The sequence below is a fragment of the Rhinichthys klamathensis genome, unplaced genomic scaffold, assembly GCF_029890125.1.
Source record: "Rhinichthys klamathensis goyatoka isolate OS25496 unplaced genomic scaffold, OSU_Roscu_1.1 h1tg000605l_1, whole genome shotgun sequence".
Classification (NCBI taxonomy): Eukaryota; Metazoa; Chordata; class Actinopteri; order Cypriniformes; family Leuciscidae; genus Rhinichthys; species Rhinichthys klamathensis.
The window spans coordinates 562,808-787,068 of NW_026607060.1; the positions used below are offsets into that span (position 1 = coordinate 562,808).

Genomic DNA, 224,261 nt, shown 5'->3' on the forward strand with positions numbered 1-224,261 from the left:
AATATTACACCTATGTAACACAAATTCTGTTAATAAAGCACTGATAAAATGATCTTCACCCTGATGACAATTACCTAATAAACCTTGCAGCAACAACATGATTAAGTTCACGTTCTTCATCCAGAGCAATTACTAGCATCCAAATTGCAAAACATTCCCCTTAAAGGCCTTGTTCACACATAATAAAATGTCAAGTTGTCTGTCTAGACCTTAGTGGCGTTCTAACTTCAGCACATCTGTGTCTTCATTAGCCATGTCTGTCTATTTTAGCATTCCCAATCTTTGCAAAATCTGACAACATTAATTAACCTACTGAAAAATCCAGCACTGGTCACCAGCATAAGGTATGTTTTGCATGCTGGGACCAGATTGGAGTGCTGGTGGACCAGCATTTGTTGTTTTTTGAGATCCCAGCAAGACCAAAACAAAACTTGCTTATGTGTTACATGTCAATTTTCTTAGTGTGTGTTCATAAGACCAAGACAATTTTCCAAATTAATTTTTATTTATTATTTAATAAAGAAAATGCACGTTGCTGGTTACATGTTTACTGGTACACATGTAAAATCCGCAGTGTTATACAAACACTCAGGTTTTGCTCAGTTTTCATATGGTCCTAATCTGTAGAGAGTAAAAGTAACACTGAAGCAATGTTGCAGTTAGTGAAAGAAAGTAAATTCACTATACAAGTGATGATTGAGCATTAGACCCCTGCAGTTAACAAACAGAATCACTGAAAATAAGAGAAACAACAAGAACATAAAAAAGAGGAGAGACGAGCAGAAACACAACTACAACTGACTCACAGCCACACAGCCTTAGATGAAATCAACTGAAAATTCAATAACTCACAGAGGATGATTAAACAACACCAAAAACAGCATTAAAATATTAACTTATTACAATCCAGTTTGGCTTTGTTTATTTTATATGGTACATGCACATTGAGAACAGCATGAATATGCTGGTCCACCAGCTAGACCAGCACTAACCAGCTTAAACCAGACTGAACCAGCACTAACCAGCATAAACCAGCCTGGACCAGCACTAACCAGCACTAACAAGCATAAACCAGCCTGGACCAGCACTAACCATCACCATACCAGCATTAACCAGCCTGGACCAGCACTATACCAGCATAAAGCAGACTGGACCAGCACTATACCAGCATAAAGCAGACTGGACCAGCACTATACCAGCATAAAGCAGACTGGACCAGCACTATACCAGCCTGGACCAGCACTATACCAGCATAAAGCAGACTGGACCAGTACTATACCAGCCTGGACCAGCACTATACCAGCATAAAGCAGACTGGACCAGCACTATACCAACATAAAGCAGACTGGACCAGCACTATACCAGCATAAAGCAGACTGGACCAGCACTATACCAGCATAAAGCAGACTGGACCAGCACTATACCAGCATAAAGCAGACTGGACCAGCACTATACCAGCCTGGACCAGCACTATACCAGCATAAAGCAGACTGGACCAGCACTATACCAGCATAAAGCAGACTGGACCACCACTATACCAGCATAAAACAGACTGGACCAGCACTATACCAGCCTGGACCAGCACTATACCAGCATAAAGCAGACTGGACCAGCACTATACCAGCATTAAGCAGACTGGACCAGCACTATACCAGCCTGGACCAGCACTATACCAGCATAAAGCAGACTGGACCAGCACTATACCCGCCTGGACCAGCACTATACCAGCATAAAGCAGACTGGACCAGCACTATACCAGCATAAAGCAGACTGGACCAGTACTATACCAGCCTGGACCAGCACTATACCAGCACTATACCAGCCTGGACCAGCACTATACCAGCATAAAGCAGACTGGACCAGCACTATACCAGCATAAAGCAGACTGGACCACCACTATATTACCAGCATAAAGCAGACTGGACCAGCACTATACCAGCCTGGACCAGCACTATACCAGCATAAAGCAGACTGGACCAGCACTATACCAGCATAAAGCAGACTGGACCAGCACTATACCAGCATAAAGCAGACTGGACCAGCACTATACCACCCTGGACCAGCACTATACCAGCATAAAGCAGACTGGACAAGCACTATACCAGCATAAAGCAGACTGGACCACCACTATACCAGCATAAAGCAGACTGGACCAGCACTATACCACCCTGGACCAGCACTATACCAGCATAAAGCAGACTGGACAAGCACTATACCAGCATAAAGCAGACTGGACCAGCACTATACCAGCCTGGACCAGCACTATACTAGCACTAACCAGCCTAGACCACCACTATGCCAGCACTTACCAGCCTGGACTAGCACTAACCAGCATAAAGCAGACTGGACCAGCACCAGCACTATACCAGCATAAACCAGCCTGGACCAGCACTTTACTAGCACTAACCAGCCTGGACCACCACTATACCAGCACTTACCAGCATAAACCAGCCTGGACCAGCACTAACCAGCACCATACCAGCATTAACCAGCCTGGACTAGCACTAACCAGCACTAACCTGCATAAACCAAGAATAAAGCCTGGACATGCTGGTTTATGCTGTATTTTTCAGCAGGGTATGAATCGGATTCAATCATGAAAAGACCAAAGAGAAAGGACAATTATGTGAAATATGCTTTTGTGTCTGAAAAATAATGGACACCTTTGAGGTTTCACCAGCACTGTGAGTCCTGTCCTTGCTTTGGTGCTCCACAGTGAGGTGACCTGATTTTGCAGGCACTGAAGGAGAGGCCTTTCTCTGTGGAGGTTAAGACAGCTTACATCAACTGCATTTATAAGCACCATCACACTTCCCATCCTTTTCCTGCTTCTGACATCAGTTTAAAGGAGGATGTGTGCTCATAATTTTACAGAATCCTATTTATGTTAGAGGTGGAACAAACTTTTATATCTAAATTTATTCTATCCAAGGAGTGCAGGCAATTTTGTCTGATTCATAAAAATGTTACTAAGAATTATATTACGTTATGCAAGCACTATAATCCATATTCCAGATTTGGGAGGTGATTTGTGGTAATGAGAAAGTGCTGGCTTCAGGTATTAGTCGAAACATAGAGTGATGTACCCAAACAGTGTTGCATAACATATAAAATAAGCCCTGTGCCATAGCAATGTTACCCTTATGCCACCTTGAGAGTGGCTTAAGTCAACAATCACACACAGGTAATAGCCTTATAGGAGTTAAAGGATGAAACACACTTTATGCTTGATGTTTACTAATGACGTCATCATAGTTCTGCATGTCTTTGACGTAGGTCACCGTGTCTGCTGTCAGTCTGGGGATGTCCCTCCTAGATTCAGTGACATCTGGCTGGAGTGTCACATTGACAGCTGTGTCTCGGTGCCAAGCTGAGCGGCCAGTGGCAGGTGTGTCCTGCCAAAAGGGACGCATTCAGACACACACTTCCAAACAGTCCCTGGACTATACTGCGTGCCGGGTAACGCTAAGGTTACTTCTCTCTGTCTCCTTCTCCGTCGGACACCGGCACAATGCAGGGCTCTTTTCTCCAGGCCCGCTGCGAAGATCCAATCATGACCACAGACTGGGGTCTTCCTCTGATCATCGCTCTTCTGCTGCTGGGGCTCCTCTACGTGTTCCTCTACCTGCCTGCTATCACGCAAAGAGCCCTGCTGGAACAGGCCCTCACTAACCAAAGCGCCGACTTGGACTTCCTTCCTAAAGAGGACTGAGCAGAAGTTCGTCCGTTTAGGATTGGCACAGCTGTTTATTATGTCCTTCTATGCAAGTAACCTGAACCTTGAAACCTGTGAAGCAGCATTTCCTTATCAGATGACGATAATGATGATGAGACACAGGCTTTTTGTTTTTTGCACAAGATTAAGACACCAAGAATAACTGCTACTCTTGAGATGTGAATGGTGAATCATATTTTACCACATTTGGAGGAGGAAGAGGATTGTGCATCTCTGAGATTTCTCACCACAGCCTTGTGTTTCCAGTCCAGCCCGAGGGAGAGGAATTAGTCATACAGAAGTCATCATTGCAGCTTATCGTGTCAGCCAGAAAGAATCACTATGATATTAGAGCTTGTAAATATTCTGTTTAAAATCCCTGCAATCAAACCTGCACAAAACTAATCTATTCAGCTCGAGGAAGGTGCGCCTTTGGATTTAAACCAGTAAAAAGGAGAAAAGAAATTGTAATTGTTGTAAATATATTATTAATGATTATGATTGGTTGATAATCTGTTTTTTTTTTTGGTGAAAATATTCAGTCTTTGGGGAGACCTTTCAAATTGTAACAATTTATGCATAATGTGATTTATGTGCCCTTTTTACCACCAAAATGTAGATGAATTTCATACATAATATTCAACAAATATGTATTTGAACCCATGTGGAATTTGTAAATGATTCACATTTATAGCAAGATATTATACAATATTTAAAGTAATACAGTTTTAATTGTATTTTATTATGTAATCTAATGATGTGTCTTATTGATGGATTGAATTGGTTCTTCTTTCATCTTTAAACTGAATGTGTTTAGATAGATTCAGGAAACAGGACGGTGGAGGGCAGACTTCTGCTTTGTTGAATCCTGCAACCGTTATAATAATAATAATAATATATTTATTTTGTATAGCCCCTTTAAAAGTAGCTTTCTCAAAGCGCTTTACAGACAGACATAACAGCAAAGGAGTAAGACAATGTAAATACAAAAATAAAAACATAACATTATGTTCATGTAAAAGCCATCCTAAAATAAAACGTTTTTAAAAGTCACTAAAGTTTTTGCTTCCCTGATGTCGGCCGGAAGAGAATTCCAGAGCTTAGGAGCATAGACAGAAAATGCTCGGTCACCCCACGGATGAAGCCGTGTCTTCGGAACAACCAAAAGTCCACTCTGCGAGGAGCGCAAGATGGCGACGTGGTGTGTAAGGAATTAATAAGTTAGTCTAATACTGAGGTGCCAGATTGTGTAGAGATTTATAGGCCAGCATAAGGATTTTAAAATCAATACGCTAACAGGTAGCCAGTGCTTTACTGCAATGTCAGAACCAGAACAAAAGTGGATGTTTCTTACTAGTTCAGATGACATTTTCCGGTGAAAATTCTTATGTTGGTCATACTTCCAAAAAGAATAATCTGTGATTCTGAATGCCAGTATCCACACCGTTGCGGCGACTGACAGCTGCGCACTCTCCTCAAACATTGTGTTCATCCGCGCTGTGCGGAGGCGAGGGTGTTGAAGTACAACTCACGTACAACTCACAGAGAATGGCGACAAAGAGGAAAAACTGCGGACTGCAGCTTTAAATAGTTAATTATTTAAAATAACACACAATCAGTTTAATAAATGGATTTGAATACTTATTTGAATACTTAATATTTAAGTATTATATACTTATTCTTATGGCCTCCATTAGTAATTGCTTATCCTCTAAGTGCTCAAGACATTATAGGAGCAAGGCTTTAGTGGATTTCTGGGATCATGGTGCTTTTGAATAGCGAGTGAAGCTGATTTAATCAACAGCCTTCAATGAAAAAGGAGATCTATTTTGTTTTATTGTATTTGACGGGAGTGCCCCATCATCAGATTAGCGCTTAATCTCTTACTGTCTTTGACTCTGGCAGTGGATGTGGGGTGTGTGGGTGTCACATAGAATAGGCTACATGTTCAGTATGCGTAATCTTTACGTGTGAGTGTGACCATAGTGTCGAGCTCAAAGTCAAAGGACATTTTTTATCTGATAGTTGCTTAAATGCCATAAATAAATAAATAAATAATATTTAATTGTTTAATTGATTATTTGTCGAAGCTCTTAAATGAACTACAAAAATCCACAAGGACTACAACAATGGCGCATTTTACCATTGACGCCAAATGCGATTGGTTGTCGTGTTTCTCATGGCCAAACGTCTGACGTCAACAGCTCCGTTTGATTTGGGAGCTGCAGAATAGTGGAAGATTGCCAATAAATACCGATTTAAAATAAATAATGGTGTTTTTTACGAAACAAAAAAGTGGCCAAAATCATCTTCAAAAATTCACCGTTTCTTTGTGTTGCAAAGAAGTAAGAAAATCTGGATTTTGAATGTCACGAGGGAGGGTGAGTAAATGATAACGAAATTGTGAACTGTCCATTTTTAACACAAAACTCTCACACACACACATATTTCAAATGAATACACTAGACCGTTTTCTGTGTGTACTGTGGCAGCAACTCCATTCTCAATCAGGGGGTGATTTATAGGACACTGCATCCACCTGTCATGTAAAAAGGGTTAATACACAGTCATCCATGATACCATTTGAACAGATATAATGCTTTTTGATCTGGGCTGGGGAGCTTGATTTGCTAAATGACTGTTAAATCTTCTCTGGTGATTTTAGGAGTGGGGAGGTGTGGTGGTGGGTGGGCTCAACTAAGGCTTATGCAGAAAAGATGCCCTACATGTGTGTTCATGTGGGTTAATGCTTGAAGACAGAGCCATTAAAGTTTTACCATGACAGCAATGTTTTATTGAGCAGCTTTCTCTGGACTGGGATATGCCAAAATTCGAGCAATAGATGCCGCAAATGCAGACATGGACTATCAGAACTCAGTGTGTATACAGAATTACAGCTCATGTTATAAATGATTGGATTCTTTTATTGTAAATTCGTTTATATATTATATCATATTATACTGCATTGGATTGTGTTTGTGTTTTTACAATTAACTAAAAGCAAATTTATGTTTTTACAATTAACTAAAAACCCATTAAAAAAGTAGTTCAACCTAAAATGAATAATCATTTATGTCATCATCATGTATGACTTTCTTTGAGGGTGATTAAATGATGACAGAAGTTTTGTTTTAGGATGAGCTATTGCTTTAAAGTGTTTGCTATTGCTTTAAAGTGTTTGCTGCAAAAATAAATATGGTCATGCAGTGTCGATGGTCCTTCTTTGATAGTGCAGAAGGAACTCTCTCACTGCGCATCATTCAATCTCTATGGCAGGGTTCCAGTTTCATAAGAGTGCTCCAGCATGTGCAACCTCGTGGGATAAAGCTAAAGGATGCTGTACTGGAGGAGAGAGTGAGCCGATTACATGATAGACCTACCCCGCTCTCTAGCAGGGACCTCCCTGACCCACCCTCCCCCTTCCAGAGCCAAATGGAAAGAGAAGGTCTGGTTATTTCTGTGATGTGTGTCCATGAATTGTTAATGTCTTTGAATTGGCTGACTGCGCTTTGCTGAGCCTGAGCTGGTTAATTAGACCTAAGGGAGGGAGCAAGAGAGAACAAAACTGACAAAGAAAAGTGGCATCATCTACTCTGAGATTATGCACAGTGGATCTCACCAGGTTGGATGAAGAAAGAAATCTATGTGTCTGATGTTATAATTCTCATCCAGTCTCAGATAGTAACTTTTACATTTTACTACGCCATTAAACCCAAACGTTTAAACTGTAGTAGACTTTTTATATACTATTTTAAATACTAATTTTGCTCTACTTAATTATGGGGGCATTTTTTGCCCAGATCCCCATTTAAATGTGTGATCCTGCTCCAATCTGATGCTTTGCATAAATCTGTAAGAAGCTTTTTTGTAGGTTTTTGCACTGCGGGTGGCATTTTCTAACGCGTGCATTCAAAAAGTGCTCACTAAATATTTTATTTCAGCTGTGCATTGCTTGAGTCTGCACTGTCTGCATGATGTTTCCTCTTAGATTTATTAATAATCCATAACCATTTGTATGCTCTACTTCACTGCGTTTTAAACCCAACCGCAAGTTAATTTGAAATGTTTTTTTTTTTTTTTTAAAGTACCTGGCAAGAGAACGACGTAGAAACAAAGAATGCAACCTCATTATCTCGCCATAAACATTGGTACACTGGCAAATCTCCAACTGTTGCAAGCACACAGGAGAGCGCTATAAAAGGAAGACTGTGGTCTTAAAGCCTGTGTTTCTTCTTTTGGAATGTTTCTAGAATCTTGTCGTCTCTCGGTCAGCGTGTTGCCATGGAATTCCCTGAGTGCCGCTCCCTCTCCTCATGTCACACAGTAACTTAGAGCGAGTCAGTATTTTTCCACAGTAAGACATACAGCATATACAGCTGCCATCAGTCTTAGCAGGCACACAGATGATGTGCACAGTTTGGAATGTCCCGTGGACTGTGTGCACCATACTCAATATATGCATGCACATATACAAATATATACTCTCAAAATTTCAAGAAGATGCATACTTTTGGGTCACCTCAGTGATTAATATTTAGGGTAGCGTTTGATGATTTTACCTCTGTCTCAGCTGCTGATGATGTGAAATGTTGTGGATGACTTCGTCCCAGACCGATTTCCCATAAGGCACTGCTGCTTCTACACCACATGTTCTGCTAACAAAGCACCAGAGATTAAAGAGCTGTCAGCTCGGGGCTTTAATCTCCTAAAGAGGGACCGCTGGGGCACACAGGCACGTCATAGCACATACTTCCTGTCACTGCCTGTTGTCTGAAGGAGGGATGGCAGTGACAGCTTTTATGCACAACTTAGAAGGTGAGGCGAAATGAAGTATGATGCTTTTTGCAAAAGACTCACCGTGTCCGTGTTTTCTTAGGCAAGATGCGAGTTTGATTGGGTTTTCTGAGAGATAGTGGGAGTGGCCATGTAACAGAGTAGAATAAGAGGCATTCAGTCCCTCTTGGGCAGTTCAGCCAGATCGTTGTGCAAACACAGCAGGCCCACTGGGGTTAAGTCAGCCATGTAATGACACCACAGTGGAATAATGGGCAGCCGTGCTCCAGTTTGTTTTTGTTTGCCTTGTAAAATGGCTGAATCGGAATTGTGAGGACACGTACCCTGGGAAGGAACCTCTCACTCAGGTTCAGTGTGCATAAGATCAGTCCGCCATTCGCAGCATTACAACCATACATCTTCCTCATTGAACACATTTGCACATGTACCCAAAAAAGTGGGCCAAAGATCACAATCCCAACACACATTTCCACTCATTCAATTTCCACTCAGCCAGTTCCAATTAGCCCAGGGCGCGGAACAGAAGAGATTTGAGGGGAGAGAAAAATGGGTGTCTCTAGAATCTTTGCACTGTCCTCATTTGAGGAAATGAAGCATGACCTCGGCTTGACCCGTCTCCCCTGGTGCTCAGGCTAATGGAGTGAGGCGTGCAGGTGTTCGACAGCGCTAAAGTATACGTGTAGGCCGACTATGTAAGAGTGCACTGACAGAACTGGATCAGTTGTCTTTGCCAGGGGACAAGAGCCACGCTGCTGTGACAGAAATGGCTCATAAATGGCCCCACACTGCATGCTACTTATACTGTATTAAGTCCTAAGGAGCCTACTTGATCATTGCTGCGGTCCATCTCTCAACCCCGATATCAGAATGAATGATTCAGGCGTGCTTATGAGTCTCAAGTTGTCTGCCACTCCTTAATGAACTACTCATGGAGCCTAAAGTACAACCCCAAATCCAGAGAAGCTGGAACATTTTGTAAAATGCAATAAAATCTGATTTGCTAATTGTCTTTAAACTTTATTTAACTGACAAAAGCACACAGAAAAGATTTTCAAAGTGTTCACTGATCAACTTGAGTGTGTTTTGTAAATATAAACACATTTTGATGGGTGCAACACAAAAGTTGGAACAGAGGCATTTTTACCACTGTCACATCGCCTTTCCTTTTAATTACACTTTTCAATCATTTGGGAATTGAGGATACTAATTGTTGCAGTTTTGCAAGTGGAATTTTTGCCCAATCTCGCCTGATATAAGACAGCTGCTCAACAGTCTGTGGTCATCATTGCCTGATTCTTTTCATGATGGGTCATACATTTTCAATAAAAGACAGATCTGGACTGCAGGCACTCAAACACATCCATTCTACGGGGTAAAGTGTCGAGAAACTACTCTGTTGTAGCACATGCAGAATGAGGCCTGAAATTGTCTTGCTTCCCAGGAAAGATGTCATCTTTAATGGCAGTATATGTCTCTGCATAGAATTGATGTAAAGCTTTCTCCTTGCGGAACAGAGATTCAAGTTGCATTTCTTGATGCAGTGGCAGACTGTGTTAAGTGGCAATGGTTTTCCAAAGTACTCCTGAGCCCATGTGGCTATTTTTAACACAGTAGCATGATGGTTTTCTCATGCAATGCCGTGTGAAGGGCTCAAAGGTCACGCTCATTCAACAGAGGTTTCCTGACTTTTCATTCATGGAGATTTCTCTGGATTCTCTGAATCTTTTCACAATATTATGTATGGTAGATGGTGAAAGACCTAAATGCTTTGCAATCCTGCATTGAGAAATTTGGCGAGCCATGACCCATCTTTGCTTGCAAAGACTGAGCCTTTTAGTGGATGCTCCTTTTATACCCGATACCCTCAGCTATTACCAGTTAACCTGCTAATTGTGGACTGTTTCAAAATCTGGATATTCTATAGTCTTTTATTTTGCCTCTGTCCCAACTTTTTTGGAGTGTGTCACAGCCATCAAAATTAAAATTTGTTTATGTTTACAAAATACAATGAATTTGGCCAGTGAAAAGATTGGAATTTTTTTCTTTGTACTATTAACTATTTTTATACACCTATAACAATTTAAAAATATATTTCACAATATATTTGTACATATACATAAATATATATTTCTTTGAAAATAATAATTAATATGTAAACCTCTACTAATGACTTCAGAGAAAAGTTGATTTGAGTTGATAATAGACTTTTATTTGCCCAATTTGGTCAAATTCAGTTCCTCATGTGCTTAAGACATGGTCATGCATGAGCTAAAAGGTTGGATTAGCCTTGCCTTGTGGTTAAAAATAACATGATTTGATTAAGGTTGACACTAATTATGTTTAAACGACCACAAAAGCGTTAACTTCATCTGAACTGGACCTATGTGATTTTAAAGGGTTTAATACTGCCTGGATCACACTTTTACACTCTGAGATTGTTCTCTTCACACAGCACATCTTTTTTAGATCCTCAAAGGAGAACAGCAAGAGTGTTTCGAGCAGCAAGTGGTTTTACAAGTCAGAACCCATCATTTATTCTCTCCTGTAATATGTCCATTCGCAGTCCATATGCCCTTCTTAGCATAAATCCCCATTTCAGATCCAGATATAGGATGCATTTGCCGTATTTAGATTTAAGAGGCATTAAGCTTTGCCATATATGCAGATTTACGGTCATTGTGTCAGACTTTGTCAGAGTAGCACTTTACCCCAGATGTGTACATTTAAGCAGACTATTGGTCCATGGGATCCCATATGTATTTAGAAATGTAGATTTGTGATGGGGGCTGAGAGAGTGGATTATTTTGGGCAGATTAGAGTGTCATCTGCTGCGGGTTCAACCGGCGTAGAGAGCAATCATGTGAATGTGTGGCTAGGCAACGGGCATCAGGATTACCAATTCCTAATCTTAGAGAGTGAGCCATTATCCACCGTTAGTCTCACGGCCCCCAGAACCACTCATGGCATCTTTGTTTGGTAAACGGGTGACGGCTGTACGGTCCGATACAACCACTCATGGCATCTTTGTTTGGTAAACTGGTGACGGCTGTACGGTCCGATACTCACAGGTCCATTAAGTGCACGAAGATGTATTGACTTTGATTAAAATGCCTGGCAAAGTTACACTTGCAATACGCAGATAGGTCTGAACAGAGTGAAGTCAGAGTGTGCAAAAAGAAGAGCTACAATTTTTCCTTAGATGGGAAGAAAAGAATCTCATGTGTTCTATTATTTAGCAGAGAATGAGTTTGTACATTTTTTTGCAGTGATTTGGGAATGCAGATAAAAATATGACAGACTGTGCTCATTGTGCTAGCGGACTTGTTCTACCAAATCTGTTTTATGGCTTTACATTTATGAAGGAGGTACCAGATCTGTTAAAGACAAACCAGATATGTTTAATGCATTATTGCATGTCAGTTTCAATTAATCTCATCAATATTGTTATGGATGAATCGCTTGTATTCTTCATTTGCTTTGGATAAAAGCATAATAAAGATATTTTGATAAAGATAAATAAATAAAGATAATTTGAAGAGGCTATATTACATTATTGTGAAGAAAGCACTGTATAAACATAAAAAGTGACTTTAGAAGATAGTTTGTTTTATCTCAGTATCATAGACATAAGCCTGTCACCCGCCTACAGTCCACAGCAATCGAGTTTCAGTCGAGTTTGTTAAACTGTTTATGTCTTGGGGGCGTCCATACAGAATGGATCCAGAATCTTGTTTCTTAATTGTTGGTCGATGTATACATATGCAGACATATGTCTCGCTCGTGCCATGAGCGTCGTGTTTGTAAGACATTTTGTCAAGTTAACAGCAGTTCAACTCTAAACTTTGAAACCATTCAGTTGAGTTCCATATGTTCCTCAGCTGTTTTGTTTCTCTTACCGGTATTCTTTGGCTTGCAAAAACATAAAAGGTAGTAATTCAAGTTTGAATGGCTCTTATGGTAGGAAAATCTCTTATGACTTGCACAAAATATTGTGGCCATGAATTAAGAATTTGTTCCCATGTTTTAGTTAAATCGTGCCCATGTTGTACTAATTTGTTCCCTTGTTTCAATCCCACAATTTAACAAAAATTAGGACATAAATAAGTACAACGTGGCCCTGATTGAACTAAAACAATGAGATTAATTAATGAATTAGTGGGAACACAAATTCTTAATTCGTGTCCAACGTTATCATGTTTTATTCTCCCCACATGTCATGTGCAGGGCTCCATATTGGGGTGAGGGGCCATGATTTAAAAATTGTATCACTATTATATTTGTAATGACTATTTCTATCTCTATCTATCTATTGTGTTAAATTGACAGCTGTACTTATTACTAATCTCAGTATAACTGTATTGTGTAAACACACAGAAATAAATTGCCCAACCCATGACACACACCCAATTGAAACACACAAATGACATTGAAGCTGTCTAAAAATCCTCTACTTTATTCAATAAGATGTTTTGTAAAACATTCAATAAAAAATGTAATCACTTATTGCTTGTTATTAAACTAGTACTTGATCGTATGCATATTTTCTCAAAGCATTCTCATATGTAACACACATCTAGATAATTAGACAGGTTTCTACTGTTTGAATATATAAAAACATGAACAAACCAAAAGTCATAAATTAACCCCACATCCTTGCCATAAGTGCAGATTGAGCTATTAATCTAAGAAAAGAACAAGAAAAAGCCTTGGCCAGTGCACAACCTCTCTGTTTGCATATCCATTCAATGCTTAAGGGTGCTGATGGTTTACAAGTCCCTCACAACACACATACATTCTTTTTAAGGAAATTGTGTACAAGGCAGTATTCGATGGTGACCTGGCAAGATGCGTTGTTGTTTTTTGTTTTGTTTTTATCCTTTAGCTTTTCAAGGAAGGAAGGGTGCAGTTGAACAACAGCAGGTCCATTGTAGCTTCTAAAGCAGTCGGCGCCGACAGCTTCGGTGGTGAACCAAACCATAAATAAATAAATTAATGATCATAAATAAGTAAATAAATTAAAACGATCTGTACATGTTTAAAAATGGTCTGTAAGTGAGAGTGCTGAGTTGTGGTGTAAATAGTGCACGAGCCTGCAGGAGAAATGGACATGCTGCGTAACAGAGGGAAACTCAAATATTTGCTGCCTTTGCCTTTTTGAGGCTTTTCTTCTCACCTCTGTCATGCAGTATGTTGTCTAACAGGCCTTTTCTGGCATTTCCATGTCGACACTACATGCCTGAACTCAAGATCAAGCGTGCAAGCAGAGGCGACAACACTGAAGTCAAAGAGAAATTCCACTAACTGCATATAAAGATATATATATATCGATGGTTATAAATATAATAGTAATGCATGTCAAAGTGTCAAATTCTGACTATATAGAGCTAGTGTTTTGTGTATGAGTGTGTGTGTTTTTTTTTTTTTGTTGTGCAGTGGATGCTAAACTGCTGTACATTCATGACGAGGGAATGAAACAGAGAGCAAGCGCCGTGTGATCCTGTCAGGCTTGTGGAGGCTCAGACGGAGGGCTGGGGCGACCGCTGCTGCTGCTGCTACTCTTTTATAGAAGCACACACTTGCCCTTCTCCACCCATGGGTTGTTCTTCATCAGCTCGGGATTCAGGAAAGGGTCCTCGGGCACACACTCCTCGATCCATTTCACCAGGCTAAGGAGAGGAAGGAGAAGGTCCCTCATCATTATGAGACACATTGCAAATTGCGCAACGTATTTAAAGTAACAAACCTCACATTTGATGCAAAAAATGGCTATTATTTAGGGGTAAATAGAGCAGAGACTTGTTCTGGATGTCTGTGACTTTGAACACAAAGTGTTGCTGAGTGATTTATGAAATTAGGGTCATGTAAGACAGCACCCATGTTGAGCAAATGATAAATGAGGGTGATAATCACGTAACTCTTTGCAGAAGCACCATCCATCACAGGCGATTAATAGAAATGATGTGTCCAAGATGAGAGTGATGATCTTAGATTAATCTGAGACTCAAGTAAAAATTTTAAGTCATCATGACCCAACTTTATGATGGATTTGCAATTGCTTGTTCAGCTAAACTGCGCAATAACACTGGAGGAACCACTACGCTGGCATAAACTGGGCTGATCATTGCTGGCTGGTAAAGTTTCATTTGTAACAGAGAAATTACCATTGTGAATACTTCAGGAAGAGAGCCCTGGGATGCAGGGAAATGAGATGTCACTATAATGTGACAGTGGCGGGTGTGACTAAGAGGCCATGCATGCTCTCAAATTGGAGAGTAAAGCACCAGAGATCTGAGAGCATTAGCTTTTTCCTGAACAATCACCAAGAGGACCTGACCTCTGGGCAGCCTAATTTGTGACATGAGGTGAACCTGCAAAATCAGAAATAACTGCAGTTATGAGTTCATGGTGACATTAGGGTTATTCAATCAGGAAACTGTTTAGAGAAAACCAATGACAAAACGGATTACTCTTCACTAAAAAAAGGAACTATGAAGTATGAACTATGTAAGTGGATAAGTTAGGCTAAAAATAACTACATTATTCAACTTATTAGATGATGATTTAACAATAAGTAATATTGATTTGAGTTGAAGTTTGAAGTTTTATTAATATTTTAATTGTTTCTTACTTGTATAAGTTATATTACCTCTAGTACTTACATTCGCTTAAAGCTTCAGCTGGACAAAAAAAAAAAAAGACCAACAATGGCAATTGCTGAGGTTTTAAGCTCACTATATCCACCTATTTTTAACGTTTAAGCGGGTGCAGCCATTTGTAACTTGAATGTGCTACCAGTGTCACCTGGTTCCATTTATTTTAGAAATGTTTCTTGAGAAAATTATCATATTAGAATGATTTCTGAAGAATCATGTGACACTGAAGACTGTCATAATGACTGTTGAAAATTCAGTTTTGCCATCATAGGAATAAATTACATCTTAAATGTGTGGTTTTTTTCTGTATGTTTGATCAAATAAATGCAGTTTCTGGTTTCAGAAACGTTAAAAAAAGACTTTTGAACAAAAGTGTATACTGAAACATTACTGAAACTCTTAAAAAGGCAATGTTTACCACAGCAAAGTTGTGAAATTGCTCCAATTAGCTAATCTAACTTGCATCGTATGCAAAGAGAGAGTGATATGAGAGACATGAGAGGAGCTCTATATTGTCAAACCAACAGTCAAATGTACGGTTGAGAGTTCATTATAACAAAATACTAGACTGCTCAATGCCACAATTGACCAATGAGAATTAAGTATTTGTATAATAAACTGACAGAATACATGGATGATGTTCTGATGACTTGCTGTTAGATTTTCTGTGCTTGATTATGTGATGTACAGCAACAAAAATAGAAGGAGGGTAGAACAAGTCATTATCTTTTCGGTTGTGATATGGGGCGACAGCATAAAATATACGGGTTGGAACTTGGAAAGAGAGACTATCATAGTATGAAGAACAAAAGAGAGCACACTCACTCGGTCACTGTCTTTGAGGATTTCTCCCTTTTGAAGGCCAGCTGGTACTTGAGGCTTTCTACCTCCTTCTTCATCTGGGGCAAGTCCATCTCATCCATGGCTGTGGCTTGATGTGGAAGTGATCAAACTAAACCTAAACAACAAAATTGAAACCAAAACCAATTGTACTACTGAAACTGCATTAGTGTATCTTTTACATGACTTTCTTTCAACAGCCATTCTACGGGATTTTTAGATTCTGTGCCGGCTCCAAATAAAAATGTAAAATAGTAGATAGATGTTGTTGTTTATGTATCTTTAACAGCTGATTTAGCATCAGTCAATGTGGATAGCAATTAAAAATCTTGCCAAACCAGCCCTTCACATAATTTGATGTGTATGCAACAACTAATGATTTGTGGATGTGATTTGTATGTCCATGCTGAACAGATTGCTTATGTGAAGTGATATGAAAATAATGCAATGACTACTAACAATGCAAAGCAAATTTTTGTAATATTTATTAAGTTATTTTGACTACCACAATAATGTGGGCTTTTTCAGAAAATAATGACATATGTGATATATCTTATTTAGAATTTGATGAATTAATTTAATTCAAATTTTAATTTGTGTTTTTGTTTTACTATTGAAAAAGCAAAAAAAGTGCCGTTGTTAACTTAAGGGACTGCTTCAACCTTATCTGTGTAATCTAATGTTATAAGGCTGATTCAGTCAAGTGAAGCTACATTATATATTTTTACTTGAATAACAGATAGTTATTCAGTGAAAATAGATGTCACCACATGAATCACATTTTAGATTACCTGACAAAGCATTTCTACATAACCACGATTATAACCACATATATTCTGTTATATTCTTGTTCTGGGATGTACTGCATGTGTTTAGCTTTGAGATAAATAAAGAATTGAGCAATGAGATGCTTGTCTAATGCTTGCTCCTCTCTTGAGCAGGGGTTGGGGGATCAGAGTTTGCGTCTTGAGGGTTTCAGTGTTGAGAGGAGTCCAGCGTTAGGGCATGTGTGAGCCAGAGAGCAGAAACAGTTCAGCATGCAGGTGTTCTGCTGCCTGTATACACCCGTCCCATAAAGGCTTTTAAGCGCTTCCCATCAACACCAGCCAGACACTGGAGCCTCTCACTCTAGTCTCAGATAGTGAAATCAGAGCTTTTAAACACACTCAGAGCAGCTGGGAGACTGTGCTGTTCTTCAAATCAAACGTGATGTTCAGAAATGGTTGGGGGACAAAGATGTTTTGCCAACTGTATGGTTAACTGTAATGCTCTAAAAATGTCCACTTTTCTCAAACCATCCATAATTACTTAATTCATATGGAGAGATATTCATGAAATTCATGACATTGTGTCCAAATATAATGGAAGCTGAAATCGGCTGTTGCCAGAAGGTAAATACACTGATTTCAGTGCTTCACTGAGGCCCTAAACAAATATAGAATCAATAGTGTCCCGAATATACAGCAGTTTGCTGCAAGGCATAAACCTTTCCCCCCCTTACCCATTAGTCATGATGAACCAAATATTATTGATGAACGCAGGGCTTGACATTAACTTTTTGCTCACCAGCCACTGTGGCTAGTGGTTTTCCAAAGTTATTAGCCATTCAGCATTTTCACTGGCCACAATTTTGACATTGATAGGGAAAAAATGGCCATTTAGATATTTTTAATATTATCTTTAATTTGGCAGCCGGTATATTAGGATGATGTCACTTTAAGACCTGATGCACGGATCTATTATACTGTTACACATGAATTTTCTTTACTTTCACTTAAAAACATAACTGTGTTTATGTGAATACTCATCAAGACCAGCATTTGACATTATTTTGTGTATATTTGACTGTTTAAGCGCAATAAGCAGCGAAAAAGAACTCAATTTAGTACTGAGAGGTGGCTTAATGTGCGCACACTTTGGGTGTGTGCACAAAAATTATGCGCAATCCCACACTGAAATTCAAGCCCTGTAACAACAACAATATTCATCCGGAGCAAATGAAACGAGTGAGGCGGGTTTGTGTCAACTTGCAGTCGGAGAGATGAGAAAGCAAGAAAGCTCAGCTGGTGTCGTGTATCTATTCTGCGGGAAACGAGTATTGGAAGCGTTTCAGATATTTCAGTATCGGTATCGAAAAATCAATATTTCTGACATCACTACATTGAACTTAGTTTATTTCAGATGCCTTTTTAAAAAGACAAAAATTGAAAAAAATTATATTATATATCAAATTTAACCCGTCAAAGTGGCTAATAGGGGTGACTGTGTTACACGCCACTGCTGAAGTCCAGCCGCATTTGGCGGGCGAGTGTTAATGTCAATGAATGATACCATTTTATATTTGTTAGTTTGTTTATAATATTATGTGTATAGGCAACTCATCATTACAGTAGGACAAGTGACATATTAGATGGAGGATGAGGATGAACTTCCCAAGCCAAGTTCTTCATGTAGGTCGTTCAATGATGTAGGTCATCACCATGTATTGCATCCAAATAGGGGGGGATTACATTTTAGTTTGGTAAAAAAAAAATGATTCAAAATGTAACAATTACAAAACAGAAGCAGAAAGACCTAAAGAAGATGAATCAAATCTATCAATGAATGTGATAGGTTAATTTCTGTAGCTATATCATCTGATGAAGACCAGCATGACTTGCTGTATCTCAGTTACCTCCAATGGGTGTATTAAGGTTTCACAGAGCATATAAAACTATTAAGAAGCTAATGCAGGCTGAGGCTGAATTGTAGGCTTATTTCTGTAAATATAGGCTACGTTTAAATAACCCAATGATTTTATTAATCAAAAAAGCGGGATGGATGAGGTAAAAGGAGGACGCTGAAAATCGAAGTTTTATATAACACCGGCAAATCGCTGGGAGCCACAGTGGTGATGGTGGGAGTGGGAAAACAATATGGAAAATGCACACACAAAAAAATAATATATGGATGTCCATCACAAATATTTCACGCCAACATAATAAGTTGTGTCAACTGCCATGAAGAGTCAATCGCGGAAAAAGATTAGATCGATGTGAATTCACAATTGTGTCGCTTACCTCGGTGATGTATCTTTGGGTAATACCCCCGAAGCCCGTCTTTGGCGCAGACTGTTCTTATCTATGAGAAATGTCCTTAGATTGATCAAAAAACACACATACGCCAGTGTCTAATTGGCGAAAACAAACGATGGACGATTGTGTGTCCGCTGTAGACAGCCAACAGACTGGACAGGGAGACTAAAGATAGGCTGGTAAGCTCCGGCAGCAGCGGCAGAGAGAGAGAGACAGCTGAAATAAACGATGCTGAAGAAGTTGAGCTGATGGCAGTGGTTACAGCCTAGTAAAGTGCAAGGACGCTGTTCAGTCGCTGCTGCTGGGCCAATGTAGAGGAGGTGCTGGGGCAAATCTGTCTGGGAGGGGGGGATCGGGGGGCGGTTATATGCTGTTGAAGTCTAACGTAAATGCCTCTTCTAATGTTGGAGACAAAAGGACGCCCGATGTCCCTTACCTATTCGCTAGAATTGTCAGTGTAAAGTGTTAGATTTTCCATATGCGGATTTGTTCCTACTCTTCTGGCTAGCCTACGTTTGATCCAGTATATATGCCCTAATATGGACAAATTGAGCTTCAACATGTTAGACTATTTTATGTTTCGCGAAGATTAAGCTTTTCTGTCAAAGAAAACATGTATTATTTAGCTGTGCGATTATTTTGTATTATACCACGGCTGTCAGCATGAATTTCTTGCTTTAATAAAGAAAAATCGTTCTTATTTATTTTCTCTCCGCCAACTAAAATAGTTCCAACCAAAACATCAAGCTTTGCGTGTTGCCACGCAACACGCAGACTGAAAGCCGGTGTGGAACGGTGTGGTATTGTGACGCGGAGCCACCGAGCTTTTCCCTTCCTAACCGTTCCTAACTCAAAGATTTCTTGTAATCCACTCCAGCTCTGCTCCAGGTTCATATCTAACTCATCGCTCATTAGTGAAAGAAACCGCCCTCGTTCCGAATTGTAATGGAGGAGCAGAAATACTGATGCTGCGAAAAAATGTATTTGGCTGCAGGCAAAATAAGTGGAGGGATAAATAAGTGGAGGGATGCAAACAGTGGAATTGTATACTAAATATAAGAATAATTTTTAATTTCGATTGTCAGTCATATTTAAAGCTACACTATGCAACAAAAAAAAAAGAAGAAGAAGAAGAAGAAAAAGAAAAAAGAACTGTCGGACGAATTTTATTCATCATGTGCCAGTGCCGTGCATGTCACGACATATTCGTACGCAGCAGGTCCGGCTCCACAAGGGGGCGCCCACCCAATCAGGAGCTTGGCCCACCCTGGCCCCACAGGAAATATCAATCGATTGCAAAATTAGTGCGATGTTCAATTCAGGTCCAGATTTTGAGGGTGATCATGGTTTTCAGCCGGTTGATATCCATTTGTTATTTAGAAACGAGAAAGCAGTATTAGAACGTGACCGCTGTCTTCATAAACATTCAAGCGATTTCAACTGTTCATGCACAAGAAGACGCGAAAGAAACTCAAGACAGCTGTGTTCGCTATTGTGTCTTATTACGCTTAAACGGAAAAATACACACAGAATTACGTCAAAATGCCCGTTCTTAACTGAGTTAGGGTTAGGGTCTTAAAGATAAAAAGTCTTAAAGGTGCTCCAAGCGATGTCACGCGTTTTTTAGGCCAAAACATTTTTTGTCACATACAGCAAACATCTCCTCACTATCCGCTAGCTGCCTGTCCCCTGAACACACTGTAAAAAAACCAAGGGGGTAATCCACATAGACAGTAAAATAAATGGATACAGCGACCCCATAGACTTCAACAGAGAAAAGTGAAGTCAATTAGAAGCACTCACTTCCTGATGGCTGAGCGCACGCGCAGGCTCAAATGGTGCGTTCAAGTCCTCCTGGGAAGTTCGTACGTATGAGGTGGGAAGTCGTGTTTACGACGGCAGGTGTGTTCAAGTCACTTTCATCGGAGTAAGATGGCGGAGTACTTTCTCTTGATTAATTACACAAAAATACATTAAGGTTCTTAAACTCTTGTTCTAGAAAATGAAGAACAAAGAAATGTGGATCAGATGTAGGCTACTTTGTTTTTTAATGTTTTTAATTAATTTATGAAGCCACTGCCAACTTTATCGTGTTGCATTGTTATATTATAATGCCATCCTATTCTGTGCAAGCAATTAGCTTAACTGCGCTGTAAATAGAAAACCTTGACAATATCACGGCATAATATTTAAGGATTGTGGTATTCCGCCATGTTTCTCAGTGACACGCCCACAACTCGGAAAGATCGGGGCTTAGAGAAAATCCCGAGCTCCCCACTGGTATTTACGACATTGTGGTGGCGTTCAAGTGCGTTCAACTCGTAAATACGTTCTATACGAGATGATTTGAACGCACCAAAACTGAGCTTGACGACGTAGATGTGACGTGAGCAATCTATCTGACAGTTGTAAGTCTTCTAGTAGCTGTGCCAAGAGGAATCTGAATTCCTGCAGAGACGGAGAGCGTGAGTAGGAGCTGTCCATGAGCTAGCAGCAGGATCAACTTTATGACTCTCAATGGGCTTCTCCTTTGACTTTATGCCTCCACGTCCCCCCGATTGCGCGCCAGCTTCTCCTCTTGTCTATACGGTAATTTCTCTGTGCGACAGAGAGTCGCGTGGTTATGACGCAATTGTAAGCCTATTTTTACAAAAACTGCTTCTACGGGGCCATAAGGTAAGATACAAGGTAATGGAGCCTTTTATACATTGTCTTGTTTCTTTAGAAATAAATAATGGACAAATGGAGTCTTTAAACACCTCAGATGTAAAGTTATTCGCTGTCAAAGTGACGCCAAAATGAATGGGAGTCAATGGAATGCTAACAGCAGGTGAAGGCTTGCTAGCCAATGGCGCCCCCCAGGCAGGCTTCAGTTTCCGGTTGGTGGAAGTGACAGCGAATAACTTTACATCTGAGGCGTCCAAAGACTCCATTTGTCCATTTTTTATTTCTAAAGAAACACGACAATGTATAAAAGGCTCCATTACCTTGTATCTTACCTTATGGCCCCGTAGAAGCAGTTTTTGTAAAAATAGGCTAACGATTGCGTCATAACCACGTGACTCTCTTTCGCACAGAGAAATTACCTATAGACAGGAGGAGAAGCTCGCGGGCAATCGGGGGGACGTGGAGGCATAAAGTCAAGGGAGAAGCCCATAGAGAGTCATAAAGTTGCTCCTGCTGCTAGCTCATGGACAGCTCCTACTCACGCTCTCCGGCTCTGCAAGATTCGGAAGGGAATGATTCACAACCTTCCGTGAAAAAGGCCTATACTTCGAACATCAACAAGAAGTGACATCACCCAACATCGCTTAGAGCACCTTTAATGAGCGTAAACAGTTCTGAGAATATCTGATGTGTCAGATCTGTGCTGTTGGTCTTAAAGTGACAGTAGCTTAATTTACCTGCTGTCTTGTCATTAAAGGGATAGTTCGGCCAAAAATGATATTTAAACGATGCATTACTCACCCTCAAGCCGTTCGAGATGCATATGTCAATCTTGTTTCAGACGAACACATTTTCAGTTATTTTAGAAAATGTCTTAGACCCTTCAGTGGATATAATGTGAAGCAATGGGGTCCACCTCCTTCAAGTCCCAAAATGTGCATATATCCTTCACAGAAGTAATCCATCCGGCTCCAGGGGGATAAACGAAGGCCTTATGAGGGTAATCCGTGCGGTTTTGTCGTAAAAATATACATATTTAAAACTTTATAAATAAAAATATCTGACTTCCGGCAACGATCGACGCGCGTCCACGGGTGATGGAAGTCGGCGTACGAGGTAGGACGTAGCGTCGTGACGTAGAACGAACGCGCCCGCGCAGCCAGAGAGCTATGCAGAGAGCAGAGCAAAACATCACCCGTGAACGCGCGTCGATCGTTGCCGGAAGTCAGATATTTTCATTTATAAAGTTTTAAATATGTATATTTTTACGACAAAACCGCACGGATTACCCTCATAAGGCCTTCGTTTATCCCCCTGGAGCCGGATGGATGACTTCTGTGAAGGATATATGCACATTTTGGGACTTGAAGGATGTGGACCCCATTGCTTCACATTATATCCACTGAAGGGTCTAAGACATTTTCTAAAATAACTGAAAATGTGTTCGTCTGAAACAAGATTGACATATGCATCTCGAACGGCTTGAGGGTGAGTAATGCATGGTTTAAATATAATTTTTGGCCGAACTATCCCTTTAATTACAGATCAAAAGCAACAACAACAAAAAAAACTCTGCTCAAATCTTCTCTTGACTGAATACCTTCTTTAGCTTTAATAAGGATTAATATAGGCTACATTTAATTTATACATTATAGTATTTTGTTCCTGAATACTGTTAGACCTATACGAAATGTTTATTTAATTTGTATCTTTATTCTATTGTATTTATTTGAGCTATTGCTTGTAATTTGTTCATAAGTTCTTATTTTATTACTGACTGTTTACTGTCTTTATTTAACATTATTTATTAAAATACTATTTATTTATTTTTGTGGTGGGGCCAGTGAAAATGTTGGCAGGGCAAGCAACCAGTAAACTCCTTAGCGTTGAGCCCTGTGTGTTTATATACACTTTAAAGACCTATTCCTTTTGTTATAAAATGTCACTTGGCCCAAAGCTGGAGCCGGGCCTGGTACACAGAAAAAAGTAGTGGGTACCTTGAAGCTGAAATTTTGTTGTCACAAAAACGACAAAAAAAGTAATTTAGATAAGATGTCCTGCTTCCATTTGTACACCGGTGCCACATTCATCCGCACAGAGCAGCAGCCTCAAAGCATAGCCAAAACAATGTTTTTCCACAAGACACATGCTGTACAGTGTGCTTTTTTATTTTTAAGTGCTAGACGGTCAAACAAGTGCTATTTGTCGTATATAATACTGTTCATTCATATAGAACAGAAATAGAACCAATTCAAGGCTTGTATTAATTATGTTACAAATGCTATTACACACTATTTGACATAAACCTGAAAGCATGCATGACAATCGAATTCCATCAAGGTGTTACCGCTGTAAACTGCTCACATAGCGGGATTTAAATTTTGCCTGTTGGCTGATACAAGGGCATCTGTCATCTGCTCATCTCAGAGCAGCACTCATGTCAGTCTCCTGTGGTATCACACCCAAGAGCAACATCACGAGGTGTAAGATGAGGAGATGCCCGCGGGACAGCAGGAGCAGCAGATCAAATGAGCCTCATTTTGTGGGACCACTGTCACCATGCAATGAATGACAGACAAAACTAAACAATAATAATTCAACAAAAGGCCAGGTAATGCAAAGATGGAGAGGAAGTTGCTGTCACTAAACAAAGCGAACCACAAGATGTGAGATAAACGTAATTCAAAGTATGTGCAAAATATAGGCTTGATAAAGTTAATGGTGAACCAGATTCTAGATAGGCCTACACACATTTCTGTATGGATTAAAAATAGTCTGACAGTTGATTGCGAACCTCCATCATAAAATCTGCATCAGACCACAGTACTAGATTACCAAACTCATTATCATTCATGTCATGACCAAACTGAAGTGATTTGTGTAGTCTAGTATTTTCTACCCCAGAGACTGCTTTCAAAGTGTATTCAATACATTTTATCAGTATCATTGCTGTATTTAGCACCATGCATTAACCAGTTTGAATTTGCATTTTACATTCAGGGTGTATTCTTTAGATATTTGTGTTTCACAAGCAGAAATTGACTACTGGCCAGTTCTCCCTTCAGCCATCTAACTTTAGCACATCCTATTTTTATTGCATCCATCATTTATTGCACAGGCATATGGGAAGAATGGAGCTCTGCTCTGAATACGGTTAATGGATCCTGAATGAAGAACTTCCTGCACTGCCGATGGGGTCAAGCTTTTGATGGGTCCGCTGGCTATTCTTTGGCTTAACAGTGCAAAGAGTATCTTAAGTGCCAGGTAAGACAACAGTTCATAGAGGCTGTGATGCTTCATCAAAGAGAATTTACACAGATACTATTTAATAGCCTGGGACCACATTCTGAAGATAAAGACATATCCCATGTGTTTTAAATTGATGGGTGTCCATGAGAAACTCTGCCATTAGTGCTTTAACACAAAGAGCAAATGCAGGGGGGAGTAAAGCTAATGGAGGTTGCAGCTCAAAAGAATCAAGACCGTAGCAGCCTAATTCTACATTCTACATTCACAACATTTCTGCATTTATTTTGGCCTTAAGTGGTTTGCCTGTGGCCCTGAGAACAGCATAACTGAGCATCTCCAGCCAGGTGAATGCAGGTCAAATCATACACCCAAGTGCACAACGTAGCATTGTATATTGTGATTTTATATATTTAAATGGACACAATTATAGGTATTATAATATTTTCACATGCATTACATATTCACAAAATACTACAATACAACAGGAATATTCCTGACATGAAGGATTTTTTCACTAAAATATCTGTAATTGACAAAAACTACAAGTATGGCAGAATTTAAAGAACATCTGTAGACACAAGAGTATTATTGTCTAAATTATAGACTAGTGATAGAACCATTTCTGCTGCCAGACTCTACCGATCTGCTGCGTGAAATGTGAATTACAGAGGAGTTAAATTCATGTCCAGACTCAGGATCTGAGCAAACAGCGCCCCCTTCCGTTTAACTAATTGACTCTGTATAAAAATTGACTCAATATGGTAGATCCAGAATCGTAACGTAAACAAAAATGTAGATGCAGAATACCAGACTGTGTAGGCTACATGTACACAAAAACGGAATTATATATACCTTACTATCATAACAAAAATATCTACTAACAAAGTGTGTAACGTGACGTTACGTGCATGTCGTCGAATGGGAACTAGTGTTGCTTCATGAATGAATCTTTTAAGTGAACGAATGGGTGTTTTGAACAAATCTTTCATGTGAACAAATCGTTCTCGTTCACTTCAATCCTTATTTGTTCCCCATTGAAGTTTTTACCTTTTAAAGCGTGTGATTGCTTTGGTAATATTATTGTCTTCAAGACATGCCACATGCAGACAAAAGACTTAAATAAGACTTGCTGAACGACTCGGCGTTGAATCAGTTGAGCAAATCAAGTAGGCCTACATCACTCAATACGGTGCACCCTGCAGAATTCAAAAGATTCGACTCGCTAAGATGAATCAAAATCCCCACAACTATAGTAAATGGCTGACGTTAAACTCTTAAAGTGACTTGAAAAATACCCAATAAAAATCATGATTTAACCATATTGTTCTGATCGTCTTCTTGAATATTCAATAATCAGTTGCCGTTTCCAGGAACTTGTTGTTGTGTCAATTCCCGACAATGAAGCGTATTTGCACTTCCGCAATACATTTCCCACAATCCCTTTGTATGTGAGCCTGGGCGTGTGAGAGAAAGATTAAAATTGGACCATCTGCAGACTTTGATTTAGCATCAATGGTGAGAACCTACATTGTTTGTCTAAATAGACATGCGATATGTATCTTGTCAGCTTGTCTTTTCTATAGCAGAGCTAGAGGTCTATCTTACTACATTTCGTAAAGCTAAATCCGATGTTTTATTAAAGCTGTTCGAAAAACCAACTTCGTCAGCTAGCCAACACAGCTAGCCAGCCCACTTTAGGCATGCGAATCACTAGTACATCATCAAACGTACGTGCTTGCTTGTCTTTTAACATGTTTGCTGTTGTTAATATAGTGTAGTAAGCATATTATGTGTTTTATTACCGTTTAATCCGATACTTAAAATACATTGTCCCATTTTTCGCAATCACCCGCTAACACAATCTTGGCTGTGAATCAAAACAGTTAGCTGTCTAGTACAACAGCATTTTTTGTGATTGCACCATTCTGAATCTCACCAATTTCTAGACATAAAGAAAACTAAAGCATTAATGCTGTGTCAGTTGTCATTTCTGTTCTGCTGACATACAGTCTCCGTCATTGTTAATTTTGACAGATGAAACGCTTTGATTTGTTTTGACACTGTTGTCGGGAAATGTGTCTGATTGTCTTCACAGCTTTATATATATATATATATATATATATATATATATATATATATATATATATATATATATATATATATATATATATATATATATATATGCAAAACGAGAATCGGTAGTTGACGGAAAAAGTGTCTATGAATACTTGCAATTTAAAATAATGTCAAGATAATAGGCTATATGTATATCTTAGGTTCTGTACCAGGTCACCATTTCTTAAACGTTTTTCACCATTTTAATCACATTTTACTACAAGTTTATTTGAAATGATCCTGTGGTTATACAAAAAAAGAAGAAGGTATTCCATGTAGTATCTAAATAGAAAAAAAATAAGCACAGTGCTGTTTACAATAGTATTAGAAGTGTAGTATATCACAGACATGCCTATGTACTATAATATTTGAAAGTGAAAAGTTTCATAACAAAATATATTATATGTAATAATATGATATTTTCCCCCTTTTATCTACAGGCTGCAGCAGATCTTTTCTACAGGGCTTTGCTGTATTATGAGCTGTAGTAAACCGTCACACTTTGATTCGGTTCTCAGAAGGATCTGTGGCAGGTGCCACTATCACTGTAACCTCACCTGACATCAGCAACTGGGTAAGAGCGTGATGTGTCCTTGCGTTTGAGTTATGTGAAGACTTCAGTGGCAAAAAATCTCATTGTTTTCTTCTTTCATAATCTTTCTATGCAGGCCAAAATGGAAGCTAGTTTTGGATCCACGTTTCCAGCAGTCCCTCAAGTAGCAAAAGGTCAGCATTATCTTTTGGACTACTTGGAGTCAGATTAAAGGCATTTAAAATATATATACATTGCGGGGGGAAAAATTAGGCAAACATTTTAAGTGGTCCTCAGGGAAACAAAATATAAAAAAAATGATGTATGGTACAGCTGTTTTAAATTTCCTAAAAATAAATAAGATTATCAAATTGACTAACATTGACATTTTGAGTGTCGTACCTCAAACCACTATGAAAGTAATTACTGGTGTTAAAAATGACCTAGATCAGCATTGATTGGGCATTTCCACATGAGCATTTGCCTAGCAACAAGGTTCAGTCAGTCGCTTGTAACTGTGCTCTTTCTTTTCAGCGGAAACCAATTACAAACAGCATCGTAGAACCCCTTCATCCACCAGCACTCTGACCTACTCGCCTCGTGACGACGATGATGGCATGGTAATCACAACGCCATCTCATTTCAAAACAGCCAATCACATTTACATATTGAGGAATGGAAATCAAAACCCTCTCAATTTTGTCATTGCTGACGTGCATCACAGTGGGCTTTTGGGTTAGCTGATTTGCCGTTTGTGCAGTTCTTAGTTTTTGATAAATGCATCTGATAAATTATCCTGCTGTGTTTTAGTTTCTGATTATTTTTAGACTGTTTATGAGTGGCTATGTATATTGTTTAGTTTTTCCCAGACACCATAGTGTTGTTTTTCCACCAAATGTAAGTGAATCAGAAGACATTGAGGTGCTTTCCTCCTTTCAATCGTTTTGCACATTCACAGGAAAGCCCGCCCATTTATGAGAAGCAGGAAGTAGTTAAATCATTTTTTTTTTTTTTAAGGACCATATCCAGCATCATAACCTGTTGTTTGTTGTACAGATTTTTTTTTTTACTACTGATGATTTTGGTGACGCATCTTTCTTTGTAGAGTGGGATTTTGGGAAGAGGGGGCATGCTTTTTGTAATGCCAAGGTGTGTATTCCAGAAAACAGGGTTAACTTACTGTCACATAACTCTCGGTTGATTCACCCAAACCTTTCTTGCGATTATCTGTTCCATAAATGCAACCATAAGTAATTTCAGTAAACTCAGAGTATGTTCATGGTGAAAACAAACACTGCGTCCAAAATCGAGTACGGAGTAGGTAGGTACTACATTTGAATTTGAATTTATGGTGCGTTTAATGGTGCGTTCACGTGCTATGGAAAATATGATATTTTCCACTTGTGAACTGGTATTTACCAGTGTGTTGCGTTCAAGTGCTTTTGTTGTCGTAATGTTGTAAAAAGATGGAGATCCAGACCTGTTATTTAGCTAAAACTATTTTAAATTGCTTAAGTCATCTGCTACAGCAAGAAAATGATTTATCAAAACTCAAACGGTAAATAATATGCTGTATATTTTCTAGATCATGAATAGTACATATTTTTACCATTCACAACTCTCGCGTTGCTCTCCACCATTTTGAAAAGGTCAAAGGATATCTCATCTCGGCAACTCGTGCATCAAAATATTCTACGAGCTGCCCAGTGGAAAATACCACATGAGGGGGTGTTCATGTGCATTTTCCACGTTGGCTTTTGGTAGTTACCATAATTACCATAGCACGTGAACGCACCATTAGTCCTCCTGGGAAGTTCATATTTACGAGGTGGGTCGTGTTACGACGGCAGGTGAGATCAAATCACTTTTGTCAGAGTAAGATGGCGGTGTACTTTGTCTCAATTAATTACACAAAAATACAGCAAGGTTCTTTAAGGGATAGTTCACTTTGAAATGAATTTTTGGTATGTTTTAGCTTACCTCAAGGGCAACCAAGATGTAGGTGTCTTTGTTTCCGCAGTAGTTTCAATTTTGATATTTTTAGGTCAAACCGTTCTTGTCTGTCAGTCATATAATGCAGGTCTATGGTAACTTCCTCAAAGAGCATGCACAGAGAAGTCCAAATTAAACAGGCCATCAATGTGTACTTACATTTACGAGTCATTAAATCATAAGACACGAAACGAGCGGTTTGTGTGAGAAAACGAACAGTATTTATATCGTTTTTACCTCTTGTAAACACAGCCACGTCCAAGTGATCTGAGGGCGCGGGCGTTTCGGTCTTTTCCGGCAAGCGCCGGAAAGCGCCGGAAGTGATCTCTCGCGCGTGTACGTCACTCATTGTTTACACAGAACAGAGATTGTAGGTAAGACGGCTAATTAAAATTGATACTAATTTGCGCTTATCCGGGATGTTTAAACCGTCGTAAAAGAAAACAATAAAAACAATAAAAAAATAAAACAATTGTATGAGTGACGTACACGCGCAAGAGATCACTTCCGGTGCTTTCCGGCGCTTGCCGGAAAAGACCGAAGCGCCCGCGCCCTCAGATCACTTGGACGTGGCTGTGTTTACAAGAGGTAAAAACTATATAAATACTGTTCGTTTTCTCACACAAACCGCTCGTTTCGTGTCTTAGGCCATCAGTGTGTACTTACATTTACGAGTCATTAAATCATGTTTAATTTGGACTTCCTCTTTGAGGAAGTTACCATAGACCTGCATTATATGACTGACAGACAAGAACGGTTTGACCTAAAAATATCAAAATTGAAACTACTGCGGAAACAAAGACACCTACATCTTGGATGCCCTTGAGGTAAGCTAAAACATACCAAAAATTAATTTCAAAGTGAACTATCTCTTTAAAGTCCCACTCCGATCATATTTTGAGCTATTTGTAAACATTACCAGTGGTCTTTAAATTATGATTATGCCATTTTTAGCCAAACTCACAAAACCTGTGCCGTTTTCTGGGACTTTGCTTCAGCAGAGCAGCAGCAGCTCATTAGCAATTCGCCTCTGCGTTGTGGGCGGAGCCGTTGGCACGGAGATGACCCTCCCCCTGCCCGTTGCTGAGAGCTCTGTCTCTCCCGCTAGCTTACACCCCCAACCTGTCATTACCGGTGCAACAAAAATTGAGAGCAATATTGGAGCTATCCAGCCGTACAGTGCGTTTTCGTTTTAAAACGCATAACTTTTGCAACGATTATGCGCTCCTGCCGTCCACATTACTGACCCTCGGCCTCGAAAACGGAGACTGACCCCTTCAGTCGAGTCCGATGCAAGACACGCAAGTGACGCAACCCATAGCAACGAGTCATGGCAACGACAGCTCAAACCGACAGAAACATACAAGTAAACGTGAATTTTGTCACATTGTCATGTTAATTATAATCAAATGCATTTTGTTTTATTGAAAACAATATTATCATTGATATTTGTTTGAGAGGGGCACTTTCGATTAATTTTAACAAGCTTGTGGCCCCGCCCAGTGGAGTTACTACGTCACAACTCCAGTCTATTTTGAACGGCATTTTAGCGTCTGCTACTGATTCACAGCCATTTGAATGTAGAAATACTCAGAAATACAACTTTGAGCTTATTTTTCTCAAGATATGTCCTCTAACATAAGAAAAATGCCACAAGAACATGTTAACACCTAGAAAAACATTATTTTCATCGGAGTGGGTCTTTAAACTCTACTTCTAGAAAATGAAGAACAAAGAAATGGGCATCAGGTGTGTTTTGCTTTTTTAGGTTTTAAATTAATTTATGAAACCACTGTAAACTTTATCGTTACATATTATAATGCTATCATATTTTCTGCAGGCAATTAGCTTACTTCGCTGTAAATAGAAAAGCCTGACAATATCACTGCTAAAATACCTTTAAGTATTGTGGTATTCCGCCATGTTTCTCACTCGTAGAGATCAGGGCTTAATGAAAATCCTGAGCTTTCCACTCGTTGAACGCCACCACAACGATCTTTACGACATGACTTGAATGCACCAATACTTTGCGACCTTTAAAAAAGTATGTTCTTATATAGAGTGAGAATATGGGTAATATGAATGCAATTCGGATGTACTACAGTCAGCATGTTGTTACGGTCACTTGACCTACCAGAATCAGTTGCGTCGCTTCTCTTCCATTCATAAATCCTCTCACCCCATGGGAGAGTAAAGTGTCTATCGAAAGCACTCTTCAGAATCTCGGCAAGTAGTAGGTCATCCGGTGACTGAAGCCTCATCAATTGGGCAAGTATATACAGGTGAAACTCGAAAAATTAGAATATCGTGCAAAAGTTTATTTATTTCAGTAATTCAACTTAAAAGGTGAAACTAATATATTATATAGACTCATTACATGCAAAGTGAGATATTTCAAGCCTTTATTTGTTATAATTTTGATGATTATGGCTTACAGCTTATGAAAACTTGGGGTTTTGGGGTTCCGAAGCAGGCTATGTTCAGAGAATAAGTTGCTTTGGCTACTTATATACCCTTTAAGTTACCTCAGTTTTTGGAAGTTAAGTTAATCTTTTTACTTATCTGTACACTTACCCGGATGTGTCACATAATCTGCTTTATGGAGTACCCTCCAGATGTCATTCAAAAAACAAACAAAAAAGCACCAAAAAAACAAATAAACTGACTCTGTCCCTGCAGCCGCCCATCAGTACCCCTCGTCGCTCAGACTCTGCCATCTCGATTCGCTCCCTGCACTCCGAGTCCAACATGTCATTGCGCTCCACCTTTTCCCTGCACGAGGAAGAGGAAGACACAGTGAGTGTCAGCAATCTTCGGTTTCCTTTTCACATGTTGATCTAGCGTGGTGACGCGAAAAAGGCTGACAGACATGCACCTTTGCCCAGCAGGAGATTGACTTTCTCTTGCTCTTTTCTTACCCAGGAGCCGCTGGTGTTTGCAGAGCAGCCCTCAGTTAAGCTTTGTTGCCAGCTGTGCTGCAGCGTGTTCAAGGACCCCGTCATCACGACCTGTGGAGTGAGTCAGCCAGTCGTCCCCTCACCTCTCCCTCAGGATAGGGCTATCGTTCATGATCTGGTTTCAGGCCATGTATTGATTTCCTGTCAGTTTGGGCCGTGAACAGCACGCCTCATTGACCCGTTTCCTACCACACTGTCAGGCTGTTGAACACCATAATACAAGTGTCTGTTGAGAGATAGCTTAAAATAGCTGAGTAAATGAAAAAGTAAAATTCAGCTCTTCTTCACTCTCATTGTGCTCTCTTCCTCTGTCACCTCAGCACACATTCTGCAGGCGATGTGCCTTGACCTCAGGTAAGCATAGCATTTTTATTCTACGCATTTGTCTTGCTTTCACCTTTCCCATGATGACTGTTAGTACAGAGAGGGCTCAACACAATTTACACAATTACAATTAAAATTACAGTTGGCCAGTACCTTTATTGGGAACCTTAACATCAGTTGAATGAACAATAGTTGAAGAGAAGTGGTGCGCTGATGTGAGTGATTCAAACAAAAGGTGTAACTGGGAGTGTCGTAATATGATTCATTCAATGATGTGATTCATTTGCCAAAAAAGGTGGAAACACAAAATAAACAAAGTTAAAGATGAATTTGACTGATAGCGTTACGTTGTTTTGGTCTTTAGATTTTTATATATATAGTGATAATATCATTATCATGAATTCTTTTGGCCACGATAATCGTGTATTGAAATTGTAATATTGTAACTGTCTACAATATTATACAAACTGTCTACTACAGAAAATATTTATTCACAATATTTTTTTCCATCTAGAGCTCAAATGTCTTGACTTTTTTGTGAGGTTAATCATTTTATTAGCCTGGGAAAACCCAGACAACTTCCGGCAAATTTGCTCTGCAAGTTAGTCTGGCAAAGAGCTCATTCAAGCCCATTTCTAATCCGTCGAAATCGCGGCACCAATCAGAAACGTTGGGGCGGGCTTTACACGACGACGACAGCACAGCGACGGTGAAGCAGATTTTGTACCTTTTGTACATTTACAAAGATGGATGCCGCCGTGGAACTAGGGGTGTGACGGTTATAGTTGAACACCGTCATTAGAACTCTATAACCGCCAAAACATGTTATTAAAATATTTTTTTAGAGAATGTTTAAATACTAATATCAGCTTACAAGGGAAACAGAGGCGGAGTTAGTGGTGCTTCGGAGGCTGCTACTGCTGGAGATGATTCAGGAGAGGTCTGTGCACCCCCCCTCCCAAGAAGAGAAATCTTGGAGATCTCCTTAATAAACGGAGGTCTGAAATCTCTGCCCCTTTACCGATCAGAGCGCGCGCTGACACGGAGTAAAGCCTTGTTTATACTCGACGCGTCCGCACGAGCGCGAAGGTGCGCGCGGCAAAAATGTCGCGTTTGGTGCGCAAGACCGGCAAGACCCCATTTCGCTTGGCTGTGTGCATGGCTTTTTTGAAACGGCGCGCACGGCGGCGCATCCGAGGATGAACGACTTAAAGCCGAATCTGCCCAAGCATGTACGTCTCATCACCGCACCAGCACCCAGTTTGCGCGTCGGTTTTGTTTACTGTGTGTGATTTATTTAATGGAAAGCACATTCACTTCTAGTTGTCTTGCTGTTAATTTTAAATAAACGTAGAGCTAATCAGTGTCTGCTCGTTTATTCAAGTTGTTCGCGCATAAGTCATCTCCTTCATCGCTCTGATTGGTTTTAGGTCTATCCAATTGCGCCCAGAGGCATTTGAGCTACGTCCGTTGGTGACGCCCCTTTGGAAATGATTTGCCTATGAAGCTTTGCCAGACCATAACTCAGTTAGAACTGAGAATGGTCTGGTTTTAACCAGGCTATAATTTTATGGTCACAGAGACAAAAATATAAATATGAAAAATAATGCAAAAAAACCTTTACATAGCTGATTAGAAATATTAACATTTCAGGTTTTATTTTATTTTTAATACATTTGATACAAAATTGATTGATGATACAAAGTTATCAAAAATCTGTTTTTGTTTTGCCATTAATCAAGCATGGAGTGCAGATTGATGTTAAAAAATAAATTTAGAGCATTTTAGCATAGGGCTGCAAGATAACAAAATGTGAAAAAATAAGGGGTCTGAATATTTATTTACAATTTCTAAATTTGCTTGCCATTAGCAGGAGTGGCCTTAAGTTAATTTTGGATGAGTGCAGGTCTCTAGCTCTGTTCCTGTTTCATTTCCTCTCCATGCTGAATCTGTAATTTCACGCTCTTGATTTGAGAAATGTTTTAACATAGGGTAACTATTTTGTTTTGCCAATAACGTTGTGGTTCCACAGATAAATGCCCGGTGGACAACTCCAAGCTAACAGTGGTAGTGAATAACATAGCGGTGGCTGAGCAAATTGGTGAGCTTTTCATCCACTGCAAGTACGGCTGTCGGCCAGCTGCCTCAGGCAAGCCCGGTGCCTTTGAGGTTGACCCACTTGGTTGTCCTTTCACCATCAAGCTAAGCACCAGGAAGTGAGTATGCAGGTTCATTTCCTTTCACAATGTCAGCGTTTGATTTCTGTTTTTGTGACATAGTCATGCAAAGGGGGTTTAATTAGACTGTATTGTGTGTGTGTGTGGCAGAGATCATGAAGTAAGCTGTGACTACAGACCTGTTCGCTGTCCCAACAACCCAAACTGCCCTCCACTGCTCACCATGAACCTGGAGGCCCATTTGAAAGAGTGTGAACACATCAAGTGCCCTCATTCTAAATATGGGTATGGAAGTTTGAAAAGGCTAACATTCTTTCCTTCAGTTCCATAGATGATGTTACACATAATAAGGAAATAAAACAACATTGAATTTATCACTGCTGACTTTTCTCCAGTTGCACCTTTATTGGGAATCAGGATACATATGAGACGCACCTGGAGGTGTGTAAGTTCGAGGGGCTGAAGGAGTTTCTCCAGCAGACTGATGACCGATTCCATGAGATGCAGGTGACACTGGCGCAGAAGGACCAGGACATCTCGTTCCTGCGCTCCATGCTGGGCAAACTCTCTGAGAAACTAGACCAGCTGGAGAAGAACTTGGAGCTCAAGTTCGGTGAGGAAACACAGCTAATTCTTAACCGCTTACTGTTTTTAACCCAAAAGATGCATGAACGTTCAAATTGTTGTTGTTTTCTTGTGCTAATGTGGCAGATGTGCTGGATGAGAATCAGAGCAAGCTCAGTGAAGATCTAATGGAGTTCCGACGAGATGCTTCCATGCTGAATGTTGGTCTATTTTCGCCTTGTTTTACCAAATTGAGACGTACAGTTTTGGTGTTCACAGTATTAAGAGCTTTCTAACTCATCCCTTCTTTTTGCAGGATGAACTGTCCCACATCAATGCCAGGCTCAATATGGGTATACTGGGCTGTAAGTGTCTCGTTCTCATTTATACTCCTAATTTCTTTGAATATAATGAAATATGTCATCATCTGACTGTATGAAATGTTTTGCAGCTTATGACCCGCAGCAGATCTTCAAATGCAAGGGTACATTTGTGGGCCACCAGGGTCCGGTGTGGTGTCTGTGTGTGTATTCTACCGGTGATCTTCTCTTTAGTGGGTCATCAGATAAGTCCATCAAGGTAATTCCACCTGCCATCAGCAAGCTGTCCCTTTGGTTTCTGAGGATCCCTCTTCAACCAGAATAATTCTTCTGTACTTCTGTGCTCAACATAGGTTTGGGACACATGCACCACATACAAGTGCCAGAAGACCCTAGAGGGCCATGATGGCATAGTGTTGGCATTGTGCATTCAGGGGTAAGTATTTTGAGAATTTGGAGGAATACTTTTAGATTTTTCATAATCTTTAATCGAAATCTGAAACGACTTTTCCTTGCCAGTCAGTGTAGTGTATTAAATGTTACAGTGGACAGGAGATCTTATATATTCTTTTCTCATTTCTGCTGCAGGAACAAGCTGTACAGTGGCTCAGCTGATTGCACGATCATTGTGAGTGTTCCTGAAATGCATATTTCAGTTCATATCAGGCCTGTTCATGACTAGGGATGTGCGCCACGACCAATTTCATTAAAGTTTAAACTAGTGGTGCACGATATATCGGCTGCCGATATAATATCGGCCGATATGGTCAATTTTTTACACATCGGTATCGTTCCGATGTCAAAATAGGGCCGATGTGAACAGGCCGATAATCACTCCTGTGTATTTGACGTGTGTGTAGATGTGAGTGTGGGGGCGGGGATGTTTGTTTTTGCACGAGCGCATACAATACAAGCGCAAGTCCTGTCAGTTTAAACATCAAGCGCAAGAAGACTGGAACTTGCGCGCTGTTTTCTGTCAGCCTTACTAAGGCGTATTTTTGTCCCGCCAAAGCCTTATTTGACCGGTGAGTGATGTAGATGACTGACTGCTGCGCTTGTTTAACTGAGAGAACGAGCAGAGAGAGTGAAAGCCCTGGTCGCGCGCGCACGCCGACTTCAAGCTGTCTTGCTCTCTCTCTCTTCCTCTCTTGCGCATATTAATGAATTGAGTTGACTGAATATCTTTGAGAATACACGATGGTAAAAGGTCGGAAGACCGAAGTTTTTTTTTTTTGAACTACCACTGGTTGTGAATTGTGCTAAAATAATCTTCTCTGAAAAGCTTTCCACTCATTCAGATGACATAAACCACACTTTCAAAAAAAAAAAAAAAAAATCTATCTAGTGATGAAATGTTTTCTGTGTTGAGACAAATCTTGTGCGATGTCCTAAACTGCCTGGATAATCACACAACGTGTGCCATGGTCCGTTAATGACACGTCCGATTCGCGAACTAATGACTCCTTTGAACCGATTCACTTTAATGAATGGTTAAAACAACTGATCTGTCCAACACTGAACTCAAGAGACATAAATCGGAGACATAAATCGGAAACACTTTACAATAAGGTTCCATTTATTAAAGTCTAGTCTAGTTAACTACATTAGTTAACATTCTATTAATATTAGTTTCTATGCGGATTTACTCCATGACAAAACCAATCATTCTAGAATGATTCATTCTTTCCAAATTCAAGTCATCTGGTGAAATTGTTTTTATATCGCAGAAAAATAAAAAATCGCAATGTCATTTTGTACCAATATCGTGCGGCCCTAATCCTCGCTATGTGTTTTCTATACAGAGATATCGACATCGGTAAATATTGGTATCGGCCATAACAGCAATATTAATATCGGTTATCGGCATCGGCCGCAAATTTTCACATCGGTGCATCACTAGTTTAAACTAAAATTTTGCAACAGACTAGTCGACTAGTCTAACCCCCAACCTTACCCCGCCCCCCGAAGACAGTCTGTATATGCGATCCATTTGAAATTGGACAGTCAAATCCCATACTGAATGCTGCTAAAAATAGGTCAGATACATGCGATGTGCTTGCCTTGCATTATGATCATTGTATATTAAACTTAAGCAATTTTAGTGTTAGACACATTTATTTAAATCAATTGAACCAATAGGCAGCGCAGGACCAAAAAGTTCAAATCTATTAGCCTATTATAAACATATTTCATCAAATGAAAGTTAGTCCATATCAGTCAGCATGTTAAGGTATTGTTGTTCGTTACCACGGCATTTGCGTGGCAAGCGTTTGAACACGCTTTTTGTGTATGAAAAGTATCTGTACACATGACGGGCGGCAAAATCGCATCAAAAGCTTGATGTGTGCTGACAACTATACATTATTTAAGCGTATTCTCTTCGTTAGGGTGTTGATATAGCAACTGTTCAAGTGTCAAGTAACTTTCAGTTAATGTTTCTCCTTTAATCCGATATTAAATTTCATACTGTATTGTCTCTCATACCCGGTAGTAGCAAGCAGAATAGAAGAAAACGGAGAATTTTTTTGTAGGCTTTCAAAATACTCCCTTCACCTTGATCCACTTCCGAGTGGACTTTTCTCTGAACCCGCCGCAAGTGTCAGAGAGAAAAGAAAATCTGTTTTCTGCTCCAGAGATACACTTTAAAATAATATGTTAATTTTAAAATGTAACATTAAAATGACAGTAATTTAAACAGCTATTGTATAAAAAATATAAAGCAAAACATTAAATGTGCAACCAAAAAAAGTAAACGACTGTGAATCTAATGCAGATATGCACTTGCTCTTCCTCAGGTTTGGGATATCCAGACCCTGCAGAAAGTGAACACTATCCGGGCACATGACAACCCTGTGTGCACTCTGGTCTCCTCTCACAACATGCTCTTCAGCGGCTCTCTCAAAGCCATTAAGGTCAGTGGTGCCTGCTGAAGAGAAGATGTGCATGTCTGCAGACACGAGCCCGATCAAGCAGCTAATATTGAGCTTTATTCTGCCCCATTTGCTGATGTGCATGTTAGCTGTGTACGATTTTCTTAAAGTGATGTGGAGATACGATCGGTGCTCCAGCAGAGAAGAGAAAAGACTTGGGTTACTGAGGCACGAGTGGAGCAGAATTAGGTCCACTTGGCTCTGAGAGCTCGTCTGAAGAGCACATGCTGTGCTAATATCACCATGGTGATGTGTGGGAGGAATGAGGGAGTTGAGGCTTAACAGTAGATGATCTCATCTCTCTGGGACTTTCCAGTTTGCCAATTCTGGATGTTTTTTAAGTGTTGAAACATCTTTCTTTCTTTCTCTCTGTAGGTGTGGGATATTGTGGGCACTGAGCTGAAGCTAAAGAAGGAATTGACTGGCTTGAATCACTGGGTTCGAGCTCTGGTTGCTTCTCAGAATCATCTATACAGTGGATCTTATCAAACCATAAAGGTTAGAAGTGTTCAACTTTGAACTGCTTAAATAGAAAACAGCTCTGTCAGTTGCTTCAGGAATGCCCAGTCCATATAATAAAGGACAATATGCAGGTTGATTAATCCGATCCACGTCATCGGTATCGTGCCGATACTGTCCCAGAACGCTAGATCGGAGGGGAGAAAAAAATATGATCTGATACCTATCCAACACAAACCATGGGAAAATCTAGCTTAAACCATCGCCTAAATGCTTGAATATTAGCATTTCCCTTGCTGCGACATCCAGTTAAGCGCGCAGCCTGCAGATTGGGTGGTTTCCCGCCCAATTGGGCGGTTTTGCAATCTATTTTCTGGACTAGTTCCAGTAAATATCAAATTAAATATTACTGTGCAACTCTGAATGGCATTGGCTGGTCCAGCCTGGAAAATGCAGTTTTTATTTTGTCATGATTTGACCATTTAGAAACAATTTATGAGACAGTTGTCAGATTTTATTGGTGATTTCAAATATGAAATTTAATCAAAAGCTTTGGAGAATTTGATGTTTCTCTTGTAAGACTGGAAGAACTGGTTGAGGTTGATTTGAACTCCCCCTCGTGCACTATTGAGACGGAGGTCTCACCTCCCTCATCCTAATCTACATTTCTCCCCCTCATCCCCCATGCGAAGATCACCAAAAACTCACCCAAGTATCTAAATAGTTTAATGTGAATGATTATCATCGAGTATTATACATGTTTAATATCATTCGAAATGTCTCAGTGCGACTGGTACAAATGTCTAATTTCCAAATAAATAAAACAAAAGGTAATAAGGTTTTTAAGAGTTTAGGGATAACTGGCACACAAAGGAATGTGGTCTCTAGACAAAAGGTTTCCTATGCCCAAAAGGTGTAACTTCTGAATGCAAATATGCATTGTTAGCCTATATAATGAAATGCAGCAAGGGGCTCGGGGCCAGAGAGATAGAAACGGCACTTGCTTGACTGAAACAGCTGCCAGAGAGGTGTTTCAAAGATGGCCGCCGAGTAAAATGACTTGCCTTAAAGGGACCTAATGTACAGTACAATGTACTGTATATAAATATAACATTTTTAGTTTTATTAATTCAATGGATTAGACACTTTTTGAATTACAAAAATGTCTTAAAATGGAAATTGGGGGAATTTTTTTTTTTTTTACAATGGGTTGAAAACTTTTGAACAGGATCACTTGTGTAAATTCAGTTATTTGGTCTGTGTGGATGTATGCACGTTGTTTGTGTATTAGTTTTATGTCCGATGGCTTCATTAGGGCAGTACTGAATAAAACCTTTTTTTAATGAATCTCTATTCCTGTAACGGGTATACAGAACAGGTCTAAGTTCAGATTGGAAGCTGTTCTCAGGAATTCCTTTATTGTTCAGTCTAACTGGTAAAAACGAGAGCAACTCTCCGAGTTGTTTGTAAAACAGATAAGACCGATAAACCCGAGCTGCTTGTCTCAAGTTTTCTAATTAAGGCTCCAGAGATTGCAGGCAGGAAGCAGACTACAGGCAAATGTTCACAGAGAGAAAGAATGAACACGAACACGCTACTATAGAATACAACAGTGATCAAAGTTTAAGTCTTTAAGTTGTTTTAAGTAGAGAGTGTAGGGAGACCTACTCAGTTATTCCCCTGTTCCACTGAGTGGGTGGCTGCTGAGCTTTTTTGGCACTCTTCTCGTCTTCATGGTACCATGAAGTTCTCTGATTGGTTGGAATCTCCATTCTCTGATGGAGAATCTCTCTACAGCATTATGAGTAGTGTAGTTCTCCTCTAGTGATTTGGCTATTGATTTTTTTTTTTTTTTTTAAAGGCACACTGTGGAACTTTTCAACCTTTATAATATATTACCAAAACCCATTGAGATGGTACATCGACTTACAATAGGTTGAATGACACGTCTGCCGAAGCCTGAAGGTGTCTGTATCGCTTTTACTAGCACTATGTAACTTCGGGTTTCGGGTAGGAACCCGAGCACAAAAAGAACTACAAAATTCGACCGCTTTACGGCATACGTCACTTCCCCCACCACCCCAACTTCCTCAAATTCTAACGTGAGAGCTCAACTCGCGTTTGATTGCCGGCGTCTGTATGTTGTCGTCATGGCTGAATCAACAGCTACTCGGAAGAAAGCGAAGAAAGCAAAGATTTTGTCAGAGGAGACCAAAAAAAGAAAAAGGGAGAGTTTAAAATAAACATCGGCATAAAAGTGTATATATAATGTAATATTTACTGCGAATTCGTGTAACAAAACTGATATAAGTCAGTCACAACATACTGCCGTATACAAATTAAATGTAAATGTTTTTTTTCCTTTCAGCTCATATATGTTTGTATTTGTGTAAAAGGAAAAACAAACTGAAGACTACAAATAACGGAAATATGTAGTGAGTTATATCAGTTTTGTTACACGATTTCCCGACGACTCGATTTCATCTCCAACCCATTGCAAAGAGATCCTGAAGACGTTAATTGTTTGCTTCAGGTGTGTTTGATTAGGGTTGGAGATGAACTGTGCAGGACAGACGATCGGCAGGAGCAGGATTGATTAACCCTTGTCAATGCGACTTACCTGATCAGACATTGTTTTCTACTTTTATTAGGGCCCAAGCCCAAAGGGCGAAGGCCCTATTGTTTTCCTTAGGATTATTTATTATTATTATTATTATTATTATTCTTATTATTTTTCTGCTACCTTTTGGACACTTTTGGAGGCCTTAACATGCTCAAAAACTCCTGAAACTTTGCACACATGTCAGAACCCGCGGCCATCAGGGCCGGGCTGAAGATGGTACCCGGGCGTGGCAGGGGGGCTCGACAGCGCCCCCTGGAACGGGGTCCGAAAACATGGTCCATAAATCAAACACGCTTGCATGTAATAATATGAAACTCGGTACACATGTAGATCTCCTCGTTTCATATATACTTCACACTCTTACTTTTTACCCCAGCCCAACAGGAAGTCGGCTATTTAGGGTTGTTGGTAAAACACACGCAATGGAATGTGAAATACTCCTCCTAGAGAATTCAAACAAACGGCACGAAACTCGGTCAGCATGAAGTCAAGACATTGAGGATGAAAGTTTGCGAGGGGATTTTTGATATCTCGAACGGTTTGGCCGTGGCGAGGAAACAAAATTATGGCGAGAAACGTGAAACAGGAAGTGTGTCATAACTACTGCATACATTAACTGATCTTGATGAAACTTCAACAGTGTGTTCGTTGTAAGAGCCCGATCACATGGATGTGACTATTGTGAGTCAAAGTTATAGCGCCACCAACTGGCAGCAGGAAGTGTGTCACTTCCTAAATGCTTTGAAATCACCCTCTTATTTTTACCCGATTTGCTTCAAACTTTATGTGTATAATGTAAACACACGGCAGATGTAGACCTGTGAAAGGATTATTGATATCTTAGATACTGTTGCCGTGGCAACACATCAAACTTTAATATTCTTGTTTGATGCTTTTGAGACTCTTAGCATGCTTGAAATTGCATGAAACTCGACAGACACAGGTATGCATATGGTTCAGATCAAGCCGGACAACTTTCTAATTAACTGTCATTAGCTCAGACCAAGAGGAAGTTAGATATTTTGGTTTGAATGTGGATGTTTCTGAGAATTTTCTCTCCCTCTCCCTCTGACAGAGAGAATGCACCCTGCCATTCGTGTGTGTCTGTGTCTGTGTCTGTGTGGGGAGGGGGGGAGGGGCTCTTTTAGTTTAAACACAAAATTATACATAGGGCCATACTGCCCTCTTGTGTCCAAAATTATATTTATATATACATTATACATAATATGTATAATGTATATATAAATATAATTTTGGACACATACTACACTATATTTGGTATGTGACTGAGGACCGAGAGCTTTTAAATACGGGACATTGATAATGGCCACGTGCAGAGCGCTCGAGGGAATTCCTATGGAAGTAGGAATGAACTAAAAAACGTTCGCTCTGTTCTGCTCGCTCGTCGCCATGGACGCGCACCATTATGAATGCCAGTGCAGCCGCATACTTTTTAGTGTCACTTTAAAATTAGTGCAATAACGGGCCGATTGCTTGAATTGTGAGTTCAATAGTCTATTATTTTTCACGGAAAACACAACAACAAAAGAGTACAATGATAGATTCGCTTAAATAGGGGCTTTTACATAAAATAGCCTATTCCGTCATCATCTTTTCAGTCAGCTCTTCACTCTCGTGATTAATGAAATTTGACTCCTGTTGCTGATATTTGCTGCAACTTTCGTTCCGCTCACAATTTAGTAAGCAAACACGCTTCAAATGTGTTTTTATTTTATTTTTGTGTATATATATGTGTGTGTATATATATGTGTGTATATATATATATATATATATAGCTTATGTTTCAAATATGAGTTAATTAACAATCGTTGGAAAGAATGATACTTTTAATATCACTAAACCGTCATTAGGTGTCGCCAGGCGACCGTCTTAATGAGCGAGTCATTGATTCATTCGTTCAAACGATTCGTTCGAACGGCTGAGTCATTCATGAATGAGACAGATTATGGATTGGTCGTTGAATCTTTGAGTCAACCGATTCGTTCAAAATGCTGAATCATTCAGTAATGAGAACGCGTTGCTGTGAGATGCTCGATGGTTCTGCTGTGATCTTTGTTTAACTATTTTCGCTGCTGAAACAGAAAAAAAAGTCAATATTGCATCTAAAATGTAAGTGATTTGACGTGTGTGTGTGTGTGTGTGTGTGTGTGTGTGTGATTGTGTCTGTTACAGTGATTGTTTAACCCTTGTTAAAGTTTAGGCCTTGTCTTTTTGGATATATATCTTTTTATATAAAAAAAATAGCATACAACCCATATATTTTAAATGTATTGTTTGCTTTAAATTACATTGAGATTTGTATGTTTGGTAATTGAACCTGAATGAATTATAAATGAATGTGCTATATTTCAGATCATATATTTGTTTTCCTTAAAATTTGAACTAACACTAACTTTATTCTCATCTGAATGATAGATTATTTATTTCTGTATAAAATAAAAACACATTTGATTTTTCTTTTTTAATCAATGTAGAATGTGTAACTGAAAAAATAAACAGATTAGGGCTCTGATCGAGGACAATAATGTCAAAAAAAGAATCAGGGCATGTCTCATATCTTTCTAAAATGTAATTATACACCATTTATTTTTATATAAAATTATACAAATATTAGAACTAAACCCATTTTATTCCTTTTTTTCAATTTAAGAATTATTTTTAAGTTTAAAAACAGCCAGAATGGTTGTTTAGTCAAAAATAATAATAATCCAAATCATATATAGTGCTATACTGCCCTCTTGTGTTCAAAATCAGGTAGGCCTATTGAATTTATATATTTATATATTAGGGATGTTACTATGGGAATATTTTCCCACCGGTTAATCAACGTGTGATTGTGTAAACCAATTGTGTAAACCTCCCGCTGGGGGGTTTAAAAACACTAACTTGAAAGCGAAAGTATAATATGGACGTCCGCACGGACATTGAAATGGTGGCGCTCGAATGAATTCCTATGGAAGTAGAAATTAACTAAACGTTCGCTCTGTTCTGCTCGCTCGTCGCCATGGACGCGCACCATTATGAATGCCAGTGCAGCCGCATACTTTTTAGTGTCACTAAAATTAGTGCAATTTCGGGGGCCGATTGCTTGAATTGTGAGTTCAATAGTCTATTATTTTTCACGGAAAACACAACAATAAAAGAGTACAATGACAGATTCGCTTAAATAGGCGTTTTTACATAAAATAGCCTATTCCGTCATCATCTTTTCAGTCAGCTCTTCACTCTCGTGATTAATGAAATTTGACTCCTGTTGCTGATATTTGCTGCAACTTTCGTTCAGCTCACAATTTAGTAAGCAAACACGTTTCAAATGTGTTTTTATTTTATTTTTGTGTATGTGTGTGTATATGTATGTATATATATAAATATAGCTTGTTTCAAATATGAGTTAATTAACAATCGTTGGAAAGAATGATACTTTTAAACATAACACTAAACCGTCATTAGGTGTCGCCAGGCGATGACTTGATTCATTCGTTTGAACGACTGAGTCATTCATGAATGAGATAGATGTTTATGGATTGATTGGTCATTGAATCTTTGAGTCAACCGATTCGTTCAAAATGCTGAATCATTCAGTAATGAGAACGCGTTGCTGTGAGATGCGCGATGGTTCTGCTGTGATCTTTGTTTAACTATTTTCGCTGCTGAAACAGAAAAAAAGTCAATATTGCATGTAAAATGTAAGTGATTTGACTTGTGTGTGTGTGATTGTGTGTGTGATTGTGTCTGTTACAGTGATAAGAGTTTAACCCTTGTTAAACTTTAGGCCTTGTCTTTTTGGATATATATCTTTTTATATTAAAAAATAGTCATACAACCCATATATTTTAAATGTATTGTTTGCTTTAAATTACATTAAGATTGTATGTTTGGTAATTGAACCTGAATGAATTTTAAATGAATGTGCTATATTTCAGATCATATATTTGTTTTCCTTAAAATTTGAACTAACACTAACTTTATTCTCATCTGAATGATAGATTATTTATTTCTGTATAAAATAAAAACACATTTGATTTTTCTTTTTTAATCAATGTAGAATGTGTAACTGAAAAAATAAACAGATTAGGGCTCTGTTTGATGACAAGAAATGAAAACCAATGCGATATGATGAATGTCCAAAAGATGGCTCCCACAGACTGTTTTTAAATAGGATTGTTTGATATTTTTTGCTTTTAAACTGTGTGTGTGTGTGTAAGAGATTTTGGTTGGGTGACAGTTGTAGTTTACAGTTTGACAAGAGTTTATAGCTTGACAAAAGCACAATGTTGTGTTTTATTGCAAGTGTACACAAATATAAGTAAACACTTTGCAGTTTGAATAATGTCCTGTATGAACAAAAGGACGGAGTATGTTTTTATGTCTACATTGTTCAATTACGCCACACACACACACACACAAACACACACACACACACACACACACACACACACACACACACACACACACACACACACACACACACACACACAAACACTATTTTTCTAATCAGATCAGGCAAGTAATATTCTGTCTTGTCTCTTAAAAAAACAATATATATATATTTATGTATATATATATATATATATATATATATATATATATGTGTGTGTGTGTGTGTGTGTGTGTTTGTGTGTGTATATATATAAATATAGCTGCGAGCAGCGATGAAAGGGCCAAAGCCGGCGGCACCGCCACCCCGGTTATAGCGCCACCAACTGGCAGCAGGAATTCTGTCACTTTCAAAAAGCTTTGAAATCAGCTGATTGCTTCAAACTTCACTACTATGATGTAAACACACGGCAGATGTAGACCTGGATGTAGACCTGACCTTTCAGAAGGTTGCTCTCGCATACTTTGTGGTTGACATGTGCCCTCAATGCACACTTTTGCAGAGCCCACACTGATACAAGCTCTACAGCACACTTCTTTTCGACAGTCAAAGCAGGGTTACGTTTTTGCACATCGTGCACAATAACCCTAAAGGCACCAGGGTGGCGGTGCCACCGGCTTTATATATATATATATATATATAAATATAGCTGCGAGCAGCGATGAAGGGCCAAAGCCGGTGGTACCGCCACCCCGGTGCCTTTAGGTAACTAAAGGCACCGGGGTTGCGGTGCCACCGGCTTGGGCCCGTAATCGCTGCTCGCAGCTATATTTCAATTTGTTTTCTTTATAGGATTTATATTATTAATCTTATATTTATATTATTATTTTGGTCAGTAGTGAATCGATTAACTTTCTCCAACATACAAATCAAATGCCGTCTGCACACACATAAAGACACGGGAGGTTGACCGGTTGACTGTTTGTTGACTTTTGCGACAATGCTGCGGCTCTTGTGGCCTCTAGGGGCACTAGACGTGAAAATTACAGGTCGAGCGCACCCTAGTGGCCAAAAATTCCACAGTGTGCCTTTAATGAATCTGAACACGTTCTTTAACATATCATGCAAAGCTTACATACTATCTCGAGTGAATAAATGAAATATATTTTTCTGAAATGGTCTGTATGCTCTCTCCCCTCAGATCTGGGACATCCGTTCTCTGGAGTGTGTGCATGTGCTCCAGACCTCTGGAGGCAGTGTGTACTCCATTGCAGTCACCAACCACCATATAGTTTGTGGCACTTATGAGAACCTCATTCATGTAAGTATTAATGTCTACGCTTTGCAGGGCTTTACATATGAGATTAATGGTCATGGACAACCTGGAAAAGTCAGTACATTTTTAACATTGCGATTTCTTCCCATATGAACAAGGTTTGGGACATTGAGTCCAAAGAACAGGTGCGGACGCTTACGGGCCACGTGGGCACAGTGTATGCCCTAGCCGTCATCTCCACCCCTGATCAGACCAAAGTGTTTAGTGCCTCCTATGATCGCTCTCTCAGGGTAAGGAGAAGGCTTGTGTATGGGATGTGAAATGGGGGGATTCGTGAAACCTCTAATGTATTGATTTTTACCTGTGCAGGTGTGGAGCATGGACAACATGATCTGCACCCAGACTCTGCTGCGGCACCAGGGCAGTGTGACGGCGCTCGCTGTATCCAGAGGAAGACTGTTCTCTGGAGCTGTAGACAGCACAGTAAAGGTCAGAGGCTCTTACAACCAGTTTGGGGATGCAGCTTTGAAACCGTAGCTTGCCAAGTCAGACAGCATTTAAATGTAACGCTCTAAATACAACTAAAAAAATAGACTCTATAAAAAAGTAATGAATAGCAGTTTCAATATATTTTTATAAATACGTGGATTAGGGCTGTCACCAACGATTCTTTTGGTAATCGAGTAATCTGCCAATTAATCGAGTAAGCGGATAGGAAAATAGACCTATGCAAAGATTTAAGTATTTTAAATTACATATATAATAACAATGAGGCAATAATATTTTTTCAAATAAAGTATCAAAAGCAAGTAATCGTATGATTTTATAGAACACTGTTAAAATACATAATATACATATTATTAACAATCATCTTATGGACATTATGTATAAAATTTTACTCGTTTAATATTGTCCAAATGACATTTAATTCAAATGTTTACTTAATCTTTAAAATTTGTCCAATTCTTTACGAAAGAAATGCTATGCCACTGTAATTTCTTGGACATCAAAACATGCAAACTCAGGGGGGTTGAACGTTAATTTTGAAATCGCGATGAACAGTTTGCATATTTAGAAACATATTGATGTATTCTCCTGTGTTGGCGTAGGTTTGTAAATAATTTACCTTACAAATCTGATGAAATGGCACACATTGCGTTATAAGCAACCCAAACTCACAGCATATGCAGAGATGCGCATGTAAATGATAACAGATGATGTGGAGCAGCATTTACTGTGAACGAAGCCGCTCTGAGATGCATGTAACTTACACGCATGTAAATAAGTAAAGCGCATATGTATTTAATTGAATCGCAGCCTTTGTGAATTCACAATAGCACTATCCTATAGTATGGTTTTAATACGTCGTGCAGCCTTAGAAAACGGTCTAATAACGCAGTTTCAGGTATTTTTCCGGTTACTCGACACTGTTAAATTGCAATCGAGGACTTTTTAAAATCAAGGACTCAAATGTAATCGAGGAACCGTGACAGCCCTTACGTAGATTGTTGTTGTTGTTAAAGAATTAATCGGACTTGATTATTCCATCAGTATGTGCCGTTAAAAACAGCTGTTACTTTTGATGACACACTACACCATTACTCATTACTATTCCTTGAACCATTCTCTACTGGCATGAGATCTGTATATCTCTGTATATGAGCACTAACAGTGGATTCTGTTTGCTTTCCTCAGGTGTGGACATGCTAAACATGACCTCTGAGCATTATTAGTTATTATTACAAATCTCATGAAACTCAGAACCAACATGAACTCTGATGCTCAGACTTATATACGAGTATGAATAATGTTATTCAAGAGAACATTGCAACATACATTGGACGGGAAATGTTTTTATTTTTGACCCTGTGAACTCGGGTATCTGTCCCGTGTGAACTTTACAGTAAAATGTCGTCTGGGTTTATTTGCTGGATGGATGGTGCTTGTTTGCTTTCCACATACCGGATACATTTCGACAGCAAACAGAACCTCCAAACCTGCTGTCTTTATTAACACCCAGCGGAGCGCAGCCAACATGACAACACTGTATTTTATATGCACAAATAACAATATCATTTCCTATAAAAGTATGATTTAGATTTGGTAAGACTTCAACTCAATTCCAAAAGAAGCTGAATCCAGTCCAAGGTCATGTTCCCAGGAGACCACGGAAATGTTGCTGCGATGACTGTTGTTGAACTTTGTGAGTCGCAGTCTCATGACTAAGTGAGTGCCTAAGCATCAGTCTGATGCCAGTGGAGATGCATGGAGTGACCATCATCCCAGGGCTGAATGAAGACCTACACTAAACCAACTTGGGCCTGAAACAGCAGAGCATTGACAACACGGTGCCCATGTTTTTATTTCCGATTTGAAAGTGCCAACTGAACGCCCAGAACTGCTCAGATATTTTCTAACTGCCTGTTGACTGATGTGAAACCTTTGTATGACGGTGTAATGACCTACTCATCCATCATGCTTGTGTTAATAATGCAATGTTTCCTTACCAAAGGCGCAACTGCTTCATGCATGGTTCCATGTTTATCATGGAAGCCAGATTTTGCCCATACCAAGCTAATAAGACTTTTACAGTGTAATTCATGCTAGTTACTAAATCATTTTGTACAGAAAGTTCAAATGTAAGGCACTCAATTCATTATCAATGAGCATCCCAGGATAACTTTGAAGGAACAATGAGGTGAATGGAGGGGAACACAATCTTGCGTTCAGTGTGAGGTTGAGTTCCTCTCAGCTTAAAGTGACAGTTCACCCAAAAAAAAAAAAAAAAAAAAAAAAATTCATGCTGTTCCAACCTTCTATGACATTTTCTTTTATTGAATATAAATCCCCATACAATGGAAGGTAATGGGCACCAAAACTGTTTGGTTATCAAAGTTTGTCAAAATATCTTTGTTCCACAGAAGTGAGTAAATTGATTGAAATTTCATTTTTCGGTGGACTATCCCTATAATGCGAAGGGTATTAGGTAAGTCGATGCTAAATTAAGACAAAAGGCATAACAACAGCTGCTATTTTGGATATCACAGTGCCTTTTAGTGGCATGGAGCTACTCAATCCAGCTCCACACAAATAGGACAACTATGGAAGTAATGAACAGATTCCAGCAGTGTTGTTCCCAAATCCCCCCCCCCCCCCCCCCCATTAAGCTTATGACAGGATGTGATGTTAAAAATGTTCAAATGCAAACTACCATAAAAAGTTTCTTGTATAAAATACATAAGACAGATTTTTAATGCTTGTATTGAGTGTACATGAGTCTTTTATACTCAGTCGCTATCTTTAACTCACACATAACGTGCCGTTGACTCCCTCTAGTGTCCTTAATGCACATTCAGTTATATCAAATAAATCTGTGAAGGGTTGTATGGCCCTTTGGTACAAGCTTGTAATGTTTTTTATTTTTTTGGACAAGTGCTCAGTATTATATATGTGAATTAATGAAACACTATGGTGTTAAGCAATTTCCAGCTGGCCTTGTTGGTGTTCAGTAATTGGACGGCTATGAGAGTGTTTTTATATAATGTTTATTTCGAGCAGGTGGCTGTTGATGCAGTCACTGCAAGCACACCACTGTTCCCAATGCCAGTCACAGCAGGTATCATACAAGTCAATGGCAGAACATCAACACAATATACAGCCTGCACACACTGAGCAGGGCAGATTTATTTCTTCTTCTTTTTTTTTTTCTGCAAATAGGATGGAATTGAAAACAGCTTTCATTATTAAATAACATCTTGCACCAACAACAAGTCTGACTTCAGTGTTTTCAGAATTTGAATAATTTCCATTGTTTTTTTTTTGTTCTCTGGTATTAAAAAAAGAAGCAAACATGACAATAAGAAACTGACAGAAATGAGAACTTTAAAGTGGAGAAATCAAGTAAAAAAAAAAAAAGAGGATGATTTCACAGTGACAAACATCCAGCTATATACACAGAAGAAGTGAAGACAGGGTTGTAACCACTCAATTAACACTGGATCGACACCCAGTCCTTTGAAGCGATAGGCATGATAAAGCTTTTATAAAAGCCATTCCCATGCCAGACATCTGCACTTTGTCCACAGAGCTGACCACAACAAAGAGGGATATAATTCTGAACATCTGGTGGACAAAAGCTGAGACCGGCCACATATCACATTGTTCAAACATGAAAGACAAAATAAAAAGAACTAAAGCAAGGCACATACATGTTTTAAAAAAACGTAACATTGCATAATATACAACTTATTTCATCTGAAGACATGGCAGTCAAAAAACTTGTCACAAAAAAGTTACCTTAAAAAAGAAAACTGGAGTTCTAAAAAAATGACCATTTACAATTCATTTAAAACCCTTTGAGCCAAGAAGACACTTTTGTCTCAAATATTAGCAGTTTCATCAACAAGCCCTCTTGATGCTGCATCATTAAATACTTTGTGAAAACATCTATAATAATCTCTGTTAATAACTTAAATATTACAAATATTCTTTTTTTTTTTTTTTTGAGAACCGGGGAAGGGATTAAGCATATGGAGCTACTGAAAGTGTGTAAAGCATTGTGGGACCTACACAACTATTTTTCTTGCTCATGTTCCCCTTCTTTCTTAAATTGCATTTAAGATCATTTTGATACTGTGACGATTCTAATAATGAGCAGACAGATTGTCATGGCAACAAATATGGTTAAGTAATGGGAGACTGAGTTTGCTGGCAATGAGATAATGACATTCAGAGGCTTGCAAGAGGTTTGGTGCTGTCATAACAGCAAACTGCCCTCACCATGAATGAGTGAACATGGCATCTGGAAACATCTCATGTCCACAGAGACCAAACTGTAAAAGCATCACTCATTCTACCCTCAATATGTCCCTGTAAAAGTCACCTAATGTGAGTCTCAGTGAATATGTTTAACCTACTGCTATGTTTTTCAGAATAAGTTATGGACCCAAGCTTAATTTGCATCTTGGACTAGCGCTATAACTTTGGTCATTAAGGAAATGTCTGTCTGGATGATACTGGGGGGAATGCAATACAAAGCAGGCACACCATGGTACATTCACACCCTTAAACAGCCACTGCGCAATGTGCTGAGTTTAGACTGCATGCAGGCTTCCAGTGGAAACACACCTGTCCAAGCTCACTGACCAGTGAGCATCAAGCTACAATAATGTTTGCAAAATCCTTGTTAGTTCACTACACTGTCAGTCCATAACACCTTACATGCATGTTTCTTTTCGATTGCTGTTTTATGCCACTCACAAACACACACATTTGCAACTTTCTCACTTTGTGCTTCCTGATGTCCCACCTTCCAAAAACCCCAACCATCACTGGACCTGTGTACCTCGCCTGTGTTTCTCAGGTCACTCATGTAGTAAAAGTCAACATGACTCTATTTACTTTCTTAATGCACAATCCTGGTCTTGTGAACAATTCATTGACACTTTATTCCTAAGTCTTAATCTTCACTTAGGGCGCGCAGGCTATTTCATAATGCTAATCAATAGCTAAATAGCTATTTTGGTATCCAGTACCTACTTTAAATTGCCAAAGAACAGAATCAAGTCCCATTGTACATTTTCTAGCATTTTCTGTATGGCCTGGAAATGCATTACATCATGGAAGTAAAATGGCTATTCACTTTGACTTCAAGGCCTACACTGTGTATCCCCTTTCTGCAGATGACTAAAGCATAGAGATGTCCAAGGATGAGGCCATGCCTCGCCAAATCAGAGCACACAGGCCCCTCCCTTCCCACAAGGCAATGCCTCTCACATGGACATCGGGCCTATCTCAGCTTGAACCTGTTTGCTTGTGTGTTAGCAGCACTGAGGTCACCTCTCACGTTAAGGCACACAGGACACTGCACATGATGAGGGCAAAGAAAAAGAGGGAAGGTGAAGGAAGAAGGCTGTGCAGGAGCAGGAATGTATGAGTTCACACAGGGAAAAAGTATATGGAAACATAAAGGGTCACAGCAGCAGCACAGAGCGGGAGCCCAGAGCAAGCACAGAGCAGGGGGTGAAACAGCCACTTCAGTCACTACATTCAACACAGCCCACAACACTCTTCAGCAGAGCACAGCCAAACATACAAGATGTTTAAGCCAGCCTTATTTTTTGTTTTGTTTTAAAACTTCATTATAGTCATAGAAAAATCCACATATCTGTCATCAAACTTTATAGATTTCTTAATGTTTCAACACTGTATGTACCATTGAACATGAAATAAAAACATAAAATATTTATATTTATATATATATATATAACTGTACTAATGCATGACTCTCACTATGAGATTTTTTTCTTTATAGATACAAACTTTCCTCATGCTTACAATGTACACATACCATACTATTATTTCATATACAATTATTGTTTTCATATTATTATTTTACTACTCATTGCTCATGGTAGATAGAGATATTCCATGGACAGAGAGTTGAGCTTCAAAACCCAACCTCTGCCTCTCCACCCTCTGCTCTGTCTTTGATGTTTAAAGCCCTGGATGGCCTTCTGCCCAGTCCTGAGGTACATCAACTCGGGTTTGTGCAAAACCAACTCGGAGGGAGAGAGGAGAGACGGGTGTTTCATGACAATGGGAAAGGAGCAGGAGAATAGGGGGTGAGAGGAGCAAGGGATGAGGACTAGAAAGGGGTAGGTGGGTATGTTGTTGGTCATTGTGCCCTTGTGCTCTCCCGGGGTCCTGAGGTTGTGCCACAGAGACACATGCTGTGCTCTTCACTCCAGCATGGCATCCAGCTGATCGGCCAGGTCATCGAACATGCTGCCAATGTCGTCTAGGATGCTCACTGTGCTCTTGTTTTCAGTCATTGAGCTGTGAATCAAAACAGACTTAAATATCTTTTAAAAATAAGAAAAAATGTAGCTGCAAGCAACAGTTGTGGGGTCAAAAAAGTCACATGCAAATTCAAAAGTCGAATAGATTTATTTGGTCAACACACCCCCAGTGGTGAATTTAAAAGAGAATAAATTCAAAAGCTATAAACAGATCTGCCTTTAGTTATCAAATTTGATCAGTTGATGTCGCTGTCACTAAAGGTAGGTGGTTTCCTCGCGGAGTCTCAATGATAGACTGCGTCAATACACAGAAGCCTTGCCAATATAAAGCCTCTTCAACTGTTCTGCTTTTTCATGTTTAAATTGGCTAACATGCTACAGGCAGTTTTGAAAAGAAAAATAATTAATTACTATAGAATTTTGGTACTCGCTGTATTTAGCACGATTTAGCAAAACTGCTTGAAGTCTGTTTCTTAATAACCACAGATGTAGACTCAAAACTGCTGAATAGATTTGAAGGACTTGAATTATATTTGTAACTACTTGAAAAGAAATATTAACCTCAGACTAGATGCCATAATAGACTAGATTCCTACTGGTCTGTTATGTCACTGATATCATACAATTTTTGCATGTTTCATGACACTCACTCTCTTTGCCCATCCTCCTTGATCTTCTCTTCTACTGCCAGCAGGGCCGCAGCCAGTGAGGCACTGGTCTCCTCTATCTTCTGGTGCATTGCATCTGCTGTCACTACCCCTGCGACACATGCTGATCCAGTTGAACTGTCCATGGATACCCCACTGATTGAGGAGCGAGGGGGCTTCACAGGTGGGGGTGTAGGGGTGGGGGTTGGGGGAGTTTGGGGCGTCTGTGGGGTTTGGGGTGTCTGAGGTGTCTGTGGGGTGTGAGGAGACTGAGGTGTGTGTGGGGTGTGAGGAGACTGAGGTGTGTGTGGGGTCTGCGCACTCAAAGCTAGTGGGGTTGTAGCCTTGACAGGGTGGTTGGTCTGGGCAGAAGCTGTACTGGCCATTCTGGTGATAGTCTGCTTGGCTGGAGAGGGTGTGGGAGTGGGATTAGGTGTCGCATTTAAAGACTGCAGAACATTTTTGGATGGTTTGGGAGCTGTGGGAGGAGGTGTAGGTTTTGGTGAAATCGGAGGAGGTACTTTCTTTCCTTCAACTGTAAATAGAATAGAAAAGAGATAGGAAGAGAGACGGGAAGAGAGACTGACTGAGCGGACTTTGATTCAACAAGGTTTAAACGTTACAAGGCTTTACGGGATACTCACATAATTGTGTAAAGACAGGGCAAGTGAAAGGCCCGCACTGTGTAGTACCTGGGCTGCCAGGTGCCCCAGTTGGTCCAGGAAATGGGGCTTTCTTGGTGATGGCAGCCGGTGGTCCTTGTTTCTTTATGTGCTGGGCCAGAACAGGTTTGGGAGACACTGGAGGCTTGACAGACTTACGAGGGGCACTCTCAGTGACATGGCCTTCCAGGTCTGGACTGTCCCGACGGGGCGAGTTCTCAGGATGTTCCTGTGACCGGGGCTGCTCTGAAACGGTCACCTCTGACACAGGGCGTCTTTTAATGGTGCCAGTCCCATTCTCATATGGTACGTGCATCTGCCCATCCTGTTGGTCCTCTCCATCTTTGTCTTTGCTTTTGGGGCGGCGCTTAACCGTATTTGACTCTGTGAGCAGGAACTTGGTGCCATTTGGCTGCTGCTTGGTGCTCTGGACCCTCCTTTTCAGCGAGTCTGTGGCATCCACACATGAAAGGTCTTCCTGGGGTAAAGAGTATGACATTTCTAGGCCCTCCTCAGCCTCATCCTTTCCCTGTCTGGGTCTTTGTTTGATGGTAAGGTTTCCATCCTCAGCAAACGGAAGGTTCTCTGCTGAACTCCCACTAGAGCTTGGTTGGGGTTCAGTGCGTTGTCTATCCTGGACTGGCTCTGGTCCTCGCTTAGCAGCTGCTACTAACTCAGTGACAGGCCCACTAATGGTCCTGCGGCGGTTCACTACTTCCCCATCCAGTCCAATGGCATCACGCTGCTTTGTTCCAGCAGAACCCACCTGTAGAGAAACAACCATGTTTTACTACGACAGATTTTGCTAACAGACATTTTTATGAAAAATGCTGAGTATCATCCCAAGGGGGTACTGACAATCACCTTACCTGCAGATAGTGACCTGCAGATTTCTGTGAAGCAAGACCCTTGGCACCCCCACCAATAGAGGACATTTCCAACATGGCCGCAATGCTCCTCACAGTTCCTGCACTGCCTGTGTCTACAGTGCCACCCAGGTCACTAGCACGTCTTTGTGGTTGATAGGGAACATCCAAAAGAGGTCCACTGCTTGTCTCCTTGGGTACTTCAGCCAGATTACTGCTGGAGCTTGAGATAGCCGAACTAGAGCGTTTAGGGGGAGGTGGAGGAGGACCTTTCTTCTTCTGCCTGAGTGCAAATGACTGGCTTCGGTTGACATTCTTTTCTGCCTGCCCTTTCATTGAGTTGCTGCGACCCACCCGGTGCTGTACTGTTGCATACTTTCCTCCTGAATCTGTCACATTCAGTTCGTCGCGCTCCTGCTCACCATCAGACAAAGCATATCGATTCAGGCTGTGGGCACGTTTCTTAGGCAGACCATACTCATCGCAAGCTTCGTCGCCATCTGGTGGCAGGCACAGGAGTGGCACTAAGACAGCAGCTCCTTGGGGTGCTGCTTCCATGGTTTCCACAGGCTGGGCAGCTGGGTGTGGATGGGTCATTTGAGTGGGGGATTGGGGGTGAGCACGAGGTGTCATGGGCTTCTCTGTCTGCTGGAGCAGCTGAGGACTAGGTTTTGGTTTACCTGGTGGGTTGCTCATCGTTTGTGAGGCAGGAGGCTTCATTTTGGTGGGTGTTTGTGGTGGAGTATAGGGTGGTCCTGCACCTTGGGGATAAGACTGACGTGGTTTTGGCTGCGCCGATGAGACACTTCTCTGGCCTCCTTGGCTGCTCTGGCGCATAGTACGTGCCTCCTTTCTGGGTGGCCCGCTAGGCTCCTCTGTGTCTCGGCTCTTATTCATGCTGTTCTCATGCAGACTGCGGGCTCGGTGCTGTGCTCCCAGACCACTGTTAGTTCTCACCTCTGTGCCGTCCTGCACATCTGCAGGGTGTTTAAGAGCTGCCTGTAACTCCCCGCTCAGTTCACTGTCCTGGAAAGTGCTCAATTTAGGAGACATACACTCTACGCTGTCATGGGGTGGGCTCTCAATTGCCATCACCTCCTGAGCGGCTGGGGGCTTTTTACGCAATGCGTTACGACCATCAGAGCCCTTCTGGATCTCTGCCAGCTTCTTCACTGCAAGCATAAGCTTCTTCTGGTGTCCTACGCAAATTTGGTTAGAGAAGTACTGTAAACCAACATGGCCTATGCACTTTGGTAAAAAAAGAGAAGTTTTATGTGTAATCATTTTGAAGTACTTAAAGATTATGGATCCCAGTCCACTGTCTATCTTACCAAGTTTTGTAATGCCAATCTCCTGAAGGTCCTCCCACGTAATGTCAGTGATAAAGTCAATGTTCTCGTAGCCATTTTTGACTAAAATTTGGTGATATTGGCTCAACCCAATCATGGATAACCATTCTCCAAGACTCGCCTACAGATTAAATACATATAAAAACAAATTACATCTGGATGCGTGTGTATGTGTGTGTTCAGGTAATCCTACGTTCTGGGGACAAAATAGTAATACCAGGAATGTTATATCTTGTGGGGACATTTTTTGGTCCCCATTAGGAAACAGCTTTTAAATCATCCTAAACTATGTATTTTGAAAATGTTAAAATGCAGGAAGTTTTTTGTAAGGGTTGTGTTTAGGATTAGGGTATCTATACAGATTGTACGGGTACTGTATAAAAATCATTACCGGTACGTCTATGGAAAGTCCCCATAAAACATGGAAACCCAATGTGTGTTTGTGTGTGTATCTGCACTTGTTAAACTCACCGGTTTTTGATCTGGCAGCCACTCATTAACACTGAGCTTATTTATCTCCGAGGTTATCTTCTTTCGATGTCCTGGTTTGGTTACTCCAATAGCTGTTAAATCCTGAAAATACATATAGGAGTCCCAGAAACCATCAGATCCATAACCAATCACATTCAAGAACCCCAAGATCTTTGTACACACACACTAAACCAAGTGGCGCATATTCTATAAACATTACATTACATATACACAAAAAAGATGATAGAAGCTGATGAAAAAAAATGGGAAAGGGAAAATAATAAAATAATACCAGGAGCAAGTGAGGAAAAGAAGCCTTTTCAGAGTACCCCCAAACTCAATCATATAAACATATCCTAATTGAGCATGTCCATGGTGTTTCAACAAAATACCCCTGTTAATTCTGCTTTCAGCAATAATAATATCTATATCTCATGAAGGCAGTGGTTTAATGTAATTAAGTATGGCAGATGAGTTTGCTTCCAGGAATTCTAATTGCTCAAAGATTAATTTCAGTTTTAGTAACAATTTAGTTTAGTTCAATTTAGTAAAAGATTTGCACTCCATTATGAAAATTCATGAAATTACCATTAATAGTAAAATATTTGCAAATGAAAAAAGCATGTGATTAAATGCTTTAATTTTAATTATATGCACATAAATACATAGCTCACAAGAGCATGTACATATGCTTAAGTTATTATGTGGGTAATCAAGATACCAACATAACATAATAGGAAACACATTTAATAACCACAACAGCAACAATGTCTGGGGGGTTTTCTGGGTAAGATATTTCCATCCTTTGTCACGAGTCTCATAAAGCCTGTGTGAGCCATGCCCATGGCTTTATGTGCTTCAGATCAGAATCATTGCAAGCCATTTCACTTAAAAATCCAAGGAGTTTGTTGGTTGATTCGTTTTTATCTTCTGACTTAGAAGATGCTTTTCTGTGCTTTGGGTGGGTCTGTGAGTGTTACATTTAGGGAAGAGGGGAGTGACGTAAATAGTTTAGGGTGGCTTAAGGAGGTGGGGGGGGGACTCTTACCTCTGGGGTCATTCGGCTAATTGTAGGAATGTCATAGCCGGCGCTGATGAAGTTTGGAGCGTAGACCTGCAGCTGAAATTCACTCAGCCATTCGATAACAGCCTCTGAGCTCTAGAAGAGAAGATAGGTGGCAGTCTATCACTGTTTGGGTCTCGTGGCTCAAGATGGACCAGACCCCAGGTCAACAAATGAGCCAATGACCAATGTCACAGCTTCACTTAACTTTATAAGTTCATAAATAATTAAAAAGTCCACCCTACTTTTTTGTATTAAATTGGACTAATTGCTCTTAGTCCAGTATTACTGCTCTGGCAACAAGGGACAAAGCTTTAGCAAATAAGGACTCTCCTTTGTGAACCAAAGGGTTCAGCTTTTAAAAAGTAGTGGCCATACAGTTTCTGCTTTGGGATGCCATTTCCCTCGAAGTAGGAGGATGTACTGTAAACTCTGTGTAGGGGAGGCAAAAAGGGAGTTGGGCAGCAGAGAAAATAGGGCTGTTTTGAACAGATGGCCCTTAGTCCACAAGTCCAGCATGGAGCAGCTCTACTCAGCAGCTCAAAAGTCCTGCTGGGAAAGATATGGCAGCCACATTTCTCTGTTATATGACTAAATGGCGGAATTTCCGATATCAGCTGATTGTAAAAATGACATCAAAAACTGCGAGGGTCAGTTATGCATTACCAATTTGCAACATACAATGTAATTTAATGAGATAAAGGATAAATAATACCTATACTGTGTCATATTTTGTTGGTATTGTGTTAAAAAAAATTTATCTAGAAAAATATCAGTGTAATAATCTCATTTCCCTATAGCTCTAACTGTTCTTCAAGTCTCAATATAGGCAGACTAAATCTTGATCCTGCTCCAATTACCATATCACTCCACATTTAAATCACACGTCTACATTGTTGGGTACTCTCTGAAAAGAAATCAAAAGGTGAAAATTACTGAAAAAAAGGCCAAAAGAAATTTGGAATGGACTTTAAAATGTAGCAAAGAAAATGAAATGAATGATCAGAAAACATCACAGTGAAAGGAATCGCTGTCAAAATTGGACAACAGTATCAGGCAGAGCGGCTGACAGAAGCCTGAAGCTGAGGACAGCGTGCAAGGAAGCCTGCGGAAAAGCCCACTCACCGTGTCCTGACGACAACCGAGAGCGTGTAATACCGATGAGGCCAGCTGTGAGAGGAAGTGCTGGGAAAGCATCCTGGATGTGCAGATGTGAGTGCGTCTATATGTATGTGTGTGTGTGAGAGTGTATGCTTGTTTGAGGAAAGGTAACGGGACAGTGTGTTTTGAGTAGGAGCCTCCTTACCTTCCCCTCAGGCAGCGCCTCCCCTTTCTTCTGGGACACTGCCTCCCCATACGGCTGCTCATGGAGTGGACAGCTTGACAAACTCTGACTGCGTGAGGAAGATCCTAGAAGGACCATGAGATCATTCATACACATTGGAGCATTGCTATTACACAACCAATCCCTGTTATGTTTTTTGACTAACTACTCCTTTAGCCAATCAGATCTTTGTGATGCTCCCACCCACAGCAATTAGTGCAACCATCTGGCACAAAAAAAGGAGCCAAGTCTCTTATTTGTGAAAAAAAACCAAAAAAAAAACATTTTGGATGGAGAGACTTCTTTGTGACAAGATGCTCTCATATGAAATCTTTTCAAAAGAGTCATTTGAAATTCCCACTAACCTTTGTTGCTGGAAGCATGAGAAGGGTGTTCCAAAGACTTCGTCTGCTCCAGCAGGTGTTCTTTAGCTTTGGCAGACTGTGATAAAACCGTGGCCAGAAGCTACAGGATAAACAAAGCTCATCAGATCAAGAAATAACATACAAATATCAATGCAGACTATACAAATTGGACCTCAAGTGCACCCCCTTATTAAAGAACAAAGCTTCGCGAGACTGAGTAACAGGTTCTTCTCTGATGTATTAAAGGTCCTGCTGGAAAATTCAGCTAAAACCATCTCCTCAAGGTAGCTGGTTGAAGCTGATTATTTATTAGTCAGGTCCAAGCTGATTTAGGTGCTACCAGCTAATGGGGTTAAGGTCGACCTCATAAACCACCTTGGTCAACCTGGTTAGGGCTGGTAGATTCGTTTGTTGGGAGGTCTTTTAAGGTGGTTAGATGGTCCAAGCAGGTTTAGTTGGACTGCTAGCTGCTAGGGTCAAGGTCGACCTTGTAAATCAACTTGATCCACCTTATTTGGTCTGGAAGACTAGATGGTAGCTGGTTTTAAATGTTTTCTAGCTGGAGCTGAAGCTCATTATTTTTGTTTTTTAATCCATTCAAGCTGGTTCAGGTGTACTACCAGGAAATGGGCACAAGGTTGGCCTTGAAGATCATCTTGGGCTGGTAAGGGCTTGTAGATGAGCTTGGCTGAGCTGGAAAAATTCCAAAACAAAACTGAACTTGACAAGGCTGTTCATCTAAGGATGTTATGACCTGTTTTTTTTTCCCAGAGATTCTAATACATCTAGTAATACTGGCAATAGATAAGAGGCTACTAAAATGAATGACAAACAACAAATAAGGCAGTTCTTTCAGGTATCTTCTCAAAACCACAATTGAGGTTGAGTCACTTTGCATGTCAGACAGCTCACCTTGACTCCCTCTGCCTGTGCGTGAAGGATATTGCTGCTGCCTGCGCTCTGTCCACTACCAGAGGATCGGGCACTGGCCACACTCCCTGAACTGCCCATACTGCTGCGGTCTCCACCTGGAACAACAACCCCCCAGCAAACACATACACAAACACAGTCAGCCCCATTGGACCATACCACCACGATTGCTCCAATCACACCACTATGAACTTCCTCTCTGCAATGCACTGATCTGATACACGGGATGGCAGAGACTTACATAACAATGGTGAAAGACCAGGTGATTGATGGACACAAGACGTTAGCATAGTCACAAATACAAACACACTCAGGCCCACACTGCATTCATTGAAAATGCAGTTTGCCACAGGGCTACAGACACATCTGTGGATTGTCTCTACGTGTGCTCTTGAGGGAACGATTCCACGGATGTTACTGTAACAGAGCGAATGAGAGCCTTTCAATGCGCCTACACGCCTGCAACTGAGGAGGTTTCTGAGGTCAGGCGTACAGCAGCTGCACCAGGAGCGTGGCAAAGCAGGAGGAGTCATGAGAGAAGAGGAAGAGGAGGACGAGGAAGGGGCAGTCCTGCTGTTACCTGCCACAGGCTTGCGCAGCACCCAGATCTCTTCGCTGCTGCCGCCCTGGGGACCACCGGCTGGGGTGGGTGAGCCATGTGGACTGGAGTCTGAGCCGCGAGAACCTTTAACACAGAAACCACCATTAACTGCGCCCTGGCTTGGCCACCTGCCCGGGATCAGAGGTTTTCTGGACAGGTCAGTTAACTATATGTATGTGCTTTAGCAGTCTGTTTGACCACAAACCTCACTCTCTCTCTTTCAAACACACACACAAGGCAATCACGCATATATATATATACACTGTATATCTAACACAAATATATATGAACATTTATATACAGAGGTACATGAAATATATAAGAAGAAACATGTACTGTATATATGCGTATATACATATATATATGCCTTGATTTACATACACATAGGTAAAACATATATAATATATACAGAGATATATGATTATATATGTAAATAGGTTTAACAACAAGAGGAGTTGCAGTGCATTACAGGAGCATAGTTCATTAGGGACTCCAAAGACAGCAAACCACAAGTGTACGTAAATGTGCTTAAATACAAATAAATGCAATAACATCTTATGGTAATGGTCTCTAATCATTGAAGAGAGACAGTCTCACCAGACTATAATGTTGTTAAAGGAATAATTCACCTAAAGATGAAAATTCTGCCATCGTTTTTTCAGCCCCCTGTTGTTACAAAACTGTGTGATTTTCTTTTGTGAACACAAAATAAGATATTTTTCTAAAACTGTTTTTGTCCATACAATGAATGAGTTGTTTTTGGACTCCACTGACTTTCATTGTATGAAAAAAAAAAGAATATATATTTTTTAATGTTCCACAGAAGAAAAAACTGGCACAACATAATGGTGAGTAAATTATGACAGAATTTTAACTGCCCCTTTAGGTTTGTTTTACGATTCCCAGGCCCAGACAGAATGTGCAGATTTGTTTTGCTGTTTTTAAGAGAAAATCAGCATAATTCTTCAAAATGGATTTAAACATTTTATAGGAAGTGAGCAGGAAATAAAATAGATTAGTCAAAATATTTTGCTATGTCCACCATTCAAATTCTGCTGGACACAGATTCCATGTGGGCCTGATGATTACTGATCATTTAGAACTAAAACAGACATATTTATATTACAATTTATACGGTGATCTAGAGAACATAAGAATATCTTCATGCTCCGTACCGATATCAAAGTTTGGTTTGATACACATCGCTGAAAGGATCAGAGTTAGTATGAATGGACAGATCAGTAGAGTTGAGACGAAGGAGAGTTGAAACAGACAGATGTTCAGTGACGGACAAATGGCTGTGCAGAGATGCAGGAATGGAGGGGTGAGAGGCTGGCTGCGCATTCCCTATTGGTCACGTGTACGAGTGAACGGTTGAAAGGGGCAGTGGAGCGAATCCAAAGTGTGGTCATCACAGAGAGGGAAAATATAGCACCAAGATCAGGGAAATTTAGGGGTAAAAGAGGAGAGATAACAGCTTCAACAAAGAGAGGCCCATGAACCTCTTTTGTGCTGGTTAAAAGAACTTACTAGCCAAATCTTGATCATGCTTGGCCTCTAAAAAAATCAACAACCAAAATAATGTCAGAAAATAAAAATCAAATGTGTTTAATTTTAAATTAAACGTAAAGTTCAGAAATAATAATTTTCAGAAAAATAATTTCAGAAAACTTTAAGGAATTAGTGGAACTAATTGATCATTGTTTGTATTCAGACTATTTAAATGAAAAATACTGTAATTTAACACATTCCTTAAAGCTTTGTGAATAATAATAACAACAATAATAATTAATAATAATACAGTGGAGACAGATTAGGGGATCTGTACCTTGTCCACTGTGCGGCTCTTCTGAGGTGTTTGGGGACCTGTTATAGCCAAAGGAAGTGAAAAGTGGCAGATGGGAATGTGGTGGCGGAGGTGGAGGAGGCGGCAGGATATGAATCTCATGATACGAGTCCCCATTCACCATGGCAACGGCGGGCGACACGGGGCCGCACACCGGCGCACAGAGCTGTATCTTTTGATACTGTTGGGTACAAGTGACTGTACTCCATGAACCTGGATACGACAACACAGCAACGACCACCACCACAACAAACAAAACAATTACACATAAGAGAGGGAAAGCAAATTAACCCAACACAAAAATCACAACCAATCACAAAATTCAAAACGGAAAAAACCATAAAAGACAAATTAAAAGGAAGAAAACGCTTGTTTTTCACTTCGAGCTGTTTAGTGTGAGAATGGAGTGAAGAACTATTTCTTCAAGGATGATTTTTATAATATACATATATTTGAAATAGAGGTGATGTGTGGAAATGCAAGGTTAGTGAAATGAAATGAGCTGGTGCTTGTAGTAAAACACAAATAGTTGTCTCTGTAAGTGCCTGAGGAGAAATACTGTAGAGCTGACTTCTCAAATGAGAAGTTTAGTAAGCGTGACTCTTTTCAGTAAGTCTGTGTGTGGGAGGGTGGGTGTGCAAATGTGTGATTTGACCATTTATGTTCGCTATGAGGCGAACACAGCAGGGCTTGTTTGAGATAGTTGTCCTCCTTCAGAAAATATATCAACAATGTTTTTTTTCATAAAAACTGCAATTTCAGTAAAAATGGCACTATAAGAAAGGAGTTCTAAAAAGCGCACAAAAAATAAGTTGAATTGAACTTATGGAGTGGAGGAGACCGAGCAGCAGATGCAGAGACACAGACATGGATACTTAGTGAAGCATGAGACACAATGAACACACAGATTAGACCCCTGCTGAGATATCAACCGGACATAAACCCATTGAATGGAAAGAGAGCACTGTATGGATCATATGCATCTGCATGAGTGCACAAAAGAGTGTTCTGCTGCCCAATGATTCTTCCAATGACAATCGAAATATCTATTTAATATCAGGTGTCTCGTCTCGTCTCGTCTCGTCTCTTCTCTTCTCTTCTCTTCTCTTCTCTTCTCTTCTCTTCTCTTCTCTTCTCTTCTCTTCTCTTCTCTTCTCTTCTCTCATCCGTTCTCCAGCACGGTTGTAGAGGTACTTATTGGCCAACGTGAACTAAGATCTAGATGTACCCCACACTAATATTTATCTGGTGACACTGTATCTGTTCCATCAATGAAAAAACAACAGTGAAAAAAAAATGGACTGTTATTTGATATATAGTGAGCGCAACACTGCCCAATGTTTGAGTGTTTAAGTAACAGAAGAGCGTTTTGTGAAAATAGCAAATGTAAATGGACCCAAAGGGTTCAATCCAATGAGATCTGTTGTTCTGTCAATGGATGGATGGAGGCAAGGCCACTATTTAAGGTACTTTAATGACCAGCTTTTTTCCCCCTGACAGCAAGAACTACTATATTACGAGATGAGAAAAGAAAAGAGCTCTACATTTGCCCTGTTTTTGTTGCCATAAAAGCAGATGGCCCTGTCTGGCTCTCAATCCAGTGCACATGAGCATCATGAACAGCTGGCTGTAAACAAAATCAGGGTCATGTGAGTTCAGCAGCATTACTTATGCATCTGTGAGTGTGAGAGGCAGCACTGACCCGCCCTTTGTCGTCTCTTACCCACAGCCCCAGGCCTCTTACTGATCACCTCCGCTATGCTGGAGGGGAAGTAGCCCACTCTGTCATTCCCAGTGCGGTTATCATGGATGCAGCCCTTCCACCTCCCATCTGAATGTTGCTCCAGAACCTACAGAGTAATGCACCATAATCATCCAGCATCTATAATGGCAATATGCATTGTCTGGGCGCTTTTAATACTTTGTAATGTCCAAATTAAATGAATTAATTTAAGTCTTATGTTTATGAGCCAGCATTAACCAGTGGCAGACATTTTAAGATTATTTTAATGTAAATTATTTTTATTTTATACATTATACCGTTCAAAAGTTTGAAATCGGTAAGATGTTTTTGAAAGAAGTCTCTTATTCTCACCAAGGCTGCATTTCTTTAATGACAGTAAATGTTTAAACACAGTAAAAGTAATATTGTAAAATATCATTACAATTTAAAATAACTGTTTTCAATTTGAATTTGAAAAATCTATTCTATTTGAAAATGTAAAGAAAATTAGTATTTTAGTATTCTCTGATGAATAGAAAGTTCAATTTATGGCATTTATTTGAAATAGAAATTGTTTTTAACAGTCACTTTTTATCAATTTAATGTGTCCATGCTGAATAAAAAGTTAAAAATTTCTTTAAAATAATTTTAGTAGTGTATATGTCTATGCCAATATTTGGAATTGTTCTTCAATTTATTTATTTTATGTTTTATCTTTGTGAGGGCATTCTTTCAAACCATATAAATACTTAACTAAACAGGCCTAGAATAAAACGATAGTATGTCGATAAATTATAGTATAGGTAAAACATTTAAATATTTGGGGCAGTTCTGTGATTTCTGCGCTGAACCCTGGATAATTTCTGAGGTAAAAGAAAATAAAACCATTCCAAATGTCATACTGTATATAGAGCAAAACGAGATATATTTTCTCTGGGAAGGAGCTGATGTGTGTCTAAATTATTTTTGACAGTCTGAGTAAAAACACAGGCAACAGTGCCCTCTGTTGAGAAATTCTGAAAGTACACTGAACTAACTACTATGATTACAAAGGCTTAATGTGGAATTTATAATGTAAACCAAAATTAAAACAAACATTTTACGTTTTTAAAATAGTCAGCATATTTAACACTATTTGAAATTTATATAATACATGAGAGTAAAACAAACTGTTTAAATGAACTGTTTTCAAAGGTTCTGAATTGATTTAAAGCAGGTCTTATGACAATTACCGTGATTACGTCTCCAGCCTTTATGTTGAGGCTTGTCAGGTCGTAATTGTTGCAGTAGTCCTTCAGGGCCCTGACCTGCAAGGCTGCTGAGGCATCTGACAGAGATAAGCAGACATAAACTGCATAATCTACTACACATCCCTTATAAACATATATAGCCTACAAGAATACATATATGATGTATATCCCAAAAAAATATCTTCCGTTTTATTGCCATCCCATTTTCTTACCTCGTAGCATCTGCTTGATTTCCCGGCTGGCCTGTGTAGCAGTGAACTGATAGACGATATCCAGCGCTGTCTGGCTGAATGTGTTTCTCACTGCTGCATTGATGCCACTCTGTAGGGAGAAGGATAAAGCAATATTAGATCATGTTTGGGATCCAATTGACTAACATGGTAGAAATGTTTCTCAATGAGACATTAAAGTTTGATCTTTCTACTTACCATTTAGATAAGAGGGTATATAAGACTAAAAACTCTAGCCACTTTTAAACAATTCGCTATTCAAAGTAATTCAATGTATAGTGTTGGGATAGGGCAGTGGATAATATCCAAACTTTTCAGGTGATGGACTAGTTAAAAAGAATAAGCCACCTAACAGGCCAAATCTGCAGGAAACCACCATATCATACAAATGAACTAGACAAAACTAAATAAGTGGACTGTTCACTAGCGGAGTTGGATTAAGACAATTATGTAGCCTGAGGTATGACGGTCAGGTATACTATTAATACTTTATTACAAATCAATGTTATAACAAACAGTGTGGTTTGTTAATTAACGTTGGTGCTTACTGACAACTATAAATTAGCGATGTTATTTTATTAGGCTGCTGTGTTGCTGCTGTTGGGCACTAAATTCCCTTCAGGGATCAATAAAGTTTCTCTATCTCTGTCTACTTACATCCAGCAGGAGGCGCACTACGTCAGTCTTCCCACACAGTGCAGCCTCATGGAGGGCAGTGCCCGCTTTGGTCTGCCTGTTGATATCGATGCCCGCCTGGATCAGCAGTCTATTGAGAGTGGATAAAATTAGTAACTAGTCTGACACAACCACTGAAAACCACTGTGATCAAACTGCTCACATGATCCGAGGCCAGAATTCATGCCTAGATTTTCATTTTAAGCTTGTTATTATTGTCCTCATGTTGCCAGCACTTATGTGAGGGATAATATAAAGTCATTACAGACATCAGTGATCATCTTCCTGATGAGGTTTATTATGCAATCATAACCAGCTGGCTGTACTGTATATTAGCCTGCTTATACAGCTACTTACAAGATAAATAAATAGTCATGAATTAGTTAATAAAACGTTATTTTACGCAGTTCTTACATGATATTATCATGCAAGAAAAAGAAACCACAGAGTAATACGAGAGGCAGTGTATGAGATTGGTTGCTGAGTAGAATATACAGTTTAGTTATCATTATATAAAATATTTGACAGCAGAATGCCACATTTGACCAATCAGAATCAAATATTCCAGAGAGCCATGTAATTATGTTAAACTTGTAAGTACTGAAAATTACTCCCCCAAAAAAACCAAATCAGCCTCCTGAAGACAGAAGAACCTCTATTAAATAGAGCATGACCTTCTGACACTAGAGTAAATTCAATTACGGCAGCGGGACATCAGCAAACACAGGTGGCCTGAGTCATGGCTTCAGAGAGGAGGATGGGAAACAGGGTGAGAGCAGAGAACTTGGCCCTGGCGCGGTATTAGACACCTCCCCTATAATTAGCTATCAAAATGAGCCTTTTTAGCTTCACATAATGCCCTCTCGTGGAAAACACAGGACCCTTCTTGGAAAACACAGGAGATTAAAAAGCATATTGACTGGCTGGGTGAGCACACATTGGTCTGACTGTGTGCTGAGCCATCCGTCACTCAGCATGGGCTAGTGGGCAAATGGCCACACATTTAATTAAAGGTCTGAGAGCGTTAACACAGGTACATGACATTAAGTTTAGGAGACAGCGTTTTAATATGAAGGTAACAGCTTTGGTTAGAGGTGCCATGATCCATTTCTTTCACAGATGTGAACAACATATGAAGCCTTTTTTCATATTTTCCCTCACTACATCAATCTGTTTAGGGTCGGCCAATGCGTACGGCCTCTAGGGTTACTGGATTAATGATGTAATTAACAGCCTTGCGATAGCCCACACTGTTGCTGTAACCTGTACATTCACATGGTCTATAATTAGCTCCAGGCTGATCAGAGCTGGATTCGTGCTGGATTGGTGAGAGAGGGAGGTGTGCGTGCTGTGTGGGCACATGTACCTTATTCTAATGTGTGGCACTGCAACACTTACAATTCAGGCAGGCTAATTAATGATGAGTGTCAATGCGCAGCGATAGACCTGACCATCACATGGAGATGTTCCTTTATGATACACTGACCAAGTCGAATAGCTTGTCAATTCATAGTTTGTTTGTTGAATGGTAGTGGTGTATCACAGTTTCCACAAAAATATTAAACAGCACAATTGTTTTCAACACTGATAATAATAAGAAATGTTTCTTGAGCAGCAAATCATCAGAATGATTTCTGAAGAATCAAATGACACTGAAGACTGATGATGCTGAAAATTCACCTTTGAAATCACAGGAATACATTACATTTTAAAATATATTCAAACAGTTATTTTAAACTGTAATAATATTTTACAATATTACTGTTTTTACTGTGTTTTTGATAAAATAAATGCAGCCTTGGTGAGAATAAGGGCCGGTTCACACAGAACGTGTTTTTTCTGTTAAAAATGCGAGACGCAGGTGTTTACATTGAAAAACAATGGAAAAGTAGAGCAGTGGAATGGAAAAATGCGTTCTGTGAGAGTTCATAGCCCCTATATGAAATCTAAAACCCTCTTCTAAACAAAATGATTAAATTTCATGCACTTCATTTTGATTTGATTTTGATTTTCAATGTAATTACATTTTTAATAATTCTTCTGGTTTTGTCATTTTTATTATTATTTTTATACATGTCCATACAGTTTTTATAAATGTTTATTTCAGTTTTATTTTTTTAGTATATCAAGTTAAACTAAATTAAAATGATAAATGATGCCATGGCAAATACATATACATATATATATAAGTTTGTTTCAGTTAAGGTTTATTTTAATTCAAGTAACCAAAAACTGGCAAGCACTCTCTATGGCTCCCAGGTTTAACAAGTAAAAAAAACACACAAAAAAACACCCCCGCACTAGAATATACAATGACAAACAGTCACATGCTGACATCTGTATTGACAGAGTATTGATCCTTATTGACAACCTCACTGATAGTTCTGATAGTTCCTCAGGGCTTGAGACTGAAACTGTTCATCATCATCATAATCACAACCAGAGAGTTTACATTTAAAAGCAGTTTAATTTTAGATACCCACTGGAATAAAAGGAAAACTAAGACTAAAATTTGTTTCATAAAAATCAATCATACTGTATATGGAACATTTGGGTGTATGACGCTTGTGATTAATGTGTTAGTCCGACTGTTGTCCAACAAAAATGCCTGACGTGGAGTGTAGCATTCGCATGGTACAAAGGCAGGACAGCGCAGAACACCTCTGATCTTCCTCTCATCTCTGTCTGATCATGGAGGAGGTCTGACTGTCACAATGATGGATGGCAGTGTGTTGTATTAGGGAGTGGATGGGGCCTGGCACACCCTTAGGAATACAGCCGGGTACGTGCACCCTCAACCATGCTCATGTTCCCAGAGGAAAGAAGGAAAGATGCCCTTCATCACAAGCAGGTGCAGCTGGTTGTGCACAGATACGGCAGCTAATGCAGTGAGGACACCACTTGTCCAGTTTCTAACGCACTTGGGCTTGTATGTCGATGCACGAAATGCATGGCTGAGCCGAGATCTGGAGCAATGGATTTCTCATTCAATGTAAATAGTTGCATGAGGACCTTTGGGCATTTATATGATAATGCAGTGGGAAGTCACATGATAATTGACTTATGGCTCATCAAAGAGTTTCTCTAATTAGCTTATTTCTGAGCTCCAGGCCAGTTCTGATAATGCTCAGATCTCATAACACGCGCACACAAAGATCAACGGCTCAGTCAAAATGGCTGAGTGTGAAAATTAACTGTGAGACAAAACATGAAGGTTTTTTTTTTTTTAAATACTCAGTAAAGCAGTGGCTAAAATTAAATAAAATTAAATACTTTTATATAAAATATATATATTTCAGATGTAATTATGTAATTCATAACTCTGGTGTAGTGTTAATTACAGCCTATTACACTTTTACACTCAAGGCCCATCAATGGAAAAATACATATTTTTGCCCCCAGAATAGTGTAGTTCAGACTATGGACGACTTGACCCCTTCGTCCAAACAATGGCTTGGGGAATTACTGGTTTTGCAATTCCGTTTGATTCCAGTGGTGCAGAAATGGCTTTGTTGAACATGATGGATATCGTATTACATGTTGGGTGACTGACTGTTTCCCCTCCTCTCTCATGAGCGGCAGTAAATCCAGCGCTTCTGACCTGCACACGCTGCTTGCATCATCATCACATGCTCATTGGCTGCTCATTAGCATCAGTGTCTGTTTGCAGTCTCTCTTCATCAAGCACATGGATCCATTTACACTCAAACACACACAGTGTGTCTCAGCGTCACATCACACCAATGGATCATGAAGTCAACTTCCATTAATATAATGTAGGCTTTTCCCTCCCCCATCTACATTTCCATCCCAGAGCTCCAGTGCATGCTACAATGTTTTGATTGTGTTTATGACCATGACTATAACAACTTTCTTAGCTCTTAAAAATAAAACCGCTGGTTCAGATCAAATGCAGAGTGATTCAAAGTACAATACAAATGATCTTTTTTAAATCAGTATTTTTGTCTTGCTTTCCTTAACAAAATAAATTTACATGTGATGCAAAATTGCATAAAAATAGGACAGTTAATTTATCAAAATACTTTGTTGCGATTCATCTCAACATTTAAACGAATAACACTGCAATCACAAAATTTAATCCAAGCACATTTTTGCATTCCACTGCGCTGATTTTCCATGCACCGGGCAGACATATTTGATCATTCTGATCTTGTCTTTTGCAGCGTCTCGTGGATGATACGAGTTAAATAAACTCAAAAACACACGAGAAAGGCCCCTAAGTGCATTTAAATGATTTTTTTAAATGTACACCATTTTAAAAGTTCAATTTCAGTCTAAAGCAATAAATCATCTTTTTACATTTTCATGTAAAAGCTTTAGTCTTACTGAAATCTAGCTCATGTCGCTCAAACAGTAGAGGCGCTAGCCACGCCAAGGTCATGGCGTTGAACTGAAAAGAACTGAAAAGATGTATAGTTTGAATGCAATACAAGTTGCTTTGTATAAAAGCATGTAAATGCAACCAGTCTGGTTACATGCAGGCTTTATCAACTGGCCTTGCCGTTGTATGCACACTCTGAAAGACATGCAAAACGTGACATGCAACGTGTATTTAATCCTTTAAAAATTCAGTTAAGTATTATTACATGTAGGCTTGACAGATGAAGACTGTAGCTCGACTATACAAAAACCTGCTTCACCTTGATTGTGACAGCATGTAAACACTTATTGAGGACGTAAACAGTCGCCTGCCTTATGAACATGTGAATTCATAAACAAGACATCATTTTGCTTTTCTCTTCACAATGATAAATGATTCAAGTGTTCTTTCTTAATTTCACTCATACTTTCCTGTCTCATCCCAGAACTGCTGCAGGTTTTAATCAATTCACACAATCTCTGAAATTTAAAGCATTCCTCTGGGTGTTGATGCCACAGAGAATCTGGATCGTTTCTGACGCGTGGTGCTGTGGGCTGTAAAATTTCCTTTCACACAAACAACAGGTTTACAGATGCGTTACGAGAAATTCCTATGTGTGATGTATATTCGGCAGTAATATATGAGGCGCAAATCCCGCGAGCAGCTTCTGACTGTCTCATGAAAAACATGCACTGCTTCTGTTAAAGAATTTCAGTATGTGTTGTATATGACCCCTTCCCTTCAGAGCATCAAATGTAAATGCTAATTTCTACATATACTACATTCTACTTGTACAATTTTAACATTTTTCAAGTTATAAAAATGAACAATAATGAATGTATTATGGACGAACACGAATAATTTTATATATCTGCATATTTATTATTATTATTGGTAAAAATAATAATAATAATATACAAATTAAATTAGTTACAAATTAACCTAGATTAATAAATAATGTGAAAATCTTTGGTAAAACTTTCCTTTAGGGTGACGTAGTTTCATGTTTCTACATGTACAGTAATAACAGTAAATTATACTGTGACAATGACACCTAATGCAGAAACTAATGTTAACAAAAAAACTTATTGTAAAGTGTCACCAAGTTTTCTTATCCCAAGATATTTTAGTGGCTAGAAAAGGTGAACTGGTTTTCTTTCAGTGTCTGGTAAACAAAGGTGCAACATCGACCTGAGCCTGAGATCTAGAAAGGCGGTCTGGAGGTGTGACTCACTTCTATTCTTAGAAAAGCATTCAAGACACGCATCCTGTCTTTCCATCCGAGTCTTGAGGCAGAGTGCTCACCTGATGATGTCGATGTGTCCGTTCTTGGCAGCGAGATGCAGTGGGCTGGTGCCGTTGGGATCAGTCGAGTCTCCAGGTTTGGGCTCCAACAGAGCTGCACACATGTTACTGCTCAGCAGCAGCTGGACCACCTGCAGGGCAAACAGAAGACCATACACACACACAAAAGCCAATTACAGACAGAAACAAAAAGATATACAAGTAATTTGACAGTACCAAAAAAAAAGCAACGTGTGACTCACCCCAACACGGCCGAATTCACAAGCCAGGTCTAATGGCGTCTTCCCAGCATTGTCCATTATGCAGGGGTTCGACTGGTGCTGCAGAAGCATCTCAGACTGTGGACAGGTAACCAGCTGTTAGTTGCATATATCACTACCATAGCCAATATTGTCATAGCATTTCATTTTAATATAGTAAAATATTAAATGTATATATATATATATATATATATATAATATTTCTAAAAACATATTATTCCACCTATTTTTACATTTAGCTCAAGAATCAGTTAATCTCAAAATATATATCCAGTGAGCTGTATGGAAATAAATAATAAATAAATATTGATATTAAAAAATATATTTTATTTCTGTTTTAATGTTATTTTATGTTTTATTGTTTAATTTGTTATTATTTATTTTGTTATTTTAGACAATATAATATAGAATTTGTATGTAGGTTATCAATCATAACATGAAAGTAATTAACGGATTACTAATACCAGGATTTTAATATTGTGCATCCCCAGGGTGTGATTTGTGAAAAAAGCAGGTTGGGGTTAGATGATGTTTTTCCTAATCGGGATGCGCTCATACACAACAAAACAAAAAATTAAACTCTAATTTAACATGCCAGAATTAAAACCTGTTTTAGAACACTGCATAGCATGGTTCTACAGGGTTTCTAAGCACTATTAAACGAAAGCAAGAGCACCCTTAGATGATACTGAAATAATAGCATATTGGCTAAACATATTTGTATTTGTGTTTGCGCTCTGGAGAACGTTAAATGTTTCTATTTTCAAAGTGTTTTAGCAGCTTTGAGCAATGCAGCCAATCACAGACATGTCCTTTGATCTCTTGAGCACAGTGGCCAATCAGAGGTGTTTAAGTTAGTCAGAATCCACTCACTGCTCAAAAAGCCAGCTTTTTTTCTTCAGTGCTGAGTTCTGCACGTTCGAATCGTCTCATTGTAACAACGTATAGGTGCAATGTAAATAAGAGATTCAGAGACAGCTTCATTGATTATAATGCGATTCTGAAACTGAAACCCTTTCATTTTTCTTCAATTTGGCTAGCTGTACTGTAGTTTTTATGCTGACATATAGACTACTATGATGTTTCGTGACAAAAAAGCTGTGCATGGATTAAGGCCACTGGAACCAGGATCATCACGTAACCAAAACGCACAGTGTCAAAGAATAATAGCCGCAGTAGAATAATAGCCACTGTCTCTGCTGAAACTGCCTCTTCACTAAGTGGTAGAAACTCTGACAGAGAAAGTGGTGAAGGCATGTGCGTTTTATTACATGCATGTGTGTGTGGGATGATCTCGCTTCAAAGCATTTACTCATCAGGCACAACACCGGTATTCTCTTGTGCACCGGCTGACATATGCTAATCATTATCGCATTTGAAATTACTATATTAAAGGGAAAAAACATTGGAGATATTGCCGGTACAACATGCTTTTATCACATTTATTTACTAAATGGACCATTTGCCAAACAACTGATTTGTGTGTTTGTGTGCATCATAATGGAAGTCCTCAGACATCAGGGGCCTCATTTATAAGCGGTGCGTACGCACAAAACAGGCCCCGAAAGAGGCGTACGTCACTTCCAACGCATAAGTTTTGATTTATAAAAACAAACTTGACGGGAAAATTTGAGCACCTGCACGCAAACTCTGACCCGAACATTTTGGAGACGGAGCAGTTTGGCGACACCAATGGTGAGCTGAGGGACTGACGGCAGATGAAGGAAAACCACTTTAAATCTTCATTATGAGTCCTAATCATAAATACAGTGCATGTTCACAATAACAATTTAAATTAATAAAAGAATGAATTAAACTGTTTTACATCTGATATACACATTTAGATTAAAGCAGCACTAAGTAGGAATTCCGTTTTTGTCAAACAGCGACCTCTAGAGTCGCTGTGGAGCACTTGTACTGTCGTGAATAGCACTCACGCAGAGATGGCTCGCACTCACGGCCGGATCCCCTCCCCCTGTACACCGGTACCTGTTCAGTAGGATGGACGCTGTAACGAGTGGAAATAAGGTATGGCCCCTTTAAGAGCTGCGGGCGCCCTACCACATGTATACGGTGCCGGGTTATTTCTGTTTGATGCTCATTTTATCAGAATTTTATCAGATCTGTTTTTTGCCGTAAAGCAATTCGTTACCTCGCGAGACCTGATATCACACGATACTTCCTAACACTGAGGCCGGCGGCCCGCCAGCCCAAAGTTGCAAGGGTGGTTTTGCGGCTCACAGGCACCAGGGGGGTGCGAGACGACCACCATTCAACACGAAATCAGTAAAATAAACATTACAATGACTCCAAAACTGATCGGTTAAGGTAAAAAAGTGACTTAGTTCACCTTTAAATATGCCATTCTTGTTAAGCACTTAAATTACATGAAATCAATAAGTTACAAAAAAAAAGTATATTCTAATAAATAGAAATATTTGTAGTGGATGTGATGCTTTTGAACACTTTTCCTGTGGCAAGCTGTGTGTTAATGTTTTAACTATAGCAAGGATTGCTTAGCGCATGATAACAGCAGAATATGTTCGTGGAAATAATGATCAATAATGCACAATAAGGCCTATCTGTTTCCATAAAAAATATAAAGCAATTAAAAATACTATTTGGCCAGTCGAAAAGATTGAGAAAAACTTTCTCTGAAATGCATTTTATACTATTTTGATTTATTTATTCAAAAATAAGGCAAGGCTACTAAATGGTTTTTAGCAATGTAATGTGTGACGGCACATCCGTATCTCATATTTTCCTACTGTCTTGTACTGTTAAACATGGTATCACGTGGATAAATATGCATACGCAAATGACGATATGCATAGTAAAACTAGGCGTTGTAAGCTCCATATGGTTATTTCGGTTATTTTTGTTAACATCGTCATTGGCTGTGTTCGAAAACTTAAAAATACTGCATTACACGGTAGGAGGGCATCAAGGCAGCTTCACTTCCTGTCTCCTTCGATACCTTCATCTGATTGATTTTTGAAGGCAGCTTAGATGTATCCTTTGCTGCCTTTGATATCCCACAATCCTGTGCTTTCCATTCTGTGACAGTCAACTTCTTAGAATGTATCTTAAGAACTTTCTTAACTTCTTTCTTAAAGGGTTAGTTCACCCAAATTGAAAATTCTGTCTTTCCAAACCTGTAAGACTTATGTTCATCTTCGGAACACAAATAAATATTTATTTGATTAAACTGAGAGCTTTCTGTCCCCCCACTGACAGCAACGCAACTACCACTTTGACGCTTCAAAAAGTTCATAAAGAGATCGTAAAACTAATCCATATGAATTGAGTGGTTTAGTCCAAATTTTCTGAAGAGACTCGATCACTTTATATGATGAACAGATTGAGTTTAGGCTTTTATTCACATTTAAACATTCATCAACTCACACATCGGTTGTGGTAAACGGAAACTCAAGCATGTTGGCTTGACATGCGAGGACCAATGAGGTTCATTCTTGTGTGTTACGCAGCACGTTTGAGCTTCAGCAACAACCAATGAGGTTCATTCTCATGTGTTACACTGCATGTTTGAGCTTCAGCAACAACCAATGAGGTTCATTCTTGTGTGTTACGCAGCACGTTTGAGCTTCCGCAAGAACCAATGAGGTTTGTTCTCGCACGTTGAGCAGGATCGGTTGAGCTTCTGTTTATGTTTGCTGATCAATGTTAATTTGTGAATAAGCCTAAATTAAATCTGTTGATCGTATAAAGCGATCGTGTCTCTTTAGAAAATTTGGACTAAACCACTCAATTCATATGAATTCGTTTTATGATCTCTTTATTTTTTGAAGCGTCAAAGTGGTAGTTGTGTAACTGTCAATGGAGGGACAGAAATCACTCAGATTTAATCAAAAAGATCTTCATTTGTGTTCCGAAGGTGAACAAAATTACAGGTTTGGAACGACATGAGGGAGAGTAAATCATGACAGAATTTTCATTTTTGGATGAACTAACCCTTTAAGATGATTTTCGTGAATCCGGCCCCAGGTTCTGGTTCCAAGTTGTCAGTATCCATAACAGCATGTTGGATCTTTTATCATACACCGTCTTTGAAGAAGAGTGGACATGGTGTTGTAGCAGTATGTACTCACTACGTCATAGTGTCCGTGTTGAGCGGCCAGGTGCAGGGGGATCTGACCCTCATCAGACTGACCGTTCACTGAGGAGCCTGACTTCAGCAGCAACTTCATGGGTTCGGACTTTCCCTGCCATGCTGCATAATGCAGAGGCCGCATCCCTGGAACACGAGAGGAAAGACTTTTGATATTACTGCACTACACATTCCTAAAACATACATGTAGAGTTAAGCTTGTTTAAGATCGTTAGGAACTGACATCTAAAGCAATGCAGCACTTTTTTTTATGTGCATAAATGTTTTTCTAGTACCTTTCTGGTCCCTGATGTCCACTAAGGCCTGAGAGTCCACCAGCAGTGATATAACCTCCACATTTCCATTGAGAGCTGCATGGTGCAGTGGTGAGAATCTGTGAATAACAGAAACAAAACATAAACAGGATGTAGATTTTAGGACTGTGCGCCATTCAGAATTGAATTAAGAATGGAAATTCCATTACTAAATTTAAATTGAAGTAACAAACTTCTTCCATTCAAAGTAACCTTGTTTGCTACTTCCATTCAAATATACCTATATATATATATATATATATATATATATATATATATATATACAAACACATATACAGTATACATATATATATATATATATATAGTTGAGATTAATTGAGTCTTGGGGACAGAAAGCCAAAAAAAATTTAAAATCAAACAAACCCAACATCACCACCTGTTTTGGAGGGTTTCAAGAAAAATCCTCCTCTCTCATCCACAAACAAACTCCAGCATATTCAGTTGTTAGACACGACTGGACCTTCAAAAGGGACTGGATTCTATGGTAAGATGAAACTACAAAAAAAAAGCTTTTTGGCAGAAAACCTACCAGATTGGTTTCGTGCAAACAGGAATAAAAAGTACCCCGTGCCCACAGTTAAATATACTGCTGGATCTTTAATGTTGTGGGCCTATTTTTTTCCTGGAGGTCATGGACATCTTGTTCAGATACAGTACATGGTATCATGGATTCTAGCAAATACCAACAGATAAAAAATCAAAACCTAACGGCCTCTGCTAGAAATCTTATAATGGGGAGTGGTCCTTCCATCAGGACAACGATCCAAAACAAACATCAAAATTAACACAAAAATAAGTCACATAAGCTTCTGCCATGACCATCCCAGTCCCCTGACCTGAACCCTACAGAAAATGAGTGGGCTGAACTGAAGAGAAGCAGAATCAACATGGACCTGAGAATCTGAAGGATCTGGAGAGATTCTGTATGAAGGAATGGTCTCTGATCTCTTTTCAGGTGTTCTCCAAACCAACAGGCATTATAGGAGAAAACATTAAAGGAGCTCTAATATTAGCAAATTGAGGTTGCAAAAAGTATTTAATAAAAGGGTGCCAATAATTGTGGCCAACCTGTTTTGAAGAAAAACATTTATTTCATAATGTGATTTACCCCCCCACTTTCAATTCACTTACTTCAATGAAAGGTTAGATTTTTTCCGAATATTTGAATGAAAGATCAAAACTATAAACGATGCAGATATATTTTTACAGCCATTTTTTATCATATTTACTAGGGGTGCCATTAATTCTGACCAAAACTATATATATATATATATATATATATATATATATATATGTAATAATTAGAAATTACTAAGTTCAGTAAATTTCTCTTCCTGCCATTCCAGTTCAGCATATTGTGGGATGTGGCCAATTAAATTAAATTCCCAACTCCTGAATTCAAATGTAAGTATATCCTTCTGAACTTTGTCCATCTGTGGTAGATTCATAAAATGACAGTGCAACACTGCAACATGTAACACATACAGTAGCTGCCTCTGAGATGCATACCATCTGACCATATTACACTGCCAAACATATGATACCAACAGCACTTAACAGATGTTAATGTCTCTTCAGCAAGACCACATCACCTGCCTTATAAAGGACTTAGTAGACAATACTGTCAACCACATATACTTGAATTATGACTTTCACAGGACTGAAATTTGAAGTTAATACGAGAAGCCTGTGTTTGAGCAAGAACCTCAATCATCGGTGTGCATGTGTCCCTGTTTGCTCAGCTGTTTAGCTTGTGCAGTGGTTCTCAAAGTGTAGCGCCCAAGAGCTCACTGCAGCCACTGATTATAAAGCAAACAGTTCATTCAAAAGCAGTAGCCTACTATAGCCTACAGGATTTAAAGATAAATATAAAGCTATGAAACTGCCCTTAGACAAATCAATTAAGTAATAGAGGAATAAGACCAAAAATTTACATTTGATATGCCCAAAATGAATTATATCTCTTTTCTAAACACTATAAGAGCCTGCGGCAAATTTTCCGAAGAACTGGCCGAGATGACACTGTTCTCTGCGGGTACATGAGCGCTGAACGGCCGCTGACGGTCTGGAGCTCTTTTTCTGAAAACATATAAACAAATTGTCTAATATGTGCTACATTTATATATAAGTCACATATTTGAGGTCTAAATAATTACATTTTCGCCTAAAAAACTCTTAAAACTACATGCTGTGACATAACAACAGTAGTATTTGTAAAATTATGGTGGGTTTGCTCATCCGCCATGACACACTGTGAGAAACGCTACAAGCGGAGTGATACAGATGGTGAAACGGTCCAGTGCTGATCCTGGGGGAATATCGCATGGCTGGAAAAGGCTCTTAGCCAATCAGATTCGAGAACCAGAAATATAGTACTGTTTATACTTATATTTATATTAATTATGCTATATAATATACATAACAGAGAAATTTTTTGGGTTATTTTAAATAGAAATGTATCAACTATAATAACACACCCCTCCCTCTCTCTCTCTCTCTCTCTCTCTCTCTCTCTCTCTCTCTCTCTCATGATTTTTGAGTACATTAATACAATTCAGATACAATATTCCAGTTAATATGTGTGTGTGTGTGTGAGTGATATATATAGCATAAACACTGAAAATAAAAACCTATTACACCAAATTAATATCATTATCTATACACATTCATGACAGCTTTTACTTTCATAGAATGAATCTGAGTATTTTCTCACAATGCATTATAATGATACAGTATAACATGTCCAGAGTGCAGTAGTGTCCTGTGTTCATAACCCATTAGTGCAGAAGGTTTTTCAAAGTGGAGAAGGCAAAAAGCCCTCATTGGATTTTCTGTCACAGCTCACTTTCTGTGATTGGTGCATGAAATATGCTGTAACCATAGCTACGGTTGTGAACGTAAACCCTCAGCTCAGAGCAGAATAATAAACTCACAGGAACCCGGTCTGACCAATCTCTTCCTCTCTCACTGGCACTATCATGCAGGTTTGCACTGTGCCACTGCAGAAGAGCTGCTGGGTGATGGGCCAGTCTCCCCAGTCACCAAATGTCCCCCCTTTCCCAGGCTCCACATCTCATGCAATACAATATTCATGTTCCCTTCACTCGGTGGCACTTTCTCTATTAGTAGGTCAGATACAGTTAGACCTGTCTATTCATATTATCCCTGTATGTATTTCTTTCTCATGTGTCATTATAGAGCAAGACAGAGGTAAACACATACACACACGTCGCCTGACCTACTTTTCTTAATGAGGGAACTAAAGCCCAAGGCGTTTCCTCGAAAGGAAGCACAATCAGCACTCCTCCATTCACTGAGCAGAATGTCTGATAATATATTGTTTACAAATATATATATATGGTATCTGTAAGATTTCTAAAGATATTAAGTAAAGACACTTATAATGTTACAAAGAATTCTATTTCAAATAAACGCTATTCTTTTGAACTTTTTATTCGTCAAAGAATCCTGAAAAAAATACACAAAAATACTGTTTTTAACATTGATAATAATAATAAATATCTCTTGAGCAGGAAATCAGCATATTATAATGAATTCTGAAGGATCATGCTGATCATTCTGAAGGATCATCATAAGACTGTTGTAATGATGCTGAAAATTCAGCTTTGCATCACCAGAATAAATTACATTTTAAAGTATATTAAAACAGAAAACAATTATTTTAAATTGTAAAAATATTTCACATTATCACTGTTTTTACTGTATTTTTCATCAAATAAATGCAGCTTTGAGCATAAGAGACATAGGAAACATTAAAAATTGCACTGACCCCAAACTATACACACCCCAAGAAATGAAATATATATGTATATAATATGTATATAAAATAATATAATATACACTTAAATGTAATTATAATTTTTTCAAATGTGGACCCAAATGTACATATTTACTATGTGACACTGACTCACAAAAGAGACATATTACACACAGACTCTTGAGTTATCGATACCGGAAGAACAATCATAACCTCAAGGCACACGTAATCATTTACACTCCAACACTTTACTGGAGTATTTATAACAATCAGGGGACTATGTAGAATCATTTATCTTGTCTGTACCCTCTTAGAAATATCACAGTACTAGCAAGATTTGGCAGCCACGTAAAATAAACAAAAACCTCCTCCAATGGGTTACAGCAGAGCCATGACGCTACAAGCTCTGCAGACTGTATATGACCTCCGCATTTCACTGTTAATTTGAATGGTGTTTGTTCAAATAGAATACACTGTTGCTCTTCCATCAATGATCTCAACATTTGTTTTTTGACACATCAAATGAATCTAGGGTAATAATCCAGGCACATCTACTGCTCTACTGGCTCCTCCACCTCTTAAACATTTATCTCCAACAAAATGCCATCAAACGAGACAATTCTACGTGTTGGTGTAATATCCGTTTCTGAAATATTTCAGCTCTGCTGTTTTTCATTTGTTCTTTCTCTGTAACACTTTCATTTGAAGGCAGGTTTCATATTATTTTATTAAAGGTGGAGGCAGCTAAACGACAGGCTCTTCCTTGCTCATAAATCAAATTTTGCTCCACCATTGCTCCTCTAGAGCTCCCATTTAAGGGAATGATCTCAGATTAGAAAGAACATTAAGCCTCTTATGAGAACACTTATTATCACAAGATGTCTGTTAGCTCTATAACCAAAGATAATATGGATGTCATGTGTGTATGACATAGCTGCAAAATGTTATTTTTCAAATTTGATTGGGCAAAGAGGTGGGAAACCTGCTGTCGCACCACTCACTCTGTTGCTTGGCGACATGCAAAGCTTTATGTTTTGCCAACAAAGAATAGTCACAAAAGAAACCAGAAAAAATATATATCTGAACTCAAAAAGCGAATTTATTCCTGTGATGCAAAGCTAAAATTTCAGCATCATTACTCCAGTCTTCAGTCACATGATCCTTCAGAAATCATTCTAATATGATGATTTGCTACTCAGGAAACATTTATTATTATGCTCAATTTTTGTGTGTAAACCTTGACAATGTATTTTCTTTGATGAATATAAAGTTATGAACATAAAGAACAGCATTTACGTGAAATAGAAATCTTTTGTACACTGTAAAACCCAACGTTGAGGAACTAAAAGTATTTAAGGAACTGATTAGCTTAAACCACTTAAGTTTAAAAACTAATATTTATGAATACTGTGAACTTATTCCATTTGAGTCAACATCTATCTATAAATTCGCCTTTGGCTAAGCCCCGTCCCCCTTAGTTACTGTTGCTACGTCCGACAAACAAACTTCATCTGGGCTCTGGTATCAACATGGCTTATGCTGTGACAGCTCTTCCTGCTGAAATTTTATCAAACTTTTATAAAGCAGCAAACAAAGTGTCCGATAGAAGTAGGCGGGGGCTGCAATATACGTTCGAAGGCTATATTCACGACATACAGGTGAAACGCAAGGAACAACAAGGCATCCAAATAGAGGCAAAAGCATACTGGTCACAGTCAAAAAATTAACCACCTCATATCTTACTAATCGAGACGGAGGCTGGGACTAACAATATCAAGGAGCAACACTGTTCATGCAAAGCTGGGTAGGTCTCTATTCACTTCTATAATCGTTATTACAAAGCAAACGGACTACGCGAGTATAACGTTGTATTTATTAGCAGCGTGTGCTAGACGACACTTGTCAGGATTTGACTTTGGTTTTGGGAAGGGAAAAAACCGGACACCCCCCTCCAACCTCTCTGGGAAACCCGTATCTGTGTTACAAATCCCCCAGGCACAACGTTTAACCATATTTTTGATAAAACTACGACGGTAATAGCCTGCCGAGACCAAAAATATGAGACACCTGTGTTAAAGTCAATGGAGCGCTGTGAAAAAGTGTCGGACCTCTGTGGGAGCTCGTTCTTGGCTGCGCTGTGATTGGTCAATCTACATTCTAGGGTGTGGCTTAGCCAAAGGCGAATTACAGGAACGTCTGTCTGTCTGTGTGTCTGTCTGTCTGTTAATCGAATATCTCTCGAACCGTTAGTCCGATGGATTTCAAACTTGACAGGTGTCTTGCTACGGCCACGAGTAAGTGCAGTGCCGAGTTTGACGTTGTTTGGATTAGAAATGCAAAAGATATCGTTAAATATATCTGTAAGAGAAGCACACATTGAAGTTGTGGTTAAAAAAAAACATTCTGTCAGCTAAACATTAAGTCAGCTACACTGTTTACTTCTGAGGTAAAAAAGTAGCGATTCTTTTCGAGAAATGTAACCATTCTTTTCAAGGTTGTTATTATACATTTATTACAATGTAATTATACGTCTATTACAATGTAACTATACATTGTTTACAGTGTAATTATACATTAATTACAACATAATTATACATTTATTACAATGTAATTATACATTTATTACAGTGTTATTATACATTTATTACAATGTAATTATACATTTATTACAATGTAATTATACATTACAGTGTTATTATACGTTTATTACATTATTATTATTATTATACATTTGTTACATTATTCTTTTTGAAAAAAGTAGCGATTCTTTTTGGAAAAGTAGCGATTATTTTTGAAAAAAGTAGTGTAAAAATGTAATTATACATCTGTTAGTCTTATTATACATTTATTACAATGTAATTATTAGTGCTGTTAACTAATGTCATAGTTAACTCGCGATTAATCGCACATTTTTATCTATTCTAAATGTCTCTTGATTTCTTTTTGTCCCATTATTTTTTTCTCATTTTAATGCTCTTATCAACATGGAAAACTGGATCGGCTTGCTTTGTGCAAATGTTTTTTATTGAAAACAACATTGACAATACTGTGTTCAATATCACACTAACATTCTCACTTGGAGCAAATAATCTCTCACACAATGTAACACTGTCCATCAATAAAAGGGTGAAAGAAATACTGACGAGGTCCTGATATTGACGAGGAGGCGGAGAATTCGCATCAGCTGTGTGTGTGTGTGTGTGTGTGTGTGTATGCTTGGCCATCATCAAGTTTTATTTCAGACTGGACATGCTGCGATGATGATAGCTCAGTTCACAACGACAAAACACACAGACCACTTTGGGCTTGTCAATGGAACCATTTGGCAACTTTTTAAAAGTAAACTTTCCATTCAGAATCTTATTGGCATCCATTTTGGCGTCTCGCGCTCGTCATCCACTCAAAACGTAACGTTAACCAACTATTTGGCCGGCTCGCAAGCCCAAACAAGTGTGTGCGGCGTGCCTGTTGTTATGTGTCCGGTCTAGCTAGATCCGCTTGCGCTTTGGTCAACGAAGCAACAAAATGTCCTCGCGCGGCGCAAGCCATTGAAATGAATGGGTTACATAGCGCAGCGCCGTGCATGCCGCGGCCTGTTGCAAAAGCATGTGAAAAAACTACAAAGTTTGCTAGGCCAAACGCGTTAATCGCGCGATAAAAAAATTGATGCCGTTAAAATGGGTTTGCGTTAACGCCGTTTATAATGCGTTTAACTGACAGCCCTAGTAATTATACGTTTATTACAATGTAATTATACATTACAGTTAGTGATCGACCGATATTGATTTTTATAACCGATACCGATACCGATTATTTGCATGTTTATGTGCCCGATAACCGATATGCAGAACCGATATTTATTTATTGTTATACTTCTGTTTTTGACACAATTATTACAACACAAATGAACTGGACAAACCATTTTATTTATAACAATCACTCCCTCCTTGCATACAAAAAAAATAAAAGTCCATAAAATAAAGTGCACTGTTACAAGTGTCTTTGTTTAAAAATAAAAGCTTTGATGAGGTAAAAAATAAAGCACAAAAATTATTCTAACATATTGGGGGGAAAAAATCTAAATTACCTGTTTTTTTTTTTTTTTTGCATAGCTATTTTAATAGTGTAACTTTATTTTTGCATTATATAATTTATATCTAAATTATACATATAATTTATAAGCATCAGCAGCAACAATGTTAACAATAGGCAAAATAAATTTTAAAAGTCTAATGTTTTCATATGGAGAAAATAATTGACAGGGGAGTCATATCACCTTTGCAGAAATGTAATTCATTTTAAACAGTTTTAGAAGGTTTATGTGCCGTTTAATAGGTTTAAAGAATGAGGAATAATTCACTGGGTAATATTGATTCACTGAATAACATTAGCTATAACATTGTCAGGAAAGTAACAAACAAAACAGCATATACATCATTTCATTTTCCAACTCGTATGTTATTAAATAATTAATAATATTTTTGTCGGTCTAGATCATGAAATGCTTTCTGACAAAGTGCTGTTTATCTATGCATTTACACAGAACTATAACTTAGGCTACTCAACCGCGATCGCGCGTGCAGATAATAAATAATTAATTTCCACAAAGCGGTATATTTAGATGTGAATTAGCGAAATAATTGCTATGTAGTAAATGATCATATAGCCTAATCTAGGGTGTTTAAACAAGATAATCTTGTCAAAAGTTTCATTCAGTGGCCGTGCTTTAACATTCCTGATCATCAACCCAGTGAGTGCTCAGCAATATGAACGAACTTTTTTTCCGAGACTAATGGTGAGCAAATACAACAGATAGAGAATTAAATTCAGCGCTTTTATTTTCAACATGCACTCATTCATGTCTGTTTTATTTAATTCATGTAAAGTTACGTCTTTATTGGGGCAGGACATGACGGATTACGCTACGTGACTCCATGAGTTCGTCTGAATTTTTTAGAACCAAGCTGCATAAATAAACTATATCAGGCATTTATGTCTCAAATCTCATTTCTGCATGTCTGTTATGTTAAATAAAGTTCAATAATTAAAGCAAAGCAAGTAGAACATATACTTACCTGTGCACAGAGTTGTTGTTGACTGATCTCCTCAGACGCGGGCTGCAATGGCGGAATTCTCAAAACGGCCACAAGATGGCGCCATTAATCGGCGAATCCGATATTACAAAACCGATACCCGATTATGGGAAAATGCTTAAATATCGGGAAAAATATCGGTAAACCGATACATCGGTCGATCACTAATTACAGTGTAGTTATACATTTATTAAAAATGTAATTATACATTTATTACAGTATTATACATTTTTTACATTATTATTATTATTATACATTTGTTACATTATTATTTTGTTACATTATTCTTTTTTTAAAGTAGTAATTCTTTTTGAAAAATGTAGTGATTCTTTTTTTTAAAAGTGGTGTAAATGTAATAATACAATTGTTACAGTCTTATTATACATTTATTACAATGTAATTATACTATATTACAATGTAATACATTTATTACAGTGTTATTATAGATATATTACAATGTAATTATACATGTATTACAGTGTTACTATACATTTGTTACATTACTATTATTATACATTTGTTACATTAATATTTTGTTACATTATTCTTTTTGAAAAAAGTAGCGATTCTTTTCTGAAAAAGTAATGATTTTTTTTTTAAAAAGTAGCGATTCTTTTTGAAACTCTTAACGTTATCGTTTCCTCAGAGTTTAGGCTCCTGTGTAATAGTAGCCTAGCCCTAGGCTATTCAGCAACTCAAACATACCAAACCAACAATTACTAAAAACACACAAAAACGGATTTTGCACGGGCATTGCACTAGTTATATTAAATTAAACTATAATACTACTTAAACGCTTTATGTAGCTGGAACTTAATTAAATTGCATAAAACCATCAGAACCTATAAACTCAAATAATTGACTGTACTTAAATTGCATAAAACCATTATAATCAGAACCTATAAACTCAAATCATTTACTGTACTTGTGCTATTGCTAACTGCTAGTACTTGTGTAAAAAGCATCATATAGTCTTAGTGGTATTCGGTCAATCCTTAACCTACCCACACAGGCTATTCTTCACCACAATGGTAACCCCACAAATCTCAGACATACCAGAAACCCCTTTTAAATTCCAGCATAACAGAACATTAAACATTACTGTCACTTTGATCAATTCTATGCATCCTTGCTGAATAAATATATTAAAGTAACACTATGTAAAAATTTTTACTTTAAAATAATGTTTCCAAAATCTTATCAGTGGTTCATCAAGTCGTAACAGGGTGAAAGGCACTTCTGCCATAGCCTGATGGGGTCTGTATCGCTTTTACTGGCACTACTGAACTTTGGGGTTCGGGTAGTAACCCGAGCACAAAAATTCGACTGCTTTACGTCAAGCGTTACAATAGTTATTATTTCGGTTTTCTTCGTTTCTGATGTCGCAATACATCATCCTTTCATGAAATCATGTAACATACTCTACCTTGTCTGTGGACATCGTTCATTCTAAAGTCGGTGCTGGATAAACAGCGAGCGTGCGTGCGACGGTAGGCTAAATTATTTACGACAGTGGTAATGGACAATTTCGTTTCCAACCAGTAGGGCGACCGAAGAGGAAAAGTTCCATGGTGTTGCTTTAACTTCTATTAAAATCTTTCACTACAGTACGGCCTACAGTAATTTAATGATCTTAAATATACTGTTACTGACCTATGCTACTTATCGGACCAATTCAGATATAATTGTTTACCAGAACTCTTGCTCATATGAAAAATGTTTAAACTAATGTCATCTTTTAAAAATTAGTTGTATGGCTTCAAAGCAACTCACAGTGTGGTTTTCACTGAATTGATTTGTCTTGTTATATTGATTGGCAGCAATAACAGGAACCTTTAGTATATTAAAAATCTTAAGATGACGAATTGCATGGGAGAAACTGCAGAGTTGCAGTTCATGAAATGAAAAGTCATAATTAACTGATTGGGTTTAGACAGAACAATTAAGACTTTACTAATGCTCACTGAGCGTGGTAATGAATTCAATAAAAGAACAGCATCGTTAATCCTGCCATTGAGTCGTAGCTGCACAAGCTGTGTGTTTTGAAGACATCAGCAAGAAGCAGGTTTATAAAGGAGGTCATTTTTGATCCGCAAATGCAGTCATTACACTGATTCCCAGTATTGCACACTGTTCTCTTAACAACAACAAAATTAACATTATCTGCTGAGCTAAAGCTGTGTGTTTAATTAGAGAACTTTCATGTGGTAGAAACATAATCATGACATGCAGTAATAATGAATCTGTTTTTTTTTTTAACAAATCAATTCAATGACTTACAGGACATACAAATCATCCTTTAAATGTGACCTATTGCTAGCGAAAAAAATGGACACATCTAAAGAAATGGGCACTGAATGAATCAATGAACGAATCTGAACTAATCCTTTCAGTGAACAAACACAAAACACACAAATCCTAGATAGGTGGCAATGTAATTTTCACACCAGTATATGTTGTTGAATGTGCGCTCTCTTTTCAATTTGCGATCATGCTCTTTAGGCCAATAATTTGAGGCATCAGGGAGCCACTTTCAATTGAAATGGCTTTTTATTGTGCGCTCGCATTTTATATTCACTTTCGAATTCGCGATCACGCATACTCTGTGTACAGGGTTTGACTATTTTACAAGATATTTGTCAATGATGCTCAGCATCTGTTGTGCACCAAATCCTCCACCATCGTCTTTTCAGTCATCTCTCCTTACTCTCGACACGTAATAGTGAAATCTGACTCCTGCTTCAGTGTGCTGCAACTCATCTCATGCTGTATGGAGCAGAGCAGATGCTTATAAGTTAATAATTGTAGCGTAGTGGCCATTGTCCAACTTAACTAAATGGTTTTTGCTTCTATAAAAAAAAATGACAACAGTCAACAGTGCCGCGGTGAGCAAGTTATGTAATCGGTGTACGGCCGAACACGGTAACACGGTAATACAGTCTATCGTAGCAAGCCTAATCCTATGATGAATCTGTGAGGGAAATTTGAAATTTTTAATAAAACAACAAACATCCCCTTTTTCTTGCAAGGATTAACATTTAATGCTTTTGCTAACTAAATGTCCTCAACACTTGGCCAAATTGTGTCTGGATATGTGCTTGGATATAGAAGAAAAAAAAGAGGAAACAAAACTACTGTAGATGCTGTCTAAATATAACAACAAAGCTAGACAGCTGTCTGAATATATATTTTTAACTTTATGACCCTAGCATCAAGCTTTTACCAATGAACAGAGAATTATACACATAAGAAGAACCAATCATATTAGAGAAAATAATGTAATGAATCAAGTCAACTTTGCCCTACAATTATTCTATAAAAACTGTACACAAACAGGTTTGGTATAATCCATAGTCAATTTAAAAGCTGGAATGGTATGTGGCTGAAATGTGTGAGATGCTGCAGGAGAGATGACATGGTAAGATTATCCCGGTGAACACAGCCTCACAGCAGATGGCAGTCGTGCTGCAATGTTTGTCAAGCTCATTTCAGATAGAGCTTATCTTAGAATCCCATGAAAGCCTCCTATTTTGCTGTGGCTCTGCTGGGCCTCAACTCTGACCGCAATGAGAGTGTGTATTTGTGTGGCTGTCAGTGCCAATGACCTTCACACTGAGTGCCTGTGGCACCGAGACACACTGCCTTCACAAATCTGTCTAAAACATTGTCACAACAAGCCTTTAAATCAAGTGCGCGCCCCATCTAAAAGCACCTTTGTTTTTATTGTTCCCGCAGACACTCACTGGTACTTTCTACTACAGGGTTGAGGATCATTCTATCAGCATCATGCACCTGACATCCCTCACACTGTGCTTCTACTGTTTCTCTCATGCTCCCGATCAGGCCCGGTTCCAGATTCAAATCACTAAGGGTGCTTCTGAAATTACTGAGGGTGCTCTAGTAAAGTACAGATGTAGGCTAAGCAACGGCTCAACCATAGCAGTGTACAGTGAGACATTTAAGGTTATTTACAATTCATCACTTTTACCAATAATTGGAATAGAATTTCAAAAATATTTTGCTATGAATATTGTTTCTATTAATCTATTAGTCTGCCTTTACATTGCTTTAATGCTTTTCTATTTTAACATGTCATTATTCTGTCCCATGCAGAGTGAATCCAGTATTTATATGTAGATGTCCCTTCCGAAACTTTGCAGCATGCAATTGGCCGTCGGCCCTCTTAGGTTCATGAAAAACAACAGTTTTATTCAACGGATTATGGCTGTAGCCTCAAAAGCGTGAAAGAGCGCTCACTTTACAATCACTAAAACACTGTCGCTTTGTCAGTTCCTCGCGATCTCACAAAGTTCCATTACAATCAACGAAGCTGCCAAAATGCACTTTAAATCTCTTACTTACATCATGTCTATACTTTGTTTGTTAATTAGATTGTTAATTGCGAGCCTGCATAACTCAGCATTGAATAAAATCTGGTGTTTTGAGGGAGGAGTGGATTCTGAGTAACTTAAACACCTCTAAATCGTTATAGTGTTCAAGAGATCAACAACTATGTATGTGATAGCTCCATTGCTCACCGTTGCAAAAACACATTGTAAATATATACATTTGACGTTCTCCACAGCACGAACACAAATATGCACTGGAGCGTTCGCCAAATCTGTTTCACCAATATATTATTACAGTTTCAACTGAGGGTGCTGCTCCCGATGCACCCGATGCTCTGAAAAAAACTCTAAAAAATGGCAAAATAAAAAATGTGCTTAATATAAAACTCATTGACTTTATTAAAAAAAAAAATTTTATTTAAAGCAGCACTAAGTAGGAATTCCGTTTTTGTCAAACAGCGACCCCTAGAGTCGCTGTGGAGTACTTGTACTGTCGTGAATAGCACTCACGCAGAGATGGCTCGCACTCATGGCCGGATCCCCTCCCCCTGTACACCGGTACCTGTTCAGTAGGATGGACGCTGTAACGAGTGGAAATAAGGTATGGCCCCTTTAAGAGCTGCGCGCGCCCTACCACATGTATACGGCGCCGGGTTATTTCTGTTTGATGCTCATTTTATCAGAATTTTATCAGATCTGTTTTTTGCCGTAAAGCAATTTGTTACCTCGCGAGACCTGATATCACACGATACTTCCTAACACTCAGGCCGGCGGCCCAAAGTTGCAAGGGTGGTTTTGCGGCTCACAGGCACCAGGGGGGTGCGAGACGACCACCATTCAACACGAAATCAGTAAAATAAACATTACAATGACTCCAAAGCTGTTCGGTTAAGGTAAAAAAGTTACTTAGTTCACCTTTAACATTAGTGAATCAATATGTAAGGTTACACCAACAAAACTAAAATTAGGGGTAAGATCAGGTAGCTCAATTGCAGGTTACCACTTTTTAGAGTGCAGATCTGACATAAATATGGATTCAAATAAAATAATAACAATAACTTAGTAAAAACTTTCCCACATCATGCAATAGGCATGAGTCATATTATAATGTATTTTTTAAGAGATCAGCATTACAAAGTTTATCTCCTGCATGAAAAACAGGCAAAAACAATCCCCAAGATTGCGTTGAATGTCATTAAAACTTATAACATACAGTAAGCAAACCTAGTTTGCAAATTACAAACCACCCCGAGCCCCTAAAGCAAGGGTTGACACTTAACGATTAAAACATTTTAAGACTGAGCTGAACACACTTACAGACTGTTTCCAATGACTGGAGCCGATTTTAAATACAGACTGTGAACACAACACAGACTGAACGCAACTGTCTCTGACTCTGCGTGTTTGGGCATGATCAGTCGTAAATCAAATTACATTCATAATCGGCCTTACAGTCATTAAGTGTGTCCCAAGCTTAAAGCAACTGACTAAATAACACCCTAGCAACCACCTAAAACACTTAGCAATGCCCTGGCAACCACAAAGAATATGCCAAGCAATGCCATAGTGACCACCCAGAACCCCCTAGCAACTGCATAAGTAACACCCTAGTAACCATCTAGAACACCATTGCAACCACAAAGAAAACTTTAGCAACCACTTAGGTCAAGGTGAACTTTATTATCCCACAAGGGGAAATTCATGTGGTCATTCATTACGTGCCCTTGTCACAACATATTCTCTAAAAACATAGACACCACAATCAAACCAGTAAACATATATATATATACACTCACCGGCCACTTTATTAGGTACACCTGTCCAACTGCTCGTTAACACTTAATTTCTAAGCAGCCAATCACATGGCGGCAACTCAGTGCATTTAGGCATGTAGACATGGTCAAGACAATCTCCTGCAGTTCAAACCGAGCATCAGTATGGGGAAGAAAGTTGATTTGAGTGACTTTGAACGTGGCATGATTGTTGGTGCCAGAAGGGCTGGTCTGAGTATTTCAGAAACTGCTAATCTACTGGGATTTTCACGCACAACCATCTCTAGGGTTTACAGAGAATGGTCCGAAAAAGAAAAAACATCCAGTGAGCGGCAGTTCTGTGGGCGGAAATGCCTTGTTGATGCCAGAGGTCAGAGGAGAATGGCCAGACTGGTTCGAGCTGATAGAAGGGCAACAGTGACTGAAATAACCACTCGTTACAACCGAGGTATGCAGCAAAGCATTTGTGAAGCCACAACACGCACAACCTTGAGGCGGATGGGCTACAACAGCAGAAGACTCCACCGGGTACCACTCATCTCCACTACAAATAGGAAAAAGAGGCTACAATTTGCAAGAGCTCACCAAAATTGAACAGTTGAAGACTGGAAAAATGTTGCCTGGTCTGATGAGTCTCGATTTCTGTTGAGACATTCAGATGTTAGAGTCAGAATTTGGCGTAAACAGAATGAGAACATGGAACCATCATGCCTTGTTACCACTGTGCAGGCTGGTGGTGGTGGTGTAATGGTGTGGGGGATGTTTTCCTGGCACACTTTAGGCCCCTTAGTGCCAATTGGGCATCGTTTAAATTCCACGGCCTACCTGAGCATTGTTTCTGACCATGTCCATCCCTTTATGGCCACCATGTACCCATCCTCTGATGGCTACTTCCACCATGTCAAAAAGCTCTAATCATTTCAAATTGGTTTCTTGAACATGACAATGAGTTCACTGTACTAAAATGGCCTCCACAGTCACCAGATCTCAACCCAATAGAGCATCTTTGGGATGTGGTGGAACGGGAGATTCGCATCATGGATGTGCAGCCGACAAATCTGCGGCAACTGTGTGATGCCATCATGTCAATATGGACCAAACTCCCTGAGGAATGCTTCCAGCACCTTGTTGAATCTATGCCACGAAGAATTGAGGCAGTTCTGAAGGCAAAAGGGGGTCCAACCCGTTACTAGCATGGGGTACCTAATAAAGTGGCCGGTGAGTGTATATAAATGACAATATATAAAAAAAATAACAACACTGCAGAAATGACAGTCACAATCCAACATCTAACGTGATGTGATAGCTTGCGATGTACTTGATCATTACAATCTGATCGCTGTAGGTACACATGATTTATTGTACCTTTCTGTTCTAATCCTCTGTTGTAAAATTCTACCAGTTGACCAATTACTTATCTCATAAATTTATGATGGAGAGGGTGAGTGTGAGTAGCCTGGCTCCGCCCTCCTACGCACTTCCGCTCAATTTTATTTTCCTTCAGTACTACGTCTGGGATTGTGCTGTAGACTTTGGTTTCCAGAAATAATTTTTTTACCGGTCCAATCAGCGAACAGAGGGAGTGGCTGAGAACGATGACGTTGATGTAGCGCGTCAGTTTGAGTTGGAGTTCAGTAATGGCAGCGGAGAAAGACGTGAGAAAATCTATTCGGTCCGTTGTTGCAAAACTGCCGAATATCCAGAAGTTAAAGCCCGAGCAAGATCAATGTTTGCTAAGTGTTGTTGGTGGCCATGATTCGGGAAAAGTTTAATTTTCCAGCTCACTCCGCTAGTGGTGAATGAGTTAGCTAAGGCGAACGATAGGATGCAAAGCCGATAGTTGTTGTCGTCTCTTCTTGTTGCACTAATGGAGGACCAAGTGAGGGAGGCAGAAAGGTTAGGAGTTGGTGCTGGGCAGCTCGGCGTGCACGATGATCACTGTAACGTTACAGCATTTGCGGCAGATCCGAAACGACCGCAGCGGCGTATTGTTAATGATTACACCCAGCTTCGACAGTTGATTGAATACATCACTGTCATTAGTGTCAAATATACATTTAGAATTTAGAATTGTTCCTTGAACTCTTAAATTCGATGAACAAAACATGCAGCTCTCGTTGACAGACATCTTATTCTAAACATAATCCTCTGATCATTCGGACTTGTTTTTTTTTATTGCTTAAAACAATACACAAGTAATAACAGAAAACATAATACAAAAACAAACAAAAAATAATAATCAAAACAAAACAAAAATAAAACAGTAGGGGGATAATATAAAATAAACATGAACAAGTTAAGAGAATTACATGACACTGAAAAAAGGAAAATAATTACAAACAGATAATGTTTTTAAGGCTTTTTTTGTTCTCAGACAACTTAATTGAAAAGAGGTATTTTTAAAATTCTTTCACAAATATAAGAAAGAGAGGTTTAGCATTTAGATATTTAGATTTATGAATATGGAATTCGGACTTGTTCTTTCCAGCCGGTTTCGGCGCATGACATACGTCACGACCACACGTTAGCGATTGGCTATGGCAGATCCTGAGTGACGCTGGGCAGATCCAATAGTTTTGAACTTTAACAGAGAACCCGCCTACAAGGAAGTAAACGTTTCTCAATGGAGCGAGGCCAGACTCTCTGTACAAATGAAATGTACGAGAGTCTGGTAGAACCAGGCTAGAGTGTGAGTGGGGTCATTGAGAATTTGGTCAGTCTTTTTTAAGATAAGCTCATTGTACAGCTGAGCTGCCGAACACCTGGTCAAGTCCGATGATCTTACTGGCCATCTTGATCATGCGCTGCAGTCTCTTTTGGTCCTTAACATGCATGTTGCCAAACATGCAGATAAGGCCAAAGGACAGAACACTCTGGAGGAGACTTTTAAAAAACATTACAAGAACGTGTCTGTCTATGATATAGTTTCCGGAAGTACATCCGCTGGTGCATTTTCTTAGTTTTGTTAAGTGCACATTCATTAAAAGTTAGTTTAGAATAAATTTTAACTCCCAAGTATTATAGGTTGAGATCCTCTCCACTAATTCACCATTCATCTTAGAGGGGGGAACTATTATTCTGTTTTTGCTAAAAATCTATGACCATCTTTTTTTGTTTTCTTCACATTGATTTCAAGAAAATTATCAGAAAACCACTGAGTGAAACCCTGTAATTCCCTCTGAAATCCTCTCACAGAAGTAATGTCAGACTTTAAAAACCAACCAATGCTGTGTCGTCAGCATATTTAAAATAGGTGTGGGCTGAGGAGAAAGCTTGACAGTTATTGGTGTATAATGTCTATAGGATGGGCGACAGAACGCACCCTTGTGGTGCTCCTGTATTTATAATTTTTGAGGATGATATACATGAGTTAAATCTGACTTGCTGACTACGGTCCGTCAAGAAGTCATAGATCCATAAAATCAATTGGGGATGTACTCCCAAATGCACCAATTTTCTCACCAACAGGTGGGGTTGGATCGTATTGAAAGCGCTGCTGAAATCAATGAACACGATCTTGACCAAGCTCTCAGCAAGCTCAAGGTGCTCATGAGTGCTGTTAATCAAGGATAGCAGCGCATCCTCAACACATCTCTCTGCACGATAGGCGAATTGTTCCGGGTCTAAAAGAGGTGAAACCTCATGGAGAAGTTGTTTTAAAATGATTTTTTCAAAACATTTTATAACTGCAGAGGTAAGGGCAACAGGTCGCAGATCATTGAGTTCCTTAGGTCTAGGGCTGTCAAATGATTAATCGCGATTAATCGCATCCAAAATAAAAGTTTGTGTTTACATAATATATGTGTGTGTAGTGTGTATAATTATTTTGTATATATAAATACACACACATGCATGTATATATTTAAGAAATATTTGCATGTATATATTTTATATATATTTATACATAATTAATATTATATATAAATATAAATATTTTATATATGAATAACACATTTTTCTTAAATATATACATGCATGTGTGTGTATTTATATATACAAAATAATTATACACACTACACACACATATATTATGTAAACACAAACTTTTATTTTGGATGCGATTAATCGCGATTAATCGTTTGACAGCCCTACTTAGGCCTATTGTTTTTAGGCACAGGCACTATTAGGGATTGTTTCCATAGACTGGGAACGACACCTGTATCTACTGACAGCTGGAACAACCTATGGAAGGGCTGTGCCAACTGATCAGCACACACCTGTAGTGTCCTGCAGCTGATACCATCAGGTCCACAAGCAATGCCATTGTGATCAATCGCCACCATATCTTTAGCCAGGTAACTTGTCATGCCGTCTGTTATTTCGCAGTACCTTCATGAAGACCTGTCATAGGGTGTGGCACTTTCTAACACTTTGAAAGTTTGCTTAGATGTCAGTCGGTGTGTTTATCAGTGAGCTTTTTGGCCATGTATTCATCATACATTTGAATATGTATTCAATACTTCTGCAGGTGTTGATAAAGGGTTGTTGTGTTGCCTCGCAAGGTCGACACAGATGTTCGGCAGGTTTTACAAAGTACTTGCCTTTGAAGTACATCAGAACGTCGAAATCCAAAATAATTCCAAACATATGCTGTGCTTTTTTTTAGGTACCAAGTCATCTGCAGGATTTTGCTCCTCTAAAACACACTTTGTTGCGGAGTTGAACCGCTCTCACTCGCACGCATCTTTTCCAAATGACGTTCTTACCCCCTATTGGTAAACTCTGCTTTAAACATAAAATACTCAGAAAGCAAACTGTCAACGACAACGTGGATGCTTGTTACTATATTTGATAGTCCTTAATCGAAATAATCGCAGCTCTTGCGATTTGAACATTTTTGCGAATTGCGATTTCGGTTTAAAAACGATTAATCGTGCAGCCCTAGTAACCACCCAGAGCCCTCTCGACTGCTCGACAAGCTCTCGACTGCTTAGCAACACTCTAGAATACCAAAGCAACCACTTAGCAATGCCCTAGCAACCAGAAATGTCCTAGTTACCACCCAGAACTCTATAGCAATCGCCCTAGCAACACCCCAGTGACCACACAGAACCCCAAAGCAATTGCCTAGTAATACCCAAGCAACTACCTAGCAATGTCCTAGTGCCCAATCGCCTAGCTATGCTGGAACACTGGGTTAGGGTTAGGGTTACCGCGCTAAGGGTGTCTTCACACTTGGCATGTTTGGTTTGATTAAAACAAACCCTGGTGCGATTGCTCTGTTAGTGCGGTTCATTTGAGCATGTGTGAACGCTGCCATCCGAAACCTGGAGCACCAAACAAGCGGACGGAGACCGCTGATGGGTCTCTGTCCGCTTCCAAATGAACTCTGGTGCGGTTCGAATGAAAAACGAAAGCAACACGGACTAAAGACACGTAAATTAACCAAAAACAGGAAGATGAAACCCTAAAAAGGAAAGAATTCCCACGCATATCTTTTTTTCCTGTCATAGTCGCGATGTTGTCCATCACAGTTCGGTACAGGCATCAGAACCGCAACTCCTCGCAGCAGATCTTCGTTTCTGTGTGTGACAGAGGGGTTCCTGCGGCTGTTTTGACTTCTTTACACATTTTATAAGCTCTTCATGAGTTCTCAACTGGTCGAAATGCCATTAAATGTAGGCTACGCACATACAACGGGCAAGTTTAGCCCAGAACACAGCATTGTTTTGGATGTTCAGTAATTTCTGTCTCAAAATAGGGAATAGGTCATAAAAGCCGACCAATCAGGTTGTGAACGTATCCCTATGCCTTTAGGTTCTGTATCTTTTAGTTCGGTGATAAAAATGCCAATCTGAACGTGAAGTGGGCCAGGACTAAATATTTTTTGTTTGTTTTTTGGCCCAGACCAAACAAACCAAGCCAACGGAACTACAAGTGTGAACACACGCTAAGACTACCTTTTCGTTGTATAGCTTAAATTTTAGACATTGTAGCTATACCCTCATCAATCACATGGTGCGAGATGTTCGCAAGGGAAGGTGATGTTGATGTCTGGCTGTCATTTCAAGGCTAGATGGACCACAGCCCATATTGGCAGTTTAACCTCGGACAAGAGAGTCTAGTCTGCACTCCATTTTCTCACTGCAGCTCTATTCTCCACTCAGCAGACAACATAATTTTATCTTTGTGTAGAAAGCAATAGTCTATGGAGAAGGAATTAATGTGCAAGTCATTGATCTTGCTGATTCAAATGTGAGCTCGGCCTGAGCAAGGCTGCATGTGTAAATACACATGGTGTGTGAGGATTCAGGCTGCACAGAGGTATCCGTCGGTTTAGAGTTACAGCTTTCATTTCCTTAAAACCCATGAAGCGGAGCTGTGATGATGAATGCCGCCGTTGTTCAATGACAGTGATCAATAGAAGAGATTTTTTAATTATTCTGATGGTTTCACAGCTTGACAGATTACGGCAAAATAAAACAGGTTTTGATCTTTGGATGTATTTTGGATCATTTGATAGTATGACTAGTGGTTGTGTTGTTTTGTTAGATAATGTTTGTGTAATTTCAGCCTGACTACATATGTGTGAGAGTGTGCGTCAGTGTGTGTTTGCCTTTCCGCCTGCGCATGTGAAAATATGTGAGTGTTTGTGGCTGCCTGCCCATCCACTGTGTGCACGAGTGTGTTTTAATATGCGCGGTGCAAATTCTGTAAAATTCTTTGTGCTCCGTACCCCCACCGTTACTGGCTGAAGAATAGACTGTGCTCCACTGACTACAGACAAAAAAAAAAAGGCTAGGGAGCTACTGGCTCCTTAAAATGTTTTAAAAGGTTTTAGGAGCCAAATGTATTTTTTAGTTGACAAATTACGGTATCGCTAGATGAAGATGGATGTTCAGTCAATTGAGAACATAGTAACAGCTCTGAATGATTCTCTGTCCGAATCAAATGGCTAACACATGACTGGATCATTAAAAAGAATCAGTTCATAAGAATCATTTGTTCCTGATTTGCACTGTTTTCATTGTTTTGTAACAAGATGATATCTGATGATACCACAGAGAATCTGTTAAAACCTTGATTTCACTGTTTGGCTCCACATTAGTATTGAATCCCTATTTGTTATTCCATTGTTTTATTCAGCTGCGTTAACAGAAATATTTGACCATGCAGCACTAGAAACATTGGTGCTTTAATCCAGGTCTCTTTCTGCTCTGTGACAAACCACCTTTTTGCATTATGTCTCAACACAGAGTCTTCTTTTCAGGCATGCTGTACTCAGGTAAAACTATAGAAGAGAGCATGGTTGTCTTTATACAACATCAGGAAAAATATTCTACAGGAGCGCAGCCCAACAAATGTCTGATTCATCCCACTATGACGTTAGCACAAAATAACACAATGCTCTCTGCCTCTGAAACAAACTGGATAAAACTAAACAAACATCAAGTGCGGCTGAAAGAATTATTGAATGTGGCAGAACCAATTTGGATGAGAGCAAATATGCCTGTCATACTCTCATAATCTAGTTAGACTTTATCAGCAATCAGCAACGCTTAAGCCACATTTAAAAGGTATACCACAAAATTCTGGGCTATCGCCATCTGAAACATATGAAGACTTTATTTTCATTTTTTGTGGACATTTCCTGCCAAATCAGATCCAACAGCTCTGATATAAAACGTTATTGAAGGCGTACTGTAAAGCAATAACCCATTTTTATTTACTAGTATTTTGTTTATTTCTAACTAAATATTAAATGAAAAATCTTCTATAGTGTACCTTTCAAAACATTGTTATAAAACAACACATTGTTACAAGTAAATTTGAGAAGTGTATCTGTCCCTAGTCAGTGGGAAAGAGACTTGAATAAAAGTTTTTTAAACCAACAAGTGCACATAAGCTCTGGCAGATCCCGAGGATATTTGGCAGTCAGACAGGAACGATCATGTTTACAAGAGTCTACCACATGGAGCCATATAAAGTCCTTAATGTCCCACTCACCCATCAGTGTCCTGGAAGTTGACGTTCACCCTCTTGGCAGAGCCCAGCAACTCTAAAGAAAACAGAGAGGGAAAGAGGGATAAGTGTGTTTAAAAAGCAACAATAGTACTCTGTGGGAGTAAGGACATTTCACAGCAGGTTCTATGATACTAGGGATTTATATACAGTTTTTGTAGCAAAAAAATAGCAACATTTGCACGGATGAGTGTTGGAGACTAGTGCATCTAATTTAAGGCTTGAATTTCCTATTTGCATTGGAAAATTCTCTATTTTAGGATTGTCATTCTGTGGGCATGTGTGTAAGTGAGCAACTTTGAGTATGCACTAGAATACTGAGTGTGTACAAGAGCTGCATGAGCAGCAGTGAAAATAACACACTCTGTACCTAAAACTCTGCACTGCATTACAACTTCCAACTGAAAACGCCTTAGGACGATGAATATTTTTGGTGCATAATCAATTATTGAAATGTATACTTTTACATAAACATCACATAATCTTCATAGTTTGACTGTACTAATTAGAGAGAAGGAACAACAGGATAATCATTCTTCTCAGCTGTGTGGGCCAGAACTATTGTTTATTACTGTCAGTTACCCATGCATCCTTGTCACACACAGAAAACCAAATACTTTTACTGTCATTTGAGGTTATACACCATGACCATTTTTAGTTTGCATTCAAATGGACCTGCATACAAGTGGATGGCAAACTGTCCTGTTTCCCAGCAGACACAGGGAAGAATGCTATGCCTGTCTCTAGGGGCCGTTCACTACATCACTTCCCCTAACAGCAGCACAGCCATTAAGAGAGACTGTGGAGGACTGAATACTGGTGTCGCATTTTATTCTATCCATAAATCCCATATGCTTCACTCACAGCGCCACCAAGGGACCAGGATGCGGGTTTAAAGGAAGAATTCAGTCACCTTGTGCCTTGGTGCTCAAATGCAGCGTCTATGAGACTGAATCAGACACAAATAAATCCCCATTTGTACACTTTTTTTTCTCAATTTTAAAATGAAATATGAATATTTAAAAAAAAATTTTTTTTTAAATAAAACAAAAAATAAAAGCACAAATTGTGAATTGAGGCACCACAACTGTATAATGTACAGTATGAACATGGATATTCATTTGGAGATTTGCTTCAGATTACATTTAACAGTGTTATATTAGTCTAAATTAGTGTTTTCAAAGATTAACTTTAAGCGAGATTTAGATGACAGTTAAGGTAATCTAATTGTAAAAATAGGGCAAATCCGCACAACTAAATATCTTTTTTTGGGCCAATAGATATTCAATATCAACATATAAATAAATAAAAATCCAATAATCAATACTATGAAATGAATATACTGTATGTTTCCTCCAGGTGCTCTAGTTTCCCCGCACACTATAAAGACATGCAGCACAGGTCATTCGTAAACACCAAATTTTTCATAGATGTGAATGTGAGTGTAAATGTTTGTGTGTGAGCCCTGCCTGTGGCCCAAGAAGCTATGCTCTAGCCCTCCGCGACCCTAATAAGGATAAAGCGATAATGGATGGATATATTGTGAATCTGTAGTACTCCAATCCCAACTTGTGCAGAGAGACAAGTATCAGGCCACAAAAAGTACTCTCAAAACATTCTTTTAAATTACTCAACACAGCAACAATGGCATGTATTTGAGACAGGTTCTGTTTGATCAACCAATGGTAAACAGGAGGAATGTTCACAGTGTCTATTCATCCAGACGTTTTGAAGCCTGTGGCTTTGGAATGTTTGAGATTTCACCGATTTAACTGGTCTATAGGTGATCAAATCTTTAACACCTGGTAAAAGGGCTTCTATTTGGCCTAAAATATGGCGGTGAGTTTGGAAGCAGATCAGAATATGCCAGATGAGGTCAGTATTCCATCTGGAGTGGAGCTGCTCGCAGCCATCTACATCAGTCAGCCTGAATACAGGGCTGTTGTCAACAGCTGCTGCTCAATGTGACAGAGAACATCTGTGTGTCTTTTTCTGCTCTGTCTTTAACTCTTTCACCTCTCGGGCCTGGCCTGATGTGTCCAATCAGAGCAGAGTGGGGACTGATATTAAATAAAACACAGGGATGGAGTAAGTCCCCAGTAAATGGCTGCCTGTGTTTATGAGGAAACAAGTGTGCTTCTATTTCAAGATGCAAAGGTTACAGAGGAGAATATCTATCTATATGAGCTACTGCTTTTGTGCTCTTGCTCTCGGATGGACTGTTCATCAATCGTTTGGCCTCTGAAACAAGATCCTTTAGATGAAAGGTACTGTACAGTATGTTAGCACTAATCCCAATAATGGCAATGTGAAAAGTGCAGACGTATGGATTCTATTCAGAGACTCTATTTTGACATCTTTTATCAATTATTCAGTTGTTTATATCAATAGGATACCTATTACTGATTTTGTTTTTTAAATGTTTGAAATAGTGGTTTATGTTATGCCTTTGAGTGAAACAAAATTTCAGTAGGCCTATAAACCAAATACTGTATATATGGTAAGATTTTTATGTTTCTGAAAGAAGTAATCTTGTACTTACCAAGGCTGCATTTATTTTATCAAAAGTACAGTAAAAACAGTAATGTTGTAAAATATCATTACAATTTAAAATATATTTACGGATACATACATGATGATAAGGAAGATTGAGAGACTGATGTGTTATTGACTCTTGATCATCCTTCCAATATTCTTCCATTAATAAAGAGCAACAATAGTAAATTGAAAATGAAATAAAAATTAAACCATTCTTCAGCTGCATAAGCAATACAATAATAAACATCAGCCTTAGCTTCAATGCACATAATAATTAGGTAAACTCAGCCTAACTTCTCTCAGGATTGTTTTGTATATACTTTCTTCAGATCTTTTTATAGTGCCCACAGTTAACCCGCTGAATAGTCTGGTCATCAAAACTGAAAACAAAAGATTGCATCACACTGACACACTCAGAGCAAAGACAGAACTAGGTTGCTTTGTTGTATGAAAACATTTAGAGGTACAAATATGAGCCTGGAGATGTTTGCTCTGGGGACAAGAGGAGGAGTTTTGCCTCTTTGCAAAAATTAACGAGCTCACAACAAATAGGTCTCATAAAAAAAACTCAGCATGTACTATTATAGTCTACAAGAGGTAAACAACAGCTGTCAAGCCAGAATACATTACCCCCAAATGATAACAGTGCTCTCACACCTGAAATGACCTGAACTGAATGAAGTTTCCAGCAGAAGCACACGGAAGACAGATTGACTGCCTTTTGACTGACGAGAAATGTCTCCTCCTAAAGGACTACGACATGACATCCATTGTTGCTTTGTGCTAAAATATTGGAGTGGATAAAAGAGACAGAAGCTTTAATGTAAAAATCAAAGAGCTGACTACAGGACTAGAGACAGCAACAAGGGGAGAAACAGTGAATGCTGCCTGGCCACGATTGATTCTGCATATCCGCTGTTTCCAGACAGAAGAATGTTATGAGATGTAGTGGAAAAGGTTCTCTGTGACTCATCTCTCTCTGCAGGCCATCCGAAGTGGGACTAGTGTAGTGTACTTGGTGATGCACAAAAAAAGACAGGGTGAGGGGTCATTACAAAGCCTCTGAACAACAGATGAGGCCCTGAGCATTTCAGAGACAAGCTGGAGTGGTGATGAGTCAAAGGCATTGAAAGTTCTGGATGCCAGATGAAGAACAGTAAGGAAATGTGTTCCAGCAAGAATGCATCTTATAGCCTAGATCTGCAGCTGTGCTCTCTTAATCTGAAATAGAAAGTGAAAACGCCTGAAACATAAAAAGAAGTATTGTGATTATGCTGCCAAAACTCTACTCTACTCGGCCGTCTGACTAATAGTAGCTACTGTGCCATAGAAATGTACAGTTTTCCAGTTGAGTTTCACTTACAAAAACGTAGGCTAGTATTTTCAGTGATGGGTTTACTCTAACATTGGGTAAAAAAGAAGATATGACAACATGCAAAAAAACATGAACAGCGTTGGAGACTGAAACGAAAGAGAAGAAATTGTTAAATAAAGTTGTTTTTGTTTTGTTTTTTCCACACACAAAAAAAGTATTCTCGTTACTTCATAACATTAAGGTTGAACCACTGTAGTCACATGGACTATTTTAAGGTCTTTACTACCTTTCTGGGTCTTGAAAGCTGCAATTACGTGGCTGTCTATGGGGGGTCAGAAAGCTTGCAGCATTGCTTTCATTCATTTTAATTAAACAGAAATCTTACTGACCCCAAACTTTTAGACAGTAGTGTAAAAGTAAATTATTTAATTAACAAAAATAAAAGGAAACAATGCCTTGTTTTGTCTATAATATAACACTTAATATTTCACTGAAATCTTGACCTTATGTTTTAGGAAGGGGTCCCCTTGCAAGGAGATCATGATATTATGAGGTCCTTGGCATCAATAAGTTTGAAAACTCCTGGTCTAATATATTATTTTACTAAATGATTACTACAGTATATGCAATAGTATTTCAATTGTTTTTTAAGATACGTGAAAGAATACCAAGGCATTACCATCATGTTAGTATCCAAAAATACAACAATATTACCACGGTACCATGCCCAAAGAACAATTGGTCAAAAAAAAATTTGTAAATATCAACAGCAATGGTTAAAGCTCAGAATTTTCAACTGTATCAAGAGGATTAACTAAGGCTTAAATTTGACAGACCATGTTTACAAACAAAAGAACAGTACACACGACCCATACACTGTGACAAATCGTATGTACGGTAGCCATGTGCATGAGGAAATATTGTGACACATCTGGAATAACTTTGGCAGTCACCCACAACAGTGACTCACAGCAGGGCCTCATGAATAAATGTTATGTATGCAAAAATGACTTCAAAGACTGCAAACACTATTTGTATGCACAATTTGGGATTTATAAAAATGCTAGCTGGACCTAACAGCCTGAAACATATTTTGGTGTTACAATAAAAGATGTGAGGCAATATTTTTCAATAATTTTGACAGTTTTGGGGTATAGCCTAAAAAAAATGCAACAAGTACAAAAAAAGTAATTAGAATGTTTTTTGGACAAGGTGTCATTACATGGTACTTACTGAAGTACTATTTTAATGTTTTATTTTTCAACATTTGTATATTTAACTTGTTGGTTATCACATGCCTTTAGGAACGCAACATGCGTCAACCATCTTCCCACACTTGTAACGAGAAGCACTTATGAACTGGCTGTTGTCAACAAAAGAGAAGATTTAAGGGCTTGCTGTGGTATTCACCAAAATAAAAGCTTGATTCTTTAACTTTTGAAAATAAAGAAATGAAGACAGCAAAATCAGCACTGTAATTGTATAGTTGTGCTGTAAAATAAAATTATTATTATAATATTTTTCTTAAATAATACTTTCTTATTAATACTTAATTTTTTTAAACATTTGTAAAATATATATTTTTATTTATTATTATTATGAGCTTTTAACTCTTTCCCTGCCATTTATGAAAATTTCTAGCCTAGGAAAACCTAGACGAACTTCCAGCAAATTTGAGATTTGCTCTGCAAGTCAATCTGGCCAAGAGCCCATTCAAGCCCATTTCCAATTTTTCCAAATCGAGGCATCAATCACAAACGTTGAGGCGGGCTCTACATGATGACGATAGCTCTGATTGGTTTTAGGTCTATGCAATTGCGGCCAGAGGCATTTGAGCGACGTCCATTGGTGACGCCCCTTTGGAAATGGGCTGTGAATGAACCTTCAGGGCCGGCGCTCCGCACACGCACATCACGCGCTGCGCGTAGGGCACCAAGTGCTTGGGGGGGCACCAAAAAATCTGGGTCGTGAAAAATCATCACAATAGGCTACTAGTATAAATAACAAATAAAATATGTCTAAAGCATGTTAATATACAAAAGCAATACAAAAGTAATATAGGCCTAGACCAAATTAGTCGAGAAAAAGGTGAATCTCATGTTTCGTCTCCCTCTGGTGCCCCCCCCCCCTTCCCCACCTCCCAGTGGTCTGTTCGATTATGCCTCAATCAATGTCAAATTTGGCAGACACCATAGACAGTAAAAGAAATGGACAGAGCGATCTCATTGGAACTCAGTTGAGACAGTTGAAGCCCACTTTTAGCGATTTTTGAGAACTTCCGTTCCTGACGCGCAGACTCAGACCGACTCAAACTAAGCTTGATGACGTGAGCAACCTGTCTGACAGACGTTAATCTTCTAGTAGCTGTGCGTGGAAACTGCCAACGTTAATCTTGCAGAGACGGGGAACTTGAGCAAAGAGTTCTTTGGCGTGAGTGAGCAGGAGTAAGAATTCCGTTGCTTTTATGGACTCATTATCTATGGGCTTCTCCCTTGACGGGACGTCCCCCCGATTGCCTGCGAGCTTCTCCTCCTGTCTGTACGGTAATTTCTGTACAGCGCGACAGAGAGTCGAGTGGTTATGACGCAATCGTTAGCCTATTTTTACTAAATCTGTTTCTACGGGGCCATAGTGTAACATAGAAGGTAATGGAGCCCTTTATACATTCTCGTGTTTCTTTAGAAATAAATAATGGACAAATGGAGTCTTTAAACGCCTCAGATGTAAAGTTATTCGCTGTCAAAGTGACGCAAAAATGAATGGGAGTCAATGGAAATGCTAACGCAAGTGAAGTTCTGCTACAACATGGCGGCACCCGGCCGGCTTCAACTTCCGGTCGATGGATTACCCCCTTGGCAGACACCGACCTCAGACATGGCCTCGGAAAGGCACCAAGAGTCGGGGGCGAAAAAAGGAAAAAGAATAGACAGCGGGATGGATGATGCTCGCGCGTCGCTTTGCAGGTAAGACAATGTTTTAAATAAAAATGTTAGTTTTGTAGCGCGGGCGCCCTTGCGTCGTGTATGCATGTTCAGGGGGGCGTCGCTAGTAGTGCAAATGAAATGATCCGGGGCTTTTTTAGCCCTGCATGTTGAATCTTTTATTTTAACGGGGGTCCGGGGCTTTCTCCCCCGGAAAATTTTGAAACTTGGGCTGTTTAAGATGCAGTAAGTTTGTTTGAGAAGAAAAGGAAAACCGCTTAGATACGTTTTTTCGTTGTTGTTTTATGCGGATAATGCGTTCATTTTCAAGAGGTTCATAGGCCAAGGCCCAAGGGCGACATCTGTTGGTGAAACTGCAATTAGAAAAAAAAAAAAAAACCACAATCTCAGTGTTTGTATATTTTCATATTCACAGAGTTGTCAAATTATTAGGGCAGGGAAAAGATTAATCGCATCCAAAATAAAAGTTTGTGTCTACATGATATATGTGTGTGTACTGTGTATAATTATTTTGTATATATAAATACACACACATATGCACGTATATATTTAAGAAATATTTGCATGTATATACTGTATATATTTATATATAATTTATATTATATATAAATTTAAATATTTTATATATAAATAACAAATATTTCTTAAATACATACATGCAAATGTGTATTTATATACACTACCGTTCAAAAGTTTGGGGTCAGTGAGAATTTTTTTTTTTTTTTTTGGAGGAAAGAAATCAATACTTTTATTTATCAAGGAATAGTTAATTTGATTGAAAGTGACAGTAAAGACATTTATAATGTTACAAAAGTCTTTTGAACTTCCTATTCATCAAAGAATCCTAAAAAAAAAAAAAAAAAACTGTACAACTGACAGACCAACAACTGTTTCAAAATTTGATAATAATAATAAATGTTTCTTGAGCATCAAATCCTCATATTATACTGATTTGTGAAGGATCATTTGACACTGAAGACACTGACACTGGTGATGCTGAAAATTCAGCTTTGATCACAGGAATAAATTACACTTTACTATATATTCACACAGAAAACAGCTGATTTACACTGGAATAATATTTAATACTATAACTGATTTTTGTTGTATTTTTAATCAAATAAGCGCAGCCATGGTTAGCAGAAGAGAATTCTTTTAAAAGTATTTAAAATCGTACCGACCCCAAACTTTTGAACGGTAGTGTATATACAAAATAATTATACACAGTACACACACATATATCATTCATGTAGACACAAACTTTTATTTTGGATGCGATTAATTACGATTAATCTTTTCCCAGCCCTACGAATTATGTACAGAATTATTATATTGTGCTTCATCAGACTAAGAAATTCTGAATGGTTGTTATTCCTTGGGTGGGTGAGGGGGTGAGTGGGGTGGGGGGGCACCATCAAGCATTTGTGCTTAGGGCACCCAAATGGCTAGCGCCGGCCCTGTGAACCTTCCCCAGACCCACTCTCAGTTACAACTGAGAATGGTCTGGTGTCAAACCAGGCTAGAAAATTTCCGTAATTTGTGAGAACACTTCCCCACCATTGACGGAACTTTCCGGCTTTCCGTGTTTTCACTGTTATACGGTAGGGGGCGCAATGACATTTCTTCTGAAAGAGTACTGAATCTCCTGATCAAAACACAGGCAAAGAAGAAACAGAAACAAGCGATATCATATGTAAGCATACATATTTAAAATAACGCGATCATCAACATTACACAGCATATAAATCAAAACTGCCTAATGTTACTGAATGAAATGTCGACCCAGGATCAGCTACAGGACTGTGAAGCTTTGGGGGTGTTGATGGACTCGATCTACTCCATCTATGTTTTGATCATCATTCTGAATCCCATCCATAAATAGTCTTTGACAAAAACACGATTTTTTCAAAATGTTGCTTTTTTTATTAAACCTACCCATATTCAAGTGTTGATTAAAAAAAGGAATGCATGAAGCTAGAATAAAACGTTTTTTTTTTGTTCGCTTGTTTGTTTATAAAGCAGATGTCTGTTCTTTCTTTTGACATAAGGCATGTTCAGATATTCATACAACAAAATATCCAGGGGGTCATGAAACTTGTTAAAATGATCTCCTGGCAGTGGCTGGCAACTTTTTTCAAAAAACCTGATGGAAACCTGAAGAAAAAAAATTAATTTCCCCAAAACGTATACACAAAACAGCAGTAAAACAAAGACAGCAGTATATTTCTGCAAGTCAGTGGTTGCTTAGAAAGAGGCCTAACTTTGTAAGCATAAAACAAAAGCACTTTAAAATCTTTCAGTGAAAAAAAGAGGCTGATTACAAAGCTGCATTTGCATTGGCTTGTCAGCATTGATTGATGTATCTGGGGTTGAGGAAAATGGCCTACTGGGAAAGCAAACAATAGCTAAGCTAAACTTAGCAACAACTCTCTTTCATATCCCATTTCACATCCAAACCTTAGGTTTATCCACCATTTAAATCATTTAGCATCAAAGCTCATTTCTCGATGCCAAGCTCTCAGCTTGTTATAGTAGCAGCAGGAAAATGTCCACACCTCCAGAGTCGTTACTTTGGGGTTTTCCCAGAATGCACACAATGAGACCCCTTCATCCGATCTGACTGCTGAGGTCTGTGCTTGACACTACAGCACACATAAGCAGTCTAATAAAGACATTTTTGCTCCCAGTGTGAGCTCCACGACACAGATCTTCACATGCAGGGACCCGCGGTGCGAACACAACACATTCCCCTGTTCATTCATAAGGAAGACAGAGTGAATGAGAAAGACGGAAAGGAAAGCGTCCTCTGAGAGGTGCTCTTCCCTACAATCCAATCACCCAAATGCTGACAGCGGATCAAAGAGATCAGAAACAGGCAGAGAGAGCATAGACTCCAGCCCAGGGAGGGAATGGCTCCAAGTGTCCAAGTAACTTGGGAGAAGTTCCCGTTTCATGCTCGTGAACTGGCCTGATTGCGATCACCCTCAACGGCCATTTCAAACAGAACTGGGGCGAAACCAAACCTCGTATCGGGGCTTAGTGCCGGAAGGGCTGGCAGGTGGCTAATAGTAACGTTTGAGTCTCCATGGTGTTGGCAGAGCGGATGGAAAGTGATTAGTTAAAGCTTGGCCCCGTTCCTTTGCTTTGCCTCTTCTCTTGGCTAGTGGTTGGTGGGGCGGCTCTTCCATGGACTGGACTACTCCCCAGCCTCGTTCCACTATTTCCCAGTCTCAGACACACTTTACACACACTATCTACACATACTTTTAACCAAACTTTTACATGGCCATCACTGCAGTGAACCCTTAAACATTGTTAAAAGTGGGGATATTGTGTATTTTGGATGTGCGAGTAATGGTATCCTAATCTAGTCTAACCAAAGGGTCAAAGTTTAGCTGGTTAGAATGGCCCTGTCAGCCTTTGCTAGTACATGCCGTAATTACATCATCTGATTTCAAAAAGGTTTCATTCAAAAGAACGTTCAAAGGTAGCAGTTTATTCTGACAATACACAGTGGGAAAAAATATGTATTTGCATTTTATGTATAAGTTGGGGTGGGTCAGGTTTTTTTTTTTAAACCAATTAAAATGTTTATTCAGAAAGGCAGTAAAGAAATTTACAATGTTACAAAAGACTTCAAATAAATGCTGTTCCTTTGAGCTTTTTAATGATCAAAGAATACTGAAAAAATATATGGTTTCCACAAAAATGTTAAGCAGCACAACTGTTTTCAACATTGATAATAATAAAAATAAATGTTTCTTGAGCATCAAATCAGCATATTAGAATGATTTCTGAAGGATCATGTGACACACTGAAGAGTAATGATGCTGAAAATTCAGCTTTGATACACTGATGTTTTTAACATGACTGTGGTATGAAGCAGGGCGATGCTAATGAGTGGGGTGTAACAATATATTGTGCCACAATATATCGCAATACAAAAATGCAACAATACGTATCGTGGATAGTGGCAATATGTATCGTGGATAGTTTCCCCCCCAAAAAAAATTACTGTGTGAGAAAAAAATTCTAGTTTTCAGAGTTTTAGTGTCACTACTACATTAAACTACTATATATAATGTTGATTATAATGTATAATAATGCAATGGGGGAATATTTGTGGGTCCTGATAATACCAAATGTTACCTGACCAGTAAAAAGTGTCCAACATTATTAAATGTATCTAGTCAGTGAAAAAGTGCAAGAATATTCGTCTAAAATAGTTCTGTATTTTCAGCTTTAGAATCATGAATATTTTTATTCTCGTGTCACCATTGTCCTTGGGTTAAAAGTCCAGCCTATTCATTTACACACACACAATGTAATATCAAAGTTAGCATTTTAATCAACAGTACATTTTTTGTTAACCTTTTATCATATGTCTTGGAGTATCGCAATAATATCGTATCGTGAGTTCAGTATCGTGATATGTATCAAATCGTGACATGAGGGTATCGTTACACACCTACTAATGAGAGACATATACCAGCGTCACACGCAACGCGAGTCCCACGGATATAAAGGAACAAGGACATTTCATTCTACCGAACTACAAGCAAGTGCTGAATTAATACTCACACAGGTCCGTTTATTAGACGAATTAAACTTGTGAGGTAACGCAGCGCTGTTTCACTTGCTCTAACAGTTACACTATCACACTAAACGGCATTTGAGTGTGTTAAATATTGTTAGTTAGGTTGTTTGTTGGCTGTATGAGAAAGTTTGTTGGCTGTAAGTAAGCTAGATCAACATTAGAATAACATACAGATTATATTCTAACATTTCATCATGTTGAACTAAATAACATTGATTAGTTTTATGTACATTCATTTGCTCACCAGTCCAATAAAGTACGTGCAACACTCGCGTCTCTGCCAAGTCGAAGTTAGTCGCGGATGTGGAGCTCTCGGCATCTCGAAAGATGTTGGTCTTCGTTTTAGTCCTCTTTTTGTCTCAAAGTCTGCTTGCCATGGTCCATAATGTTCAAACAAAACAACAGCGTGAGCGTCCTGCTAAGCATAACCCATGAGCATAACCCAGTTGTCCACGTCTGTCGCCATGGTTACTATGGCATTACGAGCGGAAACCGAGGGTAACGCGGATATGACGCCATTGACTGGCGACTCCTCACCCCTGCTCACACGTCCCGTTTCCTTGGTTAAAATCACAATTTTCTCACAATTTACAAATAGTTGGAAACATTTGGGATATTGTAAGTAGGGATGCACCGAATCCAGATTTGTGGGGTTCGGCCGAATACCGAATCCACTGGTTAAGATTCTGCCGAATCCGAAACCGAATACCGAATCCTACTCTCATCCTCAGTCCATTAACACAGTAAACACATTAATGAAGTAAACAAAGTGGATTTTTCATTTTATTTTATTACTGTAAATAATAAACACTACTTTTACTGTTATAACTGTAAAAAAAAAAAAAAGAATAAGCAACATTATGCATTTTAACAGCGGCGATGTTGTGTAGCCTATTTAGAGTCCTTGCCACCATGAGTCAAATCGGCATTGCAAATTGAACATGTAGCTCGACTTGAATTGCCTTCTTTTCACTGAAAGTACTGCCAAACAACACCTTTTCTGCTCACGAGTTCCATTTTCACTTTCTCACAGCCTACTGCATTCGAACGGCCCACCTACTGTAACGACGAGTGGAAATAAGGTGTGGCCCCTTTAAGAACTGCGCGCTCCTGTTGAACTGTCTGCAGTCCGTATTGTATGTGCCGTGCGCCTCGAACACATGCCCATGTATGCGGGTTATTTCTGTTTGATGCTCATTTTTACCATATTTTGTTAAGTAACGCTGTGGACGGTAGAACGTGTGACAGACAGTTACACAAGTTCGATTGTGGAATAAAGTGCGAGTTGTGAGATGCCAATCGCCTCCGTGAGTCTGTGAGCTATCCCTATTTTTCTTCCTGACACAACGCGTTACACTACAGGCTTGTTCGACTTGAACCGGCGCTGCACAGACAGATCAGTTTATGACATCAAAGTCCCGCGAGAGCAATTCAAAAGCATGGAGCCGTCTGCTCTCTATTCGTTCACGCGGTACTTTGATGTCATTCACTGATCGGTGACTTTGACGTAGCGCGCGTAGTGCAAGCCTAGGGTTCGGTTCGGTGGAAAAAAAATTCTGAGGTTCGGCAGAAACCGAACCCCGTTAAAAAGCCCAATATTCGGCCGAATCTGAATCCGAATCCTGGATTCGGTGCATCCCTAATTGTAAGTAATCAACTAAACAAAATATATAACATTGGCCTAGTGGTTTTTGGATATTTTACTGCAAAAATCCTACATATTGTACCTTTAACAAATGATTATGACATTTATAAAAATGTAGCAATGTTGATACATCCTTACATTCAAAATTCGAATTCCCATTCTGGATCCATGTCCGCAACCTAAAATCAAATTCAGGAATCAAATTGAAATTTAAAAGGCATTCTTAATTTAATCGTGACATATCAATCACAAACACTTCATAATAATATGGCAGATGTTTTGCCAGAGTGCTTTTAAAAGCATAATAACAAGCTTAACTTTTTCATTGTCTCCAAACTGCAGCTGTACAATTTATGTGTTTCTCTTTGCAAACTTGTGCTGACACTGTATTGTCGGGGGAGTTGAAGGTGGTTTTGTTTTGGGTTGTTTTGACTCCTCAGTGCATAACCCCAGGACCTCCTCATCAACTCCCTCCCAAAAATAACTCATCTGCTATGGTCCAAACAAAAAGCAAAACAATTCTTCTCAGATAGAGGACGTGTATGATAAAATGTGAGCATGTCAACAGCAGTTTGCTCCTCAGCAGTGGAGCGCAGCTTGACTTCTCTGTAGCTGTAAGCCGCTTTTGATCCAGTTTGACCCCACTTTTTCTTGCTTCCTGAACTTCCTGTGGAGCCATTTCCCTTCCAGGTAAAACAGAGGAGACCATCTGGTGCTCTTCCCGTGGGGTTATTCCGGGATCTCACCTTCCTGTATCCCACACACAAGTTTATATCAAGGTTCCATAAAACCACAATCATTTTGTTCTTGACTTAAAGTACAAAGAGAAGCCGCTGGGGTGTATAAAGGTTTCAACATTGTTTTATGCAAAAGTACAGTAATATTTTATGGCACAGCAGCTCTCTTATCATGTCTTTTGTAGAGCTGTAATGGAGTTGCTAGGCAACAAGCATCATCTACCTCTTCCTACACATGTGCACAAAAATTAGTGCAGCGCACCCACACAATCCCTTCAACACTCTGTTACTTTCAACGCACACAAATACACTCACAAAACAGGACAGATTAATACACGTTCTGAAAAAAAGCGTTTTATATACCCTCCTATTTCCCTGTAAACTCTCTGTGGCGCTACACGAAACCAAACAAACACTCCAAACACTCCTCGTAATGTCATGTTAGCATGCACGCAGGTTCATTTCTCAAGTGTCATCGGGTGAGAGTGTTAGTGCGGAGCTGCGTCTCCTCAAGGGATCTGCAGCCCACAGGTGAGTCTGCCTCTCCTCGTACGCTGATAGCTAATCTATTTCCCACAGCACTGCTGCCTCGGCTACTAGAAGCCTCATTGATCATTCCCAAATTACAGAGGCTGCATACCCAGCATGCATCAGCCTTATCCTGCAGAGATCCAGTGCTCTATCTCTGCATAAGGCAGGCTGTTAAGGATTGTGTGGGTTTGCCATAGAGGCACCGGGCAGATTTCTGTGTAGGCTTGCACTACATGATGAATGTTTACTCAGTTAAATGCTCACAGTGGCGTCCGTAGTACATTTAGCAAATCTCCTTAAAGAGGGCCTCTGAGGAGCATGTAAAACATATATGTTTAACATATATATAGAAGCTTAAGTTAACATACACATATCTCCAATAAAAGAAAAAAAAAACCTTAGATGGTTTAAGATGGTTAAGCTGGTCTCTGAGCCTCGCCTAACTGGCGTATGCTGTTTTAACTGCTCTTTCAGCCTATTCTAACAGGTTTAGCTGGTCTCCCAGCCTGGCCTAGCTGGTGTATGCTGATTAAACTGGTTTTCCACCTTAACCTTGCTAGCTGATTTAATTGGTCTCTCATCCTATTCTAACAGATTAAGATGATCTCTGAGCCTGGCCTAGCTTGTGTAAGCGGATTTAATTGGTCTCCGAGCCTGGCCCTATAGCTTGTGTATGCTGATTAAACTGGTTTTCCACCTTAACCTTGATGGTGTATGCTATTTTAATTGGTCTTTGATGGAGAGCCAGTGTTGCTTCTCCATCCCTCAAAACTGTGGCCTAACCTCTATGGATGTGCATACATCCCTTTAGGTGGTGGTAAAAGCTCATTTTAACTAATTTAGGAAATATCAGTTGTGCAAATGACAATATTTGTTTTTCTCTTGCCTGTATTTTGTCTTTATTGATTGTTTTTAAACTTTTTGTCTCAACTATCATTGAGGGAACTTGCTGAAATGTATAGAGAGACAAGAGTTAGTTTTACAGAAAATGGTATGTTACAATTACCTAAAGGTGGGAAAATTTAAGCATTTCCTTCTCTGTGGGCCTCGAGATTTCACGTAGTGAAACTGCGCAGCGCTTCTAGGATGTATGTCACACGCATCACACACATGACCAGCGTCGGCCAATAGTGAGTCTACGTGTGACGTACAACACAGAACCGTTGCGCAGTTACACTACGTGAAATCTCGAGGCCCACAGAGAAGGAAATGAATAGTTGAATAAAGTCGTTATTTTTGTTTGTTTTTTGCGCACAAAAAGTATTCTCGTCGCTTGATAAACTTAAGATTGAGCCACTGTAGTCACTTGGACTATTTTAGCGATGTCTTTAATAACTTTTCTGGGCCGGCAAGTTTCAATCTCTTAGAAGCCTATGGAGGAGTGATCCAGCTCTCAGATTTAATCAAAAATATATTAAAGTCGTCATGAAACGGAAGATTGTCCTTTTTTCCTTATTGTGACGTGTATCCGAGTGAAACGGCTTCTGAAATTAGAGAAAAAATGTAGTGCGGGGCTTGTTCGTCCTTCGGGAATTGATTGGATCGTTGGAGGTTGGGCGTTGTTAACAAAATGGAGGTAGATTTGAATGCCAGTTTACAGTCAGTTGTGGAGGATTTCTCTCCACCGGACTCACCACCGTTACCCTCCCATGAAGAATTTTTAATTGAGGAACCCGACGATGAGAACGAGGACGAGCAGCCAAATTTTCCGGAAGGAATCACCCCATATTTATATGAGCCTCCCGTGAACCAAGAAGACTATTTCTTCAGTGAAATGCCTTGCACACAGACGCGAACTCGCCGTTATTCCTCCTTCGAAATGCAGGAATTCGAGCCAGCGGGCATGCAGACAAGGTTGTTTAGGGATAGGAAAGAGGACGTGAGGAGCGCAACCAAAAATGCACCTAAACACCATATTTGCTGGCTGTCAGTGACACTGACAGGTTTCTGAGAGGCGGGCCAGAAACGAGACAGACCCCAATAGCCACGCCCTCTAGTAATAGTTATTGACCGGGAGAGAAGAGAAGTCGTTTCGAGGGGGGAGGAAAGGGTAACGTATTTGATTAAAAATTATAAGGATACATGGATTTTAAAAAAAGTAATGAAGTACACACATAAATCATTTATAATAAACACTACAATATTACATATAAAAAAATACGATTGGTAAAATTTGATTTCATGACGACTTTAATTTGTGTTCCGAAGATGAACGAAAGTCTTACGGGGTTGGAACAACATGAGGGTGAGTAATTACGGACATAATTTTCATTTTGGGGTGAACTAACCCTTTAAAGCTGTTTTTCAGCAGTATTAATAATAACCACATGAGGGCTAAAATTGTTAAATGGCAGCCTGTCATCAGCTAGTGACATAACTGAATAGCTTTATTTTCTCAAATGTTATGATCAGGTTAGAGTTTGTAATTCTTAAGAAAAGTACACAAAAGGTCTACAATATCAAATGACTGGCAGAGACTAAAGCAAAGTAAAAACTATGTAATTTGATTCTCACCGAATGTGGCAGGCTGAATGGCCATGGCACAACAATGCATCACATACACAAGCACAAACCATCGTAAACACGCTACCCTTAAAGACCCAACATGTTTCATTATAGCACATCTTCTTTGTGTCAGTCTATTGCAGTAGCACCATCTGTCAGACAACCAAACACTACTGTCACACTGTTCCACATGCCAGTCCCAGTGCCATGTCAGAGGACACAAAATCATCTCAGCGGATGGCACATAACAGTGCCAGTGTCTTGTGTCCACAGAGGAAGTGCTAAATTGTCAGAGGAGAGGAGCGAGTGTACATTTAAGATTGTGAGCAGAGGCCAGAGACACAGTATTAAAGACTCACACAGAGACTGTATTGTTCTATGGCACAGCAGCGGAAGCCAGGAAGAGCTCAGTAGCTTTGCCAGTGGGAATTCATTTACTATAAATACAGTCTGAAGAACCAAAATGGACACAGACCATCTCTTCATTACTCTTTATTCAACGTCAACAGTTTTTCTGAGGAACAATCTTGAGGCTGTCCCTTCAAAATCTTTTAAAATAAAGTAAAACAACTTGCACCAGGCATCTATGGTTTTTCTCTCTATGAATGCTTAAACAGTGACAGATTTTCTGTAGCATTACAATAGTTTTTTAGTTACTACAGAAAAAATGTATTGACCTACCCCAGTCCCTACTCAGACATCTGCACAGCATTTTACTGTATGTCTTCTCTTCTGCAATGCACAAATTAACAATAATGGGCCATTTTCCCAGACTGCAATGGTTTATCATTGTAAATCTAGCCCATTTTTTCATGTTAACATTTTTTAATGTACATTTAACACTTTATTTTGTGTTATTTTGTGTTATATTACCTTGGCATTAAATTGTAAACAACTAGTCTAGTCAACTAACAATGAAGATATCTTGTAAATTGTATTATTTCTCAAAACAATATAATATTTAGAGGAATTCTGCATGTTTTTCTCTGTTATAATTTGTTCTAGTTTCTATTGGTGGTATTTAGTGTAAGTATATATGTTTGTTGTCACATGTTGCCATTTGTTGTCACTCCTATTCTTCTGTGTGCCACATAAATACTAATGTAACTGCAATAAATAAATAAACAGAAATACAATGATCTGATTTATATCTTTAGTCACTATAGCCTTTTATCACTACAGTCTGTAAAAAATATGGTCCAATGTACTGTGTTAATTTGAAAAAATTCATAGCTGTTTTACTATTTTAAACTGCGCATTGCATTGTGTTTTAGGGTTGAAGGAAATGTCCGTAAACTTAAAGGGATACTCCACCGTTTTTCCATATTAAACTATGTTATTCTCTTATCTAAGACGAGTTGATACATACCTCTCTCGTCTCAGTGCGTGCACTGAATCGCTCTGTCGGGCGGAGAACTTTGAGAGCAGTTAGCTTAGCCCCATTCATTGTATATGGGCCAAACAGAGATGAAGTTAGAAGCGACCAAACACATCCACGTTTTCTCTATTTAAATATAGTTACACGAGTAGTTACGCGACCAAGTATGGTGACACTAAATAAAATGTGGCGCTTTTTATAAGCGGGTAAAATGGATAACTATAATGTATGGCGGAATAGCACTTATTGGGAGCACTTCGACTCGGCGCTGTAATATCTTCACTCGTGAAAAGTCCTCTCCCCCCTCTCCCTCTCCCTGTCATTTCCGTCAATAGAACCAACGTGGCCTGCAGTAGCCTAGTAGTTTTTTTTTTTTTTGTGCAGAGTTGACGGAGGGAGAGGGAGAGGGAGAGGGAGAGGGGGGAGAGGACTTTTCACGAGTGAAGATATTACAGCGCCGAGTCGAAGTGCTCCCAATAAGTGCTATTCCGCCATACATTATAGTTATCCATTTTACCCGCTTATAAAAAGCGCCACTTTTTATTTAGTGTCACCATACTTGGTCGTGTAACTACTCGTGTAACTATATTTAAATAGAGAAAACGTGGATGTGTTTGATCGGTTCTAACTTCATCTCTGTTTGGCCCATATACAATGAATGGGGCTAAGCTAACTGCTCTCAAAGTTCTCCGCCCGACAGAGCGATTCAGTGCACGCACTGAGACGAGAGAGGTATGTATCAACTCGTCTTAGATAAGAGAATAACATAGTTTAATATGAAAAAACGGTGGAGTATCCCTTTAACAGAAAAGTTAGTGGTAATTTTCTGCCAGGACATTATACATTATGTTACTTTAATTACTAATGTTTATAAGATTTGAATGTCACTCTATCTAAATGTTTTTCAAAAGGGTAGCTTGGCATTTCAAAGTAGCTTTCCTAATGCTGTCTCACAGAGTACACGCATATGAGAGAACTGAGAGAAGCCAGCCCTCTTTCTTTTTGCGTGAACTTGTCAAACACAAAGGTACAACACCTTGTGCCTCATTGGTCTCTTTTCTTCAGCTGCATCTCTATGAACCGCACTCTTACACAATGAAATCTAATGCTCTCCATGTTTAGAAAGCTAATCTCCCCCAATAATAGCTGTAAAATTTACATTTTATAATGCTGATCACCAGGTGGAACTAAGCTGAATTTCAGAAGGAAAACAAACGGTCTCCTACAGGTCACAGATAAAAATGAGGGTGGCTCTCAGACAGGATGCATGAAAACAGCTCAGTCTGACCAAACCTCCCCTCTCATTACCCATACTATGATGACTGAACTCTAGGACTCCATGGAGCGGGAATGAGTGTTGTTTACAGTAGAGGTTAGTGGTACTTTAAAGTGGTCTCTGGGATCTTTGCAGTTTGTCCTGATTAAAGTGCCCTAATTAGAGTAAGGATGGCACAGATGAGTCTGCACAAGCATGTCTCAGGCGCCCGCATCCAGATTAATGAAAACAGTGTGTGACAGGCCTTGCAAAAAGCCTCTTTCCTCATTTAATTAACAACTTCCTCATCCACTTCCTCTCTATGATCGCTCTCCACAAACACATCTTAACATCCGAAGCCACTTCTGGGCATCCAACTGTTGCTCTAGCTTTAGCCTTGTTTTTACACTCGCTTGATGCTGTCGACTCTTCGCAGACTACATGCACAGCTCACTCCACTTCGGACACCTTTATACTTTACGCATTCCGTCATTGCTCTATTCTCAGAAACACCAGGTGGCAGTGCAGAGAAAATATCAGCTACATTAAAAGAAAGAGAAATAACTTTTGTCAAACTTTACCAAAGCTTTGGTTTTTCAGACTTATTTAATCTAAATTAAATCTAAATCTCGGACTTAATATAAATAAATAAATGATCCAAAAGAGGGTTTTCACAGTGATGCCATTGAAGAACCATTTGGGTTCCCCAAAAAACCTTTCAGTGAACAGATCTTAAAAGAAGCATTTCTTCTTAGTAGATTTTTATGCTATAAAGAACCTTTTGGGCAATGGAAATATTCCACACTCTTAAAAATGAAGGGTGAATTGATGGTATGATTCTTTATTGGAATCATGGAACTTTTCCAATGCACAAAAGGTTCTTTATTGTGGAAAAGGGTTCTTTAAATTATTAAAATGTTCTTCATACTAAGAAAAAAATGCTTCTTTTAAGAACTGTTCAATGAAAGATTCTTTAGGGAACACAAAAAGGTTCTTCTATGGCATCAATGAGAAAACCCTTTTACGGAACCTTTATTTTTAAGAAAGGCTCTTCATGGAACCATTGATGCCAATAAAGAACCATTATTTTTAAATAATGTACATGTAAAATATTAGTACATTAACTAATATATATATATATTTAACTAAAAATAAAAATAAATGGTAGGGAAAAGGTTTTGATGGGATTTTGGTGGGATTTAATAATTGTTACATTGGATTGGACTTGTTCGTCATTATCCATCTTCATGTAAAAGCAGAAATATCTTAAACACATACTTCTGCCAACAAAAACTGTGAATGCAATATGCTTATGTTAATTTCTAGAACAATACGAGTAGTTCACTGGTTCAAATACAAGCGGGAGATAATAGCAATGCATTGCACTCTGCTGCAAGTGCTGTAATGATGTCAGTATATATTTTTTTCGCCCACTGAAATGCAACTTTATTGTGCACTTTGAGATGGAATACTGTCTCAGAAAAATCTTTCCATGTCTTTTAAGATTTCTTCTTCAGCTAAAAAAACACCTCTATGGAGGTACTCTTGGTATTACCTGGCTTACAGTAAACTGCAAACTGATTAATATTTACTCAGGCAGGATGCTTGGACCTCAAAGTGTCCGGTTATGTCCCTATGCTTTACCAACAGCACTATTTCAGCTCTAGAAACAGGTACAGCTGTTCTAGCAATGTTACTCAAGTGATATAAAAGTCATTAAATAACCATTAGATTGTATAGAGTTGTCTCAAACTTGCTGCTTAAAACATGTAATAAAGTTCATTCAGACGGGAATGTTAATGTAAAGTTATTGCTCTTGCAGGTACCAAGATAACATAATAATCCACCTTTACTTGTCTGTGTGTGAGATAAGCAGAGGTTAAACGTGGCCTTAATTATGTACGTAATGTTGGCAGTACGTGTTCCCAGATTCTTGTGTGTGTCCTGCAATTGGTCACTTAATTTATTGCAGTGTAAAGGAGTCTCTTAATCAGGCATGTGGTTAAACATCCTTCATAAATAAGAATGTTTTATTCATTTCTGACAGCATAATGTTGTGCGTTATGACATCCCGAGCCAAACCAAACACGGCAGTTTGTGTGTGTGTGTGTGTGTGAGAGAGAGAGAGAGAGAGAGAGAGAGAGAGAGAGAGAGAGAGAGAGAGAGAGAGAGAGAGAGAGAGAGAGAGAGAGAGAGAGAAAGAGACAAGGAACACAAGAGAGAATATGTACTGTACGTCTGTAATATGTTTGTATGTGCATATGTTGTATATTATATAAATAAAGAGTTCAACTCCTCCGTTCCAACCATGGTCATATGCACAACTTCTGATGATCCAATGATGTTCTTATTATCAGCCCTATATTTTCTAATTAAATATCCAGTATAACTTCAAAATGTGTCACTTTATGGATATAACATGGGTTGCAAATGTCTTGGGTTGATTTCAAGTATGATTTTTTTCATGTCCTCTGAATCAGCAGAAATAAAAACGTATTAAACCATTAATAAAATATTCAAAACTAAGTACCTTTGACTGAACATATATATTAAATAATGACATTTAGCGAAAATGACATTTATCTTTGGAATTCTTATGTAATATGCTGAACAAAACAATATTTCAGTTATTCGGGAATAAAGTCTGTACTTGATCTTCAAGTCTCAGCAATTCATAATGACAACTCTGAGACTAACATCTGTTTTTAGTCAACAACTGCAACTAAACACTTAAGAGCACAAAAATGCAGATAGCAAAGCTGAGAAAAAAAACAACTTTCAATTGCTTGACTAAAAAGAAACTAAAAGACTTCTTAAGAAATGATAGGAAGGAAATCTTCTGGCACATGTGGAAATGTTTATTCACGTAAAGCCTGGAGATGATGACAGTAGATACAGCTGACAGGACAGCTAGACACAATGTAACAGAATGTAGGGCCATTTAGCACCCAGGCTTGTTGCCAGTTTCTCTGCATGTTTAATGCATAAGTTTACTAATTAATTAACACAACTTGTTAAAATGTTAATAAGACCCTTTATAGAAGATGGTATGAGTCTTACTGTTATTTAGCTAGCAAGCAAGCAAGCTGACGTTGACGCCCTGTGTACAAAGACCATTAAAAAATTTTGCGCAAAACACATCCTGTTTGTACACCCTCTAGCTGATGTATGAGGGGAGCATTCTTGAATATATCTACGCAGCTGAAGCTGGTTCGCAGCAGGTGGATGTTGTGCTTAGGCTGGCTGGACTCCGAAGGGTCTCGTTCCTTTGCGTAGCAGTGAGAAAGCCATTAGCATGTTAATGAGAGGGGGCAAAAGCTGTGTGCTAGAGCTCAGAAGCCTGGGTGGGCCCTGGGTCTGTCCGTCATGCTAACTTCTGCCATATTGCTTTTGTTGTGGTTTGCCCCTCAGAGAAGAACAACCAATAAGCATCTGCTGCCCCCGTGTCCCCCACAGAGGCAGGGTCTCCTCGGGTCAATGCCCCCACTACAAGACATGTCAGTGGCTCTACAGCTCCTGACAACAAGAATCTGCATTTGTATGCATGTGTGCCACACGTTCTACTCTCTTTAAGTCTCCCTAGTCCCTATTATGTTCTTTCGAATATTACCTTTCATTTAGTGTTATACAGCTGTTTGTAAATGCAAAGTTTTGCACGACAAATAAAGTTATTGTCTCCTAAAAAAAAAGAATCGATTCTGAACTGCTGAAATGAGTTGTCAGCAATTCCATTCTAACTTCCTGTTACATACCTATGTAGGTTTTATAACAAATTTGCACAATGCCAGCCTATGATCTTCATTGCATGCCCACAAACAACGTCTACTTACCCGCCATCAAACACTGAAGCATGGAAGAGTTTGGTTTATGTTGTCAACATGTCGAAAAGACGCTGTTTTCTGCACAGCGTACTCTAGCATAAAATTGAAACAGTAAAACCAACTCTATTATTATACTGCTCGTATCACTGTACAAGTGCTGAGGAAGCCTCCGGAGCTGAAATTCAGATATGGTAATGGGTGGTAATAGGCTTTTCGTTTCCAACAAGCGCAGAAAGCGGTAGACTTGTAGATCACAACAGACTGGGTCGTCTGACCAATCAGAGCAGAGAAGCTCTCGGAAAGGAGATGTTTAGAGAGACTGAATCTTCTAACGAACCATTTTCAGAATCTTGTGAGAAATGAGGTGATGTATAATGTATGTTATGAGAAAATTAAAGGTTTTTTTTTTTTTTTTTTTTACCTTGGATGTATGTAAACCTATTGTAGGAGACCTCAAAAACAAAATTAGGAACCTTTAAAGTCCCCCTGTGGTGAAAAAAGTGTTTAATGCTGTTTATATGTCTATGTGGTGTTTTAAATGTGCTTTAAGACAAACCATGTGCAAATTCATAAGTTAACACCATTGATGAGTATTTTCAAAGAATTTTTTTCACAGGAAAAAAACATTTAAACATGTCATTCTGGTGATCAAAGATGAGTTTTAAGGGATACAATTATTGACTACAGGGGGACTTTAAAATAGCATAATAAGGGCACTTCAAAAATAAAGGTTCTTTATTGGCACCATGGTTTAATGAAGAACCTTTAACATCCATGGAATCTTTCCATTGCACAAAATGCTCTTTTGAATAGAAAAGGGCTCTTTAGTTTATAAAAATGTTCTATACACACAAAAAAAAAAATATTTTAAAATATTTTAAGAACTGTTCACTGAAAGGTTCTTCAGGGAACCAAAAATGTTTTTTTCTATGGCAGGGGCACCATGCATGATTTCATCTGAGGGTACGCACAGAGGGAATTTTTTCCTAACACTAAGAAGTTAAACAATTGAATATATGCTCATGTTAAAAATTCAACTCTGAAAGAAGTTACAATTTTCTTGAGTACGTTTAGCATTAATGTAACTCTTACACATCTATAAGATCTGAGACCAACCGATCAGTGTGAGCAATGAAACAACCGAGAAGAACGAACGTGTCTAGACACGTTTTAAACTTTTCTTTTTAAAACATGAAAATGGTAAAAAGTAATGAAATCATCAAATCCATCTAGTGCTTGTTCACATAGGAAATTAAAAACAGCATGAACGGACACAAAAACACATGCGGTGTGAATGGCTGCTTATTCATGACACAACAGCAGTTGAATTTTCTTAAATTTAAAGTCAGTCTCAATTGTTCGTAAGTGAATAACCATTTCATCCAGCACTGTTTGCTCTCCATGTTCTTAGGTATCTCTACAGGCCTACACTGTCTGTTTGTTCTGATGACTGAAAAACAGCTCCAGATGATTCAGTAGAAAAGCAGTCCAAACGAATGAGAATCAAACCCGATTGACCAAATCACTGAAAAGAAAGAACCGACTCAAAAGAATGATTAATCCACGAATGGCTGGCATAGCTAGTTTTGTCGACATAAATACGGGACACACGTAATATCCACTGACATGTTTCTCAGGTCAGTTGTAGTGCTCATGGTACGCACAATGCGTGCCACTCTTCTATGGCATCACTTCGAAAATCTGCTTTTGGTGGACAGTAATCACTGCTCTGGTTTATTGAATTACATTTACTTCTGTGTAATAACGATGGACAAAATGAAACAAACGTTATAATGCAGTGATATTCATTGTGTGCAAGCTATGAAATCTGACTCCGTCCACGCAAAAGGCTTCATTTCTGATCAAACCTCGTATAAATTATGCATGTGTGTGTGGGAGTGGATGTGCAGTGTTTATGAACGAGGATAGTGTGTTTGTGACTGCGATGCTGAGAGGTTATCTTTATGTTTGAACCCTTTGGAGATGCAGTCTCTATGGTTACAAAACAGCTCTTTGAATCTGAATCTTAGAAATCAACCAATATGGTGTAGTTCTGTGCTACTCAACCATTTGACAATCAAAGGTCTTGTTTTCTTGTTTATCTAAAGGACTAGCATAAGGAAAATGAACCCTTTCTGACCCCCCTGACATTTCATAAAATATTAAATATTTAACAGAATATTGCTTAACAAAATGAAACACCTAATGCATGGGTGTTAAATGGAAGAACATGGCTTCTTCCTGGCCTTGCCGTATTGGTCTGAGCTACTCTACGACAGCACTGGGAATATAGAGTTTCTCTTCTCCTGTGACAAGTCTTCTTGAAAGCCTACATGTCTTTCTCTGTGATCTCAGTCAGATGTATAACCTTTAATACAAACCCTCTGCCGACAAGTAGAGGAAACTGGGACATGAGTTTAATGACACCACCGTAATGCTGGTTTCACCCTCTGATTAGGCAAAATAGCATCCCTGGTGAGTCTGCCTGTATGAAACCTGAACTCAAAGAATAGCTCCATCATAATAGAATAAGAAAAAATGGAAAATCGAGTGCAGCAAAACCGCAGAGGCTTTCAGACAGCAGCGATGGATAATACCAATGTTTCCTCTCCTCTCAGACAGCCATTCAGCTAAAGAAAACAACCTGGGCAGATCTAAGGCAAGCTCTGCCTCAGCTAATGTAACTATCAGAGAGGAACTCAATTAGATATGTACAAATGACACGCATACAATAATCGCATTAGAAATCTGCACTTGTCCTCAGCCATTAATAATGTTTGCTGCTAGTTTTTGCTGATCCTGCCATGAGCGGCATAAATCTTGTCTCCTAGCAACTGCGTTTCAGTGTCAAGGTTATCATGCATAGGCTTGTACTACTGTGTTACTATAGTTCACCCAAACATAAAAAATAAACATTCCCTTTGAAATGGACTACAAAAGTCATATGAACTACAAACATCAAGTGTGTGTCTGGTCATTAACACCAAATGCCACTGGTTCTTGTGATTTGTGATGAAACTTCTTGACGTCAAACCATTGATTTAAGAGCTGCAGTGGAGGGGAATGACTAACAGCGTATAACAGATATTGAAATTCTAGCAGTAATTATTTACATTTTCTGGCCGCTAATCAATAAATGGTTGATAATATGTTATACATTTAAAGTGAAACACCAACAACTAAAATCCATTGTTTTAAATGCTACAAGTGAATTTAGGCATCACAACATTATAATGTACAATATGAAAAATGGATATTCATTTTGAGATTGGCTAAAGATTACATTTAACATTGTCATTCAATTGTGTTTTTAAAGACCCACTCCGATGAAAATAATGTTTTTCTAGGTGTTAACATGTTCTTGTGGCATTTTTCTGATGTTAGAGGACATATCTTGAGAAAAATAAGCTCAAAGTTGTATTTCTGAGTATTTCTACATTCAAATGGCTGTGAATCAGTAGCAGACGCTAAAATGCCGGCTAAAATAGACTGGAGTTGTGACGTAGTAACTCCACTGGGCGTTTCCACACGCGACGCCTTGGAGTGAAATAATGATCGGTGATCGGTGATAACTTTGATTAACTTCGGATAATAATAATTAACGTGTATATAATACTGTTGCCCCACCGGGATTGGGGGTGTAAGCTAGCGGGAGAGACAGAGCTCTCAGCAACGGGCAGGGGGAGGGTCGTCTCCGTGCCAACGGCTCCGTCCACAACGCAGAGGCGAATTGCTAATGAGCTACTGCCGCTCTGCTGAAGCGAAGTCCCAGAAAACGCCACATGTTTTGTGATTTTGGCTAAAAATGGCATAATCATAATTTAAAGACCACTGGGAATGTTTAAAAATAGCTCAAAATATGATCGGAGTGGGACTTTAAGTGAGTGACATGATGTGAAGGCCAAGTATGGTAAACTATACTCGGAATTTAACCCATCCAAGTTACTGCACACACATTAGGAGTAGTGAAAGACACACGTACACTGCAAACCGTGGACACACACTCCTGAAGCAGTGGGCAGCCATTTTTGCTGTGGCACCCGGAGAGCGATTGGGGGTTCGGTGCCTTGCTCAAGGGCACCTCAGTCATTTCCTGCCGGTATTTAGAATCGAACCCCCAACCTTCGGGTTACCAGTCCGACTCTCCAACCATTAGAGAGTCAGAGTCTGAGAGTCAGACTGCCCTATAACAATACCAGACCTGTAGAGCGTGGAATTGAAACATTACAGTATTCTTACAGCAAGTCAGCGACTGATTTGACTCTTTCTATGAAACCTGTAAACCGCATTCGCCGGTTCTAACTCTACAGCAACATTAACATAGCGGTTTGCCCGAGCACTGCAATATTCATCATTTACTAGAGAATACAATCAAATGACTTTCCTCACTCATGTTTGCATCTGCATTTTTGCCATTTTATTTTTTCTGCATGGCCGAGACATAGGAAGGGCAACATTGGTGGGGAACAGCTTAGAGGAAACATTGGTGAACACTATTTTTAATAACTGTGACTTATGGACAGTTGACCCAAAAAATGGAAATTCTGTCATTATTGTCAAAATTCTGTCATTATTTTATCTAAAAAAAAATAGTAATTACTAGATACTAATTACACATTTAACCATGTAATTAATTAGATTACTGTACTAATTACTCTCATCTAATCTAAAAAGTATTGCATTCCTTATAATTACTTTCTAAATCCCATATCAACCTAGACCATTTGAACAAAAAAAGGATAGACATAAAACTTCTCTTTTAATTTTGACAAAGGTGGGTGAAGGTTATATTAAAAACATACATTTTAACAGTAGACGTTACATTTTTATATTAATTCCACTATTGTTCTATATCGAATTTTTCTATGTATATGCCGTATTTAATGCAATTACATCAGAAGTAAATGTAATTAAACTACAGAAAAATTAAGGGTAATCCCTTACTTTACTTTTTCAAGGGAAAATAATTAAATTACAGTAATTAATTACTTAGTAATGTATTTGTTACATGTCTGTTTGGTTTTGGATTTCATTTAATGTTCCAGGTTCACCGTCTTCATTAGTTCCTTTAGTTCAGCTGTGTCTTGTTAATTAGTCTTGTTAGCTCCCCTCGTTTGCCATGTATATATTCCCTCTGTTCTTCCTCTGTCTTTGTCTGTCGACGTTGATGTTGGGTATGTTTCTCCTGAGTTTCTCCACGTAATGTTGTGTTCGATGATTAAAGTCTTCCTTCTCCAGTAAATCCTCGTCGTGAGTACTTCTATGCACCACCACAGTATTACACCCAAACTGCCCTCATGTGAATCCAAACTTTATTTTATTTTTATCAGTTGATAAATGGGATGTCTAATTGTGCAAGCTCATTTCCCACATTTTTACATTTAGATTACCTTTGCCATCCCTTAAGAATTCATGATATATGGTCAATATCTACAAATAAAAATATTAAAGGCTAGCCATTGAAAAGCAAAGAGAGCAAAATGAAAGACAGAGGGCCTCTAATAGTGAAGGTTCTGACCTTTACCATGACGTCCATAGGATTCAAACAGAGGGTTAAATACGAAATCAATAGAATCTATCCATCAGCTACAATTACATCATTCTCCATCCCCAGTACAAGCATCCTCAATTAAAAGATCCCAATCAGGGCTGTTGACCTTGCTCCCACAGGGAGTGAAGTGGAATGAAGACGAAAGATGGACGAATCACCCCAAAAAAAAAATTTTTTTTTTAAAGAATCAAGCATAAATGGATAAATGGAAGAAGGAATGATGTAATGTAACAAACGGAATGCTTCACTTTCAATGTGTAAAGTCATACATACAGTGTGTCACAAGCACTCTACTAAGGTCAAAAGGTCAATGTGTGGCCTCAAAAGATCTGCACTACCATTCTGCCAATTGTTGCCCTCTCTACTCTCTATAATGGGGTTAAGGGGTCTTTTGTCATTTCTGATTCCCATGAAAGAAGTGGGGAGGCGAGGATGGACAGCAGGACAACAGGGAGCACAAAAAGTCTCCGATGTGCTCAGACAGCTGCCAGTTAGGGCAAGACACCCACCAGACAATCTTCTCACATAATTATAAATGAGACTTTTATACTACATATAATAATTCAGATAAAAAAAGTAATCAGATCAATAAAAGAGTCAGGGACACTGGAAATATGAATCGCAGTTGTTAAGGTATTCATCAGAGGTTGAATGAATTTGAGAAAAAAGAAACTGATTTTATGCAATATATTTTCAGGGCAGTCAAGTTGAACGCAGTATTTTTAAAAGAGCTTTGCAAATAAACCTGAATTGAATTTACAGGATTTATATTCAGGTTATTATATATAAAATTACTCTAATGGGTAGGATTAATATGCACTGTCAGCGTAATGTAATATTAAGTAAATATTTTTCAAATAATATTTTAATAATTGCCTTTATTAGAATGACAATATAAAAGCCAATTATTTAATTTTCTTTCTTAATATCACACTTAATATTTTGTTCACACACTAAATGGGTCTTTGCACATGGAAATATACAGCTGTCTTTATAGGGGGATTTCTTGCCATCATGCTTGGTTCAAAAATTTTGAAAACACTCTGGTATAAGTGACACTTTTTGCACAGCGTATAGACTCCTTTAAACTTTGTTTTTCACAGACATATGACATTCCTCACAAACCAACTAAACTAATGCAACTAATGCATTGCAATACTAACAGACAATACATTTTCCATTCCTATTTGCACTGAATTTCGTTCTTTTGATATCTGAAAATATTATGCATGTGAGAAGAATTGGTTTCAAATCATTTTTTGTACATCCCTTACATTCCTTGAAATTACAAATAGAATCAATAATGGAAACGTTACAGAAGCTGGAATCATTAAAATCATAACAATTCCCAGGCTGAATTAAAAAGCCTCTTATTCCCTTGGTAGCAGAGGATCCTTTAGAACTGATCACTCAGATGTTTATAGATGCTCTCAGTCTCAGTCATTCACAGACAGAAGCAGAGCTTCAAAGCTCTAGTGACTGATATGATTAGACCCACTTAAAAGCTCTGGAATATTTCAGGTACACAGCAGGCTTAAATACACAGACCCATTAACGCACACTACAATACACGCACACACACACACACACACACAAACAAACACAAATTCATTCAGTCAGCCGATAATAAGGGGCCATTAGTCTGAGAGGTTTTTATGTGGTACTACATACACATGATGACATTCTTGGAAATATGTAAATACTGTAAATGCCAAGTCATTCCTAGCCTACCCCCAAATTACTACGACAGATCTTTTTACTTCTGAATTAAGACTGGCTAAGAAACAGTGATCCAGCAGTTCTCAGGCTCCACAAAAGATCTCTTAGACTTCAGATCAAAGAGTGCAACACTGAAGTGCAAAAGAGTGTTATGCAACATGGATCAGAAGTGATGGAGCTCCTGTCAATCAAAGACAAGAGGCCATGTCTGCACAGGTCTCATTTATGGTGGGAATATAACAATATCTAATACAGACACATCCAATCTCCAGCTGTCAAGCATTGTGTGTGTGTGTGTGTCGATGCCAATACATATTTTATCCACTGATTTGAAAATCATTAGGCCAACCGTGGCATATATAGTTATTATTAATAAAGTAACACGGTTTCCACAAAATATATACAAAAATATTAAGAAGCACAACTTTTTTTCAGAATGGATAATAATAATAAATGTTTCTTGAGCAGCAAATCAGCATATTAGACACTGAAGACTGGAGTAATGATGCTGAAAATTCATCACAGGAATAAATTACATTTTAATAGAACAGTCATTTTCAACTGTTTTTGATTACAAAAATAAGGCCTCAGTGAGCATAGTGAGCAAGGCTTCTTTCAAAAACATTTAAAAATCTTACCAACTCCAAACTTTTGAACAGTAGTGTGTCACAAGTTCACTCAAGCACTTGAATGTCAACAAAAATGACTGCTTTATGAAGTCAGTGTAATGAGAACAATTTCTGAAAAATACTCTATGCAGACTTGATCTTCGGATCAGTGCACCTCATGGGATATCTTTTTCTCAACACAATAAAAGAACATGTTAAATTATTTGAGCCTATATTAATATACTATACTATATTAATATTCATGAGCTAAGCCCTACCCATTTCATGACATCACAACCGGCAGTCCAACTGTTCCTTTTTTAAACAAAGTGATGTTCATGCTCATGTATGCGAGATGCTGTGACCACTAAGATTTTGTTTTGAAGATCTTGAAAATAATTATTGGTTGATGATACTATTTTTATGTACTATTTTTATAGAAAAGCAGTTTCATATTGATAAAAGATTATGATGCACCTTTGTGTTTCTTTTCAATGATGTCCACAATGTCACCATAGACATTTATTAAAAAGGTAAACAACCGATTTTCCAAGTTTACTTCGAACACGCCTCAACAACAAATCAAGCAATAGCCTACGAACATCTGCACAATCTTGCCTTTGTTAATACATGTATCCATATGAAGACAAGCACAATAATACATAGTGTACAAACTTACGCAAGGCCTCTTTTGAACTCGTGCAGCTGTTTCAGGGCAGTCTTGAGCGTATCCCTATAAATAGCTTGGACACTCTGCGTTCATTTGAAGACTAACAGTAACCTCAGGTCAAACACAGGCCAATGGATTATGTCAACAATCAAGAGCATTTTAATAAAGTACCACTCTTGTGACTGTTATTGAAAATGCTAAAGCTTAACATCATTGTCTCAAATAACACAGACTTGTATAAAAGAGTCATGCTTGAATCCCAAGTGGTAAATAAACAACAGACTGCTTTCCAATTCAAGGTAAACATCAGCCTCATTTATCTCAATTTGTAGCACAGGCGGAGGAGCTTTGTTGTGTGTGGACCGAGAGCTTAGCAAAGAGATGCAACTGCACATCGCACAAACATTCAGCGTCCCTGTTACTGCAGTAAACGGCATGCTGTGTGTGTTTCAGAGTATTAGGAGCCTGGAAAACAGTCAAATAAGCATTTTAAACGATCTCATTGAACAGACCAGCCCTAAGCCCGTCGCAAACATCATAAAATCTACTATTTAAGCAAAACACCACAGCTCACACAGAAAAGGGGGCGGTAAAAGTCCCCGAAGCCAAGACGTAACTGCCGTCAAGCAATTTGGTGGCCTCCACAATGCTATAATAGCATGGAATAAGAGTATATACTCTTCTTGATGTGTGTTGGGTTTCACTGAGGTTTTGTTATTGTTCTTCTTGGCTCATGATAAACTAAAAGGCTTGCTGGCTCTCGCAGCCATATCACAAGCTTCAAAAGAATTGTCAGTCTTTGAAGCTAAGGACACTCTGGTTGTGAAAGGCCAAAGCAGGTGGGGTTGTATAGGGCTGAGGGTCTCCATTTCTCTGGGTCATTCATGGATTCAGCTTTAGTGTAATGAGATTAAACACAGCAAACTCTGGATTATATTGCTACATTGTTTGTCTCATTCTCCTCCAGGCAAAGCAAATAGAGAGGGTGAAAGGAAAAGAGACAGAAAGAGAGCAAAAGGAAAAAAGAGTCATCTCATTTCTTTTCACAGCAGAGGTCATCCTCTAAACAACAGAGAAAAGCGGTTTGAACACTGTTTGGGTAAATGTCAGGTCTGGAATACGGGGTATAAATATTTACCAGAATATTTCTCTCTCTTATATTTTATTCATTTGACAGGCAACTGAAGAAGAAATAGGCTAGCCTACACTTCTCGTATACTTGAAATAAGGCAAAAGTGCTCCGAATTAGAACCAATTAAAGTTTTACAAGGTATTAAAACAAAACATGTTTAAAATCATGTCTACTCACATGAGATGACAAATAGTCATTTCAGTAGCCTAATAAACGTTGGCTTACATAAATAGCGGGCCGCCTCATGGGGGCCGACGTGTTGCAATCCCACAAAACAAGTCGAATGCCACTCATTTTACTTGGACACAATAAATCATGGCTGACTGCAAATATGGCATTTCTCCAGTGGCATCAATAGCCACAAACATTTACATTTGCGTGCAGCGTGATGCTACATTCACGTCACAAGGTGTCAGTATAAGTTGACTCAAAAACTATAAACATCATTTTTTGACAGGGTCAAAAAGCTGGGGGTGTTTTTTTGTGTGTGTGTGATCTTAGTCTGAGGGCACACAGACAATACTCTAACACAGCGTCCTAACCACATACAGTACACCCGATAAACCGTCAAAAGCCAAAGGCTATTTTCATGTTAGAGTGTTTTTCCTAACAAGCTGACTTGTTGATGACTTGGTTGTATTTCTTGGTTGTATTATTATCACCAAATTCACTTTATATCTAAGTCAAATATTTAGACGGTTTCTTGTTTCACATTCAGCATGGACACAGGCAAATGACTTCTAGCTGAATGCTTGACGCATCTCGCCTGGCTAGAACACAGAGTACCGAGGGCAGATAAAGAGCACATTAGCATAGCATGTGTCAAGAGCCCTATACTAGATAAGGCTTGTGGGCAGCCATGCTAAATACCACTGGAGGCCTTTTTCTTAAACTACAACACCTTCATCTTTTCCTAAGACCGTCATTTTCTTGGTCCAATTAAACATGGCGAGTCCATCTGGGAGATAACCTGTAACTCTTACACACTGCATCTGCTTTCTGGATCCTGCGTGCTGATTCTGCTTTGCTTTGATGGAGGTGATGCAATTAAATTAGCCCTGGTAGGCAGCTCTGACAGAGCCTGGGCATAAACACAGCTCTGCAGCTTTGCGTCTGTCCTGCAGGGTTTGTTATTGATGCGTAGGCAAGAGCCAGGACCATTCCGATAAGAGTATACAACTGAAGCTTCTCCACAACAGGCAAAAACTATGGCAAGCCGTTTTAACTTTTATTCATTTTCCAGGATATGAATACTTGATATCAACAATTCAATTTTCACTAGTTAAAATTATAATTATTGATATCAGGAATAATATTTCTACTAGTAACAATGGCAATTTTTGATATCAGGAATTACATTTTCACTAGTAACAATGTTAATTCTTGACATCAACATTTACATTTTCACTAGTTAAAATGATAATTCTTGATATCAACAATTGAATTGCAACAAGTAAAAACTATAATTCTTGATATCTGTAATTGTATTTTCACTAGTGAAATGTCACTATAGGCTGCCATTCAAAATCAATTCTTGATATCAAGAATTTATTTCTTACTAGTTGAAATTCCAATTTCACATATCAGAAATACAATTCTTACTAGTAAAAACCTTTATTTTTGATATCAAGAATTAAATTGTCACTAGTTGAAATGTCTATTCTTGATATCAACAATTGAATTGCTACTAGTAACAATGTTCATTTTTGATATCAATAATTCAATTTTCACTAGTGACAATGTTAATTTATGATATCATGAATGTGATTGTTACTAGTAAGAAAGCCATTTTAGATATCTGAAATAATATTGATATCAATAATACATTTTCAGATATCAAGAATAAACATTTTTACTAGTAGCAATTCAATTGTTGATATCAGGAATTCGCATTTTTACTAGTAACAATGTAATTCTTGATATCAGGAATATAATTCTTGATATCAACAATTGAATTCTTGATAACAACAATTGAATTCTTGATATCAAAAATGTAATTCTTGATATCAAAAATGTAATTCTTGATATCAAAAATGTAATTCTTGATATCAAAAATGTAATTCTTGATATCAACAATTGATTTTGAATGGCAGCCTATGGTGACATTTCACTAGTGAAAATACAATTGTTGATATCAAGAATTCAATTGTTGATATCAAGAATTCAATTGTTGATATCAAGAATTCAATTGTTGATATCAAGAATTATATTCCTGATATCAAGAATTACATTGTTGATATCAAGAATTCAATTGTTGATATCAAAAATGTAATTGTTGATATCAATAATTATAATTTTAACTAGTGAAAATTGAATTGTTGATATCAAGGATTCATATCCTGAAAATGAATAAAAGTTAAAACGGCTTGCCATACAAAAACAGAGAAACCGCAAAGTTAATGTAAGCACCTCCTGCAGCCGTGCTATTTTTTCTTCATTTCTATGTCTCTCTTTCTTAGCATGAGGGACACCCAGGTCGCACCGAGCCTGTGGTTTTGAAGAAACATCCTCATCATTGTAAATGCCATTTCTGACAGTAATAGCCTGCTCTCGGCTCTTATACTGAACACACTCCAGTAATGAGCCAAGAGCCTGTGACACAGAGAACGATGAGACAGACAACACACTTCCATGAACTCTACAGTCTCTAAAGCCTAATATCACTGGATCTTGTTCGCTGTTATCTGTGTACAAGTTGTGTACTTATCCAAACAGAAAAGTTTCTCATGCAAAAAATACCCTCATTCTAATGTTGATATCTCTGGAATATTAAATATGAAATAATTAGCATCATATATAATGTAAATAATACATCTTATATTACTGTATTTAACTACGTTATATATTTACGATAACTAATTTTATACACTATATATATATATATATATATACATATATATATTAAAATGTAATTTTATTCCTTCTGATCAAAGCTGAATTATCAGCATCATTACTCCAGTCTTCAGTGTCACATGATCCTTCAGAAATCATTCTAATATGATGATTTGATGCAAGAAACATTTCTTATTATTATGTTATGTTGAAACAGTTGTGCTAAAATTTTGGTGTAAACCATGATACATTTTTTCCCTTGATGAATAGAAAATTTAAAAGAATAGCGTTTATTTTAGATATCTTTATAAATGCATGATGTAGCATTATAAATGACATTACTGTCACTTGTGATCAATTTCATGCATTCTTGCTGAATAAAAGTATTAATTTTATTACTTTACTTTTTATTACTTTTTAAGTAAGAATAAAATAATATAAAAATTTGACAATAACCTATTTCATGACAAAATTATATGCATTATATATTGTTAATTTTATAACATTTTAGAATTTTATTTTAGAATTTTATGAACACATTTTCATGAAATATCTTTCAGAACTTCTGTTGTTCCTTTCATTTCAGATTCACAGGGATACCCTGCACCTCCTTTGGGTCCTGCTCACTCCAGATCAGACTAATGTGGTCCTTCATGCCTCTTTATCTCTCTTGCTTGGGGAATTTTGTGTTTAGTGTTAGATGTGCCTTAAAATCATACCGTCCCCCACAAGCCAGACTACTTCAACATCCATTCTAAACAAACCACCATTCACCAATCTCACTCACAATTATCACCACAGCGACAAAACAAATAAGGTGGAGTGGAGAATGATGGACACAAACAAGCATGGGATGGTGGGCAAAGTAAACAAGACTCTTCACACGAAACGGCCTGCCAGCTCTCACCAGCCGGGGCAAGCTGACCTGTTAAGAGTGCACATCTCAGTTAGTAAACAGCCTCCAGACTTAGTATTTATTCACTGCAATTACCAATGACAACTTACTGCAGTACATACTGTATCAAAGAGCTGAAGATAAAAACAACACAGCCGCAGGAACCCTCTCTTTCATTCGGAGTCTCAATCTATACACTGCATTCAGATCATGAAACTGGCAGATTGAAAACATGCTTCCCTACATGTAATTGTGGCCATATGTTCAAAAGTTGGCATTTTCATGAGAAAAACAAATGGTTTTGCAGTAAACAGAGGAAGAGTTTAAGCAATGCATTTAATGGTTTAGGAATTCTGTCTAAGAATGTCACAGGGAACTGACGATACTACAGGAAGTCACATTAAGAGCCTTGGGGAAACAGATTCTGACTACCTCTATACTATACTACTATATATAATGTATAAAGATTGGCTGAATTAAGAATAGCATACTACAACTTTTACTATTTCTGTCATGAGTCACGTACACTACCATTGGAGCAAGTTTTTTTCTTTTTTTGTTGAAAAAATGAATACATTTATTCAGCAAGGATGCATTAAATTCAGAATTTATAATGCTACAAAAATGTATATATAAAATTTTATATAATGGTTTCCACAAAAATATTAAGCAGCCCAACTGTTTTTAACATTAATAAAAATGAGAAATGATTCTTGAGAATAAAATTTAACATATTATACTAATTTCTGAAGGATCATGTGACACTGGAGACTGGAGTAATGATGCTAAAAATTCAGCTTTACCATCACTATCACATGAATAAAGTACATTTTAAAATAACACATATCGATACGTAACATTTTCAGGTGCAAAACGTACATCATTGTATGTTTGAATAGATGCTGAAATGTACAATAAGGACGTATTGACAACATTTAAACGTATTCATTCTGTATTTACAGCTAAAGAAATGTAAAATATTTACGAATCTTTTTTTTTTTCATTAAGATATAATTGTCCTTTTACCATTTTAAAGATTAATTGTAGATCCCTTAACTCTACCTCCCAAACCCAAACATGTTTGAGAATATATAAAACGTAATAGACAGAAATGTATAGGAAAATGTCACTTTTAGTAACAATATAGCATTCAAAAGATATTTTGAGCCGCTAATCCCACTCCTACCTCTAAACCTACCAACAAACAATATGTAATCTTTCGAAACATGATTGCAGCAGTCACAGAACAGAGCGAAATATTATCATTTGAATTAATTTCATATAAAGTAGATGAGTAAACTGCAAAAAAAAAAAACAGTATTTTAAATAAGCAAATGCTCAATATTCATAAAACAATACCCAGATGACTCACTGCATACTCTGAGATTTGTAAATGCAATAGCTAAAGTTGTTCATTGTGGTTAAATTGTACTTGTTCAGCAAACCTACGTAAGATACTTCATGTAGCAAGTTCTGCATTGAATACTATGAAAGTATGAGAATTCGGACACAGCAAGAGAGGAGATGATATGATACCACAAAAACAGATAGAAAGAAAGGTGAGAACAGACTGAGAGTGAAGAACAGAGAGATTTGCCAGTGGGGGTGGGGTGTTATTGGATGTGCATGTCCCATCATGGTCACCTCCATGAATTACGAAGACACAGCCTTGATATGTCCTGCACACTGAGCAACCTCTAGTAACAGCTTTATTGCCCTGAATCCGTAAGGCCTGTTTCTGGAGCTAACACCAAAATATCATCAAATCTCTGTTTGTGTGCGGGCACGTCTTCGTAAGGCTTTACATTGGACTGTTTTGTCTATTCTTTCCACAGTTCACACTGCAACTATAATGAACGCTGGGTCAAATGAGGCTGTGGTACTTATTTCATAGATCTATTACCCACCAGCAAATTACAGCCTGTCTGTATCATTAATGCTCTCCTAATTAAAATCACAACTTCAAATTATTGAGGCCTGAGTGTGCGTGTGCATATGCAAATGAACAAGCTCTGTTTTTGTAGCATTTATCTAACCTTATAATTTATTGTCAAGTTCTAGAGATAATGAACCATGCTTTATTAAACACTATGTGTTCTGAATAAGCAATGTTTCACTGCATTTTCTGAATAACAATGACTGACATAAATACAGACATAAAATCTCATTGATCAGTTTCTTTTAAGACACTCTGCAGAAAGCAGAGAGCGTAATTACTAAAGACGGCTAACGTCAACATTTAACTATTGGGATGGGGGAAAGGAACTTCCTGTTGATTCCGATTCATTTCTTTACTTAAAGGAATAGTTACACAAAAAAGAAAATCCTGTCATCATGTACTCACCCTCATGTCGTTCTATATTTCACAATATATTCTTCTGTGTTCCACAGTAGAAAGAAAGTCATGCCGGTTTGAGGGTGACATGAGGGTGAGAACATGATCAAATAATTTACATTTTTTCAGTGAACTATCTCTTAAAGATCATTCTGAACTCTTTTCTCGCAGGACTCTTTTTGCATCTAGCGCTACTTGTTGTGCTTGCATGAAATGTTATTAGGATGTGGCTTGTTATGTGCAATCCATCAGAAACATTTCTGACACTCAGTTTCCATTACTGAGCGCTCGACAAATGTCAGCAAGGAGCCAACACCGCAGGTCACCCCGAGCAGAAGCCATCCATCAGCAATCATAAATTCAATTAAAATTGACAAGATATATAGACATAGAACCTAATCCAAGTTATTGTCATAATCAAAGCATCCACTTAATGGGAATTGCGTTGGAAACGTTCCTCTGATCTAGGGACAGGACACTGTGAACCGTTCCAGTGCCAAAAAGCAGAGGCCTTTTCTCTCTGTGATGATAACTGATGGCATCTCTTTTTTGATTTGAGGGTCCAAAATATAGCTGCTTTGCACTCACATGCTATCGGCCAAATCTACAAATGTTAAGACACAAACGTAACCAACTGCCAGGGTAAAGATGAAATCATCTCTGAACCAGGGTGGGCCTTCGGGACAACTTGTCAGCTACTTATAATTTTGTCCTTTCATCTTTACCCCTGCAAATGTGCCCCGTTTCACACAGTGATTGTGATGCACACCATCTGGAGGCAGCGATTCATGAGTATTATGATGTTGTGATGTGTGATGCGGTTCAGTGCCAGGGAATCTCCACCATCACTTCATAACAGATGAGTGTCAAAACTTTTCTTCTTCTTTTTTTTTGTCACAATTTTTGCCTTTTGACCCAATAAATTTAGTCAGTATTTTGCCATGTCATATTCATTCATTTGAATTCATTTTATTTGGACTGAAATAAAAAAAATAAAAAACAGTAAAATATAAGGTGCAACATAAAAAATGTGTGTGAAACTGTAACAGACCAAACTTTAACTAAATCTTTAAATATTTTGAACAATGTATAAACATTATTTTAAATACATTATATTAAAGATTTATCAACATATTATTTTTTTGTATTTTAGAGACTTTTCTACAGAGTATTTCTAAACAGCTGGTTCACATTTCTAATTTTTAGTCAATTGTTGTTGTTGGGGTTTTTCTTTTTGGGGGGGGGGGGGGGGGGGTGATATTTGTTTATATGTTTAAACAATGATAATTGTTTATCATCATGGTACATCTTTTATGTCTCTTTTCTGTTATCAGAATCAGAATCAGAATCAGAAAGAGCTTTATTGCCAAGTATGTGTGCACACACAATGAATTTGTTTTGGTGACAATAGAAGCTTCCAGTACGCAGAGATAGATGAAAAAACTCTTCATCACAAACATGTATCAGTACTTTTGTCACTACTGTTGTAAAGTTTGGGGTCAGTAAGATTTTTATATAAAGAAATTAACACTTATTCAGCAAGGATTTATTCAATTGATCAAAAGCGACCACGAAGACTTTAACATTGTTACAAAAAAGTCTATTTCAAATAAATGCTGTTCTTTTGAATTTTTTATTCATCAAAGAGTCCTGAAATAATATTTAGCATCGTTTTCACAAATATATTAAGCAGCACAGTTTTCAACATTGATAATAATTAGAAATGTTTCTTGAGAAGAAAATAATAATAATAAATGACACTGAAGATTCAAGAAAATTCAGCTTTGCATCACAGTGAAAAATATTCAAATACAAAACAGTTATTTTAATTTGTAATAAAATTTCACAATATTGCTGTTTTTACTGCATCAGATAAATTCAGCCTTGGTGAGCATAAGATACTTCTTTCAAAAACATTTTAAAATTCTTACCAACTCCAAACTGTGCAAAGAGAAATACACAAAGATGTACAATTGGTTTACATTTGCAATAACCTTCATGTTTTAACAAACTCCTGATGTGCCTGAGAAACCCTTTGTGTATGTTCTCTAAGCTGCACATATGCACTACAATTTTTAAAGCATTTTACGATTTTTTTCACACACAAAAAAACCTCCTTTTGAATTCCAAAGAAGAAAGAAGCTCATACAGGTTGGGAACGACATGATGGAGATTTTTTGGGTGAACTATCCATTTAAACTCGTTTTCTGCCACAGAAGGAGTAAACAAATCCAGCGTGAGTGAATTACAGGATAAAATGCTACACACAACACATGGATATATGAAGAAAACGGCTCCCAGAACGACAGTGCCACTAAAACCACCCTGCTCTTGATACTCTTCCAGGGCCTAATCTCCTCCAGCAGGGAGATTCGAGCTCCTTTCCTCACTTGGTCTTGGAACACAAAGAGCTTTTTCCATGTGCCAGGAACCAAACTCCTTCCTGTCTATGATAGGGCTTCTTGCATTGTGCTGCACAGGATAGGGGGTCAGGACTACTCAAGCCCCCTCCCATTTCCCAAAAGCGCAGTTAGCCAGTGAATTTGGAATCAAGCCAACGTTTGTATTGGAGGAAATGGCATATTGGACTGAGATTAAGGCGGCGGTCTTGCAGGATGGATACTGAGAGAGGAGGCTGAGCCTGTGGAGTAGCAATAACGAGGACTCTGTGGTTTAAGGACTGGCAGGATAGATTAAGACCACTCATCCATGTAATGAAGTGCTATAACGCTGCATCAGCAGACACTCATACCCAGCTGATTAATCGTTGGCTGGAAGGACTATGGAACACATCTTGTCCTCAGGACATCAACCATTAGAAATCTAGTGTTTTACATGTCAAGCAAACTAAGTGGTTGTAATCTGTCAATCATCACAAACAACCCACAGTTATATCACATTTACTCTGGAGTCTGGACACACGCAGTAAGGCAGTAAAGCAGTAACTGTGACAATTTATAATTATTTGAGGAAATTGATAGGCCAAAAAAAACCCAACTTAATTGGAAAAATTAAATCAATTAAGCATTACTGACATATGACTACTTGTGTAATCAACAAGTAATCAATTAATAAAAACATAGATACATATTAGGTTTTCATTTACTAAAATACAAATAATGCTATACAAAAAAAATGAAAACAGTTATTATCTACATTTATCTATTGACCCATTAATGATTTTCTACTGAGCCAAGCAGAGCCACAAAAATGAAATAAAAATAAAATAAAATATTCATAACAAAAAACTACCATACAGGACAAGTGATTAGGATAAATGCTGCAGACAAAAGAAAAAAATAATAGCTGCATGCACCCCGTGTGTTGAGTTGCATCTTGTGGAGTGACCAGAGAAGAGTTATAGGCTAGATAAAGGATAGTATTTCTATTATCTTCCATTCTCCAGTGGACTCTCTGCAGAACAGCTCCCGTCCACTGCAGTGTGTTCCAGCTCATAGACACAGGGTCTCCTGAAGAGCCTCCACTTAAGCTTAACACTGCACTTTAGCTAGCAGCTGGAGCTGCGCTCTAAGATAACACACGCTGTGATAGTATGATGTTGGTAAGGAGCTGGCAGCACTTCCCAAATTATATATTCATGCAGCGCTATCAGTGTGGCTTCTCATCTATCCAAACTAGGCGCTGACAATGACACTTACTCTATGGCTGAAACTGGAAATGCAAGTTGCCACAATAACCCATTTTTGTAAGTCATCTCCATGGATATTGGTCTAAGGGTGGGGTGAACAGACATACAATGAGATACTTGGAGTCAAAAGGCACCACAATATAAATGAGCGTGGGAATATAGTATTTCAAATGTTAGCTGTGAAACATTGTTAATAAGGGTAATTCCAGCAGTCAACTCACTGTTACATTCTGGCAAACTTTGCAGGGTCATATCACTTATTGAGTGCTTCCCATGGATATGTTTGAGAGTCTATCTACACTCAAACACTACTGTAGCATGCCATTTTCCAGAAGTGTACAACTGACTCTTGTGTGATTTATGGTTTTAAAGCCATAGTTCACCCAAAAATGCTAATTCTGTCAGCATTTACTCATCTTCATGTTGTTCCAAACCTGATGAATTTCTTTCTTCTACAGGATGCAAAAGGTGAAAGAATCAAAAGTTTCCATCGTCTTTTTTGAAGTCTTTTGAAGCCAAACAATATTTTTTTGAGAAACGGGCCAATATTATTCAGTTCTAGCTCTTCTTGATGCATTCATGATGAGTAGTCTAATACGTGAGCAAGCTACTGTTAGACAGACACTCAAACATACCCATGGGAAACACTCATTTAATTCATATGACCTTGCAAAGCATGCCAGAATGTAACTGTAACAAGGTTTGTGTTCAGGGAAGAAGGAGGTGGAAACCTGCAAACGTTCAACGTAAAACTTTAATCACAAAATAAACAAACAACAAATCGAAAGTAAAGCGGCAGCCTCTCACAGATGACTGACGCATAAACTAAAGCAAGGCATCAACACAAAGTCCAGGCCTGGTCCTCTCTCGTCCCTCACTGTTGTCAATCCTCCTCTTACCCTTCTAGAGCTCCTCCGTGAGACACTCGCACCACCGGCCCGCTCCGTTCCCATTGCTCTCGGCCCCGCCCTGATTGCCACAGTAACATTGAAACATTCTTTTAAGTTTGATCTTTTCAATAAATCGGTTGATCCAGTGGACAAAACTGGTCTGAATGAATCATTCACAAATAGGGGCCCTGAGTTCAACATTGCAACAGCCCACCATTTAACAGCCTATTGAAGGGGAGGATTACAGAAGATCATACAGGTTTGAAATGACATGGGGGGAAGTAAATAATGACAGAATGTTTTTTTTTATTGTTTTTTGTTTTACTATAACCTATTCCTTTAAAGTCATTACATAATCAAACTTGAGAATTGTTATTGACATCTTATTGACGCAATGACATCTTTTTCTCATTTGAGAAGCCATTTCACTCAGACATATGCCACAATAGGAATGAAAAGCGATCGCAACTTCCATTTCATGCTGATTTTAAATATATGAGACTAAAAGCTGTCTGTTGAAAGCTAGGAAAATTACAGATTCAACAAAAAATGTCAAGTATAATTTGGTGCTGGAGGGCCTTCTCTACCCACACATCACTGCAGGACGAAGGCATCTGTTTGAGAGAGAGAGAGAGAGAGAGATAGCAAACGGTAAGAAAAGCATGGATGGGTCGGACAGATCCCCAGGACAAGGCATCTGTTATCTAGAGCTACTCCTGATGCCACAGTCTGAAGGAATGTATGCTCAGCTCAATGCAGTATGCATCCAACTTTATCACAGCCAAAGAGCTGAACTAGACAAAAATATATGTGAATCTCCATAGGAAACAGCATCATGAACTATGGGCTACTTTTATCTTCATTCTGGGCATCCCAACACGAGCGCTCTCAGTCCCTAATCTCTGCCAGGACCACTCTCACAGTGTGGCACCTGTAAACCCTGGCCCCGATCTGCCTGCTGCCCTGTTGGGCAACATTAGCACACACACAGGAGAAGCAGCCTGATCTTTGAACCGAACTCTTTCGGCGCAGCAAACAGTCACCAGTAGGCTAGTGCTGCTATGATTTCTGGGAAACATCCTCAACCTGCAGAGCCTGATGAGAGGTGAGATATCAGTCACTGGGTCAATAGGCATGAAATTCAATTCTCAATAATAACCAGTTGCAGATTATAATCCTTAGTGCGGAAATCCAAATACAAGATAAGCCCTTTTCTCAATGGACATCTCTGACTGTAAATGATGCAAAGGTGAAGATGACACAACGGTTAAGTAGAGCTTTCAAACTAAATGTTAGTATAGTTTCCAACCTAGATCATAACTGTATTTGTCTATTTTGGTGGTTGTTGGCGCCGCATTACATTCAGGAACAGTTATTTGCATTTTGAATTAAAGGCCGTTAACACCAAGGACGATAACTGTAACAAGAAAATGTTAACAATTGTTCTAATTCTAAGTGAATAGTAAAGTCCACACTAGAGGGCTGCATTGGGATTGAGTCCCGCCAGGTCCCGCGGGACCCAACGCAAATCTCGCGGGAGCGGGCGGTTTGAACTTTGCTGCGGGCGGGAATGGGCGGACAAAAAAACCCCTGCGGGATCGGGAGGTTGCCTAACGACATGATGGAGATGTCAATGATGTGGAAAAGAACCTTAAACGAGGTATTTACAGCACAAAACCTGAGCAAGGCAAGTCTGACATTTACTAATTCATCTTCCTGATCAGTGCGTCAGAATACATGCAGGCCAGGGAAACGAAACCAACAACCCCATGAATCTCTTTTATAATAGCAATACAAATACGCGTTTTTTTCCTGCGGGACGGGAGAAGACACAAAGTCAATGCATCTCTATTATTGTGCGGGAATAAATTCTCCGAGTTTTGCGGGTGCGGGCGGGAGTGGACATACATATTGCGGGAGCGGGCGGGAGTGTAACACATACGTTGCGGGAGCGGGCGGGTAATGGTCAGAAATTCGGCGGGCGCGGGCGGGAGCGGGATGAAGAAAACAGTCCCGCGCAGGACTCTAGTCCACACCACTGGTATAACAATAACAATAACATTTTTACAAAATAAGATGTATTATGACCATGTATGAACACAATCATAATGGATGAATCTGTGGAAAAATCTACAATGATTCCACAGAAACACAAAGCACTGTTTTATTACATTATTTAGGCGATGGAGCTCTCGGTGCCGATTCTTTTAAAGCACTCTTAAGAATCAACCTGACAGGAGATTATGTCTTAAAGAGGAGTTCACACTGACAGTGATTTGCAAAGACAAAGTGTCTGAATGACATTTTCTTTGTGACATAAGAAAGAACTTTATGCCTAATGAGCAGCGGCACAATATATAAGGCTATGATTGTGACATGGAGTATGAATGCCTACTAGAAACCAATAGCACAACGACTCAATGACCTCCAGGGATTTAGCTTCAGTTATAGACCGTAGACCGTCTCCATGATATTTTTTACCTTCAACCTCAGGCAACACAAAGAAAATGATCTTTATGCAAACATCCTACTGATTGCTATCATCAACGCATCTACAAGCCCTTTCACTATTGTGGGAACAACAACACTGGAATAATTATTTGAACTGAAGACAAATGGGAAATGTTTTTTCAGCATTCAGTGCTAAGATTCAGTTCTGACCAGATTAAAGATGGATCTTAAAGGGCATTCCAAAACCTTTCATTATAAAGTTCAATTAGATCCATTATTACAGGCTAGCATGTTATATGGTCTGTGCATAGTGAGAAAAAATGTAGAATATTATTGGAAAGTCAGATTATAACTTAAATTTGTTCATTGCCATTTCAAGCAATGAGGTCTCATCAAATGGAAAAGCTTAGGAAAATGTGTTTTTATCCCCTCTGCTTGATAGGGATGTAATACATGACATCATCAGGAATCCATTAGAAAATTCATTATCACTAAAAGAGAACAGGCAAAGAAAACACTTCAAAAAGGTGAAACTTTTGCCATGCGCGTGACTGATTTATCACAAAGTGCGAGTTATGATTTATTAAAAGTGGGCCTGAGCGCAGAGAATTAATTCACAGACTAGATTGGTTTGAAATAACTTGGAGCTACACTGGGAGGAAGATTAATGTCACAAGGGGGAGAAAATGTCCATTTCCTCAACAGACTGGGTCCGTGGCAGAGACAAATGCCTGGCTCCAATCGGCCCCTCTGGGAAAGTGTGATCTGGTGAGCGGCAAGAGGTTTATTTAAAAGAAAAATTATACAAATGAAACGATCCTACACATGGGAGCTAGGAAAGCAGAGATGACACTCTTGGAGAATGTGTGGGAGACTTTGACAGTGTGTCTGAAGTTCTGTCAGAAGAAAATTATGTTCCCTGAACAGCCTATACCTGTTCAGAACCGTTTACAGCATGACTTATTTTGGTGCTTCTCCTATAATGCAATATGGCAAACCCATTATGCATTTTGCAAAAGCAGAGATAATATACAAAAAAATGAGGTATCAGTTGTAGTATGTGTAAAACAACAATAGTTGACTAAGAAAATGTCAACTACCCATTGTCCCGTTTTTGCCTTGGTCCCCTGGAGCATTTACAACACATGACCTTAATCTGGGGACCTGACCCACATAATCCTGGAGGTAGAGGGGGCGGCAGCATTCTTAAACACATTAACTGTTGCTGATTCCAGCCACATACTCTGGCATGTATAAATGTGCTTATCGCTATCACTTTAATCAGACTCCACAGCATGGTACACATGGAATCTGTTTATGTTTCCTTAGCCTTAAGAGCATAATTGCAGTTTTGATGATTTCATACATAAAAATCAGCAAATTGGCTGTTTGAAAAATTGAAAAATGCCCTTGTACGGTTCAAAAAGTCTATAAAACCTTGTGCTATTGTGAACATCAATGAGAGGTGTGAAGAGAAACAGAGGATGCTGTTATGTAACCTCACACAATGGAGTCATGGGTATAGGTGGGTGGACGGAGAGAGAGGGTGGAAAAAGTGGACTGTGTGTTTTGTCATTTCTTATATGCTGCAGTGTTACAGAACATCGCCTGAAAACTAACAATATAGCAGAATGTTGATAACTGAAACTGAATTTTAAGGCTGTTTTTTTATATAAATAAAGTGAAATAAACATAACTTTTAATGTATTACAGCACACATTTATATGAATACTTTGAAATGGTGTATTTAATCTGTATTCATTTTTATATTCTATATCATTTAATGGTTACTTTTTATTTATTTAAAGAACACCCTTTTTTTTACAATTCAATCAATTTCTAATGTTATTAAGTAGGTACCTCCTTCTTTCTTACATATTCTGAAATATATCCCATGCCATCACCACAGATATTCACATTTTTGCAAAACCTTTGGAAAGTGCACACACACGCACATTATTATTAGTATGAGTTTATAACGACAGCCACTGCAGGAGTCATTAATCATAATCCTCACTGCAAATAAACAGATTTAATGAGTGACTCACTAAGAGTGACTCAGTAAACCCAATGTTATTGAAAATAAAGAATCTTGAGAGATATTGAGGATCTTCACATCCAGATGTTGGACAGGGGTGAGCTGACAGACAGGCAGCTGTGTGGAGAATTGCGGCTGTCGGCTGAGAAATAGTGCAGATGTCTCTGTCTGGAGGCCATATTTGCAGGGCTACAGGAGACAAACGGATCACATATCCAGCAAACCTGAATCCATCTGATCCTTACAGACTCAGGCATGATTAAAGTTCCCGTCTGGAGTGTGAATGAGGAGATCTGGATGGATATGTGCTCACAGGGTCAGCACAGCACCATTACAATTGGGAAGGAAATTTGCACAATATGGTATCATATCCTTTATCGAATGATATAGATGCACGTATGTTTTATTCAGCAAGGATGCATGAAACTTATCAAAATTAAAGACTTTAACATTGTTCTATTTCAAATAAATGTTGTTGTCTTTTCATCAATGAGTCCATAAAAGCATCACAGTTTCCCCAAAATATTATGCAACACAACTTTTTTCAACATCTATGACAATAAGAAATGCTTCTTTAAGCATCAAATCATCATATTAGAATGATTTCTGAAGGATCATGTGACACTGAAGACTGGAGTAATAATGCTGAAAATTCAGCTTTAACATCACAGGAATAAATTACATTAATATAATAGTTAATGCACAAAATAACAATGAACAATACTTTCAAAGCATTTACTGAATTAATGTTGTTTAATGTTAATTTCTACATATACAGTTCTAATCCGTTATTTCAAGTATTATCAATTAACATGTATTTTGAATGAGCATGAATTAACAATGAATGTATGTTAACATTAAAGTATAGACACATTCCTAAAGAAGTAGAAAAAATGTTGTTCATTGTTTTTTTATGATGCCTGAATTAACGGTCACACTTCTGTTTAGGGTCCAATTCTCACTACCTAACTATTAACTACGTCTTTTACCTCAATAAACTCCTAATTTCTGCGTATTAATAGTTAGTAAGGTATAGTTGTTAAGTTTAGTATTATTGGGTAAGATTAGGGGATTATGGGGGATTAGAATATGGTCATGCAGAATACATCATTAATATGTGCTTTATAGCCTACTAATAAACAGCCAATATCCTAGTAATATGCATGGCATGCTAACAAGCAACTAGTTAAAAGTGAGAATTGGACCCTAAACTAAAGTGTTACCATATTAACTAATGTTAACAAATTGAGCATTGAGACATTTTATACCCATTTCCAATTATTAGTCTATTAAAATAGACTAATACAACTAAAAAATGTAGTCTACTAAAATAAAACTTTTTAATTTCAAAAACATATTTTGAATATCACATCAAATTACTTTTTAATTACATAAGGTAATAACAGAATAAGAAACTTTATCATCTAGCATAAATTGACAGCTCTTAAAAAAAATTGTCCTGTCATCGATGTTATTTGGGGGGTTGTTTTGTTGTTGTTGTTGGTGGTGGTGGTAAAATTCTGCTTTGACTCAACAGCAACTAAATAAATGTCTATTTCACAGCTAAATATATATAGTATCAAAGAAAATTACCCATTTCTTAGACAAAGATGTTTTATATCTTAACAGCTTAATATTCAGCATTATGCATGGGCTTATACAGGGTGAATATAAGCAAATTTGGAAATTTTTATGATAATGTCTAATTGCTGTTATTTTAATGATGCCAAATGGAAAATTGGCATACTAGTATATACAGAGGAAAAAAAATATTAAAAAAAAAAAATTATGGTCTCAAATAAATACAAAACTTTCACACTTAACCGTTTGTTCCACTATTTCTGTATTCACTCTGTTTTTTGTTGTTTTTTAGAATTAGGATTTATTTTAATTATTTGTGTGAAAAGAGAAAACATCCTCGAAGACGACCGCAAATGTGTACTTTGATGTTCAGCTCTTTAGAGAGATTTGTGAGTAGGCTACTTACTAAACTCTGTTTATATACACTTGATTAACAATATTGAATTGGTATATATCCAACCTTGGACATTTAATAAAGCATGCCATGTCAAGCACCTACATTTCATTTACACTTGTCCTAGATGGTCACACAGAAGATGTCTCCATGGAGACCCGAGGAGGAAAAAAAATCCTCCAACCAATCTCAACAGTATTAGTACTTCAGTGAGCTGACTGTCATCCATCAATATAGCACTACACTACTACACCCCACTTTCATTTTCTCACCAGATTTATTTCACTCCAAAACTTCAGAATGAAGCCGGCAGAGGAAAGCAGAGTGAGGGAGGCCTACAACGATCAGAGGTTTTTTTCCTTTGGGACCCCATATGCTTCGACTGCTAAAATAGCTTGTCTCTAATTGCTGCTGGGATATGTGAACAGGTTGTAGAGGTGGAGAATAGATAACCCATCCCGTCATGTCTTCATCAGTATGTTGAGTCACGCTCTGCAATGTTCCACTCACTTCATGCTATTGAAACTAATTAGCAATTTACTGCAATAAGATATACTGTATTCCAGATGTTCTTTCTGTAGCGATCTGCATTGAATGCTTGTGGAAAAGGTGGAGAATGTGCTGAATATGTGGAAAAATGCTGTGCAGAAATCGTCTGGAAACACTCTTTCCAATTCACTCTCCCTCTGGGCTCATATACACACTAACACCTCAGAAATCAGACCTCAGTACTTCAGATAAATGAACAGAAAAGGAGCTTCACCCCCATTGAGAAACAAACGCTTCTGCGTGAGACATCTGCACTAGAGTCGTGCTCACCACTAAAATCCCCCAAAGGTGGACACCGTCCAATGAGATGTGAACGCTTCGTTGTGTCAGAGTAACTGATGTCTTTCTGCTGTCTTATTTCTGCTTCTCTTGCTTTCCCTCCCAGCACCTTTTCCTCCTTTCTTTCTCTCTCTTCTGCGACTCACTCAAAGCCATCTGTACTGTAATTCAATCATCACACTAAGCAGTGGAAGTAATGATTACTTGGATTAGCTACAGGGCACCAAGCCACTGTCTTAATATTGACTGGCAGTGAGTGCAAAAATATGAGCTCAGCCAGCAGCTTCGTTTCACTTTTTGAGGGATGTTTTATGATGTTGTCTGAACTCACCTCATCATATTGCCAATATTTTACAATATACATGATGCAAGCTATTTTTAGATGGATGGATGGATGGATGGATGGATAAAGTGAAGTGATCAAACAGGCCCATTTTCTGCACCTGTTTTTGCTATGAGGTCATTTAATTAAAGGGGTCCTATTATCCCCTTTAAGAAGTCTTGATTTTATTTTCGGGGTCTACTAGAATATGCTTTCATGCTTGATTGTTCAAAAAACACATTATTTTTCACATATTTTACACAGCATCTCTCTCCTCAGTCTGGTTGAACGCGCCGTTTAGTTCCGGTTTCAATGAAGCCCCTCCTTCGAAATACAAAATGTTCTGTGATTGGTCAGCTGGCCAAGTGTGTTGTGATTGGAACCACTTAGCGCTTGTTTGGGAAATGTCACGCCCCTTACCATAACTACGAGATTCATCTGCTCAGATGTAAATATTAACGATGGCGTCAATTTCAAACCAATTCAAGCCTGATTCAGACTTAAGACTGTTAACAAACAAGACGATTGTCCAGAACAGATTACACAGGACGTTTCAGAGTGGTATGTATTTTTCCCCGTAAGTTCCTTATACATTTTTGATACGATGTTATACACCATTTAATTATGATATTTGTCTGAAAACTATGGTATTAACTCCAGTTATATTAACTATGGTAAAACTCCAGTTATTCGCGGAATTGTCAACTTTACTTGAGTTGTACCTTGACACGGCACAGCGCGGATGAACACAGTGTTTGAGGAGAGTGAGCAGCTGTCAGTCACCGCGCCGGTGTGGATACTGACATTCAGAATCACAGATTATTCTTTTTGGAAGTATGACCAACATAAGAATTTTCACCGGAAAATGTCATCTGAACTAGTAAGAAACATCCACTTTTGTTTTAGTTCTGACATTGCAGTAAATCGCGCTGATTAAATCTAACAATCGCTTATCATATCACGTAAAACCGTGCAAATGATACTTTGTTCTCAAATTGTTAATGTTAACAACGTCAGCATTGCGTGACTACATGTAATGTCCTTCCGATGTGTATCCTTGTTTTCGCTTGGGTCCGGTTGCAGTCTCTTCTTTCTGTAGCCACTCCGAAGTCCGAACGAAGTCTTTTGCATTTTACAGCGGGTGAATCTGTTGTCACTGGTGATTGTCGTTTGAAACTTTCTGGATCCGCCATCAAATTGATAAGTTTAATTATATCAAGTGCTGTGAGAAAAGGCTATAAATCTCCACCTCCAGGATCCTCACACGCAATATAGCTCATACTAACCGAGACTCCTTCTTTATGTGTACAGATGTGACGTAATGACGTAGACATGCTCGAATCTCCTGCGGAAATCCACCAGTACCATTGGAATTAAAAACATTATTACAAGCTTACCGTTTTGAATCGAGCTAAGGCAAGCAGATAGTTTTGAACACCGGCTGGTAATGTATTTTCTCAAAAAATTATTTTGGATAATTTTTAACCCAAAAAAGCTACGGACTGCAGCTTTAAATAGCAACATTACACGCTAACTAATGTTGAAAAAGTTCCAAAGCATAATAGGACCCCCTTTAAAATTAAATGAAATGCTGTACCAATGTAAAAGTACATCTAGGCAACTAGAAGAAATAAACTCTATATTCATTTTAAAAATGTTTGCAAATGTATAACGGAACTGGCATGTGTCAAACACACAACAATTCAATGTTGGCATCAACGACACCAGCCACTTGATTGTTCAAAGCTACAGTCCTTAAACTAATAAGCTATGATTTTATAATAGGATTTCCGTACAAAACAAATGCAGTGCTGCATTTCAGTCAATTGACCAAAACTTTGTTACAGAGCACAGACAGCATCCAGCCCAACCAATCACTGTCAAGCAGGGGAGGAGACTGCAGTTGCTCTGACTGGAACTAATTGGCTTCTGGGTAGCTTTGTGTTTCCAATACAGAGGTGGAGCTTTACATAAAAGCTAAGCAACAACACTTTCACAGAGGCATATCACTCTCTGTTTGAAGAAGCAGACTCATTGTTTGAGTGACAAAAAAAGCTCTACACGTAACATGAACATGTGAACTCAACACAGATTTTCACAATTTGAGTCTTCCTAGTGAAATGACTTACAATAATCAATCATGAACTGAAATAACCAACTATAATACTCCAAGATTATGCTTTTCCCACAGAGCAGCATCATGCATATTCAGTGTCAAAAAGCTGTCATCGTTTAAAGCATACATCTACGTGTTGCTTCGATGGCAAGAAGCCAAGTGATGAAGCTCGCTGGCAGCGTTCCTCTCTTTCCTATTGTGAAAGTGCAGTGATGTGGATGCACCTCATGCTCGTTCACCCCATCATTACAGGGGGCAGTGTTTAGCAGAGCAGGAGTGTGCTGCAGCCACACTGGAGAACAGGCAGACGAGTGCCGAGAAACAGCCTGGTGCTCAGAAGAGCGTCATGACGGCTGTGGCTCTCTGCCTTGAGCCCCCGGGGTTATTATAATCCAAACATGCTCAGTGCAGACAGGCACGTAAGACAAAGAAATCTCAGTCGAGCTGTTGTGTGAGATGCTGTTGATAATGTCACAGATGTGGTGGAGGAGACAGAAAGCAGACCAACACAATGCATCCTGATGTGCAGCCACCTCAGGTTGTGGTATTCAAAGCAGAACATCAAAGCTCAGTCCAGGTGGGCATATGAATGTTCACGGTAGCTTTTCAGATGATAGTGTAAACCTGCCAAGCAAATCTAGTTCTCAACGGGAGAGTGTTTTTCTCACCATATGAAATGAACCCCATTTTCAATTCTAAAAATAAATCATGTTTACCGCACAGCTTTGTCTAGAAGTTTTTGCCTGTTGAAAGGTTTCATTTTACTCCTAAAAATGAATAATTTTCATACAACTATTTTTTTTATGCATGCACAAACAGCATTCCACATCTGAAACGCCCCTTTACGAAGGGGAAAGCATCGAAATCACATTGCAAATCAAGTTAATATATTGGGCTTTTAAAAACATTTATCATTGATTAAAATAAAAAAGTGATGTGATGCTCATAATCATATGAAAGTCTGGAACATCACAGTATTCAACATGGGACCCCCTCTATCATTCTGAAAAAGACCAGCTCAGCCAGTAATGAATTGCCATGCTGGTTTATGCTGGTCTAGCTGGTGGACCAACAAAACCAAGATGTTCACCAAGCTGATTGACCTTGCTGATAATGCTAGTTTGGAAGCTTGTTGAGGGCATCAGCACCCAAAACACAACATATTCTGGTCTTTTCAACAGCTTGAGTAAAATCCTAAACATTCAGCCATAATTAAAGGGTAGGGCAAGTGTTCTCCTTCTCATTAGAAAGTACACCCAACAACTTACGATCTCTCTTGCCTACCAGCCATGACAACATGGTAAGCAATAATGTAAACTCTTAAAAAAAAATCAAGCAAGACCTACTTGCTTTCCCAGGTTTGGGCCTCTGCAGGAGCTTCTGCACCGTCATCAGGTCCTCTGTCTTCACCGCTTGAAGTAATTCATGATCTTTCCCCATCGTTATTTATTTTACATCCAAAGCATCCTCTGAATGTGTGGTGTTGCCCGGAGATTTCCTCTGCGGATCCTCCCTCTTGCGATGGAGCTGCAGGGCGCGATGATGATGATGGTGATGATGATGCACACTGGCGGAAGGATGCTCGAATACTATAGAGCTGGTGCAGCTGGATCCTATGAATCACAGATGTTTTTATTCTGATATCAAGAAAACAAGCTCGGCGACGGACTTGCGATTAACGCATCGGTGATGGATTGGATCTTCAGGCTGCGTTGTGATGGCCAAAACGGAACAGTTTGTTCTAGAAAACCATCACCAGATAAATCAGCTTCAATCACGTTTTGGTAGCGTGAGCGGAGTTGATGCGATGCTTTAAAATACAGCAAAATCAATGTTCCTTTAAATTCCCACGAGCGTTTTTTTTCTGGGATCCGTGAGGCTGTGCTGAAGACGCGTCAGTCGGCGGTGCCATCGCTCCGTAGTACTCGAACCGTTATTTTCTATGCTGCGATGGAAATACACAAGGAGCGTGCAATGTGCATTTCTCCAGCCGTGGATTGGGCTGACATTGCTGTGGTAAATGGCTCGGCTTCATCCAGAGGGCGGTCCCAAAGTGTAGGAACACCCCCCGATTCCAGTGCTGACAGCCACATGCTACGAGTCTACATTCATGCACTGTAAAGACATGCTGTTGAAAACACCATTACCCTGTAGCTGGCACTGGGAACTTTGTTGTGATCTTGTTTTGTAACCTACCTTTTGCCCAACTGCCAAAGGTGGATAATTACAGCTGGACAACTCACCTGTGCACTGGAAACAAATTTATCCTTTAAAACAAACTATTTTTATGCTACTAGTATTATTTAGTAAATAATCCGATAGTCAGTAGTATTGAATTAGTCCCTAATACTTCTTTTGCTTAGTAGTGCCTATGTCAATAGTGGCAAGTTCCATTTTCCAAATAGGCTATATTGCTAAATTGTCTAACAATTATTAACAAAATTGAACCATTGACGATTCATTAGGCTATATGTCCCAAAATAAAGCAAATAACAAGCGACATAAGAAACATTAACAATAGTTTATCATAAGTAGCCTAGGTGCTAATATGCAAGTAGTAAAACTATAATTATTAGCAGGTAATGAAAAACTATTAGTGATGATACTGCATCTCTATTGGATTATAGGCTATCTAATGAGTAAATACCAAAATTTAACAAGTAGTAGTGAAATATATTAATCACTATTAGAACATAAAAAATAGTCTATATTGAATTACTTATTCATTTATTAGAAAGTACTAACATAAAAATATATACTAGTTAGTTTAAAGGAATTCGTTGTCATTTATCTGGATGCTGCAAGGAAGATTTCCAAGATAAAGATTGAGCATTTCTGACCTGCGTTGTCTTGTAGGATGCTATGATTCATGCAATTTTCCAGTTTTGTTTTCTTGCCAGTTAAAAGAATGCATAGGACATAAAATAACACTTGCAGTTTGGTTTTTCTTACCTCTCAGACCCAACAATGCTGTCAGTTCTTCAGTTTGAAGGAGCCTGAAGATTACAAAGTAGGATACAAAAAGAGTTTGGCTGCACGAAGCCTACAAAACAAAACTGTTTCCTGAATGCCTGGTCAGAGTTATTGTCTTAACTACATGGGGTTTCTTTCAGAGTCTTATATCCAAGTCACAATGACCCTCTTTCAGAGCAGGATCCAGATCCATGTCATGTTCTATTCACAGATACTTAACACTTGATTTACCACCTCAGAAAAGAAAACTGTATTATAGGCCTATACGTTTTTTTCTTTTCTTTTTTTGGGGGGGAAATTAGAAAACCGCTATTTGAAAGTTATTGATCTTGTCACCCAAAGTCTTTGAATGGATAATCTCACCCAGATAGTTCTCTCATCACTTACCTACTCTCATGTTGTTCCATCCAAACCTAGGATTTTTTTTGTTTGTTTTTGTCCATACATTGGAAGTCAATAGTTACCAAAACTGTTTGGTTTCCAACAATCTTCAAAAAAAAGGTGGAAATCAAAATCAATGTGTTTTAAAGAAGAGAGTCATAAAGGATTTGAACGAAATGGGGCTCAAACATCTGAGCAAGTTCATATAATGTTTCATCTTCATAAGCGATCTCTGAAAATTTTTTGTAGCTCTAACTTGTACACCCAATTTGATTTAAAAATATTATTATTATTATCATCCCAGAATGTTCTGCATCTGCAGCACTGGTTTAGCAGTAGCCTAAACAATTAGCAACAGCAAGAGATTTAAAAACTACCCAGACATTTTAATATTTTAAACATATGATATGAAAAGCTATTTTGCTCCAATTGTGTTTTAACTCTCTAATATGGTTTCACCGATTTGCTCTCATCATCACCATCATCAAACATCTACCTGCACATCCTCCATCCAGACATTACTGACCCTGTACTGTTCACTGTACTGTGATCCAGCGCCACCCAGTGTTACAAAATAGAAAACCAATTCTAAAATGCCCAATAACACAATAACATCCTGCGGACCTCTAGTGTTCACTACGCACATTCAATTTCAGCTGGCAGTTTTGTGCAGATAGAATACAGTGAATGGGTGGAGACAGGCCTCTTGTGGCTACCACCCTATATAAAGACCATGTATTGAACTCCATTAATACGTGCATCTCATAAAATATGAAAATATTCCATATGAATATATGAAAATATCATATTGTGGTCTCTCACACTCTTCTGACAGTTCTGAAAGCTTTTAGCAGTCATAAATATTTTTCACCACCAAATGAACAATTGAAATAAGACACTGAGCACTTAATTGCAACACTCACAAAACCGATGTGTTGGAAACCAAACAAATTGTGCTATTTCATGTCTATTCAAGGATAAAACATTTTGTGTTAACTCAACCAGTGTAAACCATCTTAACACAAAGTGTTTAGATCTTTTACACTCTAAATGTGTTATAATCACACTATTTTTGTCAGAAATGTGCCATCTTTGAGACAATTTGACAAAAACATGCAACGCAAAAAAACAGACTCGCATTATTAAAACTTCATTGTTACATTTATATTAAAAACAGTTAACATTCACTCAGATTCGCATACAATTCTTTTACATTCATCTCGTTTACATTTATACTTCAAGTGCATACAATCGAGGGTGAGCTTCTTGCATATCTCCATCATCGACAACAAGTGTTTGAAGCATTTTCCATTTACAGCTGCAAGAATGCAAATAAAAAGACCTATTTTATACATGGCTATACCTAATAACATTATAGAAAGCATTTTTTAGCAAATAACCAACACAAAATTACACAAAATGTGTTAAAATAGCCATTACACAATAAAATTACTAAAGGGTTAGTTCACCAAAAAAAATGTTCCCATTATTTACTGACCCTTAAGCCATCTTATATATGACTTTCTTCTTGCAGCCAAACACAATCAGAGCTATATTAAAAAATATCCTGGCTGTTCCCAGCTTTATAATGGGAGTGAATGGTACCATTTTGAAGCCCAAAAAAGCTCATCCATCCATCATAAAATAATCCATATCCGGCGCAGGGGGTTAATAAAGGCCTTCTGAAGCGAAGCGGTGTGTTTTTGTAAGAAAAATATCCAACTTTATAAACTATAATCACTGGCTTCCGGTAACGACCATACGCGAGTCGAGTTCCGGAGAAAGAGTGACCTCATCCTTTTTGAGAGTGTATAAGATAAGTGAATAAGACAACGGTCAATGACTGTTTTGCAAGAGGCTTCCCTCTATCTAATTCTAAACAATTTGCCTATAGCCTCTAGCCGCTAGAGGCTATAGGCAAATTGTTTAGAATTAGATAGAGGAAAACTGCTTTAGGAGAAATATGCCAGCATCACGCACTTTTAAGCCTTCATTTATTTGATCCAAAATACAGCAAAAACCGTAATATTGTGATTATTATTATTTTTTACAATTTAAAACAACTGTTTTCTATTTGAATATATTTTAAGATGCAATTTAAAAGTTTTGGGGGAAAAATAAATAATAAAGTTAAATGCTTTATTGTGTGAGATTTGCATGTTTAATTTATTTTAAGACATTGAATGTACTGGAGCAGTGAAGTAAGCAGACCAATAGCTGAAGATCTAAAATAAGTTAAAATGGTTGGTTCAACTCATTTAATTGTCTTATTTTTGTATATAAATGAGCTTAAATGTTAAGTTAACAGAACTAAGATTTGTTTTGATCTCACATGGCCTGCACTGTGTTGGATTTACTCAAAATATATATCCACCATTTTTGCATCATACTTTTTAAGTAATCCCAACTTGGAATAATTTTACATAAAATAAACAAGAAAACCTTTGTTATAGGTACTTAAATATTTGAGTTCACGTAACATTCTTTACTTAAAAATATAGGTAACGTGATGCATATATTTTTAAGTAAAGAATGTTGCGTGAACTCAAATATTTAAGTACATAACAAAGGTTTTCTTGTTAATTTTAAGAAAATTATTCCAAGTCGGGATTACTTAAAAAGTATGATGCAAAAATGGTGCATATATATTTTAAGTAAATCCAACACATCATTTTTTAGAGTGTAGACATGATGCCGGCTATAGGTGAATTACATATCACACAGGAGAGACATTTTACACTTGTCTGAAAAATAAACATGATGTTCATGCTACATCAGAACTGCTGAAAGGGTACAGGTATTTGGCTTGCTGTATGCAAAGAAGGGACTCAAGAATGAGGCTCAACTCAAGCTCCAATTGTCCCATGATATAATGGCTGAAGACAGGGCAGAATCTCTTAAAGGACTGAGGATCGAGGTGGTGACTAGGACAGATGCCAGGAAAAACCATCACTAGAGACAGGCAGGCAGCAACGAGATTGATTGGCAGATTAGATAAGTGCTCCTCCTGAACCTAATGAGCATAATGAGTGTTGGAACTGGATGCATATTCTTAATGACATCAATACGCAATCTGACTTGTAATGCAGCATGGAATAATAATCACACCATGTTGGTTCATTTGGCCAGAGGAGAACTGGTCCCCTTGGTTTCTCCCGAGGTTTTTTTTTTTCTCCACTCTGACACAGACGGAGTTTGGGTTCCTTGCCACTGTCACCTTTGGCTTGCTTAGTTGGGAACACTTAATATTCAGCAATATTATAATACATTTGACTGCACTGACACTATCGGATGAGAACTGAACTGAGCTGGATGATGATATCAGTTTTTTCCAGAGCTGCTTCAGCTGAACTGAACTCATTTCATAATTGATGAGCTTTACATTGAACTGAACTGAATTAACACTGTATGGACTTCAGCAATGACACTATTGTCTTTTAGAGCTCTTTACAGCAGAATTGAATTCTGTTTGCATCAGTGATCATTATTTCCCTGCTTATCACTGTAAAGCTGCACTGAAACCATTCTTTAGGTGACTTGACCTTACTTAAGTTTTATCATTGTTTTCAGTAATGTGCAACCTGTACATATGTTAACACCTGAAAGGGGTGTTATAGGGTTTCAAGAAACATGAATATTTTAATTTAGAGGCACACATTATAGAAGTACTTTGTAGTTATAATATATGCTACACACTGCTGGTGGTTGAGGAGAGGTTCCTGATACAATTGTAAAGCGCTTTAGGTGTACAGTAGTACATATGAAAAGCGCTATAAATGCCTCAGTCATTCATTCATTCGAAATTGTAAAGTTATTTCAAGCTGTAATATTTCATATCACAACATTTAATGAGTCATAACAAAATAACTGTGTATATAATTAGCTTTCATTGCCCACACAAAGCAACTACAAACAAATTTGTAACCAGAAGTGACCAAAACCTGACAAAATCTCCAAAAACCTCCCTTTCGGGAGATCCTAATTTGTAAATCTGGTATAAAATTAAGTAATTAAAGTTTTTTTTTTTTTTTTTTAATGCAGAAAGTTTTGTGTGATGTGTAGGTTTAGGCGTAGGGTAAGGGGATAGAATATACAGTTTGTACAGTATAAAAACCATAACGTCTATGGAATGTCCCCATTTAGATAACTAAGTGTGTGTGTGTGTGTGTGTGTGTGTGTGTGTGTGTGTGTGTGTGTGTGTGTGTGTGTGTGTGTGTGTGTGTGTGTAATACATTAATGGGTTTGCTTACGAAACTCTGGTAATGGTATATTTTACTAAATAAATCACACAAAACAATAACTCAAAACGATAATGCCAGAAGCAAGCATTCAGCTGATGAAACATGAGTCTACTATTTCACAGTAAATTTGGTATTCCGCGTTCTGACAACGATGGTTGTACATTTTTCTTCTGAAAGTCTTGAGCTTCAGTACTGTTTATAATTGACAAATATCTGCAAGACAACAGTTATATTGTGATTAACACAAGTTACCTTCCCTTGTTGTCTTACGCCAAATAACTCTGTTGACGCCTTCGTGCGTTTTGGATTTTTAACAAAAGATGGGGTGGGGTTAGGAGAGGTTAAATCATCTGATTGGCTAGAACTGACAGCAGACAGGAGGAAAACACAGTGATGCGGAATGTGATTGGATGACGGGTTTGTATCAAAGTGAAAATATGTGCCTCGAGCTCTTCTGTTGCTAGGGCGTCAATGGCGGAACTCCGCAGCAGAAGTTAATATGACACAAGACAGAATCGCATAAGGTAATACTGCAAAAACCTCTTTACAATAATAGCATATTTTTCGTTACAGTTTTATTTTTTAGTGCTCAGTTAGAGATGCTGTCTCTTCGTGAGCTGGTTTATGGGTGGAGGAGTTTGAAGAGCTACTGTAAAACTGAGATGAGTTAAAGTGATGAGTGTTTGGTGTGGCGATCCTCATAGAAGAGTTTTGCATGAACTGCTTCTTTCTGAGTTTTAAAATAACTGCTAAGTTCTATCTACTTTAGTTATCAGTTGTTTCTCAAAGCTGATTTTAAATGTAATATTTACATATCTTTACTGCTCTTCTCCCATCTGCCTGTACTTTTCACTTGTTTTGAACATGTATAAACATGTTGAGTGTGCACGATGCATCAGTATGACCCATAGAGAAATACTGCACTTTACATAACCGTCCTTACTTGGATTGGACCAAAAGAGGAATACACGTTTTTATGTAAGAGTATAACAGTAAAGCTGATAGGCAGCAGGATGAAAATGACCTCTGGTAGTTTATAAACACTTTTTTGTTTAAATGCATCTTATGGTCTTCATCTTAATTGAAGGGCCCTTTAAACTGTGGCCATTATCAGGGAACGGTCACAGATTGTGAAGCAGGACACATGATCCTCAGATCTGAGACATCTCATCTTGGAATTCCCAGCATTGTCTTTTGGCAGCAGTTTTTTTTTTTTTTGCCTTTGAATCTAGGTCATTCACGTCCCTCTGAAAGTTATCCAGTCCTCTGCTGTATTCCCTGATGTATTCACTTGTGGGAAAGGATTCTGGAAGAGCAATAGATAATATAATTGCTGGTCTTAATGCTCTTAACCCCAGTCTGGATGAGAAACCCTGCTGCTAAATCAGAGGATTAGACTATGAATTTGGAGAACCCCTCCCTTTCCCGTGATCATTAAATGTCAAAATCTGCTAAATATGCCGCGGTTGCAGCTCATAACATTTTTTAGGCATTGATCATTAGTGAGATGAGTGTGGAAACACAGGCTTGTTGGTGCAGGTTTGTTATTTAGGTTTGTTATTTAGGTTTCTCTCTCACATGTGTATGGATGAAAGGGTGTTTTTGAGAGTTGAGCACAGCTTCATTCCCTGCTCTGTGCACTAAGGTCAGCATCTTTGTGTTAAACAAGGGTAAATTGAATAGCTTGCATAACAGAGCTGCCGATCCACCTGTCCTGTATTTGTGTTTACATACACGCAAAAACAAATAGGCAGCTGTTCTCTCCTGCACAATGACACCAGTGATATACAGGCACTATTGTACAGAAGTTAAGGTGTAGTTTTAGTTAAGGGTAGTGTATATGGGTAGGTTCAGTCATGCTTGTAAATTTAAGCCACATGGGCACATGTAAGGAAAGTGCAGTTGCTTTCACTTGAACGGAACACCCATTTTAACGGAAGTGGTTTCATTGTAGCATGCTAGCCTCAAAACATATCCCCTGATCAGTAAAGAAGTGAGTTTTCTTGTTAGTAGATGTAGAGAAGGTTTATAAATATGTAAATAAGGTTTTTAATATATATATATATATATATATATATATATATATATATTAACATTAAATGGCTGAATAGGAAAACTAACTTCATGCATACATAACAGCAGAAATGTGATTACCAGGCTAAAGGCCTGTTCAGACCAAGAATCATAACTATACAGTAGCATATTTCACACCATTGCACAATAGCATTCTGTATCAGTGTGTGCCGCAGTTATGTCATCTGCTGCTTTAAATGCTCAAGGTGGATTCTAATTGGCCTTTAGTGTTGTTATTGTTTATCAGATAAAAAACATTCTGAAAAGTGATTCCAACGATATATTCTTATAGACAGGGGTGCACATAACTGGTACGCAGGTACGCATGCGCGACATAAATCAGAAATGCGTAATGCCACTTGTGTTATTACGCGCCTTTGCGTACTTAAAGGGTAACTGTCGCCAAAATAAGTTATAGAATTAGAATGATTATTAAAACTTTATCATTTTATATAGTCATCATCATTATGTTCCTTGGTGTGACTGGCCCTTAACACAGAACAAACAATAGTCGAAATATTATTTTAGCATTAATTGCCATGACAATTCTCTTCCTTTTTAAAACTATTTGCGAGTATATGGTTAGTTGCATTATTAATATTTGCATCTAGCATTGACTTTGTGCTCTCTCCTGTCCAAAAACCAGAATCAGAACAGATGTGAATGTGAATCATTTTTGGATTGAGAATCAATGTTCCTTGATCACAGATTTGCTATCTAAAGTGAAAGCAGTCAAAGCCAGGGGCGGCGCCAGATAATTTTTAACGCAGGTGCTGAGGGGGTGCTAGATCATTGACAGGGGGAGCTGCGCAATTAGCCTATATATATATATATATATATATATATATATATATATACACACACTCACACACCCACTATTATTTAAATGAGCAAAATTTATGATGAGATGTGCTCCAGTTCACGTGCAATGCAATCGCGCCTGCGCCTCCTTATCTTTATCATATTGTCTGCTATGTGTGCTTCTTATTTAGGCTATTATACCCAGTCAATTGGTTGATGAAAAATTTATTAAAATTAAGATACAATTTATACAAAACGAAATTCACTTTAAAAAAGGCTTTCTACAAAACAAATCTTAATTTATACTTAACATAAAAAAATAAAAATAAAAAAAACTTTTTCCTTTAAATCCTCGCTTGTCTGGCTTATGCTACTCCGAGCAATGTCCGAACTTGGTATTTTGAGCACTTCTTGCGTTGTTTTTGCCTTTTCACGATGACTCGCTTGATTTAGTCCTCAGTTGAGTCGCTTTGGATAAAAGCGTCTGCTAAAATAAATGACTAAATGTAAATGTGTAAATGTAAATTTAGTGGTCAAAATCATGTCTGACCCATCATATCTTCCGATATATCGCGCATCTTACTCATGCTGTTCAATGTTCATAATCAGCATAGACGTAAAAAACAACAAAAAACATTATAATATTTTAACAAAAAATGAAATTAAATGCGCTTATTTAATGGCTACAACACACATATAGTGGGCCTGACTCTCTAAATATTGAAACAATTAACATTAACAATGCTGAAGTGCAGTTAATTAACAGTAAATGTTAACTAATCTAATTAAGTGTAACCGATTTTTTTATACACCGATTCAGAGGTCTCGTGAGTTCAGTGTTGGACATGTCAGTTGTTTTAACTATTCATTAAAGTGAATGGTTAAAATGAGTCATTCGTTTGCGTATCGGACGTGTCATTAGTGGACGTCTACGGCACGCTTGTGTGATTATCTCGGCAGTTTAGGACATCGCACAAGATTTGCGTCAATACAGAAAACATTTAATCACTGGAGTTTAGGTCAGCTGAATGGGCGGAACGCTTTTTAGAGACGATAAGCTAGGCAACGTGTTTTTTTTTAGCACAATTCACACACCGCGGTAATTCAGGAGAACAAATCTCCAAATGCTACACGTGAAACTGCGGTCTTCCGACCTTTTGGTGTCAATTGATTTAGATTAATATGCGCGAGAAGTGTTTGAAGACGTGAGAGTGCGCGCGGCCGGGGCTCTCTCTCTGCTCGTGATGCGCCCTGTCAAGCGCAGCAGTCATTCTATTCTACATCACTCACCGATCAAAAAAGGCTTTGGCGGGACAAAAATTTGCCGTTATTATGTGGAAATACCGAGATATTATATTGAAATAACGACTTAATATCTCGAAATAACATATATTTGAATATAATTGATTCCAGACATTATTTTAGGGGGTGCTTTCGGGGTGCTTTGGTCTTTCTTGGGGGTGCTGAAGCACCTGCTAGCCCCTCCCTAGCGCCGCCCATGGTCAAAGCACATCCAATGCCATCCCATCTAAAACTGGCTCACACTATGCTAATGAGTTTATTGCACACACAGACACACATCTCATCAGGTCTTGTTTTCAATACATGTAACCTTCAGGCCAGTGATTCATTTCCATGACTCCTGTGATTTTGCACTTATATGACGGTTGACTTGAATGTGGTTTCTTAAGGTTATAGCGTCTGAGCCTTTTAGTCATAACTATACATGACTGCATCATTCCCTTGTGCTAAACTTTAACAGATAAGCCTGTGAACATGTTATTATGTTTCAAAACACGCTTCCTCACTTCCACATGACGTGGAAATGATGGCCTGATGGTTGCACTGCATGAAGTTGGTGTTACATTTTTATGAGCACAGACCATGAGGAACAGGCTCTGTTTTTCAGGCCTGTGTGGAATTTCATGCTCCTGTTATTATTATTTTAGCTTTGTCAGAGTGACATTTTCCAGAATGGGTGTGTTTTGGCTTTACCCTTTCTCTGTAATGTTTTCTAACCCCATAGTGATAAATCTAGTCAAACTAAAAGTTATCTCTATCAATGGAAATGTTTTCCTACACTTTACCTTGATATTTGTGACAGAGGCCAACAAGGATGTCAATAGAGGCAGAGGCGTTGCTGCAGGAGGCGAAGGAGAGCATCGAGGCAGCCCAGAACTACAGAAGCGAACTACAGCAGAGACTGCATGGACTCAGCCAGGCACGCAAACAGGTACGCTGTCGCTCTCTGCACTGCCGCTGAAGGAATAAATAGGTTTCCAACAACTAGCAACATGTCAGTCCACACCGAAACTGCTGTGCAATGTGACACAATCACAGCCAATCAGAAGATATTTCATATACGGTGGGATTTGGGACAAATGAAATTTCACAGTGCCCGGGGATACCCAGTGTGGCGCTGCAGAAATCAGGATTGGCCAAAATTCAGCTATGAGCTATTTTTTAATTCATAAGTTGGAATTTGAATTTAAAGTGCCCCTATTATGCTATTTTAAAGGTTCCTAATTTTGTTTTGGACGTCTCCTACAATAGGTTTACAGGCATCCAAAGTCAAAAAACACTTTTTCTCATAATATACAGTACATTGCACATCACCTTATTTCTCAAAGAGTCTGAAAACGGTTTGATAGAAGATTTAGTCTCTCTAAACCTCTCCTTTCCATGAGCTACTCTGCTCTGATTGGTCAGATGGCCCAGTATTTTGTGATTGGTCTACCATTTACACTGTGTGTTGGAAACAATGACCAAATCTGAATTTCATTTTCCGCGCTTGTATACACGCAGTGATATGAATAGTAACAATAGAATAGAATAGTACTAAGTAGACGTTGTTCACGAGCAGCCAATGAAGATCATAGGCTGGCACTATGCAAATTTGTTACATTGTTAATACGTAGGTTTGTAACAGGAAATGAGACTGGAATTGCTGATGACTCGTTTCAGCAGTTCAGAATCAAATCTTTATTTTAGGAGACAATAACTTTGTTGTGCACTTTGATCTTTAAAACTTTGCAGACCTTTTACATTCACAAACAGTTGTATAACACACTACTTGAAAGGTAATATTTGAAAAATCATAATAGGGGCACTTTAATTGGCAACACCAATTGAAGAAGAAAGAATTGGAATTGGAATTCAACAGGTAATCTTGAAATTTTGTGTTTTTCCACTTTGGTCCATAAAATTAAAATTGTGCCGTGTTATTTTGAAATGATTTATCCAATATTATAGTATTTATTAATGTTTTTAATTAGCTTTTGTTTTTCTATCTATCTATCTATCTATCTATCTATCTATCTATCTATCTATCTATCTATCTATCTATCTATCTATCTATCTATCTATCTATCTATCTATCTATCTATCTATCTATCTATCTATCTATCTATCTATCTATCTATCTATCTGTCTGTCTGTCTGTCTGTCTGTCCAATTTTGCGCAATACTGACAGAAATAGGAACTAAGCAATTGACAAAATGTCCTCTTGCTCGTTACTTGTCTCGGTCCAGGCTGGCTCATATAATCATCATAATATCTCTTCCATGTAAATCTGTTTTTATCTGATCGCGTCTTTGTTCAAACCATAGAGACAGTAATGAAATTGCTACTGATCACACCCAGCATGCACCAATACATAAAAATACTACATCGAGCACAATGTAGAAAATGCCAGAAACAATCCAGCTTCACAAAGGTAGTGGTTCCCTACACAGTAACCAAATAATGGGACATATGTGTGTGTTTTTGAGAGAGCGTGGGTAAGTGATACTCCCGCTGTCTCGGTGAAGTGAGTTGGATCCTCTGTGCCAGGAAGCCTGTTGGTCAGCACAGAAGGGCTGATTCATGCCGCACGTCTCCCGGGGTGACTGTAGGATGTAAAGCCGGCCTGCTGCTCGGTGTTATCTTCAGTCTTTGCTTCTGGCATCTTACCCAACTTCCTCCTTCCCCCACCTCCCAGAATGCCTCATTCAGAGCGTAAACAATGCTGTAATTTCCTGCTCTTCATATGAGACATTAAACTCAGAGAATGTTTAAGCTCTCTCTCCTCACATCCTCCACAGGACAGAGAATTGAACCAAACTTTTAGGATCATTGACTGGTGATTGTATGACGCCCCACGGTACTGTGATTAACCTCACAGCGTGTGCAGCTGTCTGAGTGAGATCCCATATGTGCAGCCCATCTGATATGATCATATCACATGCTCTGTTATTCACAGCAGTGACAACATGTGCGGTCAATCTTTGGGTCAAACTGCATTTTGTCCTGTATGAGCAGAACTACTTCCAGCTGTAGAGGCTCATCTGTTTTACGATTCTTCATGTATTAAAAAAACTGAAGCTTCCTGGGCAGTAGTTGAGCTTGATGCTAGATCTTTAACATTAGCTGTTGTTTCTTGTCTACTTCCTCTTTAAGTTGTTACTCTCTGTCTCAGCCACTGATGCTTCCTTAAATCCTACAAGTGGCCTCTGTTTCCCACAGCCTGTCACCCACGAGCCACACTGCAGCCAGCTGGAGTCGAATACATGATCATAGGAAACACATACAGAGCTATAGCGTGTTTGATCCACACTAGCATACATATGTCTATTTGAGATGAGGGGTTATGCTTGCAGTACTGTATTCATATTCTCTCAGCAAAAATGTATAATTTTTTTTAGCTAGTTAGTATATTTTATTTTACTACTTCCTGCCCAGACACTGCAGATTAAATTTAGCTCTGTAGCTACTAGCTAGATATTCTCTCGTCAAAAATAGTTGCGTTTGCTAATTCTGGGGCAGTCATGGACTGTCTATGGTCCCCGTTAAATAAAGTACTAAATAAATCAATTGTTGTTATAATAATATACTTTGTATATATATATATTATAAAATAATAATAATTATAGAATTAATAATGTATATTGTATACAATATATAATTATATAATAATTTATTCATAATTATTAATTATATATACAGTTCTGTTTTGTTAAAAAAAAAATTGTTTATTTAAATGTCTTGTGCACAGATGATAAAAATAATTTAATTATATATTTCAGGTATTTTTTAATATTTCGATTTTGATCAATTTGACTATTTAGTAAACATGGAACGACGTGATTTTTTTTTAGGCTTTAATTGGGAGGTGAAATTGCTGTCGCTCCATGCTCTCACTGTGCTGTTGGTCAATTCACTTTCAATTATTTAAATCTGACCAATATGCAAACTCAGAGCAAGCGAAGAATATAATTTTGAATCACATTACGCTGAACATAAATTCCAGGACTATTGTTCTTGCGCCTGTGTTCGTCCGACATTAACAAAGAGGTACTGAAGTGTTGTGTATGATCCTACTGAATCTTTGGGAAGGCTGAGTCTAAACATCCTGTGATGGGGAGTCTGCACTTCTAATCGCCTCCACCCTCCACGCGCTCCTCACAGCGCATTGTCACGAATAACAATATTTAGGCAAAGGATTCTGTCCTGGCTCAAAATATTCAGATTGATCCTGATAAGACTTCAACAAATGAGGAATGATGCACGTCTCTGGGAAGAAGCATTTCCTGCGTCAACTGCAAACAAAGCCATGTCTGGAACTTTCCACTAAGGTTCATTAATAGCACTGCTTTTTTGGGTTTCATCCATTTATCCTGCAACCCTTTATCTATGTTATTTTAGACTCTCTTCCCACTTCCTGGTGCTATCTCTACCTACCTACACACAGTCACGGCAGTGTGTCGAGTTTCACGGTGCAACACTTTTGCTCTGCGGTCTGTTGTGCCTTTCTGTCAACATGCTTTCCCGGGGGCTGCGTTGCGCTTCACTGATTTTAAAGGAATGAGACTTTTCCTCGTTCCAGAAATATGACTCAAGGAATTCTTATAATTACTGGCTTTAACGTGTCCTTTTATGTCAGTGTGAAGAGTGCTTGTGTGTGGTATTTCACTAGGTTTTAAGCTAGTGTACTGGGTCACAATTCACATGCAACACATGTACAAATGTTCATTGATACGTGGCATTGAAGGACCCAAGCTAACCTTCAACTTGCAAGTGCAAGTTTCATGTTCACAAGATAAGAGGAACTGTTTTGTTTTTTTTTACATTGAAAACCGCCAGGCTTCCTGTCACTCTTGGCTCCATTTTGTTGAAGGTGAAGCAGTTAGTCTGAAAGATGCACCAAGAAAATTGAATTGTGCCATTCACTTCTCACCACTTCCGCTTTCAGCCCTACACTTCATGTTCAAAACAAGACAGTGGCACATTTAAATATATTACACAGATACCCGCACTTCCTATCACTGATTTATGTAACCCTCATATATGACAAAATGTACATTTGAAAATTTCTGAATAAATTGGTTGATTTATTGTTATAGCATTTATATTTCTGCATTCAAATAGAGATTATTATTTATTATCGGCTTGTTTCTTTATACTTAAGCCCGGTTTAGAGAGGACTAGTTTTCCGAAATATTTTAAATTTGTTTCACAAGTACTCAGTACTTTATTATTTTAATCCTGTAGGAAATGAGCAACTTTTTCCCTTGTAGCTTTTGTAAAAAAATAATGGTGCAAAATAAAAATAGTGGGTCATCTAAGAAAAAAAATGTAGGACGAACCCAACGAATGACCATTGGTTGAGAAAAGTGTAAACAAGTTGTAAGAAATCGTATAAAGGCCGGGACACACCAAGCCAATGGTCGACCATCGGCCCATTTCTGAGCATCGGTCGGACTAAAGGCGACTGTCAACTAGCACGTGCGTTCTATGCCTGAGTGTAAGTAAATATCTGTCTACTGTATATCAGCAGGTATCAAGAGTCTATTTTCGTCATTCAAAAAGGGAAACCGAAACTAGGACTGTAGATATAAAACCGTATACAAAGCAGCGCGTGGTTACCATTTTGAGTAGCCATCATGTTAATCACTTTCTTCATTCCAGTCGGCTCATGTTATTATGAAAATATTCGTGCATTCGAACGCTTTCATCACTTTCACATTTATTCACTCATTCGCTAAGCTGAACAGCCAATCAGAGTTCTCTCTCTCTCTCACCGACAGCCCAACGCCGATTAAACGTGCTGAATCGGCCCCCAAAAAAACCTGACGGAATCTGACTAGAGCTGTGAACACCGAAAAAAATAAGCCGACCGATGCTCAGAAATGGGCCGATGGTCGACCATTGGCTTGGTGTGTCCCGGCCTTTATACGATTTCTTACAACTTGTTTACACTTTTCTCAACCAATGGTCATTCGTTGGGTTATCTTAAATTTTTATTAGCCCATCCTCTTCCTGCTCTTAAAGCAGAGGAAAATAACAGGTACACATCTTAATCTTTCTTGCATGAACACTCCTACACTTGCACATCTCAACATCGAAAGTATCTCCTTATCATTGTTGCATTTGGTGCTCAGAGCTACTGAAGGGAGACAGTGGACTCTATGACCTGAGGCCTTCTGAGTTTTACACTGTAGACTGAGAAATGAAGCATTTCCTAAACGTTTAATAAAATTACACTTTAAGAAGTATACTTAATGGTTTGAGGACATTTTTTTAAAAGTTATCCTCAGCACAGCAGTTTAGTGTAATTGAGGTGTTTGTATGTAAATCGTGTGTGTGTGTGTGTGTTGTCCCCACAAAGATAGTAAAATGTGAACATTTTGACAGGCCATTTGGTTGGGCCCCATGAGGAAAACAGCTTATTAATCATAACTAGTGATGTTTTTTGAAAATGTAAAAATGCAGAAAAAAATTCTGTATTGGGAAGGTTTAGGGTTAGTGTAAGGGGATAGAATATACAGTTTTTACAGTATAAAAACCATTATGTCTATGGAAAGTCTACATAAAGATATAAAAACAAGTGTGTGTGTGTGTGTGTGTGTCCAGGTGCGAGGCAGTGCCAGTCAGACGCGTGATGCTCTGCAGCGGCACTTCCAGGAGCTGCAGGTGGCGGTGAGTCGACTGCTGACCGAGAGACTGAACGCTCTGTTGCAGGAAGTCGACAACATCGAGCTGGACAGTGTCAGTCCCTTAGATGACTGTCAGAAGCTCATTGAGAGTGGAGTCAGCACAGCTGATGAGCTGCTCCGAGAGGGTGAGTCTGTCGGATCAGTGGAAGTGAAGGCTGGCCGCTCATTGTTCGGGCTACAATGATTCTTCAACTACAGTCACACTAATCTGATTTCATGGGATTTAAAGTATGTGAAGAACCTCATTAAGTATTTATTAGAACAGAAAATTTGATTTAGTCTTGTGCCAGGGGAGGATACCTCATGTTTGGGCAGTCAGTTCTGTCATATGCCAGCTTGTAGGTCTATGTCAACGGTATGAAATGAAATCAGGCCAGACATTTGCTTAAAGCTGCAGTCCGGCGTTTTTCCTCTTTGTCGCCATCTCTGTTCGAAATCTGCAATTGCAATCATTCGCGGAATTATCAACTTTATGTGAGTTGTACTTCAACACCCTCGACACGGCACAGCGTGGATGAACACAGTGTTTGAGGAGCAGGGCCGGAGTGGGACTCATTTTCAGCCCTGGAGTTTCATGCCTTAGACCGGCCCACTTTAGTTCCCGTCTGACTATATTAAAATAATGTAATTGAAACCTCAGTATATAAGTCTGCAATAGTACAGTGTTCTGTACAGCCTTGTTATTCATTGTATTTTAAAAATATATACATTTCTATTCAGTACAATAGCCATATACAGGATTTTATAAATACAGAGGTCCGAAAAGTGATCTTGCTAGGGGGTTCGGGGGCATATGCCCACCCAGACAAGTGAAGTAATACAAACAGTGAAAAGTCCCAGTGCTGATACTGGGGAAATATAAACACATTCGAGGTATCTATGTATAGGCTATATTTATAAAATAACAATGGCAATATATTATATAGCCTAGGTGCTTGTGTTGTTAAATTGAGCTTATTTTTACACTGATGATCATCATTGGCAAAGAATCTGTGTTAAATAGGAATCCATTGTAATAAAGTTATTCTCATTCTGGGCACAGTATGCAATAGGCTATTCCTCTACCTGCTCTCATTTCTCATCTCCATCTTCTCTCAGTCTCTTTATCTTTAGGTTACCTGTAAATCTCCCCCTCCCGAAGCTGAGTTTTGACTGATACAGTCTTCACAAACTGATTATTTCTTTCGGTCGTTTAAAACTTCTTTCGTAATTAAAACAGCTGTTTAGTTTAGCCACTTGCATCTTATCTCTCGTGAAGCGTCGCGTTTGGATTCGCGCGCGGCCGCGGCTCGCGCTTCTGTGAACATAAATCCCGCTTGCTTTGATCGGTCATCTCAAACATTTTGCCATTGCCGACGAGCGGTGTTTGAATACTGAAGCAGCTCAGATTATGAGGTCGGTTATCGTCGCGACCTTGGAAATCATTGCAGCACCAAATTAGAGTTAATATTAGGCAATTATTTCACAACGTTCATTATACACTCAGAAAAATATACACTCAGAAAGCTGTGACTGGAGCCTATATAAAGCATTCAACCTTGTGCCATGACAACACCGGCCCTCCTGACCAATAAAACAGACCGGCCCACCGGGAATTCTCCCGGTGCTCCCGATTAGCCAATCCGGGCCTGTTGAGGAGAGTGAGCAGCTGTCAATCACCGCGCCGGTGTGGATGCATTCAGAATCACAGATTATTATTTTTGGAAGTATGACCAACATAAGAATTTTCACCGGAAAATGTCATCTGAACAAGTAAGAAACATCCACCTTTGTTCTGGTTCTGACATTGCAGTAAATCGCGCTGATTAAATCTAACAATCGCTTATAAGTTATCATATCACGCAAAACCGTGCAAATGATACTTTGTTCTCACATTGTTAACAACGTCAGCATTGCGTGACTACATGTAATGTCCTTCCGATATTATCCTTGTTTTCGCTTGGGTCCGGTTGCAGTCTCTTCTTTCTGTAGCCATTCCGAAGTCCGAACGAAGTCTTTTGCATTTTACAGCGGGTGAATCTGTTGTCACTGGTGATTGTCGTTTGAACCTTTCTGGATCCGCCATCAAATTGATAAGTTTAATTATATCAAGTGCTGTGAGAAAAGGCTGTAAATCTCCACCTCCAACATCCTCACACGCAATATAGCTTATACTAGCCGAGACTCCTTTATGTGTACAGATGTGACGTAATGACACAAAGACATGCTCGAATCTAACGCGGAAATCCACCAGTACCACTGGAATTAAAAACATTATTACAAGCTTACCGTTTTGAATCGAGCTAAGGCAAGCAGATAGTTTTGAACACTGGCTGGTTATGTATTTTCTCAAATATGTATTTTGGATCATTTTTAAACCAAAAAAAGCTACGCACAGCAGCTTTAAGTAGTTGAAGAATAGCAATTATATCTGATCAAACTGTGAAAAAAAATTGGCTATTCAAGGCTCGGCGATAATGGCGCTTAGTTTAGTTTAATTAAAAATGAAATATTTTTTAGTTTTTTGTAAAGATTTGTTTAAAAACATTGAAATATAATAATTTACATAATCATTTTTTTCAAACATAGAATCATGTTGCTAAAAAGGAAATTAATTTTATTCAAATAAATTGTCTTTAAAATATATACATTTTTGTTGTAGGGTCATTGAAAGTATAAGCAGATAAAGTACAAATTTGAACCTACTGGCTCATATGGACCTGCAGAAAAAGAATTCTTATTGTTGAGCCCTGCCATTTGGATAATTGCTAGCTATCAAATTGTTAGCTTATTTAAGAGTTTATTTTGCAATTAATTTTGATTTTGCAATTGCTATAATGTCCTCTAGAGCTCATTTGATTATACTTGCTAGAGTTGCCCTGACGTTCTGTTATGAGTGTAATAATACAGCTGTCCTTTCAGGGGAGGCTGCCATCCGCTGTGGTATAAATGAGAAGGAGGACAAGCTGGGCAGCTTCACTAAGAAAGCCCTGCAGATCCAGTTAGACAGGTGAGGAGCACACAGACTCATTCTCTTAACAAACCTCAACTGGCCCAGTGAAAGAAGAAGAGCTTTGATATATCACTGTCACACTCAGTTCATGTCTAGGAACAATGAATATAATGGAGACTCAGATCTTCAGCTCTTGAGAACACAAAACAAAGCCACCTATTTCTGAAGTTCAGTAGACAATATTCCCGTAATTCCATTACTGCAGCACTCATTGAAAAGCGCATTAGCTAACCTTTACTAATGCCTGGTTTCATGACTCATCTGTTTTGTGACGCATCTTCTCAAAGTTTAATGGAGAGGTGGCAGCCGTGCTAACAGTGATGCGCTGAATCACTCAAGAATCTAAAATCCTAACTTTTGTGTTTTAGAATAAACGCTTTTGAATAATTTATATATATAGTTACCCTTCCCATGTGAACGGGACTTAATTCCCGCCTTAAAAACATTACTCACCAATCCTACATGAATAACCGTTGCTCTCCACCTTTTTGTTGGCTAGGGTCTTGTAAGTCTAAGGAGGGTCTGTGTTTTTGGATAGGTTTAGTTTTAATGAAATTATCTAAAAAAAAATGTGATAAGACAATGTTGCTGGATAACTATGCAGCTCTATTAAAAATATACAATCGTCACGTTGTTTTGTGCTACTTTATACTAACTGAGGCACAATATAGCTGCTTGATGTGCCGATCGACAGCAAGCCATGTTTTCAACACAGGATATTTATTTAACCCTTTAGGATTATTTGCCAAAGATTTATATTGAATCATATAAAGTATCTGTTCTCTACACATCAATAAGAGTCTGCGTAAGGACAGTATATGTAAATACATGTGTCCTCAGTCTGCCCGAGGTACCTGTGCTGGTGGACGTGCCGTGTCTGTCTGCGCAGCTGGACGACTCTCTGCTGCATATGTTCCGTTCGCACGTGGCTCGGCACGGCAACGTGGCGTCTCATCCGCCCGTCCAGATTGAGGAGCTGGTGGAGAGACCAGGCGGTGTGCTGGTGCGCTGGTGTAAGGTGGGTCCGGCCTCCCACGTTCATGCCCATCAGACATTTTAACCCCATGTGAGCCTCTTGGTAAAGCCTGTTCTTTTTGCATGTAGGTGGACGATGACTTTACCCCTCAGGACTACCGGTTGCAGTACCGTCGCGGGAACTCTTCTCAGTATGAGGACGCGTACATCGGGAAAGACAATGAGTTCCTGGTGCTCCACCTTGACCCACACATCGACCACCTGTTCCGCGTGTGCGCCAGAGGAGAGGGCCGAACCGAATGGAGCCCGTGGAGCATCCCGCAGACCGGCTACACCACACTCGCACCCCACGGTACAGACTAGGAAACCTAGCAATGCAAACACTCTCTAACATTAGCTATAGTTTATCCTAAAATGAAAATTCTCTCATCATTTGCCATCTCGATGTACAGCTTTTTGTCTTCAGATAAACACAAATAAAAAATTTTAATCCATATAATGCCATTGAATGTATTCCATTCGACCAAGTGGATGAATCATTCTGTTTTCTGAAGTGAAACAGTAGGTGAGAAAAATACTAACATTTGTAACTTTTTTTAACTGTAAATCATTGCTTCCGGTCTACTGTCATACAAGTGTTCATGACTATGGGACGTTGTGACGTGGCGGTCCTCTGTGCTTCCGCTTTGCTTCTCGCAATTACGTTTATGTCAAGCTGAACTTGTAAATGTGCTTAGGATAGTTGGCCGAAAGCAATGCGGCTTATAGTTAAACAAAGTCATATACATCGGGGATGGCATGAGGATGATAAATGATTCGAGAATAAAGATTTTTGGATAAACTATACCTTTATGTATATTCAGAGTACTCTTCAGAGGAACATCTCACCAGGCTTTTTTCATAACACATATTTCTGTGTAAATTGTTCATAAAACACCTCCAAACGAACGTGTTTCATTGTGTGTTTCCAGAATGGCTTCCTGGCGTGGATGGTTACATTTTAAGCAGTAGGAAGAACATCGCCATGCGCAGTGACTCATCAGCTGGTCATGGAGGCGTGCTGTACTCCAACTCCTCCACATACTTCTGTGGCCAGACCCTCACCTTCAAGTACATCAGCATTTCATTCTTCTTCACACTCTCATAGCAGATAAACTGTGGGACATTTGAAAGTGGGACACTATAAATAGGTTAAGATTATATTACTCGTATACCAATTCATTATTCAAACCGACGAAAAGATGCAGAATCATCGTAAAGGACATTTTTACAGGAACAAGTATCAGCAGGCCTATCAAATGTCTCACTCACTGTGCGCCTGATTTCTGTCTTTGCTCTTTGTTTGTTTGCAGGATCACAGCTGCTGGACAGACAGATAAGCGTGACAGTTTGGGTGTGTGTGCGGACAGCAGAACTGACACAGACTCACTGCAGAGGGATCAGGCTGTCTGCATCTCCACTAATGGTACGAGCAGGAAAATATAGTTAAATACCTTTTGAAGATATGCAGTATATACACTACTGTTCGAAAGTTTGGGGCTGGAAGAAGTCTCTTCTGCTCACCACAGCTGCATTTATTTGATCAAAAACAGTAAAAACTGTAATATTATGAAATATTACTGCAATTTAAAACAACTGTTGTATTATTTGAATATATTTTAAAATGTAATTTATTCCTGTGATGTCAAAGCTGAATTTTCAGCATCATTACTCCAGTCTTCAGTGTCACATGATCCTTCAGAAATCATTCTAATATGATGATTTGCTGCTCAAGAAACATTTATTCTTATTATCAATGTTGAAAACAGTTGTGCTGCTTAATATTTTTGTGGAAATGGTGATACATTTTCTCAGGATCTTAAATCCAATGTAAATAGTAACAATGTATAGTAACATTTGGTAGGCGCTTTAAATCTAGCAATAATCAAGGCTTGTTTATCACACTGTTTTAACTAAACTGAACAGGTAAGTATTAATATTAAAACAATTAAATAAACAAAAACCGATGACTTCTGGGACTCAAATGTTTTGTCCAAGTCAGTTTTGAACTGATGCATTGAAAATGATAGTCATTTAAGTTTCTTTAAATCAGCTCAAAATAACGCAATTTTTGCAGTTGAAGGTTAAATCTGAAAAAGTGACTTTAATATTTTTTTTGTGATTGTTCCCTGCTGCACCGCCCACTCACCGAATGCAGGCTTCTTGAGGGGATGCAAACATTATTGTTAAAGGATTAGTTCACTTTTAAAAAAACTTTTGCTGATAATTTACTCACCCCCATGTCATCCAAGATGTCCATGTCTTTCTTTCTTCAGTCGAAAAGAAATTAAGGTTTTTGATGAAAACATTCCAGGATTTTTCTCCATATAATGCACTTTACTGGGCACCAAACGGTCCAAGGTCCAAAAGACAGTTTCAGTGCAAACTGCAAACTGTTCAAAGGGCTTTAAACGATTCCAGACGATGAATAATGGTCTTATCAAGCGAAACGATCGCTCATTTAAAAAATAAATAACAAAGTTTAAGTTTTATAAGCTCAAATGCCCGCCTTGCTCTGTTCTGTGTGACTCTCCTGTTCGAACTCGTTCATCAAAATGAACGAATCAGTTTTCGAGTCATTTGATTCATTTAACGAACGAAATGAACGAATTGACTCCGAAAAAGATTCGTTCATTTTGATGAACGAGTTCGAACAGGAGAGTCACACAGAACAGAGCAAGGCGGGCATTTGAGCTTATAAAACTTAAACTTTGCTATTTATTTTTTAAATGAGCGATCGTTTCACTTGATAAGACCCTTATTCATCGTCTGGAATCGTTTAAAGCCCTTTGAACAGTTTGCAGTTTGCACTGAAACTGTCTTTTGGACCTTGGACAGTTTGGTGCCCAGTAAAGTGCATTATATGGAGAAAAATCCTGGAATGTTTTCATCAAAAACCTTAATTTCTTTTCGACTGAAGAAAGAAAGACATGGACATCTTGGATGACATGGGGGTGAGTAAATTATCAGCAAAAGTTTTTTTTTAAAGTGAACTACTCCTTTAAGTCACCATGTGCTTTCCCGTTTCCAGGTGCTGTGTTTGTGAACGGAAAGGAGATGACCAACCAGCTGCCAGCCATCACTGTTGGCTCATCTGTGACCTTTGACATGGAAATGGTCAACCTCTTTCCTGTGAGCAACAACAACAACCCTAGCGACGGGGGAAACTTCAAGCTGAGGGTGACGATTGGCTCAGGGAACAGAGAAGTGGTGTTTGATTGGCTGCTGGATCAGGTGGTGGACAGCCTTTTCTTTGGCTGCTCCTTCACACACCCTGGATGGAAAGTGCTGGTGTTTTGATTGTTGCATGATGAAATATCCAGTCTGCTGGAATTCAAGACCTCAAGTTCCTTTAATTTAATCAACCTTTCCAAGTGCTTAAAGTGTCACATTTTGCCCTTTTTTCTTATTATTATCAGTAACAGATATCACTGCAGAATAACATTAAACTTTTTGTTTTGAGGTATGACGACGCCAACCACTTCTCTTTGACCTCATTACAGGTGGACAGGTGTTGAGTTATTTGCATAACAGTACATGTTTGCAAAAGAGTCTAAAAGTTTTTGCCTGCAGGTGTTAAGTTGCAAAGCATGTTGGTCTGGTTTACCACAGAAAAAAAGTGAAGCTTTCAGAGATCAAAGGCACTCAAAACTGCTCAGAAAATGTGCAAAATAAAAGTTCTTCACAACGACCAACAAAGTTAAATCTTTAATGCTCTGACAATCTTTCTGCATGAGTTTTCTCAAGTCAGAAGTGGAGAATGTATCTGTGGAAGAAACTGTTGCCTGTTTAAACAGCTGGATGTTGGTTTATGTAGGACATAGTAACATTTAGAGATGGCGTACCTAACAACTAGTATTTTATTCTTGTTTGCCTGGTACTCAGTATTCACATTTAGAAAGTACTGTTTTTAAAATCACAGGGTAGACTGCTTCATCGACAATACTGATCAGTAGATACCAATACAATGTTTCCACAGAAATGTGATCGTTCGCACTAAGCTTAAGTGTTGTGCCATTTTACGATGAACTGTTTTTTTATGTTCTCATTTTTAATACATACGTCTTGCTGTACCATTTCGTGTTTTCATTAGCTGGCTTACCTTACGTTAACTGTTATAATGCATTTGTTGGAGATTTTAGAATAAAAAAAGCGTATTTCACACAACAAAATGAGGGGCCAAGCACCCAGTTCACTTGCTCCTGAGGTAGAAGAACATCTTTTACAAGGTACTATGTAATTGCTCACTGCAGAAGGGAACATTTGTAACCCAATGAGGATACACCCATGAAATATCTGATACTATATTTATAAAACTGTGACTATTTCATGTATATTTACCTCATTTTGTCTGTGCCTTCTCAGTACAGATGTAACATTTGCAATGAACAGTTTGGAACATTTAGACAAATTCCATTTTTTTGTTAGTTTTTTTTTGCAAATGTTTACTAAAATAAAACCAACAAATGAAAGAATGTGTGAAAGTGACTTGTGAGGTATCGATTGTAAAACAAAAAAATCTTTATTTTAAATAAAGAACCTGAAGCACTTGTTTCAGCATAATTCAGAAACTCAAACAGGTTTCATAATTGTTCCTATCATATTCTTGATATAAATATCTTTTTTGACATTAATTCATATCAGTATTCCACATCTTGTGTAATTGATGCTGTATTGACTGTTACGCACTCAGTTACGTAACTGCTTCTGCCAGTTAAGTAATTGATCTCAAATATTGACCAAAAACATTTTTTTAAACCAGTGCACAGTTTAAGCAAAATGAAACAGTGTTTTACAAACAGATCCCTTTCCTTTAAACCAGATGCATACAACAAATAAACAACTATGAAGACTTGCATTTCTGAGTTGAAAAAAACTAGTCGAACATTGTAGCCATTTCACTTTGGTCTAAAATAATCTTTCTTGAATGCAATCATCTTCAGCAAAGCCATGCCACTAAATGTATGTACATATTACAACAGGTTTCAACAGAAACACCTGAATTAAAACAAATGGGCACCATGAAGAACAAATGGAACCAAAGTAAACTGATAGATACAGCAGAGCAGACGCATTGTGAGAAAACTAACATATATTAATAGGTGGAACTGGACACAGTATTGTGTGCAGTAAACTGTCACTGAAATTCAAAGAAAATTCAAAGAAACCTGTTCACACCACAATTTACACCAAAAATTCAAACCCTGCTTAGAGTACATGTTTCCATGGATAAGGCAAGTGTAAACATTTCTGCAAGGCATCCCATCCCACTGTTTTTAGTACCCTGTACCTGTATATATCTGTGTTGCAAGGTCAGTGGAATAAAGGCTCTGAAAAACTTGACAAACTTAAAATAAAATAAAACAAATAGCAGTGTATCACTGATGGTTATTCTTCAGGCCGAGATTCCAAAGAAAAGTCATTTGAAGTCTTCAAGTGTGGTGAAAAATGATTGTGGATACTTTCACTTTAGCCACCACAAAGAGCTCAACAAAACTTTGGTCCAGAAACATTCTCATGAAAAAAAAATGTTAGAGGTGGCACAAACAGAAATGTTGAAAAACTAACAACAACACTATACACCAGCAAAACTAATATGTTCAAGTTTTCAGAAGGAGTTTCTCAACCCCTGTGAAAAATATGCAATAAAAGCGAGTTTGTAGGAGCCATTTCCATTCATCAATATTCAAAATATATTAAAAAATTATTTTCATAGTCCTTTTAAAAACAGGCACCTAAAACAAGTGCTAAAAACTTGCTAGAGCTACGGGGTTGTGTGAGTAGAGAAAAAAATCGGAAATGACTTATAGTTCTAATAGCATCTTCAAGTAATTTGAATCTAGAGTTGCTTTGAACTCTGATGACATCAGGTCAAATCCCCACACAACCTGTTCCTAACTAGACATCATCTTTAACCCTGCGAGTGCAGAAAGTGGTGGTTCTCACATCCAGGGGGGCGTTTGACACCCACTGACACTTAATTCAATCCAGAGTGAGGAGGAGGTGGTTTCAGGGATTCTGGGTCTCGACTAAATTTGATACACTGACTTCGCCATCAGCATTGTCTTGCGTTTTGGATTGCTCCTGGCTATCTTTGTGCGGTTTCAGATCTCTCAGGTGAGCCATGGCCTTGTCTATAGTCACTGTATTCACTAAGCCAAAGTCGTGCATGCTGACCAGATGGAGCAGAGTGTTCTGGCACAGATTCTTCTCGACGATGGTGGTGGCGTGCTCCTCCACAAATAACACGCAGGCATGATTCATTTGGTTGTCAGCTATGAATCTGCACGGAAGGAAATAAGAAGCAAATTACTGGCAGAAATGTGATCTGAGAGATAAGCTCACCATATGTGCAAGGTGATACAGGGAATGTATCCAGGCCACAGTGATATACGGAACATGGATTGTGTTTAAATAAAAAATAAAAATAAAAAAAGGACAGTGTGAAAGAAGTGAAATTTACGTACCCATGTTTCATTACATGCAGGTTCCAGAGTTTCATGACCTCTTTCTCTCCCTCATTGACATCTGTGAACTCCTCGATTTGCTGAGGGGTGATGAAGATGAACAAAGTCATTTAAAAAGAAAATGACAAATAAAATCAAACTTCTTTGCAATTTCATAGGTGCGTGAAATCCATAGTCACTCAACAACGCAACATTGTGGCTCAATTTGACCCTTTTCAGACTAACACTGATTTAGTGCAAATTTACATCAGATCCTGTGTAACATCCTTCTTAGATGCGATTTAAATATGTGAATGTAATACAATTCCTCTGACACGACGTCTCACACACACACAATGAGTCACAAACAGCACGCCATCTGTCCTCTACGCTGCATCTTCAATGGTAACAGAACCAAAGGGTCTTAATGATATTATGACTGCTTCCTCACCATAGCAGTCTTCTCCCGGAGCCACTCCGGGTCCCTCTCGTCCTCACTGTCCACTTCCATTTCCTGTGGTCTAAGTGGCACACAGCTGTCGCTGTGGAAGTACAGGCGGTTGTGGCCGCTGATGCAGGTCCGCGGCTGCTCCTGTTCTCCATCCTCGGGCTCCAGGAACTCAGAGAGGCTGGGCTTTGAGCGCTTGGGCCTGTGGAGACCGCAACACTGTGTTTAACATCAGATTCAAAGAAATGAATACAAGGTCGGTAACGGTGCATTCACACAGGCCTCAGAGTTAACGCTTCTCATTTACTTTGAATGGGTGACATAATGCTTTGCCGAACTGAATTGTGGGTTCCGTTGCGTCGCGGGCATTGCTCGTGGCAGAAGTTGAAACATTTTCAACTTTTCAAGCACCAACGCAGGAGTTCGCCAATCAGATCGCCTATGCAATTGCGTTCATGCAACACCGGAAAAGTAAAAGTGATTGGCTGTTGTGTGAATGCAGTGTAAAAGGCCTGGGCAAATAATAAGCAACACCGTTTCAACATTGATAAGAAGTGTTCCATGAGCAGCAAATAATCATATTAGAATGATTTCTGAAAGATCATGTGACACTAAAGACTGGAGTAATGACTCCAGAGATTAAAATAGAAAAGTATTTTAAATTGTAATATTTCACAATATTACTGTTTTTGGATCAAATAAACGCAGCCCTGGTTAACATAAGATACTTTTTTGTATATGAAAAATTCTTTCAGACACCAACCAGTTGAACGGTAGTCTGTGTAGAGTTCAAATTACGCGCCGTAAAAAGTGTGCATATATTCACCAATTTACAACGGAGTAGAACACGGATCAACCAGTCAAATTCATAACGCATTACTGTTTTGAGTCTTTTAACTCGAGCATTATAGAACAAAGCAGCTGTTTCAGCACTGATGCCAGACACATCATTAATTTCTTATGAACAATCCGTTTTGCTTCCAAATTATTTAACTGACTGGTTAATGGGGAAATTAATGACCAAGTAATATCCAACGCATTTTTGCTTAGATTTTTACTATATTGTGATATATATACCGCAACCACAATAGAAATTAATGATGAACCTTTCGCTAAGGCCACGCAGCAGCTAAAGGATTTTTGAATTTGGATACACATACTTTCAGTCTCATTTTGAAACCACACAGACCTGCAGACGAGGAAGTGTGTAACCGGAGTCCTCTTCACTGGGCCGTTACGGCTGAAGGCAAAGCCAGGCTGGCAGTGGATGTCCTGAGGGTTGCCCACGTAAGAGCCGTCATAGCATTCATTTATTGACACATCTATCCTGGCTCCTTTAGGATGAGGCTGGGTGAGAAACACCTTTACATCAGTATAAACATTTCTACCAAATATGGACTATATGCAAAGGCGATTTAACCTAGTCCAACTACAAATAGTGCATTTATAAATATAAAAAACACTGAGGCGTTTTCTGGTGATGTCTCTCACCACATAGTTGAAGATGAAGCGGCTGTGCGAGAGCTTGAGGTGCTTGAGGAGGCTGTAGAGTTTACGGCAGTTCAACGTGCACCACGGACAGTGCAGGTCATCTCTGGCCTCCGTCTGCTGCCGTGTGTTATTGTTGTAGAGGAACTAGAAAACAAGAGGATGGATACAACACAGTGGCACATGGACAGAGCGAAATGTCACAGCAGGACTTATGAACTCCAGCGCTCTCATGCTGATATCATACAGCACAGAAATCTACAGTGGAAAGACAGAGAATCAAGGAAACACCCTGCACTTTGATAGTCAATATAAAGGCCTGGGATCACAGATAAGTGTGCTGTATTGTGTGTACCGTCTGCTTTGAAAGTTTTGTTGGTGTCGTCAGGTAAATTTACAGATGCATGTTACTCACCTGATAATAAACACGTAGTTTCTGACGAGGTTCAACATGAGTTTGTTCTCTTCTTACAGGTAGATCAGTGCCAACTGAATCATTCACAGCTGCAACCAGTCAAAAGCCATTGTTATGACTAGAATCTTCTTAAGTATTGCACACAAATCAATATGCTTTAAAGGCCCAAATGTTTTTGAACTTTACTTGTAAACACTAAGCAGTGCTTGTGATCTTACCTACTGCTTGTGGCGGCTTTACATTACTAGGCTTGCTGCTGTCTACTGTGCTGGATTCAGAATTGCGTGTGGCAAGTGGTTTGGCCACTGGTGCCGTTCCTCTGTCAGCAGTGTCATTGGTCCATCGCAAAGTGAACTGCAGTGTGGGTCCCTGAGAAAAGGTCTCGAAGGGTGGAAGCCACTGAAACACGGGGTAAAGATCCCAAATGAATGACCAAAAACTACTTAATGATGTACAAATTAGCCAACATGCAGACTAATAAAACACACCGCCTGAAACTGACCTTCCCATCTCGTATGGTTTCCCACGTTGCCCTTTTCTTGCCTACAGGACTCTCCTCCATCTCCTGCATGGAGACTTCATACTCGCCATCCAAAAGCTGGAGGCGTCTTTTGAAGGAACGCAAAAATAAAGTCTTAAACCAGACACGCAAACACAACTAAATCCGAAAAAGAATAAGCAATTTAAAGCAGTGTTAAATAAAGAACGTTTACCTATTTTTATCAAAAACTGTCATTTGTGCCACAAAGGTAGTTTCTCCATCATCCTGATGAGAGCAGTATCTCTTCTTCCTGTTAGACATCTCTTCAATAACATCTGAGAAGATAACAACTTTTTTGTAAACAGGCCTCATCAAAATGTATTTTGAGGTGTAATATTATTAAGTCTCAAAAGCTGAAGCTCATACTGGAGTCTCTGGTGGTCATGCCGTTGAGCTCTCTCCCACCTGGACGTGACACTCTGAACAGAAGGGAGTAGGACTTCACCATGTGGCTGTTACTGGGTTCGAACTCATGGCTGGGCACTACCAGTGTGGGAAAAGCTCCCATCTTGGTCTGACTGATGTCGGGGTTCAGAGGCACCTGCTTTTTACCTGTAGGCACTTGCTTCACTGGGCAACTTACATCCTAAAACAGAGATGAGTTCAAAATGTCTGTTAGCTTAGCAGCCATTATATATATATATATATATATGCAAGTGTACAACTAAAAGTTGGCTAAATTAACACTTACAAATTTAAAATTACATTAGTCACATTAATGAAATTTCTATGAAATTTAAGGCAAAAAGATTCGTCGTCTATTGTCTAGGGCTGCCCCCGACTTAAAGGCCGTGTTGCAGGTTAACCACCACTGTCGATTAATTGGTACATAAATCACTCAAGATATGTATATCATTTTTAAAATGTTTTAAATGGCCTTAAAGACCAGTTTTTTACGTTATTGGTATTAACAGGTTTTTTTACGCAATTCGGTGATGACGTCACGTTGGGGAGAAGTGGAGGAAAGGTAGCCTCAGCCTAGTATTAGAACTATGGCGACTGACTGGGATGAGGAAGGGGTGGCAAGAACCAACATGTATGATGGCCCGCAGCCGTATAATTTCGAACCTGCCAGACGTGAGAGGGCAAATGAGGAATTGCCAAGAACTGATGGCCGTCATAGCCAATTAAATGCATGGTCCGAGGAGAATGAGTGGAGAGTTGGAAGTGTCCTGGTGATTTGCTATCATTTAGCAACACAGCAATGAGCACTGGAGCTAGTCTACGAGCAGTAGTGCACAATAACGACACATTTTTTTATTTCTTTTACTGTCATTGAATAGCATTATAGTACCGAGTGAAAAATCAACATTTTCTTTATATCTACTGGCAGTGATCACGACGTTAATTCAGATAAGTACCGGTAACCTTTGTCATAGTGTCGTAAACTTTGTCTTTGTCATCTAGAAATAGAAGGCATCATGCTAGCTATATGGGCGTTTCTAAGCATTTATCTCTTCCTTCGGTGAAAATGTTGTTGCAAACGTAGCCGACGCATGTCTGTCGCTGTGTTTGGCAAGTGCTTGTGTGGGCGGTGCCGTCCCATGGAAACTGCGTTGGAAAGCTTGTGCTGTAGGGAAGCGAGTGTGTTTTGGTCGCTGGTCGAGGAGCTCACCCCGCGACCAGATGTGACGTGCCTCACCATTGTCAATCTACCTACTATATATTTCTATCTATCTAGCTGCTAGCTATCTTTACTAACGTTATGCTATCTGGCTGTCTGCCTATCTCTCTCTATACTAGCCTATCTATCTATATCTATCTGTCTGTCTATCTATATAGGCCTATGTAGTCTATCTATATCTTTGTATTTATCTATAATCTGTGCTATCTGAATACTCTCGTCTACTACTCGTCTCTCTAGTCACTCGCAATGCTCTCAAAGCGGCCTTTGGTAAATTCTCTCCCCAAGGTGACGTAATGCAATGCATTGTGGGGGAAAGGAGAATCGTTGCAAACCGCTGTAAGATAGTACCTACTTTTTCGTATTATATTCCGTTTTGTGATACCCAACAACATAAAATACAATGGATAGTTTTTTTTAACAGTTTTATGTTTATTACCAACAAGCAAATTGCACAAACTCGTTGAAAAATTAACCCTGCAACACGGCCTTTAAGATTTTCCTAGTCAACTGTTAGTCGTTCATTTAAGCCATTACTCAATTAGTCGGGGGAGAAATACTAAACCATAATAACGAGCATTTAAAATATAAATTAAGCTCTCAAGCACGCGCATAAAGCTTGCTGCAGCGACAAAGGCAAATGTTGCATAATCTTTTATGAGATCAGAATGCAAACAAAATAAACCTATAATATAAATAACAGCCTTATCTTAAAACAAAGAACCCCCTGAAATTTAACGAAAATATTGGTGAAATTTAGGACATAAATATTAATTAAATAAACAAATTAATAAAATAAACATACAGCAAACTGAAACACTTATATATTAGTGCAAACAATCAGTCCAACGGACAAATAGCCTGAACATTGAATGAAAACTAACAAAATAATAAATATACATTAGCCTACATAAAAACAAATAAATTAAATATAAAGCAACAAACTAAAAAACTACAACAATATGGACAATTAGGCTATACCCAACTCAGTCACTATTTTCTTTCCTCCGAGAAACAAATACAAGTTTGTCTACTTTGTTAGGGACAAGAGTGCTCCGTGTCTTGCTCACAATGAAGCTGGCCTTTGAGAAGAAGCACTCCAAAGACGTGGACATGGAAGTTAAGTTAAACATGTCAAGCAGTAAATGTGGAACTTTAGCTTCTACAATTCCCACAAACAGGTTAACAATGGAGCAAGCAGTTAGGCTACTACTTACAAGTTTTAAATGAAAAGTCATGTTTGAGGTTGCACGTCACACTTTTGTGGTCATTCTTCACCCTTTTGAAATGTTCCCAACACTTTGGATTTTTTGCTCAACTTATCACCACATGGACCAGCCGAGTTGGCGATCCGTCATTGACTGATTTCGCCAAATCCTGTGTAGTTTTTTTTTTTCTCCAACTAACCGACTGATTAAAATGTAGTTCGACTATTACTAGTTTGTCGACTAATGCCTAGATCAGATTACACAACTTTAAACGTCAGCAGATCGCTGTGCTGTTCAGATTACACGACTTGCTGTCTGTAATCTAGTGTCTTGAAGTTGTTGTGGTGACCACACTACGTAAATGATCCGCAACAGGGGGTCCCACACTACACAAGCTGACAACAACTCTGTCAGCCAACGACTCTATCTGGTCCCCAAAACACGTTTTGTCACGAAAACACACACAAGAAGTGGAACGGGAAATGACGCGAAACAATGCGCGAAACAGGAATTGGTTATTTGAACATGGACGTCGGAAAGAAATTAGCGCTGCAAGCTGTTAGCGCGATTATCTTTTCTGAAAACCCCCGAAAAAGCAAAAAAGAAAAGGATATGGGTGAAAGAATGGATCAGCACAAGTGGGCAGCAGGGATTGTCTGTGCTGCAGAGAGAGTTGGAGGCGAGTAAAACTTGTTTAATAATGAAAAAGTAGTTGCCTGTTTCTGCTGCCGTTATTCTTTCGGTGACCTCAACCCAATGCCTTGCCCTCTGATTGGCTGTAGCTCGTCGAGACACTTGGCACCACAGGATGTCGAGTCGGCCGACAGCTCCAGATATTTATAATGCTAGGTATTTGTCTGGCGACGGCGAGCCGTTGAGTAGTTCACACATAAATATTGCCGAGGGCTAATCACCCGCTGATTTGCCCCCAATCACAGCTCGATTTGAAAATCAGACTTAAAATCCTGTGATTTTATAGTGTGAATGAGCATAACGTTTAGTCGACTATTAGGGGACAGCCCTACTATTGTCAATAGTGTAGAAATGTATAAAGCACAGCTCACTTTTGAACCAAGCAGCTTTCTGTTGGTCAGCATGGCAGATCCACTGGAAATCTGCGTATAGGGGAAATCTTTACCCCTCACTTGAAATTTCTATTAAATTGACTGAATTTCTCCCACAAAAAATGTGCTGAATGATGGACAATGTGACCACACCTTCTGGGACCAAAAATCTTGATGACAAGTTGCACTATGCTGATTTTTGTGTAATCAAATGCTCTCAACAAAGGACACAAAACTGTGCTTGTCAAGTCATTTCATTTGGTCTTTAATTATGTGCAAATGGCAAAGATAAAAACAGATTAAAAATTAACCTTTAGTACAACAGTCATGTGCACATACAGTATCAAGACAAGGACATGTTTTTTTTTCATTGAGGAAGCTTATTTTTGTTGGTGTGCAAGGTCAATGCAAGTTATTTTGTACTTTTCTATGAGGCAAAGTTTTACCTTTCTCTTCTTGTGGCAGACCTTGACGAGTAGCACTTCTACAGACACTGAGTTTTCGTCATTCTCTGAGTTCTGCAATGGCTTCTCTGATACATTGAAGAAATCAAAATTACCAAATGATCAGTGGATATTATTTGTACACGCTGGTAAGAGCATACAAAAAAAATTTGAAACTTAATGTTGGCTTACCAGTTTTATGGAAGAATCCAGTGAAAGTGAGCTGCAGGTTTGAAGCCATACTACAAGACAAAAGACTGGAGTTAAAACCTCTGCATGCATTTGACCCATTCAGTCAAGTTCAGAAAACGAGCCACAGAAATCTGGAATAAAAGGACATCTTACTTGTGAGATTCCTGGTCCACTTTTGACTTCTCTAGCAGATCGTTCACTCTAAAGCACTTTCTGAAACAATGGACGCCATCAAACATTGTTATTTTATCTGTTGAGATGCAAAGCACTCATTCAACTTATCCAACTACAACTAAAGAAGATCACTCAGTTGCAGTGTATCTGTCAACAAATTGTCTCACTGTGAGGCCTACAGAAGGAAATGGAAGGTGTGGCTTTTTGACAAACAAAGAGATTAACTTGCATGAAGTTTGTTTAATATACAGCAATCATTTTACCTTTTTGAATTTGTTCTCGAGTTTCTGTGGGCCATATATGTAAGAGATCTGTGCAGGAAGATTGGCTGATGGAAAAGGAAAAATTAAAGATCCAACCAGTTAAGCTATTGTTATGGCAGCCATGTACAGTTCTCCCAAGTTTACACAAAAGTTTACATCCAAAGGAGAACAGCATGTTATTTCTTCATTATTATGCTCTACTTACTGCTATGAGATTCCTTGTGCGAAGAAATCTATATATTTGAGTTGGTTCTGTGAACAGAAATGCAGAGAATAACGTACATTGATGTTGCAAAATTAGATGCCATGTAAATGAATAAGCTGCTATTTTTAAATCATACTAAGCATGTCGAGCCAGCATCTATGAAAAAATTAACCCCATTATTTCACAATGACAGTCTTATACATTAATCAAGATGGCAGTTTGGCAAGACTTGTCTTAGCTCGTGTAGAGAAACTTCTGGTTTTCAAGGGTTTTATGTTGTTTGTGATCGCTTATTTCCCTTGCTCTTCTATGACCATAAGTCTAAGTCCCCAATGCCATATTCAAATAATAAAACACATAAAATCACCATAAAGCACGTGTCATTTCTTGATGCACGTGTCTAATTTTCATATAGGATGTGGCCTAGACAACTATTATGTGTTTAAAATTACTCTATTGTGACAAAAAAAACATGACTTAAGCAGATAACCCACATTAAAATTCATATTTAAGAAATTTCACGAACTACTGGACACACTAGTATTGGTTAGTATTGTTGTTTAGCCCTCAAGCTAGGAGTGTGTGACACAACAATTGGATAATGTTAAGTGTGCAAGAAAAACAGCAGTTTATTGTGTTTACAAAGCGAATTGGGTGAAAAAAAAGTTCGATTTACGAGCAAACCGGAGCAACTTACTCTCGAACGCCTGCAGGAAGAGTTCTTGGTCGGCTTGGATCTGCTCCATCTTGGGTCGCTTCACTGAAGGCATCACAACTCCGGACGATACGTGCGCTCCTCCATTTGCAGCTTTACTCGTGCTGTTAGAATAAAAACCATTTCCACCAGAGCCGTGCTTTTGTGGAGCCATCCTAGAATTGTGTTCGCGGTCGAATGAGATGTTTGAAACGGAAGCCCAGTGGATTCAGCCGAGTCCTGAGCCCAAACAAAGGGAGAGCAGCCGAGACCGGTTCGCCCCCTCAACAAAGTAACAGTTAACATCAACGAGCCGGCAGATCAGTTTGTTTTACAGACCGGATGGAATTCGCGACAACACAAATGTACACGTAGAAAAACATCGCAACAACGACGACTCTTAAGCGTGAAAAAAATGAGCGCTTCGCTAACTCTTATCGGATCCTAATTTGGATTCCACGGGATAGTGAACGCGGACTACAACACAGAAACCAGCCGCAGCAGAAAGTGAGCTTAAAGATTAGCTGTCCAGTATTGTGTTGCGAGGAGAATATCGCCGCTGTTTACTTGTTACTAGGAATATACAAGTCCAGAAGCTTTGTGCCCTATGGGAAACAGCCTGAAGTCGAAAGTGCCGTGAATATTACCCGCCCTCTTTCTTGAATGTATTCCACTCAGCTGATAAAACCTCGAGTTTGGACATTATTGCAGTCAAGTTTGGTAGAGAGTGTGCTGTGCTGTGCGCTCGCGCTGCCTTCAGTTTCGCTTATTATATTTTCGCGGGAAATTCGTTTTTCAGAGTAGATATTGTCGCGAGAAAAAAGTTCAGGGTGTAAATTCTGGCCCCTAGTTGTAGGCTAATACATATTAATCTGTTGACGTATTATTTAAGTTGTTTTTGAAAATGTTTAAAGACATTTTGTTTGTGTTGTTTGATAGTCACTATTTCAATTTAAACTAACAGAACAGTTCTTTGTTTTTGTTTTTCTGTTTAGGGCCTCTCGTTATAAGTGGAACAATTACTAGGCTACTCATTGCTTAATGAAAGTTCATGACTTCTCCAGTTCATGACTTTTAAAAAAAACATCTGATCAAACTTTTAATCAGTTGTGTGTACATATCTACTTTTGAGATGTGATCAAATGTCCATAAACACAAATAATAAGCAATAATGAGCAGCTAGCCTGTGAAAAATATAAATCTTTTTTCTTTTCTTTTCTTTTAACATATTTTACATCATATAATGGCATTCACCATTTTATTTTATTCCCCATGAAAAGTTTGTGTATGGTTATTTCACTAGAGACTCTCATCACTTGATATGGTAGTAACAACACTGTTATGAAAGCCAAGAAAATACCAACTTTTTTAGGGACCCAAGCTACAACAATAGATTTTATATATTGATTAAAACAATGGGGCTAAAGGCACACCAGGGTAAAAGGCGCCTTTGATTTTATTTTACTCTAAACGACTAGAATAGATGGTACAAAAATTCAGCTCAGCAATCCTTCCCTCGCACTTTGTAAAAAAAAAAAAAAAATCCTTCCCTTGCGGATCAAATTGACCCGAAGCCCTAAAATAATACTTACTTTTTTTTCTTACTTTCATTTCATTTTGATAATATTTTTCTCTTTTTATGCAATTTTTGGGGAGATTTTCTTTTTATTTTATTTACCTTTAAATTACTAGATTTTATTAATAAATAATGAATAAATAATAATTTAAGCACATACTTCACATTCTTTCAACTTAAATTCAAAACAACTCAATTTCATGCATAACCCTTTTAATTCAGCTCAAAATATCTTTCATTGTGTGTCTTTGCTGACCTCTTGTGAAAAAAAAAGACATATAACATGATTTTTCATGACTCTTGCCTCCAGATGGCCTTACAGCTCTACATGGAGCAAATGAGCTGTTCCGCTGGGTTTTTGGTAAAGTTTTAGCATTTTTAGTTTGAATTTTGAGCATTTTTAGGTTTTTCTGTGCTCACATTCTATTTATTCGGAGGGGAAAATAGGATTTGTTACTTTTTTAAATTTCAACCACAAAACTCCTCAAATCCAGTCAGTTCTTTGTGTATTCGTGGTTCAAGTGCGACATAAGTCCTAGGGTCTTAGACCACTCCGATGAACACAGCAGCGCAAAGTTGATTCTGTGCTAATTTGATCTAATATTTAATGTTTTGTTTTTTTAAACGTTGTAGATTTAAGTAGCAAATGAGAATCGCTAAAATTATTGAATATAATTCAAGCAACAGTTTTTCAACAACAAGAATATGTAAAAGGGTGGTATTTGGGGTAAAAGCCTAAAGGTACAATAATTAACATGATAATAAATATCTGGCTGACTTTTCCATTTGTTGACATGACATTAGATTCAGATGGTAATATCATATATTAAGTTGGGCGTCCACCTTATAATCACCATATTTATAATTAAACCATCATATTTAAAATATTAATCATATCATATAATAAAATATATCATAGTTACTATAAGCTATATTCAATTATGAGATCTTATTCAATGCCTTCAGAATCTTTATTTTTATGACAATATATTTACTGAACAAAAATGATAAAAATAAACAGAAAATAGTGCACATTTTGCTAAAGGGATTGTTTAGAACAAGTATCAACTTAGACATTATTAGAAAAATACATATAAATATAAAATACTTTGTGCCTTTTGCCCCATGCTGGTTTTACCCCGTGTGTGGGGTAACAGGCCCACTTGCCTCCTCATTTATAAGATTTTTAAACAAATACTTTTATAATTTATTTTCACACAAAATCTGTTGCTCCATCAAAGTTCAATAAAAAACATACATATTTTTCTGCAATTATCCACTACATGAGTAGTGAAATGCACATTTTCAAGATTTTATACTTAAATTATAGTTATACATGTTCCAAATGTTGGAAATAAATGGAGAATTAATAAATAAAAAAACATAATACTTTAACCTCCTAAGTTGATATAGGTTAAGCACGCTAAAGTTCCATCTGATGAAAAGGAACAAATAAAATGATGTTTCAGCCCGTATTGTGTATTTGTGTTGACCCGATCAACTAAATTATGTCAAGATACAAAAATCATTAATATACCAGGGAAATATTCTTGCTTGCTGCATCCCTATTTAAAATTAAATGACCAATAACACGTGCTAACATTTATTGTGTGATGAGGTCGATACATTTGTTCTTGGTTTGAATTGATTCACATCCGGGAAACCTCTAATAATCTAATGTCTACCGGATGTGTCAGCAGAGGGAATAAAATAACCTGGGTCGTTCGTTAGATCGCTTCTATAATATTTACAAAGAAGAGTCGTGAACTCACATGGGAGAAAGAATTCACGAAAAAAATAAGAAAGAACAAGTGTTTATTCGTAGTCTTCATTCGGTCGAACCTAGACCAAATCAAGTTATTTGCATCTTGGCGGCCAATAGGCGCGGTGGCCAAGTGGTAAGGCGTCGGTCTCGTAAACCGAAGATCGCGGGTTCGAACCCCGTCCGTGCCTCGATCAATGGAACTAACTTGCTTTTGCGTAAAGGCGGTGTGACGAAACCACAGACAAATAGTCTTATTTTCCTTTAAGATTATTACACCTGAGAAGGTTTCATTTCAGCAGGAGAAAATAGAAAGCTTGTTGGCATCCAGACTAACACGAATAGAGCCAAATGCAGGTGAAGTTTATGATGACCTGAACAGTCTACAGACGCTCTCTGTGTAATTTAGAAACGTTGGACTGAACTGAACACAATGAATAATGTGCAAAAACTCCTCAATTTAAAAGTACAAACATTTATAATAAACAAAATATTGATTCTAATGCAAGGAATGTTCTTTGAAGAAAAATATTCATGATTGTGTGATTTTATTATTGTGTTGCAGAGAGCCAAATCGTTCATTGGGAAAGTTTAACAGAAGAATGCAACAATGTAAGAATGTAAATCGGTGTCTGATATAGCCGATCGGTCGGCTATGTAGTGTTATGCATGTTTCCACAAGATGACGCTATAGTGCTCCAAATCAAAACAGACCTTTACAACGACCATAGTAGGCTACGCACTGTACGCAGCTAATATAGTGAATATTATACAGCTCAAAATTATAAAACTGTAAAGGTTCGACTCAAACAACATAACTGCTGTTTCTCTGTGGGACTCATTGCATATGTTTGCCATTTTAAATAAATGAATAGGATGCCTCCCGACACCAACGCACACATTTCGCATTTAAGACATATCCAAGATTACCAACAATAGGTGAGTGTGACATAGGCTGTTCATAAATGCATGTACTACCTAGAATTGCATTTTGGGGAGGGCCTGCGAACGGCACGAGATCTCCGCTCGCTGCTGTCTGTCGCACATGGCACGCGGCTCTGCAGAATACAGGTAAACCCTTTAAGAAGGCGGCGGTGACAGTCATGACTACGCTACCGAGGAGGGAACGAACAAGGATATTCATACCAGTTTGGCTCATCCAACAGAAAAAAAACACGTATATCTTCTCAGAAGAAACTTATATGCTGGCTTTAGTGAAGAATGCATCTTTATTCCATTTCTTTGGCAGCAATCAGAACCAGAACTGGACCGTACGAACGACAAACTTTTTTACAACTGTTTGAGTGTCAATCAATACGTGCGATTATGACCGTGGACATAAGTCAAAAACAGGCTGGGTTGATACAACGCTCAAACAGTGGAAGTCCAGTCGAGGTAAATTAATCTCCTGTAACGTTAGTTAATTGTTGATAAGAAAATAGCCTACATCAATATGTGCTGCTTCATCCCTGATGAAATGTAAAGATTTTGTGATATGTTTTGGTTTATGTCAATATGAATTATACCAGTGTATGGATGAAACAGGCTAGGTTAACCACATTAAATTAGAATTTTGTGAAATAGTGTATTTTTAAGGCTATTAATCATGAAATATATATATATATATATATATATATATATATATATATATATATATATATATATAAATATATATATATAAAATCAATAATGAATGTATAATAATAAACTGTGTATATTTGGGGTTAAAGACAATGTGTTAGAGGTTGGGTCTTTGCGGGCAAGGTGAGTAGTTAAATTTACTCTCAACTGGCCTACAAAGTCCCAGTTTCTGGCTCATGTAATCATCCGATTCCTCACTTATTTCTGTCCGAACAGGTACATTAGGCTACAATACACACATAAATAATTATGAAAAAGATATTTATTTAGAATATGTACTGTTGATGGGATACATTCAAATGGGAAAGAAAGTTTTAAAATCAGTCTATTTTGCTAATAAAGAATACTATTTAGAATAATACTTTTGAGTATAATTACAGACAGTACATTAAATAGTTTGCTCAAGGTGTTCTGTCAAGGATTCCCTATTTAATATCCCACTGTTGGAAGTTCAAAATTCTGAAAGTTTGTTTGGATCTGTTTGCCAAAAGCTTCCTGTTGCCATTGCTTAAATTGCATCGTGGCTCATTCCGGACTGATCACATTGTTATTGTCAATTGTACTGTGATTTGTTTCATAGCACACTTATAGGACACTCAAGTTGGAATTAGAACCTAGAATGTAGACTTTAACTTCACAAACATTTCCGTGGCTCATGACTGTAATATTGAAAGGACCTTCACGCTGTCTAATGGGCATGTTTGTAGTGCATGTATAAACACAGAAATACCAATCCGAATAGGAAAGAATCCCTGCTCCAAAATGGACTGAACTCATTCACCTCTCTCCGCTACCCACTTAAATCCCAAAGCAAACCCCTTTTTTATAAGGGCAATTTAAACCCCTGGCATGCATGCTTGAGGGGGGAGGAGGGAGGTTAAAATTCCCCTCTCTCTCTTCTTAATTTAAACTTTTCACTTGTTGGACGGCTGACAAACAGGGTCTTTCTCGCTTCCAGCCGTCTGAAGCAGGGACGCGATACAGCAGCCGCATGTCTGCGCTTCCCCAGGGGAGGGAAAGGGTGTCCAGCTCTCACCAACACCCAGCCGCCGGATTGAAAGCTGGCTCCGTGCTGTTGAAATGTGAGTCTAGGAAGAGGACCCAAAAGGCAGCAAGAAAAATGAGGGACTTTTAGGGGCAGCTGTGTTTTATTAACCCAGTCATAATGCCCCTAAAAATCCTTATTGCTCTTGCAATTTTCAGCGTCCCTGCGTGGACAGACATGACCTAGCAGGGCTTAAATGCACATACGCGCTCTAATATAACAGGAGAATAGAGAAAAAGAAAGCCTTCTTGTGAAATACTTTTCAGAGTCAGACACTCCTGTTTCAAATGCAGGCTCCTAATTTAGGTCTTTGCGACAGACTGTAAAGGATGGACAAAATATGTGGTGTGACTTAATGCAAAACACTATATGTGGTTTATGTTAATAAGCGGTTCAGTAAATACACCCTTTCCTTTCATTAATGCAATGCAATGTCCGTTTTCTCTTTCAAACCATAGAGCTCTTTTCAAAGACGTGACTTCATTCTGCTCTGAATCGGACTGCTTTTTGTCAAGCCCACTAGTGTCAATGTAAGCCTTGTAAACACAGAATGTAGTTCTCTGGCTTGAGGTTATGACTTTTTAGAATTTGTGTTGTTGTTAATATCAGTTTGAGCACATTCATTCTCCCAAAACTCTCTATTAAATCGTCCAGTTCCTTTGGACATGATCGTGTTACCCTGTATGCGTTCTTAGCTTGAGCTTCAGCCCTGCTTCATTCTATCTTATTATAATGTCACATGGAAATCACACTGACAAACTCAATAAACGGTCTGTATGGTCTCATTTTAGTGAGGGGCAGGTAATAGCCTGCACAGCGGCTGAGAGAAAAAGTGACTCAGCTCGGAGAGGATGCACGCACTCTAAAAGGGTGTAAGCCTGTGGAATCTCGAGCTGCTCTTTATGATCGCCTGCTGTCCCACACGTCTCATTTGCACTTCACTATTATCACTGCATTTCCCTTCGCTGAGAGCAGAAGATGATTTGGGTCAGGATGTCCCTGTGCAAAAATAAGCCAAAGAGAAGGCATGGCCATTAAAGACCATAGCAATATTTAACTTTACACACTGACATATACATTATGTACAATATATTATCTACTCTACCGTATCAAAAGTTTGGGGTCAGTCGGTTTTTTTTTTTTTTTTTTTAAACATCATTTATACAGGCACATTAAATTGATCAAAAGTGACGTAAAGACATTTATAATGTTACAAAATATTTCTTTTTTAAATAAAAGCTGTTCTTTTGTACGTTCTATTCATCAAAGAATACTGTAAAAAAAAAAAAACGGGGTTTCCACAAAAATATTAAGCAGCACACCGTTTTCAACATAGATAATAATAATAATAATAAATGTTTCTTAAGCAGCAAATCATCATATTAATGATTTCTGAAGGATCATGTCACACTGAAGACTGGAGTAATGATGCTGAAAATTCAGCTTTGACATCACAGGAATAAATTACATTTGAAAATATATGTAGAAAGAAAATCGTTATTTTAAATTGTAATAATATTTTACAATATTACTGTTTTTACTGTATTTTTGATCAAATAAATGCAGCCTTTGTAAGCAGAAGAAAAAACTATAGAAAGAGTGCGACTGAACTTTTTTGCTCATTCAACTCTTTTCTTTGAAATAATTTATGGATCTCAATTGATTTAAAATGTTAAGCAAATTAATTGCATTAATAAATCAATACTAATACTTGCTGAGGAAAAAAAAACAAATGAAGATAATTCAAAGACATTGTATTATTGTAGAAGACAAATAAAGAACTGAATGACTTTACAAAAAATTGGCATTAAAGGGGTCATATAATGGTACATGCACTTTTACAAGTTGATTGTACTGAAATGTGTGTTGGCAGTGCCTGTACACAACCATCATATAATGATAAAAATCCATCCAGTGTTTTTGTTTTAATCTCCTTTATGTGTGGTGTGGTGCCATTTCCGTCACACGGTCGGACGCCCCTCCCACGATTGTTGATTGACAGCAGTGTTTCAACACAGACCCGCCCTGAGCGAGCTGTCATCATAGTCCGTCATTGTTGATACGCTGGAGCAGAATGGCGTCTAAGTGACTGTGGTGTTCTGTTCTTGGGTGTAATAACGAATACAGTCATTTTGATGTTCCTAAATCCGAACCGCTGAAGACGCAGTGGCTGAGTTTTGTTTTCGAAGGGAATATTCCCCACAAGCAATGTCAATGCGTTCATGTTTGCCGAATCATTTCTCACCAGACTGCTTTATTAACGAGGTTCAGTATAAAGCTGGTTTTGCTAAGAAGCCGCTCCTGAAAAAAGAATCGGTACCAACTATTCGTGTTTCTGCTGCACCTCCAGAAGAAGTGTGTAAAGTTTTATTAACCTTTATATTAATCTTTGCAAATCGCTTGTACGCTTCACGATGAATGCGGCTAAGGTTTACACAGGGTAACGTTACATTACGGCATGTTTTCTATGTACGACGTTCTCAATATAATTCATAATCCCACGTTTATAATGAACAACGCGTTATGGTTATTGTGTTATTACAAACTGTGTACCTATACATCAGTAAACACATAGCGTCCGTATCTCACTACTCTACCCTGCCAGTGCATACAAAGATAGATCAAAGTGACATTACGTTAACCAACCATTCAGAAACGTCCTGTTCGAGCCTTAATTGTCGAACTTCTTCGGGGCCGTCATCTTGTTCCGGGTCCGAATCCGGTTCAAACTGATACGGTTGCACAGATGTGTCCTCAGAGACTCCCGCTGCCATTCTTTCTCCAAAATATACCCTCAACTGATGTCAAGGCAACACTCCACGTGTGTTGTGTCAAAACATGGTCAATTCGCCCCACAGAAGGAGGGGCGGAGTGACTGAAGCTCATTATCATTTAAAGGCATATGCACTGAAACGGCGTGCTGAAAACAGAGCTGTTTTTGACCAGGTAAAATTAGTGTTTTCTTGTTACAATACTAATGAGAATTTTTAATTAAAGTATATTACAAACTTTTCATTTAGACCCTAAAGAATCAAATTAACTTGTATGAAAATGGCATTATATGACCCCTTTAAAAGTCAGTATAGTGTTTCCATATCATTATAGCACAATATAAGTTCATAGTGAACCATTTGTTTAATTGGTCGGTTGTGTACTGAATGCAGGCAGACTGATGTCTTTGTTGTATCGTGTCTTGCATTACGAGCGCTGTGAGCAAAAGAAAAAGACAGAAACAACTAATATAAAAACAAGAACAGGTACAGCACTAGAGGGAATCAAAGTTTTGATATTTTAGAGAGATACTGGGGGGTATTCCAGAATTTTGGCGCCATGACCCTGAAGTTCCTACTGCCTTTGGAGGACAACAGGAGTGTTATGGGCTGCAGAGTTCAGGAAAAATCAACTTAAACAGTTTAATGAGTAAGAGAAGGGAGTTATAGTAATCTAGGTGTGAGGTTATAAAGGCATGGATTACAATTTCGGCATCTTTAAAGATAAGGGAAATACAAATACAGGTTCGGAGGTGCAGATGAGAAGACTGCAGTGCTTGATATGGGCTTGAGTAATGAGTCAAACATCACACCCAGGTTACATACAGCATGTGAAGGCCTCACTTGATCATCAGAGGTCAGAGAAGAAAAATATTTTGGGCCAACTAGCAGGATTTCGGTTCTGTCATTGTTTAATTTGAGAGAAATGGAGGTCATCCACTCACTCATTTAGGTCATGGATACTTCTTATGAAAGCTGATGTTGATTTCAAACATCTCCTTTGAGTATCACACATTGTGATCTACTTCTGTGACTGTAGTATGTAATATTGATTAGGCTCACAGGAAAGCGATGACATGCATGTGATTTTATGATGCACTCAAACCCAGAGTTCACACATGTTCACACTCACTTTTTACAAACATCCATGCATAATAACCACTAGTGAAAACTTGTTGAGCGATCCCAACGTTCATGAATAGTGTGTGTTTGTGTGTTATTCGGCAGCTGTGTGTTGTTGAGGAGTGAAGAGGCAGTGGTCTGTGACTGGGTGGGGAAGAGAAATGAAAGGTGACACAGATGTGGTGACTCAGCACATACACACCTCCTGAGCCACACTGACTCACAATCACACTGAGGAATTTGGTTATCTGGAAACCATTTAGATATTAATGCTTCACAGTTGGTTCACATTCTGCTTTGTTGCATTTGTTTAATTTAATTAATTGTTACTGCTAATTACTCGTGATAATTGTAGGTGAGGATGTGATGATACATCATACCATTTTCAGTAATAAAAATTAAATAAATAAAAAAATTAACTTTTTATTTCATCTAGTTGCCAAGGTAAGTTACGTTTTCACACCTGTAGATCGATTGCTTTGTTTTTTCGAAACAATTTCAATTTCATCTTGGTTCGGTTCGCTTTCACAAGGCAATATTTCCAAACGGACCAAACTTTATTAATACAAGGCACTTGCGAGTAAACTCTTCTTTAATTGGTCAGACAGCAGCTTTGTGGGCTTATTGTGGCTTTTTTTGGTAACCGCTGTTATATTACTTCATTATTTTGAGCAGGAATCAAAAGTTCGCCGGGACAACATTCTTACCATGTACCTATGCGGAGAAGAGCAACTAGACGATATTTTAAAATGAAAAGGCGGTCATGCATGGTCATGTCTTATCTTGCCTATAGAGCGCCAAATGAGCCAGGACTGCAAAAATAGGTGCTTGATGATCCTGACTGACATGAAGCCAGTATTTTAACAGAACACAGCAATTCCGCCTCTCAGTTGTTTAAAGTGGTGTTGTTTTCTGGTGCCTGCTACAGACGCACAGTGTCTCCGCAGCAGGAAGAGGCCTCAGGCCTGTAGGAACCATCCAGCTCCAACTGGATAAACTACATAAAAGCTTTAACCACAATCAAAGTACTTCTTTTAAGTTTTCATTTACATCCTGTAGTAGTTTTACCCAGGTGTAATTGCCAAATTGTTGGCTATATATATTTATTTAGTGTGCGGGCGTATATACATAGCATTGTTAATGCAAAGCAAACGTAACCAAGATACACAGACTCTAAAGCCTCTGCTGGATGGAATAAGGAGAGGGAATGCCAGAATAAATCATACACCTCATGATTAAAATGATTCGCAAACATGCCCTGTGGTCTGTTAGAGCTCTGCCAAAACTTTGTGAACAGTGAAAGATCTGCCAGGAGAAACGAAAGATCCTATGAAATAAGATGAGTAGAGGTGAAGAACTCTGCGTTTGTTTAAGTGAAAAAAGAGAGAGACGGCAGTGGCGAGATATGAGTTAGACACAGAAAGCAGAAGAACAGATATCAGAAAAAGAAGTAGGCCCTAATGTGCAAAAAACAGACATCATATAGCCTACGCAGTGGCGCAAAAAGTGGGTAGCCTATATGCGCTATATGCGGCGCATAGGGGCGCGCCAAAGCGATGGTAAAAAATTTTTTTTATTAAAATTTAATTAAATATATATATATATATATATTGTATTTTCTATATGTAGCTGCTGTTGTGCGTTTCTAAATCATTTCTGTATTTCTTCAATGTTATATAAAATTTTAGAGGACTAACAGAGTAGGCGCCCTCATGGAGAAGGGGGGCGGGGGCGCCGTGAGCGATGAGCGATGAGCGAGCAGGAACGAGTAGTGAGTTGTCGTCGAAAAAGATGGATAAAACAAAATGCTGGGGGGCTAAAAATAGAAAAAGAAAGAGGGAAAAGGAGACGGCATGTCAATTGATGCGACAGCAGCTAAATAAGTGCATGGTGAAAGCCAACAGGTCGGATTTAAAGTGTGACATCCAGGCATAGGCTATCTATCTGGCCATGGGGACTACTGGTCCAAAAAAGTCAGCGTTAGTTTTTTTTTCTGACACACCAGCCCATGAAACATGTCATGATGTCCTTATATCTTTCAAGTATAGAAATTAGTACAAAACTAATTATGAAAGTTTCCTTTATTTTTCAGTGAATTTGTTTTACAATATATGACTATAACTATCATGGGATTAATAGTGTAATGTAGATAGACACTGTAACTAAAAGAGGTTTGAATTTTTCTTTTGTTTAATTTGCACCCTGAATATGGGAGCTTTTAATTTTGAACTCTCAAAGTGCACCAGACTGCTGAATCTAACATTAAAGAACACAAAATTTCCCCCTAGAGGAACAGAGGTCCACACAGTTTTACCTAAAATCATGTGAGAAACACTGGTATTGCTGTTCCAATGGAGCTTATAGTTTTTTTAGGGGGGTTCATCACGGTGGAGTAGCTATAGTTTAATTGTATTAATAAATTACAATTTTGTACTTATTTTATCTGTTAGCTCTCACTCGTTCCTACTCACTTATTACATGGCACGCTTTATTTATTTTTTTTTTTTTTTGGGGGGGGGGGCGCAAAAAATGTTGCTGCATTCCCCTCTGACACTGTTGTTGCGCCCCTGCATATACGATACATGAACAACTGAAGTCCTATTGTGAACACAAAACAAATTACACATTCAGATGTACCCAGCCAGCGGTCTTCAGCCTTGTGGTGTGCTCTATACCACCAAATTTATTTTTAGTTTAAGGCAAACAATTTTCTCTGTATTCCCTCCTATGTCTGTCAAGGCATGAAAAATAAGCTTTTTAAAGAAACAGACAAAACATCTTTTATTCGAATGGCATGCTTCATGTGGACTTACACAGTCTGTGATCTGGCATGAATATGTCCTATGATACCTGAACTCCACATGTTATTTACCATCTGTCAAGCAGAGAAAGTTTCTGAAGAGGCGTCTGGTCAATCAAACATATAGATGACAGGGTGTCTTTCATAAAAGCGTCAAGATCAAATCAAATCAGTTTAGGAAGCCGGAAAGTGATTGTGACAGAGTGCGGTTGAATTTTTGCACAAATTGGACCTCTTGTTTATAAAAGGGAAAATTATGAATTTATACAAGCTACAAATTTGTTTGAAAGCAGTATTTATCAAACTTTTTGTCCACCCTATAATTCCATGACATGCTTTTCTCTGGGTGCAGGCCTTTTAGCAATGGGTTAAAAGGCTCAAAAATGGACAAAACAACTTCCTGAGATCTGGACTTTTTGAATCCCTAATGTGGTAAAGACTTGGGCCTGTAACAATCTGAATGATATGCAATATGAGCAGTCATAAACACACTGGAGAGTAAGAACCAACTGTTTGGTAAAGTCAGACTATTGTCAATCCATCTGGGCAGCCAAAAGCATTTTCATATCCCAGACAAGAGTGGCCAAATAAAAATTCCTTTTGTAAGAGAGATCCATTAACTTTCTTTTCTTAAAAGATGTATGTTTCAGACATAAGTAAAGTAACCAATACGTTCAATTACATTACATGGAATTATTGACATTTTCATAAATGTATATTAATAATTTCTTCTTTATTTTTCTATTGTCTATTTATGGTCTGACATTCTCTATAAATATATATAATTTTGCAACTGCTTTATTAGATTGTGTTTAATATCTGCAAACACTTTATTTTGATGGTCTCCCAACAGAATTTGTACTACGGTAATTATAAGTAACTTTGCAACTACATGTCAACTTATTCAACTAACCCGAACCCTTTCACCCAACCGTAAAGTCTCTAATACTCCAGTGACTAGTAGTTGACATGTATTTGCAAAGTTACTTATAGTTGGTAGAATGTCTAAAGTGGACCAGGACCAATTCAGGTGAAAAGTTGGCTTGACAAAAAAACATCTGCTTTTACAAACATTTACAAACGTGTGTGGCTGGACAGCTGATGTACAGAGAAAAGAAGATACATGCAAGCAAATCCAGAAAATCTCTGTTATGTCAACCATTCTCAACTATCCATTATGCCTTAAGTTTCTTGTGAAATTGTGATAAAAAGATCTATGAAAGGGCCTGTGTAAGTCAAGTATCTTGGTCATCTTTTGACCACAATATTGTCATGTCAAGATAAAGCATTGTTTAATGAAACTGCTAAATGCCCTGAATGTAAATGTAAGTTGTAATTACATAAAAAAAATTAATCATTATTAATCCTATCATGGGAATTTCACAATTTCAGGTGTTTTTCTGATGTCATCCCACAATAGATTGGAAATGGCACCACAGCACACATAAATTTGGACTGAATGTTTTTTCTTGCTGATATCTCTTGGATTTGCTGAGACAGTCGCACGCATAAATATTTATTTCAGAATCAGCGAATCTTAACAGACAGGTGTTACATTTATATAATCTGAGGCAGATGTTTTATTGTCAAGCTCTACAGTTTGACGAGACTAAGAATGTTGTGCTGAGAAGCGTCTGTTTTGATTTGGATTTGATTTTATTGTTTATTGTGAATTTTATAAGTTTATTGATAACTATTTCGAACTTAAAATCTGTAAACTTAAAACCATAAAAAGCTGTTAAAACTACTTCAAACTTTCTGTTCTAGCTTTCTCAAGCCAACTTATTCGCAACTTGTTTACGAACTTTACTCATCTAGTTTTTTATAAAAAAAAAGTATTCAAAAAGTCATGATCCTTCACTTTCTTAAAGTTAACAAATATGCTTCTTTCATTGCAATGAACGATGCTTGTACTAAATGCCAAACAATATGCCTTTTCACTGCTTGAATCAGTGACAGAAATGTTTAACTTGCTTAGAGATTTAAAAAAAATACAAGGACCACTATGTTCATCATGTCTACAATGCTTAAACTAAGTATAAATGGAGTTTTCTTGCCAAAACCATGCTCTTCCACATTTGGCAGAGAATTACTGTTTCATGTAGTTCACCCAGCGCTAGTGTACACAACTGACAGCTCCAAAATAACAGGGGCCGTTTACCCTTCCTCAACATCATGTTTAATGAGTCTAGCCTAGTGGTAAACAGGATTTTAAAACCCCCCCAAAAAAAACATACACTTCTCCAGTGTGTACAGCAAGAGCTCTTACTTCTCCTAGAATTAATGTCCATTTTATTGTATGCATTTCTGAACTACAGGCCACAGATTAATGGACTGTTGACACTTGTCATGAGCTAGTCTGTTTTAAAAGCCTTTTTGGTTCACAAAAAGCATTCATTTTGCAATCACTGTGTATATTAGCATGTCACAAATGTGTTTTATTTACAGATATGTAGTAAATAGCATACTATCAATATTAAGATAATGGTTATATAAACAAAGACCTCACATTCTCTTAACAAACAAAATAATGACAATGCTACACTTAATCAATAATAAACATTTTAAAAAGAACAAATAATGTCATTCATGTCATTTGAAAAAAAAATAGTGAATATTTTTTTAACAAACTAGTATTAATGGAGCAACACATTTGCTGGGTTCTTGCACCACCAGAGCTGTCTAGTGAAAGTGTTGATTAATTTTTGGCAAATGTGTAACCAATTATCAAACTGAAAGGCATATTCAACCTTAAATAACCCTAGTAAGAAACAAAACACATTTTTGCTTGTGCAGGCAGGATGAGGGAATCAACCACTGCCTTGACCCACTTGTGCTGAATGCTCTTTGAATGAGTACATCAGGGGAGTTGACATCTTTGTTGCAGGGAGATAAAGAGGAGCATCAGTGCCCAAATTTAGCCCATTGTGGGCCAGGCCAGCTAGACTGGTAGAAATTGATGATGCTAAATGGACTAAATGAGGGCTCCAGACCGCACAGCACATCTACTGCACAGGTGCAGAGGAAGGACAACAGCATTTATCAGCCTTTGATAATGTTAGTTAATAAAATTACAACTGTTCTGGTTAGTTCACAGTGCATTACCTATTAACATCAAAAGTTGTATCTTTTAACATTATTAGTTCATGTAAAAATTAACATTAAGAAGATGCTGTAGAAGTATTGTTCATTGTTAAATAATGTTATCAAATGAAACCTTATTGTAGTTACCAATTTTTCTGTTATTAAATGAAGTCTCTTCTGCTCACCAAGGCTGCATTTATTTAGTCAAAAATACAGTAAAAACAGCAATATTGTGCAATATTAATAACATTTAAAATAACTGTTTAAATGTATTTTAAAACGAAATTCTTTCTTGTGATCAAAGCTGAATTTTCAGCATCATTACTCTAATCTTCAGTGTCACATGATCCTTCAGAAATCAATCTAATATGATTATGTAGTGCACAAGAATCATTTATTATTTTTTATCAGTTGTGCTGCTTAATATTTTTGTGAAAAAAATGTGTTCTGTTTTTTTTTTTATCAGGATTCATTGTTGAATAGAATGTTCAAAAGAATAACATTTATTTGAAATTGAAATCTTTACACATTTTTAATGTATAGTAATGAATGTTCTTAATTTAAGGTAAATGTCCTAACACAAATATAAAGAATTGTATTGAAAGGATAGCCCCTGGAGATGTAACATCTCATTTTCGAGGGAGTCCCAATATATATATATTACACTGGGAGCTCATATAGCCTTAAAGGGTTAGTTCACCCAAAAATTAAGGTTATGTCATTATTTACTCACCTTAATGTCATTCCAAACCTTTCCTTTTCTGTGGAACATTTAAAAAAAGTAACATTTCAAATGTCGTTTTCCAAATAATGACAATCCGTGGGGTCCAAAATAACACTGGACCCCATTGACTTTTAATAAATGAATACACATTTTCAAAAAATATCTTCTTTTGTGTATCACAGAAGAAAGTAAGTATTTCAGATTTGGAATGAAATGGATGTGTGTGTAAATGATGACAGAATGTTCTTTTTTCTTTTTTCCCCTCTTCCTTTAATTGAGACAGAGGATGTTTTTGATGAAGAGGGTGGCTTAATATAGCCAGGTATTCACAGCATCTCTCACCCCTCTCCAACAGCCCAGCGATTTGACCCACAGGATTAACAAGTCAGTGTTTATGACAGAGGCCACAGAGGAAACCCACACACACACATTATCCTGAGCCTGTTGCTTGTGAATTTCAACCCATGACTCTCAATTACATCAGCAGGAAGTTAACATCAGCATTCGAAGTCGACATGTGCTGTCAGATGCCAAAATTGTGATGACCTTAATTAGCAGTTAGTTAATTTGCTATTTAAGACCGGGGATGTTTTGTAATAGATGCGAAATAAACCCTAATTAATACATCAGCTGTTATGCAGTTAGTTTACTTCTATTTCAAGTTCCTTAGCAGAGTGGTTTTCTAAATATGTGATGGACGCACTGCTAAGGTGTGAGTTTCCTGACACTAATATAAGACACAGATGAGCGGCCACTTCTGCCAGGGCAAAACAACACAGAAATGCACAAATGGCTTGATAGAGGGTCGGGTAGATTCTTATGCCATGCCCTACACCCGCCGCAACCACGTCGTTTTCTGACAATCCATCACCACTGTGTGAGCCAAGGGCTAAATGAAAACCAAAAATGCCATACCTGCAGAAAGCTGAGCCAGCTAACATATGGGTGTCAGTTTACTCATGTCGTGTAGGAGCATTTTACGAGGTGATGTTAATGGGATACAGAAACGAGGTCCTTCTGCACACTTCATCTCTAGTGTATGTCATCCCTCATGCCTCCTGAACCTGCGCTGAGGTCAGAAACAGGAGAACTAGATAGATAATCCAGACCAGATACAAGTTGTTCACACAAACTGAGAAACAGAATGCACTTTAAAGGTCACACATCCTGTGGATTTATGTACTGGATCATATAAAAGCGCATACCAGATGTTAATTTCTACTCAGAAATGTTCTCGATGTCTTCTATTTCTCTCTCACTTATGTGTTAGTAATGTTAAAGATAATAATAGAAGTATTTCTGGTATTTATTACACCCACACGGGGACAACAAGTCACATGCTTGCTTATTTCCACTCGAAGCAACAAGTCAGGATATTAACTTCCTGTTTAACTCACGATGGATTGGAATCAATCTCATGAATTTCAATAAAAGCCAATCTATGAAGCTGCAGTTATTCTGTCTTCTTTTTTACAAATAGAACTGGCTCAATGACTGTCATCATCCTGTTTTTAATTCAATCAAGATGACGGTTTGTTTTATCCTATCCCGATAAAATATGATGATACATTTTGAATTAATGCAATTTGAATCCACAGAAATATATTCAAATAAGAAATTGCCAAAAAAAATAGTCTATGGCAGGAGTCAATGACCCAAAGAATGATATTGTGGGAGCAGTGGCGTAACTATCGGTAAGCAGGGTACGCGGTTGCTTACGGGCCCGGACCAATCAGGGGCCCGCGTGACTGGAAGATATTGATTGACAGCCGGGGCCCCCTATCGCATATTACGAAGTTACTTTTAGTTTGATCGCGTTTTACTTTATCACGATTTTATTTTAAATAAATAATGACAACAACATATTTTACTGATAATTAAATACATGTGTGAAATGAACAATCATGGATTTATGTGTTATTTGTTTTGAGCTGGGACTGGGAAATCCCCCAGTCGGCTGTTTAACGTTACACCTGCGCGCCACTTCATGCGTTTTCTCAGATCGGATAGCTAGCAGCTACTGATTTATCAAAACGATTCCATTTACAGCTGGTCACATAAATGTGTTTTTGCAAAACAGATATAAATCCGATCTTCAATTCCCGCGCTATATGCAGATTTAATAGATTTCACGTCACCGAAAGCAACAGATAAGCTGCATTTAAGCCTATTGATCATCAGCTAAAATTTCAAAATCAAAGACCGCAATTAGAGAGATTGGCAACAGCACTGGTAAGATCATTTCGTTTCTTTACTTTTAATGAAGATGATTGTGTGTTAAGCGTCTGCGACTTACTTTCACTTTGATTTGCACGTTGGATTGTGATGATGAGCTGCTCATCTGCAGTGATGCGTGTTGCAGAAGCGTCGTCATATCTGACTATAACATGACATATAGCCTATAACACGCTCTCACACGTTTATTTTTTTTTTAGCATTTTTAGAGGAGTAAAATTTACATGTGGTTTCAACAACCAGATGCATTTACACGTGTCCAGTTTCGTCTGGAATGCAGCCCAGACCTCCTCCTGAAGTGGTTTGAGCGATCGGATTCAAATCCGTCTCGAATGCGTTTCGAAGGGCATTTACACCTGGTCTTTTCACGATCGGATAGCTATACGATCACAGAAAAAGCATTAAGTGGCCAGGTGTAAACAGTTCCCTACGTATAGAGGGGTTTCACCAACGTCACGTTCTGGGCGGTAACCCGGATGCGCGGCCATTATGGAGGCACTCGGATGTAAACAACAGCATGGATTGCACTGTTTATGGACTACTGAACACATTGTTACACTAATAAACCACGGAAAAAACACGTGGTAGGTGCGAAATCATATAGAGAAGGACTTGGGAAGCAGAGAGCGCAACATTTTGACAAACTAAAGTTAATATGTGGTAAAGATCCGAACGAGTTAGCTTCTCTAGCACGTAACATTACTGCAATTCTTCCATCTATTTATTATAGTCCCGACATAGGATACGTTCAGATTGTCAGTCCAAAAAAGCACATGAAATCCGTTTCAAGTTACATCCATATGTGGTTTGAAATCCTATTCAAATCACATATCAGGACATCAGCCTCAGTCTGAACGATCGGATTTCGCGTGGTATGTCTTAAAATGCAAACGTCATTTATAGGATACATGCTGAAAGTCACTGCCGAAACAATGCTGTGTTGTTGCAAAGTGCCGAACGAGCAGAAAAGTACTATTTCTGAAACCGGCGCAGACGAGCGTGGGAAAAAGCAGTAACGTTACATACCAGCCTCCTACAGTTCTGCCGCAGTAGTCCAACGCGGCGGCTACACATTTCCATTTGTAACATTTAAAAAAAGACAACATCTAACATTATATTGCAAATGCAACCCCCTTATCAACGCAAAGTCATTGCCATATTACCAAATAACATGCATGGACACACACGTCGGATCTGAACAGTTGCGATACACAGTGTGGACATCATTTTAGATCAGATTCCAATTTGATACAAAGATAATCGGATTTGGACTGACAGTGTGAATGTAGCCATAGTTAACTAGGTCGACATTTTAGCCATAGTCAACGCTTCATCATTTAGCAGCTACATGTGTCTGATGCTGTACCTCTCTCAACCACAAACGCCTTCTTTCATCAGTTTTTTTGCACTCTTCTCTTTAACTTTTGACAGTCTATAGCACTCGACATGTTTTCCCGATGTGACCGATTGGTACAGACCAAAACTCGACCATTTTTCAGCAGCAATAACCAGCCAAATTTGCGAGTCCATTCAGTTCAGTGGCATTATTTACGTTCTGTGCCTCCAAAATGGCCGACTTCCGGATTGATGACGCGTCGTGAAACCCCTCTATTGCATGCAAAAGCCTACTCGTGAACATTACGTCATCACGTGCTGTGGTAGGGGGGCCGCCTTGATAATCCTGCATAAGGGCCCAGTGTTGGCTCGTTACGCCACTGTGTGGGAGACTCTCTTCCTAAAGAATAAAGGAAACAATAGCATTCAAACTTCAGGGTCAGTAAGTATTTTTTTAAGAAGTTAATATTTTATTCAACAAAGATGCATTAAATTGACCAAAAGTGACAGTAAACAAATTAATAATGTCATAATATGCATATAAAAGTTGATCTTTTAAACTTTCTATTCATCAAAGAATCCTGACATAAAATCCATCACAGTTTCCACAAAAATATAAAGCAGCACAACTGTTTTCAACACTGATAATAATAATAAATGTTTCTTGAGCAGCAAATCATCATATTAGAATGATTTCTGAAGGATCATGTGACACTGAAGACTGGAATAATGATGCTAAATATTCAGCTTTACCGTCACAGGAATAAACATTTGAAAATGTATTCAAACAGAAAACAGTTATTTTATATTGAAAATACTTCAGTTCTATTGTTTTTACTGTATTTTTTTTTTTATCAAATAATGCAGCCTTGATGAAACTATTATATATATATATCATCAGCTTTTCAAACATTAATAAATAAAAACCTGTAAAAAAAATCCTTATCATAAAGTTGTTTATTAAGGTCAAAGTTGACCCCAAACTTTTGTCATATACAGAGCCTTAGTATGGTGTAAAAAAATCACTGCACCAAAGCTAAAAAAAATAAATAAAAAATAAAAAATCAAACAATATCTGGTAAATATTTCATTTGTATTGAGTTGCACATTTCACCTGAGGTGAATATATGATAGAGTTATGGAAGTCTGTTCTGTAAGTGCTACAAATAATCGCAAATTATGTTTGCAATATTCAGGTTTTCGCTATTTGAAATGGATGGAATTGTAGCGAATAACTATAACCATGGTGCTTGTGTGAAGCTGAAGAGCTTGGTGAGCAGTGGGCTAAGAGCTGGAGTGGGTTTGTCAGTCAGTAAGCTGCAGGGAGACGAGCGGGTCGACACACCCAGGATCAGCGGCCCTACATTACTCAAGGGAACGCCGAGAGGCTCTGCTGCTCTCCAAGCAGAGAGGAGAAATGGGCATGGCCTGACACAACAGCTGACAAACACACAATAGCACACAGATGCAGAGAGATGTATTGCTGTAACACAAACACAGACGCATGTGCACACCAGCCATATAACATCATCAATACCAGCACACGCTGTAAAAATGCCAAATACTCTGTTTCACAGGTGTAGCACTCAAAATAGACGTTATTAAATTATCAGAATGGGAGAAAAGCAAGCGGTTGTGTTTAGACATCCAGCACTGAAAACAAATCTTCTCAATACATAATCATCAATGAATGTTCACATTAAAATCTATATCAGATGTTTTTATTCAGACTGTTTCCTGTCTTTTGTGCAGCACTTATCTGCGTTAGGCCCGAGAGGAGCATTTCTACAGGCCACCATGCATTAATGAAGCCGTCCTGGCCCTGCTTTCAAGAGAGACCATTAATACTCTGTTAAGATTACATTCCAGGGATGATTTAAGGATGACCGGGAGATTGTGCAGTGTTACTCTGGAGGTTTTCGTGGATGGAGGAGTCATATAGGGAGAGGGCCAGGTCTCTCCAAAAACATTTCAAACAGAGGCGTCTGGATGAGCAGAACAAAGGCCACGGGGACTAAAATGAGGCCAGAGAAACGTCCGAAAACCCACTTCTCTCCAAGGTGAATATGAAACATGGATCCAAAACGTGGTTGAAAAGTCTAATGACTAATTATATTATCAGCATATTTGAGTAAAACATTGAACATAACACAATTTGTTTGTCCTCTTTTGCTTTAAAGTCACGGCAAATCTTTTCTTCCGTATTGTGACATACATCCAAGAATAATACTGAGATTTTTTTTTTATGGCTAGGACTTGGTTCTGTCAATCAATTGTTGTTTGGATGGAGGCAGATCAGCTGAATGTGAGCTTGCAGTAAGATAGAGGCATTTGTTACCAGAGAGAAGTCTTGTCGTTTCACCAGGGATCAAGTTATGGAATTGATTAGAAATTTGCAAAATAAAAAAGAAGCATATATGCTTCTATGAATCATTCACAATAAGATCAATAACATGCATTTAGAAAATAGATGGGGTGAATTTCCATGTCATGCCAGTTTTAAACTCCACAAGTTTGTGCAAAACCTGATGAGTCAAAAGAGTATCTTGAGCTTAAATGGAAGAACATCTCACTGTCTGTACAGAGTCACGTGAATAATGTAACTAATTTGAGTAGTGATCTAGCAAAATCTTAATACTGAATTAAATATTGCATAATCAAATCATTCATTTATTTAAATCATGTAAATTCTATGATGATGATGATTTTTATTTTTTTAAATATGACAACTTTCTGTTTATTTCCAGGTTTAAATTAAATTTTAAATCTCTGATTTTCAATGTGGGCTTAAGACTTTGGAACAGTGCTATTTAAGTATTATTTATATTCTATTATAGTATTAATATTTTGAATTGGCTTTTAGTTTTAGTAATTTGGTTATGTGCTTGTCATTTTAGTTTTAGATTTTTTAAATGTTTCTTTTTTTAGCTCCCAAGTCATCAATTCAGTTTTTAAGTTTTTCATTATATATATACACACATTCTTTCCATTAAATGTATTAATCAACGAAGACAGCACTGCTATGGGACCCTTTTGTACAAACTAAAGGTCGAGCTGATGCTATCCTGTTGGTGAGATATGCACTGTAAGCATGAGCGAGAACGCAAACATATAGCCCTACACACCGTCACACTCAATTTCACCCTTTTAGAGGGGATTACGATGTATACTCTAATTATTTACATCCTCAACTCGTATATATTACAGTGATGGAGAACAGGCTGATTTAACGAGACTATGCTTTGGGAGGTCAGAGCTGAGGCACGGAGCTCTGGTATAAATCAACAGGACTATCAGTAACAAAAGACAAAAACTAATCATGCCTCCATATAGCTGGAGATAAATCACAACACTGACATATCAAGTTAACTAACAGGAAGTTCTCCTGGCTGAAGGCAAGTAAGGTTGTTGTTGAGTTTCAGAAGGTTTATCCCCACACCTAGGCCTATATAAAGTGATATTGCTTTTTATACAACAGTTAAAACAAACAAAAAATGAGTTAATATTAAGTAACTTACATTTTAGACACATTATTGCCAGTTACTTGCCAGTCTATTTTTGCTCTGCCAAGTGCCAACAAACATATATCCAAATGAAGTCAAAGCAGAATCAATTTGAGCAGAATCTTATCAACACACATTGAATCCGAGTGTTTGAACGAATCGGTTCAACGAGTGATTCAATGACTCACTCATAAAGAAAGTCACTTGCCGCCATCTACTGGAGTACACGGACAAGCGCAGAGATGCAAACCTGAAACAGTGAACAATCAGGGCTATTGGAAATATTTGTCGTATATTTGTCGTATTTACAAGTTGAACATATGTAAAATATCTTCTATATCTATAAATTACAGGAACGTCTGTCTGTCTGTGTGTCTGTCTGTTAATCGAATATCTCTCGAACCGTTAGTCCGATAGATTTCAAACTTGACAGGTGTCTTGCTACGGGCACGAGTAAGTGCAGTGCCGAGTTTGACGTTGTTTGGATTTGAAATGCAAAAGATAGCTGCAGTCCGCAGTTTTTCATCTTTGTCGCCATCTCTGTTCGAAAACTGCAATTGCAGTCATTCGCGGAATTATCAACTTTACGTGAGTTGTAGTTTGACACCGCACAGCGCGGATGAACACAATGAAGCGCGGATGTTTGAGGAGAGTGTGCAGCTGTCAATCACCGCGCCGGTGTGGATACTGGCATTCAGAATCACAGATTATTCTTTTTGGAAGTATAACCAACATAATCATTTTCACCGGAAAATGTCATCTGAACTAGTAAGAAACATCCACTTTTGTTCTGGTTCTGACATTGCAGTGAATCGCGCTGATTAAATCTAGAAATTGCTTATCATATCACGCAAAACCATGCAAATTATACTTTGTTCTCAAATTGTTAATGTTAACAACATAAGCATTGCGTGACTACATGTAATGTCCTTCCGATATGTATCCTTGTTTTCGCTTGGGTCCGGTTGCAGTCTCTTCTTTCTGTAGCCACTCCGAAGTCCGAATGAAGTCTTTTTACCACGGGTGAATCTGTTGTCACTGGTGATTGTCGTTTGAACCTTTCTGGATCCGCAATCAAATTGATAAGTTTAAAGTGCTGTGAGAAAAGGCTATAAATCTCCACCTCCAGGATCCTCACACGCAATATAGCTCATACTAACCGAGACTCCTTCTTTATGTGTACAGATGTGACGTAATGACGCAAAGACATGCTCGAATCTCCCGCGGAAATCCACCAGTATCGGAATTAAAAACATTATTACAAGCTTACCGTTTTGAATCGAGCTAAGGCAAGCAGATAGTTTTGAACACCGGCTGGTTATGTATTTTCTCAAATATGTATTTTGGATAATTTTTAACCCCCCCAAAAAACTACTGCTGCTTTAAATATATCTGTAAAAGAAGCACACATTGAAGTTGGGGTTTAAAAATAAACATTCTGTCAGCTAAGCATTAAGTCAGCTACACTGTTTACTTCTGAAGTATTTATACATTTGTATTACAATGTATTTATACATTTATTACAATGTAAATATACATTTCTTACAATGTAATTATACATTTATTAGTGTTATTATACATGTTACATTATTTTTTTACATTATTCTTTTTGAAAAAGTAGCGATTCTTTTTGAAAAAGTAGTGTAAAAATGTAATACATTTGTTAGTCTTATACATTACAATGTAATTATACATTTATTACAATGTAATTATACATTTATTACAATGTAATTATACATTTATTACAATGTAATTATACATTTATTACAATGTATTTATACATTTATTACAATGTATTTATACATTTATTACAATGTTATTATACATTTATTACAATGTTATTATACATTTATTACAATTGTATTTATACATTTATTACAATGTATTTATACATTTATTAGTGTAATTATACATTTCTTATAATGTAATTATACATTTATTATAATGTAATTATACGTTTATTACAATGTTATTATACTTTTATTACAATGTAATTATACATTTATTACAATGTAATTATACATTACAGTGTTATTATACATTTGTTACATTATTATTATACATTTGTTACATTATTATTTTGTTACATTATTCTTTTTTTAAAAGTAGCGATTCTTTGTGAAACGCTTAACGTTATCGTTTTCTCAGAGTTTAGGCTCCTGTGTAATAGTAGCCTAGGCTATTCAGCAACTCAAACATACCAAACCAGCAATTACTAAAAACACACAAAAACTAATTTTGCACGGGCATTGCACTAGTAATACAAATAATAGAAAAAATCAAAATAACAAATGGTGGAGGCAAGTGCAAGCTTGGCAAATTGATTCTATTGTTTCTGTAAAGCTTAGTTTCTTGATATCAACTGCTTGTTTGAATTACTGCTGTGCTGATATGATTGAACGACTTAAAATAATCCATTTGTAGCTATACTAGGCCTACATCAAACATGTATGTTGTTCAAAGGCTGTAAATGTCATTAAAATAGAATCACAAGCAATAGAATAAATGTATTCATTGGTGGTTGCACACAGACAAACTCATGGGAGAAATCCATAACCTAGACAGTAAGAGACAATGGCCTTAAATCATGATGATGAAACACTCAGACATTGCAAAGCTCAGAGCCAACGTTAACATTGGACTGATGTAGTTAAGCCAAAATGTCTGCAGGTTTCACTGTCAGAAAAATACTCATATTACTGACCCAAAGTCCCATCCATACCTTCTCCCACTCATAGTAACACATGCACAAACTTCAGAACCTACGGAACAAATGGTTAAGATAGTTATCATGCAGTAGATGTTTTTGCCAGTGTCTCAAAATAGCGCCACTAGCGCACAGCGATTATGTAGTTTTGAAATCCATGATGAATGTCTTGGATTCGCACCTTCCCGACAAACAACTCTCCAACCTGTCATATGGCACACGAGACATAGAGGAAGAGATGTTTACTCGATGATGTCCTGGAAAACATCTGTTCTCTGCTGACCAGAAGATACAAGAGCTCTTGAACCCAGACACAGGAGGATGCATGGGCAGGGTATACAACAAAGATGACAAGGTCTTCAAGTCTGACTCATTTCCTCATATTCCTGAGGAATACCAATAACACGGCTGAAATATCCCATTGTGAGCTGTCATAGAATAAAAGGAGCCATGGTAAAGTGATATAATGTCAATGTGACACAGGTTCAAGTCCGGCCTGTAGCATGTATCAATTGCATATCAACTCGCTCTCCAATATATTTCATGTTTACACTGTAAAATTTAGTTGCTGCCATATTCAAATATAAATCAAATTGGTTGTACAAGTCATTTAAACTATTTAAAAAAAAATCTTGAATCTTGTAACTTAAAGGTAGGCTAGGCAATTTGTTTTATAAAGCCTTTTTGTTTTATGCCTACTGGTTGAAACTCTCTTCACATCCTGATAGCAATTTTAATATTAAAACATGTATATCTTCTGTGAAATTTTTTTCGTCCAATCATTGCATTCGGTGCAGAGTTCTGGACAGTCAGCGAGCATTACAAACAAAAAGCAGCCGCCTTTTAAAGGTGCTCTAAGCGATGTTGGGTGACATCACTTCTTGTTGACGTTTGAAGTATTGTCAAACAAAACGGAGGCTAGCTAGACCCTCCCTCCCTCCCTCCCTCCCTCCTCCTCATCCCGTCCCCTCCCCCTGTAGTTTTACTGATACTTCATTCAAGGAGTAATGTCGCCAAGTTAGATAAATGCTTTCATATAATGCAGAACAGAATGCCGAAAAAGAGAAACATTACCAGAAAAACACGATAAAACGTTTCGCCACCTGAGGTAATAACTTTAGCTCCCATACAAGGACGCAATAATAAGATAACGTTAGCTTCGCGTTTCTCAGTGAGCATAAACAACGGCTCTGTCGTAAAGAAATCTAGTCAAAGTTGTCAATAGGCTATGAATGAACATTCAAATTCATAACAAACAGTTTGTGAAAACAATCATTCACACAAACTGTCTCCCTACTGTGAGTTTACTTGATCATTTACAATAGAGATCGATAGCTAGCTGCTAGAAACCTATATGTTGTATTGTATTCACCAAAGTTAGCGCTGACTGTTTTAGCTAATTATATCCTTGTGTTGGTTAGGCGAACATGAAAGTCCATTTAGAAAAAAACAAACTGGATTTACCCACCTGTCCAGCAAAAACAGAGCTACCTGATGTCGGATTGGAAGCCTTCTGCCGGCAGAGTTCTCGCCACCTTTTGAAGGCTTTTCCAATGTAAATTCGGGACTTCGCGCGTTCCTTCTCCTTTTACCTCTTCTTTGCATTTTTGCAATCTGTTCATCTGAACGTCGTCTCTTTGGTCGTGTGTCGGCCATATCAAACTTAAAGAGTTATAATTCTAACTTCCCTCTTCTCTCTCCTCCACACCCCCCTTCATGTGTACGCGCACTAACCCCCCCAAATCATTCTAGTCGGTTATTGGCTGGAACACTGTTTTTTTTTTTTCGTGGAGCGGGTTGGCCCAGTTTGTTTTTGTTGCCATTTGTGGAGCCTGGGATGTCTACAGAGACCTCGTTTTTTTACAGTGTGTTCAGGGGACAGGCAGCTAGCGGATAGTGAGGAGATGTTTGCTGTATGTGACAAAAATGTTTGGCCTAAAAAACGCGTGACATCGCTTAGTTAAACAACGAGTTTATGCTGTGTTCACGCCATATCGTAACTGTTATTACAAGATGGCAACCCGTGATGTTCTCGGGACAACCTGGAGCTGTTCACGTCCTCAGACTCGAATTTATGCGTCTCTCTGGCAACACTATCAATGCCGAAATGAATCTGCAGCATTCAGGTGGTACAAGTAAAAGCTCTGTAAGTTGTTTACGATGATTATTATTGTAAAGTTATGTGCTTAGGGACATGAGGTAGTTTAACGGCATCTCTCGTCACGCTTTGCGTGACGCTATGCTTTCTAAGCTAGTATGCTTTTTCTAGCCTCTCCGAAATTCCCTACCTTTAAAAAATGAAGCTAAAATTGGTTAAAGCTGCAGTCCGTAACTTGTTTGGGTTAAAAATTATCCAAAATAAATTTGAGCAAGTACATAACCAGCCAGTGTTCAAAACTATCTGCTTGCCTTAGCTCGATTCAAAACGGTAAGCTTGTAATAATGTTTTTAATTCCAGTGGTACTGGTTCCCCCGAGCTTGTCTTTGCGTCATTACGTCACATCTGTACACATAAAGAAGGAGTCTCGGCTAGTATAAGCTATATTGCGTGTGAGGATCCTGGAGGTGGAGATTTATAGCCTTTTCTCACAGCACTTGATATAATTAAACTTATCAATTTGATGGCGGATCCAGAAGGGTTCAAACGACAATCACCAGTGACAACTAGAGACTCACCCGTTGTAAAATGCAAAAGACTTTGGACTGAGAGTTTTGAAAAAGAGACTGCAACCGGGCCATGCGAAAACAAGGATAAATATCTGAAGGGCTTTAAATGTAGTCACGCAATGCTGATGTTGTTAACATTAACAATTTGAGAACAAAGTATAATTTGCACGGTTTCGCGTGATATGATAAGCAATTTCTAGATTTAATCAGCGCGATTCACTGCAATGTCAGAACCAGAACAAAAGTGGATGTTTCTTACTAGTTCAGATGACATTTTCCGGTGAAAATTATGATGTTGGTTATTCTTCCAAAAAGTACATATACCGGTAGCTCTCTCAAAGTATCATACACCTCTTTGGTTTCTACCTGCACCCTCATAAGGTTGCTCCAGGTACACTGTCTACTGTGCATGACTGAATTTGCTGTGCATATTAATCTGATTAAATGCTTTAGCTTTCAGCTCGTTTGGGGTCATGGCATGTGCCAGAAGATATTCAAGAGTCACTTCATCTCAGGAGACATCCAGAGCCGAGTGATCTTCTTAGGCTTGGTGGCAGTAGATGAGCTAGATGAACAGGAATGCCAGGGCTAACACGACCCACATGGCTCCACACACAGCTCTCTCTAAGCTTGGCACTCTCTCCAGGCAGGACTGGCACAGTTGCCCAGCAACAGTTGAAGTCTGCTCCCCTATTGGGTTTGGCAAAGCCATGAACATAGAAAATTTCTCAACACAGCAATCTGTTTTTCCATCAGTTACAGAGAACCTGAAATGCCTAGCTGGAATCTGTTTCTGCTCTGCGTTTAGACTGACAAACAGATTATTGCCAAATGTCATTCCAGTGCGATACGCCAAAAACACTGCAGCGGGACTGTTTTAGGCTCTCATTGGCTAACGCTTCTTAGCATAAGCTTTCCATGAGCCATTGTCTCACATTAGCCCCCAACGTGCTGGGCAGCCAGACCAGGGCAGAATTCCCCTACTTTAAACAACACGTTTCTATGAGTCATTATGGGAAAGAGAGAGTGCTGGAGGCATGCCTGGACAGATCGGAGTTCCCCTTTACAGCACACACACACACACTGAGTCACACACTCCATGCTCTCCAAAAGTTTTATTTTTACAAAGTGTCATTTGGGACCCAAAGTCGCACTAAATTTGTCTTTATCTTTTCTGTATCCCATGCTGTTCTTAATGCAGATCTCAATGACTTCTGTTCTGCCACATAATATTGCAATTAACACCACATGGCCGTAAAGCTTCCATATGTTCAGTTTTAAAGAGACTACCGTACATCAAGTCCCTTGATGCGGTGTCATTCATACTGCATTGCAGGCCAAGAAAAGCTACTTAAAGGGATAGTTCATCCAAAAAATGAAAATTCTGTCATCATTTACTCACCTTCATGTCGTTCCAAACCCATATGATTTTCTTTTTTTCTGCATGAAACAAATAAAGATATTTCACTTATAACACTGGGGCTCAAACAACATGCACTCCATGGACTGTAGTAATCTAGTTATAAGATGTGCCTCAGCAGAACAAGGTTTGGAACAACATCAGGGTGAGTAAATAATGACAGAATGTTTTTTGGGGGGTGAACTAGCCCTTTAAAAACCAGAGAGAGAGCAGACTGAAAGAAACTGAATGTGGCCGATCCAAAACAACACTTACTGACTTTTTAAGCAACAAGACCAGTGATTATTTTTTCCTTCGTTACATTCAATAGGGCCTTGCATATGAGAGAATTATCTAATATTGACTCCTCTGTCCTTCTGTTACCAGTTTAACTACGCAGGAGGCCTTCAGATTGATTTCCCCTCTCAAGAAACACAGTGAAGCCTCACTGAAGACAGTTTCTCTCAAAAGAGCTGTGAGAAGATGGACCGCCGGACATGTGGGAGAACTGTGATCTTTTTATGGCCAGAGGGCAGACATCACGTTGAGAACAGCAATTAACACGAAGTCAATTGATTTTGCAGTGGGGAGGGATGTGAGTCCCCTTAACAGGGCCCTGTGGGAAAAGCACTCGGTATGGACAAAAGAGACTTAAAGGGACAGTTCACCCTGAAATTACATTCTGTCATAATTTACTCACCCTCATGTCCTTCCAAACCTGTTTTTTTCTAAGATATAAAAAGATGTAAAAAAAAGTCATACAGGGATTGGGGATATAATAAAACTAAAACTAAAACCATAAACCACATTTTTGCTATAAATAAAATAAACATTAACTGAAATAAAATACATAAAAACCTAAATGTTTTATATTGCAGCTAGATGCAAGGCAACATTTCTCATTTTCATTAAATAATAAATAAATGACTAAAAGTAAAATAAAAACATAAAAAACTGTCGATTACATTTCCCCACCTTGGAATTATAAGGTTTTTTTCTGCATTTTGAGCGGTTTTGAGATATTGGGCTTCAAAGTTTTTACATTCCATTCGACTTTGTAGATAGAACTTTTTTTTTTTTTTTTTATATAAAAAGTCCCAAAATGTACACAATTTTTTTTTTTTAAACATCACATAATGTAAATAAGTTGTCATAGAATAAGAATATGTGAATAACTGCATTTGGACAAAAATATCAGATAGAACCTTATCATTTC

The 224,261-nt window shown here is 38.4% G+C and overlaps 5 protein-coding genes, 1 long non-coding RNA gene and 1 other non-coding gene across 17 annotated transcripts; 4 read left to right on the forward strand and 3 right to left on the reverse strand.

Moving 5' to 3' along the window:
• Positions 1 to 12,940: 12,940 nt before the first annotated feature.
• On the reverse strand, positions 12,941 to 19,426 carry gng13b (guanine nucleotide binding protein (G protein), gamma 13b). The gene is made up of 3 exons (XM_056240663.1): positions 19,062 to 19,426; positions 15,988 to 16,120; positions 12,941 to 14,175 (listed from the first exon to the last, which is right to left on the reverse strand). Exons 2-3 carry the CDS (start codon positions 16,083 to 16,085, stop codon positions 14,070 to 14,072), a joined length of 204 nt encoding a protein of 67 aa, XP_056096638.1. The 5' UTR covers positions 16,086 to 16,120; positions 19,062 to 19,426; the 3' UTR covers positions 12,941 to 14,069.
• An 8,158-nt stretch (positions 19,427 to 27,584) lies between these two features.
• On the forward strand, positions 27,585 to 50,197 carry traf7 (TNF receptor-associated factor 7). The gene is given in 21 exon segments (XM_056240598.1): positions 27,585 to 27,614; positions 27,616 to 27,681; positions 27,776 to 27,833; positions 28,174 to 28,259; positions 32,311 to 32,427; positions 32,554 to 32,646; positions 32,909 to 32,942; positions 34,945 to 35,128; positions 35,240 to 35,374; positions 35,485 to 35,702; positions 35,801 to 35,874; positions 35,970 to 36,018; positions 36,105 to 36,232; positions 36,327 to 36,409; positions 36,562 to 36,601; positions 38,769 to 38,885; positions 39,279 to 39,401; positions 47,526 to 47,645; positions 47,759 to 47,890; positions 47,970 to 48,089; positions 49,296 to 50,197. Coding segments are annotated over 21 exon segments (2,022 nt in total). The 3' UTR covers positions 49,311 to 50,197.
• Positions 50,198 to 53,061: 2,864 nt separating this feature from the next.
• caskin1 (CASK interacting protein 1) lies at positions 53,062 to 157,059 on the reverse strand. 11 transcript variants are annotated; one of them, XM_056240673.1, is made up of 23 exons: positions 156,367 to 157,059; positions 101,731 to 101,782; positions 78,753 to 78,850; positions 78,458 to 78,603; positions 74,331 to 74,426; positions 74,089 to 74,219; positions 68,385 to 68,493; positions 67,710 to 67,818; positions 67,480 to 67,574; positions 66,227 to 66,374; positions 64,507 to 64,737; positions 64,209 to 64,235; positions 62,658 to 62,762; positions 62,060 to 62,175; positions 61,148 to 61,247; positions 60,765 to 60,868; positions 59,444 to 59,554; positions 58,396 to 58,497; positions 57,907 to 58,045; positions 56,579 to 57,774; positions 55,740 to 56,475; positions 55,051 to 55,582; positions 53,062 to 54,437 (listed from the first exon to the last, which is right to left on the reverse strand). In XM_056240673.1, the coding sequence occupies exons 1-23, from the start codon at positions 156,458 to 156,460 to the stop codon at positions 54,341 to 54,343; spliced, it is 4,674 nt and encodes a 1,557-aa protein (XP_056096648.1). In that variant the 5' UTR covers positions 156,461 to 157,059; the 3' UTR covers positions 53,062 to 54,340. The 11 variants fall into 11 exon arrangements, with proteins under 11 accessions (XP_056096648.1, XP_056096645.1, XP_056096644.1 ...); XM_056240670.1 differs by having other exon boundaries at positions 55,692 to 56,475; positions 66,248 to 66,374; positions 156,367 to 157,058; XM_056240669.1 differs by having other exon boundaries at positions 55,692 to 56,475; positions 156,367 to 157,058.
• A 5,921-nt stretch (positions 157,060 to 162,980) lies between these two features.
• Positions 162,981 to 181,013, forward strand: crlf3 (cytokine receptor-like factor 3). The gene is made up of 9 exons (XM_056240646.1): positions 162,981 to 163,139; positions 167,594 to 167,722; positions 173,381 to 173,588; positions 176,365 to 176,452; positions 177,296 to 177,473; positions 177,560 to 177,782; positions 178,402 to 178,540; positions 178,783 to 178,895; positions 180,501 to 181,013. The coding sequence occupies exons 2-9, from the start codon at positions 167,606 to 167,608 to the stop codon at positions 180,767 to 180,769; spliced, it is 1,335 nt and encodes a 444-aa protein (XP_056096621.1). The 5' UTR covers positions 162,981 to 163,139; positions 167,594 to 167,605; the 3' UTR covers positions 180,770 to 181,013.
• Positions 181,014 to 181,048: 35 nt separating this feature from the next.
• On the forward strand, positions 181,049 to 182,472 carry LOC130075842 (uncharacterized). Its single transcript, XR_008805583.1, has 2 exons — positions 181,049 to 181,841; positions 181,898 to 182,472. It is a non-coding gene; the product is annotated as an uncharacterized LOC130075842 (long non-coding RNA).
• suz12a (SUZ12 polycomb repressive complex 2 subunit a) lies at positions 181,969 to 193,360 on the reverse strand. Its single transcript, XM_056240619.1, has 16 exons — positions 192,678 to 193,360; positions 191,981 to 192,027; positions 191,776 to 191,840; positions 191,492 to 191,551; positions 191,339 to 191,388; positions 191,150 to 191,235; positions 187,174 to 187,393; positions 186,980 to 187,082; positions 186,769 to 186,874; positions 186,485 to 186,665; positions 186,267 to 186,355; positions 185,855 to 185,998; positions 185,553 to 185,710; positions 184,367 to 184,565; positions 183,937 to 184,016; positions 181,969 to 183,752 (listed from the first exon to the last, which is right to left on the reverse strand). The coding sequence occupies exons 1-16, from the start codon at positions 192,847 to 192,849 to the stop codon at positions 183,479 to 183,481; spliced, it is 2,034 nt and encodes a 677-aa protein (XP_056096594.1). The 5' UTR covers positions 192,850 to 193,360; the 3' UTR covers positions 181,969 to 183,478.
• A 2,771-nt stretch (positions 193,361 to 196,131) lies between these two features.
• On the forward strand, positions 196,132 to 196,203 carry trnat-cgu (transfer RNA threonine (anticodon CGU)). The gene has a single exon. It is a non-coding gene; the product is annotated as a tRNA-Thr (tRNA).
• The last annotated feature ends 28,058 nt before the right edge of the window (positions 196,204 to 224,261 follow it).

Coding starts and splice junctions, on each gene's coding strand:
- gng13b (XM_056240663.1), bottom strand. CDS start 16,085: ATGGATGAGATGGACTTGCCCCAGATGAAGAAGGAGGTAGAAAGCCTC. Junction 14,176..15,987: donor TCCTCAAAGACAGTGACCGA/GTGAGTGTGCTC, acceptor TCCTCTCCTTAG/CCTGGTGAAATGGATCGAGG.
- caskin1 (XM_056240669.1), bottom strand. CDS start 156,460: ATGGGGAAAGATCATGAATTACTTCAAGCGGTGAAGACAGAGGACCTG. Junction 78,604..78,752: donor GGACATCAGGGACCAGAAAG/GTACTAGAAAAA, acceptor CTCGTGTTCCAG/GGATGCGGCCTCTGCATTAT. Junction 74,427..78,457: donor AACACGGACACTATGACGTA/GTGAGTACATAC, acceptor ACCTGTCCACAG/TCTGAGATGCTTCTGCAGCA.
- crlf3 (XM_056240646.1), top strand. CDS start 167,606: ATGTCAATAGAGGCAGAGGCGTTGCTGCAGGAGGCGAAGGAGAGCATC. Junction 176,453..177,295: donor CTGCAGATCCAGTTAGACAG/GTGAGGAGCACA, acceptor ATGTGTCCTCAG/TCTGCCCGAGGTACCTGTGC. Junction 178,541..178,782: donor GGCCAGACCCTCACCTTCAA/GTACATCAGCAT, acceptor GTTTGTTTGCAG/GATCACAGCTGCTGGACAGA.
- suz12a (XM_056240619.1), bottom strand. CDS start 192,849: ATGGCTCCACAAAAGCACGGCTCTGGTGGAAATGGTTTTTATTCTAAC. Junction 191,841..191,980: donor GCACAAGGAATCTCATAGCA/GTAAGTAGAGCA, acceptor CTTTTCCATCAG/CCAATCTTCCTGCACAGATC. Junction 183,753..183,936: donor CTGCATGTAATGAAACATGG/GTACGTAAATTT, acceptor CCTTCCGTGCAG/ATTCATAGCTGACAACCAAA.